This window comes from Podarcis bocagei, assembly GCF_964188305.1.
Source record: "Podarcis bocagei genome assembly, chromosome: 8".
NCBI lineage: Eukaryota > Metazoa > Chordata > Lepidosauria > Squamata > Lacertidae > Podarcis > Podarcis bocagei.
Window position 1 is genome coordinate 30,165,472 of NC_138133.1, and position 267,201 is coordinate 30,432,672.

Sequence of the window (267,201 nt, forward strand, 5' to 3'; positions counted from 1 at the left end):
CACCACAATTCAAGAAGGACACTGACAAACTGGAACGTGTCCAGAGGAGGGCAACCAAAATGGTCAAAGGCCTGGAAACGATGCCTTATGAGGAACGGCAAAGGGAGCTGGGCATGTTTAGCCTGGAGAAGAGGAGGTTAAGGGGTGATATGATAGCCATGTTCAAATATATAAAAGGATGTCACATAGAGGAGGGAGAAAGGTTGTTTTCTGCTGCTCCAGAGAAGCGGACACGGAGCAATGGATCCAAGCTACAAGAAAGAAGATTCCACCTAACCATTAGGAAGAACTTCCTGACAGTAAGAGCTGTTCGACAGTGGAATTTGCTGCCAAGGAGTGTGGTGGAGTCTCCTACTTTGGAGGTCTTTAAGCAGAGGCTTGACAACCATATGTCAGGAGTGCTCTGATGGTGTTTCCTGCTTGGCAGGGGGTTGGACTCGATGGCCCTTGTGGTCTCTTCCAACTCTATGATTCTATGATTCTATGATTCTATGAATCAACAAAAGAGAAAATATATGAACACTGGGTCAAACATATAATCACACTGAGAAGAAAACTTGTTGCATCTGGATTGGATTTTTTTTTAAGATGCTTTAAAGATGTTTTTACTGTTCTATCACTTGTCGTTTGCCTCCCTGATCTCCTTTGAGAGGAAGGGCAGGGTATAAACTAAGTATATATATTAAAAATCTAAGAAGGACACAGAAATCATATAACATTTTAGTTATCGTATAATGTTAAGCGATGGGTATTTTGTTGGGTGATAGGTTATATTTGTAAATTTGTAAAGTTATAATTAAATTAAGTGAGAGGGAGGTTGAAACAGAAAAGTAGTGATCAGGTGGCATCAGTTCACTCACCAGTGAAAACAGCCACAACGTGCCAGAATGAAAGAAGTACAAGGCCAACTATTGAGACAGAGGTGAAGTGCATAGTGTAGCTGTAAAAATGTGCGTTTGAAATCATCTGACTCAAAAGAACCATATGATGCCTGGGCATGGTTTTTCTTTTAATTACCTCATTCCATCCACAATAATTTTTGCTTTACTTGACAGCATTACATCATCTACTGTGGATGAAAATGGGCCATGCCCCCTTATCACCAAGAGACCATTACGCTGCTGAAACCCAAAAGGATTGGCTCGCCAGCCCATCGCAGCCTGGCTCCCAGTGATGACTTGCTGCTTCTTTAATATCCAATATTAAAAGCCCATCAGTTATCCTTGAACGCATATAGAAGCTGTTACTGTGCCAAGTTGTGGCCACTTACAGAACAGAGAAAACGAAAGGTCTCCAATGGAAATCTACCGCATTACTTATTTTGGTCTCTAGGTGGCAGCAAGCCAAGAGTGTTCTGAACATAGTTTTTAATACTCTGAACTTTCTGCTTCCACTACAAAATTACTTTACGTAGCATTGACTCAAAGCTTCATACCATCACTTGACTTTAAAATCTAAAACATACCATTACACGGACTGTCTGAAAACCGCTGGCTTTATTTACATTCTCTGCAAATCCTTTAGTGAGTTATGGAAGCTGCAGTTGGTTGGGAACCTTAGTACAGTGGTACCTCTAGATACAAACGGGATCCGTTCTGGAGCCCCATTCGCATCTAGAAGCAAACGTAACTAGCGACGGCACGCCTGCGCACCCGCGTGTCGCTTTTCGCTGCTTCTGCGCATGCGCGTGACGTCATTTTGAGCGTCTGCGCATACGCAAGCGGTGAAACCCGGAAGTAACACACTCTGTTACTTCCGGGTTGCCGCGGAGCGCAATTCGAACACGCTCAACCCAAAGCACATTAAACCCGAGGTATGACTGTATAGATTCCACACAGCCTTGTGGCACAAATGTACCCTTTAACATAATTGTGGCACATTTCTTTCTAGCGTTAGCGAGCCACTGCCTGAACAGTTGCAAAACTGGTGGCGAGTTTTTATCCCTGATTCTTTTTCAGTATTTTAGGAAGTAGAAATATATTCTAAACTTGGTTTCTGCATTTGGCCCCTGTTTCAAGCAATGTGGCATATCCTCTGCAACACAAATGGACCCTCCAGCCTTCTCTCTCTCTCTGGCCTTTGGTACCCAAGCCACGTCCCTCACTGGGATGGGGACCTTCAGGCCTGGAAGCCAAACGCAGCTCTCTAGGTCAGTCCTTCTGGCTCTATCTCCAAGCCATGACTTCGCCTGGTGTCTCACTCCACAATGGCCCTGCTGTTTTAGCCTGGCTGGAATGGGTCCTTCAAACCTTAATCCCTCTTGCTTGCCTGGATGGAGAGCCGAGTGGCAAGGTGCGTACAGAAACCTGATTTCCGCATGGGTGTAATGCAGCCATCTACACAATGGTAAATCATATGCATTGCCCTGTTCGATTTTTCCCTCTGATCCCACCCACCACTTCCATGCTGCTCTCCCCCAAGAGGGAATGTGGTTCTCAGGTGGGGAGGAAAAAAAAACCCTATCCCTGATATAAAAGGCAGAAAGAACCTCTAGGTAAGTCACTTCCTGGTTCACACAGAGAAGCTATTTTTTAATTGTGCCCTAGGATGGAACTGGGAGCTGGTCACAGAAATCGGTGGAACATTTTAAGGTGGCTGGGATTAAGCAGCAGTGTAGCCACCCCACGCACCCTGTTCCTAAAAAAATGAACCCCAACCTCAAAAGGTAGCAGCAAAAAAATGCCATTTAAAATACTACGTCATACAGACATTAGAAGGTGTACATGTTTAATACCAGTTGCTAGAAATCTCAAGGAGGGGGGAGGAAGAGTACTCTTGTGTTCAGGATGTGTTTGAAGTTTCCCCACAGGTGTCTGCTTGGCCACTAAGAGAACAGGATGCTGGACTCGATGGGTGATTGGCTTGATCCAGCTCAGCTCTTTTTGTGTTCTTCTGAATCCCTGCTCTCTTTAACTCCCTTCTTATTTATTTCACAAACAGGCTGCAACATTTTATTTTGGGACCCTGCTTGTACGAACAAAACGTCCTTTCATTATTTCACTCGAAGACTCTAGTTTTCTGAAACGAATCACAATCTTTGAGTTCTTCAAAGAATACAAGCTTTATATTTGCAGATGCATGTTAAATGTTCAAATATGAGCACGGGAGTAGGAGATTAGTTTTCACTAGCTATATCTGCTTAGTGTTTGGGATAGCCTTCAAATTCTTGGAATTTACCCTGCTATGTAGAAGAGGGCAGCAGGTTTTCAACCTATTTGTGCAGAAGTTTAGCTGCAGTGACATATACCTATAGCATAGTAACTCTGTCAGCCAATCAGATCATACCTCTAATCCGAGGCACTTTCATTTGGTCTAATAATAAATGCTGAAATCTGGAGTTAAGGCAGCGTACAAAGATACCATTTAATACACACAATTTGGATTATATTTGGAACTCTATACCCAGCCTACAATGGCTGCATTGTTTCCTTTTCTCCTGTTCCTCCTCCCGGTTATTTTTAATTCCACAAAAGTATAAAAGAGCATCATGCTGGAGGCAGCAGTTTGAAGTGGAACTGCAGAGGATTTCAATGGAAAGTTGATTTATTTCAAGGGATTATGAGAGCCCAGGGATAAAGCTGGCACCCTGCCATAGGGAGAGCCCTTGACCTAGAAGCAAGGAACAGTTACAAAGCTGTTCGTGTACATAACTGAACAGAACACTTTAATTTTGTGCAGAGCGTAACCTGAATTCTTTCTCCAAGGGAAGATGAAAGAAACAAGCCCCACTGCTTAGTAGGACACTGGTCGCTGCAGCGAAGGCTCTTGGCTTTCTTTACATCTTACTCAGCAGGGCTGCAAGAAGCAATTGTTTGTGACAAAGGGCATTTTGTTATTATTACTTTTTTTAAAAAATGGTGGAAAATTAATTAAGATGCCACTCATAAAACCAGATCTGGATTCAGAATTCATGCAGCGTTCCAATCGGCAGAAGAGAATTAACCAGCCATAAAGCCATCCCAGGTAGTTTTGTGTTAATGCATGAAACCTAATTTCTCTTTCTTTTTCTCTGGGCCTTGAGCTGTAATTATAAAGACTTCACATCTCCGTGGTGACATCAGATGGTTAACAAAATGTGAACCAGGGAAGGAAAGCAACCCGTAGCCTTACCATAGCATTGTTCGCATTCCATAAAAGACAATCTTCTTCATGAGAGATCACTCTGCCACTGAGGCTTATTAATTTGCGTGGCTAATGTTCAGAGAGCCTCTCATCAGGATTCAAATAATCAATCTTGCACTGCAGACAAGAGCGTGTAGCATAATAACACAGTGGCAGACTATATTCCTGCAGAATCATATTATGAAACATTTTCTAAGCCCTTGCACTAAATCAAACATACCCAGTATTGCATTTACTTTTGTAAAGTTTTTTCTCTCTCTTAACCAGCTGCTTCCAGATCAGTGGCTCCTAATACTACACAATCATTACTCTTCCACCATAAGCTACAAGCAAAATTGCAAGTGACATTCCACACTATATGGAGCCTTGCCCTTTTTTCAGATGGATATCTCACTATGTTCCATTCACTCTTCTGGGTGTGACATAACTGCTGTGGGGTTGGATCTCAATGTAGTTAGGAACTCACTAGGTGACCTTAGGCAAGCTTCTCTCCCTCTGTCTCCCTCTTCTGCTGTATCAGGATAATAATATTGGCCTACTTTATAGGGTTGTTGTGAGGTTTATATATATAAAAAAACTTTTATGAAAGTACCTTGTCAATGCTAGATATTATTATCATCACTATGAGAATTATTCTGCTGGGGCTTGCGCTTTAGTTGGTTCTTAAATTTTATGTACTGTATTTACTTGAGTCTAATGCGCACCTCAGTTTTCAGAAGCTTGAAACCAAAAAAAGTATTTGCTGGTGAATGTAAATGTGCCATCGAATCTAAATCCGATGCACATCTTAATTTGGCGAAAAAGGTGATCATTAGATTTGAGTAAATGCGGTTTTATAGATACAAATATGGAGTCTATTCCTTTCATACAAAGCTTAAATTCTTCCTAGTGTTCTGCTCTAAGCAAAGGGCTGGTTGTGATTAGAACAGTTACAAGTGACCTGGCTCCCTGCCAAGCCCATTTCACAGAGATGTTCACCTGTAAGTAAAGAAGTAAACTTTTATTATAGCAGTCTAATGATACAGACTCAGCTGCTAGGAAAGAGCACAATCTAGTCCAGGTGTTCTTACAAGGCAAAAGAGTAGCAACAATAAGTCCAGTCTGAGAACAAGGTTAGAAGTAAGGGTTCGAAGATTGCACAGAGCTGTGGTTGCACCAATAAGTTTCATAGTCTCCCCGCCAAGCTTTTGAGCAGAGACAGAGAATGCCCAGCTACACACAAGGAACCCTATCCCTGTGAGAATTCCTGGCCTGTGTCTTGAGGGATGTGTCCCCTCTTTTGTCTTTGGATGCCAGCTTTTCCTGATAAACAACACCAGACTGGCATCCACCTCTGAATTCTCCTGCCCTGTCCTGTCAGCTCTCTCCATCCCACTGCAGGGAAGTAACCTCCCCAGTCTCTGACAGGCTCCTCTCCTCCCCTGGGGAAGGAGAGGAAGCCTTTGGGACTCTGGCTTCAACAGCTGAGCCAGGCATGTCAGGAGGTGGAGGGAAGAGTTGTGTCATGTGGCTTCCACTCTGCCATCTCACCCCCCCTTCATCATTTTCTTTCTCAAGTGCCTGTCTGAATCAGAGTAGTCAGAGGGAATCAAGACAACTAGCACCCTATATATATAATAGAAAGGGGGAAATGCTTTAGTAGCCCATAGATATGAGCTCAGGGAAGGTCCATTGGGCTGTGTGTGAACATTTTCTACTGACTATGATAGCTTCTTTCCTTCCATTAATCTCTCCTTATGCACTTCCTGACTTACCTAACATTGTTTGGGCACCTCACATCACAAATACCAGAAGTCTCATTTATGAACCTTGGGATCCAGGGTATTTTAATAACCCAGAATTCATCCTCCTGTAAAGCCTCCAGTAAATTAGAAAGCAACTGAAGGAGTTCCTGAGGGAGAAGGAGAAGAAAAAGGGTCATTAAAAGATCAGAACAGGTTCATGCATTGAATGCCCTCTGTGGTTGGTAGATGCATAGTGCAAAAACGAGTGCCTTAAACTCAGCTTTAGCATGGAACCCCACATAGCCGCTCTATTCTGGTGCTTATTTCTTGCAGTTTATTCGTGGCTCTGCATTATTCAGTGCTAATGCAGGCTACTGAAAGAAAAATTAAAGAGAAGAAATCATTTCTTGAAAATTTATGTGTGCATGCATAAAGTGATTAATTAAGAAAAATTAAAAACAATTCTGAAGGGGAAAAAATTCTGCAGTTGTGGAGGAGTCCTCCACAACTCAGCCTCCCGCTCTGTTTCAGATGCCAGCGTTAGGCATCACAAATGTCAGACACTGTGATCTTTCTCTCCATTTTCTCCCACAATAAAGGGAGTGGTTTCTTCCACCTGTTAGCAATAACCTCTGCTCTGGACCCCCACCTTCCAAGCTCTTTGGTATTTCTTTAAGCCCATTCAGCAAGCCTTAAGAACCAATGTACAGGCCCATTGGCCATTGGTCCTGTGGATTTTTATTTATGTTACCTATTTTATAGACCACTTTTTAGCCTTTCCCGAGATCTCCAAGGTGGTTCACAATTAAAACAATACAAATCTCTAACACAAGAAAACTAAATGGGGAAAAATCAAGCTGGAGATCAGGAGGCAAATGTCCCTTCCAACTCTACAATTCTATGATCCTGTAAAAATCACAGAAGGGAGCGAGAGCTAGGTATCTAAACCAAAGGTATGTAACAAAAAGGGGTTTTGCAGCACATAAAAACACTGCTAAAGCCAATGCCAAAGGAGGGAGTTTCGGCTGAGTTTCCCCAAGTAGGGATGGTGAAGAAACTGAGTTAGCATTTAAAGGCAAACCTACCAAATCCACATTTTTCGAACCAATATGCAAACCAGCACACCTCCATCCTTGGAAATTCACATTTCTCTGCATCTTGCAATGCAGTTCTCCACAGCCACAGCCATCAGGACTTTCGAATAGTGCTTCTTAACAAAATGGTAACCAATGAAGACTGAACGATCTTGGAGTCATATGCTCTGGAAATACAGGCCATAGTCGTGCCACCCTGGCTACTGCATGTTGCGCTAGATGCCGTTTCCAGGCATTTTCCAAAAGCAGCTCTACGTAGTATACAGCGATGATATAATCTGGATGTGCCCTGTGGCCGAAGACCCTTCCTTTCCTGAGCCTTTTGCTCCAAACACAAATTATCTCTTTTTTTTCCTGAAGAAAAATATCCAAGTATACCCCTTGTTGCCTCCTCTTAGGTCCTAACATTACCTTAGCAATGTGATTAGCAGTCACATTGTGGTTTGTTTGCTTTTTAATTAAACCCCAGGCGTGAGGGGGCACACTGAGAGCCAGTGTGGTGTAGCGGTTAAGAGCAGTAGATTCGTAATCTGGGGAACCGGGTTTGCGTCTCCGCTCCTCCACATGCAGCTGCTGGGTGACCTTGGGCCAGTCACACTTCCCTGAAGTCTCTCAGCCCCACTCACCTCACAGAGTGTTTGTTGTGGGGGAGGAAGGGAAAGGAGAATGTTAGCCGCTTTGAAACTCCTTCGGGTAGTGATAAAGCGGGATATCAAATCCAAACTCTTCTTCTTCTTCTTCTACTTGTAATCAGCACAGGGATGGGAGGTTTAAGCCTTCGCTCACTGGCCATGCAGCACTTAGGGGAGGAAAAAATCCCATTGCTTCCTTATGTTTCCCTTGGCCTGGACCTGCACTGTTTCTAGTGCTTTGCCTCTCTGGCACTCTGTTCATTTACAGCTTGGTCTCTTGCCTTTGGACTCTCTGGCCCAACAGTTGCTCTCCACTTGGCTCAGGCCTAGGTCTGATGACTATGAACTGTGCCAGCTCTCTGCTTGCCAGCCTTCCCCACCAGCCCTGATTCTGCAACCACCACCTCTTCTTCTGCTTTCGGCAGTCATTTGTTTTCCTCCATTTGATTTACAAACACGCCTGGTTGATGAAGCTTCCCTGTTCTCTGCATTCATTTTCTACTTAGGGAAGGATTGTTTGTAATTTACAGTTTTAAGTTGGCATGCTATTATTTTATGCTGTCAAAAAGCATCTGTTGCAATCGCTGTCTCTTTGCATTTACAGACTTAAAATAAATCAAGCCAGCGACGTTAGCCAGCCAACGTTATCAGCAGCGTTAACAAAGGCTGCTCAAAAGTTTACTTAGTATCTGTGGGAGAGTGACCTTACGAAGCTGCACAACTTTCTAGGATGCTCTGTAGGAACCTGCCTGCTGCTCTGTAAGTGGTTTAACTCTTGCAGTTACATTCACGTGCCACTGCGTCTATCCTGATTATCTGGAGCTGAGCCCAAGCACACATAATTTTCAAAAGGCTCAAGATGGGCAGAAGTACAAAGTTCAGTGCTGCACATATGTTTCTCATATTTTTTAAAATTAAGATGCAGTTACGTTCAACCTTTTCAGGTTGAACCTATGAGTGAACGCAACAGTGGATGTTTCTCCATGTGGCATTGTTCCACCAACCTCAACCTGCCCACAGCCAGTCTCTACCTGGCTGCCATCTTACTTACACTAAGCCATGGAGTGGTTCTTGCCTGCCATAGGTTCTGGCTCCATATAGTGCTGGTCTCTCTGTTTTCCACCCCACCAGTGCCAGTGGCATCAGCCACCAATGGGCTGTGGACCCCAACCCCTGATTTAAATTAAAACATAATAGTGTTGTGGGCTTTTTGGGGGTGGGGCAGTAGGCTGTATGCCTGAGCTCCCTTCTAATTTCTGGATCCCTTAAGGATCCCCATTCCTGGAATAGCTGGGTAAGTTTCTTAGTCATGGCCCCTAAGTATGGGTTGTTAAGGTAACAGAGGAAGTGAAAAATGGATGCCCCTCATGCCTCAACTATCCGTTAGTTAGGACGAAACCCGAGTTGAGGTGTGTGAGCAAGAAGCCAGAAGCAGGCTGCAGGCTGAGAGATAGAACAGTGCCTGATTTCTGCTGGAATCCAAGGCTGTGGATATCCCAAGGACACCACAGTCTCCGCTGTCCATCATTCCAAGGAAACAACCTGGAACCCCTGGATTTTTGCACCACTTGGAGATTGGGGTGGCATGCAGCAATAGTAACAAGTTGTTTTGGTACATGTTCCCCACTAACTCCACTATAGGATAATTTGGGCACAACAACTTTCAAACATACGTACAGACAAAATAAACTAGTATTTTACTAGTTGGTATATTAAAACACCATTACCCATACTTTCACTTGCTAGTCTACATTTAAAACAAGCAGCAGCATGCAGATTCCTTCATTCTCTTGGTTCACATTCCTTAAAACATCCTTCCCCCTTTACTGGCTGTTTGCTGTTTCCAGTATTCCCCATAATGCACCCAAGTATTTCTGGTTATTCTGGAGTATTGCTGTACTCACTGGTGCCACTTACATCAGTGTTTGCTGGGCTTTTCTTTTTTTCAGTATTGCATCTGTTAATTGATTTTTAAAAGCTCCCTTTAAAAAAACATAGTTTTTTTAATGGGAATGTAGATTAAGTTTTTGAACGGCTCCCTTTTCTTCTGCCTCACATTAACATTCACATGTGACACATTCAAGAGAGACTAAAAAGGCCTTGGGGTCACTTGTGAGAATGCCCTAAAGACGTGTTGCTGTTCATAGAATCACAGAATTGTAGCGTTGGAAGGGACTCCCAAGGGTCATCTAGTCCAATGTTTGGCTTTTGCCATCCTCTTAGCTTATGCTGTGTTTTCTTCTTAAATCTCTTGTGAGAATTACGCACTGATGCATTTTTATCGTGCCTGCTTTTCATTAAGCCAGTTCCTGATATTGCACAGTTGTGAAATGTAGAAGCAGAAAAAGGGCCTAAAATCTACAAATCCTGGTCTTTTGAAACTGGGACAATAAAATGTAGATGGTGCGGTGTGGGGATTTATACCGTGACGTTTTTATTGTACAAAACGTTTGTCCCTTTCAAAACTGTACACTGCATCTCCATGGGGTGAGAGTGCAGTCCTATGCATGTCAACTCATTGAGTTAAGTGGGACTTACTCCCAGGTAAGTGCGTATAAGATTGTAGCCTGAGATATTTTCATTGCAGTTATACCATTGCAGGTGGAATCTAGTGAACTGTCAGAGAACAACAAACGTTCCAGCATTACTGAAGACCTGATCAGTAATGCTGACTTTGTATGCTGCTTTTACATGATGCTCCCAGATTACTGATCATCTGGGATTGTCCTCTCAGCAGCACAGTTCAAGCATGGCTGCAGCTTGTATTGATAAAACAAAACCTTTCATGATACTGTCTCTAGCACTGCAGGTGGAAGCTCAATCCACCATGTGCAGACCAGAAAGCATTTTTGTCGAGCAACCACCTTCATCTGATTTATCACAGCCAGACATTTGTACAGACTTGGAACTCTTGCAGAGCGACACACATGAGAGAGGCCAAAGTTATCTAGATCACTTTTCACAGTCTTTATTTGTGATCTGTACCTTCTGCCACTGTGCATAAGAGTTTTCACATGTAGTTTTGTTTGCATTTCAGTCAATCTTTGGTGGAGAATTATAATTTTCCTTTTATGGATACATTTTGATTTGTACAGCCTAAGGATGTAGGCACGTTCCTTGCAATTGTGAAAGTGGTCACTTGAATGCTTGAACCTTGGGCATCCTGGCTACTTAGGGTTGCCATAGGAGGCTTGTCCAAGGGAGTAATGTAAGTGGTTAGGAGCACCCTGGGGTGGTTATCATTCCATCCTGCCTTAAGATGGTTGTAGTCCCTATACAAATGAGTGTAGTGCAGTAGTGGCCATGTATTACTTATTTACTACCCTACCTTTCGCCCAGTGCAGTGCAGGACCCAGGTTGGTTCACAGCATACATTAGAACAGATTCAACTGTTCCCAAAACAAACTGTCAGCTAGTAGATCCATTGTGACAAGGAATTTCTGTTCTTTCTAGCTATAATTCCCATCATCCCTCACCATCAGCCATGCTGGCTAAGACAGACAGGAGTTGGCAGTCCAGCCAACATCACAGGTTAGCCCTTCTTGGTGCAGTGAGACCTTTACTGAATAATTTCTCTCTGCATTGCTGCTGTTGTTGATCCAGCTTCATTTACCAAGATTAAAATTGTACATATTCTTCATCCATTTATTATGGAGAGATGACCTGGCAAACAAACAAGCAAATTCAAAGGCATGCTTTTCTAGGCTTTCTGCACCCATGCTGAAATGTTTAACAGAAGCGCCTTAATTTGGAGTGTTGATCTTGGGCTGCCGTATTTCTGCTCTGCTTTCCATCTTGTGCATGCCCAGTTTTAGAAAGGACTGCCGTTTTGTTTTCCACGCACATTCTGGTGTGCTGCTGTTGTGTAACAACATATAGTATGTAGAAGAAAACACCCTTCTTATTATAGCACTGTTGAGAGGCCTTCCAGTATTTCCATTTGAAATTCCTATTTTCAGGGACTTGCTACTGAGCTGTAACAAATTGCAAGCAGGAAATCTGGCTCTCTGCAGCCTAGGAGCAAACTAACTCACTCACAATAGATAAAATTAATCCGTATTAATGGCATGTCCTTCCAGCAACCAAAGCAAAGGGGAGAGAGAGTGTGTGTGTGTGTGTCCGTCTATCTATCTCACGTACACATAACAAACAGCGAAAGAATAAGAAAAGCAAGTGCTTTATGTGGCTGTGCACAAATGTATGGAGGATGGGAAACAGGCCAAGCAGATTGCTTCTGAACGAAGGAGGTTATTATTTATCCTTTGGGTATGACTGAAACAGGGCAAAATGCTCCTTGTAGCAAAGATATTGGTATCTGTGAGCATTAATCAATAGAGAGGTGACACTAAAGAGAAGCAAGAAAAGTGTACAGTGGTACCTCGGCTTAAGTACTTAATTCGTTCTGGAGGTCTGTTCTTAACCGGAAACTGTTCTTAACCTGAAGCACCACTTTAGCTAATAGGGCCTCCCGCTGCTGCCGTGCCGCCAGAGTACGATTTCTGTTCTCATCCTGAAGCAAAGTTCTTAACCTCAGGTACTATTTCTGGGTTAGCGGAGTCTGTAACCTGAAGAGTATGTACGGTAACCTGAAGCATATGTAACCCGAGGTACCACTATATCTGTGTTTCAAATGTATTTCTGCTGCCTGCAAGCAGCATTCGACAATGGAAAACTAGTAAAGGTGCAATTATTTGAGAAAGGATAAGAGAACTGGAGAGCAAAGGAGAAACATCTGTTGGGGATCATTGTGGATGAGGAAGTTCTGGATCCCCATAATCCCAATCATGTTTGTGCAGGGCATTTTTTTTAAACCCCATCTGCACAGGAATACATAAGTGGGATCAAGATATCGAATTCTTAAAGAGTTCTTGGACCTTGCCGAAGAAAGACCAGCATACATGCGGTGGGAATGTTTCCTTTACTAAAACAGGAAGGTAGGGAGCTACAAAGCTAGGCCATTTGACCATGTAACTCAGTATTGGTCCACAGTGACTCTCCATATTTCAACCAGGGGACCTTCCTAACCCTACCTGAAGATGCTAAAGGACTGAGATGCTCTACCACTGAGCTATAAGGTGGTTGATGGATATGAGTTACTGCTACTCATGTTGTGGCACAGCTTGCCACTCCCATGTCTCTCAGTTTTTGGGCTCTGATATGAGGAGCAATAGTCCTCAACAAACATTTTAATTCTGCTATAGATAGAGAGGCAACCAGATAAGATGGCAACTCTGCAGTCAAAGCTTGCTTTGAGTGAATGGGAAGTTGATCCTGCTAACTGGAAAAAGATTTGAATCAGTCCCAGGCTGAGAGGGACAGAAAATAAGAGAAGTTGTCAGAGGGACTGTGAACTGTGAGCTTTGCAATGTGTCATGCGCTAACTGCAGCTTACTGGAAAGAAAATTAAGAGGAAGTATAATGTGCATGTAATGTGAAAGGTCATGGAGGAAAATGTGTTCCTTTTCCAGTCAGATAATAATGTGAAACCTAGAAAATATAAAAAAGAAGAGGAGTGAAATATGTTTGAATTAAAAATCATGCATTGAAAATTTTTTTAAAAAAATACTAGAAAATGTAAACTGGTGCAGCCAGAAGTTATTTAATGGTGATAGGAAACCTGTCTCAAGACACAGTGTTTTGAGAACGTAGTGTAAGGAAAAAAATGTAAAGGTAAACAGCAACATGACCTTGACAAGGGATATGCATTAAGATAATAAGAACAGTGAAGGCTTTGTTTTGCATTTTCATTATTGATCTGGGAAAGATCTTGATTGAAAAAAACAATGACATGTGGGGATTGTGCCAGATTGTGCAAGGATTTGAAAGGCCAGTGAAAATTTAACCAAAGGACCCACAAGTGAAGGCAAAGACAATGCAAAAAGACATGCTATACAATCATACAATCAGCCTTTGAAGAATAAACCCTCTGAACAGTTCAAGCAGTCAGTGCAATACATGATTCCGTGAAGTGAATCAATGCTGCAGAATTTATCACATAAGAACATGGATCCGAGTATGGTCATTACAGCAGCTACCCTCACGTTTTCCAAGTGAAGACTGACTGGGCCACATTAACTATTTTGGGCATGGTTCCCTCTATTCTTGCACCAGTCCACAACACATCCAGTGTTCCAGAGTGATGGGGACTATAGATGCATGACTCTATCCCAGTTCATCCCATCCCATTTAAGTCTGCAAGCACTTAGAAATATGTTGCACCCAGTGGCGGAGCTTCATACTCCGGCACCAGGGGGCGGAGAGCAGGCGGGGCTGGTGCGTGTCCTGGGGGCGGGGCATGCCGCCTGCAGGGGCGTGGCGCCCAGTGCAGGCAGGGGCGGCAGCCGTGATGGCAGGGGCGGCAGCCATGATGGCACCCTACTGGGATTGCACTGCCAGGGACGATGCGCTCCCCCGCACTCCTCTTCCTCCGCCAGTGGTTGCATCTTGTTCCTGTGCTGAATTTTTAGGATAATTCCAAGAGAAACAATATATTTGGAGATGCAAGCAGGATTTTTTTTTTTAAGTGGTTGCTGCATTCTGGTTGTATCACTACCCATGATACTTCAGGTAAGTCCTAAGACAAGAGTTTTATGAAATATTAGATTGAAAGTTAGTCTAAATTCTTCAGTAACATACCGTAACTAGTTTTTCCTTTGCGAGCATCTTCAATATTCTGTCAAAAATGACATTATAATGATGGAGGTAATTATACTTCATCTTCCTCACCATCTGGGTATCAAAACTTCCTAAATAAATGTATAAACCTGGATCTGTGGTGCCTGTTCTTATTGCATCATAAAGGCTGGAATGGTGAAGGAACGTAAAATATTGGAGACAGTATGGGGAAATTGTCTGTTGATGGCAGTTGGAGAAGAAACATACAATAAAGATGTAGAGGGGCCTGAGGCAGAAGAAATAAGAAAAGTCCTGGTGCATGACATCAGAAAATAGAGGAAGTGTGAACTAAACAACAGGAATGGCTAATGACAGGTCTATGTATAGAGATTCAAAAGCAGTTAATTGGCACCATGTATGTGGTTGCTTTAGGGATGAGAAATCTGTGTTTTGATTGTTGTCTGTTCACTCTCATTTATTGTTAATGGGTTTTGTTATTTGTTGTTTTATTTAAAACTTACAAGATAAATATCCCACATATTCACTGAACTCCAGTGTTGTTTTCACCTTGTCTCATCCTCATCCATAGTAACAAAACAACAACCACCCACCTGTGTGCACTACACATTAATCTAATTATTGATTTATGTGCATAAGGATGTCAGGGAAAGCCTTATGTGGTGCTCAGTGTGTAGTTCTGGTGGCAAAAATATATCCATAACACAAAATGAGTACAAAATTTAAAAGAATCCCTTTTTAAGGAAGGCTTCTACTTGGTAAGGAGGGAATGAATCTTGGGGGGGGGGTGTGTGCAATTGGGGCTACTTAAATGTAACATTGTTTATTTATGTGTGCAGGTGAAACAAACCATGAACCCTGGTTTAGCAATATGTCTGAATAGGATTCCATGGTTTGGAGTAACACAAACAAAGCAGGATCTGTATAGTCAAGGTTTGTTCTTGGTCTAAAGATTGTGAATGTTTTTTAAAGTGAAACAGCCATGATCCTTAGGTTAGCCTTAATGCTAAGACTGGTTTGTTTTTTCTCCCCACGTTAGTGGGGATGGTCAAAGGGGCCTCAGTCAGTGCATTCATTATAAACCAATAACTATGGTTTATAGTGTGGTGCAAACGAGACCACTAATAAAAACACACCTTTTTCATTGGTAAAGAAAATCCACTGCTGAAAAAAGAGAAACAAATAAAATGTGATCTTAAATGGAACAAGCCACCATTCATCACTCAAAGGCATTTGTTTTTCTTTTCAGATTTGTTAACTAGTTGTAAAAACTACAAAAGGGGAATTTATCCATATGCACCTTTCACGGTGATGGTGTTTGAGTCAGGCTGAATTAGACTGATGATGAAATTGTGTGCAGCAGGCATATTTACTTGGAAGTAAGCCTTACTATATACAATGGCCATTTGTTCCCTCAGTGCCACGTGTCAATGTATGAAAGAGTTTCCTGGAAACTCTGGATTCCACCACTCCCCATTCAAAATATTGAGGCGAAGGAACTCGTGGTGAATGAGATGCAGCACCAGAAAGGTGGAATGGTGAGAACAAGAACGTGCGCGGAAGGACCTGGCATTGGAATTTAAGGAACGTGTTGAAGTTGGGAGGTAAGTGAGAGAGTATTGCTTGGTCTCCCTCGGGAGATAGTAATAGAAAAAGCAGTGGCCACCGCAGTTTGGTGATGATGTTGAGCCTCTCTCCCAACACTGCTGCTGTTTACCAGGACAGTACGGGGGCAGGGCAAGGCAGAGTTGGGCAACCAGAGTGACAGGAGTGCCAGATTACCTCAAATGATGTGGCTGCATGGCCCAATTTCACCACCACTCTACACTGCCCTAGTAAGTGGCAGTCATGCTCGTGTCACACTGCTGCAAGGCATCAGCCACTCTTGAATGGAATTGTACAGCCCATGTGTGACCCACTATTCTCCCTGCTCTATCACCATCTACAACCTCTTGTGTGTCAGGGTGTAGGATGTCTATAGTAATGCAGGAGGGTGTATCAAATGGGGAAGGGCAAGAAAGCTTCCTTTTATAGTAAGGTTAATAGTCAAAAGCATGGAGAAAAGCAGGGACTTGATGGCAAGAGAAAGGGTGTACTATTATCCCTCAACACCATGGGTAGGCAAACTAAGGTCCGGGGGCCATATCTGGCCCAATCACCTTCTAAATCCGGCCCACAGATGGTCCAGGAACCAGTGTGTTTTTACATGAGTAGAATGTGTGCTTTTATTTACAATGCATCTCTGGGTTATTTGTGGGGCATAGGAATTCGTTCATTTCCCCCCCTTCAAAATATAGTCCGGCCCCCCCACAAGGTCAGAGGGACAGTGGACCGGCCCCCTGCTGAAAATGTTTGCTGACCCCTGCTCAACACTATCAACTCAGTGATGTTTGACCAATAAATAACTTTTGACTTACAAGGAACCCTTGACTTCGCTAGCAAACACCCCTGGATCTTCAGAGATATTTGTTTCACATCCCACAGCAGCCGGTGGGGTAGGGTGGTGGCACTTATAACTGTCCCCTCCAACCTTCCTGTAAATTGAAATTGTTTGTTAGAAGCTGCTTTGGATTCACTGTGGAAAGGTGGCATATAAATAAATGAAACCAATCTATCAGTCAAGTTGCCATTCGACCCTGAGGTAATTTCTCATACCCTGTGTTTGATGAGGTTATTAAGGATGTGGAAAATGGGGATGAAGAGAACCTTATAAATTCTGTGGCATCTTCTATGTCTGAGGTACCCAATTTCTTGCCTCAGTTATTTGCTAACACACATTCTCAGGCAGGAAGAGGCTTAATTGTTATAATATACAATTTCCATCCGATTGTTCTGAATCTACAGCGCCACTTCCAGCAGAAGGGACTCAGTTTGACAGGCTGAGCTACATCTAGCCTATTCATAGATCTGCTATGTGATGTGTGCGTGTGTGAAATCTAGCAACCACAGACTGACTCTCTGTTTCCTTTCAGATTGCATAACGCAGCATCAGAATCACTAGAACTTACGTTGTTGGGTTTTCCGAGAAAGGCCACAAACTCAGTGCCAAGCTGCTACATGCCAGCTTGGAGGTGACTTGTTCAAGGGAAAGGTATGGCAGATATACCACTACCATAATTCAACGCAAGGCACCACAACTTGACTTGAAAAGCCGGCTAGAAATTAGAAAGAAAGAAAGAAAATCTCCTCACATTAGGAAGCAAGCAGAAGCACTGGGCTATATTCAACTACCTCATTCTAGCAGAAGCCAGTGCAAGGTTTTCTGCTAGTGCAATGGGACTTCTTCCCTGTATGTACCTCATGACCTTCCCAAAACTGGTCTGGTGGATTGGGAGTATCCCAGAAGAGGAAAGGGGAGATTTGTTATTGTTCCATCAGGCAAACAGAAATGCTGTTTGGAATGACCTCACTGGTGCTACATTGAATGCAACCCACCATTACACCACTTTTCCCGCACTTCTTCAGTCATAACAGCATACAGCAACCTTTCGACAGAGACTAGGAGTTGGATTCCTCTTCATCAGGTGATTGAGGTGAGGACTCCAAACCTGAAGGGGGAAGGCATGCAGGTCCAGAAAAACCTGTGGGATCAGTGCCGCCCACCGTGGCACTGCCGTCCTCTGACTCCAATGACTCCACTGCAGAAGACCCAAGCCTCCTCTACTCCATCTCAGTAGTAGACCACTGGAGAAGAATGGAGCCCTTTCACTCAAGCAGCATCTTGCAGTACACTTAACAATCAGGCTGCACCTTCTGTGATTACAATATAAGGGCTCAGTTTCAGCTTGTTCCTTACTGGAGCAGCTCTTAGAGTCCAGCCTGAACCCCACATTGGCTTGGATCCAGTTTGAACCTCACCATGTCCTAGATCCCAGTTGAGTCTTCCTGCAGAGCAGGACACCCTTAATCCCCAAAATGGACTGAGGATGTTTGATAGGGTGGCATTGAAAATGATAGAATCCTTTTTTTAAAAAAAAGTTCTTTAAAAAAATCTATTCCATTAAATAGATACATCTGGGCTATGAATTAAGGATGTTTTACCATGAAAAACAGAATTTTGACTGTGACGGAATCACAACCCTTGTTATGATAATTACACAGGTCAAAGAACTTCACTTGATAAGTCTGGTTTAAAGTCCAGTAACTTGTAATTGCATACTATAGCTCTTTTTTGAAATGCTAGCCAGACATGATTTCAAGTGCTTGGAACTATGATTTGTAAAACTATTGCAGTAATTGAAAATGTGCAGTAAAATATTGTTGCACGGCACTCTATTCTCAGAGTGCTATGAGATTCTAGAAGGTTCGGTTTTCCTTGGAATGAGCAACAGCAGAGACTGCAGTGTCTTTATAATATATGATTTATTTACACATATATACAACCTCAGCCTATGATTGAGGGGCTCACAGTTTTAACACCCCAATAAGGTCTTGCTTCTCCCATAGCCACGGCCTTAGATTCCAGCAGAAATCAGGCACAGTTCTGTCTCTCAGCTGCCCAGCCTGCAGCCTGTGATATAGGGTAGGTTGAGAGGCAGTGACTTGCCTAAAGTCTGCTGAGTGGAGATTTGAACCCTGGTTTCCCATGTCTTAGTTCGGCACTCTAGAAACTATGCCTCCAATTCTTTATTTCTACATTAGAGTCATTTTAGCATTATCTTCTGCTGAATTAGGGCATGGGCGTAGCCAGGATTTTTGTTAGCGGGGGCAGTGGAAGTTATTGAGCAATCAAAGGAAACACTGGAAATTATAGCTCTCTGAAGGGAATAGGGGGCTCCCAACAACTCTCAGAACCCTTAACAAACTACACTTCCCATGAACCTTTGCAGGAAGTCATGACAATTTAAAGCAGTATGTTAATAGTGCTAATGTATAGTGCCTTAAATGCATCTAGGCCTGGTAACTGTAAGCCAAGCTATGGTTTACTGTGAACTGCTCCACATACCCTGGTGATCAGCAGTGGTGAAAAGAAGCTAGTTCTCCATTTATAAAGTGGAAAAACTCTCTACAGATAGTATAATGGCTGACAATGACAACATTCCTGATCAGAGGTCTACCTGTGATTGCTGAGACCCACGTATGCTGCTGGAGCCATGTGTGTAGCATACATTTTAAAGGTGCAGTTTGTATTTCACCTGGGGATATACAGTATGTGCAAATCTAGGTAGCTAGGGAGATGTCTTTTAGATTTGAATTGGGCGGGTCATTGCCACAACAAAGCTTTCTGCGATGGTGCATGTCTTTAGAAGCATGTAGTATGGTTTTTGCTTAGGAAAGAAACCTCCTTTTTAAAATTATGTCTTTTTTTTTTACAATAGATGTTATAATAAAAGGGGTGAACCAAGGTGACCTACTGGATCCCTTTCAAGCTCACAGTAAGTATATTCTTTTTGTGTGTGTCTTTCCAGTCAGAACTTTTCCTCGATCTGTTTATTCTGAATAAAATACATTTATAGGATAGTTCAGTAAAATAAAAAATATAAAGTCATTCAATAAATGTAAGGATCCAGAACAACCAAATTTCCTCTCCTCTAGAAGATGAAAGCTAAAAAAGAAAACCTGAATGAAACTGATTGTACTGGTGTTACCAGAATCTCCTGAGGGTAGCTATTGTATTAATAGCAGAAATATTACAATCTGAGGCCTGCTTTCGCTGAAGAAGGAAAGGGAAACACAGAATATGCTCCGATGCTGACAGCATAGACTTGGGACTAACCTGCCACAGCTGAACTCAAGGGTGGTGGCCTGAAATAAAAGTAATTGATGTGTGAATTGCCCCAAGTAGAACTATTGCAAAGGTAACTTGACTAGTCCAAAGGGATTGCTTTGGGCTTCCTGTAAAAAGGAGGCAGAGCTTTAGTGAAAGCGTTGAGAATGGATCGCATTTGTCCACTAGAGGCTGTAGTGAGACAAACAATGTAGAGACCTGAAATGTAGGCAATCATCAGCTACCTTAGAACATAATTTCTGTGGATAGTAATTGGCAAAAAATCATTTTTAAGGACCTGGTAAGGATACTTGAATGTAAAAGCTCTTTTATATCTCTCTTTGTGACAGTGGCAATATGCAATACATCAGGACATTTTGGGGCCATGTTGACTCATGGTCAAGCCTAGGTGGGGTGTCATATGCCAAAAGGAGTGTGGCTGAAGTATAAAAGTGAGTGTGGCCAGTTTAAACTAACTTAAAGGATGTTGGGTGCTGGAGCGAGTGGAGTGAGGGGCTCACAAAGCATTTCTCCATAATAGAATCATAGCAAGGACTTGTGTAAGCGATCAGTGAACATGGAAGGGAGTGGATGTGGCCAGCAGGCAGCAGGCTAGCCAACTTATTAAGTAAATAATGCACCACAATTCCCTGTGTCAAAGAGGACAACATGTGTGTAGTTAGAATGTCCATCTGGGTCATACTTTATGCCCATGAATTCATGCAGATAATTATAATACTATATCGCCTACAGCAAATAAACTCTCTGCATAGGATCATGATATAGCTTAGTCATTAGGTGGTACAGGACTTAGTTGTATCTGGGTGGAATCAGGAGTATCCTGTGCCCCTTATGTTATTGTTTAAGTGGGACCATCACGTTCTTGTCAACTGGTGTTTCTCCTAAGCCTTCTGTGACACGAACAAATTGAAATGGATGTTTAACCATTTGACTTCTGGCACCTAAATTTTGTACTTTTGTCCTCGTCATGCACAAGTAACTGCTGGAATAAAGGCTGTGGCGCCTGTGTTGAGCCTCAAACCCATAAGGTGCAGGTTTACCTTTGCCAGTACTCTCACCAAAACATTCTGCTACAGATCAAGTTTACACATCACACTTGAGTTTTGGGTGGTGTTGGAGTCATTCTGCTCCTGCCAAGTTTCAGGTTTTTTTATGTTTCCCCCCACTTGGTATCTATATACTCCAGGCATAACCATAAAGGAGTTTTAATGATCCATACAGGAGAATGGTAGCACAAATAGGACTGTCAACATGGGAATGTTGCATAGAAATAGCTGCAACTTTGCAACTCTTTGCTGGAAGATACTGCTTTCTGCATCTTCAGTTTAGCACTAAAGCACAGAAGCAGCTCCACAGAAAGCACCAAATTGCTCAAGGTGGCAATTTAAGAATTCTAAGGATGTGCATCTCTAGTTTGTAATAGCAATAAACATTACCCATATCATGACAAAATACCCAACATCACAAGTGATGGCATGCAGCATTTTTCCTGCTTGAATATTCCAGGTTAGCCTTCCCTAACTTTGAGTCCTCCAGAAGTTTTTGACAACCCTACTCTCATCAACCCTACAAAATCCATGGCCAGGATGGCCGGGGCTGTTAGGAGTTGTAGCCCAAAACATCTGGAAGGCACCAGCTTTATGTAGTAAAATATCTCAGCAGCTTTCAATAATTATTGAATTTCTTTCCTTTGAAATTTAGCCATTTTCTAACTATGAGCATGCCAAAATTTATTTGGTTAGCTTTTTGATGGCCAGCCATTAGTACGTTATTTGGAAAATTTTCATGGTAGACTGACCTTTATATTTCAGTTAATTTTCAGCCCATTTTTTAGTCCTGCTAGCATCCCCAAGGACAGGTACAACTTACCAGTTGTGATCTCTAAAGGCTACACACTCTTTATAATCGGCGGCACCACCACCACCACTAAGCAGCAAACAAGGGGACAGAATGGCTGTACACTTTCCAGTTACAATCATGAAGTCAAGTGAAGACTGAAGAAGGGAGGCCGCAATTTGCATTGTCAAGAAAGCCTGTAGCATAGCACTATGCAGAATTGCATTTGTGAGATTTAACAGTTTGCTTTGGCGGCTGTGAAAATTACTTTGTACTTTCTCAGCTGTTCTCTTGCTCTTCCCGGTTACTATTTATTAGTAGTGGCCAGAATATACAACACACATCTAAGGGACACAGTGGAATCTCTTTGTAGTTTTGAGTGTTTTAAAACTCTGTTTTTATTGCATATTTAAGTGAATGTCTGGTAATAAACACATTGCCCACTCTGAGCTCTTTAAATAGGGCAGTTAAATGATGAATGACTTCTGAAATATGCAAGAGAACTAAGAGAATTATTCTGGACCATAAAGAAAACATTTTGACTTGGACCCTAAGACTGCAATTGTATACATGTCTGCTTATAAAGGAAATCCTATTAACTTCAGTGGAACTTAAGGAAATTCATAGATAGAATATTATTCGTTTAGTCCCCCGTATGGGTTGTGCTCTCTTTCAGAGGAAGGTGAAAAGTTATACTTTAATTCCTTTCTCTTCCTCTCATCAGTCTTCTCTTACTTTCTTTGTGTGATTTTCTTTGTTGACTGGTATTTTGTCAGTGTCAGCAGTGCCCCTACAGTGCAGCGAGTGCTTCCACCCAGTTTCCTGCTGTTGATCAGGCAACAGTCTACTTGCAATCACCCTTGGAGAAACTGTAACAGGTTTCTGTGATGGAGTCCAGAGAAATCCATATCACTGGATCCATATCTGAGGGTCCTATCGATCAGTCCCTTCCCAAACAGGGGATCCCTCACCTCAGTGGGTGCAGCCTTTAATCTCTTAGCATAGTTGCTCCTCAGTGGTAAAGTACTGTATCGGTTTTGCATGCAGAAGGTTCCATGTTCAATTCCTAGCATCTCCGGGTAGGACCGGGGGAAACTTGCATCTGAAAACCTGGAGTGCTGCTGCTTGTCAGTGTTAAGCTAGATGAACCAGGAGTCTGACTTTGGATAAGGCAGCTTCCTGTTTTCCTCTGAAGGTCTTCCCCAGTTCCAGGTCTTCAGCCCTCTCTCTGGAATCAAGTTGGCAAGGTGCGGCCTTGTTACTGGTATTCTAGCCTCGCACTAGGCTACTAGGACAGATAATATTATACGCCGCATGATGAACTTTGGCCTTGTGGTTCATACTTCTCCAGAATCTCGGAGCAGGATGTGTTTTGGCTTAATCATCTGCTGCAGTAGCAGCAGTTCCTCTTGCCAGTGCCTAATAGCTTACCATGCTTGTGGTGGTGGTACTGCCGTCTCTACTGATTTTTTCACCTGCTCTGCAGTTCCTGCCTCACCGCAGTATTGACAGTCAGCATGATGTCTCTACTGCCTCCTGCTTTGTCCAGTTTGCTGCTACTGTCAACATGTTAGATGGGCCCCCTGACACTTGAGAGAGACTGGGTGTGTGTGTGTTTAGATGGCTGAAGGGGGACCAAAGGGCACAACTCCCCCACTCCAAACTCTTAATTTAGCATACAAGCCATTGGTGATGCAAGTTTGAATTGCTTTAAATGGTACCTCCTCCTTCATGTGGCAGAATAAATTTGTGGCATTATACAGAGGGCCAGCTCAAAAGCAGTGTAGTACAATACCCCCCTATTAAAAGTAAAAGTAAAAACAACAACATACTGATATATGTGCTGCAATCTGAATGTGCTTCTAGCATGCAGCAGTTGGTAGAACTACACCTACTTGCATCATTAGGTTTGTCAGGAAAAAAATGGGTAGATTGCGCTTAGGTAATGAGCAAACAGAAGTTGGGGTGTGGTGACAGTGAGCATACATGTGACAAAACCAGTCACACAAAAACATTGCTAGGTTTCTATACCAGTGGTGACGGTGGATGTGTGTATAATGGGTTATTTTTACTTCTTTCTTTGCGGTAGTGAGAAATCTGGATTAAGTAGGAGTTAAAAATACTTTGTGGCATTTTGATCCTGGCAGTATTGTGTAGATGCGATGAAAAACTTGCATGCATGAGTAACACCGATTCCAGGGCAAGCTCTGATATGGAAGCACCCTGTATGCAAGGTCTTGAGGTATCACAGAGACACTATGGGTTCAGCAGCACTGACAGAACCGAAGAGCTTAGAAGCTTACAGCCATTTAACTGGCTGCCTAGGGGAATGGGAAAAATGTCAAAAACAGGATTACGAGCAAATTTTGCTATGTTATACAACTTTGGTGGTCAGCACCATACATTTCCTCCCTGACAGTTATTGCATAAGGCTGTACATCAAGCTGCCCATCCTTTTGTAATGACTACAAGGCTCCGATATCTTTTTTAAAAAAGCATTTTGTCAGTGGGCTTGAATAGAGTGCCTCAGGTTTGTAACAGAAAAATGCTAATTGACAGTCATTCCCTTAGTTCACCACAGGGAGTTGGTTCTCATCTCTGGCTCTTGGTTAAGGCTTAATTTTAAATGATGGCAGTGCAATAGAATAAGTAACTTTAAAATAGCTTTGTAGCCCTAAAGTGTTGCTATCGTTAGTTGCTAAGGTGGTATCTCCCACCTCTTTTGGTAACAGAAAAAACTTGAGGGGCAACTGCCTCCCAATTACATTGTAATTTAGAAGGTGCAATAGGCTTCAACTTTCCCCCCCTTTTATCATTAGGGCCTTCTCCAATTTAATAATAATAATAATAATAATAATAATAATAATAATAATAATAATAATAATAATAATAATTTCACCTCTATACCTTTTTTTATTTGAAGGAAAAATCACCTTATGCATCAATAGATGTGCAGTTGTTTCTCATTTGTTGTCTTTCCTCAAGGAAGCTTTTTATTATGGGAACAAATACCACATTTCCCCATAGGTCAAACATAAACATTTTGCTGGGAAATTTTTATTCTTCCCCTACAAAGCATGTCAGTCACAGCAATGAATGTTGTTGTTTTCTTGTGTGTATGTGGTGTGGGCACCTATTGTGTGCCTCTGATATCACTAATGGCATGTGACTAAATCTCTCCCCTCATGCTTGTGCTGGTTTGCAAACACTTAAAATGTGTTCTGCTCTTCTTTTAAAAACTTGATTAGAGAGTGAGCTCTCCTTCAGACCTAGCTTGAGTATAGAGCGGGCTCCTGACAACTTAGTTAGAAGCAAGGCCTGTTGAACTCAATGAGATTTCTTAGTAAATATGCATAGGATCAGGCTGTAAGACTAATTTTTTAAAAAGTCCAGTTTCTTTTGAAATGTCTGGAAAGGACTTCAATCGTTCCCTCGCATCTGTTAGTGGAACCAAAGAGCTTTGAGATTCCAGAACTGAAAAAATGTAGAGTGGCACAAGATTTGTTTGTGCACATAATTTGGCATGCGTGTGGAGTGGTGTGGTGAAGAGAGGAGATAGCCTCCAAGGTACATTGTAGTGAAAACAAAAATCCAAATCCCTTCCTGGAAGCTGAGACGAAACCCTGGAAAGGGTTAAGGCTGGTTTGGCCGGGCTCTGTTGTGCGTATGCAATAATCTGTGTGGCTCTCTTGGCCGCCTGACAAAGTGTTGCCTCCTTCTCCTCCCTCCCCCCCCCCCGCTTCTCCTCCTCCTCCTCCTCCCCTTTGCATGAAGTAGGATCCTTGAGCTGATGCAGAGGCAGCCAACTGCTCCATATTTGGCTTCTATTACACATTTACATACTGGAGAAGAGAGGAGCGAGCTTCTATACCGCAGACATCATTTCTACTACAGTTGGTGAGGAGACATCTGTGTCACAGCGCGGGAGGAGAGAAATAGCACAGTGTTGTTGTTGTGTTTTTTCCTCCTTTTTCAATATTACAAAACCCCCAAGCCCTTGCGATCAGCTGGCAAGATATTGTGAGTCCTTTTTTTTTTTGGTCCGTCCCGTTCTCCAACCCCACTGACACTTTACAGTAAGTGGCTTTTGAAAGGAAAAAAGACCATCCTCTGCTTTCGCTTCTCTTTCTCCACTCCCCTGACCCCTCCTCGATTGCAAACCTCCAGAGATTTCCAGCTTGGGGGTGGGAGGGGGGGGGTGGCGGTGAGGAAAAACACGCCGACACAAGAGATACGCTGTTGGAAGAGGGGGACGGGAGGGACTGCGGTGCGCTGTCACCCTGAAAGTATCTCCCTTTGCTCGAGCCCGGTCCCCGCATCTCCCCCCCCCCCATCCCGTGCCGAGGAGGCTGGAGGTGTAGGAGGAAGGGGAAGCCAGGCCAGGAAGCGATCGGCGTGCTGTGTGTGCAAGCTAGAGGCGGGCCGGTGTGGGGAGGAGGAGGGTATGGTGCCGCTGGCTGGAGTCGGTGTATATGCGAGAAATGCCCCCCCCCCACCCCCGCTTATGCAAGCAAAGAAACCGAAAGAAGTGTTCTTCCCTTCCCTTCCCCCTCTCCTCGCCGGTATTCGGCTTGCTTTCCTCGCTCCCCTCGAGTGTATTTGCCTGCGGGTGCACTGGTGTCAGCTGTGCGCGCCTGCCTCTGCGTTTGCTGCGCCCTGAGAGGCGCTGGCGAGAGAGCCCGGCCGAAGGCGAGTGCGCCGAGTTCACACAGGGCCTGGGTTTTGTGTGTCCCGAAGCAACGCCCTCCTCCGCCGCCGCTGTCTGGCTGGAGCTGCGTCCCCTCTTGCTGCCGCCGCCGCTGCTCCTGAAGGCCGGCTCAGCTGCTGTGGGCGAGCGGAGCATTGCGCGCCCTCCCTCTCCTCTCCCCCCGCCACCGCCGCCTGGCTTCATAGTAGGGAGGGCCGGTCCTCGTTGCACTGTGTAGTACGGGGCTGGGTAGTTGCCGGAGGGGTGAATGAAGCGGGGAGGAGGCGGAGGAGGAGGAGGAGGCGGCGGTGGCGCTGGGACTGGGATGTGCCCGGCAGCGGCAGCAGCAAGCAGCAGCAGCAGCTCCTCTTCCACTATGCTCCTACATTCAGGGCCCAGGTCGGCTGCAGACTCCTCCGGGCACTTCAGGCAGGAGTCGCTGAGTGAGTGAAGGCCACTGCCGGGCACCCGGAGAGGAGGTAGGGGGTCCTTTGGACGGGGAGGCCTGCGCTCCCCCTTCTCTTCACCTTGACACCATCCTCCAAAAGGCAGCTCCTGCTGTTTTCCTCTCGCCTTCCTCCAGGCTTTCCCGGCAAAGAAAATACGCACAGTCCAGTTTCTCCAAAAGATTTCTCTCGAGATTCTTTCTGGTTTCCAGGAACGGATGGGTTCATCTCTGGACATGGCAAGATTCCCCTTTTTAAATTGGGGGAGGGAGGGGGGGAGATAGATTTCTGAAGCCTGACACTGTTTGCAATTTGTTACATGCCTCCAGTGCACTGCTGCCCTCTCCGTCTTGTTCAAAAATATGTATTTTTTAAAAAGTTAAGCTCGCTTTAATTTTTTCAAAGCATGAATAATCTGCCTGCATAATTGTATTTCTCTTAAGAAGCGGTTGAGTTTTTTTCTAGATACGTTGGCAGCTACTGGAATACGAGCAAGGAAAATAACACAACATTAAAAAGGCAGTATTGAATATGTTTGGGGTTGTGTTTTTTTTAAAAAAGCAGGTAAAATTATGAGAGAGCAATGATAGAAAAGAGCCAATTCAAAGCTTGTTATATAATGCCACACTATGTGGACAACAAGAACAAGCTATTTTTATTTTGTTTACCGTATGGTATGCAATAGGGACTCTTCCAAAATAATATTTCTCCCCTGTGATTCTGAATCCATGGTACAATTGGAGGGGAGCAGAAGACCACAACTTGACATGTTATGCAAAATACTGCTTTGCACAATTATCTGTTTATGCACTCGCTTACACATGCAATTGTGCAGATCCATCCCTTGAGTTTGTGCATCCTCTTATCTTTCAATATGGATAGAAAATATTTCACAATACAGGTAATTAAATATTAAGTGGTTCCTGTTATATATTTTATGCAGCTAAGAGTTAGTTACATATGTTTGAATATAGACAGTTACTTTGCTGACATTTTAGGCAGTCCTGTTTCAGTTTCTGATGAAACACTTAACAGCAAATTCAGATTTCCTCTGTGAATGTGGATTTGTTTGTCTGGCTGGTGAGGACAGCCTAGTTTTATTGCTCTCAGGAACAGGGGTTATGAATGAGGAAGAGATAATTGAGAGAGAGAGAGAGAGAGGCTGTATTGCTAGAGTTATTTTGAGCAACTAAGAAGCGTACATTTTCATACGAGGCTGTCATTTTTACCTTTCCTTAAAAAAAATTGCAGGTCAGTTTGGTGAAATGGCTTTACTCTCATCACTTGTGTAACGCAGGACAAAAAACTGATAGATTTTCTACAGCTTGCTCTGTGTGTGTGTGTGTGTGCGCGCGCTCGCGCGAGTGATCATGTAGAGACATGTCAATGGTGTAGGTTTTCAGTGCACTCACTCTAGCCCTGATCAGTCATGTAATTAGATCGGGCTGCCATGGTAACAGACAGTATTCATCGTCCATTCAGGTGCAATTTTTTTCTAGTGACTGGGATACCTCAAATGGTGCCTTTACTGCAGGGATGAGCAACTTGTTAAGCTGTGTGTTTTGTGTGCTGCAGCTTTTTTTTTTTGCATTTGATTTACATAATTTGCATGTGATTTGACATGGAAGGTGTCAGTTGCTGCTGCACGTAACAGCACTTCTGTCATATCAGTAGCAGTTTGTACTTTGAGTCAGAAGTTGCAGTTCTTAAGCTTTTCTGTAGATGGTTAGTAATTATTTGAGGTGTTTGCTAACACTTTTTAGTAGTGAACATAACATCAGAGAGAGAAATGGTCTTGTTGCTCCACCTCCTGCCCTGTAAAATTCTGGGTGGTGGGGGCCTTTTTCTCTATCAACTTTGGGAGGTGTATGGGGCAGCTAGTTCCCTTTGCAGCTGTAATAGGTTAGCTAAAGGGCCTGTTTATGATAGATAGCATGCCCTATTACCTTTTAAAAACGTGGAGAAGCTTCTTTATCTCTCCAACCACAGTTGCTGTCTGTGTGTGAAGTTTGGTATTTTCAAAGTAAGAAACCCTCTGTGACATCTTCTGTTTAGTGGGCCATCCAAGAGTTCTTGGAATGACAACTAAAAATGTGTGACAATTGTTTATTTGAAAACAGCAAGAACAGGATTTTCTTTAAAATGTGAGATTAAATTGCTAATAAATTGTGCCCATAAAACCCTCTTTACATATTTAGGATTTGAACTAGATCTTTTAGGGACTAAAGGAATCTGGCCCTCACGCTGAAATTGATTTCCTACATGCTTTTGAGACATATGTTGATCATATGTGTAACATATGTTGACCATATGTTTCTTGTATGAATGGTTGTACCTTGTGTGAATCTGTAAAAAGCTATGCACCTTTGCATCACAACTATGTCTAAACTGTTCAAAGCATCCAAATACTGCAGGAACGTAAGGAGTTCCAGTCCTAAAAAACAAAAAATGTGCAGAAGTATGAACTTGCTGTTTCCTGGAATGAGTTTTCTGGCCATGCTGTTATATGACTGACTTTTACATCCCAGTTTCTGAAATTTTCACCAAGTTTGACAATAATGCATAGTCTTTAAAGTAATTAATTGTCTTTGATAACATGCTTCTAGTCTGTGTTTTTAATCCCCGAAAACGTAAGGAAGTTAATCCTGAATCATGTCGGTTCATTTCCCCACAAATAGATTTTGGTTAGATAGACAATGAAATTTGCATAAAGATAACATGGGTGTGTGGTGTTAAGTGAGCCAGGAAATATCTGTGCTTCTTAAAGCTGCTTCAGAATTTATATTGAAACATTTCTGTTGCAGTCTGGTGCTTTTGGTTGAGTGTTGAACTATTTTAAAGGCAAGAGTTGCATGTAAAGCTTGGGAAGTATTTAGAAGCTGAAGAGACTGGGGTTTTTTTTAGTTTGCAAGTTTGCAACTCAGAATGACAGAACTTAATAAATTAAGGTTAGTGCTAAATGCACTGGCACGAATGGGACTTCATTTTGTTATGGGATATTTCCAGTATCCTCTTGAGAAAAAGTTTAGAGAAAATAAAACCAACTTGAACTCCAAATTATTTTATTGTTAGTGCTTAGGTAATTGGTCAGTAGTTTTTTGTTTAAAATTTAGTTTCACTGTTTTAATCATAACATTAAATGGAGGAAACAGCAAAGGCCTTTTACTGTCAATGCATTTAAAATGTAAAATAAAAATACTTCAATATTTAAAATGGTTTATATTTTCACATTACCATTTCCAGGATATATTTAACAGACAAATTTTACCACACTCAAAAGTTGAATTACTGTGTCATCAAACAAAAAGTTCAGAGATAAAATGGAAAGAAAATCAAAACAAAACATTCACGTAATTTAAACCATTAATAGTTCTGAGATTGGAAATATTTGTAATGTGGTACCTTCCCCCCCAGTATTTTAGATCATGTACTACAAATATGTTCATAGTCTCTGATGGAGTGCAGCTGAACTGGCAGGTTTCACTTTGTCTGCCAAGCCTCATCTGATTGGCTTTTGGGAGCAGTTTCTCACACTGAGAAGGCCCAAATCTTTCATGCAGCCAGCCAGCCTGCATGTAGGAAAGCTGCGTGTAGTTTCCAGTCTGCACCACCTTCTCTTCAATTTTTGTTTTGGGCCAGTGTGTCCGAGCCACTAGACCGAAAGCAGAAGGCGGACAAGAATGTAGTATGGAAAGTGAAACAGCCGTATAGAATTAATGGCACAGAATGTGAGTCTCTGTATTGCATAATGGGAGTATTGGTACATCTTGTTGTATGCTGATTTGTTTATAATGCGAGGCTTTATGTGCTTCCAGGAATGCTTTAGATGTGTGATTGAGATGTCTGGAAAGCCAATTGCATGTTTCCCCCCTGGAGCTCATTATGGAAACATTAACCAAAAGGGCTTTTATTTTAAAGGATATTATGTAAAACCGCTCCCCAACTTATTTTTTAAATCACATCAAATGTATTTTACAGTAGAACAAGCTATCTTGTGAAATGCGACACATGATCTAGTTCTTTGCTTGTTGACAGCCAGAGGCAATACTTACTTTGGTGTCGGTGGGAGCAAGAGCAGACCTCACTTTTCCTTTCCTTTGCTGCCATAATAGTGAATGTTGGCTGAAATATTTACTAGCTTCGAAGCATAATTCGGTAAGAGGCTCTGTCTGTGGGACATGTTGAGCATTTTCTTGAGTTCTTCACTGGCCTTATGAGCTGTTGAGTGATTAAGTGTTTAAATGCAATTTGTGCATTTAGTTCAAATAACAGGGAGACTACTATACTGTGCCCACTTACCTTGGAGCAATCATCAATGACTAGGGCCGTCTTCTAAGTAGATCAGTATAGGATTTTGCTGTAGGCTGGGCCTCTTATTGGGAACAAATGTGAATTGTATAGAAACTCCACCACCATACTGTGACAGAGATAAGCTGGGAATACTTTATTATCCCCAAAGGGAGATTTACTGTGATATTTAAATTGTAAACAACAACAACGCCAAACCCTTTCCAGTTACAGCTTTTGGCCTGCTTTTATCTATGTGTCAAAATACACAGTATCAACATTACGTTGATATGTCTGGAATATGACATGGAAAAATGCCATTCTAATTTCATATTTTGTTTTGTTTAAGATAATAAACTTTTACATGTGAAACCACAATGTTATTTCATTAAATAACAAAATGTGTATACTGTACTTTACTGATTGATTGTAATAAAACCTCTAAGCAGGTTGCAAGAAATATTAAAATTATAAAAAACGGTTTAAAAACAAGTGTTTAAAACATTTTTAATACATGTAGACTTTTTCATGGGAGTTTGTAAAACTCACAGATTTTTTACTCATTCTCCCCAAGTATCAATTTAGATACTATCTAATGTGAGTATCTTTTAAAATTGACATTGGTGGCATTAATTCCACTTTTTTTTTTTTTTACAAAGAAAACGGTCATAGTGATTTAATGATCCATTGGATCTTTTCCAATGTAATTCCACCAAGAAACAGCAATTATCAGCACATTTCTTTTGTCCAGAATTTATTTAAATGGGGCTTCCACAGGCAAACATTTTGTAGAAGGTTCCATATGAAATTCATCCAAATTAAGCAGAGAAATGAGGGGTGTAAGGCAGAGATGAGGAACCTGTGGCTTTCCAGAACTTACTGAACATAAATCCAGTCATTCCCGACTACTGGCCATGCTGGCTTCGGCTGATGGAAATCGAAAGGCCACAGTCATCCCATCTTGTGTGTAAGATATGGAGGTGTGTATGGGTTGATAGACCCACAATTTCAATAACAAAAAGTTTAGCTCTTCCTTTTGCTGTCCAGGGAAACATGAGTGGTGTGTGTCTAGCAAAATAGTGTGGTAGAAAAAAGAACATACCTGCTTCCTGTTCTGATAATGAATGCAATTTATTTCATATAATTTTCTGAAATATAATTTATTTCATGCAGTTTTCTGATAATTGCATGAAAGAGGACCTTGCCATACACTCTCCTGCCTGTGAGTTGAGATCCGCCATCACCAATAAAAATCCAGTTGTCCAGAACTTGGTGTAGGCCAGAGAATTCTTGGTGGTGGCATCCCAGCCATCTGATGGTTTTTTCTCCTTTGTCAGACCTCTGATGAACAGCAGTGGTCTATATTTTAGAATGTAGATGGACAAAACGACTTGTATACTTAATTCTAAATAAGGGGTTGTACAGTTGTGAAAATGTTGTTGGATTGTTTTGCATGATTTGATCCCTTGTAACCCTCCCTAAGGGGGTTTCAGCTGAAAGCTTGTGCATCCCAACAGAGAAGTAAACCTTTTAATGTATAATGACATTTTATAACTTAATAATTGCTCTCCTATTGGGTGTGTTAATTATATTTTGAGATAAGGTGGTGTATGGTTTATTTTAAAAATAATATTAATATGTATAGAGAACTTAAAAATATATATGGTATACACTACAAATAATCTGCCACTTGTTTGTGACTTGTTTTCTGACACTTTTTTTGTTTTAAGGGGGTGGCTCCTACATTCCTTGTTCTGTAAGATGAGACACTGCCCCATCCTAGTCCTTTAGCTGGTATTGTGCTGTAACTGCAGTAGCATCATGCAGCTGGTACAAGTCCTCTTGGGCTGCTTGTCATTTTTGATCCATGACTGGATGCTAACAGATACTAGGCAGGTAGAAATAGGTCAGTGCAGCTGACTCTGTGATGGCCAAAATGCCTTAAAGAGAATGTGTAGGTGAATTGTCCCTGCATTTGTATCTGCTGTGCCCTCTCTGCCTAATTCTGCACTCTCCACAGGTTTGCATGCCAATTTTGTGGCATCTGACAATATAGGCTGTTCCTATGCCATGCCAATACAATTCATCACCATGTGTTGACATATCTGAGCGTTTTGTATATCCAAAATGCTTAGTTTCTGGTAATAGTTCATTGGACAGGGGCTTTCACGTGCCATGGGTCAGCCTGCTCCAAAGTAGATAACCAGTGCTGCATTTGAAACATTGCGAAAACTTTGTGAATGCTCGTGTATAGCTTCTGTGGCACTTTACTGCATTCTTTTAGTAGACATGCAGCTGACTGTCGTCTGCTCTCCCACTGGGTTACATTCTGACTTGCAGGACATTCATTGTTTTGTACTGCACCATATCATCAAGGCTTTATAGCTAGAAAGAGAGAGCTGTGTTAAAATGTAATTAAAATCAGGCTAAATAAAATAAAATGTGCAAAAAAGAGAACTTGTAATGCTTCTAAAAACAGGAGTGATGTAAAAGTTAGGAAATGAAAAATGAATCTAGAGTTCTGCGTATGATTCATTTTTATTTTCATTTGGCTTTAGGAGTCTTAAATCGTAAGGTTTTGTGGAATCTGGCTTTCAAGCAAATTTCTGCAACTCTTTGTTAGAAAACTTAGGTATTTGCTCTCTAAGGTTGGTGTCTGAAAAGTTTTACTGAATCCAGTATCCTTTCCAAGAGACAGAAAGCTGTTTTCCAAAAATATGTTCGGATTCCTTTTTGAACAAACGTCTAGGTCCCATTTTTAAGCAACAAAAAACCCTGTCAGTTCAATTTCCAGAGGGCAAGTTGCAGTGTTAGCCTCTTGCAGCAAATATAGCAGAATCTTGTGGCACTTTAAGACTGTTATATTTACAGTGGCATACATTTTCTGCAGCACATTTCATCAGGTAAACGTTATTCTACACAGTCAAAAACAGGCTTCAGATTTTTGCTAGAAGTGTCCTTGTACTTTATTCACGAGTGGGTGAATTAACAGTTGTTTTTTCCCTCCCTTCTCTTCAGTTTTTGGATCAACAGCCACAACAACAATCTAAGCTCTGAGTTTCTTCAGCCTCCTTGATAACAGATCCAACACCACAGTATATATCTTCAACTTTGAAAGGTGCTATGTAAATAAGGTGAGAATTAAAAATCTTAAATATCTTATGTTAATATGCTACACATATCTTATAGATAACCTTATACTGAGGTGGACATATATAAAAAGTTAACTATCTCCTATTCATATGATATTTTTTACTACTCGGTCCTGGGAGTTGCACACAAACTGTAGCATCTGAAATCTTTAATATTTCCTCCCACTTTCTGATTCTTCCAAGCAAAATTCACCCTTTATGATTTTTTTGTTGCCGTTGATTTCTGTTATAAGTAGTAGTGTCATTTGTTCTGATGGGGGGGGGGGGAGGAAATTTCTTTTAAAATGTATAAACTTAACGGTTTAATTTCATGTTTTAACTTGCTTGTTAGTTCATCTCCTGGAGGTTGAGTTTACAATCACCCTCTGTACTAGTGGTGACCTTAAAATTAGACTAGAAACCTGATCAACCACAAATACTGAATATTAATGAAAAAATAGCAGCATTTTGACCTGTATCAGGTGAAGCATAAATAACAAAACTCTTGTTTGCATTTTACTGGCTTTTAAGTTGTATGAATACCACACCCTCAGAATGATTCCAGCTTCCTATTTTTGTCTTCTAATGACTTTGATTTAAGAATATAATTTTATGTTTTTGGTTTATAATATCACAATATCAGTTACTGTTGACTGAAGTACCTCTCTTCCACAGCCATTACTGTTTTAATATGGTTTAACTAACATAAGCAAAATTCAAAAATTAGAATGGTGCGAAGCAATTCAAAGTGGTGAAGTGCGAAGAACTTGTATAAACCCATGACTATAGTAGTCTTCTTGTGAAAATCTGATAAAGCTATCATTGGAAGAGCTTTTTAAAATATGCAGAATGTCTTACTGAATTACACAGTGCATAATTTGCATTTTATTGTGGCTGTGAGCTGGGGTGTTGCTCTTTAAAGGAGAGTCATTTCAACAACCAGCTGCATGTAAAGACATGCACTTTACGGTCCACGGTATGTAGCTGGAATGGAGGAGGTGTATTTAAATCATGCCACTTAGGAGCATTACTCTTTCTGAATGATTAATGCCAGACAAAACACTTTGATACTTTCACGTTAATACACTTGGTTGTTTTAGGAAGGAAAATTGCACAATGAATAACAGATCATCAGGTGGGGTAAGCTGTGCTGTAGTAGTGTTAATGTTTATTCGGAGCCAGCAGCAGTGTGTTTTTGACATAAACTGCGCTTGCCAGTTGCTATCACTGCTGTGCTCCTGGGGGTGGCTGGGATACCCCTGTATTGCACACTGCAGCTAGGGCAATGCTGCTCTTGTGTGGATACCTATAGCAGTGTGCACAGGAGGGCAGTCTTATTGGTTCAGGTTCCCATAGGCCTCCATAAAAACTCAGTGTGAATTTTCGCACATCCCCTCCCAACTCCCCAATCAGTTGACAGTGCCAGCTGGGATTTTACAGTTTGCACTACTACACTGCTTGCTGCAGCTTGGAGCACTACATATTTGTGTTCAATTGTTGTAGCAGTGTTTTCGTTTGTTATGATGTCTGGCGTAGAGAAGCCTCATATTTAATATAAATTCCCCCCCCTTCCTAATATTAATCAAGCTTAAGTGACTTGTGAAAGCCTGCAGTTCATTGTTTGAAATGTATTACAACATTAGCATTTCCATTTCCTGCATCTTAAACCAATATTGTAAACATTAAGAGAACATTTTGCAGGGATAGTTGAATATTGTGGGCAAACCCATCAGTGGTAATGGTGGCTTTTCTAAGGAGAAGGTGGGTGGACTTGGAATTGCTTATCTAGGCACATTCATGTTTGTTTGTTAATTCTTTTACATAAGCCTGACAAGAATATAGTATTGCCCTGTACCATTCTGGGTAGTCTATAATAATTCTTGCAAAGTTTGCAAAGCTCTGATCTAGTCAGATGAAAAGTGCACAGAGCATGATTAAATTTTTTTTTTTTAAATGGAATAATGAAGATTGTCCAATTTAGTTCTACTCCGAGTAGATCCATTGACATTAATAGGCATGTAAATTAATACAGTGGTACCTCAGGTTACATGCACTTCAGGTTACATACGCTTCAGGTTACAGACTCCGCTAACCCAGAAATATTACCTCGGGTTAAGAACTTTGCTTCAGGATGAGAACAGAAATCGTGCTACGGCGGCAGCGGGAGGCCCCATTAGCTAAAGTGGTGCTTCAGGTTAAGAACAGTTTCAGGTTAAGAACGGACCTCCAGAAAGAATTAAGTACTTAACCTGAGGTACCACTGTAATGTAGACCCAATGAAATAAATCATGTAAATATTAATTTCATTGGGTTTACTCTGCATAGAATGTACAGTGGTACTTAATTCCATTCTGGAGGTCCGTTCTTAAACTGAAACTGTTCTTAACCTGAAGCATTACTTTAGCTAATGGGGCCTCCTGCTGCTGCCGCGCCGCCGGAACCCGATTTCTGTTCTTATCCTGAAGCAAAGTCTTAAGACCTGAAGCACTATTTCTGGGTTAGCGGAGTGTGTAGCCTGAAGCGTATGTAACCTGAGGTACCACTGTAGTTGGAGAGTACCCTGAGAGGAAACTTTGCTGAAATGGGACTGTGTACGTTTATGCTGAACAGACAGTAGGCACTGACAGCTTCAGCGCTGAAGCTCACCTGTCTAAGGGCAATTGATCCAGAAACCTCTTCTTTCTCACCCTCACCCCTGCCTGCTCCCTTCATTAACTGAGTGGTGTGGTGAGTACTGAACATCTTGAATTCTTTTCATGCATGAAGGGCCTGAATGGCTATATTAAGTACTTTTTGGAGTTGATTTTCTTAAGCTCAAATTCTATAGTCATTATTTACTCCGTTGTGCGTTTATGAACTAACATCTGAGTTCACAAGATCCACTACAGGTGTACCTCACTCCCAGTTTGAGGGATTGATGTAGTCTCCACAACAACTTTTTCTGGTCCCTTCATGACCCCACTGATTTTAATTTGCTGGCAATTTAAAAAAAAATCTAGACAGTGCCAGGGAGGGCGGAGCCTAATGTTGTGATGGGGATGCTAAACACCCCCACCCTGGTCATGATCTGTCTGCTTGTGTGTGTGCAAGTTTGTGAGAGTGCAGGGTGTAGGGTGGCCACACCCAGTTTCGCCAAACTCAGCATTGGTATTTGACTCTCAGAGGGTTGGCCATGGGACAATGGGGTCATTTGGGACAAACAATTGTAGCCACCTCCTGCTCTACTGACTATTGTAGAACACTTGATCTGCAGTGAAGGAACTTGTGCTTTTATTTATTTTAAGTCAAGTAGATCAGTAACTGACTGCTCCCTGGGCTGCTGTATAAAGGTATAGGTATATGTTTTTCCCAATGTTGTGTAAGATTTGTGAAACCTGGACTGGAAAAATCACAGCCGATGTTATAGTTCCAAGAGTACACATGACTTCTCATTTAGAACCACTATAACGTAGTCATTAGGAGTGAGGAGACCTAGGTTCGCATCCCTACTTGACTGTGGGCTAGTCACTTGGGTGGCTGTGAGGATAAGCAGGAGAGGAAAGAATATTGGATGGTGCTTTGAGCTTGGAGGAAAGTTGATGTAGTTGATGATGATAATTTAGGCAAATGGCTTAGTGCTTTGCTTTACACATGTTGTTCAAAGAAGATTCTGTGTGAGATACTGGGCATTTTGGCAACGTGTAATGCCTAACAAATTATATTGTATAATTTAGTTGACTTGGTTTTGTAGCTGTTGCTTTCTTTTTGTAAATATTTACCAATGCAGCTTGTTTTCATGGAGTTGTTAAATGTGTCTATGGTGAGTTAGAGAATATATATTTAAAATAGTGATTTTTTATTTTTATTTTTGCAATTGTGGGGAAGATATCAGTGCCCCCTGCTGTCTGTTGGAGAGCAGCATTTGTTGTCCTTAGCAGCAATGTTTTGTTAATGTATTTTACTTTCAATGTACAATATAGGAACCTGAAGGGGGAAGGAGGAAAACAATTTTGATTTTTTTTTAAAAAAGACCTGAAAGTATCAGAAGAATCAAATTCAAATTTGACTTCTGTGTAAATAGATAGTAATTAGAGGTGTGTGTTTTTTAATGAGTTTCCTGCTGAATTATAAGAATAAATAAAGTACAGTGGTACCTCGGGTTAAGTACTTAATTCGTTCTGGAGGTCCGTTCTTAACCTGAAACTGTTCTTAACTTGAAGTACCACTTTAGCTAATGGGGCCTCCTGCTGCCGCTGTGCCACCGGAGCACGATTTCTGTTCTCATCCTTAAGCAAAGTTCTTAACCCGAGGTACTATTTCTAGGCTCAGTTATGGCATAGAGATAAACCCCCTAACCCTTGTTATTGTTGTTGTTGCAGTAATGAAATGTTATATTTAGTATTTCAGCAAATTAATATAACTGCCCAGCAAGAAATATTACCTAGACAGCTTACAGGCAAACAAAACAATGCTAAAAAAATTAAAATATATCACAATTAAAATCAGCAGAAAACAATGAAAGCAAAAAAGCTGGCATATTAGCTGAAGTTAATAAAAGGTGCTTTTGGCCACAGATCCTCCTTGAGTTTCTAATGACAGTGCTGGATCCAAAAGCCCTCCTCCCCTGCGAATCTGTGAACTGGAATATTTAGGAGAAGTGTAACTCCTTTCAGAACCGGTTGAATGCTGTTCTCTTAGAACCACCCATCAGCAGTACCACAGTCTTGTCTGGATTGATTCTCAGTTTGTTCATTTTTGTTTTTAAATAACTTTTTATTGGGTTTTATAGACAAGGATCCTAAGAATAATAAATGATACAAACATAGGCGCCACTCTGCAAAGAACAATGGGGAGGCCGGCAGCATGTGCCTTCAACCCCTGATGTGACTGAAAGCCACTGAGCGGTCCAAAAGAACCAACACATTCACACTTTGCCTGTCTCTCTCAAGGCAAAGATCATCCCACTGAGCAATCCAAGGCAGTTTCTATCCCAAGCCTGGGCCTGTGATTTGAAATTATTTCAGATAATATGCTTAATCCAGGAGTGACTGGAATTTACCAGCCACTCATAAAGTGGATAGGCCCTTGATAACTTCAGATTCTTCATAAGGTCCGTATGAATGATCCAGTGACCTGATTATGTGAATTATATTCTGCCGTGCCCATAAATGTCTGCTGTGGAGGTCATATTAATGCCCCCCTGGATTCAAATTCTGGGAATGTATCCATGATAGAAACAGAGCTAGAAATATCAAGAATTTAGATGTAGTGGTTTCTGTTGTGGGCAGAGTGGACCTAGGGGAAATTCTGCATGGTAACACACTGTGTTGGATTAGTTCATACAACTGAATCTAAAGCTTATTCTCAACATGCCTCTTGTAGTTAAAAATGGTGCACATCTAATCATAAACAGTATTTTATTTTCTGATTAGGAGGCTCTAGTTCTCACATGTGGCTAAGGAGAAGCCCCTCCTCTTAGAAGTGGAGTGTCCTCTGCTTCAGAGAAATAATTACTTCTCAATTCCCATTTGATAATTCCCTCTTTATTTTCTGATGAGTTACTTAATAGTGACGGGATTGTTGAGCAGACTGCCTTTAATCTGAGCTTCAGAAGCTTCTGAATGGATCTGGGGATATCATGCTATGTGTTTTTATGCTGTTTAGTCATGCCATGTGAATACTGAAACTGGTGGAAGGCAAGTAAACAGTTGATAACAGTGAATAATGCTATTAATGAGTGCCCCGTCTCTTAAATCAAAGCTGGCACTATGGATTTTGTTATCTGTTTTGCCTGTGTGTTAAGTAGGTGCCATGTAAAATTCAGTACGTAAGGATGTGAGGGCGATCTGGCTGTGACATCTGTCACCCCATTGATCTCCAGAGTTGATTCTGCTAAAAGCAGTCACAATGCTTGTACATTTTAGAAATAAAAATGGTGCAATAATTGTAGTGTTGCACCCATCTGTGTGCACATTCCCATCTCTCTTGTTTCTCTGCCCTTGAATAGTTGGAAAACTGGGATGTTTTGCAACATTTTGGTTGCTTTGTGTTAGATCATTATAAAATATTACTTACTTCAGCATTTTGTAGTTTTCAGCAGTGCTTTATCCTTTGGTCCTTACATTTCTCTCCTCATTCCTGACAGTTATGGCCAGTCAGATTCATTTCTGCTTGAGGAGTGAATCATGGTTTTCAGGGTCTCTTATTGCACACAAGCAGAGCAGAGAGCATGAGTTCAGCATTTTTATGACTATTTGCCAAGACAGTTAAAAAATAATAATCTGGTATGTTTTTGCAGTGCTTTCCTGTGAAAAAAAGTACAGATGTGGTGATTGGCTAAAAAAAGAAAGATGAGTTTTTACATTTTTCTTCATCAGAAATAGTTTGACTACTCAATACAGACAAGAAGCATATTCTGTGAGTTGGCTTATACCGCATTGCATCATTTGACAGATCAGAAGTGTACAGCACAGATGGAAACTGATATTTTTTCTGAATTCTTAAGACTAACCTAGTGATCTTGGTTGTTTTTAAGCAACCACCAACCTGGATGCATGAAACAACTTGGTGTAACCATGCTCACGGAAGCATTTATGGTGGGTAAGGGAGAAGTGCCATCAACACAAACATTATTTCTGGTGGGGGCTTTTTTATTGGCACAAGTGCTGAATGGGTAGCTTGTGGCTGTGCTGCTTAGTTGTGCATGCACTCCTGGCAGGAGTTAAAAAATGAAACACAGGCAGACAGCGATGGATATGAGGCCTTTGCGATTCAAGAGCTTGTGCAAAAATGTTAACCAGATGTAGTTTACAGAAACATAATGGCTGTGCACAATAAATTTTGTGCTTTTGATAACTAAAATATTCCCCAGTATCAAAGTAAGTAGCGAGCCTTTAGTCTTTCCGAACATACAGAGCTCTGGAGTTTCTAGAACAGGGCAAGCAACTTTCTTTTGTGTGTCTCCAACTCTCTTGTGGGGTAAGCTATACTGTGCATCTTTGGTGTGTTTCAGAAAAGTGCAGGATAAGTAAATTAAAATGATTGGCTTGTATTACGTTTCCCTCCAGATAGCACTCTGTATATTAAGTTGAAGTCACGAATATGTTTTTAATAACAGAAATAGACATAGAAAAAGCATTTTTCTTATATTAAACAGACCCAGACAATATACTCCCTTGTCAAAAATACAGCTTGTGTGGAATGTTATTTAGGAGAAAAGGAATGGGAGAGATGCAAACCAAGTGACACTTCACCAACATCTATAACAGCCAGGCATACTGGAAAGTGCTTAGAGCTTTTTAAAATAGCTTTTGCTTGCACGAGTATTCTAACAAGTAGTTTTGCATTGCATATGTTGTACCTACCAGAGCCTTATGCTCCTTATTTTTCTGAATGTGTTTTGTATATCTTTTTTTTTAAAAAAAAATACTCTCATAGGCAGAAGTTAAATGCAGAAGCTAGATGAATTACTGCAGGTTCACACTGGTGAGTTATAAGGAACCATGCTTGTAAAGTGAGGTGGGGTTGCTGGAATGGCAAACCTCCACTTAAGCCAAGATCTCTGCTGGGAGTCAGGGCTGTGCTGGTTTGTAGGCAAAACAAATTAACCTGAAGAAGTGTGCATGCACACGAAAGCTCATACCAAGAACTAACTTAGTTGGTCTTTAAGGTGCTACTGGAAGAAATTTTTTTATTTTGACTATGGCAGACCAACACGGCTACCTATCTACTAAATTAACCGCTGTTATGCTTGGTGACTTGAAAATAATTTATTCTCTGATAATGATGAGTATCTTTTCTTCTCTCTGGGCCACTAATATGGAGGATATTTCTGTTTAACTTGGCAAAACTATTCGAAGAAGGGATTGGGTGAAACATAAGGTCGTATCTTATTATCCTGTCCTCCCCTTTTCCACACTAGCTATCTAATTGCTAATAACTTACTTTCCCTTGCTGATACGGACACTGTATACAGACATATGATGAACAAAATCTGCTTTTTTCAGGGTCATTACTTTCGTAGTGTGGTGCAAGTGTGCGCACATATACATGGCCTCATCTGTGGCCCTGGGTTAACTGAAGGATTTGTAAAGTTGCCAGCATTTCTGCAGAACTGTAACTGCTTGCTTTCCTTAATAGCAATAAAGGAGTTCCAAGTCTGCATTTCATACGATTCGTCTTTCATTCCAGGAACCTTGCCACTCCCACTTTACTCATGGGAAAAGCTTTTTATATTTGCACGTACACATTCCTCTGAAACTTGCTGGGATTTTTAAAATGTTGCATATCCTTCCAGACTTTTTCTTTTCTTTCTGTTCCAGTTTTCTTTTTGTTCCACTTCTGTGGCTGCAAAGTACAGTGTGTCTTTTACAGTATGGGTGTTTTTTTAAACAACAGCAACAACAACATGCATTCTGTCTCAGTGCTACATCAGCGAGTCATGCGTTTAATCCAATAGCAATTTGGAAGTTCGAAACCTAATTGGTTAGAACTTAGCCGGTGGATGGGAAGCAACTCATGGTGGCCAAGTGTTCTGAGCAGTGGCTCTTATTCCAGAAGCAGCAACAATAGGCTCTCCTATGAAAAAACATGGACCATGAATAGTACATCTATAGTATGGATGTTGAAAGAGGCAGAGGCAGCAGTAGTTTGTGGTACTCCCTGTGTAACAGGGGTGGAGAACTGGATCCAGCCTATGGCCCAGGTCCTTATCTCCCCCACATACCCTCATGGCCAACTTTGTCAAGTGGACTTAGTATTATGATGCCAGGTGATGGAACATGAGATGATTCACACTTGTTATTCAAAGTGCAAAGTTATTCATGAGTGCTTAAAGCAGCCCCCTTTGAAGACCTGCTACCAGAGCCAATCATCTGATTGGTTCTAGGAATGCATCTTCAGAGAGGTTCCCTGGGACCACTGACCAGCTGATTGACAGCCCTTTTGAAGGGGGGAAATGTTCCTAAAACCAGAGCATTTTCTTCTCAGAGTAAGCAGGTTGCATTTAACGTACTCCATCCAGTTGAATACAAATTTCTTTCTCCAGCCCCCTTTGCTGCACTAGAGAACCTTGAAAACTCTCCAATGTTGCCATTCCCAGCTGATTGTTGGTATTTTGGCTGTTCTGGGCTCTCTTCACACCCTGACAACCAGCTGCTTGTGGGGAGAGGAGTGGAACCAGGCAGCAGAAAAATCTGGAAGCTGCAGGTATCCTAGTTGCTTCTCTCTGATGTTTTCCAGACTGAGGGTGTATAGGCATTAGAGCTATGTGACAGACAGAGGCGTAGGATTGGTTCTCCTGGATCATGTGACTGCCAAACTCAGAGGGGTTATTCTGGTAAGTGGTGCTTTCTCTGATGTGAAATCTCTTCTCTTGGTCCAGCTGCCACTTTTCCCTGCCCCACTTCTGACATCATTTATGGCATCAGGGGTAGGGCAGATGAGTCTGGCTTTGCCAAAACGGTCCGATAATTAGGCCCATGGACCAGAGGTTTTCTCCATCGCTGCTGACAGGGAGGGCATTGGACCTTAGTGTAGTCATTGCCAGGCCTTAGGGCAATCACTGGCTCTTAGCTTAACCTACCTCACTGGGTGGTTGTTAGGCTTAACATCAGAAGGGGGAGCCAAGCATGCACATCACCTTGAACTTCTTGGAGGAAATGTGGAATATTAATGCCAAAATCAAAAACAGAAAAATGGGTTGCTATTTTAACATGTGCAGTTGGGCTACAGTTAGCACCAAGGACATGAAGCATCTGAGCACTTGCTGAATTACATCCCAGTGGCTAAATAATAGGCTTCAGATAACTGAAGCAGAGAATGTATGCATGGGATGGGGGAGTCCATAACTCACATGTTGCACAGTGGAGGAACATGGCAGAATACAGTGAGGCTCGACAGTTCAGGGAATTCAACAGAAAGCAGAAAGACCTGGAAGCAGCAAGAACCAGCCTTGTGATTTCCAAACTCAGGCTTGTTGCTTTTTCTGGTTGGTGGCATTTTTGCCTGGTCTGAAATGCTCTATAGTGTCCTAATGGTTCATGGTATAGGACAATGCTGGATTGCATCTTCTTGCCTGTTTAGCCTTCACTTTTCCATTAAAACCAAAATGCACAAAAACAGAGGAGTTAACAAAAATGCTTTTTCAGGGAAATTATTAATTGATTTCAGTAAGACTTGTTTGCAAATTCTGCATTTAAAAGCCCAGGATAACGTGATGCAGAAGCTGGCATCTTTGTGCTAAAGCTGAGCAACTTCAGTTCAACCACTGGCAGCTTGCAGTAAGGTCACTCTTGTGTGGCCTTAGTTTCCCTTCAGTAAAATGGAAAATAGTTTTCTAGTTCTCAGGGTCATGGCGAGGGTAAGAAGGGAAGAAATGATGTAAAGAGTTTTGCACTTGTAAATTGCACCTGTCAAAATAGCAAGGATTTCTCATACATTTAAAAAGCCATTCTCAAAATTGGTTGCCGCAATTACTACAAGATAGAAATTACTGGAGGAAAAGATCATTTCCCAGTTTGTTTGCATTCTGCATTTGATAGTACTTTGTTTTGGTTTCACTTATTGCCTGTATTATACGTTTTCTCTGGGGAGGAAGAAATAAGACCTTGGCCCAGCCAATGGGTGTAATGCTGGAAAATACTTAAGGTTTTTAAAAAACATTATTAGTTACCATATCACTAGAGTCTCTCTTAAAGCCAGTGTCCTTTTAATCAGCAAACAGGCTTTATTGCGTCTTCAAAATAATGAAAAATTGAGCAAAGTTTTTGAAGATGGGCATCTGGCAAAAGCGTCTGTATTTCCATCTGCGAGTGGTTAGCAAAGTGTTTATGATATTTAAATAGCACAAGCCTTTTCTCACTTTTGTATTTTATTCTGGTGACCTGTTTCCTTGACAAATGGTCTTTTTCAGTAGTTTTGTCCCAGGTATTATGAAAATGTTTGGAAGATGTTTGTTACATAATTGAGAGCTGGAAGAGACATTAACTCCCTGACAGAAGCAAGAATACTCCCCAAAGCCTGTACCCTTGTCAAAAGACTATGGTTCATATCCTTATTGTTCCATCCATCCATCCATCCATCCATCCATCCATCTCTCTCTCTCCCTCCCTCCAATGGAGTGCACCTCTGGTGGTTAAGTCAAGCCTCTGTGTTGGCAGAATCAAAATGACCTTCATGAGTCGCAAGCCTGGGCAGGGTGCATGGAGGTCCTGGTCTGCCCAGACGACAAGACCCCCCCACCCTTCCCAGCTTCGGTGATGTCCAAAGGAAAGCATAGCCACGATTTGCAGCTGCACATGGCATTGGGGGACGAACAGCAGACTTTACCCTGCACACTCCGACTTACATGGGTGGAGCCTGGAAAGCAGATCTGAGTGAGGACTTCTGCTCAGGTCTGCTCCTAGGATTTATTAAGGGGCCCACACATGCTAACCCTCACCCACAGGACCAGGCAGGTCCAACCAACTGATGGATTGGCCATAGTCCATGACTTGCTTGTTTTTGCCTACCTCATAGCAAAATTGTAATGCTGCATTTATCCTATGTCACAGCTTTGTAAGGGCAGAAGGGGCACTGGACTAGATCAATAGAAGGGATGGAGCATCTCAAGGGGAGTTCTCTTTATGGGAACATGGAGGACGGTGCTCTCTGACCAGAAGGCCAGCTTGGGGGCTGATGGGCTATAGTGCCCCCTACCATGTTGTCTCTAAGGGTTCCCCTGAAAATAGTTCATGCCATAGTGGACCCTAAACATTAGACATTCCCCTTTTGGTATGACGGTGTATCAACCAGCGCTTGGGCTGCTTGATCATTGGATCCATGTCCTGTGGTTTTGCCAAACTTGTTTCTCTTTAATCAGTCAATCAAACTGCGGCCTTATTCCATCCCAGATATGTCTCACGTTTGTCTTGTTCTGCTTCCCACCCCTGCGTTCACTGTGTGTATGCCTGCAAGCGCACCCAAGATCTGTCTGCTGTCCTCTTACCATTTTTGTTGCCTTCCAGGACTGTCCTCTCTCCCCATCCCCCCAATTTTTTTTTATTTGCCTTGAAGTGTGGTGACCCAAGTTGGACACCATTCCCCATAGTAAATAAATGGGAAGGAATTCCTAAGTGGTAGCAGTCAGAAGACTAGCAAAGAACAGGTCTGTCAGAGTGCTTTTCTTTTCTTTCCAACCTAGAAAATGCAGTAGAAAGCAGTAGAAGGAGCCACAGGCAGGGGTGCTTTGCTACTTGTGGTCTATGTTGCATGCAGATGTGCTTCCTTACTGCAAAGCAGCATCAGGTCAGCCTAACCCCGTAGGGAAACAGTGGGGTGTACGGGATGTGCTTAAACATTTCCCTTTCAGCTGCCTCCTCAATTTTAGGTCTCCCAAACTGCTTTTTCCCATCTAGAGTGTCCCAGTTGCGTGTTTACTTTGCAAACACACATCTAGAAGAACATTATGAGGGGGGAAAGACCACCCTTTTTTCAATCTGTTACAAATTGCCTCTGACCATTGGGATTTGAATACACACAAATGCTTTTTCCTGTTTGACTCTCAGTAGCTTGGTTAGGGACAGCTGCAGTTATTTGCAATAGGCAAGCTGCTGACTTAAACCCATGCCTTCCTTTTCTCCAGGTGATTAGGGTGCTGGCATAGGTCTTGCTTGTATCCAAGGAGGCTGTCTGCTTTTGCAGCGGGGGGCAACCTGTTCTTCCCCCAGCAGCCCTCTGCAGGCCCTCATAGTCTGTTCCAGGACACTGGAGGATCATTTGGAGCAGATTTTGCAGGTACACTGGGTGAAGACAAGGCAGTGAAGTCCCGCCACATGAGCCAGGGCAGCCCATCAATAAGGCACAGTGAAACCATTTGCCACTGGTGGCAGATCTGACCGCTGCCATTGTGCTGCTGCCATTGTGCCCTCACTGCTGTTGCTGTGCTGTGTGCACAGCCACAGGCAGTGTTGCGGTGGTGGGGCTGATGGCAACATTGGGGCAGGTGGGGGCTCAGATCTGCCCGATGTGGGTGCGGGGGCAGCATCAGGGCAGTTTCCCAACAGCAGCCCTGACATGAGCAATGTTGCATTCCTTACATCAAATTTTAATTTTTATTTCTCTGCTCCGCCTCCCCCTCCCCAGTCTAAATACTATTTTAGGGCCACTTCTGTTCCTTTGGTTTGTTTGTTTCAGATATAAACTCCCTTCTGACTACTTGTCTATATAGGTTTTACAAGCATAAGGTTCTCTATGCAAAAGGAAATGTATGTCTACGAAACATGTAAGTGCACTGTATATGCATGTTAGCTTATTTGTTCAAGTATGTAGTCAGGTCATAGACAGAAGTGAAACAAAGGCCTGGGTTGTTATATATCACCACCTGACCAGCAGTATTGTTCGAGATAGTGCAGCATATTCTGGGATAGTACCTTTAAATATTATTTCACATTACATGCAAGTTCACTACCCGTGAAAAGAATACTGCTGAACTCATGAAGGCATTTTGTTACGCTTGTTTGTAGAGGAAGAGACATGATATGTGAGGAGTGGTCTTTTAAGATTTTGATCTGATATTTATGCAGGGATAGAAGAGATTAAACTTGACAAGACAGTTATTTCTGTGAAAGGAAATGTACTCTGCTACAATGTATTTCAGTTAATTGACTGTGATTTTATGTAAACTGTGCTATTTTTACTGTTGTTAGCTGCTCTGAGGCTGGCTTTGGCTGGGGAGGGCAGGACATAAATAAATTATTATTATTATTATTGTTATTACTACTTTGGTTATTATGTCTCATTGATTACATAAACGTATACTCTGCTTTTCCCCTCAAAAAGGAGTTGCTTGAATCAACAGAAATATACAGTGTCCAAACCAAGGGAAGTAATAATACTGCTATATTCTGCCTTGGTTAGACCACACCTGGAGTACTGTGTCCAGTTCTAGGCACCACAGTTTAAGAAAGAAATTGACAAGCTGAATTGTGTGCAGAGGAGGGCGACCAAGCCTTATCAGGAACTGTTGAGGGCGTTGGGTATGTTGAGCCTGAAGAAGAGGAGAGGAGATGCAATAGCCACCTTCAAATATCTAAAGGGCTGTCACATGGAAGACAGTGTGATCTTGTTTCTCCTGCTCCGGAGCGTAGGACCTGAAGCTATGGCTTCAAGTTTCAAGAATGGAGATTCCAACTAAACATCAGAAAGAACTTTCTGATTGTAAGAGCTGTTGGACAGTGGAACGGCCTCCCTTGGGAGGTGGTGGATTCTACTTCCTGGGAGGTTTTTAAGCAGAGGTTAGATGGCCAGCTGTCATGGATGCTTTAGTTGAGATTCCTGCATTTCAGGGGGTTGGACTAGATGACCCTCGGGGTCCCTTCCAACTGTTCAATTCTGTGATGCTAGGGTGCAAAATACAAAACAAACATAAAAATGTGGTCCATTGTCAAAACACATTTACCAGACTACAGCAGAATACAGAGAGCCGAAACTCCATTTGTGTATTTTTGATTCATCGCATACTATTTATGCTGCTGTATTGAAAGCTTACATAGATTTGTAGGAGAAAGCAAGCTCTCAGCTATACAATCACAGCACGTTACTATTAAGACACCCACATGTAATAAAAATAACAGCTCTAACTAAGCATGAGAACTTAATTTAAAAGGACTACATAGATAACCATATCTGTTGTGTACCATCTTAGTAAAATGTTAAAACTGAGTATGGTTTTTTTTTGGGGGGGAAATAATAATAATGAAGAAATTGCAACAAATAACTGCTTTTCCATAAAACATACAGGGATCTGGTGGTTAAAATGGCTATCAAATGTAGTGTGAATATGAAACAAATATATCACCTTAAGCACTCTAAATGCAACTGATATCCCAGTATGAATAGCACTCTATGAAAAGAATAAATATGTCTTGAAGCTGGGAACTAGAATAAACTGTTTCAAGGTGAAAGAGGAGCAGTATTATAAGGGTACACACAAAATAAATTTTATACAGATGTTTTAAGAGCTGCTTTTTTCCAGTCAGAGTTGTTGAAATTGCAAGTCAGGAGCAATATTACTGCTTCACTGAAAATTGTTCCAAATACTTTAGATAGCACAGGAAATGTGTTCTCACATACTTGACATTTAAATATTAATACTAATACCAAAACCTTTTGACCACAAAGAAATGCTGGAGCAAGATTTGGAAAGGAGACCTTTTTGATTAGGTGAAATAGTATCATTTTATGACAGAGTTGTCTGTATTTTTGATCATTTTTTCACTTGAAGAAACTACAAAATATATAGTGAAACCATGAATTTGTTTTTGCCTCCTGCACCCTCAACTGGGTATGCTTCTTTTGAAAAACGATAAATAAGCAGTAATTACCCCAACCAGTATTTTTCATTTGCTGTTATATTTAGCTTGCCACAAAGAGGTTTGTAGACTTTTCAAATACAGTGGTGCCCCGCAAGATGAATGCCTCGCAAGATGAAAAACTCGCTAGACGAAAGGGTTTTTCGGTTTTGCGTTGCTTCGCTAGACAAATTTCCCTATGGGCTTGCTTCGCAAGACGAAAACGTCTTGCGCTTTTTTCTTAAAGCCGCTTGAAGAGGCGCAGTTGCGACAGACCGTGCTTCACAAGACGAAAAACATCGCAAGACGAAAAGACTCGCGGAACAAATTATTTTCGTCTTGCGAGGCACCACTGTACCATTTTTGAGATGGGTGTGGTTAAAAGATGCCTTCCCCGAAGATGCTTCTCTGGTTGCATTTCTCTAATGTTTTTCTTTGGGCAATGATAATTGAAGAAGGGAAGGAGTGACAAGTACTTTCTTCCCTTCTATAATTTATTATTTCCTTTGCAGAATTACATGCTACACTAAAAACAAAAATCAGAAACATTGTACAATACAATTTCCTCAGTGTAGTTTTTAAAAAGACGGGGAGGTTTTTTGCTGCTTGGCAGCCAGCTGAAAGCTTGCTTTGGGGTGGTTTTCCTGAAATCTGGGTGCCTGTAGCCTCCAGTCATAATAATGGCATGACTATTGCCACAGCCAATCAGGAAAGGGGAGGGGAAACATGATGAGATGGCTGGAAACATTGTGTGGCATTTAACTATGTTTTACTGAGTAACTCCGTTGAAACAAATGGAACTAACTTGGTCATTTTCATTACTCTTAATGGATCTACTCTGGTTAAAACTTGGTTGAATATCTCTAGCTATTTTGTTAGCTTTAAGCATTTGCGTGGACAGGCGGAGTCCCCAGATCCTGAGCGGCCCCCCCCGTCATGTGGAATAACGACTCAAGACAACGTGCTATGGGATTGAATTGGCCACAACTTTATTAAATTTCAAATGTGGGTAGACCTTGGCTCAGGTATTGGGCGTTCTCCCTCCCCAGTCCCCAGCCGGGGACCTAGGGAGCATCAGGGTTATCCAGTGGGGGGGGGGATGGGCCGGCTCTGGAGAACATATGTTCAAGCAGAGATAGCCGCCCCCGTTACGTCGCCACCGCAGGGGAGAGCAATGACGACCTTTCGGCGTACGGTCAAATCCTCCCTTCAGAAACCCCTTTAACAGGGAACCTTGGTATCCTTGGCAACCCTTCCCCCAGGTGGGATTGGACAACTGACTGGGGTAGGCGGAGACCTCCAGGTATCCCACCTGAGGGAAGGCAAAGCCAAGCCTATGCTGATGGAGCCGCTCCAGATCCAGGGGCTGCGCGCATCCACGCAAAGGGCGCCCCCCTGTTTTATGCGGGGAGCGGTCATTGCCACATGACACACACCTGGAAAACTGTCTGTGGACAAACGTCGGCCTGGAGCGAGATGAGCTCCGCACCCCATAGTCGCCTTTGACTGGACTTAACCATCCAGGGTTCCTTTACCTTTTATCTTTAGTTTCTCTCATCATAACACTCAGCCAGATGATGAGTTGCTATAATTCTAATAGCAAAATTTGCTATTTCCTTTGCAAAATTTGCAATGTACTTCCCAACCAGAATAACTTCACAAATGGTTGCGTTTCCTGGCCTATTAAAATATTTTAGGAAATTTTAATTCTTGAGGCTATTACGTCCCAGTCATTGAGAGGCATGCTGACAGAATTTCTACTGGACAAAGCTTTCATTATTGTCTTAAAAGTAGAAGATATGAATTGCTACTATAGATGTGAGTCAGAGGTAAGAGTCTAATTAGATAGCATTTACTAATAGTAGCTATGCCTCTGTGGACTTCAGTGCACTAACAAGGCCATAGTCAAAAAGTAGCAACTGCTAGCTTGGATTAGATAATTCATAGACACAGATTAAAAAACCATAAGGAGACCATTATGATGTCTGAGCCTGGCATTGTAACAGCATAATGCAGGATATAGAACTTGGTAGTTACTCCTATATTGTCCTTGTAATTTCCAGTTGAGGTAAAATATATGTTCCAGTACTTGATTTGGAGATCCTGAGTTACTGATAATCCCTTGCCACTGTAGTCTAGGCAGATTGTTCTCCTGGCTAATTATTTTTTAGCATGAGTAACGAGCTCATGGTCTCACAGAAAAATCCCATCATACTAAAAAAACCAACACCTTAGAAGCTGGCATATTTAATAGACTTTGTCTCTATCATTATAGAATGTTACAGCCTTTGCTGGCTGAATGAAATTCATTCTCAAACTTATGCAGCATTGTGTGAACTCAGTGGGAGCAGGCACAGGGTTCCGTATTCATGGAACAGAAAATCAGTCTTATGCAAAAGTGATCAAATTAAGAAAGAAAGCAAACAGGGCTTGTGACGGCTGGTAGCTGTAATGAATTAAAAATGGCTCTAGGTGTTTAATTTGGAGCTCACTGACACAGGTTGTCAGGATGGTTCCAAAATGTGGCACAGCCAAAATGCTGTAAATTTTAGAGTGCTACTTCAAAAGTTTTAAGTTCTGCTATTTTCTGTGTTTGTTAATGAATGTGTTGCAGGTCCTTCCCATGTATATATCTCTGTGTGTGTTATTCTTTGTTTGCAAATCTATGGTATTTTCCTAGCATTTGCTTCCCCCATCTGTGTCTATTTTTAAAATTTACAATTCAATCTTGTAGTATAGAAGACTTTCATATTCCCAATCTGTTTCTTCCCCACCCCAAAGGCTGCTTCTGTGAAAGCATTTTTTCCTGAATGCCCACATCTGATGGCTTACACAATGGAATTAAGTAAAGAATTGGGGCCTAATAGATTTTGCTTTTGTGGGGAGTGGGAGTTTACTGCTCCAGGCAGCAGATTTTCACCGTTCGCAATACAGCTTTGTCCTGTCTGCTCAGAACTTTAAAGAACATGAAGTAAGAGCTTTTTCAGTGGTTACATCTATTCTGATACACGGAACAAGGTTTTTCCACATCATGATGAGAATTCGCTGTAAAAAATGTGTAATCCTAGCTAAGTAACTTATGGATGGTTATATTGTCTTCTATATCCCAAGGTAAACAACACGATCAGTAACTTTCTAGCTAGTTATAGGGACGGTTTATAAATGCAGCGTGCTCTATGCCTTGTGCATTGCAAAGTAGTATCATTTTTCTTAACAGTATGTATTGAGGTCAAATTGGTGAAAAACAGGAGTGGTTAAATGTTAGCTGAGCTGTGTGAATGTTAACGGAACTAAAGTAATACTGAAACTATTGTGGGAGTAAAATGGTGGTGGCTTGGCAGATAACAAGAGAGCAGAAAACATTTTATTGGGCTATAAATGTATTTTAAAAAAGTGTTTGCAACATTGAATGAAAAGTAATCGTAGCATAATGTTGCTCAAGCTGAATTTTCAGTTTGCCCCAATCCTGCTTGCATTTGTAACTTCAGTAAAATGATAGTTCTTTATCTCTGAATGTTATCTCTGAATGTGATTAAAAGTATCTTCATACTCTTATGACATTTTGTATAGTTTTGAAAGCATTTTGCATATATGTAGTAACTGAATTTTGTATTTATTATGCAGTCATGTATCACATCTCTTAAAGTCACTGAAGTATTGTGCTAGCATTATTTACAGGATTTTTTTAAAGCACTTGTTTTTCTGGATATTTGCTTTTATGTAAAAGTTTATGTTAAAATTTGCAATGGCTTCCTGGCTCTTAGAACACCGCTATTTTTTTCCTCTAGTTAGATAAAATTGTTCAACTTTCATAAACAAACAGCTCCTTCTACTTCAGAGATGAACCCAAAATGCTATCGAACCATTTTTGAGGAAGTTTATATCAGAATTTGCATTTTTACATAATTCATAGGAAGTAGCCAAGTATATTAAATTGAAACTATTTACTGTTGATTTTGTGTGAATGTTCCAACATACAGTGGTACCTTGGGTTACAGACGTTTCAGGTTACAGACACTTCAGGTTACAGACTCCGCTAACCCAGAAATAGTACCTCGGGTTAAGAACTTTGCTTCAGGATGAGAACAGAAATTGTGCGGCGGTGGCGCAGCAGCAGCGGGAGGCCCCATTAGCTAAAGTGGTGCTTCAGGTTAAGAACAGTTTCAGGTTAAGAACGGACCTCCGGAACGAATTGAGTTCTTAACCCGAGGTACCACTGTATAGCCAGATCATAATCTGCCATATTGTGACGTTAGTGACTGAGAGAATGAATACACCTTAGGCCGCAATAAATCAAACAGTGCATTGTTGCTAGATCTCATGGGCTGAAACTGAGTGTCATACATCACAAAAATCAGCAAGGATGTTAGGGATTCCTAGGGCTTGTATTATATAAAATCGATGATTATAAGGTGTCAGAACAGATGCATCAGTAAACAAATGACATCCAGCTCACTCTTTTTTACATATGATCCAGGTTCTGCAGACTCGGTGCTTACTCCCTTTCTGGTCATGGTGAGGGGTTTAATGTAGGTGACTCACTTTCATATACTGCTTAAGTGATGAGTTGGAACAATGGCTTGCAGAGAAGTCTGGCCTGCTGAGAGGTCATCAGAGATTTTTCTGTAGCTCTGGAACTCCTCTTCCACTTAAGGCTTAAAGGTAAAGGGACCCCTGACCATTAGGTCCAGTCGTGGCCGACTCTGGGGTTGCGGCGCTCATCTCACTTTATTGGCCGAGGGAGCTGGCATACAGCTTCCAGGTCATGTGGCGAGTATGACTAAGCCGCTTCTGGCGAACCAGAGCAGCACACAGAAATGCCGTTTACCTTCCTGCCAGAGCGGTACCTATTTATCTACTTGCACTTTGAGGTGCTTTTGAACTGCTAGGTTGGCAGGAGCAGGGACCGAGCAACGGGAGCTCACCCCGTTGCAGGGATTCGAACCGCTGACCTTCTGATCGGCAAGTCCTAGGCTCTGTGATTTAACCCACAGCGCCACCCACGTCCCTCCACATAAGGCTTGCCACAGACCAAGTCTGAGGGTCTTCTGGAAATGCTGCAAGACCTTCTGTTCTTTAGCAAAGATGTTGATGGCTGGGAATAAGTGAACGATTTCAACGGTGGGTGGGATCCAACTCATGAGTCCCTCCAGTGGAAGCGCACACAAGGACTTATGCTGGTGCAACAGGGCTTTCCTCTATCTTCCGCCCCACACGCAGGAAATGGGTTTTTGGGAGGTTGGGAGAACTCCAGGGTCAGCATGTGGGGGAAGGAGAGAGAAAGAGCATTGAATTCCTCCCAGTATATTTAAAATATGCTTACCAGCTTAGGCTGGTGAGCTAGCCACCACCCTATATAGAAGCAGTTGGCCTTGCCTCTGCTATTCATGCCCTGGCTACACCCAGACAAGATTAGTGTAACACACTTTTTGTGGGGACTGCCCCTAAAGATGTTCAAAAGCATCAGTTGGTACAAGATAAGGCAGCCAAGATGCTTATGGTGGTCAAGTATTGGAAATGCATTACATTGATTTTACATTGCTGCATTGGTTATCTATTTGCTTCTGGCCTCAATTTAAAACCATTCAGAAGCAGGTTACTTCAAGAGCCACCTATACCTGTAAGGACCTGCCCAGGCCTTAAAATCATCCACAGAGGCCCTTCTTGCAGTCCTCACAATTAAGATTGGTCTTGGTTGAAACAAAAGAAATTGGCTTTTCAGTGCTGATCCTATATCTATATCCTATATCTATGGAACTCCCTCTTAAGAGAGGTGCATGTGACTCCTTCTCTGTTTGCTTTTGCTTTTCATTTTAGTCTGGTATGAAATAGGAATGATTTTATGCTGCTGTTTTTGATTTAAATACAGTGGTACCCCGCAAGACGAATGCCTCGCAAGACGGAAAACCCGCAAGACGAAAGGGTTTTCTGTTTTGGAGGCGCTTCGCAAGATGAATTTCCCTATGGGCTTGCATCGCAAGACGAAAGCCCATAGGGAAATGCTGGCGGTCGGGAGCAAAGACTTTCGCCCACAGCCGGCCTTCAGAAGAGGACCTCTTCTGAAGGCCGGCGGAGGGCAAAAGTCTTTGCTCCCCCCCCCCTGCCTGCCTTCCCCCCGCCTGCCCCGGGCGATCTTAAAATGCTGGCGGGCGGGAGCGAAGCGTTCGCTGCCGACCCCCAGCATTTTAAAATCTCCAAGGGACAGCAGAGAAGTCTCTGTCCCGGGGAGATTTTAAAATGCTGGGGGTCGGGAGCTGCCGACCCCCAGCATTTTAAAATCTCCCCCTGTCCCGGGGAGATTTTAAAATGCTGGGGGTCGGGAGCGAAGCGCTGCCTACCCCCAGCATTTTAAAATCTCCCCGACACCCGCCCCCGCCGCCCCACTTCGGAAAGCTGTTCCGAAGTGGGGCGGGGGGGCGGGGACACCCGCCCCAGCCGCCCCACTTCGGAAAGCTGTTCCGAAGTGGGGCGGGGGGGCGGGGACACCCGCCCCAGCCGCCCCACTTCGGAAAGCTGTTCCGAAGTGGGGAGGGGGGGCGGGAACACCCGCCCCCGCCGCCCCACTTCGGAAAGCTGTTCCGAAGTGGGGAGGGGGGGCGGGGACACCCGCCCCCGCCGCCCCACTTCGGAAAGCTGTTCCGAAGTGGGGAGGGGGGGCGGGGACACCCGCCCCAGCCGCCCCACTTCGGAAAGCTGTTCCGAAGTGGGGAGGGGGGGCGGGGACACCTGCCCCAGCCGCCCCACTTCGGAAAGCTGTTCCGAAGTGGGGCGGGGGGCGGGAACACCTTCTGAAGGCGGGCAGGGGGCGAAGTCTTTGTCCCCCCTGCCTGCCTTCCCAGGGGCTTTTAAATCGCCCCGGACAGCGGAGAAGTCCTCCGCTGTCCGGGGCGATTTTAAAATGCCGCCCGCCAGCATTTTAAGATCGCCCCGGACAGCGGAGAAGTCCTCCGCTGTCCCAGGGTTTTTTAAAATGCTGGGGGTGGGAAGAAAAGCCCTTGTTCCCCCCCCCAGCCTTCAGAAGAGGTCCGGGGGCAGACTGTCCCCGGACCTGGTCCGAAGGCGGTTTCCCTAGGAACGCATTAATTGATTTTCAATGCATTCCTATGGGAAACCGTGCATCGCAAGACGAAAAAACCGCAAGACGAAGAGACTTGCGGAACGAATTAATTTCGTCTTGCGAGGCACCACTGTAATTGTTAAATGCAGGTGTTAAAATGTTTTTATGACACTGCTTGTATGCTGCCATGGGGTAACTTTTGTTTTGAAAGTTAGCATATAAATCCTTAAAATATATACTATATAGATCAAGACAGCCCATTTTTAAGTATGTTTACTGTTTCTTGGTGTCTGTTTTTATGATTCCATATGTGATTGGTTGCATATAAATAATGCATATGAATAAATGAAATATGTATCATTGTAGCTAAATATGCTAAAATGAGTTCTGAATGCATGTGACACAGCTTTATGCAGGCAAAATGAGTGAAATAGCTGGGTGATTTCCTTCCTCCCGCCTCTGTGGAACAAAAAAAATTTCAACATTTTTGTAGAGATGCAAATTGAAACACATGACAGTACCTATACAGTATATAAACATAGTGCTTGAAAAGAGCTACAAAGCTGTTCTTTCGTAATAGAATCCAACGTGTTTACTAGTTTTTGAAAATGTGTGCACATCAAATAAATCTCCAGTATTTGGGCCAGAGTGTACCAGCATTATGCAAAGCGAAGATTAACAGCACTCAGTATAAAGCTATGATCCACTTTCCTCTTGATTCCCAGACACTATCAACCAAATCAACAAAGAACTAAACTAGTGAAGAGGTCATGTTCTTTGCTTCATTTGCATCATTATAAGGGGAAAGTCTGTCATAATAGAAAATCTCACTGAATCTAGTGAATTACCTCTCAGTCATGATAGCTCATGTAGGAAGATTATAATGGGAATAAAAACAGCCAGGATAGCAAGTGTGCCTCAATACAATGAAAGACAACACCAGACATTCTGCAGCTAGTAGTTCTATTCTAGGTCTTCTTCTGGTCATTTCAGTCTGTGCGCTCAAGTCTCTGATAACCCTTTGCTCTAAAGGGCCCAGTTACCCTTAAGGACAGTCCTGTGTGCATGGCCTCAAATGATGTTAATTGGGACATCGTCACTTTTTCTCCTGTATCCAAGGAGAGAGGTTATTGGTATTTGTCATTCTGTACATCCTCCCATTGGATGGGAATAGGATCAGTTGCCCCCAGTACTTAATATGAATTCCTGGGTTCAAGAAAGAAATTCAGCACAACAGTTGCCTCTCTCTATCTTCTGGCATGAAGGCCGGAAGGCAAGGAGGGAAGTGTGGCAGGAGAGGCAACAGCAAGGAGTGTCAGGGGCGGGGCATGTCTCAGGTGTGGGAGACTTGAACACAAGCAGAGACTGCCTTGTGTTTTGTATTGTTTATTTTTAAGTGTTTCTGGTTCTACATTGTCTTTATGGTGGTGTATTTTATTTTGTCGAGTTGCTTTGAAACATTTTATTTATTATAAAGAGACAGTTAAATGTAATAAATTATAAACATTATTTTTTTATTATTAATAGAGTAAGTGAACAGGTGGGAGCCTCAAAAGAAAAAGGATTAGGAGCTTAAAAAAGGAGCCTAAAATTATTGTGCAAATAATTTATGTAATAATATAATGTGCTCAATTTATTTTGGTATATTGCTGCCTTCATCACTGAGAGTGAACAAGAACTATATTAGGAGTGCTCAATAGTAAAATAATACCATTACATAAAACTAAACACACTACATCAAATAGCTAAGCAAACTATGTACATCCCCTAATCTTAAACCAATGAAAAGACTTGAAAACAAGAATTCTTATTAGAATTGGTGAGAGACCACTCCCTGATTTGATTTTAATGGGTTTTGTGTGTGCATCTGTTTGCCTGTCTACAATTTTGCATCTTCTCTATTTCATAAAGATATCGCTTTATTTCTCAGCAGAAAATCATTGCACCCTGGTTGGATGTTTCAAGACTCAGTGGATTTTTACATCAAAGAAAAGTAGAAGATCTGTGCATTTATTAAGTAAGACTTTTTATGTTTAACTTTTTCTGCTTGTAGTTCATGACATGGAAATAAAAAAGAGCAACATGCTTGCATCTGATGTGTGCATTATAGCTTTGAGGCCCAAAAACAAGTACACATGAAATGCTTTATTCTGTGACCATGTTTGCATGTCGCCATAAACTGTAAACCATGGTTTTTCATGCAGGGACAATTTGCATCCACTGTGCTCCTCCCTGCAACAGCTGGGAGGAAACAAACCATGTTCCTTGGTTTAGCGTTATGTCTGAATTTACGACTGTGGTTTGTTTCACTTTAGGTAAACCATTGTGATAAAACAAGATTTCATAGGTGCCATGATAACTATGCAGGGGCAGGGCAGGCGCGCGTCCTGGGAGCGGGGTGCGCCGCCTGCGGGGACAGGGTGGGGCGCCCAGCGCGGGGGGGGGGGGGCAGCCGCGATGGCACCCTGCCGGGATCGCTCTGCTGAGAACAGTATGCTCCCTCCACACTCCTCTTCCTCCGTCAGTGTAACCATGGCGTCATTTTAAGAAGTAGTTGGCCAAATACCTCCATAGAATTACTTAATCAGGTGGGGTTGATGTTTATCTGGATGTGGGGAATTTCTGTTTCACTTTTTTATTGTGATCAGATCATTTTCTGGTGATATTTAGGCTTGCTGCAAAGGTGAGATACCAGTTGGAATGGTCTGCCCTTGGAGGCAGATAGATCTGGATGAATTTCTGAGAGTCCTTCAAGGAGTTTCCACATGGCATGGTTGGTGTCCCTATTAATGCCTTGGTCACTTTGTGGACCGTGGAGGTGGCTTTTCCTAAAATGTGAAGGCTCCCTCCCTTGAAGCCTTTTTCCCCTGAAAAATTGCAAAAACTGGGGAAATGTTGGACTACGATGTGTGAAAGGATACAGAAGCTTGTTTCAATCCACCCAAACCTTCAGCTTTTAGAAGTCCATGACAGATAAGATGGCAAATATGAAGAAGCAGAAAGATAGCAATAGCCCAGAAAATGAGACTGATAAAATTTTATGTAGCATTCATTGAGACCCCCTTTTTCTCAGTTCTTTTTTATGTCTGCTTGACGGTGTGGAGGACTGAAGGAGACATAGGATTATATTAAGCGATAATCCTACTCAGAGTAAGACCCATTGAAGTGAATAGACATAAGGAACTCACGGTTACTAATTTCAGTGGGTCTAGTTTGAGTAGGACTTAGTTGATTACAGCCCACCATAATTTTCTGCTCCTTATAAAATAGCAAAATGAAAGAGATGCTAGGTTTCTTGCAGTCTAGCAGCTTGTAGTTTCATTTGTAAATATTGTAAATATTGACTGAAGAGATTGTATAAACATGATAATTTAATGGCAAACCAATTTATATATAATACATTTTATGTTCCTAAAGTAACGAAGTGACTTTTGCTCTGTAAAAGAGGCTAACAAGCAAGTAAGCATTGCTTCTGTGTCTGTATTTTTTAAAAAACAAAATAAAACGAAAAACAATATTTTCCTGTCTGTGTCTTCAAAATTTCCAGAAATTTCATCTCTAAGCTTAGAAGATTGACATGATCACTTGCAACTGCCTGTTTCCTTAAATAGAGCTTATTCAGCTCCTTTTGTTCATGAGAGAACTAGGGGTAAGAATCTGAAGGATAACGGGTGGAATGCAAGTGTAAAACTGGTTCATCAAATGCTGAATTTTGAGTGCCTATGCCAAAATCTCAGCAACGTACAATAACATAATTAAAAACATGAAATACAAAGAAATGCAGCATATAAAATAAGTACAACGTAACAAACCAACAAAGTAATGAGAGAATCCTCTCCTCAAGCACAATTCCCATTGGATTGAGCAAATCCCATAGTAGCTAATCAAAGACATTAAAGGGGGGGTGTCTTTGCCTAGCATTGAAAGTATTGTCAAATGAGTACCATAGAGCACTCTTTGCAGAAAGCATCCTTTTCTTGCTAACCAGAGCAACTTGTTAAACTAATTTCAAAAATGGCCTGCTGCAAAAAGTGACTGCTGCTACAGCAGGCATAGACAAACTCGGCCCTCCAGATGTTTTGGGACTACAACTCCCATCATCCCTAGCTAACAGGACCAGTGGTCAGGGATGATGGGAGTTGTAGTCCCAAAACATCTGGAGGGCTGAGTTTGCCTATGCCTGTGCTACAGGAACGGCAAATTGGAGGGCAATTTTTTAGGGGTAGGATTTGCAAATGTTTTAGAGGGGAGACTTACTTTGGCAGCACACTGCTTTTTAGGCATTTTTGTCCTCTCAGACTTCATATATTTTCCCTCCACAATGACCATTGGAATAATGCTGCACTGCGATATAATATTATTCTGATGGGGATTCTGGGGAGGTGGGAAGGATGACAGCCAACAATTTTCTCCCAGAATCCCTCATTAAAACTATTTGACATGACACAGGAACTTTCCAAGGGTTTTCAAAATGGGGAGCAACGGCAGCAACTGAGAAGCAGCTTCTGATAATATCCTTTGCAGCAGCAGCAAAATGAAATTTCAGAGGATGTTAATGATTAAAATAAACCAAGTGTTGATGTGTTCAAAACAAGTTCTCCCTTAAAATTATTGCAAGTTTTTACCCTTCTTTCCTCCCGCCATTCAGATTTTGTGTAGAACATGAATTAAGCCAAATAATCTGTTTAGCCTTACTTTATATATGACCCAGACTGGATTAGTGCGAAGTGTTTCACATTGGGTACCTTCATAGGCGCCGACTCCATGGGGCTTGAGGGGGCCCGAGCCCCCTCAAAAATTCGTTTGGGGGGGCTCCGCCCCCCCAATAATCTCCGGCGCCCCTCCAGCAGAGCGCCATTGCCACCCCTCCCCCAGCCCAAAATGCACAGGGTCGGGCTGCATGCCTCCTGCCCTCCCTCCCGAGCAAAAGCTCCACCCAATTTCCTTCGGAGCTGATTAATAGGCCAGCACGCTCTCCCCTATTCGCTCACGAGGAGGCGGCGCCACTTTATTTGCATATTCATGAGCTTATTTATTATTCATGAGCTTTCCCGGGCCCCCCCAATATTTTTTATAAGTCCGCGTCCCTGGGTACCTTGGAAGGCAGCTTAGTAACTTCTGTTGTGCAAAATGAAGCCCTTTTATCTAAAGGGCTGTCTGCACCCATATATCAGACCCTTCTCACAATCGCCCACTAGTGAAATTGGCTGTATTGATCAGCAATGAGATAGGGCCTTTTGTCGTGGTGAACTCTGCAGTTGGGCAACTCTTCCTGTTAATGTTTACCTGGATCCTTCAGTTCTGGAATGAGAAAAAACCTAGACGATCTGATTCCATTTTTTTCATGCAACTATTTGTCTGTTTTCGTTTTTATTTCTCTGTGTTGCTTTGTGAGGGCTTGGCCCTGAAAAGCAGCTGATAAGAGGAATAAAATAATACAGTGGTACATTGGGTTACAGACGCTTCAGGCTACAGACTCTGCTAACCCAGAAATAGTACCTCGGGTTAAGAACTTTACCTCAGGATGAGAACAGAAATTATGCTCTGGTGGCGCGGCGGCAGCAGGAAGCCCCATTAGCTAAAGTGGTGCTTCAGGTTAAGAACAGTTTCAGGTTTAGAACGGATCTCCGGAACGAATTAAGTTCTTAACCCGAGGTACCACTGTAAACTGATAAATAATCCCTGAGTGCCAAGAGGAGCTATCATTTTTAAAAAATCTTGTCTTTGGAGCATTGCTAGAGAAAAGTCACAATGTAGTTGCCTTTTTGTGCCAAAAACGTTTCTGCAAACTTGCCCCAAGTTCAAATATGAGGACTGTTTGGATTGCTTTATGTACTTCATGTTGTTGCTTTGTTGCGATAAAAGAGAACTGTTTATTCAGAGATGAACCCTAATGTTTCACTGTTCTGAAATATGAAGGGATGCAGTTGTCAGATTGTCAAGGGCTGGCTAGGATACTTGCTCTCTGGACCAAAAAAATATGACTGCTTGTGAGATATAAAGGCAAAATGAAACCTTAGGGAGGGAGGAGCAGGGAGGAGCCAAGATGGCAGCTTACTGTTTGAATTGTTTATTTATTTTTGCAAGCTGTTGACCCACTGACTTCCAGGCGGAGCCGAACCTAAACCCAATCTGGCTGCAGCTTTTATAGGGTCTCCAGAAATAAGTGTCATTGTGTATACCATTTCTAATGAGGCCTGTCCATACGTGATATGTTGCTGCTCAGGAGATAAAACTCCATACAGGAAAGGCTATGTATACTGTCACGTAGAGAATACTATGTAGTCTGAGTTTTGCTGCAGGTAAATAGACTGAGAACTTGGAAACTGAAACTTTTATGTTTGTGAGATTAGTTGTGGAGAACAAATTCTTCCGTTGCTTCAAATGTAGTTAGCTCGTGCTCTTTTGTGGTTAATTATGAACCTATGCTTGCTGTGTATATGAAGCAGATGCAGCAGATTGCTGATATTGTACAGTGGTGCCCCGCAAGACGAATGCCTCGCAAGACGAAAAACTCGCTAGACGAAAGGGTTTTTCGGTTTTGCATTGCTTCGCTAGACGAATTTCCCTATGGGCTTGCTTCGCAAGACGAAAACGTCTTGCACTTTTTTTTTAAGCCGCTTGAAGAGGCGCAGTTGTGATGGACCGTGCTTCGCAAGACAAAAAACATCGCAAGATGAAAAGACTCGCAGAACGAATTATTTTCGTCTTGCGAGGCACCACTGTACTAGATATATTCATTTTCAACATAAAATGAATTATTTATATTACTTAGCCAATGGTATTGGTGACATAGTTGCTGTTTTCTGAGCTTATGGAGAGTTTGAATTTCTTCTTCAAAACTCACTAAATTATTTTATTAGTCCCTATTTTAATTCAATTTTAATGTACCAATCAATAGTAGCTTCACATTTATTGACAGGAATTTCTTGCCTATTGTTTATCATGGATAAAGAATATGAGATTTTATTGATCCAGTAAAAATTAGGACATAAATCACTATCTCTTTACTTTTCTGCTATATGCAGATGCACTACCCCTGTGGGGTTTTTCCATTATGGAAACACTGATGAGGCAAAATGTATAGCAGAAATGTGCTCAATCCTGTGGAGGCCTGGTACAGCAATGCTCAATATTTTTGAGAACATGCAAACTGAAGGTGGGTTTTGGAGGGTTGGATTTTTTTGCACTTGTTATGCAGATTGAGAAGTGGGTTTTGGACCAACATTAATAGGGAAGCCTGCTATTATTTCTTTATTCCTGGGTCTTCCTGCCACTTTTGCCTCTGCCTCCTTACTATATTGAACATTTAGATGTTAGCAATTGTGAATGTGTTACACAGGGCTAGCCCATCCATGAGGCAAGGTTGGCTGCCTCAGGCGGCAGAATCCACAGGGGCGGCATATCCATCCTCCCAGTGAATGCAGCACCTGCTGATTTGGTGGCAGCAACAGCTGTAGCGTGTTTCTTGGAGACCAGATCTGCTCCCCCGCAATGTACAGCAGCCTCTTGGCCAATAGGAGGCGCTGCTGACCTCCTTCCTGGTGTTATATGGTTGAGGAAGAGAGCAATGGTGGCAACATTTTTCTTTTATTTCTCTGTAGTGGTGCAGCATAAAAACGCTAGTGCATTTGCAAAGCTAAGCAGGATCTGGTATGGTTTAAAATTGGATGTGGGACCCTGTGTTGAGATTTCTGCATTGCAGGGGGTTGGACTAGGTGGCCCTTGGGGTCCCTTCCATCCCTGCAATTCTATGACTCTATGATGTGAGGGGTTAATGGCTTCTTAGATAATCTAAACTGTGATGTACCTAAAAGTGAAGAGTGATTTGTGTCAATGGCAAACAACGTAAGCCAACACAAAACGAACTTTCCAGGGTTTGAAATTATATCCTACTTCTGTATTTCTCACATTTTTTCAGCATAAGCCACTTTGCAAAACTCATTCTACCTGTTGCCTAACACGTTCCCCTCCAATCTGGCAACAGTCGTTTCTTTTGTAGGTGAGTTTGCTGAAATGCTCACATGCAGAGTGACAAGACAAGGGACTCTGACCCTTCCTAAAACTACACACAGGTAAACATAGGAACAAAGCATAAGTTCTTCACAATTTCTCTTCTTACCAAATCTGTTTGAGAGTATGGCTAAATGGAAATTATGTCCTCCTCATAAATCACTGTACATCAATAAAGGTTTCCTAATGTTCAACCTACCCAGTTCTCAAAAAGGAGGCTCCACAATTCCCTTCTTGCCTAGAACTTCATCCCATGGCTCCCCTGCAGTTTTAGAATCACAGACATATGGGTTCATTTCTTTGTAGTCAATGAGCATCTCTGTTGCCATTTGAGGCTGTCTGGCCAGAATAGTGCTTGCTGGCAGTTTTGAGTCATTGTCATGTGCTAGTTTCAGAAGTAAATGGCAGGTCAAAATGAAAGTACCGAAAGGCAATATTTTAAAATCTACATTTGTCTGTTGACTGGAAAAATATCTAACCAAGTGCACAAACCAGAGAGTAATATGAGAAGGGGAAGACAACAGAGAAAAAAGTGGGAAGAAGCAAGTGTTCTGATTCTGTAATATCTGTACTAGTAGTTTGTGGTACTTTAGTTAGGCTGCTTCTGTTTTGCACTTTGAGAATGTAAGACATTACACAGAGCAACACAGCCACTCAAACAGAGCAAATCCTGTGGTGAAAGGCTGAGCAGCTGATTTTTCCAGAGGCGAGTTAAAACATCCCCACCGTGTAGACAAAAAGCCTGTGTACCTAGCCTTCTTTTCCCACAACTCACTCTCTCCTCATGCAAACTCTGTCTACAACAATGTGTGGCTCTTCCTTCCATCTAGCTTCAACTTGCTCATCTGAAAAACAACAACACAGTGGTGGTCTCCTGGATTTATTCTAGAAAAGTTCAGAGAGGTGAACTTTCAGCTTGTTCACAGACTCTGTTTGGGCTAAGATACTTTAAGACCACCTGCTGCTGATTCCTCTATGATGCCTCTGATGGCAGAAAATTGGCACACAGATCACTTGTAACTGGGCAGCAAGAAGGAACCAATACTGTTAGGCTGGAGGATTGTGTTCCTCTGTATTATGGGTAGAATCCAAATGGTGCTCCTTGCTTTGGTTGCTCTGCTAGTGGAAGAGAAGGAAAAGCAATTTATCTGATTCCCTCCCCCTCCTCTATCCCCCAGCATCCCCAGAAGAGTCTAGTCTAGCTCCATTTCTGCTAAATTGTACCTGAAGTTGCTTAAGAAACCTATACCATATCCAAAATAGCAGTGGACTCCACAGTATAACAATAAATGTTATACTCTGACATCCAGAGTAGCTGTACAGTGTGTCAGTAGCAACATAAATAGCTGACATGCACAAAATATATTCTTCCCTTTGTTCGGCCTGCACTTTTTTTTTGTTTTTTTTCTGATATATATCAAATCTTACTGGAATGCTTCAGATGACTATTGCTATAAATAGATTTTTCAAAATAAATTGATCATATGTGTTTGAAATTATGTACTAATTGATTTCCAGAGAAGCCGAGGCAATTTAAATTAATTGGTTTTACAGAATACTATACTATCTGTATGCTTCTCATGCATTTCAGTTTTTTAATAAACAAACTCTTGAGAATTTGTGAAATATTGATTTTGTTTCTGCCCGACTTCTGTTGGGCAATCACTTATATTAAATAGCCAGTTGTTAGTCTGCTGTGTGGCTGCCTGATATTTAATGATTTTATCTTAGATGGCTAGCGCTCCGTGATCCTTGAACTTCTTTGTAGGTCCCCTCCTTAGGATTTTTATCTAATTTCTTTTCCTAATATAAATCTCAGGGTTACCTCAGGTTGTCTAACACCTTCCTATTGCATGTGCGTATTGCTTGCTTTAGCCTCATTTGTGCACACAAATATTAGAATCTTAAATACGAGAGAATCATAATCAAAGTATACTTAAAAGAGCAGCAGAGATGACAATAGAATAAGATCACTTGGGTAAACCATGACCACTGTTAAAAGCTCAGGCAAATAGGATAGACTTTGTGTGCCATCTTAGAAGGTGTGCATATGCTAGATTCAATATTCTGGGAACAGAGTTCTGCAGGTTATGTCACCACTGAAAAGGCCTCTTCCTGACTGTCCACCTAATTTCTCAAGGTAGGAGACCATTAGAAGGGTCTTTGCAGAATATCTGAATTAGGCAGGTTCATATGGGAGAAAAAAGTCCTTTCAGATTCATGAACCCAAATCGTTGAAGGCTTTATGGATTGAAAGCTAGTACAGTGGTACCCCACAAGACGAATGCCTCGCAAGATGGAAAACCCGCAAGACGAAAGGGTTTTCTGTTTTGGAGGCGCTTCGGAAGACGAATTTCCCTATGGGCTTGCATCGCAAGACGAAAGCCCATAGGGAAATGCTGGCGGTCGGGAGCAAAGACTTTCGCCCACAGCCGGCCTTCAGAAGAGGACCTCTTCTGAAGGACGGCGGGGGGCAAAAGTCTTTGCTCCCCCCCCCGCCTGCCTCCCCCCCGCCTGCCCCGGGTGATCTTAAAATGCTGGCGGGCGGGAGCGAAGCGTTCGCTGCCGACCCCCAGCATTTTAAAATCTCCAAGGGACAGCAGAGAAGTCTCTCTCCCGGGGAGATTTTAAAATGCTGGGGGTCTGGAGCGTTCGCTGCCGACCCCCAGCATTTTAAAACGCTGTTCCGAAGCGGGGGGCGGGAACAGCTGCCCCAGCCGCCCCACTTCGGAACGATGTTCCGAAGTGGGGAGGTGGGGCGGGAACAGCTGCCCCATCCGCCCCACTTCGGAACGATGTTCCGAAGGGGGGAGGTGGGGCGGGAACAGCTGCCCCATCCGCCCCACTTCGGAACGATGTTCCGAAGGGGGGAGGGGGGGCGGGAACAGCTGCCCCAGCCGCCCCACTTCGGAACGATGTTCCGAAGGGGGGAGGGGGGCGGGAACAGCTGCCCCAGCCGCCCCACTTCGGAACGATGTTCCGAAGGGGGGAGGGGGGGCGGGAACAGCTGCCCCAGCCGCCCCACTTCGGAACGATGTTCCGAAGGGGGGAGGGGGGGCGGGAACAGCTGCCCCAGCCGCCCCACTTCGGAACGATGTTCCGAAGGGGGGAGGTGGGGCGGGAACAGCTGCCCCAGCCGCCCCACTTCGGAACGATGTTCCGAAGGGGGGAGGTGGGGCGGGAACAGCTGCCCCAGCCGCCCCACTTCGGAACGATGTTCCGAAGGGGGGAGGGGGGGCGGGAACAGCTGCCCCAGCCGCCCCACTTCGGAACGATGTTCCGAAGGGGGGAGGGGGGGCGGGAACAGCTGCCCCAGCCGCCCCACTTCGGAACGATGTTCCGAAGGGGGGAGGGGGGGCGGGAACAGCTGCCCCAGCCGCCCCACTTCGGAACGATGTTCCGAAGGGGGGAGGGGGGGCGGGAACAGCTGCCCCAGCCGCCCCACTTCGGAACGATGTTCCGAAGGGGGGAGGTGGGGCGGGAACAGCTGCCCCATCCGCCCCACTTCGGAACGATGTTCCGAAGGGGGGAGGTGGGGCGGGAACAGCTGCCCCATCCGCCCCACTTCGGAACGATGTTCCGAAGGGGGGAGGTGGGGCGGGAACAGCTGCCCCATCCGCCCCACTTCGGAACGATGTTCCGAAGGGGGGAGGTGGGGCGGGAACAGCTGCCCCAGCCGCCCCACTTCGGAACGATGTTCCGAAGGGGGGAGGGGGGGCGGGAACAGCTGCCCCAGCCGCCCCACTTCGGAACGATGTTCCGAAGGGGGGAGGGGGGCGGGAACAGCTGCCCCAGCCGCCCCACTTCGGAACGATGTTCCGAAGTGGGGAGGTGGGGCGGGAACAGCTGCCGCCGCCGCCCCACTTCGGAAAGCTGTTCCGAAGTGGGGCGGGGGGGCGGGGACACCTGCCGCCACCGCCCCACTTTGGAACAGCTTTCCGAAGTGGGGCGGGGGGGCGGGGACACCTGCCGTCGCCGCCCCACTTTGGAACAGCTTTCCGAAGTGGGGCGGGGACACCTGTCCCATCCGCCCCACTTCGGAAAGCTGTTCCGAAGTGGGGCGGGGGGGCGGGGACACCTGCCGCCGCCGCCCCACTTCGGAACAGCTTTCTGAAGTGGGGCGGGGGGGCGGGGACACCTGCCGCCGCCGCCCCACTTCGGAACAGCTTTCCGAAGTGGGGCGGGGGGGCGGGGACACCTGCCGCCGCCGCCCCACTTCGGAAAGCTGTTCCGAAGTGGGGCGGGGGGGGCGGGGACACCTGCCGCCGCCGCCCCACTTCGGAAAGCTGTTCCGAAGTGGGGCGGGGGGCGGGAACACCTTCTGAAGGCGGGCAGGGGGCGAAAGTCTTTGTCCCCCCTGCCTGCCTTCCCAGGGGCTTTTAAATCGCCCCGGACAGCGGAGAAGTCCTCCGCTGTCCGGGGCGATTTTAAAATGCCGCCCGCCAGCATTTTAAGATAGCCCCGCACAGCGGAGAAGTCCTCCGCTGTCCCAGGGTTTTTTAAAATGCTGGGGGTGGGAAGAAAAGCCCTTGTCCCCCCCCCCAAGGCCTTCAGAAGAGGCCCGGGGACAGACTGTCCCCGGACCTGGCCTGAAGGTGGTTTCCCTAGGAACGCATTAATTGATTTTCAATGCATTCCTATGGGAAACCGTGCATCGCAAGACGAAAAACCCGCAAGACGAAGAGAATTGCGGAACGAATTAATTTCGTCTTGCGAGGCACCACTGTACTCTGAATTGTGCTGAGAAACAAACTGGAAGCCACCGAAGTTCTTTAAAATTCAGGAAATGTGGCAGTTTTTGCTGACTACCTGACTATGGTATTTTGGTTCATTTGAAGTTTCCAGACACTTCTTAGATTAACATATTAGAGAAATCACATTTTCCAAAGCATGGATAGCTGTGGCGAGATCATCTAATACAGATTTTACTTAGTGATGTCAGTAGAATAGTTCTGTTTGCCTTTTAGAAATACATAGAGTTTTGTCTACAGGCAGAATGGTTTGTTGTTGTGAAACTTTTCTCTCTTCATAAACCTACCTGCAGAGAATCTTCCCTGAGCTAGTAAAATATATTCCGGTTTATCTTTTTCAGAAAAGGGACACTTTACACATTGCAGAAAAAGACGGGTTACTGCTAGGAGACCACATATTTTTCTGTTAAGGCTTGAAAGTCATTCATGTGTGCTTCAAACACACACTCTTCAAAGTGTGAAAAGAAGCTAGCCAGAGCTGAGATGCAGTAATCTTTAAGCAAGAATATCAACTTCATCATCACTCTCTCAGATTGCGAATTTAATGCTCCCTTCCCTGCTCACAGAAATGGAAGGAGATATATAGATATACTCAAGGAAACCTTGAGAGATACAGACATTCAGAGCATCTAAAAGCTATCCAGGAGTAACCCAATGAGGACAACATACTTAGAAGCTTCCAGAAGTCGCAGAACAGGAACAGGAAACGGATATGGACTGTGGAAAAAGAATGAATTGGTCTGACTGACTCCTTTTAAAGTTTTATCATATTCTGGAGGAGTGTATGTATGTCTGTGCTCAGTGGCGTGGTGAGAGTTGCCAGTGCCCAGGGCCATGTGGGGTGTGTGTGTGTAGGCATGCATATTCAACTGCCCGACAGCATCCGCGTCACTCGGGAGATTGCAGCCGCAGAGATAAGGAGCTATTTCATTGTGTGGAGATGTCATTTCCTGGTTTGCATGGGGAAACTGTTTTCAACAGAGCGCAGCAACAGAAGTGCACAGCTGTATTGAGACAGCACTGGGTGTTGAAATTTTGTGCCCCTAACCATGTTGTGCCTGGGGCAACTGCCCCGTGCCCCCTAGGCTACGCCACTTGTCCGGCTGGCTAGACCGTAAACAGGAGCACCAATAAAGGGATGAGGATACAATGCTATTTGTTGTCGCACACACCCCTTGTTGCTATTCACTTTGCAGCAGTGAACTAGATATTGGAAACAAGTTCTGTGGATCACTTGCAGTTGGAACATGGGAACAGCTCAGATCATTGGCCTATCTAGCTCAGTATTGTTTACACTGACAGCTCTCCAGGGTTCCAGCAGGACTCTTTCTCAGCCAGGGACTGAACCCCAGAGCTTCTGCGTGCAAGGCAGATTCTCTACCACTGACCCACAACACTTCTCCAGTTCTTGGTTTAAGTTAATTCTTGAGCTCTGGTATTTATCTCTTTCAAGAAATATAAAATTAATATTATGACATAGGCATACTTCTTGATTTCATGCCGTATTTCCCATCCATTGTTGAGGAGCCGGAGAAAACAAAGCAAAAATATTAAGCACTTTTGTACTACTAGTCTTCACATGCTTATGATGAGAGCATGTATTAAGAAATCCCATGTTCCCCCTTCCACCCAGAGGGGTGGCCTGATGTAATGCGTATGGCCAACAAGTTACAAGGTTTGCATAGTAATTTGTTGGTGCTGTTGATTCTGTTAAAAGTCATTTCCCCCCTGTAGGGCAGGGCGAGGTGCAGCAGTAGTTTTAGCCCATTAAATTTGCTAAAGAAGCCACACTGTGAATTGGTGAAGTAGAAGTTTCCCCAGAACCAAGACATAAAAAGGAAGTTACCAGCCAGCAGTCAAGATTCAAAAAGATAGGCAGTGACAAATATTATGTTTGTTTTCATAAAAATTAGCACCTTCCTGTCCTAATGTGTGCAACGTCCTTAGAAATGCACACTCCCTTTCTAGAGACTTGATTTGGGGCATTTGTTGTGTTCAGTATAAGCTCTGAGGCCTATCCCCACTGTTCTAGTGGATTTGGCTGTGATGCTTCATTTTGCTTTGTGCACTCCCTTGTTGTCACTATTTCCATAAAACTGCATTTTGACAAACAAGAACCATATGTAAGGAAGCGAAAGTACAACTTTTCTCAGCCTTTCAGTTTGTTAATCTGTTAGAACAAATCTGTTGCTTTTTCACAGCGTGTTAAGCCCTGCAGCTCCTTTTCCTGAGCACACCTGCCAACATTTTAATCTATAAATAAGGAGGCTTGTGGAAGAAAAATAAGACACGCCTTCTAACTCCATTGAAATCTTTTTGGAAGAGAGAGCTTATTTTGGCAAAGATGACGAAGAATTATTATTATTAAAGCGCAAAGCAGCTGAAGTCTAGAGGTTGCCCCTCCTAAACAGGAAAGGTTGACATGAGCACAGGCCAAAAACTGTTTCACTTTCTCTAGCAAACTGATGTTGCTGCACCTGTTTGAAAAGCTAACCTGGAGGAAAATTGTGCAAATCAACATTATTCCCCCCAAATTAACTTTTTGCTGCTCCCCTTCTTGAGATCTTGAACTGCAGTAGATCCAGCAGCCTCACAGTATTAATGTACCTGCGTGTTTTAAAAATTATTTCATCTCCAGTTGGTCTTCAGGCCTAGTTAATGGCATAATACTTCCAATCTTTCAACCATGGCTTTGAGATAGGGAGTGGAATGTGGGCTTATGGGCTCCCTTACCCTTCTTTCCTCTTCTTCCCATGTGAATTTCCTCCTTTCATTGTCAGCATTAACCAGGTTGTAACTTTATGGGGCGAAGTCAGAGTGAAGAGAAGATGCTTATCTTCCCATGCTTAGTACACAGAGGCTTATTAGAGGACACCGGTGGCGCTGTTGTCTAAACCACTGAGCCTCTTAGGCTTGCTGATCAGAAGGTTGGCGGTTCGAATCCCCGCAACGGGGTGAGCTCCCGTTGCTCTGTCCCAGCTCCTGCCAACCTAGCAGTTCGAAAGCATGCCAGTGCAAGTAGATAAATAGGTACCGCTGCGGTGGGAAGGTAAACGGCGTTTCCGTGTGCTCTGGCACTTGTCACTGTCCTCCTTGCACCAGTAGTGGTTTAGTCATGCTGGCCACATGACCCGGAAAGCGAGATGAGTGCCGCAACCCCATAGTTGCCTTTGACTGGACTTAACCGCTCAGGGGTCCTTTACCTTTACTTTTACCTTTATCAGAGGTTGGTAAACAGGCTGCTATATAGGGCTCCTGCCCTAGCTGAACAATAAAAAACTATTCTACTTTTAGAAGACATCTGAAAGCAGCCCTGTATGGGAAAGTTTTTAATGTTTGATGTATTATTGTGTTTGTTGGAAGCTGTCCAGAGTGGCTGGAGTTACCCCATCAGATGGGTGGCATATAAATAACAACAACAACAAACAGAAAGAACAACAGGTTCAAATTGTATGCTCTTTTTGCAAACAATATTGATGGTTAAGGTGTTTCTGTTCCAGCAGCAAAAGTTGGAGTAAAGTAGGCAGGGGAGGGGCAAGGCATGATTTGAAGAGTAATAAAACATCTAGATGTTTGTGATAAATGCAGATTTTTATTATAAGAACTGTTAGTTTTGAGTCTCATAGAGCCAGATAATCAGCACAATATCCTTGTAGATTAGAACAGAACTCGTTTCTCTGAATTTTCCTGGTACTGTGGACTATTCATGAAAAACGCTAGCTCTTATCTATCAGCCTTTATTGAATATAGTTTCTCTAAACAGAGGAAATAGGAGCTGCCTTTTGTCATGAACGTCATTCTGGCTGTTAGTTGAGGACGGTTAATGTATTTTAAGTATTTTTCTGCAAGAGGATTTATCCACTCCCACTGGTGAATTTGTTTTTTTGGAGTTATTTTTCTCCAGACTGTACTAGGAAGTACAGTCTTAGACTTATCAGTTCAGTATAAAGACGGGAAAGTAAATTGAGAAGACTTCTGCTGACAATGTAACTTATTCTCAATAAAGTTCTCTTATTCTCAACAAAAATGGAAGCAAGTGTTCCAGAAATTGAGGTTCTGAGAAACTACACATCTCATTTTATGTTGAATTGTGAAGAGGTGTTCACAGACAATGATTTGTTTTAAAAAAATATGGCCACAATGACGACAGTGTTTGTGTGTTGTTCCAACAATATAAGCAACACATTCTCAGCAGGGCTTCCTTGCTTACCAGCTTCTCAAGACTTAAGGATATGCTGTTGTCCATATCTTCCACTCCTCTCCCCCTGCCCCAGTCCCACCTGCTTCAGATTTTAATAATATCAATACATCAATACATCAAGGAACTAGCCATTTGAGTAAATTTAGTCTTTGTCATTGGAACTAACGTGCATTAGGGTTACTATATTTTGATGTTCTGATTAGGGAAACAAGGGCAGAATGTGGTTATTTCCTGTGTAAATGGAAAAGAGACGAGCTAAACTAGCCCTTAACTTGTCTTAGGGACTTTGGCTTTCTGGAGTTGGTCAGAGGCCTTAGTAAGGTCAGATGCAGGAGTCCAAGGTATCCGTTTCTAGTATGTAGTGTGTGACCTTCATGCCTATTTCCTTTATCCAGAATCAGGACAATCATCAGTACATTTTGCTGCTCCCATCATCTCTTGCTTGTGGTGTGGAAATCCAGCGACAATTCATTTGTTGTCTGTGGGAAGTATTTTCGTTAAAATTATATTTAATTGTGCTGCTTTATCAAAGAAGTCTTGAAGAGGTTCTATACTAGTACACCACGATGCATTCCTCTGAGTAGATAATTTCACTTTTGTCTTTTGATGCCTGTAAATAAGATGGATGGATTGGACAGAGTAGCTAACGCAGTCAGCGCTTAAGGTTCTTGCCAGACATTTTTCACAAAGCAGTGCCGTTTCCTTTACTAAATGTCATGTGTCTTATGTAAGCATTCTTCAGGAAGCAACATTAGCACAGGGGGTAAAACTAAAAAATGTTCAGGGCTGTAAAAGTGGTTGGTTGTTGTTTTTTTTAAATTGTTTTGTCACACAGTGAAAATGTTTGAGCCCAAGCTGTGGTAGATGAGAAGAGTATTCATCCAGCTTTCCTTTCCTTAGATCTTCTGCCACCTTCTAAGGTAATGATTTTCATTCAGAGCCAACTGTTCTGTTGACATCCAAACCCGGGGAAGTGGGGCATAGGTTGTCTATGTTAAAGGCATTGCCAGTGGGTTTGGAAGGAGAGGCCGCCATGTAAAGAGAACATGTCCAAGAATGTTGTTCTAATGTGATTAATGGAAGAGGACAGCAGTGAACAGTGATTGTTTTTCATATGATGAAAGTCCAGATGAATTCAACTTAAAAATAAATCACCACCCCTCCATCCTTCTTTATGCAAGCCTAAAAAAAGCTGTAGCTTGATCTCTTGTAGGAAAACATATGTTTCCAAGCCTCTTTTATGCTTCTTAGGTTTGTCCCTGGGAGTTAACGGTGATACCACCCATAGAATAAGACCTGAATGAAACCCTAATCATCACCATCTATTTTGCAATGGTAGCACTGTTCCTAAACATCAACGTTTCTTCTTTTTTTACCCAAAAGTCCCCTTGCTACAATGCTACATGATAATTCAGCATCAAGGTAAGGGGGCTTTGGGGTAAGAGAAATGGCTGCCACAGTAGCCACCTGCCCATTTTATGAGGGAAGAGATACTAGCTCCTAACATGGGGAGATTGTTGTGACTAAATGTTATGAAATGCATGTTTCACCATATACCATAAGCCATTACCCATACTTCAACTAACCAGAAATCAAGAGATGGTGGGATGGATTTTTCCCCCCATTTCTGACAGATCAACATGTCAACTGCCACTAATAGCTTTGTGTTAATTTTTATACTAGGTGAATTGACTTTTTTTGGTACCAGGAGTAAGACGGGGTATATCCCCAGAAGTGGTTTAGCAGATAATATCGCAGCAACTCATCTATGTGAGTTGGTTGACATTATAAATGACATTTACTGCAACATTGGTTTCTCTGGATCAGGAACTGCTGTTTTTAGAGAAGCCATCAAGAAAAATGTACAATTCAGGCCATTATATTTTATAAACATAAATTGTCTATCTAAGACAAAAATGCAAGGTGTGTAACTATTTGAAAATGAAAACCAGGTTCTCCTGTGACAGGTCAGCTTTTTCTCCACTATTCTTGAGAAGTTTAAATCTGCCTCAATCATATTCTATTTCCTACAATTGTCCTTGACCAATGCAAGTTTTGTTTTACTGTATTGATACAAAAAGCGTCAATAATGCTGCTTATACAGTATCATGGCTTGCTGTTGTTTTCAGAATTAGATTGGTTCATTCCTGAATTGTTTGTCAAGTAGTGAGAACAATTGAAGCACACTAGATAAATTCTCCTTCTCCTCCCTTTCCTCTAGAGACCAACTTGTAGTGTTTCAGCTATGTGGCATTAAAACGCTGTAATTAACTCTTGGAACGGCAACCCAGACATTTTTTTAAAAAACCCATAAATGTATGAACAAGCCCGAACCTTTGGTAGGTAGCACAGAGGACCTTGCCACCATAGTCTGTAATATGTAAATACTCTAATGAAGCTAATACATTGATCTGTTCATGTGTATGTGCACACATGACTTTAACATTCTGCAGATAGATCTGTCCTGTGCAAAAGCAGATCTATGCTAGACATTTGTAGAGAAGTAGTGAGATGTTGGAGATTTGCATAGATCGGCTGAAAAGGGTTATACTGGATGTATACACACATACATACATACATACTGTATTTACTCAAATCTAATGCGCACCTTTTTTCGGCCAAATTACATTGCAAAAATTAAGATGCTCATTAGATTCAATGGCACATTTACATTCGCCAGCAAATACTTCTTTGGTTTCAAGGTTCTGAAAATTGAGGTGCGCATTAGATTTGATGGTGCATTAGACTCGAGTAAATATGGTATGTACGTGTATATGTATTGAGTTGTCCTTGTTTTTATTTTGATTATATATTTTGTGTTTTTATATTGCGATTTTATTCTGCAGGCATAGGGCAGTACACAAATTTAATAAATAACACTTCAAAAAGCTGTTCTTATATTTGATTGTCCTGTTTCTGGCAACTAGAAATAACTTTCTTCCTCTTAATACCCATCCAGAGCTTCTAGGCTACTCTTGAGTTTCCTTCAGAATATTGTGTGTGCTTGTGTATGTATACTACTTTCTTGCAGCTCTTTTATACCACCAGTGTCTGTTTTCTTCTTCTTCTGTGTACTTTACTCTTGGGAATAAGTCCAGTATCTGACTTTATTGTTGCTAGTAAGTTTCCCTAGCAGCAGCCCTGTGAAGTATGTACCTCTCTTCAGTTAAAGAGCTGTCTTCATTGCTAGTGAAACAGACTCTTATACATTTTCTCTCTGTTGTGGTTTGACAACTAAAAGCATTGCTGTAGAACCTGGTTTGCATACTTACTCATCTTCTCTTAGTCCTTTGAAATTGGTATGCTTGATGCTCACAGCTTTGCCCAAGACGGTGTTATGTGTTTTGTTTTAACTAGTTATAATTTACCTTCTGATTTTTCAGTATCCAAGGTGATTATGTGCTCTCTCTCTCTCTCTGACACACACACTCACTTTATTTGCTTTGTAGATCTTTATTTTGCTACAGTTCATGGCTTCCATGCATTGTGTAAAAGTTCCTAAGTTAGCTAGCTTTTTAAAATCTTAAAACATTTTTCTTAATAGTTGAAGCATTAATTACTAAACTGTGAGTAGTATGCTGCACATGAGGCATCCTGATGTCAGAGAAATGAAAGGATTCATCTCGTTAAATTGTAAAGCTTGATTGGAGAAATGGGGCAAAAAGCAATGATGCCCCCCACCCTTAGCTAGCCATATTCTCTATTACAGACAGGGTGCCAGTCAGTTGTGTGTGTATGCACAGTTCCAAACGCCCTAGCAGTAATGTGGGGAGGACAGGTTGTGTTACATCTCTCACAGGAAACTCAATGCATCACTTTACTGGTTTCTTTTAGCTGTTAAGTGCCATGTTTGTAACCCGTATTTTGAACCTGCTGGTAGGTTGCCCAATGTAGATTCAGGCTGATGATCAGCTGTTAAATCCCTGATCATGTGGCCATTTTGGGAGTTCTTGCCCCAGCATTCCTGCCCATGCTCTGTATCCCCCATGATAGATATCTGAAACAATTCTTTCTCTTCTTGTCTTCTGTAATGGAGCAGCTGGCTCCTAACTTGGTTCGGTGCTGTAGAGTAGGAGTAGCCAACATGGTGCTTTCCACATGTTGTTGGACTACAACTCCCATCAGCCCCAGCAAGCAGAGTCAGTAGTCAGGGGTGATGGTGCTTGTAGTACAGTAATGCTGGGCTTCAGTTGTGTGGACTGGTCCTTGAATTTCGTTTCAGTTTTCAAGTAAGGAAACCTGTTCCTGTTCCTTTTATGTAATGACTGTGTCCTTACATAGATACATATACTTGGAATTAAGTTCCTCTAGGATAGCGGACCTTATTCCCTAGTATGCTTTGTGTGAATTCAACATGAATATATGTTTAATATATGTATATTGGCACTTGGTTTATAGGAACTACTTTCTAGTAGTCTTCAAAGCCTTGTTGGGCAAAGTGCTTACTCCACACAAGTTACACAAGTCAGAAACTTTGAGAAACTGAGACTGTATACCCTGTGTGCATCTTGATTTGCATCATCTTCTGAAACTTCACGTAGAGTACATCTTTGTCTTGCTTATAAAGTGAACTCATTCATCAGAAAAAGTGTATGAGCTGTTCTAATAAGCAATAATATTAAGTGTTTGGTTTTTCTTTCTTGGAACTTGTGTGTGTGTGTTGATTTGATTTATGTGTATAAATGCTATTTACTCGAGTATTGTACCTTTCTGTTGTGTGGCTATTAGTTTATCACAAATTATATGTTACAGTGGTACCTCGGGTTAAGTACTTAATTCGTTCTGGAGGTCCGCTCTTAACCTGAAACTGTTCTTAACCTGAAGCACCACTTTAGCTAATGGGGCCTCCTGCTGCCGCTGCACCGCCGGAGCACGATTTCTGTTCCCATCCTGAAGCAAAGTTCTTAATCCGAGGTAATATTTCTGGGTTAGCGGAGTCTGTAACCTGAAGCGAATGTAACCTGAAGCGTATGTAATCCGAGGTACCACTGTAGTCATAAAAGTAAGTATTGCATATGCATTCCAAGTGCTTCCTCAGAAGTAAATCCTATTGAGTAGTTCCTAGAATGTGTGCTAAGACTTGCAGTTGTAGTTTTTTATTATTGATTTTTGGTCCGTGGGGTTATCTTGTTATCTTGCAGACTTCTGTCATCCTTGATTAAGTGTCTCCGGGTCTTTTATATTTAGCATAGCAGTTGGGTTCCACCAAGTGTTGCATAGTTTTCTATCAGGTGCTGATTGTATAATTTTTTAAAACAGCAACACATGCAGTATCACACATTGGGTATGGAAATGCATGATTTGTGTTTTTGAAGTGGCAGTTCTCTCTTAGGTTATTATTAACATACTTTAAGCATGGGTATAGCAGAAACCGTACTTTAATTATATGCAATAATTCAGCAATGAACTTTACTGTTCATTACTGTCTCTCTGTAGTGTATTCCACTTCATAATAAGTCTGAAATTTCAACCAGGGTGTTTGGTATCATCACAGACTGAAGATGGAATTACAACTTTAATTTAGGTAATTTAATTCAAGTGCCTTCTTGCTGCTCGAAATCCTGGAAGTGATGATGACAATTGTGGGTATGTTGCAATGCTTTTATTTTGGAACCCTTCATCTTCCCATTCTTTGAAGCTGAGCTGTTCAATTAAATATCTAGGTAAAAATGCCTTTTGTTGCGGCCTTGTATACATCTCTTTCACATGATCAAATTTTGGTTTATTAAGCCAGGATATGCAAGGGTTTTATGTACCCACAAACAGCCACCTCTTTCTTGTGTGAGTGGGCTAACAGACTGGGAAGCCACAGTTAACCATAGTCTCATGTTACAAACTGGGAATTATGGTTCACAGCTTCCAAACAAAGCAGGAGTCATAAGCCAACTTTAAACCATGGCTTCATGCCCTGGCTTGTTTGGAAGCCATTGCCCATAGTTTTCTGGTTACATCCAATGAGAAGTAATGGTGACTCTAGGACTTGGTTCATCACTTGCATGAAGAGGAGGCTGATTGTGTTTCCAGCAGTTAATGCACCATAAATAATAATTTTGTATTGGTATATCTGTCACTGCTATTCTAAAAGACGTTAGTGTTTTTGGTTGCTATTATTGTTTCAGAAACCTTGTCTATATGTAGTCACATACCCTGAGAAGATTGTGGGATTTCCCCCACCTCCCTGAGTTTCTGATAGTCATCTAGCCTTGTGCTCATTTGATGAAGAGAACCTTGGCCACATGAACTCTGGCATCTCTGGAGGTGGGGGAAAACCCTGTATTCCAATTTCAGTGTTGGTGGTCACGCAAAAGGTGCTGGTTGCTATAGTTTGAAAAACAGTCCTGAAGTAGCTTGGAGCATTCTGCTAACTTTAGAGTAAATACACCATTGCAGAAGCTGTTGTCACAATACCTATCTTAAAATTGGGATTTGAGTAATGTAAATAAGATTTTTGCTGCTTTTCTTCTGGTGGACAAATTGAAGACTTAAGTGTGTCTAATATTTTTGCTACTTTTTTAAAAAAAGAAAATGAATGGTGGTGTCATATTAACAAGAAGAGATTGGGAACACCTTTAGAAAATTATTTTACAGGTTGTAGCATTGCAACATGAAAATCTGTAAACTTTGCAGAAGGGGGAGTAGCTTCAGGAATGGTTCACCTTTATATATTTGATTGTGCTAACCTGGTATTGCTAACAGATTTCCAAAGGATTTTACGGAAAAAAACACCTAAATAGAAATATACAGGGGTCCACTCATTGTGTCGCCAAAGTTCAAGAAGAATTGCAGAGGTAAACTTCCACCCTACTTCCCCAATTCCAAAATAAAGGTGGCAGAGTTTAATGCTGTAAGCACTAAACTATGGCAAGGTTTGCAATTCATCTTGTCTTATTACTTTCCAGACCTCTACATAATTCAGTAGAAGTTTAGCGATTAAACAGCTTCATAAACCACCTTTCGGGGCCATGCCCTCACAAAGCAGCGTACACTGATATGGAGATGATTTATACCATCTGATGATTATACCACTTTATCATGAAACAGCATCTAGACTTTGTAGGCCTGATAAAGCCTTATAATTTCCAAATTAAGGAGCAGCTCAGAATTTCGTAGCTGAAAACATATTAAGGAAAGGCAGCCTGGAAGAGAGGTGGTTTTAAGGGCCACTTGAAAGCCTGCACTGAAGTGGCCAAGTGTAATTCATTCAGGAGGGAGTTCTGTAAGTGTGAAGGCCCCATTGCTTGTGCTCAGCAATCTTGATGGTGAGCACATGAGCTGGACCTCTGCAGCTGTTCTGATGAGTGGGCAGGGTCATGTGAATGAATCTGATCCTGCCCATCTCGGGATCTTGGAGAATGATATGAGGAATCTCTCTTACTACTGCTGAGGTTTAACATCACACGGCTTTCCAAGCTTCTCTGAGCCTTGTAGGAGGTCTAGGAGATCCTGAGAGATCTTGCAGTTGTGAACTCCTGAAATTGTTTGTATGCAAAATATGGATAATGCACATTGGTATATAAATAAAACTCTATTTTAGTCTTCCTCTTCATTGAAAGTGATCATATCTCTTGTATGTCAGCTGTGGATGTCAGACTGATGGATTCCCTTTCCCTCTAACACAAAGGGTGTGGTGTGCCACACTGGTGTGGCAGGAGAGGGCAATCCTAGTTATGATACAGAATCGCCATTCAAACTGTGTGCTGGAGAAGACTCCTTTATAATAAAGATTTTTTAAAATGGTGTGGCACGAGCAAAAAGTTTGAGAACCACTGCCCTAACCCAACCTGGAAGATATTCTCCTTAATATCAGTTCCATGAAGACTGGCTGAGATTACTTAGTGGTTCAAGGTACTCTACCTATTGTTATAAAATCACTTTCATCCCATGCAAACCATTCCTTATGTTAATAAAGTACATTTCATTCCTTTTTAAAGACAGGCCACTTACAATTTAAGATATTCCAGGGGAAGGTAGAATCGGAGGTGCATACCACGTGGTTAGTGTCTCTCAATACCAATTTTCATAAGCATGTTCCTTCTACTCTGCACAGCTTAAAGGGTAGAGGAGCAGATTGGGTTCCCAAAATTCTCCTTCAGTCCCAAAGCCATTACTAGGCAGCTAAGTTCAAGGCTGTGGTTAGAGGTTGAAGAGGGAGTGAAAAATGTGTTTTGCTTTCCTTTACCTTTCTATGTCATGAGTTTACATAATGCCTCACACTGACCTTTGGGGCATCTGGCTCAAATTAAACCCATAATATTATCAATGTGGTCTAAAGCTTCTGCCTAATATGACTAACATATGAAAATCTGCCCAATATTTTAAAAGTTTTGATGTACTTGTTTTGACTTTTAGCAACTGGAACGCATATCTTCCTTTTTTTAAAAAAAACAAACGTACAAATTCAATATATCCTGTGACACAACTCAACTTTGAGGGCCTTCTCGGTAGTGGCGCCCTCCCTGTGGAATGCCCTCCCACCAGATGTCAAAGAGAACAACAACTACCAGACTTTTAGAAGACATCTGAAGGCAGCCCTGTTTAGGGAAGCTTTTAATGTTTGATGTACCATAGTATTTTAATATTCTTTTGGAAGCCGCCCAGAGTGGCTGGGGAAACCCAGCCAGATGGGCGGGGTATAAATAATAAATTATTATTATTATTATTATTATTATAACTTTGGAAGTCATGTTCTTCCCCTCTCACAAGGAAGTCTCAACATCTGTCTGTGGCCACATACATAATAATGTATGTTTCTCAGTAATAAAACTATGGTGTTCTGCCTATGTTTAAAGGCATCCTTTCCCTTAAATTGCTTATGAGATCTGGTTTGGGGAATGGGACCAGTGTTAAAAACCATGAACTAAAAGTCAACAGCTGCCGCTGAAGAAAAGGAGCAGTTGGTGCGTAAGAAATCCACTGATCTCCTTTTCTTTCTTTTTAAATAATTACTTATGGATAATCCCCTTCCTGCTACTTGGCTGTGTTTGCCGCAGGTATATTCTGTGAACATTTGAAGTTATGTAATTGCAGTTTACCGTCACATTAAAAAATGACTAATGACATAATTTGTGTTTTCAAAATACATAAACAGCTCGGCATGAGAGGGTGATATTTTCAGGAGACAAGGGTGAAGTGCTAGGGTAGAAGGTGGAGATGGCTGATATTTCTCTTTAATGAGCTGTGGCTTACATATCCCTTTGAATAATGTATATTGTTTGCTTATGTTCTTCCATATACATGAGCTGTTTCACACCTAGATCTAGCCATAATTGGGAGCTACGGTAGTCTTGTATAACAAGATGTTTCATGTATTTTAAATAGCTGTCGTCGTTGAAAGAAATGACTGTTGGACCTTAAGCTAGCCTTGGGGATATATAGCCAATTCTGTCAGAACAGCTTCCTCTTCAGGACAGCTGTCAAACTTACTACTGTCTTCCCAGGGCAGTAACCCAGGAAGCAGTTCTGGAACTTTCCTCTCCTCTCGTACCCCTCTCCAAATCCATAGTGGGTGGGGAAATCTGAGGCACGAACAAAAACCATTCTGTTAACAGAACTACCACGTTGGATACTGCCCATGGGAACTAGATATCCATGTTGATTTCAAGTCTGCTATACTTCCCAGGTGTGTTTCAGTGGGTTAACTGAGTTCACTTTGTCATTTCTTCTTCCTTAAAGATGGAATTCTTCCTCCCATGAATTTATGTTTCCAGTTATTCGATGGAGAGCATTCCTGTATCATAGGAGGGCAGTACTCCTGGCCATACAAACTGGTGTTTGTCAATTGTACTGGAAAAGGAAGAGATGAACCTCCCCTCCCCGTAGACTGCTTTACTAAAGAGGGTTCCTCAGGGAAAAACGGATGGATAGCAGCATGCTCTGTATCTAGTGAATGTGTAGTTTGACCCCTTTTGGACATTGAATCCCAGTCCTGATGGTGGTTTTCTTGTGTGCTTTTGTATGTTTTTCTTTAAATTGTGAACTGTGCCCAACTTTGCCTCCTTGATACATCATGTAGTATTACTTAGTATGTGAAAACAACAACAACAAAGTCTTGTAGCACCCCTTTAAGGTGCCACCCTTTGTTTGCTGCAACAGATTAACCCAGCTACCCATTTCCAGCTTGGCATGGTGGCAGGGGAGCAGCCAACATCTCAGACTCCAGCGTGGCTGGGAAACACTTTGCACAGGAAGACACAAACAGGGCAAGACTTCAGAGAGCCAATCAGCATCATTCTAGTCTCCCTGGGGGTGGGGGCGGCCTGGAAGTGGACCAGTCTGTGCTGTCTCTGGTCTGCTCCAGGGACATAAAAGTTTGCCCTTGCCTGCTTGCTCCACTTCTGCTTCAATTGACTTTTCAAACTACCTACCCTTTGTTGTTTACTTTACCTCTTGCCTCCATCAGGGGAGGGTTTGTGATCTAATGGCATTGCTATGAATAACTGTTGGTCCCTGTTTTTAGGGTTGGGGAGGAATTTTGCCCACAGGCAGATTAACTTTGGTCCTGTGCATTCTTGCATACCTCATGGTAATTGTCATAACTTATGATGGTAGGAGAGGTATTGAGCCAGATCCTTAGGAGAAAGGGACAAGGAAGGGGCACCCTGCCCCATCTCATAGGGGGATCCCCTTCAGAGATTCTGGAGGGCAGCACTTTCCATCCAGAAGCCCAGCTCAGGAGTTGACAGGCCATGGTGCCCCTACCAGTGGCTGAACATGGTTCACCAGAAACAGTTCTAGACTGTCAGTATTATCTTTTGGGTTTTGTATATTGTAGGTTGTACATTGTAGATAGTAAGGTGCTTAACTTGAATTGTGTCTTGTTGTTGTATTAATACACTGAGGGGGGAAATAAATTGTGGAAGGGGAGTAAGCATTATTTCTGGGGTTAGTGGAGAAGTGAAAAGTCAGAGATACAATTTCAAAGAGAACTTTTAAATAGAATTTCCCTTGTTACTGATACACTGCAATTTCCCCCCATTATTTGTATACTGCAACTGTTTTAAAGATGGTGCATGGCCTAGGGAACCCTCTGGTGACTTTCTCTGCCACGTGACACACTTTTGTTCCATCAGTTGAGTCACTGGATTGCAGGGCTCATGAATATTGTGGTACTAAATTAAACAATGGTGTAGAAGTGGGAATGCAAATTAAAAGAGGAAAATGCTATAATATACACAATGTCAGTAGTGCACACTGTGAAGCACAGTCATTTAGGAACTCCTTACCTCAGGTTTCAGCTCCTACTCTATCCTCGATATCTGGATTTGCCTCTGCAGGAAGTTTGGTTTTTTTTAAAGTGGGGGAGCATTCATCAATGCAATCCCCACCCCAGTTTTCTTACATCATATTCCCTTTTTGTAGAATGAGACACATTGGAAGTTACAGAAGAAGTTGCTAATTGTCTGTTACAAGTAATTTATTGACTGTGGTATATTTATCATTTATATCATTTGACAAGTATGTATAAATCAACATGACCTTTAACTGCATCAGTTGTTTTAGAATTGGTGTAAAGAAATTCAGGGAACTTGGATGATTTGGTGAGTGAGTCTGCTGACCCAATGCTGAGTTGCAGGGAGAGGAAATATTGACCAATCCAAATTAGGTAACCGAAAATTATGCTTCCTGCTGATAAGCTACTTTTCATAGTATGCAAACATAGCACTCGAGGTAGTAAAACTGTGAGGCAGCTATAGTATATCTTATTTAGGAGCTGTAAAATGATCCCATGACAGTAGTAATTCATTCAGTTTCCCACAGAACAGTTTTGTTATGAGGGTTTTGGAAAGCATGTAGAGAAAATGCAGGCATGACCCAGCAAATGTTTTTAACAGTTTTATTAAGCATTAGACTGAAGCTTTTCCTTTGAGTGGGTGAATATGTGGATTAATATAATTCAGCTGTAAGAAAGCTATGAGAGCTGCCAATATTTAGTAGGGTAATGAACAGCAGCTAGCATTTTGATGTGTGTTTATCCATATAGGCATAAGATGGTATCCAGTTAAGTCATGGATTTTGACAGGTCCAAGTGGAGTATGATTTAGTTGGACACACCCATGTGGTTTCAGAATAAGGTGAAAAGAAGCAAGAATTCAGTCGAAGATGCAGTCAACCTCTCTTTGAGGATTGATCTATCAATTGAAGGCAGCTGAAACTGAATGCTCTTTCATTGTGAAATGTAAGACACTGTACCCTAGAAAGATTTCAAGCCAGAAGACAAAGGAGTGTACAATAAAGCAAAGCTAATGAGTCCAATAAACAGCCCCAAGGTTATAAGTGATCTGTCTAGGGGGATACATCTAGCAGAAGATCTAGAACAACTGCAAATGTTTTCATGTTGGACAGGCACTGAAAAGAACCAGTTGCCCCAATAACCTAAAAATCTTCAAGCATTACAATGCAAAGATGTTTTGATTTACTCTCTCATAATTTGTACAGTGACACCCCAAAGTGGACCTTATGATAAGGGTTTGTACAGACAATCAATGAAAAGGGGTGAAAGGGCTTGCAGGAAAGTTGAAGAAGTTCTTTGCATCTGTTTTCACTGTGAAAGACAGGCAGATTGTTGTGCTTGAACTAACTTTCTGAGGAGCTGAAGCAAATAGTGATGACAAGAGATTATGTTCTAGGCTGTACTGACAAATTGGAAACCAAATAAAACAGTTGTGTGCTGACAGGACCCAGGTGGAAGATGGTGTGTATAATAAGAGGGGGCCTGGAATTGCAGGTAGATAAAAAGGAATAATTGTGGTGGGTGGGGGGACAGAGCAAAAGGCAGAGATGAAGAATAACGGAGAGGGAAGGGTAGAAGGAAGAGAGATGTAAATATTCAACATTTATTACTGAAGTTAATCCTCGTGCTTTGGGGGGGATCTCTCATATAATATAGCAGTGAACTGATGCTTACTTATGGCTTTATTCATTTTAAATAGGCTACTTCCTAATTACAAAAAACTTAACTTGAATGCTACATTGTGCTTTTGTAGGAGCCAAAATATTGCCAGTTACTGGCCAGAACTGGTTAGTTTCAGCAAGGTGGTGGCCTCATTTGCCTTCCAAGGTTGCAGTGCTATATGACATCAGTTTTGGTGATGTGATGACTGCAGCCAAGGGCAAAGCTTCCTGCATTGCATTGCCCTTAGTCTGAATAGATGAACATTTCCACACACTCTTTAGATATTATCCCCAAAAGCTTCCAAAAGGGGGAAAATGATTTTACTGTGATCAAAGAGTGCCCCCAACTTTTGTCTCATCCCTTTTGTATCCCAGATGCCATCAAATAGGGACCTGTGATACACATATCACAACACTTCGTGCTTTATTTGATAAGGCAATGAGTGTTTACTTGGTTTGGGGTGGGGAGATAATATTTTCCAAGCAACAATCTGCTGTGTTTTGAGCTCTGGGGAAATGACATTTCCTTACAGCGGTTGTGCTCCCTTGATGGAAACTTTCTGGAACTCCTACAACAGCTAAGAAGTGTGTGCAGAACACAAAAAGTTTTCTAGGTAAGCCCCAGTGCAACTGCAAAAAGAGTACAGTGTGTGAGTTCACCCTCCGCTGAAGGGATAGAAGAAAGATTAAAATACTTTTAAGAACACTGTGATAGGTGACAGTATAGTGTTAAATGATCAACACAGGAAGAAGAGCCCCCTTTCTCACTGCTTGGATTGCAGAAAACTGATCATGTAAAGAAGAGTAGACTCTAGGTTGATGCTTGCTAAGCTGATCTTTGATGTGGTCATGAAGGAGGTGTTGAATGCAGCAGAGGCGTGAGGCGGGTGAAGGTAACCTTTAGATTGGGGAACGAAGATTGTGTAGTTCATTTGATTTACCTTCTTACTGCACCATCCATGTCGCTTATCAGAGTGATTATTTTTCCAGATTTCTCTGTGGTTACTCCTGTTTTCTATGTGTTCATAGTCTGTTTAATCAGCAGTTGATCATCAAAGAATGTGAACAACCATGCTAACAGGCAGTGTTTGAAAAAATCCATTTAGGCTGCAAAGATAACAAAAACAATCCACAAAAACGACCACTTCTTCTCCCCACTTCTGGTTCCAAAACTAGCTTTCTTAAAGTTATCAGAAACACATTGCGGATAGTGCAGGGATTTCCCTGCCAACCACTTGAAGTGACATTTCTTCTCTGAGCATTTCTTGTTTTGTTTTTAATTCTAGCATCCTTGAGCACAATGAACAAGTTTTAATGCACAGACTTCAGGGGAAAGTGCTGCAGCACCTGGCCAAAGGAGGTTGCACCTAGGAACACTCCTGCTGTTTGAAGTAAGTAATGGGAGTAGTTTGGTTACAAGGAAAATTGTAATTGCTTTATATATTAATTTGTCTTTTTGTGTCTCAGAGGCTATGCTGATGTTCTGTAATGTATGGAGGAGAAGGATCAATTAGAGGGTTAGATTTGATTGTGGCAAGTCTTTGTGTGTTGAACTTTGGCCTTTCCCAATCATGTAGGATGAGGATGTGAGGAAGAAGGACAGATTTTAACAGCAAAAGAAGTGCATGGGCAGGTGGTCTTCACCACACTTCCATGACCACAGCTTATGTTCCTATGGCCTGTCCCTTCAAGTGCCTTTTCTCCCTTTCTCTTGACCAAGTTCCTGATACAGCAAATGAGCTTGGGGAGAGGGGGCTGCAAGGAGGAAAGTGACAGCAGCTCCCTGCTTGCATGTTCCTCTTTTGCTATGAAAATCAGACTGCACTGAACTGTTGCCTTCGTGTCTTGTTTGAGTCTGTCTCTCAAATAGCAGCTTGGGCTAGGAAAGAAGTGCAGTGCTTGTGCACAGATTCACAAGAGTTTTATTTAGGTCATGTCCACTTGGAGTTTTTTTCAGGGCTGGGATATGTCCATCTCTGCAAGCCAGAACGTATCAGTGATAATTCATACAGCAGGGCGGAGGTAGGATGTATAGCTTGCATGGCAGGGATATGCAAATTCAGAACCAGTTCCAGGCTTGAAGGAGCTTCAGGCAAGAGTTATACCAATTGGCTCAAGGCCCAAAGCCCTGCATTTTCCCATGAAAAAATGGGAGTATGTAGAGATTTTTTTTTTTTTTTGAGAAGCACTGTATTTCACTTTGCATCAGATTTACTCAATGGAAATCAAGCAAGGGAGTTTGACATTGCAACTTGACTTAATCAGCTTCTGGCACCATCCCTGCTTCTTCCTTGCTTCCTAACCGCACCGAGAATAGTGGAATAAGTGAATTATGGATCAAGAGAATAGGTTTGTGTAAAACCCAACATGGCACTTGCTTCCCACACTTCTAGTTTAGCAAACTGAGCAATTGCCTTGTAGCTCTTCCCTAAAAATACATTTTGTTCCTTGGTTGCTTTGCAAAGAGCCAGCTGTTATATTGAACATGCTTTTCTGCAATGAAGCCTATAGCCAAGCCTCAACACATGAAACTCAAAACAATTGCACTTTCTTCCCCTGTCTACCCTTGTCTCCATTTTTTGTCCCTTCCTTTGTTTCCCTATGTCATAGTTGTAAGGGATCTGCCCTCATGTGCACTGCAAAGAGCAATGCTGTGCTATACATTTAATTATTTAATTTACTACTATTACCTATCAGTACATAAGATACAAGTCTCAAATATAGAACATAAAACTAAATTATTTTAAAAGATATAGGCACCTTAAAATAACCCTCATTAAAAATCACAGTAGGTATATACTTATATCAGAACCAACAGCAATGTCACAAAATGAGGGGGCAAGCTTTCTGAGTGCTTCAGAATCCTTATGGCTGGATGTTCAACAAGCCTTGGGATAGTTGAAGCCAGCTGTTTCAGGAAATAGGTATTTGGGGCCTTTGCAACCAGAAGTCTTGTATTCTATGCAGAAGTAACATATAAGAATTGTTGTGCTTGAGTTGATTCTTGGTTTAGGGCTGCTTCTAGATTTGGAGGGAGGTTTGGCAAAGTGCTGGCTGGTGGCCCACACGGGGCTTAACTGTTGGTGGCAGGCAATAGCCGTGCTCCTAACAGTGCTGGGCAGCTAGGTGAAACTACCATGTAAATTTCCCATAATGCTTCTAATCAGTGTTATGTTAACAGCATTGTGGAAGTTTTTTTTTTTTTTTTTTTTTTTTAAGGAGGCTAGACCCAGCTTACTTTCTGCTGCTCAGAGTTCCAGACTGTGGACAGAAAGGGTGGCCCCTATCTAGGTGGTGGGACCATGGTAGCTCCCCAAAGACAGCAGCTACTGACCCTGGCCCTACTATTGGTGGTAGTTGACTACACAATCTCTAATGGTTTGGAGAACGACACCAGGGGGGCACTTTGCTTAGCGATGCATCTGTAGAGTACTAGGATTTCAAGAAAAGTTGGTGGCTTATAACGGCATATTCTTCTGCAATTGTGTGGCTATTAGAATTGTTTTATCAAAATATCAACATCCTTGCAGAATTTTGAGTTGTCTTTGTCAGCTCTGTATTCATATTTTGACTGTGCTCTTACTATTCTCCTCATGACAAAAGGTTTTAAATGACATGGTTAGAACAAAATAAAGTCCTCTTTCTGCACCATGGCTGTGAATGACACTGGAATGTTTGAAATAGTAGCATAATTAGCAGCTACGTGACTCAGACTACATTGTGCTATTTTTGGTTTCGTAATTAAAAAACAGAAAAAGACAACTCAATATGAATTGTAGTGAAATGCTTCACCTCTTTCACCCTTTCCATCCTCTGTCCTTTTATTTTTATTGCATTAGAAAACTGGGGACCTTCATCTTTCTTTGTTACATGGCCTGGGAGGAAACAATTGTTGAAAGATAATGAAGAGAGAAACAAAAACCTTGCAGGCTTTCCCCTTGTTAGAAACACAGTGCCTTGTTATTTTCACACGTGGCAAAATAGTAGAAATCACTGCAAGCTATTTTGTTCTGATCACTGCATTTGCTGCTTTTGCTTTAATTTGGCAGAGTGCAGTAGCCATAGAATGCAAACAGGCGTTTGGTTTCAGCACAGCATAGAACTGTTTCTGGGGAATTCCAGCACCAACTTCACTGTTTTGGGGGCATTCCGATGAAGCATCTGCCTTGCGAAAATTATTTGCCTTGAAAGAGGTGTGGAGTGGCTCAGTAGTCCTAAATATCAATAGTCTTGGAGAGAAAATTGGGGGGCGGAGGGCGGAAACCAGAGCCATTTTTCGTTGTCAGCATTCATTTTCGTGGAGAGTCTCCACTGTTGTAATCTCTGATTCCCTAGCTCCTGTGTTAGATGCAAATATATGTTTTTTAAAAGCTACATTTCAGAGCCGTGTGGTCTGTGACTACCCATAGCTCACCTTTTAACACCTGTACCTAAATGCCATGCTTCAAGAGAGAGGCTGAAATACCGCATGAGACCTGTTTCTACCATGCCTTCATAGTCCTGTGCTAACATTTTTAACTAGGAAAAGTTTTGCTGTGTTTATTCCAAAGAGTCAATGAAATACATTTTGTTGGACTGATGTATTGCTAGTTGGTTTTTCAGTTGTACAGAATGATTCTTAATGGCTCATTGAGAGAGTTTGTGTAGCTCAGAATTGTTTGGCATATCAGTTGACCACCAATAATTCTTTAGTATATGTCCATAGTCATATATTCCATGAAGTCAAGGTGGCAACACACCTTTTAAATGTGCCGCGATGTCATCTGATATTAAAGGCAAAGTGAGGGGATCCCAAGCCTTGCTCCTCAGGTCTGCAGAAATCTAGATGTATTTGTGTTAAATTGAAAATGGTGTGTTAATGGTTGGATTATTATCTCTTTTATGTTTGCTTTTATATTTGTATGATCCGTTGAGCAATCCTTTGTGGGGGGGGCAATGTTAAAATTATGATAATAAACATATTTGCACCCTTCATTTAGGATCAGACACACCACCTACGTTTACAAAATTACCGTACTTTTGTGTTTTATAGTTGCTATGTTTGATTTTTTTTTAAATTTCATTTTAAAATAGTATAACTCTTTGGGCTATCACTGGGGTCCCAAATAAAAACCAAAATGAGCAATTCAGTGTCTTGAATTATTGTGACATATATTTATATTTGCATAATGCTGGTAGCTACCATTGTTTCATAACAGTAAACTGGCTTGATCCAGTGCATAGGTGCATCCCCTATTCTACCACCACACATGAGATTCTCCCTGCCCTATTGATCTACTACTGGTATATGTGCAGGCGTGGGGGCTATATGTATGTATTGCCATACTCTGGCACTGATTGGATCATGCACCCGAGACTTGTAATTAGCACAACCTGTCAAAGTCCTGACTGTATTAATATCATAAATATTTCATCACAATTTTAACATTAAAAAAACCAACAACAGATTTGTTAAAGAGCATATATTAACTGATCTTTAGCTGGAATGTTGTTTGGACAGTATACTAACAACCAAACTTAGCCGGTACTTTGGAACAAACTGTATCACAAAGGAACTTGCCTGGCTAGTTCAACAATGGAATCCTCCATTGGATTTTAACCCAGACTAACCCCACCACCCCAAACTCACAACAGTATTTTTGTTTGTCGTTTTATCTGATATAAAGCATTTTTTCCTTATTTTTGTTAATGCATGCAAAGTCACCTCTAATGTATGCATTTTTGCACATGTCTTTTGGTTGGAGACATCCAACATAAAATTTGGTGTGAATTAAAATGAAAACCAAATTGAATACCTCCCTTGTCCCTAGTTAAGAGTGTCTCCAGTGTAAGTAGTATGTGTTCTAGGTGGCAGGGAAATGTGCTTTCAGATGTATGCAACATTCTCAGTGGTGCATGATACGCCTTGGTGAAGCAATTTGTCTTTGCTTATTATCTTATGCACTACCATAAGAATTTCCATCATCCACCAGTGTGTCTTCTTACATTTGACAGGTGCAGAAAGATTCAACCAGATGTTCTCTCACATCACCATTAATATGTAATATGAGTTACACGAATTACACAGGTGGGGTGACATTGTCACGTAATGGTGGCGTGTGTCTCCTGCAGCTGCAGATTCTCTTCCTAGCCTCTGAAGGTGATAGATAATTGCTCTTGAAGTGTTTACATAATCAGCAAGAAATAATTAAAAAGCTAGCACAGATGCTCTTATTTTACCACATTTGATTCTGAGGTTCTACTAAGGCAACCAGAGTTGTGTTTATTGTGTGCGCATGCATGTATGTTTCTCGGAATCAGCTGTAACTCTTGAATTTTTTCTTAGTATTCAGCCTACATGTAAGTGTAGATAACTTAGAAGTTGAAGTAATGTTTGTCTACTGTGCCTACAACTGCAGAAGGTGAAGTGTTTTGACATACGTTCTCCCAAAAACTCTGGAGGGTTTCCAAACATTTCTTTCATCTGTATGTGTCTTTTTAGCAAAGAAACACGAGCAAAGACAATTCAGATTTCTTCTTCCCTCGTTGTTAAGGCTGTTAATTGCCAGGAAACTTTGGCAAAACATTTGCAGTAGAATGGATCTAGTGTTTTGGAGCTGGTTCATCTTGTCACCAACCAAATGTAAGCTTTGTGCTCTGTATAATTATTGACTTATCTGGACTGTGGAAATGTATGCCCATCATCCATGTTGTACACTGATTTCACATCTCTCCACCCAAAGACAGTGGTGTGTTTTTCCAGTCCACACATAAATATGTGCACACATAACATTAAACCATATTTTGGTGCTATGTGAATGAGTCTTCAAGGACACACACTCTGCTCACGTTCCCAAGAGTTTTCCTGGCTATGCTATATAGGTCCAGAGGGCTCAGGTTTCAAGCCCTCTACTTGAGTGACATTGCTGAATGTTCTACATGACACTTTCATAGTCTCTTGACTTTAAAGAGTTAAAGAAGAGTATGCATTTTGAAAGGGCAATCACCTGGGGAGAGGAAGGGAAGTAGGGAAAGTTTGCCACTTGACTATTCATCCTAGGAGCAATTGCTACCCAACAGGTAAGATGCCAATTGCATACCTGGTTTGATTATATACTACACAAGCCTATTTGGGTTTTATTGTTGTTGTTTATTGCATAGTTTTACAATTCTAGCAAAGTTGTGCAATGTAAAGCTTGCAATGGTGCATTTCTTGAGAATAAAAATAATTTTGAAAAGGGTGGTGTTTTAGTTTGGCTGATGAAGAAATCCTTCTCAGTGACATAGATGGGAAGGGGACAGCTAAAACCAGAAAAAAAATATTGAATTGGCTCCAGCTTGCTACTGTATAAACACAGGCTTTGCTCATAGTTTGACTGCAATTAGTTCTAGCCCAAAGAACTAACCAAGAGCAAGCTTGTAGTACAATATGCAGTCATTGTAATGTTATGTAGACATGGCTAATGTAATGTGAACCCCTTAAACTTACATAGGAATTATTAGTAGCAATAATTTTTAATTTGACTTAAAGCATTACATTGCTTGACAATGCTTTAAAAAAATGAACACAGTCCTCTTTGATTTTAATGTTGGCTCAAGATCTTAAGTCGCTGACGGTATACATCTGCAAGAATTAGTGAGCCCTGCAGACAAATATGTTTGGAAGCAAAATATTGTTAAATCATTTCCTCAGCTGGCTATCTGCCAAGGTGTTCTGTATCCTTTTCTTGCATTGATAAACATCATAAATACCTAAATGGCTACAAAAGGCTGTTGAGAGCCATTTACTATTTTGGGTGTGTATCATGATAAGCAGTCACAGCAGAAAAACAAAACCATGAACTTGAGACTTTGGAAGGGAAAGCAAAAAGAGAGAGAAGTATTTGCACATAAGAGAAAATGAATTAAGAAATAAATAATTATAAAGTTTATATGTGCAAGGCCTTTTGGTTTTGGTTTTAACCCCCTCCCCCTTTTTTTTACCGTGATAACTATATTGCATTGTTGGACAATGAATTAGAGCACTCTTAACTCCTAACCCAAAAGTGTGATCTCTCTTCAGGCATTATGTCTTAATAGAGAATGAAAACATGAATGGTGGTTACACATATTGCTCTTTCTGCCAGTGTCCTCTCATGCACTGGTCTCAATGCACTCTGCCCCTGACTTAACTGCATCTCAAGCAGCATTTTACGTATGTACAAGTGAATACCAGGCTTCCACTCCACAGTTTACATTTGGCTAGGAGTCACATTTTGACAATTCCTTTGATGGGAGACAGTTTTTTGAGGCAACATTTACTGATCGGCTGTAGGCAGAATAATAGAATCATGGCATTGTAAAGTTGGAAAGGATCCTGATGATCATCTAGTCCATGGGTCGGCAAACTAAAGCCCGTGGGCCAGATCAGGCCCAATTGCCTTCTGGACCCGGCCCATGGACGGTCCGGGAATCGCCGTGTGTATCACAAGCACGCATGTTCTTTCCCTCTCCCTTCCTCTCCCTCACACCTCGGCGGCTGCGGTGCCGCCTCCTCCTCCCTCCCTCCCTCCTGGCTTCTGCCTGCCCTGCCTAGAGGAGGAAGGGGGCTGGGCTTTGTTGATGCCAGCAGCAGCAGCGCTTGAGCGGCTGCCATTTTAATCAGCCCCTCTCTGGAGCCCTTTCGCGGGCCACTCATCGTCCTGCCACCGCCGCCAGCTCCTGCCGCTCGCAAGACATGGGCAAGCAGCCACCGGGGCTCGTGGTGCTCTTGCATCATCCCCCCCACCAAAAAAAATAGACCAGACCCCCACAAGGTCTGAGGGACAGTGGACCGGCCCCCTGCTGAAAAAGCTTGCTGACCCCTGATCTAGTCCAATCCCCTGCAATGCAGCTGTCCCATTCGGGGATTGAACCTGCAGCCTTGGTATTATAAGCACCCCGCTCTAACCAAAAGAAGTAGCTGCACAGGAGCTCTTCTGCTGCTATTTGTTCTGTTGCCATATGTCCTGGCTCTGATCCTACAAGGAAGGATAGATGATGATTGTGAGGTCGGCAGTATAAATGAGTGAAGTTGATCAGCAGTGTTCTAGATTATATTCTATGGTGCATGGTGCTAGGTCACTTGAGTTTGTGCTCTGTGGCCCCTTATCCCTTTTCTGCTTTGTGGAAGACACAGCTGCAGCCTTTTTGAGTACAATGGGTTTGTCAAGCCTGTAAGCAGTTTACCCATATTGCAGGAATTGGGGTGGAAGTGACTGTGTGTTTGGATGTTCTGCATATCTTAGGGTGTGAATTAATGTGATTGAGTCCTCCCTTGACACATAATCTTCCTCTACCTGGTGAGTCTTCATCTTTGCTTACTTGTGGTGGTGGTGGTGGTGGTGAGGTCCTTTGTCCTTGTGATCTTGGTTGTGGAGCAGAAAGGAATTGAGGCTTATTGTGGATATTTGTATCTGGCACAATGAAGTCAGAATGGACCAGTAATGTAAAACCATAGTTTGGTGCTACAGTAATAAACAGCAGTGAGTTGTGAGCATGCAGAACCACCTCATCCTCTGATGTGGCCACAAAGAGTTTGATAATTTTTGTTTCTGTTTTAGATTAACAAACACTTGCTCTGTCATCCAAACCTGGAAAAACTGTGTTTAGTCTTCACAATGCTTAATTGAAACAACCGAACTTTAAACTATAGTTTATGAAGCTGATTCCCACCCCCCCACCAGTGCCAGATTTAGGTATAAGCTAAACAAGCTATAGCTTAGGGCCCCACTCTCTTGGGGCCTCCCAAAAAATGTAAAGGAAAAAACTGGATGTACATTTCCAAAATATAAGAGAAAAAAATAAATTACCATATAGCATATATTCAACACAAAAAACGACAATTTGTTGTTGACAAAGGACAGTTGGACATTTAAAGGACCCCGTTACCTTCAGTAGTTTAGGGCCTCATCAAACCTAAATCTGGCCCTGCCCCCAACTAACGCTAATTAAGGCTTTGGACAACACATTGAAAGGTGGGTATTAGAAGCAGAAGTGTCCAATAACCTCCTCATGGCCACACCATAGTTTAGCATTAAATCTGGCACATCTTAATGCATTCTATCTGTAGGGATGATTTGCAACCTCACCTCAAATAACAGCTTCAGATTCTGCTTTAGAGGCAAGGTTTGGTTAATGCAAACCATAGTTTGCCTGACTTGGTCAGAGTGATTGCAAACTGTGGAAGGGGAAAATGGTGTGGAGATCAAATTTCATGATGATTTGGTTGAGGCAATAATTAAAGAGTGGTGGAAAGGTAGGCTTCTGAATTATGAGCAAAGTGAGAATTTTCATCCGCATTAAACTTTGTAGTTTCAGAACCTGTGTGCTGATTTATTATAATTGGTATTCTGGGGCTAGAAAGTATGATTAGGAATTCCTTGGTTTGACTCTTCACTCTGTGATGAGCTCACTAGGAGGCCGTAGGCATACCACTTTCTCTCAGTTCCTCAATGTGCAATGTACTGACTTACAGAGTCATTGTAAGGATTTCCACTAGATAACTCATGTAAAGTGCTTTATGCACGTGAAAGTACTACGGAAAAGCTCAGTATCATTAGGAATTATTTCTAATGTAGCTTACAGAATCATTGTGACATCTGTAATAATGCTAATGGCTTACTTTTGAATTAAAAAACAAGATCCAGATTTAAGGCAAAAATAAAAAAAAAAAATGGACAGGCTTATAATAAAATGGATACCTTGCTGTAAATCCCACTTTGTGGCAACAAATCACCTGAGCTTTGCTTCCTTGGGTGGTGATGTCACCAAAAGTTCTCCAGAGTTTTCATTAACTTAACTTTTCCCTGAGGTTTTCTTGGGATATGTTGCTCTTAAATGTCCTAGAATCTCTTGGGACGAGACACGTTCCTTGTTTTGCTGTACTGCTTTCTCAAGTGGCTGCTCTGTGCCTTCTTGCTTCTTTTGATTTGGTCCGCCTTTTTGTCCTGGCAGGCAATCAAACCAGTGTAATTTACTACAGTTCTGCTCCACCAAATTTTGGAAGACAAGAGGGCTGAAAATGTAGTCTGACTTGCCAGAATACAAGGTATATTCCCCTGGTGTTTGTGCCTTTTATAGCTTAGTGCTATCACCCAGTGTACCTTTCGTGGGTTTCTTCAGCTGAGTGAGCAGGCTAGACTGCCTGGGATTCAGATAGCAATGGGTAGATCAAATATTACAGGCTGATCATTTGTAGATAGAGACTGCAAGAATAACCTTGCCTATAAAATACTCGGCTTTTCTTTGTGCATTTGGAAAGTGTTTGTAAGGGAGATGCTAGCAAAAGACAAAACTGAATGTCTTTGGACTAAAGAGGAGATACTCAGAATAATCCTGTGAACTGTCATTTCTTTTTTTTTATTATGAAAACAAAGACCACCACAGCCAACCACAAATGAACAGCCACACCCTAGGCCAACCCCAACCTCTCTCACCACCAAAGGAACACAAGTGATCAGCAGAGAACCTGCACAAGCAACGCTGACACAAAACTGTCAGTTCTAAATGTTTTTCCATCTCTGCCAAAGTCCAGTAATTTGGGGCATATTGGATGTGAATGATGTGTAAACCAAAAAGTTCCCAGGAATACATGTCCTGTATTCCAATCTATTACAAAGATAGAATTATAGAAATATTTTACCTCTTTTTGTGTGTGTAGGGAAAAGGCTGAGCCGCCCTGAGCCCGGCCTTGGCTAGGGAGGGTGGGGTATAAATAAAAATTATTATTATTATTATTATTGTTATTATTATTATTATTATTATTATTATTATTGTTATTGTTATTGTTATTGTTATTGTTATTGTTATTGTTAATTGTACCCTGAATGCCCCAGAGATGGCCAGCACTGTCACTGATAATCAGACAGTAGTCATTGGAAATACCTCCTGATGTATTTTATCACAGAAAAGATTAAATGAATCAAGTTTTGTAAAATAGAAGAGTAAACTAGCTCCTATGTGAGCTATGAGGGAAATAAGGTAAATATGTAGACTTTATGAGCAGATGGTATGTAATACACAATAGCAGGCGGTTTGGGGAGCCAGTGTGGCACAGTTAACAGAGTGTTGGCTTTGGACTGGAAAGACTGATTTCAAGAATTCATATGATGGTGTGTGGGACTGGACCTGCCATGGTATGGGCCTCTGGATCCCCTCCTACATAGATGTCTACAGACATAACTTTCACTCACTCTTACTCCCTTTCTCTCTCTCTCTCTCTCTGTGTGTGCGTGTGTGTGTGCGCGCACACACACACACACACACACACACACACACAAACGTCAGCTGGACAGCAGGGAAAGGGCCTGTGAGCTATAAGGAAGTTACCCTCTGGCTACATGCAGGTCTCAGGTGGTTGATATGCACTGTATGTGAACTTGGATAAGTCACTATCTCTCAACTGAACCTAACTTTCAGGGGTGTTATGAGGAGACATGCCACTGACCTCCTTGGAAGAAGGACAAGTTGCACATCTGATAAACAAATGTACATATAGAGAAAGGGAGAACTATTTTCTGGTTAAAGTAGGTATGACTTGGAGCATGTTACATTATCGGTGCACATGGCTTAAATTATTTTAATATTTTCAGTCTGTTACAGGTTGTTTTCATGGGTTGCTTGTGCCAGAGTAAGGAAATCAGCACAATCTCGGTAACATATTATTGATTTAAATTGCATTTTACTGTACTGAGGTTTGATATTTATGTTTTAATGTGATACTTCACATAACAGAAATATAATAAAAGTATACTTCTGTATAAATAATAATCCTATACAGATACTCATATTTTATGCAAAGCATGTAAATTTGTTATGTAAAGGCATTGCATAATTCGTACTCCAGTATGACTTTTGTGCACCCTTTTCTTCCTTACCTCATTTGTGAAAGTGGCAGATGAACTGGGCTGTACCGTGTTGAACTGAATGCAGTATCTCCTGACCAGTGCATTATAGCCCTCTTTCAGAGATACTGCTTTCAAATGCAGATCCCCCCATTCCAGTTCATTCAGCTTTGTAGGATGGATGAGAGGAATGCAAGAGCCCAAGTAACCTGTGTCATACCCATTTGGTTAATACCCACAGCTCATTTTTCATTATTAAATATGATAGCGTTGCAATTCAAAGTTATCCTATCTATGGTTTGTACCCACATTTAATGGCCCATCTAGACACAATTATCTTTCTCTGTTGAATATCTTATTGGAGTTTTTAATTCCAACTCAAGTATATTACTCAGTGAGTGGAATTGGCTCTTGCAATAACTAGTAGCCTGAATTGGCAGCAAATTACATTTATACCAAAATGATGGTTTTACATGGGATTCTTACTACGCATCTGAATTATGCTGCTTAGAGTTATAATTGAGACTGTCATGCTATGGCATAATTGCATAGCAGTAGCATTGAACAATGTTTTAAGAGTACGTGGACAGAATGTGTTGTGATTTCAGAATAAGGGCATTCAATTCTTTGACAGACTAATTTGATTTTTTCATAGTATCTAGTGGCTTTAAATTTTCAGAGTAAATATTATACTGCCTTTGCTTGGAGTTAACAGTGTGATAGGAGTTGTGTCTTACACAAATATTTATCTATGATATATCAGAACCTGCATTATCAGAGGCTGATTATATAGATTCATGTCACAAAGGGGTCTATAATATGAAATTATGTAAGGGCCTGGTTATTCCAGTGTTCAGTCCTCATGGTCATTCGACTGAATGAAATCGCTAAAGTATAGCCATTCGAGCCACAGTTGTGTGCTTCTTGGACCCACTGGTTTCAGTGGAAAACGCCCATTAACACCAGTGGAACTTTGGCTGAATTGTGTCTTCATTCATATGTCATAACTCAGTTCTCCTAACACGGGCTTAGGGAATCATTTATGCCCTTCCTGGGAGATTTTTTAGCAGGTAGGCAAAGATCTAGCTACATATTACCTACATTTCATGATTTCCATTTGCATTGCTCACCAAGTTCTGCCTTGCATTGTATTCATGAGTTCCTGTATCAAAAGGGACATTTATTTTGTCTGTGTCTTCAGCCTTTTCCTACACAATGCATGGGTGTGGTTTGCTTGCCAGGCTTTGGATGGCTTTAAAAGGATTTTTGTGCATGCCTATGTGCTACTGAAGGGACACGGGTGGTGCTGTGGGTTAAACCACAGAGCCTAGGACTTGCCGATCAGAAGGTCGGCGGTTCGAATCCCCGCGACGGGGTGAGCTCCCGTTGCTTGGTCCCTGCTCCTGCCAACCTAGCAGTTCGAAAGCACGTCAAAGTGCAAGTAGATAAATAGGTACCGCACCGGCGGGAAGGTTAACGGTGTTTCCGTGCGCTGCTCTGATTCGCCAGAAGCGGCTTAGTCATACTGGCCACATGACCTGGAAGCTGTATGCCGGCTCCCTTGGCCAATAAAGCGAGATGAGCACCGTAACCCCAGAGTCGGCCACAACTGGACCTAATGTTCAGGGGTCCCTTTACCTTTACGTGCTACTGTAATTGTTTGAAGGACCATTGAACAAACAACAGGCAGAGGGAAAAGTCATGAACAAGCTAGGAAATACGCCTGCCATGCCACCTAGCATTTGTTTGGTCACCTGTGGCAAGGAACAGCCAGCTCTAGGTTGCCAGACACCTCCCCACTGATGCAGGGGTGGCGCCTCATGCAGGGCTGCCATAGAACAACACTGTGTTTACACAGGAGTGACTTGGGATGACTGCATTTCAGAATTGTCATGGCACAATCCTCTGCATGTTTGCTTGGAGGTGTGTCCTGCTGTGGTCATTGGGCTTATTCCAGAAATGTGTACAGGATTACAGTCTCATTCTTTTGCCTAGCCTTAGAGCTACTTCCTCTTAAGAACAAGCTGTGTGTGCCCTGCCTTATAGCTGGCTCACTCCCCTTCCTAGTTCAAGGAACACCCTTCCACAGCTTATTGCCCTTCAGCTATGCTGATGTAGTCCAGAACATCTGGAGGGGGGTACTAAGTTGAACAAGGCTGTTGTAGCGATTGTCTTAAGTGGGCTCTACTCTTGTTGTTGGTCCTGGTCAGGCTCACAGAATGTCGCTGCAGCAGGAATTTCCTATTGGTGGAAAGGGTATGTGTGTGGTCATGTACATCTAATACAGGTGACTTGCATGGATACAGTGGCATAGTGTGGGGGGTGCCAGGGGTGCCGGCCGCACCGGGCGCAACATTTGGGGGGGCGCGTTTGGCCGGCCCTCCTCGAGGAAGCAGGAACCCCACTGTCCTCGGACCTCCTCCGAAGGCTGGCGGTGGGGAGGAGAGACCTTCTCCCCGCGCCAGCCTTCGGATGGCTGTCCTGAAGACTTGTGGTGGGAGCAGTGGCGTAGCGTGGGGGGTGCAGGGGGGCCTGCTGCACCTGGCGCAACATCTGGGGGGGGCGCGGAAGAGACTCGAGTGCTAAAATCCATGGGTTAGGGGGCACAAATTACTTGCCTTGCCCCGGGTGCTGAGAACCCACGCTACGCCACTGCATGGATACACAGGAAGGCAGTAGATTTAGTGTGCGAATTTTATACTAAGTGGATACTGGACAAAATTGTCAGATTTCCATTAAGGTTAGTAATATCCACAAAGTGTGGTGGAGGGTTTGTGTGTTTTAAACCAACATATCTTTTATTAATGCCTACTGAATTATGGAGTAACATTCCTGAACCATTCAGGAAAATAAATACCGTATTTTTTGCTCTATTGGACGCACCGGACCACAGGACGCACCTAGTTTTTAGAGGGGGAAATCAAGGAAAAAAATATTATTCCCCCCCCAGCCCCAAAGAGCAATGGACAGGCTGTGCGCTTCCTCTTTAGCCTTGAGCAGCATCTTTAGCCTTGCACAATGGGATGGATCGTGCCCGCTGTCCACCGGGGCTGGACTAGATTACTCCTGGGGTTCCCTTCCAACCCTGCAATTCTGTGACCTCGGAAGTTGTTGGGGGGCTCCACCACTGGAGGCTTTTAAGCAGCAGTTGGGGGACCATCTGCCTGGCGTTCTTTAGCTGTGATTCCTACATTGTGAGGGGGCTGGGCTAGATGACCCTCGGGTGGCCCTCCCAACTCTATACAGTCCTACACTTCTGCGGCAGGAGATCCACAGCCACTTCACACAATGCCCACTCCCAATTTTCATTGGAGAGACATGTGGCTTCAGTTTCTAGGTAGGTACCCCCCTACCTGCCACTCTTCCCTCACCCCACTTAAGCCGAGGGAATTCCTGCCCAGAGAAGCTCCCAGGTAAGGCAAGGGTTAAGATCTACCTCTGGTAAATGGCTTTGTATCCCCCTCTTTCCCTTTTCTCTTCTTCTTCTATGCTATTTCCTTCTTTTGTGTTTTGTTTAATCTGTTTTTATTGTATACTAAAATAAAAGCTGCAAAGTTTCTTTTTTTATAATACCCCCCCCCAAACTAAAACGTTAATCTAGATAAAAACACTGATCCAGAGGAAAATAATGGGGTGGAGAAAGGACGAAAAAAGAAAAAGAGGTAGAGAGAGAGAGATTTTTAAAAAGTTGGCTTCTTTAGCCTTGTGCAGCCTCCCGCGGCTGGAGAGGCGTGCTAGGCTAAAGAGGAAGCCCAGGCAGCGAGCGGGATGGATCGCACTCGCTGCCCGGGCTTCCTCTTTAGCCTTGGTAGCCTCCCACGACTGGAGAGATTGCGCAAGGCTTTTCTAGAGGAGGGAGAAGGGACTGACTGGCCGCATCAGTCCCTTCTCCCTCCTGGGAAAAGCCCGCAAGAGCCGCGCGAAGCTTGTGTGTGGCTCATGGGAGCTTTTCCTGCTTGCCTCCCCCCCTGCATTCGCTCCATAGGACGCACAGACTTTTCCCTTTAGTTTTTAAGACGGAAAAACTGCGTCCTATGGTGCGAAAAATACGGTAGTTCAATTCACGAAATAATAGGAATGGAAAAATGCAAATAGACAAGAATACAATTGACCACAAGCACTAATTACAACTGCAGTAGTTGTCAGAAGTATGCTTTCAGAAGCTCATTGTTTTTTAGCCATTGTATTCCCTTCGCTCCACTCCCCTTTTCTGTATTTTTAGACATTATCCATTAATACCTTTAGTCATATTCTCTCCTATTCTTTTTACTACACAGGGAATATATATTTAACATTTTTAAAATGCATATTCCATACCAGCAGTAGAATGAGCCATTACTGCCATGCCGTTCTAGGCCTGAATTTTTCTCCCTCTGTTTTTGAGCAATAGCTGAAGAATTGACAATGCTTCACACTACAATAAGCACCAATTGCTTTGTGTGGTACCATTGCTTTAGTTAGACTCAGTTGGAATAAGCACTCAGTGCAGCAAGCCTGCAACTGTGAAGGCAATAGGTTGATGACTGAACATGATTTATACAGTCCTCTGGGTTATGTTATCTTCTAAGTGCATGTGACATTATGCCGTTCCTAATGGTATCTAATGACCTTGCGCTCTGTACACTCTCTGCCTTGTAATCTGAATTTATTTGTCATTTTGTAGGCTTCTGAATTTATAGGAATGTCATTCACAACAAAAATAACACAAATATTGTGGATGCCTGGGAAGTTTCTGCTTTATATTTAAACCAACCCCCCCTACATTTTTTAAAGAAGAGGAGGATTTGATTTAATATTGACAAAGAGTAGTGGAGCTTGTAATCTTAAAGGTATGTGTCTGGGTGTAGAGAAAGCAAAATTCTCAAAGCAACCAGATGATTTTAAGGGGTGGTTTTTGTCCAAGTCTTAACACCTCTTCTGCCAACAAACACAATACAGTACCTGGGAGAGAAACTGCCATGGGGGTGGAGAGTGTGAACTGCCAACGTCAATGCAGTGCAGTGAACTTCTAGATTACACTGGTGTTGCTGAAACGTTCCACCTGTGTTGCAGACAGGTATGTGGGAGCAAATATTTAAGACTGGAGTGCTAGTTCTGAAACCTCGTTACTATGAGCCCAGGCATGACAAAGCCACAGGTGACAGATTGCTGGGTACTTAGGTACCAGTCGTATATACCCAGTGGAACTCCTTGGGACTTACTTCTGAGTAGATGCATACAGGGTTATACTGTTGATGTGCCTACTGCTAGCTGAGCAGTTTGCAGGCTGCAGTTCAGCTGCTTATTAAGAATGTCCTTATTTCTGAATCTTGAATGACCTACTTTCCAATATAACTTAAGCTGATTTTACAACCTGCTCCTAGATGGCGTTGGCTTATACCCAAATTCTTCTGTGTAGAGCTAAGAATGTCTGTATGGTATTCTGGTTGGCCACTAGGATAGCTGCCAGTGTAATCTAGAAGTAAACATTGTAAAGGGGGAGCGGGAGGGAGAGCAGGAAATTGCCACCCCTTCTCTTTTTCTCTTCATCTAGTCATTGCCACCACAGCTGTACATACCAAGTCCCAGCACCACTGCCCTTCATGGAAAAGGCCTGAATGCCAACAAAAGCAGACTCTGAAGTTGCAATTATGAACTGGCCAGGGTTAAGGGTGACTGGGAGTCCTTTGAAGGGTCAGGTCTATAGGCTTCTTTGGGCTGGATGTGACCCAGAGGCCATTAGCTGCTGACCTCTTAACTGTAACATCAGCAGATAAAAGGCTTTATCTTGCATCTTATGAACTAAAGAAGAGCAGAACTGTACATCATGCTAGGGTACTTCATTATTTCTATGGCCATTCCTTGTACTAATATTTGCATTTGCATTTCTGCTATTTATAAACAGATTCCTCGTATTTATATGCCAGAAATAGCTACAATTTGGCTGAGCTCCAGTGTCCCTAGAGCTAGAGAAGCAGCATGGGTTTTTTTTCCATATTGAATGATAGACTACTCCCAGGGGACAGGAACCCCCAAAACTTCTACATCCATATTCCTGGCTTGTGCTGCTTATCTTACAGCTTCTGGCTATAAGGCTTCTCCGTGTTCTTGCAGGTGAGGGTTAGAATGGAGTTAATCATATGAATGCCTCTCATGGGATGACTACATACCGTCTGAAAGCTGTGCGGTTGTAGCTTCCAGCCTAATAGTCTTTAGTTTGCTTATTCCCCTGCTCCCTTTGTAACACAGCCTAGAACCAATATGCCCTCTTGGATGCAATAAAGTACCCATTGAATATGCCTTAAATAATGCTAATTGTTTCCCCTGTTCTCCTCCCTTTTAATGAACTCTGTGCACAGTATCTGCAGGCCAAATGTACCCTTTGAACTTGAAAGAGAGGTAGTATAAAAAAGGAAACCACCTCCCTTCCGATATCTTGACTGAGCAGTTTCTAAATAATTACAGTCCTTGTGATGTCTAGAACAAGTTTAACAATGAAGCACATGGGTGACTTTGCTTATATTTCCTGATACCTTTTGGGACGTTTGTAGTTTACAAAGTTACACTCCACTTAATTCTTTTCTTTCCATTTGCCTGGCATAATTCTTTTAGCGAGTTAGAGTTCTAAAGGAATTTTTCCTGCTGTCGGAGGTGTTCATAACCTCTAATTTGCTTGCCACGCCTTTTGCAAAGAACAGCAAGAGCTCAAGCGGATGGCAAGGAGCCACAGAACTGTCAAGCACTTTGTTGCAGAGGAATGTGGAGCGTTGCCTCCTGTGTCTCACTGCATTTGATGGATATAAGACAAGAGTAAGCTGTTTTGCGAACAAGCCAAACACTCCATAGCCATCCGCTCAAGCAGCACTCTGAAAAGCTGGACTGCCAACAAGGCATAAAGACTTACCAAAATGGGAAAGGTAGTCTTTGTATGGGCAAATGAAAGGCAAGGAGATATTCTCTCACTCATTTGCAGGCGGTCTGGTAGATAAGGAAACATTTAAGACCCAAACAGCAAGTTGCTGCTCTTCAGCTTGTTAATTACAACATTCAGTTCACTTTCCGTTTGTCTTGCAGTAGGGAATGACACCTTTAGATTTATTATTGCGTGGGCCCTGTGTTACTATTAAATAGCTTCCCTTTTTCAAAAATAATGAGTGCATGAAGCATGTGAATACCTTTCCCCCAAAACTTCAGAGAGGTGCATCACGTGTTCCTGACCTTATTTCTCAAAGGAATTTTAAACAGGGGAAAATGGGAGTACTAATTAGTGCCTCATTAAATACTTTTAGTCAAGTATGGTAATTTTCTTGAAAAGATAATGTAGTCGGTGAATAAAAGTATACTCCATTAAATAGTGAATGCATACTCTCTTTTTTAGCCATCAAGGTTTATCTTACATTTGTGTGTGTGTGAGAGAGTTAATGTTATTATAGAATAGCATACTTAATCTAAAGCAGTGCTCTGAAGCTGTTTCTGTTTTAGCTGATTTGACAGAAGGCAAACACATTCACTGTTTCTATTGCTGGTTTATAATGCTGGCCCTATGTTAGTTTTTCTGTAGTTCCTGTTCTCAGTACATGGTACACTTGGTATAACATCTCTTATGTATGTAGAAGTGCTTAGCTGCAACCAGCCCTATGATACTAATATATTAAGTAGAATTCTTGAAGACTATACGGTGCAATTAAAAAATAACAATAGTGGACCACATATGCACTCCACTGTTTTCTGTTTCCAGATACTGGCAGAATCACAACTATAAATGTTTTGGGCAGTTTGGGACACTGCCAGTTACTTAATTTTTATATTTGTATAATTAATAATAATAATAATAATAATAATAATAATAATAATAATAATAATAATAATAATATATGTATCCCACTCTTTCTCCAAATAGTTCATTGTTATCATGTATTTTTCTGTCCACTTTCCTCAAAGGAGCTGAAGGTGGCGTACAGGGTTCTTACCCTCCCCAGTTTATCCTCACAAGAATGCTGTGAGGTAGGTTAGCCTGAGAGGTGGTGAATGGCCCAAGGTCACCCAGTGAGCTTCATGGCTGAGTAGGGATTTGAACCCTGATCTTTGAGATGCTAGTCCAGCACTCTAACCATTACATCACACTGGCTCTAACACAGTTCAAAACTGCATATATTGGGTAATCATATTCCACAACAAACATGTGATACAGGTCTGGTTGGGAGAGTCTAAAGACTACCAAATTAACTTGCTGATCGTAATATTTTCAAACTTATTATTCAGCCCAGTATCTCTTATGCTGGCTCTGATGCATGAAACCCACAAACCACAATGAAACGGCGGCAATTTCTGTCCTGTGATCCCTAATAGTCTAAGCAGCAGGTAGGATAGCAACACAAGTGACACGGTCGAAGTTTGGGATATTTGCTCCCAATTTTTCACAACTTGGTACTATGGGGTATGCTGTTGCTATTCTGTGCTTTTCCAACTTCTTTGCTGAATCATAAAACAAGCAAACCCACACCACATTTGCTGCTTCACTGAAGCAAGAGAGAAGCATTATTTTTGAAGAAGACATACTGATTGTAAATTTGTACAGGCTGGGAGGGCAATTGGAAAGGTGTGGCAGTAGCAATAACTGATGAGAACTCAAACTGGCAATTTTTCCTCAATAAAAAATCTTTTGTTGCAAAGAGCACTGCTTAAACTGTTGAACAGTTGTGGTAACTGGAAAGGGCTGTGCTGTATAATAGAAACCATTTAGTATTCTGATAAAGTCAGTTTGGGTCCAGCTCTTTGTTTTGTGAGGCCTTTTTAATTTCCTGCACTAAAATGCTCTCATGGTAACAGTGGACAGACCAGGTTCAGCCTTAAGTTCTGCAGAGTGCCCAGCAAAATGTCCCTTATTCTTCTCTTCATTGATAAAGCTTCACAAAGAGGAATCTAGAACGAAGCAAACATGGGAGACTGTGCAAACTGCAGTCTTGTGGCTCAATGAGAAACGAATTCCCTATGAATTATATTGCATCTGTTGAGACAACAACTGGATTAAGCTTAAGGAAATTTCATGATTATTTGGTGAATGTATAAATAGTTGTGTGAAAAAAAACATGACTTGAAATGAGATGGTTTGTGATCAGTGTGGTGAGGCATAATATCTAAAGTAGCAAATCATAGTTATGGCCATTGCTCTAGCCTCAGAGGCTGCTGCATAATGGAGATGGAAGTCAGTTTATGAAGTGGAATGCATAGAGGACAAAAAACTAAAACAGGCAAGCTCTAAAACATGGTTTGGGTTATAAATTGTGTTCTGGAATGATATCTGAATTAAGCTGCTGTCTTGAATGTCATTTTTTCATAGGCATTTAGCAGGGGCCCTTTCATTGTCAGTGTAGCAAATATTTTGTCCATTGTTGGTTTCCTGAATGTTCTCTGGAAAAGGATGTTGAAGAATCTATCTCTCTCTCCCCCCCCCCCCTTCCTATGGATGTGTGCCATTTGACTTCAGGAATTTCAGATGATGGCAGAAACTGGAAGGATGCAAACAAAAGTGTTTACTCTAAACAGTGGTGAAGAATCTGTGGCCCTCATGCATTTTGTTACTTGGGCGCACTTAACACAAATGGTATGCTGCATAGGCAGGTAATGCACACTTATTCTTAGATGTTGGAAATGGGATTGGTAAAGGACAATATTAAATGGGTGAATATTCTAGTTGGTCCTAATGGAAATGGTTGCTAAATATTTCTGCAGCTTACATTTCCCTTCTCACAAATGCTGTGCCCTGTAACTAATCTTAAGCCACACTTTCCCCCTCTGTTTCATTTAGACTTTTTCTCTTGCTGTTGGTGAGTGATAAGAGGGTAGGTAGGGAACCTAGCATGAGCTAAGCATGGGAGCTGCCTCCATAGTTGGAGGAGAACAAAACATCTATCAGAAAAGTCTCCTTAGGACTGAGGTAGGGAACTTTTTTCAGCTTTTGAGTTGCATTCCTTTATGAGCCAGGACTGGGACAAGCTGAGCAGGGGCCCCGAGGAACTTCCAGGGTGAATCTCTCTTCTCCCCACATGTCCTTCCTCTTAAAGGGGGGTGCGTCCCATTTATGCGATTTCACTTACACGCGCAGGGACCTGGAACATAACCTCTGCATATGGAGTAAGCAATTTTGGGAAAGCAGTTCAGGAGCAAAAGGCAGACAGACCTGAAGATGGCTAGTACATTAGTTCAGATTATTTTGGTTTGTTCTTTGGTGTTTTTTAGAAAATACACATACATTTCGTATTGCATTGTCAACTGTTCATCTCTCAGTGATTTTAAATGGTGCCTTCGTGTGATCCCAAGAAAAGGAAAGGAAATAATAGGAAATGGAGCATGGGTATCCGAAAATATTTCTGTCGTAGGGGGGAAATAGTGCTCTGTTTCTTACAAGAAAATAATATGAATGTGGAACCTTAATTAGGTTCGCTATAGGAATGACTTGTGAAGTGTGTACCAGCTGTTATCAGGGCATGGCCCAGGAAAAAGAGCCAACTTGTGTACATACTTCTTCAGCGGTCAGTAAATTTGTAATCAGTTCTGCATCTGATTTATGATGCTATTCCTCCATATAACCAACTAGTGAGAAGATAGAATGTGCATTTCGGTGCTGATTTGTATTCTTATGATGTTAACAGGTCCAGAAGCAGTGTTTCCACCTTTTGTCACTTCCAGGTTCCTTGGCATTTTGGAGAAAATGCATCCCGACCCACATGTCTGGCCCATTTCTTCTTAAACTTTATCCCTTTTAGATTCTACTGGTAATAACGAAATGCTATCGAGTCTCTGTTGGTTCAGTAATGCTTTCCAAGGTGTATGTTTGCTTGTAACTTTTCATCAGAGGCTTGTAAATAGCAATGTTCTGGTTGCCTGTGGTAAATAATTGTCTAAAAGTTGACTAGGCAAGTAAGCTTTTTAAAAAAATTATTGGAGAGGCAGGCACAAATGTGGAAACGTGTAATCCTGCAGACTAGTGCAATTTTTTGTGGGATAGTAATGATAGTTGCCATATTTGTAAGTATATCTTATGTTCTTGTGTAGTTCTAGATAATGCCTGAACTAAAAGCACTGATAGAGGCTGGCTAAATTCATTTACATATCTCTTCATAATATGTTTGCCTTGTCAGCCATGTAGTTCTTAACAGAAGAATAATACTTTAAAAGACATATTCATCCTGGTGAATTTTGAGATTATTAACTGTAATAGGGTTTTTTTTTTAGTCTATTTGTTGCTGTTTTCTCCAATGTTTGAACTCAGATGCACTCCATATCTTCTCATTGCTCACTTAGTACTCTGATAGAGCTAATTCCAGGATAACAATACCTTTTACAGACTTAAACTGTAGCTATTTTAATTCTAAAGTGCCACAAAGCCCTTTACTAGCTTTGGCTATGAGCCTGCTGGGAGTGATGTGAGATTCATTGGCATTTCAACTGAAGAAGGATTAAAGTGTTTCCTGCAGGATCTGGACCTTAACTGATTTAAAACTGGCAATGCAGTATGGTAGGCAAAGCTCTCTGTTTTGTGTGTATGTGTACCCTTGGAATATGAAACATGCAGAATATTGATGTAGAGTTGATTGAAAGGAAAAAATTGTGAGAACTACAAAGAACAGCTGGTAGGAATGAAAAGTTGGTAAATATGTTGTTCCATTTGGCAGGCAAGGTATCATTCCCTAAAGTTAAAAGAATCCATGGCTCAATCCAAAAAGCACATTTAGTTGTGCAGATGTGCACCAGGATTTGCTCCTCTAGTAGCTCCTTGCTGTGACACAAAAGCCACAGCTAAGGCTTCCTTGAGCCTAGAGGCAGTTGTTGGGTAGTTGCTTCACCCAACTCTGCTGATTGATTTATTTTTTATAAAAACATTTCTATACTGCCATATTATCAAGGCAGTGAACACTATAAACCATAATTTGAAACAACAACAGATAATAATTAAGGTGACTGGGTCATCAAACGTTAGCTGCAAAGGCTTTACAGCAGAGCTTTCCAAACTGTGTGTCACGACACTCTGGTGTGTCGGCTGCAGTGTGTAGCTGTATTGCACAAACACTCCCTGTGCTCCTCCTGGGGTTGAAAAGGGGTTAGTTAACCTCTGGTTTGCTAGTAAAACTGAATTACTGTGTCACAAATGATGTATGTCTAAAAAGTGTGTCACCAACATGAAAAGTTTGGAAAGCTCTGCCTTACAGTTTGACTTTCTAGGCTGGAGCACATATGTATTGAGTATATGTGGATGTGTAAAGTATGTGCATTGACCTTCCAATCCTTGCTCTTCTTGTGAAAAGTTGCTAGAATATGTTAATGTGATGTTAGCTATTTCACATGAACAGTCAACAGTGGCTTGGTCCAATAGTTTCTCATGTTATAATGTTTGTGCATACTATTGTATTCCATTATTGCCACATCTAAAATGTTGGTGAGAGTGTTTCAGATCCTTGTCAATTTTGTGATTTGGTTAACATCTGGCCTTAAATAAACAAGGCTAGTCTTTCATGAATTGCTTTATGGTATGAGGATCTGCCTGATAAGTTGTCTTGTGGTTGTTTCTGACTCATCTCTTTTGTCTGGGAAATGAAGTTTGGGAGTTGGCTGTTTCATCACTTTCAGATCAAGTATGAAAGAGTTATTCTCACCACCCCTTGTTGGTGTAGAGCCATATGCATCCTATAGAGGTGGCAGCTAGCCTGGGGAAAAGAAGAATTCTTACCAGACAAGCTGAGTTGTTTTGTTTCCAGGGAGTGAATAGGTGAATTCTAACTTTCCAGCATTGCTTTTAATTGTCTCGCCATAAAACACTCTGGATACCGTGCTCAAAATGGACATATTTTCCTTCCAGCTTTCCTTGACTTGGGCACCAGAGTAGTGTAATGGTTAGAGAGTTGGACTAGTAGGACCTTAAAAACTAGGGTACAAATCACCACTGAGTTCTGAAGCCCACTAGGTGACTTTGGATCATCGTCTCTCAGCCTAATCGGCTTCACAGGGTTGTTGTACAGGGTGTCACATAATTGCCGTCCTGAGCTTCTTAAAGAAAAGGTGAGGTACAAATGTTTTCATTAATGAATAGCTATCCATATAACAAGAGTCTGTAGCATCATAGGGTTTTTTTAAAAAAAATTAGTGATTGATTATTTTAAATGAATGAAAAATATATCATGAGCAAAAATATAGCATGTCTAAACTATATATTTTCTTAACTGAATGTCAGGCACAAAATTGCAGCTAAAGGCAAGTTGCATGTATGCAGCACACCATTTTTATTCAGAAATTCTTTATCTGGCATGGCAAAATTGTGATATGTGAAAGTTTTGGTAGTGATTTTAGAAACTTGTATGAGTTGAAATGCAGAATGATGTGGAACTTGTTTCTACTCTTTAATTCATTTATCACCACATTTTAAAACCTTCATTATTTTGACAGTGAACCTAGAGAACTTTTTAAGATCAATGGGGTCAGCAAGGTTTTACCTGCCTGGGCCAGTCAAGTCTCGCGGAGATGTCTTCGTGGGCCAGATCAGGGGTGGCTTGGGCCGCAGGTTGCTGACCCCTGGGATAGCTGGAAATGAAATACCTTGGGGGCCTAGTGCTGTGGGTTGTATCCAGCCCAGCACATGGAGAAATCTACAGGACTTCCCCTTCCTCTACTCTCCCCGTGCAACCTCAGTCTGCTCTCAAGGGTGCACAGGGGGTAGGGGGCTGCATCAAAGAGAGAAGAAAAGTTCCTCTGTGTGTGTGTGTGTGTAACTCTAATGGAAAATTGTGCTAACATTTTCCATTTCCAGTGAATCTCTTGCTGTGATCCTTATCTCAACGTGTCTCTGCATAGTGAAATACTGAACTGAATATTTCTCCGCTCGATGGTAGAAACAGTTATTTATTCCTCTTTGGTGCCAGTTGCTCAATTTGCAACTGGGTGGCGGACCAAAATAACTGCATAAGGGATTCTTTTGTGGTTAGCTCTGAAATTAAGTGGTCTTGACTAATTGTGAAAAATCTGAAATTCCTGAATATGAAACGATTGTAATTGGAGTTAGAGACACGCCTGCTTTTGCTTATAGCTTACAGTTGTAACTTAGAATATTACAGGACGACTATCACTAGATTACAGATGGGGCTTATTGTCTGTTAACACTTTATTTTGTTGCTTCTGAAATTATTGCAGGGTTCTGTTGTGGATTCTTATTCCAGTCTCATTGCAGTGTTGGAATTTATCATTATGAAATGTTTTGATGGGCCTTTTGAAATGTTCATTTTATGTTTGTTTATATTTTACTGATTATGTTTTGAATGGAATCATTTATGAATTGGGTAGTACATAGGCACTAGGCAGGCAGGCTAGAAATCACTAAATATATAAACGTTGTACTGGAATGTTATATGTATGCCTTGTATGTATTGTTGTGGTTCTCCACAGGTAGCCAACACAGTGCCCCCCCCCCGATGTTTTAAGATTACAACTCCCCATCAGCCCCAGCCAGCACAGCCACTGGTAAGAGATTATGGGAGTTGTAGACCAAAAGCTATTTTTCCCTCTTGTGCACTGTTCTAAGGCACCATTTAACATGAAATGGAGAGTATAAGTAAACTGATGATGTTAAAATTGGCAGCTAAGGCTGCAGTCCCACCTATATTTACTAGATAGCGATCAATCAGTACTGTGGGACTTAAGTCCAAGTAAACATGCACCGGCTTGCACTAAAAGTCTGGAGTACTGAATGCCTAAAGCTATCCAGTAAATTCATGACTGTTGACATATAACCCAGGGCATGTAGCTTGTTCCTCATGCCATTATGAACTACTACATCTGTGATGGGGAATATATGGCTCTCCAGAGCTACCAGGACTCCAACTCACATCAGCTTCAGCCAGCATGGGCAGTGATCAGGGATGATGGCAGTTGTAGTCCAATAGCATCTGGAGGGCCACAGATCTCCAGCCCCTGTGCTACACTAAATCAGAACTGTCAGAGTGATGGATACCTCCTTTTCATTATTATTTTTTTAAAAGGTTGTAGCTCAATGATTGAGATAATTAAGATAAATTATGAATTGGGCTCCAGGACTCAGGAATGAAAAAGAAAATTTAAAGAAACTTGTTCATACTGGGATAGTAATCTTTAATTGCCCATGTGTCATAATTGTGAAAGTATGGGATTTGTGCCACTTCCTTTCTCTCATAATACCATTCTGGAAGATTTGGATTGTGTGTGAAAGAACTTGCTGTATTGTGTATGCACTGCAGACTAGTAAAGTGCTATACAAGGCTTGCATCCTTTGCTTATATACAGGACTGATTAGTTGTTGTTTTTTAAGTACATACATTTTATGAGTGTACATTTTTTAGCAGTGGACGTTTCACTTGTCATATGGTAATTGCAAACAACAACCTCTAAGAAAGCAGATCTCAAAGGGTGTGGCGTCCCATACTGCTGTGGCAGGAGAGGATGACAAGAGCAACGGGAAGATTCAAGGGCAATCAGTATTATATTTTTGTAATGATTTATGCCCCTATGTAGCTGCGTTGTTGTATACATTCCAGATGTCCCTTGTTCATATTATAAAGTAGTTGTGTTCTATGTTATAAATCAAGCACTTCTAGGAGTTGTTTCTTTTTGTTTTCCAATGTATTTCTTATTGGTAGAAAATTTGATGCGGTGCAAGCCCAGAGAACTTTTTTTGAGAACCACTACTCGAAGATATCAATTATAATGTTCATTTAATATATATTTGCTTGCTTAGTGCATAAATTAGTGATAATCTTTCAGCTGTTGATGTAAATTTGCAGGTGTCATTGATTTGGACTAAATTCCTACCCCTGCTTTTTTTCTTTCCCATGGATCACTTGTTGTTTCTAGGTATCTTATTTTTGTGTGCTGTTCCCATTAAAGGGGGGGGGACATTTTACTTGAGGGGGGGGAAATAAGTCTACTTTTTATTTCAAATAAGCAGCACTTCCATATGTACACTTGTGTTTAAAATTACAGTGAAACTAGAAGCAGAAAACATAATATTTCCCACATTGGGCTTTATAGATCCATTATCAGCACATTCAAACTTGTAGCCTGATCTCCCATTTGTCCTCTTCGAAAAGAGGTTTTCTGAGGAATAAGACCAGCAGCTATTGCCCAGGTGGAAGGAAGATAAATGAGTTGGGATTAGGGAGCTGCTGCCAGTGGTAGACTTCTGCCAAGTCATTAATTTCTCAGAGCTGCTCTATGCCTGCTTCAGTAAGGTGAGCACAGTTTTACTCAGAATAGGGAAAAATCAAAGGAAAATCCAAATTGAGTCATTATTATGGGCACAGGGCATGGTGCAATTATGTAAAATGCACTATTATGACTAGTACAATTTTCATTCTCTCTCCCCCTTGTTGTTAGTTACATCTTTAATTAGCTTCTTAGAGGGAAAATGTGTCTATTTCTCCTCTCTTAGAGTGAATTGCTGGCCGTACTAATTCTAGTACTCTGATTCCAGCTCCTGCTGTTTCCTGCTCTCGTTCTCACCGAAGTTCCGTAACAACTGGGGAGTATATCATTTTTGCCCATTTGGAATCATATCTCTTCCTATAGTAAGCTGTGGGAGTTGGGCTGTTTGATAGACCACATACTTTAGTGCTACATCATTTTCAATTTGAGTGAAATGGTTACACCCAAGTCTAAATCTGAGAAGTCCACATTGGGAGAAACATCAGTTTGTGCAAGCTTATTCTGTATTTGTTTAATTTGTGTTGTTATCCTAGTAGCATTCCAAATAAGAAGCCCTGTAGGTGGGGAGGGTTTTTCGAGGTGTACTTCTTACAACCAGGCATAGGTTGTCTGAACAGTCAATGGCAGTTCTTGCATATGCAGAAACCACAAACAGCTGTACTTTCCACCTTAGAAAATGACTTCCTGAGCTTGAAGGAAGTGCCTGATGCAAATGAGTGAAGCGAAAGAATCGGAGAAGAGTCCCACTGTAGTATGCAAAGTGCTGCTGTCCTTGTGAGGATAGATTTGGCAGACTTAGTAAACCTAATGAAGTCCTAATGAAATTGTATTTTATCGCTGTAGCGGAGAAGAGGCAACGGGGGCATATGCACTTTTATTCCAGATATTCCAAGAGCTCTGCACACTGCTGTATTACTGTCCTCCCCCCAAAAAAAAGTATTAAGCAAGTAGCATATACAGTACATCACACTGGATAGGACAAATTATACTAGTGTTTTTTTTGGGGGGAGTGGGGTTCAGGAAGAGATGAAAGTGAAACTCCCTGATAGCCTGTTTCTGTCTACCTTGCCATCAGTGTTCAAAATTCACCAGGTGCATTTTGCTACTGGCGCAAGTCCAGTTGCAACTCCAATTGTCAAGATTTCTGGATGCCATGTTGGTGACCACAGTTTAAAAAATCCCTGCCTTAGTCCATAGTCAATACCATTTCTACTGTGTGTGTTTCTCCTTCTTGCATACTGAGACAAGTGAATTGTTGTAAGAGCAAGCTACAATCAAACAATGTAGTTGAGATCATAGAATCATAGAATTGTGTTGTTGGAAGCATGGCTATTTTTCTAGAAAAAGAGGTGCTGGAACTCACCTTAAGTCCCTCCCTCATTCTCTTAGTGGCGCCGGAACTGATTCCTGTGTGTTACCCCTGGAAAAAACCCTGGTTGGAAGGGTTAAGGACCTGAGTGGCATCTATTCCAACCCCCTGGCGAATAGGCAACTTCAACTCAGTTTTAAGATAAGATATATAAGCTATATAAGCTTATATAGCTTATATATCTTGCCATTGCATGTGGGCAGGCAGACAGAATAAAATATTTTGGGTTATAGCAGGCTTCCTCAACCTCGGCCCTCCAGATGTTTTTGGCCTACAACTCCCATGATCCCTAGCTAGCAGGACCAGTGGTCAGGGATGACGGGAATTGTGGTCTCAAAACTTCTGGAGGGCCAAGGTTGAGGAAGCCTGGGTTATAGTAACTTTGGCTAACTTACAATACAAAGTTACTAGCCTGTAGCATTTTATTTTGTGTGCCCTCCCTCATATGGGAAGGTAGGGGGACGTGGAGCCATATTTCATAGACATTCTTTACCTAATCACTGGGAAGAAATTCATACTTGCAACAAGAGACTCGGAGAATGCCTATTTACAAGTCTTATCTGATGGTCTTAACATTTTTTACTTTTGTTTTTAGTAATCTTTCTTTATATCTTGTACAAAATTTAGAAAGAGAATAGATTCAAGTGTCCCAAATTTCTCTAATATAAATAATGCAGCAACCATGTAAAACTAAGTTAATGGAATATGAGTGTGTGTGTGTCAGTAGGCATTTTGCATGCATATTAATTGAGGAAATTTCAAATTTACAGCAGATCTTCACCAAGTAGTAAGAGTGACTCAGTTGCTTTTTACTGCAGTTTACCATCATTACTAACCCAGTAGGCTCAGTCAACAATCTTTCAAATGAAGACCAGAAAAATCAGTGGGAAAAATTAAAAAGGCTAAAGGCTATTAATGCCAGATGGCCCATGTTTTCTTTCCAGTGGGAAAGCCCTTGATATTTTCCAGGGTTTTTTTCTTAAAATTCATTGGTGTTTGGGTCATTCTGTATGTAAGGCTTTGAGTCCAAGGGCTCACACATAGAATGATTTCATTGGGTGCACATTGTGAAACCAAAATGGGTAATTCATCAAGGCTGCTAGAAAACAATCCTCTAAACTGGATCTGCTTAGGAATCTATGCTCTGTTTACAAGATCAACAAGGCCTGCCTTTCCCTAGTCTGGAATGAACATCACAGTGCTAAAATTTTGAAGTGGGTGAAGTTTAAGAGAGCATAGTTTTCCCGTCTTCATCTGGGAAGCACAATATGACAGACAGAGATTCTCTACTTTAAAGCATCCAAGTCTAAACAATGTTTGGTGGGATACAGTACTAGTTACTACTTCTTTGGAAGTGTGCATGTAAAAAGGTGTGGCCTGAATGCTTTTAAGTCAAGGTCAACATCTGGAGTCGGTTATGGTATTTACTAGGTAATAATAAACTCAAGCTGGCTGTTCCTGTAAATGTTCTTCTAGTACAAAAGTTGGTGATTTTGCAATGTAGTAAAGCTACCTTGTTGTTAGCTTGTACTGTTTTAAAGTGTGTGTGTGTGTGTGTGTGTGTGTGTGTGTGTGTGTGTTAATTTAAAGGTATACTCAGAATCAGATATTTCTATCTGAGGATGTTTATATTTCACTCTTCATCCATTCAGGGAAGTATACATGTGTTTTCCCTATTTTATCTTTTATCCTCACAGGAAAGCTGTGAGGTAAATTGGGCTGGAAGAGAGAAAGAGAGAGAGACACACACACACACACACACAGAGAGACATAAAGACCAGTGGCATAATGTGGGTGGGGCCATGGGTCGGTTGCCCTGGGTGCAAAATTCTTAGGGGCACAAAATTACAAAAGAAAAAAAGGAAGTAGTAATAATAAATAATAAATAGTGCACCCTGCCCGTCACACAGAAAATCTCCCAGTGTTTGTGTGGGCAGACTGAGGAGCGGATTTGGGCAATAGCTGGTTGCCAGGGTTTTAGAAAGATACTCACTCCTACCAGTCCCCTGTCCCACTCTCCGCCGTGCTCAATGCTCACAGGGCACCACAACTGCCACTCAGATAGGTTGTCAAGCTATTGCCCATTTGTTCCAGCCTATCAGCCCCAGGTGCTGGCAAACCACACTACGCCAGTGATAGAGGCTGACCTAAGATCACCCAGTGAGCTTCGTGGCTGAGCAGGGATTTGCAACTGGGACTCCACAATCCAGCTCTAGCACTCCATCTACACTGACTTGGAATCTCTGCTTGAAATTCTTTTTTGGACACGTGACTAAGCTCTTCCTTGCTCCTGTATTTCATGGCACCCAACATACGAGTGCAAGAGTCTGCTAGTACCTCCTTTGTCATATTAACAAATAGTGTGCAGTCCAGTCTTAGTCTCTTCCACACAGCATGGTTCTGTTCCCTCTGATGAAACTTTTTAGGGTGTCCTCTTGGTACTTTTAGCTACTGCCTCCATTGCATTTGGACCAGCAACGTATAAATCACTATGCATTTATTTTGCTCTTTTCTTGAAAATAGCCAGCTCGTGCTGAGAGGCACTCGTGCCTGGAAGGGGGCAGGGGACTATCACAATAGGATTGTGTCCGTAAGTATAAACAATACTAGAAAGGTAGAACCATCTTATTGCTAATCCACAATGCCATATATGAATGAGGATTTGTGCATTTCCTAATTTAGTGTCTGCAGCAGTGGGTAAAACAGCATCAATTTTTAGCGACACTGCGGAACATTTTATTTTGCCAAAATACCCTAGTGTAGACAAGGCTACGCATATTTGCAACATGTACTGTTCACAGAAGACAGATTGATGTTAATTAGAAGTGGGTGGCATGTGAGTATAAAAATAAAATTCCTTTCTACAGTGTTTTACTCTTAAAAATAGAGTGCATGATGTGGTGATTAGTATATGTGTGTGTGTGTGGAGAAGCGTGTGTGCCTTTTAAATTTTGTGATGGCATCAGGAATTTGCATTTACTTGTTTAATAATATAAAGTAGCACAAAAACTAATTGGAACATATTTCAGGTTTCTGCTTCTTTGGACCATATTAGCTCTCAGATTGCTTCTGGCCCCAATTTATAGTTCTGGCATTAGGTATAAGTTAACCTAAAAACTCTGAAGAGCTTGGGATCAGGTTTCCTGAAATATCATCTCCATGCCTGCTTGAACCTTCAGATCCTCTTTTAAGGCCCTGCTCCATGTGCCTTCACCCAGTGGTGAGGAGAGAGACTACCACTGAGAGGGCCTTTCTGGTGGTGGCACTCTGGCTGTGGAATAACGTCCCCCGACAGGCTCACTTAACACTTTTCTTGGCCTTTTCAGCAGTATAGAATCATAGAATTGGACAAGACCCCAAGGATCATCTATTTCAACCCCCTGCAATTCAGGAATCTCAACAAAAGCATCCATGACAGATGAGCATCCAACCTCTGCTTAAAGTGGAGACCTTTTTTAATTCACCCAGTTCCCAGTTTTTAAAACTGTGTTCAAATTTATCTTAGACTGTTGTGACCTAGTGTAGATTCATTCAGGCTGTATACTGTATATGTTGTCTTTGTTGCAAGAAAATGGATTTTTTCCCCTGTCTATTATTTGTTGATGATTATATCAGAAATGGGGAATCTGTGGCCCTACAGAACTTTCTGGACTACAACTTCCATCATCCCTGACAGACACGTTTTGATTGGGATTGATGGAAGCTGTTATCCAACAGTATCTGGAGGCCACAGAGTCCCCATGTCAATTATAATGATTATAGATTGTATTTAAAATATTGTCTTATTAGCTGCCGAGGGAACTTTTTGTTGTTGTTGGGCAGCTATATACATTTACATAGATAGATATATAAATAATAAAGTATGGGCCAAATTCAACTAACCTAGTGCACTATCCAAAGCCATCACAAGGACTCACACTAGCTGAATGGTTATCACAAGGATTCCCTCCCTCTCCATTACTTGCGCCTCCCCCAGATCTGCTCTGCAAGGTCAGGAGAACCCCTAGAATAATGTGTGGGTGGAGGAGGAAGGAGATGGTTTCCTCTGGCAAGCAGAAATGCTTGCGCTGACAGAACAATCGTAATAGTGCAATATTGAATTCCACCCTTAGTATACTTTGGCTAAGAGAGAGAATTCATGAGATTCCAATAGGTATCAAGAAAGCTGTTCTGGCTGCAACCTGCATACCTAACTTGGAGTAGGTCCAATTCAGTAGTGGGACTTACTTTTGAGTAGACATAAATAGGATTGCCCTGTCAGAGTCTTTGCTTTTAAAAGTTATTGTAGGTCTACTATTATAATAAATGAGAGTTTTGCAAATTCTAGCTAACAGGTAAAATTAGCTAATGAGAAAGATTAACTATAGCTGAATTTCATTTTTACTGTTCCTGGAAAATAAGATGCAGTTTAAATCTGTGATCCTTAATCTACTGAGTTAAGGCCAAAAATGAACAAGCTGGTGCTTTCACAGTTGCTATTCCTTATGAGAAAGATCTTCATGTCCAGTATTCCTTCTGCTATTCTTTGAGAGTTATGGTGGAAACAGCTGTAATTGATCCTTAGTAGCTGGTGCAGTATGGCACAATGGATTGGCTCTGCTGGTGTGTCCATTTTGCTATGACTTTGCCATCACCCTGCCCCAACCCAGATAAGCTTTAGTGACTGCAGAGCAGTTCCACCCCACCACACAAGCTGCTACTGTAATTGATATTTTGGCAAATTAATGCAACTGCTTTATCAACATACAGTAATTAATGTTTTTAATGGCTAATGTTCAAAATCAGACCTGATTAATGTATCTGTTAGTAACTGGTGCATATTATTTAAAATGTAATTTTAAAATTATTTTTATATATAAAGTCTTTATTTAGAAAATTTCTGGACGGCTTAACATAAAAAAAAAATTAAGCTGAGGACAACATACCAAAAAACAACAACAAACATGGTACAAAATTGTAACACATCATAAAAACATAACTAATAAAAAACAGTGACTGAAGTGCAAAGATATGGAGCTAAAAAAATCAAACTTTAGGTATTGGGAAAGGCTTAGGCCAAAAAATTAATACATTTTCAGGAGGCATAACTGATGGCAACTCGCTAATTGAGTGGAAGAGGGATCCCGACAACAAGGACAATCATAGAAAATGCTTGCTTGCCTTACAACAATCTGTAGGGTACAGCACCACCAGGAGTGTTTCTTGTATGACCCAAGTAGTTGAGCAGCCTTCCAAGTAAGGTAGTGCCAAGATTATATATGTCACTGACAAAACTTTGAACATGGTAGCTGAACAGCAGCCAGTGCAGTTCCTCAGCACAGACATAATACTGCATGTGCTCATCCAGGTGTTACACTCAATGAATTGGCTTCAATGTTCTGTACCTGGCTGCAGCTTTTGAATATTCAGAGTGCTTTGCAGACATTATCTTGTTGCAATTCTACAACTGACATAAACAATTATTGTCCCAAGGGGCTGAGGTTTAGAGAGAGAGTAGCTGCCATTCACGCATATTGCTAAGCCATAAACCATGGTTTACTGTGCACATGCTAATCATACCCCTTTACTATTTTCTGCTAGTTTAGAGGAGAAACCAACCATGATCCCAGACATAGCATTTTGTTCATTTCATCCAGAACAGGAATCATAGTTTGTTTCAGACCAAATCCTTTAAAAATACTAATATACTTCACTGTATTATCTGCAGATGCAATCCACCAGCAACAACTGGTGTGTGTGTGTGATGATCTCTCCTAGAGTAATCCAGACATAATATAAACTATATTTTTATTTTAGAATTATGGGAGATGACTTGGGCCGGCAACAAGGTACGTCTAGAATTTTTGAAGTGGCTTGTTCGTAGTGTTTACAGTAATTTAATCAAAAGTCTCTTCATTGAAGATGCAGTTGAACTTTCCTTTGTTTTTATTTGGAGCTAACAATTGCAAAGGAAAACCTTTCCAGTTGTGCTGTGTTGGAAAAACTATGCCCTTGAATTATTTACTTGTTTACAATAAGCAAAGCCTGTTGAAGAAGAGCTAGTAAAGTTTCAATATGAAACTGGTTAAAAAAGTGCAATTATACAGACTACTGCATAGAGGCGATATCTGCATTCAGACATAATGCTAAGTTTTAACCACAGTGTGTTTCAACAAGGCAGGAACAAGTTCACAGAGGCCATAGCAAACTGGAGGTCATTTTGCCTGATGTTAGTGTGTCATCTCCCTACCACATCTGTAAACGCCTAGTGAAAACTTCCTAACTCCTCCCTGTGGCCACACTAAGGGGATGTGTGTTGGGCTCACACAGGCTCATTCTTGTAACTAAACCAGGGTTTGTGTCTGAATGATGTTAGTGGCCAGAAAAGCGAAAAATATGGTTGGAGGCTGCTATTTCCTAGGAGGCAGCATGGAGCAATATAGTTCTGTCTTGCTTTCCAGTTAAGCTTTCCAGTCATAGGTTTTTACTGCTACTTGTACCATTGCAACTAAAACAGATCCATAGGTTCAAGGTGTAAATAGCTAAACCATGCTATTTGGGCTGGGTGTTCATCAGTATGCGGATGATACCCAGCTCTACCTCTCTTTTAAATCAGAACCAGTGAAGGCGGTGAAGGTCCTTTGTGAGTGTCTGGAGGCGGTTGGAGGATGGATGGCGGCTAACAGATTGAGGTTGAATCCTGACAAGACAGAAGTACTGTTTTTGGGGGACAGGAGGCGGGCAGGTGTGGAGGATTCCCTTGTCCTGAATGGGGTAACTGTGCCCCTGAAGGACCAGGTGCGCAGCCTGGGAGTCATTTTGGACTCACAGCTGTCCATGGAGGCACAGGTCAAATCTGTGTCCAGGGCAGCTGTTTACCAGCTCCATCTGGTACGTAGGCTGAGACCCTATCTGCCTGCGGACTGTCTCGCCAGAGTGGTGCATGCTCTAGTTATCTCCCGCTTGGACTACTGCAATGCGCTCTACGTGGGGCTACCTTTGAAGGTGACTCGGAAACTACAACTAATCCAGAATGCGGCAGCTAGACTGGTGACTGGGAGCGGCCGCCGAGACCATATAACACCGGTCTTGAAAGACCTGCATTGGCTCCCAGTACGTTTCCGAGCACAATTCAAAGTGTTGGTGCTGACCTTTAAAGCCCTAAACGGCCTCGGTCCAGTATACCTGAAGGAGCGTCTCCACCCCCATCATTCTGCCCGGACGCTGAGGTCCAGCGCCGAGGGCCTTCTGGCGGTTCCCTCATTGCGAGAAGCAAAGCTACAGGGAACCAGGCAGAGGGCCTTCTCGGTAGTGGCGCCCGCCCTGCGGAACGCCCTTCCAGCAGATGTCAAAGCGATAAACAACTACCTGACATTCAGGAGACATCTTAAGGCAGCCCTGTTCAGGGAAGTTTTTAACGTGTGATATTTTATTGTATTTTTGGTTTTTATGGAAGCCGCCCAGAGTGGCTGGGGAGGCCCAGCCAGATGGGCGGGGTATAAATAATAAATTATTATTATTATTATTATTATTAAAATGCTGATTTGCTGTGGGGGTGGGGGCAGGACACAAGTAACAGGGTGTGTGTCTTTCTAAATCATAGAATTGTAGAACTGTAGAGTTGGAAGCAACCCCCCTGAGGCTCATCTAGTCAAACTCCATGCATTGCAGGAATCTCAACATGTGAAGTCCCATCCAATTTGAAACCATACCGGACTGTGCTTAGCTTTGCAAAGGTGCTAGCTATTTTAAATGTGATTTTCATTTTTATATTGGTCGTTGTACCACTTACCTTGCAAAATGCAAACAGACAGGTGAGTCGAGCAACAGTGGAGACACATTTGCAAGGCTAATTTATAAGCTGTCAGAGTATAGGAAACACATTGTTAAAGCACGCATTTTGCTTGGCCTGTAAATCATCCTGTTTCATCTCATTTGTCCTGTTTTATCTATAGTGTACTTAAAAAGACTCTCTAGTGTATACCTTTCCATTCTTTCTCATGACAGTATTTCCTTACCCAGAATTGTCAACGTACTGTAGTCAATTTATTGACACTTGCGTTTTGTGACCAATGTTCTTAATGAAAATGCTAACATTCTTGTGAAGCTGTTCTAGTTTTCTTCAGTACAGCTTGTTGCCTTCCCTAAGCGCTTAGGAGCATCTGTCATGGTCCGTCCTTATTCACGACATCTGATTCCTTCTCATAATGAAGCCGAGTTCTGCTTAGGAGTTGGCACCAATAGCTTAGTTTCAGGCTTGTATTGAGGGTACAGGATTTAGTTAAGTTATCCAGGCTTAATTACTTTGAATCAAGATTTGAACACACCGGCCCTGGCTTTAAATTAAAACCGCAATTTTCAGCTGCTGTCCCAAACACTTAATTCATTTTATTTTTAATCTGGTGAAATTTTACATCTGATACTTCTCGTCAGTTTGTCAACATTTGGTAACTATGCATCTATAACTATTTCATTTGCAACAAAGAGGCTTTTGGTGCCTTAAAGACCAACACATTTCTGATGACATGTGCTACAGCCTCTTCTTCATCGTATGAATGAAGCATCATCTTGAGTTGCAGGCGTATATACATGGTTGGGTGGGAGGATTGTAAAAAGTGAAGTCAGAGGAAAATGCAAATGAATTTGGAGGGGGAAATGAAATGCATAAAAGTACAGGCAGTGATGAGTTACATTCTTAACAGTGGTAATTCATGAAATAGTTTTTGATATGCGCCTAAGCAGAGCCCTTCTGGATCAAACCGAAGTCTCATCTAGCCCAACATCCGGTTCCCACAGTGGCCACTAGTGTGAAGCTTAGTATAGCATGTAGTCATCCTTGCTAGAAGCCATTGATAACTTTATCCTCCACGAAATACAAATATCCATGTTGATACTGACATCTCGCATCCTTGCCTAGTGTAGCCCCAAAGTCCATTCCCCTCAGGCATTCCTTTTTCCTCACAGAGCACCCAAATGAGCCCATATCTTGGGTCTCATCAGCTTACCCTTGCCCTGTATTCCTCACCTTCAGTATCCTTGCAGACTTTTGCCAGGCTTCCACTAATGAGTTTCTCCACTTCAGAATCCTAGCAGCCCAAAACAAGCGTTTTTTCCTCTCTCTGTCATAAAGTGAGCTGCACTAGCTTAACGTATTAAAATCTGGCACCAAATTTACCAGTCCAAATAAAATTGGTCCTAATAGTTTGAATATGATGTTTCTTGCATATCTATGGTCAGTACACGTGCTTTTAACTCTGATGGAAATAGCCAGAAGCTAAGGTTTTCAAGGCCAAATTTATGCAGTCTGCTCCATTGATGTACATGCAGGAGATCAAATATGCACATAGATCAAATTGGTCTATAACACGGCTGTTAAAAATCTGACTACATAGCAGGCCCTCCAACTATGGGGCATACACTAAGGAAACCTTATTTGACTTCAACCCACTTTTCCTTATTACTTGGCATGCTTAGTGTCTGAAAGTGGATCTGATGCTCAGCTATAATAAATTTGGCCTGATATTATACGATGAGACATAGTTCCAAGTAATCTCCTTTATCTTTACAGGCGGGGAATTCTCAAGAATTGTTGCTGATATAGGGGTGGTTTAGGTGATATAATGAAGCCATAGTTATTTGAGTGCTTTGGATACATGGCCCAATTTTTAAATACTAAACACATTGAAGCAAGGACCAATTCAAACTGACTAGTGACAGAATGGACAAGCAGTGATGCTGCTGTCCTGTACGTTCATACTTTATTAATACCACCGTGTAAAGCTATGATCCCAAGCCCTCACTGACATAAGAGACACCTAAACCTGTTCAGGAAGGGCTTATAACATAATTGATGCTAACAGATAAAACAGTCTGTTCTGACTTTGGTATGCATTTTATTCACTTTTTTCCAATCATGAATAACCCATTAAATACCCTGAACAGGTATTGGTTATATGAAAAGTATGATTCTATGAAATCTATTTATATATTCATTTTTAAAGCCATTTTTTTTCCTTTGCAGCACTAGCTCTGCTCCCTCGCAGATACTTAATTTATCTCACTTGTCTCAGAAATACTTGGCACCCTCAAAAATGTAAAAGCTAATTCTTGGCCTGAATACTTCATTAGCAACATGAAAATCACCTTTTTTGTTCAAAGCCTAAGATAAAGTGGTTTCTGAATGAATCCTGCTTCTCATTAATTTGAGCCTTAGGAAGTAGAATAAAGACGTGCAAATAAGAGCTCTTTCAAATAACTCATAATTACATGTGCACAAAAACGCATTGACTAACTTTGAACATGCTTTATAGCTCACATGGGGTGCTCCTTATTCAAGAATGGAACTGGAGATAAGTTCACCTTTAGTGACAGTTGAAATATTCTGGGACTGGTTCTTCTTAAATACTTGCAAATCAGCAACACTGTAAGGATTTTGAAAGAAGAGAGAAATATATGGACAGAAATATATAGAAAGCTCATAGAGAGTTCAGTGTGGTTGATGGTTAGCATTCAATCCTGCAAGGGTCACCTTACAAGCATATCATAGGATAGAGTTAAAGCTGACTTTCATATTCCAGTTGCACATAAGTGATGCAGTTTGTACATATATCATTTTTATGAACATCGTGGATGCTGAATGATAGTTTGTGGGCTGCATCAACTTTGTTCTGAAATGGATGCTTCAGTAAGCTCTTACCTCTTTGATAAGAGTAAATCTGTAAATCTGGGGATTCTAACAAGACCTCGGGTACTACAAAGAATTGTCTGGAGGATCACCTGTACACATGTAAGGAGGAGGAAGGTCGACGCTTGATAATTAGGTAAATATGTGACAGCAAAGGGAAATAAGACCTTACTAGCATTCAACAGTACCATGGTTTGATTGATTGATTTTATTATTTCAATTGGAGTGTTGCTTTTTCATGTAAATGTGGCTAAAGTGTCTCACAGCAAAAATACAAATCAAGTACATCATCACAATAACTGTCTCAATGCTAATGCATTGCAAAACATAATATGGCCATCTAAATAAATAAATTCATTCTGTTAATATGGATATTGCAACATATTAAATTGATTATAAAATAAACTTTCAATCATCAAAATGTTAGTTACAATAAAATAAACCATAATCAGATGTGATAAACATTTCCAGTGCATTTGCATAGTAAGAGTGATATAACCAGCAAGTACATGGTGGTGTTAACAAATAAAGTGTATAGCACTTCTTTCACAGAGGTTAAATATTAAAGTGCACTCAGTTCCTAGCAGCTCAATCATATACCATAGCAGAGGTAGGCAACCTAAGGCCCGTGGGTCAGATGTGGCCCAATCGCCTTCTCTGGACCACGGACGGTCCAGGAATCAGTGTGTTTTTGCATGAGTAGAATGTCTCCTTTTATTTAAAATGCATATTTGGGTTATTTGTGGGGCATAGGAATGCGTTCACCCCCCCCCCCAAATATAATCCGGCTCACCACATGGTCTGAGGGACGGTGGACCGGCCCACGGCTGAAAAAGGTTGCTGACCCCTGTACTATAGTTACAAAAGCATCTCCCTGCAAGGGCAGGGAGCTACTCCTTTTGTCAACAATAAATAGATGGTTTGAATCACCACCTTCAATCTGGCCTCTCCAGACTCCCATTAACACCATTGAATAACCATAGAAACTCAGTGTATATATGAAGCTAACCCACCTCACACAGAGAAGTCCCACCCAACAGCTTTCCCTTTTCTGGATCTTACCAAAGTTGTTTGTATTCTCTGATTTTACCTAGCACCACATAGGTACAGAATATGGTTATTGGATTCAGAATTTTGATTATAAGTTTTCTGGAGTCAGGGTTTGAGAAATTGATTTCACTAGCAGCTGACCCTCCACTATTTGCTCTGAAATGCATTGGGAATAGGTCTAGATGCTGCATCATCTTTGTTGCATTGCTTTGAAGTGGAGCCATGTGTACTGAATAAACCATCATCGTACTCAAATATATGAGGGGCCTGGAATTTTTAAAAAGTGTTCTGTACAACCATGTAATTCTCTGAAAGACTTCTTTTTTTAAAAAAAGTGAGAAGTGATGAGCTATAGGAGAGAGGCAGACAGCTAAAGGTCTCTTTAAGGATGTAGAGGACAGAAATAACTAGCAGACTCTGCGATGAGCCTACTTGCTATGAGATAACCCAAATATTTAACTTCACTCGTTTTGGGCTTCAAGTTTTTGTTCTTCTGACCTTATCCTTAACGTTTTAATAGTTCATCTCTCATTTAGATGCAGTTTTTTATTTGATACCAATCCCTCCAGTTGTATTCCTTTCTATGTCAGGGATGGAGGAAAACATAGTTAGACCTTGCAAGTCTAGGCTTGGCTTCTAGAGGAAGATAGCAGTTTGCTTTTCAGGAGCAGGCACAATAAATTTGTTTGCACCAGGATTGAAATGTGCTACACTGACATGTTTCCTCCTCCACAGACTACTGCTGGGTTCTGAGACAGTGATAAAGAGTTAGTAGTCATGAAATGGAGGTAGCACTTAACGTATTTAGCTGCTTTTATGAAGTATACAACATGTTGCACAGACAGGTTATTTGTGGCAATTGCCTTATAATGTCCTATAATTATGAGGAACTTGCTTTTCACTTTGATATGTTTTTTTTAAAGAAGCAGCAGCAGCGGCAGCAGCATTGTGGGCAAAAAGAAAGTTCTGAAGGATACATCTCACATTAATTTCCCCAGAGCTGAAGTTAGCTCCATTTCTATAGTCCTGAATACATTTGCTCTAATCTCAGAAGGACTTGTCTAGAGGAAATGGTTTCCATCTTTTTTTGCTAGATCTTGGCGAACATGCGCTTGAAGCTTTGGAAGTTTGCCTTTCATAAGTTGGGTCAAAGAACCCCCTAGCTTATATTAAATTTCTAGCAGTGTAAAAAGTAGTCTGAGCATTTGGTTTGAAATACTTGCAAAGGGGGCTTGTTGCCAATGCATTTGTGTTATTTCCTCACTCACTCCCAACTTTATTTTATTGTGCAAAGCTAAAATATGACTTGAGGGTTAGATCTGCAATTGGTGGGTTCTTAGACCAGGTATGAGAGACCTGAACTCCCATCAGACCCAGCGGGCATGGCCAGTGGACAGGATTGGTGGAAGTTTTGGTTCAGCAAAATCTGGAGAACCAAAGGTTCTGCCTGCCTGGCTTTGATAAACCTGAAGGTGTGAGCAAGTAAGTAGATTGTCAGAAAGTATAATAGCCATCTCTAGACATTGTTGAGGACAGATCTTATAGGCAAGTAGAACATGTGATACAGACCTTCGAGGAATTTACCACTTTAGATTGCAGATAGGGCAATCATATATCTGAATGTTCTTTGTAAAAGGTTTTCCTCCTATGAAAAGCTACAATGTCAAGTCAAACCATTTCAACTTTACCTTCTTCCTGTCTTGTTAGCCTTTCATGTGCAGGCAGGTATATTACCAAAGGGAAATGGTGAAAGAAGAAATTCTCCGCTTGCAGATGTGCAGCAACCGGGAGAGACTGCAGTGTGTGTGCCATTTCTGCACCTTTATAATGGGCCTGAGTGACTGAAGGGAGAAAAGTAAGATACACCGCTAAGGTGTGATGAACAGGTTATTGTGGAGGTGGGTTGAAGACAGCTGTGGTTGGGGTCAAGAAGCTGCAAGCTTCATTGTGGAGTGGGAGGAGCATCTGACATCATAGGAGAATGTTTAAAGAATCTAAAGCTTGACCTTTTAGACTCCGTCATCTGTGAGAATGTTGGCTGGGTAATGCTAAACTGGTTTCAAACATTTTGTCAAAGGCGAACTTGATTCCTAAGGCCACAGCCCTCAAGAATCTTACTTTAAATTATCTGGTAAATGGTTTGAAGAAAACTACCTAAGAGACTGAGTAAGCATGGGATTACTCACAGAAGCACACTGATAAATCCTACTAATCACTGGCCGTTCATTACAGTCATGGCAGGTTTGTTTGCATACCAGCCCAGCAGGTAGACCCAGCAGTGTTATGTTATATTGCAGTATAAATGTTAATACAGTAAGGCAGGGGAACAATTTTCATGTGGATGGAATTAGATACATGTTCCACAATTCTTTAAAAAAGTTATAATAGGAACTGCAGATGGAATGCTGCAGAATTCTCGCACCCATCTAAATAAATCTGGTGTAAGGTTGAGTCCTGTTAATATTCTTAAATAACTCTCATTATCCCTGGGATCATTAAGCAAGCCCATAGGCAATTCATTCTGAGCGAACTGCATTCTGTTTTATATTTACACCTATTTATTCACAAATGGCAAAATAATTTTTACCTTGTTGTAATATACCTCCTTTTGAAAAAGAAATGGATTATTTGTGAGCCACATATGTTGCTTTTTGTAAATGCAGTACTTACGTTTTTAATGCACTCTTATAATATGAATATGTGAATAGTAAGCACAGACCACTATTATTGATCAGTGATGTAATTGCCCTACAGATGGATAGAGGGGAATGATGTAATCTTTATCAAGTTACTGAAGACATTGACCTTGAGAGAGATCAGATGACTGAACATCATGGCCAATCGCTAGGAACAAAACAAGCATCTTAAAAGCTAAAATGCCCTTATACTGATAACAGTTAATGAAGTTCAGGCAATTCAATCAGCATTCAAAATATACGTTTCATACTGAGTAAGATAGCATAATTTTTAAATGTTCTACATCACATTCACAAAATCCCATAACTTCAGAACTCATTACCCTTTCTAGTTTTCATATTTAATCACGGATTGGAGTATCTGTATCACCATGGGCAGTGGTGATCTGCCCCTAGATCTACCCTTCAAGGCAACAATTCTAAATTGCTGTGACTTCCTGTTGCTATAGGGTAAAGTTACTAGACTTGCAACATGTGTACATACACTAAACTGATTTTGAACTTTGAGATGCTGGAAAACTACCTTGTGCACACACAACAAAAGAATTTGGTCCTTTTATGCGCCCTACAGCTGTGGGGGAGGCGGCAGCGGCCCTCCATGCAGCATGCCCTGCCCCAGCTTACCCCACCCCCAGGTGCCCAAGCAGCTAGCTACACCGCTGACCAGTAATGCTCTGAAGCATTAAATATGGAAAATAGGAACCCAGTTCCTGGACCTCTCAGATGGGCACCATTGCTATTGTAAGAGAACGAGGAAGGGGCTTATGGTGAGTTCCGGTACCTCTTTATCTAGAAAAATAGCCCTCGGTTTGGTGTGTAACTGGTGCTGTAGCCTCACTTCTTAAGTATCATAGAATTCTCCTACATGTACAATTACAGCTAACCACTGTAGTTATTGGCGATGTATGTGGTACTGCAGGTATTAGCAATACTAATGGAAAACCAGCAGTGTTTCTTTCAAATAAAAAGCATCCAATAAAACACATCCCTGCAGTTACTTTTCTTTTTGGTCGTTTGTCATTAGTGTAACTGTTCCAGAGATCAGTAAACAAAAAACAAACACAAAAAAACAGGGATGGAGCTTAATGATATAACTTTCGCGATATATACTTCTTCCTGTGCTTTTAATGATGAATCAGATAGCAAGATGGTTTTGTTTTTTAACTTGGATTTTATTTGGCATTTTGTTTGCTATTTCATCTAGTGGTGTACTGTTGACTTTTTGAAATGTAGTTATAACTCTGTATTAAATTGTGAACCACTTGAAAATTCATACACGCTTTAAAGCAGGATATACATTACCCAAATAAATATTTTTTAAAAAATATATACATTTGTACCTTGGTTCTTGAATGCCTTGGTACTCGGACGTTTTGGCTCCTGAACGCTGAAAACCCAGAAGTAAGTGTTCCAGTTTTCAAACATTTTTCAGAAGCCAAACGTCCAATGCAGTTTCCGATTGAGTTCAGGAAGCTCCTGCAGCCAATTGGAAGTCGCGCCTTGGTTTTCAAACGGTTTCGGGAGTTGAACAGACTCCCAGAACAGATTAAGTTTAAGAACCAAGGTTCCACTGTAAAGCCATAGGGGTTCCATAACTAAATACATTCCAAGGTGGAATTTTGTTTTTTAATGGAAAACCTTAAAAAAGAATCCTGGAGAATATTCACTATCCTCCTCCTCCAGGTCAAAAGATCAGATGTTATACAGATATATTTGAAAATAAAGTAGAGCATTCAAAAGAAGATTATTCAAGCAGACATGGTGAGTAAATAGGTGCATGGAATGTCTCTAGGCCTCTCAAGAGAGGTTACAAATCATCCAGCTTTGATGAACAAAGGTCAGAAGGTCTAGGACAACTTTTAAAGGGTTTTAACCTAGCAAAATAGGCAATATATGAACAGATTTCCCTTCTAGATGAGTCCTGCACGCAAAATGTGGTAGATACGGGTTGTGTGTGAAGTCTCTGTGTGTGTTTGTGTCTATGAGTACATACTGTCAACATTGATGGTGCTAATAATGTGTTTGATAAGAAGTGTGTTAAGAGTGTGGGATTGCAAGTGCATCCTTCCCTCGGTCATTAGGAACAGACCAATTCTGTTCAGCACTGACCATCTGCTTGGTAGGAAAGAAGAGTCTTGCACCCTGCAGCTTGAACTATGTGAAGCTCTCTGGCTCAAGACCCATTGGTAACTAAAGAGATATTGTGAGTTCTTGAATCTCTAATATGAATTGGCTCCCGGCCTAGCCAATCTTATGCTTGCCTCCTGGGCTTCTGTTTGTACAGTGTAGCTTCCATTCAGTCTTGTCACCTCATAAATATGTCTAAATGTCTCTAAAAAGAAAATTGGAAGCTCTGATCATTTGAACAGGAATTTGAAAATTTTGTCTTCTATTTTGAATGAAAATGCATTTTATACATAAATATAAAGGGAGTAGGCAGAATAATATCATTTCAAAGGTTTTTATCCCATCAGAATGGTTTTGGAATGGCTTCTGAGAAACTGAAGTGATTAATGGGGTTTGCATTAATATTTTCACAAAAAGATTCCTTCATTGAGTTTGGAATAAGTTCAACTTCTGCTAGGAGGAAAATGTAGCACGTATATATTTGTAGGCAACATAGATATATTTTTTGTTAAAGTTCTTTCTATCTCTGCTATTTCTAAAGGAAAAAAAGTCATTTTAACAACATTCCTCCATGTCATGTTCTGAACAGGTTGACGTGCAGATTTGAAAAAAGTGTCACAACCTATCAGTTCATTTCTTTGAGATCCATTAGCAGTCATGTTCTTTTATGTGAAGATGGGTAGTGCCATTGAGTTGAAACAAACATTAAAAAAATACCATAGTTACGGTATTTTAGAAAAGGCTGCCATGCTGGAATGAATCGCAACATCTACCATGTTTCTGCCATGCCGCTTTGCATGGATTTTTTTGCCACAGATTGATGTCCATGGGATTCTGCTTGGGGACATGTGCCCCTGTGGTTGTGTGAAATTGCCAGGTGAACCAACAATGCATGTTTGCGTTGCAGTGATTCCTATGACTGCTTCAATAGTTTTGGTGGCCATGGAACTCACTGTAAAGTACTTCATGAAATACTTCTGGTTCGTATGTGATCATGCACCCTAAGAGTGGGAAAATGTTGTGTCTATATGAGTCAGTTTTAGAACCAGAAGGAGTTGGACACTAATGGTTTATCTAGAGCAGGGTTTCCCAAACTTAAGTATCCAGCTGTTTTGGACTACAACTCTCGCTAACAGGACCAGTGGTCAGGGATGATGGGAATTGTAGTTCAAAAACAGTGGTGCGGAGTGCCTTCTTTCAGCTTCAAGCAGGTACCCTAGCTGCAATTCTTCCTGGAAAGGGATAGTGTTGATTCAGAGGCCTATGGTCTGGTAATTTCCCAATTAAATTATTGTAATATGTTGCATGCTGGCACTGACCTTGAAGACAACTTGGAAGCTTCAATTAGTGCAAAGTGCAGCTGCTAGAATGTTAATTGATTCAACTGGGTGGAATTGTATTACATCAATTCTGAAAGTGTTCCATTGGCTGCCTGTTCACTTCTGAGCCCTATTCAAAGTGCTGTTGCTCACCTTTAAAGCCCTAAATAGTTTGGGGCCCTAATACCTGATGGAATGCCTCTACCTATATTAGTTTGCTCATGCCTTAAAGTCTTTGAAGGGGGTTCTTCTCTGTGTCTCATCATTAGAGATGTGCAGCAGAGGGCCTTTCCTGTGATGACACACACCTCACCTGAAGGGTGTCCTCTCCTTAGCTTTTTTGACCCACATTGCTGCTGCTGTTTCTTTCTCTTTTTTTGCTGTGTGTCTTTCTTCTGATATATATAAGTTTAACCCATTCATGGCTGATTGCCAAAAATGCATTAACTCAGGAGTTCAATCACCAGACTTTTCCCCCTCTCAATATTATATTTTTCTCAGGGGCATGAACTGCTCTGATAGGAGCAATGCTAAAACCTCATAAATACAGTTTCCGTTGTCTACATCAATTCATAGTTCTCAGTATAGGACCTCTTGCAATAAACTATTGGTGATAGAACATCTGATTTGTATGCAGAGAGTCTCAGCTTCATCTCCATGTACAGTGGTGCCTCGGGTTAAGTACTTAATTCATTCCAGAGATCTGTTCTTAACCTGAAACTGTTCATAGAATCATAGAATAGAATCATAGAGTTGGAAGAGACCACAAGGGCCATTGAGTCCAACCCCCTGCCAAGCAGGAAACACCATCAGAGCACTCCTGACATATGGTTGTCAAGCCTCTGCTTAAAGACCTCCAAAGAAGGAGACTCCACCACACTCCTTGGCAGCAAATTCCACTGTCGAACAGCTGTTACTGTCAGGAAGTTCTTCCTAATGTTTAGGTGGAATATTCTTTCTTGTAGTTTGGATCCATTGCTCCGTGTCCGCTTCTCTTCTGTTCTTAACCTGAAGCACCACTTTAGCTAATGGGGCCTCCTGCTGCCACCGCGCCGCCAGAGCACAATTTCTGTTCTCATCCTGAAGCAAAGTTCTTAACCTGAAGCACTATTTCTGGGTTAGTGGAGTCTGTAACCTGACACGTATGTAACCCGAGGTACCACTGTATAGCTGGGAACTTTTCCTCTTTGTAACCCAGGAGAGCCACTGCCAGTCAACATGGATAATACAGAGCTAGGCAGACCAATGGTCTCACTTGGGGAAGGCTGCTTCCTACATCTCTACTAATCCTAAGAGCATGTATAAAGATAATAACCTTGCTTGCTACAACTACTTTTTGTGAACTTGTTGAAGGGTGGGACAGAAATATATTGCATATAATAAACACGTCAGGCTGGCATCGTGCAACATTTTGCCTGGCTACCAGCAGGTGCTGCTGCAAGCTACACCCTTACAATAGACTAGGCTCTCAGCAGCATTAGAAGGTGAGAGGGGGGAACTGAAGGCAGAGGTGAGCAGGTGGGTGGCCTAGGCAAGTTGCAGAGGTTTGGTGAGGTCTAATGGGAAAGGAAAGTAAGTGGTGTTGTGGTAGGTGGGGTAGACAAGCAAAGTAATCCATAATAAATACTTAGCATTGTGTAATATTGTTGTTGTTGTTATTGTTAAGTCGTTTAGTCGTGTCCGACTCTTCGTGACCCCATCGACCAGAGCATGCCAGGCACTCCTGTCTTCCACTGCCTCCCACAGTTTGGTCAAACTCATGCTGGTAGCTTCGAGAACACTCTCCAACCATCTCGTCCTCTGTTGTCCCCTTCTCCTTGTACCCTCCATCTTTCCCAACATCAGGGTCTTTTCCAGGGAGTCTTCTCTTCTCATGAGGTGACCAAAGTATTGGAGCCTCAGCTTCAGGATCTGTCCTTCCAGTGAACACTCAGGGCTGATTTCCTTAAGAATGGATAAGTTTGATCTTCTTGCAGTCCATGGGACTCTCAAGAGTCTCCTCCAACACCATAATTCAAAAGCATCAATTCTTCGGCGATCAGCCTTCTTTATGGTCCAGCTCTCACTTCCATACATCACTGCTGGGAAAACCATAGCCTTAACTATACAGACCTTTGTTGGCAAGGTGATGACTCTGCTTTTTAAGATGCTGTCTAGGTTTGTTATTGCTTTTCTCCCAAGAAGCAAGCGTCTTTTAATTTCGTGAGTGCTGTCATCATCTGCAGTGATCATGAAGCCCAAGAAAGTAAAATCTCTCACTGCCTCCATTTCTTCCCCTTCTATTTGCCAGGAGGTGATGGGCCCAGTGGCCATGATCTTGGTTTTTTTGATGTTGAGCTTCAGACAATATTTTGCGCTCTCCTCTTTCACCCTCATTAAAAGGTTCTTTAATTCCTCCTCACTTTCTGCCATCAAGGTTGTGTCATCTGCATATCTGAGGTTGTTGATATTTCTTCCGGCAATCTTAATTCCGGCTAGGGATTCATCCAGCCCAGCCTTTCGCATGATAAATTCTGCATATAAGTTAAATAAGCAGGGAGACAGTATACAGCCTTGTCGTACTCCTTTTGTGTAATATTAGCACTTTACTAAACTGCATTGGTCAAATAAATCTGGCCTTGCTTCTAGGCTCATGACAACAGGCCAGCCATCTGATCTTAATATGGCATTTGTATGCAGAAAACAATCAACACTTTCTCATAATATTCTTAAGCAGGGCATGACTGGTTCTTTTAAGCATACCCTCTCTATTTTCTGAATAATCTGTATAAACAATTCCTGTTTGTTCTGCATTAAAAGTTCTGTCAGTGTAGTATTAATTGGTATAATTTATGCTGTCTTTTATGTTCTTGTCAAAATAACTTCAAGCAGTGTTGAAGTTTGTGCAAATTGTCTTCCACTATTATTTATTAACCTTTATTGCTGCTTAACTTTGAAGTTATGAACATAAGAACATTAGTCTGAAGAGCAGCTCTTAAAGTTCATCTGGTCCAGAGTTCTAGCAGCAGCCAACCAGGAGTCTATGGAAGCTGACAAGCAGGGCATGAATCCAGAAGCTGCTTTCTCCAGTTTGTCCCCAACATGGTATTTGGAGGTATGCTGCCTCTGGGAAAAGAGGTTCTATTTTGTTGTAGTGGCTAATAGCTGTTGATGGACCTATCCTCAGTTTTTGTAACACAGGAGTGGATAATTTATGCCCTTCCCCAAGATGTTGCTGGGTTGCAGCTCTCATTATCCCTGACCATTGGCCATGGTCAGTGTTTGAAACTCCCATTGTTCTAGGTGCATTTTGTGACAGGGAATTTCATTAGCGTGAACAGTTTCTGAGCTCTGGGTGCAGTACTACGCCTAAGATTTCACATTAAAACTGCAGCTACTCTCTGAAGACTGGAGAAGAGGCCCTCTTGAAAATATTGGGGGGGGGTAGGGGAAGGACTAGACCATGTGAAAAACGAACATAATATTTTAGCTGCAGTTCATTTATTTTCAGCTTTGTATTATTGTTATTTTAAAAAGGGCGCCTAGACATTCTGTTGTTGCGCCCATAAGGTGCCATTTAGCTCCTAGCTTTCATATCTCAGTTTCTAACTGGGCCAATGGGTGTTAGGAGTACATCTACATCTGGAGGGCCACAGGTTCCCCACTCCTGTTCTAATTCTTAAAATCATCTTCCCTAGTGGCCATCACCACATCTTGGGACCATGATTTCCATAAGTAAATAGTGAGAAGATGTGCTTCACTTAGATTATCTTGCACCTCCTGCCAATCCATTTAATTGCACATAACACCAATCTTGGCCCAACTGCACTGGCTATCAGTTGGTTTCTGAGTTTAATTCAAAATACAGGTTTTGACCTGTTGAAGCCGTATGCATCTCAGGACCCCAATATTTCAAGGACCGCCTCTCCCCATATGAACTGACCCGGATTCAATGATTGTCATCTGAGGTCCTTCTCCATGTGAGATGCAGGCCATGGTAACAAGCGAATGGGCCTTTCAATGGGCGACTCCTTGTTTATGGAATACTCTCCCCATGGCGGCTCACCTGGCATCCAGGTTTCATTTTAGGTGTTAGGCAAAAACCTCTCTTTTTACCCAAGCTTTTTGGCACTTAACTTGAAGGGTTTTAAAATATTTGTGGCCTCTCTTGGTGTGTCAGAATCTGCTACCATGGGTAGGCAAACTAAGGCCTGGGGGCCGGATCTGGCCCAATCACCTTCTAAATCCGGTCCATGAACGGTCCAGGAATCAGCATGTTTTTACATTAGTAGAATGTGTCCTTTTATTTAAAATTCATCTCTGGGTTATTTGTGGGGCCTGCCTGGTGTTTTTACATGAGTAGAATGTGTGCTTTTATTTAAAATGCACCTCTGGCACATAGGAATTTGTTCATCCCCCCCCCCAAAATATATAGTCCGGCCCCCCACAAGGTTTGAGGAATAGTGGACCGGCCCCTTGCTGAAAACGTTTGCTGACCCCTGTGGTAGACCATTAATATAGATGGGTTTGGTTTTAGTTTTTGTTGCTTGGATTTATTGTAACTGCTTTTAGTATCTTTATTGTTTTTGTAGGTTGCTTTGTTATTTCCTTGATTAAAGCAGCTAATAAATAATATCAGCAACAACATTCTGTATTACGTGAGGCAGGGAGAAAGCATGTCGGCTCCTGGCCTTTTCCTTTTGTGAAAATTGCTGCTATAAGTGAGCTACTTATGTAGTACTGTAAAGTTAAGAGTGCTTATGAATTGCTCGACATGATTCTAAATGTATTATTTGGAAATATAAAGGCTGGTGATGGACACCTGCCTTGAAGAAGAGGCAAGAAATGTAAGCCCCAGAATTATTTTCAGTCTTTGCTTTTACACTGGAATGGTTAACACTGGAATTTCCAGGTTACTGCACCCATTTAGACCTAAGCGCTCAGCTACTCAGCCTGGAGAGATCCCACCAGCATCCAGTGGGACCACAAAAAGCATGGAAGCCTGACAGCCTCTGATACCTACACATATGAAAACCTCTTGTGGGGGGAGAAAGCCCACTTCCTACAGTGGGCCCCTGGAGCAACAGCATCTACTGCAGAGGGTGGACTTTCTCTACAACCTGAGATTTTTATGGAGTTAGTTTCTCCCATATTCCACATAATGGAGTAATGGAGTTTTGATCATTGGCTTGAGTAGGGATAGATTTAAGGAGGCTGCAGTGGCAAAAATCACAGGTGGGGAGAGAGTCACATTCTCAAGAACTTGCCCAAAGTCCTCTGTGAGAACACCTCTTCCCATCACCTGTGTGGGTGCATCCTCTTTACCTCAAATGTTTTGCTAGAAGAGATGTCTCTGGACCATATAAAGCTGTCACTTGATGGCAAAGGTTCTTTAAGGCTTTCAAGTGATCCCTAACTCAAAACTGAGGAGTCAGATCTAATTTAGAGTTGCTCAGTTTATTTCTGAGTCAGTCCACTGCCAACCACTGGTGGCCCATCCATATTTTCCATTGAAACAAAACAGTGGTATTAGGGCTTTAACAGCAGATGAGAATCTGTTACCTAGATTCAGTAACATCAAATTTCCACGAGGGTGGCTTACCATGGCATAGTATTGTCTATACAAAGAGTCTTATGTCATGCCAATTGTAGATCTTTTATTTTAAAAATTAAATAATAATATTCTTTTGTATGAAGGAACATTCAATTGTGAGTCTCATTATATATCACATAGAAGTGGGGGGAGGCATTAGAATCACAAGCATTTAAGAACAATCTCTTCTGTATAAGTAATGTGCTTAATTTTAGGGTGTCAGTGTCTTCCTGGGAATGCTCTTGCCTTCTGAACTTGAAGCAGTCTTTCTGTTTTTTGTGGTTCCAGCATAGCTGGAACCTGTAGTTATAGTGTGTGTTGACTGCACAGTTGTTCCTGCTTAGGCAAGTTAAATGATGTCGGGGAGATAGTTGCTTCTTGTTTCTCAGCCATTTCTGTCTTCTCCTTGGTTTGTCCTTTGAGAATACGCACACACACACACACACACAGTGGTACCTCAGGATAAGAACTTAGTTCATTCTGGAGGTCCGTTCTTAACCTGAAACTGTTCTTAACCTGAGACACCACGTTAGCTAATGGGGCCTCCTGCTGCTGCTGCGCAATTTCTGTTCTCATCCTGAAGCAAAGTTCTTAACCTGAGGTACTATTTCTGGGTTAGCAGAGTCTGTAACCTGAAGCGTCTGTAACCCAAGGTACCATTGTACCGTGTTTAAGATGGGAACAATAACTACAAGCTTCATCCTGGAACCCTTTGTTCACCAACATGAGCTGATCAGTTCTGGACTTTTTGTTTTGTGAATTGTTGCTCCATTTACAAAAGGATTGCTTGATAGTTGGAAAGAAAAATTTATCAAGCACTTTGTGCTTCATGGGTAAATAAAAACAGAGTGAGTTTAGTTTTCTGCTCAGCTTTGCTACTACAAATGAGAGAGGTTGGAAGAATGATGTTACTTACCATGATACCCACTGGGTGTGTTTATGTTTGTCCGGCTTTGTCTCCTAGGCACATTATTGGGGACCTAAAGGTGGGTTGAAGCATTTGCCTTAAAACAAATATTTAAAAGGGGGAACGGGGGCAAGGGGGCTGGAGAATAAATGGGTGAGGCAACAGGGGTGCTGGGGGCAGAGATTGTACATGTGCTTTTAAGCACCACGTTTTCAGGCAAACACAGCTAAGATGTTTGGGGATATGTTACTATAGTCTAGGAATAATGGTTTTCTCTGTGACACATCTTACCGTATACAGAACTTGGGTTAAAATTTCATGCCAAAATGGGCTAGTGTCATACAGCATTTTGGTTCCTGCTAACGTAAAAATAATAGCTGCATTTGCCTGGCAATTGACATGAAGCTTTTGTAATTTTAATGTTGAGATTGATAACATTTCCATCATTGCCATCGCTGGTAGATCTCAGGCAGCCTAAAATCTTAAGTGAAAAATTCTCTCTTCAGAAAATGCTGAATTCAAAATGTGGCTTTCTCCCGTAACGGAAGGTTAGGTTCAAAGATTCTCTATTGATAAGAATAGCCTTTTGAAGTATTTCGCATGAGAACTAAAGCAGGAAGAGATTTCAGTGCAGGGCAGCCAAATAATCTTGGGCATCTTTTGATCAAATTATCTTAATATTAAACAATAATTCAGCCTCAGGTTTTGTTTGGCAGTAAGTTTAGCTGCTCAGTAAAGATAAACTTGCCACCAGATATACATGCCTTTATTCTCACACTCGCAAGTATAATTCTTGCTAACATTTTATTGGACATATTTTAAAGTAGTGGTCCAAATTTTGAAATGCCCAGGATTGCCTTTAGGCTGCTAACATCCTTCAGTATGGGCCTGTTTCCCCCCTCTCTGACTTTCACTGCCCTTTTTGTATGTGTTTGTATGACTAGTTATACTGGTCATCTGCCTTCACTTCCTAAGCCTGTTCCTAAGGCTTTTCATGGTGGAAAAAGAACCGGGTTGGGGGGGGGGGGGATCAGGTCAAGTCTGGAAACAATTTCTGGTATTATCCTGGAAAGCTGATCAGGTTAGGGATGCCTTGTGTACCCAGTTACAAAAAAAGTTGTTTCACAACCTCACTCTGAATCTGAAAGAGCTTTTTCACAAAGGTCTGGCATTCAGGCTTAAATGTCATTACACTGCAAGTAGATGGCAACTTTCTTGGGACAGACTGAGTCATGCCATTTAAGTGTGGTGCTGCAGGGTGCAAGCCCACCTATTAGGGCATCTGTGCCTATTCATTATATTTTTGGCAAGGTCTGAAAAGAGGGTTGGCCCTCTCAGGAAATGCAAAAACGATACTTCGGATTAATTAAGGTTAGATACTGTTAGAAACTCTTTACTAACAAAGGGAAGTTAAAACTGATTATTATTAAAATAAAAAAAATTCTTCCAGTAGCACCTTAAAGACCAACTAAGTTAGTTCTTGGTATGAGCTTTCGTGTGTATGCACACTTCTTCAGATACCTTCAGATACCTTTATTTTGACTATGGCAGACCAACACGGCTACCTATCTGTAACTGATTATTATTATTAGTGTTGTTTATTTTAGATATGGATTAAATTCCAATTAATTGGGCTAAGGTGCACCTTCCTGCTTGTGTCTGGCATGTGCTGACTAGTGTAGGGTGATAACACAAGGGCTTTCCTTGATCACTACATTGATGCTGTCATTGCTCAGAGCAAAGCCAAATAATACAGTCTTGAGGCACATGCAGGGTTCCAGCTGAACTGAGTCTGGGCGATAAAGCCAAAATTTCCATTGCTGAAGATGTATGTCGGTGCAGATACTTGGAGACAAAATAGTCCTTGTTGCATTTGATATAATGGTGTGGACCACTGCCAGATCTCTGCTGTTCTGCATTATTTATTGTACCAAGAATGGCATATTAGAGAAATATGTGAGCTTGGTATTTAGCTTAATTACCAAGATAGAATTGCATTTACAAGTGCTGAAAGGATTCTAGAACTTTTAGTGTAGATCAATGACCTGACCTGGAAAGCCATTGATGATTAAGCTTACTTGCTTCATCTGACTCTGTGATAGTAGGATTAGAAGCAGTGTTCTTCAAAACAGCAAGCAGTTATTGGAGACTAGAATTGGAGATTCCTTACCAGTTACTCATGTGGATAATTATAATAGAACAATTTAATTGTATTTGTGTAATAAAAGTTGTACAGGGTCTACGGGTAATGAAGATGCTAGACATCTCTGCATACTGAATGAATGTCTGTAGTGAAGAGGTATTAGCACGCAGATTAGTGTACATGAAGACTTTCCTGGAATCTGCAACCCAGTATGCATGGACACCAAAGGAGGAATGCATAGCCTCAGGGGTGGGGCTACCCCGTGTGTCCTCAACCTTCAAATTGCCATTTGGAAACTCCTCATAATCATGCTTTCAAACTGTGGTTTTGGACACCAATTGTAAGCATAGTTTCACTAACTGGAAAGCATAGCAATCCTACCTAGGAAGTTCAAGGTGGAGTATATCAACCTATAGGGGGCACTACTGATTGCTAAACTGTGCCTTGTCATTGCATCTGAATTAAACCAGTATGTTTAGCATCTTCTAGCTGTATGTGAGAGTAGCTCTTTTTTGTATTAACTGAATGAGTTGCCTTCGTTCAGTGGAAGCCTGTATTTATGATACTGGACAATTCTCCCAATTCCCCTGTCACCATGCAACTAGTTAGAAGGTGGACATGTAGTACAAATCCTTCTGATAATTCATTTTCAGGAATATGGCTTAAATATTTCAGATAATGTTGTTGCTGAATCAGGCACAGGCAACCTCTACATCATGAGAGGTGAGGCTGTTGATGCATATGTGTTAAGCATTTGTGATAGGGTTGCCATATTTTGAAGAGCAAAAAAGAGGACGCTATGATGACACTCATTTTAAATACCCTTACTATATGTACGCTATAGAAGCTGTGCTATACTGTTGAGGGGGGCAGGAAAAGAGAAGAGGAAAGCAAGTCTTCAACCACCAGTTATGTCTATGTCTTATCCAGAAAGTATTGCCAGAAACAGAAATTTTATCCCTGAAAAAGAGGACGTGTCCTGGAAAAAAAGGACACATGACAACCAATGATGATGATGATGATGATGATGATGATGTGTGTGTGTGTGTGTGTGTGTGTGTGTATTGCCAGTTGATCAAATCAGAGGCACAGTCTTCCTTTTCTCCTTTTCCTTTCTAATCAACATATATTCCTCATATATACTGATTTCTTACAACTTCTATTTCTGTCTGCGTAATTATCCTCGTGATTTCAGTATTCTGCCTTAGTGCTGTTTTTCCTTTTTCGTGTATCACAGCATTCTTATCTGGTGAATTAAGATGTGTGGAGGAAGTTGTTTCTGTAAGGGTATCCAAGCCCAAAGTGTTGTGCTTTCATTTGCCTAAAGGATCTTTCAAGGGATGGTCTTTTAATACTAGTTCTATGCTACAGCGAGTATTTTAGTAGTGTTAAAACTCCTCACTTCAGTTGTGTCATAAAAGTCCAGGTGTTATTTTGAAACATACCAGGACAAGACCAGCCTAAGACATTTTGTTGCCTATGGCAAGAAATCCAAATAGCAAGTGTGTGTCCCAACATGCTACCATGGCAAAATACAACAGTTTAATTGTGCAGTGCTGTGCGCATTAACTCGAAAGTAAGCCCCAGTTTATTTTGTAGGGCTTGTTACCCATACAGTGTGCAAAGATAAAAGTAAAAGTATAGTATGCACAAAACTACAGCCTGTAGCTGTCAGTTGAATACAGCAAGAGCAGAAAGGAACAGGAAACAGTTCTCACAGTGGAGATAGGAAAACAGTCAGCTTCTTCAAGGAACTGTATTGGAACAAGTGTTCTTCTTTATCAGTTATTTGTAGTTAGGGCTGAGCTGTAAAATAGCCAGATTTGCGGAGGACCTCCAAATATTCAGGATAGCAAAATCCAGAGTAGACTGAAGAACTGCCAAAGGACCTCTTCAGACCTGACTGAACAGGCAAGTGATGTTTGTTGAGGCAAAAAAAAGTCATAACTGAACTGGCAACAACTAACCAATAAAGACATCTTGAGGTCACAGTTAATACCTCAATTAAATATTCAACCCCCATGTTGCAGTGAGATATTTTTTTTAAAAGCAAATTCAATTAAAGGGGCTATTACAAGAGGAAATGGGTGGTGGTGGGAACTACCTGTATTATTAATTAATGAATTATATGATTAAAAATAACAAGGTGCCTTTATGAAACTTCATGTTGCAATCACACATAAAATATTGTATACCAGAGGTGGGAAATGTGTTTTGGGCAGCAAATTTGATCTAATTGTGGCCAACCCTCTGTGAGCCACATTTGACAGGTGGTTGGGACTTCCTTCCTGTCAGTCTGACCCAACTTTAGCAGCACCAAATCTCAGCATTTTTTTTAATTTAGTATCTCCCCCCCCCCCAGGAATACTCTAGGGAGGAGTGCCACTCCTTGCTGTGACTGGAAGCTGAAAAGAGCAGTGTACAGTAATAGCTCTGTGTGTATGTGCAACTTTTCAGGCAACTAGAACAATAGACCTACTACAAGCAGTCTCTCTGCTAAGTGAGTCAGTACCAAAACACAGCAAGGGTTTACCAAGTGCGTCTGTGACTCATTTTGCTCATCTACCAAATTGACTAACAGGACATAACTTCTGTTTCTGAAGAATCTTTCTAGCATTTGACTTTGCTGAATGTGCAGTTAGCATTGGCACATCTGAGATCAGGTTTTTTTCCTCCCACCCAAAGCAAAAGTACAAACGTTATGAAAAGAATTTCATGAACAAGTAAAATCTGTTTTTTTAAAAAGTAGCTTGCTTTATCCACAAATCATCGGTTTATTGCAGTAAGGAGGGAAATAAACTGCTCAGTGCAGTCTTTTGTTTTGATACTCAGCCAACTGACTTTGCATAAAACAAGTTACAGTAAGGATTTCTTCCATGTTATCTCTCTGATTCTTGTTAATAGTAAAGTTTTGTGTTGGAAGCAGTGCCATTCCTGAGGACCAGACAGAAAACCACACTTCTCCCCCCTCTGATGGCAGGGATTGGCAGGAGTTAGGAATTCTTGGTTTATGGTGGGAAATCTTCTGCCTTCTCTCTGCTCCTCTCATCCTGCCCATTGCCAAGTTGAATGATGTGTGATTGCCAACGCATGGGTCCTTTTGGACCCAGAAGAAGGCAGAATGCCCGGCGGGGGGAACAGGAGCAAGGCTTGCTTGCGCATCCTCTGCCAATGCACGCGGGGACTAGGAACAGAACCCCTGCGCAAAATGGTCACCACCTGTAATGTATCTATGATAAAATAAAGTAAAGTTGAAGAGCTTTCTCTCACACTTCCCTTTACCCTTTCTCCATGAGATAAGAAGAAAACTCAATATGATTGCCCCACACTCGAGTTAGCTATGGAGTGTGAAATCAAGTCTATTTCTTAAGTACTTTTCATAGCTAACAAGAACGCTGGTGAATCACAGCAAAGAAAGGAAATATTGCCACAATATCTGAAAATTATAGTAACATTTACAGGAAAGGTCATTGCACCATCCATCCTTGTCTGAAAACAATGTAAGGGAGCTTTGGATGGTGAGACCACGCTATTACTAGCCTTTGATTTGTTTTAATACCAGCTGTTGTTTTCTTTTAAAGAAGAAGAGATAAAAGCCTCTCATTTTCAGTTTATGACACAGAAAAATGCATTTTCTCATAAATGGCTAGTTATAAAGTAATTTGAACTAAATTTCTGCACAAATCATTTCCAACAGATTGGCTGTCAAGTATAATAAAAGAAAGAGACAAGCACATCTGTAGAAACCGATAAGACTTTGTAAAGTAGCATTTCTCCCGCCACCCACCCACCCCCAACCTTGAACTTGAAATGTGGTTGGAGATGTCAGTTTTTAAACAGTTCTTTGAGAAGCAGTTAACTTTTAAAGTGCACCAATTCACAGTGCGCGCACACACAGTGATTTTGAAGAGTAAAGTATTGAGAAGAACATCGACAGATTTCCATAGTTAAGAGAGGCAGGCAAACACCGCAACTCTTGAGATCCAAACTACATTTTACATTAGCTTTATGTGCTGGGTTTTTCTCTCCATAAATTGCCGGCACAAGGGTTCCAAACAGGATTGGAACTATGCTGGGGTAGGCTTTAAATCTTCCCATCCTCACCCACATTCCACCACTGTGGTCCTGATCTGGCACATTTGGGGGGGGAGGAACCAAAACACTGCTCTTAAAGGTACAGCTATGTAGTGAAGGCAGCCTGTAGTTCGGCTGCGACACTTTCTTAACAGGTTTTATATAGCTGGTATAAGAGTAACAGAAAAGAATACTTTTGAATGGATTTACTTGGCAACTTAACATTGAGGGAAAACATTGCTGGAAACGCAAAAAGAGAGAAAAGTCTGACTCTATCAGGGTAATTCTTCCACAAAGATCTGCAGGAGTCTTTAAAACGACAAGAAATATAAGCTTATTGTTTACAAAGAATGCTGTGTTTTGTAAGAGAAAAATGTCTTAGTTTTTCCCCCACAAGGCCAGTTTTGTTAGGAAACCACTCCCTTCTGCTTGTGCTGTTCAGACTGGCTGCTAATTGCCTCCTGGTTGATGACATTTTCCATACATTGCCACATTGTGCCAGGATTGTTACATTTTAATGCTGTTAATTGTTTGCAGAACCTTGGCTTGCAATTCATGCCAAGGATGGCAAAGTGATAAGTGAAGAGCCCTCTGTATCGAGAAAGCCCGTATTGTTTTCCAATTAAAAAGACCCGAAATCTGAGTTACAGTTCTTCCTTCTACGGAATGTTATCAACCCTATTTCCCCCTGTTTTGAAATGATTTTAGCCCCTCTTGTTACAAAAAGGTAGCCATTAATATTGCAATTTTAAAATACTGATTTTTTTTTGGGGGGGGGGTTAGCACTTCATCCCTGGTCAGTTATTAAACCATTATTTTCATTCATTCAGACTCTGTGTTACTGGGAATACTTCTTGCTTTGAAAAGGCAGGCTCTGTCCTCTAGCAGGCCACACTTCACCATCTGCCTGATTTGATTATCTGGGTTAGACTACCAGTAGATTACCATATTTGATTATCAAGGTAACTACCAATAGATTGATTGGCAATTTCCAATGTTATCCAAACCATTTAGTGCAGAACATAGCTGCTGGATTATTGGGATTAATTGATGAGAACAGCTTCACTGGGTGCAAGTCCATTTTGGGGCCCAATTAAAAGTGCTGGTATCTGAAGAGCTGCTGGGTGGTTGAAGAATTATCTTTTCATACATCAACCAGTAATATGTCAAGAACATAATCATAGATCCTTCACTGGACACCCTTGTTTTTGGATGTTAGGCTCGTGGCTACTACAGGGAGAGCCTTTTCAATCATATTGGCTCTCCTTTTGGAATGTGACCAAGCCCCCTACTGCCAACTCATATGTTTTTGGCATTGAGCTGAAACCTTTTTATTTCCCAAGGCCTTTTCATTTTATCTGTTGCTCTGATTTTTGTGTTTTACAGATGTGTGCTGTTTCTGTTGTTTGGGTTTTGTTTTAATATTTGTAGTGCTGTGAGTTTGGGGTTGACAGACTCCCCTAAATTCCCAGAACCAGTAAGTGTTATAATTTAATCAAAACTTGAAGTGTTAAACTGGGTGCCAGACCTTTTTAACCCCAGGATGCAGAAAGTGTTAAAATATAAGCCAGGCTAGCTTCTTCATGAGGTATCAAATGGGGTGATGAGCCATTAAAGAAACAAAAGGAAAGGTGATGGGTCGTTAGGAAAGCAAGGAGAGGGGGCTCTGTAAAGGTAAAGGGACCCCTGACCATTAGGTCCATTCATGACCGACTCTAGGATTGCGGTGCTCATCTCGCTCTATAGGCCGAGGGAGCCGGCATACAGCTTCTGAGTCACGTGGCCAGCATGACTAAGCCGCTTCTGGCGAACCAGAGCAGCGCACAGAAACGCCGTTTACCTTCCCGCCGGAGCGGTACCTATTTATCTACTTGCACTTTGACGTGCTTTTGAACTGCTAGGTTGGCAGGAGATGGGACTGAGCAACGGGAGCTCACCCCATCGCGGGGATTCGAACCGCCATCAAATGGGTGGGGTCCCTCTTAGATAGTTAGAAAGACAAATGCCAGAGTTTACAGCAGAGTTGGTTATGATGTGACCTAGAAGGGGAAAATAAGTTGCAGACTGAAAAAGGCAGAGAGAGAGCCATGGCTGATTTCTGCTTATATCCAAGGCTGCAGCTGTTGTAGAAATAAGACCCTTTTGGGTTGTTAATGTTGTGAACCCTCCACCATAGGCTCAGGTATATGTAAATAACCCATATATCATAAAGACACAAAGTGTCTTTGCTGTGCCTCATTTTGAATAGGAACTATGCACCTGGAACCCCTGGAATCTTGCATCGCTCAGAGATTGGGGTGGCATGAACAATACTTTAATTTTTTTTGCATACCGCTTTGAGAATTTATCAAAAAGCAAATTACAATTGATTTGAAGAATATCTCTAAACCTCTCTTGTGGCATCAGGCTCCCTTGTGAATGCCTGTAATATGCTACGTAATGCGCTTGGTAGAGACTAATTTTAAATTTGAAGGACTGGCTGGGAGTGAATGTATATTTGCATATATTTCCAGATTTGCATATAGTATCTAATATGCCTTTTGATCACTTGTAAATGGATGTAGTTTTGAGCAGGTGCATTAGCATGTCTATAGAAAAGGAAGCTCTCTCTCTCTCTCTCTCTCTCTCTCTTTCTGGGAACGATGGTCCTTTCCAATATAAAATATGCTGGTGGCAGGAGATTAAAAGCAGGAAAACGCTGCTTTGTAGTGGTTCACAATGCAGGTGTACACATTGTCCTCACAGAGCTGTATGAAATTTAAACAGTAATGTCACTATATCTGTAAAAACATTTCATTTTATTAAAATCGCCTCCAGCAGTCTCCTTGACATGCCACCTTGTATATGCAGAGAGTTTATTAGGGGAGCATTTCAGCATTTGATGACCTGTGTGAAGTGGTACAACCCATCAACAGACATATGTGTGAGTCTGCCAATTGTATCTTCCAGCCCTTAGCCTAGATATTTGTTTATGTACCATTCTACATTAATGAACTAGTTTAGTAACTTGTTAGTTATACTTCTTCTTTTTTTTTTGCAATATGTGGAAGGACGTAAGAAATACAAAACAGTGTCGTATGCTTACCAAAAATATGAGAATTTGCCAGTTTTATGTACTCCCAGTTACCAGTAGTTGCTCAGAGCAATAGGCAACAACTAGTTGTTTGGGTAAACTAGAATCCTGGTGCTTCTTTTCTTTCACCAGATTCTTTGTGGAAATTTTCCTTGTTCATTATCGTATGCAGTAAAACAAAATGTTGGTGGCTTGGATCGTAAGACATTAAGGAAGTATATGGAAGGAAGACTTCTTGTACTCTCCTCCTCCCTATGCACCCCACCCCCCAAATAAAACCATATCCGGGATGGGGGAGGTGTCAAGGGGATCCTCCATAAAAATGTGGAGTGAGTTGTCCTGGGGCTGCTTTGAGAAGGCAGGGAAGGACACCTGTATTCCACAAACTTCCTCAAGTTGTCTTAGGAGCCAACCCAATGCCAGATTCCACATTATGCAGTAAAGCATGCATCTCTTTCGGGTGTGTGCACACACAGAAGCACGTGCGCACATGCACATACATATGTTTGTTGGAACACTACTTTTCTATTAGGAGAGTGAAGCAGAGATGGTTTAAAATATAACCACTATATATAGTTTCCTTAAAAATGTTTAGCTAGCTACTAAAATACATAGTAGCTTAGCTGGGAAAGAAAGCAGCAACTTGTGTGGGAATCACATTATGCACAGTTGACATAGCTGAAGCTGATAATTGTGTATCCAATCACGGCACACTGACTTCTTCCAGGAAGTAATTTAAGTCAGGATAAAAATTCAAAAGAAGAAGATGCCAAGTCAGCAGGCTAGTAGATAGAGTTGAAGTTTTGGGGTGTTACGATGCCTCAAAAAGATAGTACGTGTGGCTTGCCAATTTATATAATTTGGCAAAAAGTGAGGATTTCCCTCTTGTGAGGAGGCAATTCTAACCTCCTTGGTAACCAAAACTAGATTTTATTTCCATTCTGCGTACGTGTGTGTCCTCCTGCCTCTTAGGACATGCTGTATGTATCCTTTATTCCTTTCACTACTTGACTGGCATAACAAAGAAAAGGTTATTCTAACAGCAGCTGTAGAGAATCATGGAAGTATAAAAACTATTACCACAGTTACCAGAGATCTGCTCTCACATCACCACATATATTTAGATCCATTATGACAACCATGGTGAGGGAACAGAATGTGTGTTCTGTACACTATTGACATATTCTCCCCCTCCCCAGGAGTGGGGTACCCCTTACCCAGGTGGGGTAAAGCAAGAAAGGGCAGTATTGCCTACACAGCTTTCCAGTAGGGAAGTTGCAGTCAGTGAGGGGGGGTGGAGGGGGGTGAGGAGTCCAGCATGGTGCAAGTACAGCAACAAAGCTAATTTGGCATTCCTTTCGCTGTGTCCGCACTGCACTGACCTCCCTATTGCCTTGCCCTTACCGGCAGTGACCACTGCATGGGGAAGTCAAATAAGCACCACCACCCTGCCAGCTGCCATTCCCCACCCTCCACATTAAAAACCTAAGCCATAAGACTCTGGAAAATAAAAGAATTCAAGTAGGACCTGCCACAAAAATTTCTAGCATGAGCTGCTCCTGTTCACAGTGCGACACATCTATATCTTCTGTCAAGATACTCCACCTGAGTTTTCCATCTCCACTTCCCTAGAGATTCTGACATTCTGTGGCGGTTGAGCATGCTCAGAGTTTTGTTTTCTTAGCCCTTGCCCAATATATATATATATATATATGTATTTACTATCTATAGGTTACTTTCCACAAAGCTTGACATTTCCCAAGCATGCTGATGCCTCACTCTTGTTTCTGTCAGTAGATGTGTTTTGGCTACATACCTGCCATAACTCTTGAGTTCACTGTTAATGTGTGTGTGTGTGTGTGTGTGTGCGCGCGCGCGCCATGATGTTCATTAGCACCATTTCATGGGGGGGGGGGGGAGAGAACATATTTCCTGTTCCATTCCCCAGGTCTTAGAGATCTTTCTCTAAGTCATCCCTATGTAACACCATACTGCCCCCACCCCACTGCCCCTGGTTCTGAGGCAGGCAGCTTTGCTCACTGAAGATTTGCTGCTATTTCTGCCTTTTCTTCTTTTTTAAAGGATCACAGCCGAACAGAAGCTGTCACTAGGGGAGAGGTTCAGAATGGCATTGCAAACAGAAGCTGGTCCCCAGGAATTCATTCTCTCTCTCTCTCTCTCTCTCTCTCTCTCTCTCTCTCTCTCTCTCTCTTTCTCTCTCTCTCATTCCAACCCTATAATAAAGTTCAAACGCTTTCCAAATAAATAGACATAGCAGATTTTTAGTGAACTTTTAAAATTAGTATTTTAAAATGAATTATAATTATATGTCACAGCAGACTCCAGAGTGCTAGATTTTCTTTCTTTCTTTCTTTCTTTCTTTCTTTCTTTCTTTCTTTCTTTCTTTCTTTCTTTCTTTCTTTTTCTGGACATAGGAAAAAGAGGACTGTAAAAGCATTTCAATGCTTAAGATAGAAAAGCAAGGACAATGGATGTATCATATTCTTTCACTGAATAACTACCACCACCCGTCCCTTTTCAGATAAGAAGTAAGAGCTTTGCTTGGTGTTTGGGCTCTGTTTTGATTTTAGTAGGACTCTACCAGTGCTAGAAATGGCCTCATTGGTATAATAAATCCATTCAGTGCATTTGCCTGTCTAACTGCAAATTATTCGAGGAATGAAACTTCTGTTATGAAGATGACATCATATGGTTCTAATTACACATTAGATGAAGTTCTGTTTTCCCTCTCCCCCACTTCATCTGGTGTCTCCCCCAGCCCTCAGTAAAATCAGCCTGAGTCAAATTAGATTGGAAGGAATGGGCCAGCGACAGGCTGCTTGCACCTTTCCCTTATTCAACTCAAAACTGCTATCTCACCTATTGATTGGGGGAAAGGTTCGAAGAGGTTCATTTGAACCTAAATGTGGGTGAATCACTGAATTCCTATGGCAGTCGCTCTCAGAGGTAACCATCGCAAATCTTTACATGCATTTGCAATCCTTTAAAAGCAACAACACTAGTATCCTCTGTACTATTATTGCTATCATCATCATTGATTCATCATCTTCTAAACAACCAATTCAAGGTGATGTACCCTAAAGATATTACTGAGACTACACTTCCCTTTACCATAAATTCCAGCGGTTTCAAACAATGAGCGCTAAGAATCAGGAGCAGCACTTGGCAGTAAATCCGAAGATTACCTGCTGAAGCGCTAGAGGGGAACACCTTTTGATGTGGGTTAGTTAGTTTATAAAGTAGAAATGCCAGCTGTGCGTTTTATTGCATCTTTTCCTCTCTCTCTGTTAATCTTGTGTTTAAATATGAGACATTGACTGTTGGGTGGAGTATTTAGCAGGAAATACTCTACACAGAGTAATCATTGTTCTGCTCATGTCGCTGCATGTAGTAAATTAGCAACAGGGTCTGTTAACTGTTGTTGCTTATACTTTGCTTTGACATTGAGCTAAAACACTTGTTGCATCACTTTATATATCAAAGGTTTCACAAACTGGATTTCCAACCTTTTCTGTTAACTACTTTTTCAAAAAGTAGCCATATTATATTTCCTATAATACCTATCAAGTCCCAAGTATGGTTGCCTGTGCACATTTATTTGAACCTATTATTAGTTAATACTATTTAAATTGAGGTTGATCATTCTTGTTTCTAATTCTAACGAATTCAGTGGAATTTGCATCAAAACAATTTTGCTTGAGATTGGGGGACAATTTTTTCCCCATATTTTCTACATTTAGAATCTCTTGATTACAGCAATATTCTTAATTGTATAAAGGTAAAGGTACCCTTTGACCGTTAGGTCCAGTCGCTGACAACTCTGGGGTTGCGTGCTTATTTCGCTCCATCGGCCGATAGAGCCAGCATTTGTCCTCAGACAGCTTCCAGGTCATGTGGCCAACATGACTAAGCCACTTCTGGTGAAGCAGAACAGCACACAAAAACGCCGTTTACCTTCCCGCCGGAGCAGTACCTATTTATCTACTTGCACTTGACGTGCTTTTTAGAAGAAGTAATAAGCTACTTTAAGCAATTTTTATTGCAGTCTAACAATAATTAGAAATAAATGAGAAACATCTTTTAAAGAGATGTTTGTTCTTCTGTTTCAACTATCAGCATCTGTCACATAACCTTTTGTTCAAGAATTGGAAGTGGAAAATAATACTTAGTTTGGAGGTGTAGAAGGTTGGAAGTTAAGACGGGGGACTCAAGAGTGGGACATGGACAGTCTCTTGCATATGAGAGGCATATACTCCCTGCCCCCCTATACATTGGAGAATTACTGAAGGAAGTATTAGTTTGCACTCAGTGTCTTATCCAGTTCACAGAATGTGAAAGAGTGGCAACTTTGCACCCTTCCATTATTTTGTAACGAGAGAGGCTCTCTGGCTCTCAGACTCTTAAGCAAATTAAAACTCTTTTAATACCAGGAACCTAAGCAGGGGTGGGTGGTTGTTGTTGGTTTTTTAAAAAATGTACCAGGATTTTTTAAGAGAAGGCTGAAAGCAGCAGGAGAGACCCAGTTCTCTCCTTGTCTCTCATATTTTGAGGGAACCAACTTCAGATATCTTGCCCAAGGGGACTCAGAAACATAGGTGCAGAAGTCCTCCTGTCATCAACTCCAAACCTTGAGGGGCATGTGCTCACTTGTGAATTATATTCCTGGCATGGTGAATGAAGGAAGAGGAGGGTATTACTCAAGCGTACAAATGAGACACCAGGTCAGAGCAAAGAGGAATGTTCCCTCCACATGGGATACTCAGTGCCACTGGAAAGACTTGTGACCCCCCTATCTCTGTGTCAATAAGAGAGAGCTTAAAACATCCCCCCCAAAAGCACATGTTGTAAATTACTATGATAAATCTATCATAGTTATTTACAACATGTGCTTTGGGGGGTGTTTTAATGCTGGTCCTCCATTTTTAATAAGAGGTTGTAACTTTGATTTTGTATATTACTATATTTTTCTGAATTTTGTACATTGCTTGGGGGGGGGCGTTGTTTGGGCCCTGAACTTCAGCTTATAAATAATGATGCAAGGCTTGGGGAATATGACAAGATGAGGAAAGGGTGAAAGATGAAGCTCTCAGCAAAGCTGGGTTTGGCTTGCTTATCCTTCCTTGCTTCTGTGAGCCTGATGGCTTCTCTGTGCAAGGAGCACTCACTGCACCTATAGTCAGAGTAGCCAGATGACATAAAGTCACATGCTATCGGCTGGTCAGCAGTTTAGCATCCTTGCCTAATGCAAATCAATCTGATCATGCTGCTAACTTCAGAGTGGAAAGTCTTGGTTTTTTTTAATTTTTGAGGGGAATGGATTAGAATTGGCCATTAATAGTACTTTAAAAAAATACTAAGCACAATAAGAGATCTCTTTTTAAAAATAAAATAAAATGCTAAAACAATGAAATACTCCTGGGAATAAGCACGTTGTGAAATTGAATTGACAGCTCCTATTATCTAGCCCAGAAGAACGTCTGCGTGTATAAAAAGTGCTAAGTACTGTGAGTAGGTGGATGCAAAAATGGTCTTTTTTTAATTCAGGTTTTTGAATTCTTCCTGTATTGGACTTCTGATATTTTAATAATAGCTGGTTATGTCAACAAAACAGCTGACCCCCGCAATAAAAAGGTACAAGTTATTGTAAGCTGCAATCTTGCTGAGGCTTCTTAGAGTCCATTGACTTTAACGGGATTTAATAGCTTATTTGTGAACAGAATTGCAGCCTTAGGGTACAATCAACTGCCAGTTTTTCCACCTTCCCTTTTGCCTCTCACTCAGGTTCCTCTGTACACATAAGTTTTCTTCTTCTGACCACCTCTTCATGTCAGAAATTGCGGGAAAGTTGTTTTTGTCTAATAGGCTCCACCTAGATGTGTCTTAGGGACGCGGGTGGTGCTGTGGGTTAAACCACAGAGCCTAGGACTTGCCAATCAGAAGGTCGGTGGTTCGAATCCCCGCGACGGGGTGAGCTCCCATTGCTCGGTCCCTGCTCCTGCCAACCTAGCAGTTCGAAAGCACGTAAAAGTGCAAGTAGATAAATAGGTACCACTCAGGCGGGAAGGTAAACAGTGTTTCTTTGTGCTGCTCTGGTTTGCCAGAAGTGGCTTAGTCATGCTGGCCACATGACCCGGAAGCTGTACGCCGGCTCCCTTGGCCAATAAAGCGAGATGAGCGCCGCAACCCCAGAGTCAGTCACGACTGGACCTAATGGTCAGGGGTCCCTTTACCTTTACCTTAGATGTGTCTTATGCTCCTCATATCTCAGTTAATATGAGATGCTGAGGGGCCTCAGTTTAGAATGGGTAGCTTTCCTGAGACACAATGCACTTAGCTTGATAGCAGCCCACTGAGCAGAGGAGCAGCCTGGTTTGGAAGCAGCTAGCATGACCAGTAGTCAAGGTTAATGGCAATTGTATTCCAACAACAACTTGAGGGCTGTGGGTTTTCTACCTTGGGCTGCACTGTGCAATATCGCAGCCTTTACATCCTAGGCAGATGGGAGTATCCATATCTCTTCTGGGAATTCTGTTTAGTTATAAGTCACTTTCGGTTGCCCTGGACAATATAAAGCAACTAACAAATTTAATAAATAGACACTGCTTAATCATAGACACCGGTAATCATTGTACTAGCAGTGTTTAGAGCAGGTAATAAGATGCCTGACCACAGTGCAACGCAAAGTTGAACCCAATGAATGAGCTTCAGTTAACTCTTTGTTGAATTGTGGCCCCTGTGGAGTTGGCCCATTGGAATTAATGACAATGACACTAAGTTACTACATGCAGGTTCCACTGTCTAAACACAGTGCATTCCCAGGAAATCATTCATTTGGTGACCGTTCACATAACAAGCTGATGATTTCCATTATTTTCTATGGGAAAATTTCTAATCTGTGATTTGTCCGATCTCTCTCCTTCCTTGGTTTCTGCCCCAAACTGCTGCAGTCAACCAGCAAAAACAGAGGAAAAACTACTTCCTGTCTGATCTCTCACGCTGCCTGATTTGTCTGATATCTCTGCCGCCATGATTTTTGCCCAGTATGCCTGTCTCGCAACCAGCAAAACACAAATAAGTAAGGTAGTGGGGAAACTCAGGTAGTGTGGGTATCTGAATCAGCTGTTCGTGTAGCAAGGTTTAGATATAATTCTTTGGGTTTGGATAACTGAAATTTCAGATAATGAGTGTTCCAATAGCAGGACCTGTATGTAATGTCCATTAATTTCAGTGGGTCTTACTCTGTTAAATACCAATTGTGGTGGTGGTGGTGGATTACTGCTAAAGGAAAGGATAACAAATTCACTACTTTGAACCCTAGAAACGTGTTTAAATGATGCATACTATGCACATTAAATAATGTGAATGGCATGCACTTGAAAAAAGCCTTGTTTCATCTCTCCCTGGTGTCACTGGAACATGAGTCAACCTGTTTAAGGCTTATTCCATGCAAAAGAGAAGAGGAAGTGAACTAGTGTATACAAGCGAATGAAGGATTAGTGATGAGATAATATGAAAAATTAAATGGGAACATGGTTGCTGGCATTTGTAACTGCATTTTTATTAGTGCTACCTGAACTGTGAATTAGAACAACCAAATTACAGAGCACCTCACAGGACTGGAAGAGGGAGGTATTGTGCAAATACCAAGAGAGTAGAGCATTGTTAGGCACAGCTGTCTGGCGTTCAGATCAAGCTTAGGCGCTCCCTTCTCCTCATAGCAAAATACTTTTGCTTGCAAAGGAAAATGCTATAGTGCTGCTGGTACATCATTTCCAACTGTTAATACATTGGTCTCTCATATTATAATTTGAAGCATGGTATGTTCCATCAAATTTTATTACTGTTGAAAAACTTGTTTACGCTAAATTAAAGAAATGAAAGATACAGACCCACCATAACTGGTTCAATTTTGTAGTTGTACTAGTTAGCTTTCTTGCAGTAGAGGAAATACATAAGGCCCAGTCCTGTTCATCAATTAGTTTACCAATTGGGCCAATATGAGAAGTGGCCTGCCGGCAAGTTCTGTTGCCACACATACCACTTCCTTTGCAAACATTTTGCTTTCAGATGTCATTGAAGGATGATGGGTGAGCCATTTCAGTCAATAATTGTGTGTGTGTGTGTGTGTGTGTGTGTGTGTGTTTAAAGGTTTGTATTAGGTATGCTTTTATAATTGTAAGTTGCTTTGATACCTTTTGTCCTGGGGCATCCTTCTGTGCAGTAGTAGCACAGTTGGATTCTGTGCCTGAGGAATATTCTGTAGTGCACTGCAGTGGAACCAATGATCTGAGAGTATAACATGACTTCAAAGGTTCTTACATTCTGACATAAAATTAGGTGAATTTTAACTGCAGATTTTGCTGTTTCCTTAGCCATAAACTCACATCACCTGTTCCAAAATATTAGTGAACAAACTGTTTGGTATTTATACTTTTCACCACACTTCAGTCATGTACCTGCACATAATGTACACGCTGGGGGGGGGGGGAGGTAATTTGGCACAATGACCAGAGGGTGAAATTCTACTTTGGTACTTAGAAGTTGCATGTTTGTCATGTTCCTTACATCCACTAGCAGAAATTCCCGAACCACAGAATATGTGTCTCTTATATCTGGGAGGTAGTATAACAAATACGGAAAAACAAACTAGGGTCACGGTTCAGGCAAAATATAACAATCCTCCTTATTCGGGATTGAAGCTGGGAATCTGTGAACATACTGAATGCTCTTTAACTGCTGTTGCACTTTATACTGTAAGTGTTTTTCTTAGTGGGTGGGTCTGGATGATAGCCAAGTGGAAATTTTCACAGCACTGCAGAATTGTACAGTGCACTTATTGCTTCAGATTGTACAGTACCATGCAGACTTATGATGTATTCCAAATAACAGCTCTGACCATGCACACGCTTATGTGTGGGTGGCCCCTTCACCCCTGCGTACTAAATGAAGCACAGATATAATGCCGATATCGTGACAATATAAAGCCCCACCTTTGCGGATTACTTTCCTGTAGTGGAGCCATATGTGTTTTATGTGTTTACCAAGCAAGTCCCATCTCAGCTGTGGTGGCATGGAAATTGAAACTGCAAGCACAGCCAGTCATTAAACTTGGGAGCCAGGAGTGAGATTCCCAGTCTTAATTACATTTGTTCCTTTAAGCTTATAGAAACTTATTGACAATTTGCATACAGATTTTCTTACTCAAAAAATGTTCTATTTTATTTGAAAGAGAGCACCACTGAGGGCCTGTGAACAATCCAGCAATGCCTGCAAATTCTTCAAGGTGAAGGATAATCTGGGACTCCCAACTGACGACAGTGAATGTTGTGAGTAAGCTATACAATAATCATTACTGAATACTTCCTCTGTAAATATTTTTGACATTGAATAATTACAATAAAAAGAGGATAGCTTTCCTGACACCCAAGACTTATTTGGTGGTGCCTTTCAGTTATTTTGAGAGCGCCATTCACTTCATTACTACTTGAAACCATAATTATTGAATTATTTAATGTAATGATGTAATAGTGTGTGGTGTTCCCTATTTTTCATATAGGACATGTTTTCCTTTCAATCCTCCACTCACATTGTAACACTTTTCCTTGGAGGGCATTTCTCTCACACGCGAATAACCAGCTCAATCTCTTAGATATGAACTGTACGAAGATTCACAAAACAAATAGCTAGAAGTGTTCTATGTCTTGGTACACCTGCCAATTTATGATTCCTTAAAGAACTGAAATTTTATTCAGATGTAATACGTAATATTGAATAATACAGCAGATGTATTTCAGCAGTAAAAATGTGATGCCAGAAAGTGACATATATATGAACAAGGTTTTGTTTGTCTTAGCTGTTAAAATATACACAATTATTTTACAAGTGGCAACCATTACAGGCACATCCAAATGACACGTGTTCGCCAATGCATGGGTACTTTTGGACCCAGAAGAGGTCAGAACAGAGGCGGGGCATAGGAGGGCGGGGCACACTTATATGAGCTCCGCCAATGTGGGGCAGGAGACGGGAACAGAACCCCCATACAAAATGGTCACCGCCTGTATATGAATTTCATCTCTGACTCTCAAGAAGGCAGCAGTACTTGGCATCTAGCTCTACTTCCAGAGACTAATAATGCTAACTTCACACATATGTATTTGGGGGCATGTCTCCCTGACTTCTGCCTGCAAGGAATTGAGTTTACTAGTTAAGTATGGTGCAGTCCTAAATAATACTGGGAATAAGACCTATTCAACTCGGTGGAATTTCCTTCTGAAAAAAGCAAACATAGGATCAGGGTGTAAGGCTGCAGTCCTGTGCACACTTATGTCATTGAAGGCAGCAAAATGTAACTTCTAAGTAAACATGCATGATATCAGGATACATGTGTCTCACCTAATGTGGTGGTTGTGGTCTTTTTTCTTTAGATAATGTCTATGAGGCAGAGCAATGCTAGACTTCTTTTTCTTACAATGATAGTATTTTTCAGCATCATGGTTATCAAGCTGTAAATTTTACCATTGCTATATAAACCCTTATCTGTTAAAATTTTACAGCTTAGTGATTTAAAACAGCAACAACTATGGGCAAAAGTTCATACAGCATCTGAGTTCTTAACTTAGAAATATGTGTTCATATTATGCTTGTTAAGTGGTTAATCCTGCTGACAAATCTGGAATTCATGACAATGAAATGGGGGTTGCTAATTTTTCTAAAGGGTGTTCCATAGCTAAGGGTTGGACTGATGTTTTCATTTCTGGGGTGAATGCAATCAATTTCAGTTTCAGCTAAAGCATTTCTGCCTCTTACCTATAATTACATCATTTCACCACCAGACACAATGCAGAGCCAAATCTCATTTTAAAATACTGCTTGGAGCCAAATCCATCTAGAAATTATTTGTTTACAAAGCAGCATCTTTTTTCTCTAACTTACACCCTCCATCCTCCTTTGGATGGTAGCAAATATATTTGGCTACAAATTTAGCATTGTGAGATCCCAACCATCTGCTAAGGAAGAACACAATTTTATTTAGAAAAATAATGCACATGGTGTTATGCTTCCTTTTATACATGCAAGATAGGTCTAGGTATTAGCTCAGATGGTTGGTGTCCACTGCACCTGGCAGGGCTGCTAGGGAGTCATGAGGACATGGCCAATGAGGCCGTGGCTCATGACCAGTTGTTCTGGTTTTCTTCCCATTTGTCTCCTTTGCAAAGATACTCTGGACACTTAAGCATTGATGCTATACGAATCCTTAGCACCTAACAAATTTGGAAAGTGCCCTACTTCGGTTTGGGTCCCTGCTGTCAGTGTTCTTTCTCTGTTGGGAGAAAGGTTGTGGGGGGGCACCTTTTCTGATTCCTTGTCATCCTCCTTTGCAATGAAACAAGTGGACACTTAAACACTTACAATTTCATTTTAAAAAATGAACTAGTTCTGGTTCAAGATAATCCTTTTCAAAAAGGAATTAGTTGCCGTTCCTGCTCATCCTTTAACAAAACAAACTAGTTCAGATCAGGTTCAGCCATAATATGTTTGTGGTTCATAAAAAGTAAAGTTCACTGTTTGCAAAATATTTTCAGTATTCAAAATGTTATAAGCTGCTATACTGAAGTACATGGTCCAAAAGTTAAATCAGGGGCTATGGGTAACTAATAAGATGTATTACAGATGTATGTCAGCCTTTGAAGCTTTCCCCATAATTGTATTTTCATGCTAGAAAATGCTTACGCTGTTCAGTTTGTGCCAACCACACAGCTGTTAAAGGCACAAGGTATTGTCTGCTTTGTTCCTGGTCCCTGCAAGCTGCTCCTGTTGGAAGAGACTGCATCTCTTCAGCAGGGCAGATAAGGAAATGCCTCACATACCTTTCTTTGGATTGCTTAGCAACAGTAACTGAGCGTCCTTGGTAGCAACAGACCTCACCTGCCAAATAAGCTTTAGAATATTGCCTCTAGTTTTGCTTTCTAACTTTCTTTTTCCTTCTTTTCTGATTGACTTTGTTTATATTATGAAAGCTAAGAGTCCAGGCCGCTTGCTGGGGGGGGGATTGGGAGAGAATGAATGTGAGGCTGAATTAGAAAACATTCAGAGTTCTACCCAAAATTCATCTTTAGTTCACCTGGCAATTATGGCAGCTACTTCAGAGATTTCTGAACTAGTTCAGTGAACTTCACTAAACTGATTTAGTTCATCCCAAACACTGGTTCTTCAACTTTATACAGTGGACTTAGACTGTTTTGTTATCCCGTTTCCCCAGGGAATTATTTCTCTGTGAATTATAGTTTTAGATCTAGAAGTTCCAGACTTATTTGGGGGAACTGGCATAACACTGATACATGCTTTAATGTAGATAAGGTAAAGGTAAAGGGAGCCCTGACCATTAGGTCCAGTCGTGGCTGACTCTGGGGTTGCGGCGCTCATCTCGCTTTATTGGCCGAGGGAGCCGGCGTACAGCTTCCGGGTCATGTGGCCAGCATGACTAAGCCGCTTCTGGCGAACCAGAGCAGCGCACGGAAATGCCGTTTACCTTCCTGCCGGAGCGATACCTATTTATCTACTTGCACTTTGACGTGCTTTCGAACTGCTAGGTTGGCAGAAGCTGGGACAGAGCAACAGGAGCTCACCCTGTCGTGGGGATTCGAACCACCGATCTTCTGATCGGCAAGTCCTAGGCTCTGTGGTTTAACCCACAGCGCCACCCGCGTCCCTGATAATTGTCAGGCCCGGTCACTGAACAAGTCCATGTGCTGTGTAGACGGTGTCACGTTTGATTCCTGTACTAAATGGCAGAGAGCCATGCACACATTTTTTCTATACACACCATTTCACTTGTACAGCATTGGCAGCCATAGAGTCCCAATAGAGTATGGCAAAAATCTTTATGCAGTGACATAAAAAAGAAAGTGTTAATTCACATTTTGCAAGGCGTTTTGAATGCAGGAAGTACTCCTGCCATGGACCTTGAGAATGGCATGTTGTGGGTCTCTTGGGAGAACTGTCAGCTTTTTACCATGGCAGAATGAATGGAAAGTTTTGACACAGTTTGAAATTTTGAATTAGTCTGCTTCTAAACTTGTTTGCATCTGTTTACAGGCTCACTTCGTGCCTTTTTTTTTTTTAACAGAAACTGCAGACTGCCGAGAGAGGCAGGGCATCCATATGTCTCTGTTCTTGTAAGCAACTCTCTTCTGTGAACCACCTCGTATTTTTAGGGATGGGGCAGAAAGAGCAGGAATTGCAGTTATTTGAAAAACGCAGTCTCTGAAAAGGCAGTGATTTATTCTCAGGCATTATTCTTGATTAAGAGCCACAGACAGCTGCTGCTTGCCTTTAAATAGGCATAGCTCTGTAGGCATGCTGTACATCAGGGTTCAAGGGACTAATAGATCTCTGCCAAAATCATAAGTATTTAACACCAAGTGAATAATAACTCAGAATGCCTTGTTTGCTGGTTTCTGGTTTGTGTCCTGTGCTTCCAGTACGGAGCAGAAGTTCTCATTTGTTTTGAGCTTTACCAGTCATATGGCCTAAGACCCAACAAATTTGAGTTGTATTTTGCATATCTTTGTTTTCCTCCCAGGTAGAAATGAAGGAAAGCAAAACAGTAGAAAAAGGAAAGATATCACACTGCTTATATGGCTGTTTTACCCCAATCAGTAAGCTGTTAATGAAGTAGATGGCTAACCAGGAAAAGAAACCAGTTTCACATTCACTCCAGAAAGCAATAAAAGAAACACTACTCTTAAGTAGGCTTCACCTGACAGCAAGTCCCATGGACATCAGGGAATATGTTTTCAAGCAGCTAACGATCAGGCTCCAAGTCTTAGTTTGGGCTGAATATTAATGAATATTAATGATTCAGTAGTTGCTTAAAACAAGCAACATAAACCCTTCCAAAGATTCAGTGGAATATTTTGTTCTAAAAAAAAGTGGATGTTTATTTGATTACATTACACAGATCTACCTTTAGAAACCATACCTTATGGTGCATAAAAATGTAATGTTGGGAAAGCAATAAACATTCCTGCTTTGGAGAAAAAACCTATTGCAAAGCTAATCTTACAATGGCTTTGTATTATCTTATAATTCTCAATGGACCATTTGAACCTGGTAAATTCCTTCACCATTCCTGTGATTCTTTTCTTGTGAAATTCTGAAAATCTTCTAGAAGGCAGGCTGTTCTTAGTATTGATCTGTGAAGTCTTTCCATGAAAATCAAGAGGAAGAATTGGGATTAATACTGTTGCACTCCACCCCTATTTCTGAACAGTGTTGGATCCCAAGGGTTCCAGTTGCTTTCCCAGGGTTCGTGTTTCCTTTTGGAATGAGGGACAGTGGAGACTGTGGTGTCTTGATGATACATGGTTTATTTACACATACCTACAGCCTGAGCCTATGATGGAGGGGTTCGCAGCATTAACAAACACCCCAATAGGGTCTTGCTTCCCCCATTGCTGCAGCCTTGGATTGAAACAGACGTCAAACATTGCTCTGTAACTCTGTCTTATCTCAGCTTGCTGCTTTGCCTCTTTAGCTCTCATCACTCTGACTCTGCCCTCAACTCTGGCTTTGCCTGTTGAGAGAGGGGCTAGTTTGGCTATTCCCATGAGTAGAAAGCTTGCTGGATTCAGGGATTAGAGGGTCTGGCATACAGCTCGACACCATACCAAAGCTCACAACAGTACCATAAATATGACTGCATAACCAGCTGTTTAATTGTTAGAAGCACTTGTTGATTTTACCCGTGGTATAGCTATTGGGAAAGCACCCTTAAAGTTCAGGGATCTAATGGTCAGGGGTCCCTTTACCTTTCAGTCCCATTTACGCAGAAGTGATCCCAAGAAGGTAATGCATAGGATTGCAGCCTTTGAAAATGCTTTGCCTCACAATAGCTCAAATGTACTCTGATCTGCTTCTGATTGTAAACATTGTGTTCATCGGGGGGGGGGGGGAGTGCCAATCAGTTTGACATTCTAGTGTAACTTATTGTCATCCCTATAGTAGTGTTTACTCCAGGGAGTTTAAAACGGCTACGGCAATAAAATCTTTAGGCAGGTAGCCTGCTATCCCAACTAAATGCTCTGTTTGCTGTTAGGAGTCCCTATCCAAACAAGTTCAATGGCATTGATGTGTAAGTCCATGAAGACCTAGTAGGAGAAATACTATTCAGTTGAGAATAACGTGCTTGCTCACATCCATTTGAGGTCTGTTTACAGCCTTTATAATATCTGACTGCAAACTCTTGGGTGCATTGGGTAGGGATGTTAGATGATCTCATGCACACTTGATGGTGTTGGTACTATCTGTATTTCTTCAGAATGAGTCTTATGTTTCTGGTTGTGTCAGGTATGATGCTTAGAGTTACAGGTGCTGATAATGTTTCAGAGGGATCTGATGGCACAGAGGTCAGGAGGGAGGCAGAGAGAAAGGAAAGCAGCTACCTTGATTGCTCTTGGCTCTTTTGGCTGTTCAGCATGTAGAAATGAAGAGGCAGGCTAGGTAATTTAAGGAGATGCCCTTATTTCACACTTCTCCCAGAATGATGTTTTCCAGCCACCTTTCAAATAATAGAACAACCTCCCCCTCCGTTATCTTTAAGGTTTACTGTATATCCATCTTTACTAAGTTCTAGGGGCAAGACAATGTTTTGTAAATACTTGCAATTTTACTTTTTAGAAAATGAATTTATTTATCTAGTAGAGTAGATGCTATTCCTAGCTATTTATTGTAAGCTTACTGTTTCACAGGCATAGGTAAATCTCATTTTGAACTACTAGGAATCTAAAATTGCTTTCTATCGGTATTACGTTTGTTGTTGTACTGCTGTTTTGACATCCCAAAACACAAATCAAAGCTCTCAAGTCATCTTGTTGACTACTGCAGCTTTCTCTCCTAAATCCTCCTACTCTTGGGCAGCTCTCAGTCAAGTCAAAACAAAACTATTTTCTTTCTTGCTAACTTCATATCATCTCCTTTCCCCCAATTTGCCATTATGCATTATCTGAAGGGTGATGTGATAAGAAACCTCCCACCACTCCAGGTGTAGGAACTGCATGGCATTCAGATTTTCTGTAACTTATCAATGTTCCCAGATATGCAGAGCATCAAGAACTCTCAGGGATGTTTAGATGATTTGGTCACATGGAGTTGATAATTCTGTTAGCTTTCTTCAAAGTGGAAGCCTCTTTGCACCCATAACAAAACCCAGGCACTCTTGAAGGAAACTGATTTTCTAGACCCATTTGAATCAGGGTTTAGGCCCAGTTTTGGCACAGAAATAGCTTTGGTCGCCCTGTATGATGACCTCTGTCGGAAGAGAGATAGGGGAAATGTATCCTTGCTAATTCTCCTCAACATCTCAGCAGCTTTCAATATCATTGACCATGGTATCCTTCTGGATTGGCTGTCCAAGTTAGGGGTGGCACCACTATGTGGTGGGTCTGGTCCTACTTGGATGGTCATTTCCAGAGGGTGATGCTTGGGGACTGCTCTTCAGCCCCATGGAGCCTTCCATGCGGGTTTCCTCTGGGTTCAATTTTTATGCCCCATGCTGTGTAATATCTGCAAGAAACCACTGAGTGGGGTCATCCCGATTTTTGGAGTACGCCATAAGCAATATGCTGATGACACATTCCTTTACTTCTGAAGGTGTGGCAATGGATGTTCTGGACTGTGGTCTTTCCTTGATAATTGCACTGGATGACAGCCAATAAATTGAAGCTCAGTCCAGATAAGACAGAGGCACTGTTAGTGGTTCACTAGAGCGGATGGATGGGAGGTTACCTGCTCTTGATGGGGTTAACATTCCTTCTGAAGGAGCAGGTGTGCAGCTTTCTATTTCTATACATGTCCCTATCTTCATCCTAAGTCTTGCTTTATGCATTGCTGTAGAACAGGGTTTCCCCAACTTGGGTCCCCAGCTGTTTTTGGACTACAGCTCCCATCATCCCAAGCTAGCAGGACCAGTAGTCAGGGATGATGGGAATTGTAGTTCAAAAACAGCTGGAGACCCAAGTTGGGGAAACCCTACTGTAGAAACAGATGTTCCTTGTTTAGTCATTTCTGACTTTAAGCTACCTTCCTATACATCCAGCACACAGGAATTAGCTTTTCAGTGGCCATACCTCAAAGCTCATTGAGTCTTTTTGTTATATCCACTTATTGTGCAGCATTCCAGTTATAACCACTGCCTACAACACTATTTCTGTAAGTATTGTTCTGAGCGGTGTGAATTTGTTTCATCAAAACTTTAGCCTTTTGGTTCAGCGTTAACTGGTTTAGCACAATTTTCCTTCTGTTTACGGCTGCAACAATTGACAACAGAACAGTAACAATGCTCTTTGTGACAATAGTGTTATTGAGGGATTTGTACTATATTTTAGGGACGCTGTTGCTCTTGAAAGCTGTGACTTCGTCTGCTTTCAGTACTCGTACAATATGATGGACAAAGAGAGCAGTGTGTTGAGGACTTGGAGAAACTTGGGCTGTATGCACTCCATATATTTAAAGCACAACCCCTCCTGGGAACTGTAGTTTGTTAAGAGTCCTGGGAACTGTAGCACTGTTAAGAGTAAATTGCAGTTCCTAGGGGGCATGCTTTAAATTTATTGTGCTTGTACAGCCCTGCACACATTGTGATAGCTCCCCTTGGGGGAGGAAAATGGGTATTAAAAACAGATTTTAAATAATAGCAATAATCATATTGAAACCTACTTAGTTTTAATCTGGGTGTGCTTTTCTTAATCAGTTTATACAATGCCAACCTACAGGTGAGCTTGTGCTTCTTCTTGCTTCCTCTGGTGTGAAGTCATCCATACCATCCATTTCCTGCAGAGTCCCTCAGTTCTGTCTCACATAGTTCTGCCTTCTCTTTCTTATTTATTTCATTTATGCAAAAATATTTATTACCTGTTCTTCATCAACACAGATACCAGGGCAGTATTCAGAAGGGAGGCTAAAATGCTCCCTGATGTCTCCCGAGCTCTCTTGCAATAACCCCGCCAGTGACTGAAATGGTGTTTGGAATCTCTTGAAAAGCTGTTTTCCTGGGATGTGGGAACATGACGGTTTGATCAAACAGGGAGGAGATGAAAGATGTCAGGAAAGCATCCAGAATTGTAGGCTGACATCTGATGCCTATCTTCCTTGTATTTCCCTCACTGTAGATTGAAATACTGCTGTATTTTTAAGTCTATGAATACTGGAAATCCTTGCATTGTGTTTGATTTTTTGTTCCCATGTTCTTCTAGATCTCCTCCATCTCATTTTCTTGGCTTTTTTTTCAGTTACCATGTTCCATAATGCCCCACCCTCTTGAACAACTGTCTTGAGTTATATTCCTTTTTGTGAATAATCTCTAATCTCTGGCCTAGACATGTTAATCTTTCTGCTAATAAAATAATCAGCCATATTGTCCCTGGAAGATTTCCAGTTTCTCAGAGCTCAGTCATTCTTACTAGAACATAGCCTTCAGCCTGCACCCCAGCCTTAGGCATACAGGATGTTTTGAAAATTATGATGCCTCTTAACCATTTGAATGTTTAGCCCTTGGTTCTGAATAGTGCTTATACAAATATGCAAGTGATGCCTTGAACCCAAGATACTTTCCTCTTTTAGAATGTGCATTGCTGCAATGGTAATGATTTTCCAGCTTAAGAACTCTGCTTTGGATCTTTCAATAACATTTTGCAAGGCCCTTTCACCTTCCTGATCCATTTACATCTGTCCATCTTGGCCAATTTTATTTTGTTGATTCTATTTAGTGGCCTAGTTTACTTGTTGCAAGCCATAGTTAAGCTAAACTATGGTTTAAATGTGAACATGCAGCATGCTGTTGCACACAGCTGAAATTGCAGGCACTTTGTTCCTGCCCCACTCCAAGGTTTATTTGGGGAAAGCAAACCAAAAGACAAAACCCAAGTCCAGATCATAGCATAGTTCCCAACATGAATGGGAGAGGAATGAAGCTGCACAATTTCAGCCTGCACCCCAGAAGGTTGTGCATTCACATTTAAACCATAGTTTAGCTTAACTATGGTTTAAAATGGTAAGTGAATGAGGCCAGTGCGTATTTTCATAATATCACCAGCAAAAGTATAATTGGCTTGGTCTGTGTCTCTCCACAGCATCAATGTATCTTCTGCATTCAACAGAAGAGGGGGGAAAGTATAGGTTTTTTAAAAATCTGCTTAATAGACACTATTCTTTCTCGCATGTCTTACCCAATTCCGTGCAACAAAGATAAGCTCAGAGATCTATTTCTGCATCTTCCCCTTCATTCTGTAAGGAAAGCTGCCCCAAGAAAGCATATATAAATGCTTTGATATTTACAATCACCTACCTGGCATTCTGTTTGACAAACTAGCATGAGTTCAGTCTCTCTGCTTGGCCCAGACGAAATGAGAAGGATCAAAGTCTAGAAAAATTGGCAGAGGAAGGACGTTTTGGCAGCGATCAACCCAGCAGTTGTCTGGGCCAAAGCAGTTAAAGCTGCCGCAAAGCTATGGAAAATCGCTAGATTTTTGGATGACAGGATGAGTAGATAGGGTGGGGGCAGGTGCGAGAAAATAGTGAAGGTACAGCAAACAAGCCAGGTTTAATGACTGTACTGAAATATGCTGAGGGAAGTTGAAGAATGGTATAATGGACCTCTGTGTAGTTGCAAGCAGGCCTGAGAGGAGAGAAGAAAAGATTGAATTATTTGTACAATGGTCTCATAGCATTTAGCAGAAATGCCTATTTCTTGAGAACTTATTGTGACATGTTACAATATACAAACCCTCCAAGTGTCCCTATTTTCCAGGGACAGTCCCGGATTTACAGAAGCCGTCCTGGTTTCTGATTTGATCCTTGAATGTCCCACTCTTCCTTAGGATGTCCCTATTTCATCAGAGAAATGTTGGAGCGTATGCAACCTCTGAGCCAAGGGGATAAGTATACAACCTTTAGAAGGCATCTGAAGGCAGCACTGTATATAGGGAAGTTTTTTCAAGTTTAATGTTTTATTATGTTTTTATATATGTTGGAAGAGTGGCTGGGGCAACCTAGTCTGATGGGTGAGGCATTAAAAAATAAAATTATTATTATTATGGAGGAACAGGACATCCCTATTTTCCTTGGAGAAATGTTGGAGGGTATGCAATAAAATGATCCTAGATTGGCAGCACAGTGGCTTTCGGCATTATGTCCAATATATGTGAGGGAGTTATTTCAAAATTTCTATATTATCCAAAGGCAAACATATGTAGGAACGATCCACAAGCTTCACCTGTGTGTCCAGCTTGCAAGTTTTTCTTAGGCAGATTGTCTTTGGGCATGGTAGCAGAGGTGCGACAGCCTGCAGCGTGAGGCAGTTGTGCATCAGGGGGTCTGGAGCTGCGACAGTGAAGTTGCTCACTAGGTGTGGTGTCTTCACAGAGCTTTGTGATCTGCACTGGAGAATTAAATGTTCATGTTAAAGAAACTCAATGGACCATGGTTTTACGGCAATGTTCAGGATTTGTCTCTGTCAATTCAAGTTTAGGCCATATGGCAATAAAAGTCTGTAGGCTGAAGTCTGCTACAAATTTTTTGGTCTAAAGATAATCTGATCACTCTAGTTGTTCCCATGGGAAGAATATTCCCTCTAGCACCTTTCTCTCACAAAATCTGGCTTGCAGATTCTTATTAATTAATGCCCATAGTGTTTTTGTAACACATTTTTTGGGGGAAGAGCAGCAATGAAACACCAGGAGATAACTTCCTTGTTCATTTGTTGTTTAAATTTAGGGATGGTTTTTTTTCTGGTGTTCTAACTACAGTGCAGAGACATCTAGTGACCAATCTGCATGATTGCAAGTGAATAATTCAAGCTGTATATTTATAGGCCTGAGATTGCAATAAAACAAATTGTTTGGTGCACATCTTGTTTACTGGGATCAGAATGGCACTAGTGAGGCTTCGCTTCTGCCCGCTAGTTTTGATATTCCTCTAAACTGATGAAATCACTGTTATTCTACAGGAACGTTTTTACTGCTTCTGACCAGTGGTCCATCTAGGTCAGGTGTGAAGAACCATTGACTCTCCAAACGATGCTGAACTACAACTCCCATCACCCCCAGCAAACATAGTCAATGGCCAAGAATGAGGAGAGTTGTCCTTCAGCAACCTCTGGAGGGCTAAATGTCCCCCACATCTGATTGAGGGTAACCTAAGAATTACTGGTTCTGATGCTGTCAGGGAACTGACATCGGTTCAGGGGAGAAAGAGGAAAAGCTGGATGGATTACAGAGAGCCTCCAAAGATTGTGGGAAGCAGCTCCTCCTCAGCAGAGGAGAGTAACCACGCCTCCAGTGGAGAGGAGCTGCAGGGCTCGGAGGAGGCGAGGCGGTGCCAGGACACCTTACCTGGGCAAAGCAGGGAGGAGAGAGGTCCTCCTTTACCCATGCCCTCCTTGCACAGTAAGCTTTCGCACCGAGAGGGGAGGCGCAGACTGGGCGTCAAGAAATTCCTTTGCTGGGGAAGGTTTAAGGACCGCCCACTCACGGATTCTGCCAGTGAATGAGCCAGCCACGGGAGAGTGGCACTCTGGACAGATAAAGTTTATTTTGGCATCAGAAGCAAGGCTTCACAGCCGAGCAGGGAGGTATTTGCCTGCTTGCTCTCGAGCAACCCCTTGGAACCATAATAGATGCCATCTAACCCATTATCCTGCTTTCCCACTGACATGCCTCTGAGAAGCCCACAAACAACACATGAAGGCAATAGCTCTCTCCCTCTGTTGCCATATTGAGTGCTATGCTGCCTTTGGAACTATGGAAATTGCATAAAGCCATCACTTTCTCTAGTCCCTATTTCAGAGGTAGTGCCATCACTTATGTAGCAAAAAGGACACCATGTGTGCTGGGTGTACACAATATGGTGGCATGACCAATGGTCAGGAATGATGGAAGCTGGAATCCAACAACATCTTGAGAGCACCAAATTGGTTGCCCCTTATAAGTAGACTTTTTTGTAGTTTTGCAACTATGCTTTTTTTTTTTTTAAAAAAATGGATATATATGGCATCTGTGCCCAGTACACAAGTCCTTTTAATTGCTTATAACAATCGCATCACAATGTTAGACTCTGTGAGTTCACCAGAAGTATACAGTAGATGCCTTCTTTCTCTTCCCTAAATGGCTCCTATGAATTTCTTCCTGTTAGCTCTAGGGGCACTGAATCTTGCTCATGACTGAGTAGCTAATAGCCAGTGATTGGGTTAGATTTAACATTATATCCTGGTTTTCTGCTAAAATAATCTTCGAAGCAGTTTACAAAACAGAAGAAAAATACCATGCACAACAACCTAAATATAATACAAAATGCTAAAATTACGTATTCAATAGAAATAATACCAATAACAATAGTGAATAGCAGAGCTTCTAGGACTCCCAAGTCTGCTGTCCCCAAATGCTGGCATCCACCCAAAGGAAGCCATCCATAGACACCAGCCCTTCACATCTGTGGTCTGCTTTGGGTCACTCCAGACACTACTGCTTGGTAGTCAATCCATGTCCCAACCATCATCTCACACGACCAGCATCTCATGCTGCTCACCATTGATGGGGAGCCTCAGAATAGAAGCTGTTTCACTCTCTCCCTTTGGTTTGTGTCAAAGGTTCTTATCCTTGCCAGGCACAAGCCTTAATTTATACCTGGGGAGGTCTAGTTATGTTCCTTAAGCATTACAAGATGTTTTGAAACATAGGAGTGGCTTGTGAAAAATTTCCTGTATTTTAAAATCAGGATGTGGAAAGCAGTTCTTAAAGAACATTTGAACAGTAGGTTTGCTGCAAGGCTTTTTAAATACGGATGCCTTTTCATATACAAAAGGGAGCCCAGCCCACTCATTTATTCTTTTATATGCTTTTATTCCTCTTGTTTGTTTCAAACTCCTTGACAGAGGAGCAATGGGAATTGTGTTCTCTAGGGCTTCTCAAACTGACTTGCAGACGGATTGCAGTATATAATATGAAGTCAGATTCTCAGACTCTTATACCTACAAGTCAGGAGTATCCTGTTGAAACAAGTATTAAGTTTGAGCTGCTTCCTGGAGAGGGCAACGCACCATGCTAAACTATTCTTCTTAGCCTAGCAAAGGAACAACAAGGAAAGCTGTGCTGAGCGTTAACCCCTTGCACCACTGCATTTTGTATTGGATGCCACCCTGGATTTGACTGTTGATCTGATTACAAATCTCTTTGACAGATACTTTTAGTCAGTCTAGAACATTCCTTAGGAGACATTTTTCTGACCGAAATTAGTTTGTTCCATTTTACAGAATTGCTGTGTTGCTAAATTGTGTTTTAGATTAAAGAACTGCTGCACAACTTCACTTCAGCAAATGTACGCCAGCTTGCAGACACGACACACTTCTCACTGAAGTCATCACAATGTAAGCTACAAAATGATAGACTGAATAGTTGTGGTTAATGCATGCTATAGCATTGAAGGCATGGGGAAAATGTCCTTCTCCAGACAGTTGTCTGAGGTTACCTCTTGACCATGTTTTCACTCAAGTGCCAACGAACCCTGTGAAAGCATAATTTAGAAATAACTGGGTTTTTTGTTTTGTTTTCAAAGCTTGATTAACCTGCTATTGTCAATATAAGGGTTTAAAATAAACACAAAGAAAACATTTTAAATATGAAAAGCCTCATGCGAGCTGCCTAATCCTACACAACACCTCTATTAATCATCGTTGTTGTTGCTGCTATTCCAACTTTGCTGCTGAGCTTTTTAAACAAAATGCTGTCAGAATTTACTTGAAGCAGTATGCTGGAGCCTTCCCTACCAAAGAAATCTCTGCTCAGTAGTAGGCATCCTAGCTCACACTTCAGGGGCAGTCTGGGGGAGCTAACTTAGTGCCACCCCTGCGGATAACAAGAGAGCACTTCAAGAAGAGGAGGGGCAGCATTCACCTTCTCCCAGAAAAAAAACCTGCCTAGTGCCAACCCACCTTAAGGCCACAGGTATATAAGGTTTGAGAGAGAGCACCTTTATTAAGCAGAAATTGAAAGATAGGGCAATAATTAGATAGGTCATCTTCCTTGTTAGCCCCCCACCCCCGAACTCACCTGCCTGGGGGTTATAAAACTTAGGTGGAGGGTGCCAGGGGTGATGGGTTGCCGTGGAAATAAACTTATCTAGTACTGACTGGACTGTATCATCCCCAGTGAGAGACTAATCATCAGTGAGGCAGAAGCTGCTGAGTGTAATGGTAACACAGAAATTTTAAGTAAAATCACTTCTATATTTGCAAAAAGTTAAATGTGTTGAAGCTGCTTTAGAATTCCTTTTACGGTTTCCCAGGATGAGTACAGTAAATCCAGTCTTTTATTAATTAACTGAAGCAATTAGTAACTCACTTTAAGAGAAGCTGTAGGTTTATCTGTTGTGGTTAAATATTACATAGACCTCTCCCTAAGGGATATAATTTCAGCTAGGAGCCAAGTCTTCATTTGTACCATCTTTGTGCAGAGGTTAGTTATCCAGGGAATTATTTTAAGTAGTCAAATATGCCTCTAATATATATGTAGTATGAATACATATTCAAATTTTGTGAAAGATTTGTACGTTGTGCTATGAAATAGTTCCAATAGAACATGAATGAATTTTCCAGGCAGTTTGATCTGCTGCATCTGGTTTTTTTCCACTGACAGCAAATGTGCAAATTATGCAAACAGTGGCAAGCCTTTTTTAATTACATTGTCAGTGGTGAGAAATTTGGGGATAGTGGGACTTTAAAGAGCATTTCACTTGGGTTTGACTTGACAACTTTTAGTGGCCCGAGACTGAAAGCTTTTAGGTACAGCAGTTGTGCTCAATCCTGAACAACTGAGGAATTAAATTATGTGCTATGAATTTTATAAGTAACATGTAAAAATGTAAATGTAAATCTCCACCTTTCTATGTGATTTGAGCAAATTCTGGCTGTAAGTATGCATGGAAACCTTGCTTGGCTGGATAAAATGTTATACTCTGTATTGTAAATGCATATAAAGCCAAAGCACAATTTTAAAACATACCTTTTTTAAAAAAATAGTTGAATACCATTTGCATCCTTTCATTCCTTGAGTCTGAGCTTAAAGGCCTCTATCAGAAGTGATTTTGAGAGGGATGTTGTGCTGTTTTTTATAGTGAACTCAGAAGCTAAAGAGCCCAGCAATCAGCATGTTTGAATGCCAGCCAAGACACTAAACTGGCAGCCTTCCACTCTGCTATTGATGCAAGTAAAATGTGTACTCAACTGACTTGAGTCAGGGCATACAACTTTTACAATCAAATGCTTCTGCTTTTCCAATTATATGGAAACTGGGGAAAGTGTGTGGGTGTACGCTACTCAGAAGGGAAACAGAAGCAATGCTTTACGTTCAGTTCACTTCTACAGACCAGTTGAGGCCGCGCTTAGAATATTGTTGAGAAACTGTTCCATTTTCCAGAGAGTATTTAATTATGTCTTCTAACATTTTAACTACTGAATCCACCTTGTTTTAAAAGGTCGTAAACATCTCATTTTGGCAATAAGCTGCAGCAGGAAAGTAAAACTAATTGATGTTTTGTATACAGAACTACATACAATCAATTGAAAACTCTGCAGGGTGCATACGGTGCAACCAACTTTGCTTTTTCTTCTGATTTAGCAGCGTTACGCAGAGCATGAATTTAGGAGAATTGCCTCTTGGGGTGATTCATATACCGGTGTCCTAACTTCATCAGGTCAATTTAACAAGTGCAACATTGTGATTTTTCATGCGGCTTCTGAGAATTACTGAACAGCATGCGGCAATAAATAGTGACAGAGCAAATCGATTTCCAAAGTAAATAAATTCAGTACCAGAAAGAAGTGTTATAGAAATTTTCTGGGCAGTCAGATTTAAGCTGAGTAATTTTGTCGGAGGTGCTGCATGTCCCATAGCAAAGCAAACCTCCATTACTATATTGTCTTTCGATTGGACTGTGTTAGAGTAAATAACAGAAAATGGGATAGCACCTATTTAGGGTTTCTGTAGATTAGTGGTGCTAACATTTAGTTAGCAACATGCTTGTTTTGTCTAACACAGCTCACAAAAGTAATTATTATTACTCTCATGATGCCATTTGTGTAATGCATACGTTACCTTTATTTTCTCATTATCCCTATGGCAGGCAAAGGCAAGTCACTGCTATTTCCATTTTTACAGAGAAGGAACCAAAACGTCCTCAATTTGTGACTAAGCAGGAAGTTGGACCTATGTAAAAGTCCCAGAGTACTTTCACTGGACCGCATTTCCTGACATTAACAGGGGAAAGTGTTAAGAGCTTTTTCACCCAAATTTAAAACGCTACATGCGTTGGGCGAGAAGCTCAATATCCACACAACAGGTGTAAAGCCTGCTTCTAGAGGATTGCTGGTTTTCTCCAGTATGCCCTCTTTTAATGTAGCAAGTGGCAAACATACCCTATAAAATGAAGTCCATCAACCTCACCAAGAAACTTGCACAGGTACAGACTGACATCATCTTTCTGACTAAATGCAAGAACCTGGATGTTATGTTTAGTGGGAGATAAATCCCAGCATGGAATGAGAAGTTAAAGAAAGTTAGCTTCCATGGAAGAGGGACTAGATCTGCTACTATAAATAAGTGATTTTTTTAAAAAAGTAGAATATTATTTTTATAATCTCATGGATTCTGTTACCCAAGTTCCTCTCCTGTTGCATGAAAAACACTAGCAACATACTCCATGAAGAACTGCTTTGTTTTCTAAATCGGGAAAGCTAGGTGAGGTATCGAAAAGGTATCTTTACTTTCTTCTTCTCCCCCACCCTTGCAATAACTCATTATAGATTATTGGAACAAGAACAGATTAGGAAACAGTAGCACAATGTCTTTAGATGCTATATGCAATTGAAACATTACTGCCTACACTGTCGCGCTATCACCTCTCATACAAACTGGAGTATTTTCAGAGGCTTTCAGACTATTTTTACTCATCCCTCTTGGTTTCCATCACAATATCTGGAGTTTCTGGAGCAAGTTTTGTAAATGTTTTGCATCAGGGTTTTTTTTTTTATGATCCTCTGATAAGCCCTATCCAATCCTAAATAAAAATGTTCGAGTCAAATTTAATTAACATTTGTAAGTGTGGGTGGAATACATTTGCTTTGGATAGATTATGGGTTTGGGAAGACATAGATGTAATTGCCACAGACTTAAGCGAAAATCCTCTGCGTTCTTCTTGAGGGCAGAACTATGCTCTTAATTTAACTGGATCGCTGGGTGAGATATTAGACGTGTTTCCCTATTACAATTACCCACATAGTAAATCACAGCATTCTTGAAATGAATACTCCTATTGCCTAGTCATTTGTCAGGCAAACCTCTTAGTAACAACTTATAATTAGACAAACTAATCCATTGGCATGAGGCAACACCCTTGTTTCAGAGGTCTGCCCAGAAAAGACATGTTTTATGTTTTAGAATCTTACTTGGTTTGAATTGCATCTAATGGCTGTGAACTTTATGCCCAACAAGGTCAGTAAAATAATACGTTCGCCACCATCTAACAGTCTTCACAATTATGTGAACCTTCAAGTTATGTAGAACTCTTTCTCAGGCTACGTGTTTAAAAAAATAAATAAATCAGGTTGGAGGGAACATCTAGATTTGGTTTATTTTTTTAAGTGAGGGAATGTTGTTAAGCCCTGGAATGCAAATTGTTTCAACTTCAAGTTGAATAGCAATCCTGGTAGGTCCATCTTTTCTTTTTAAAATGTATTTTAGGAAGCGATGCTACTTTAAATAAGTTATTAGAACCGTGTAGGGGTTCATGAGTCATTTACTAGAAATAACGTAGTTGACAGAGTAGTATCTCGGCAGTAGCTAAATACGGAGGATTTGTTATCCCTTTTAAGGTGACATTTGCTGGCTTCTCATGACAGAACAACAGAAAATCCAGATCCCACCCCAAAATTCTGCATTTCCCGCCCTATTACATTTTACATTTGTTCAGGCTACCGATGGATGAATACTTCATTCTGACTTTCAATGGACAGCTACTTTAAAAAACACCCCTCCCCATATTAGTTTGACAAAGTAAACAATAGTATCTTTTTAAAAAGTTATTCCCAGCCCAAAAGGACCCTGTTGCATTCCTAATGATTCAACCAGAAGCACAATGGAAGCCTAGAGACCTTTCCTTCTATCTCCTCTCTCCTTTTTCCAAATGTATCTGAATGAAACTTAAATTTATAAATTTTCATTATGATCCATACATGCCCTAGACAATTGCTTTTCTGTAATTGGCAAGCACTGGCTCTTACGATTTTTACTGTACAGTCTGCCCATATATGTTTTAGTTTGATGGTGGTTTTGTGGGGACCCTGTACAACCATGTAAATTCTATATTATTTTAATTCTACGGGATCTGATTTTAACCAGACCCCACAGTAAAGCAAAGCATAGATATGTCCGGTGTGGGTGTTTTCTCCTTCTGTCTGCTTGATGTGGAGTTGTGTGACCTGGCAAAGTGGAAGAGAAGTAACTAGGGGCAGTAGTGCCCACAGCACTTGTGCCCGTCAACCCAAAGTTTTCTATTGAACGTGCATGAGTTATATGTTATGGCTGTAGAAGTAGCTTACCTGTGAGTAAGGGAACTACACTTCCCTTTAAGTATTCTTAACAGCAATTCCGGTTTCTGAAAAATTCCTGCCAGTTTTGAAATGGAAGGACAAATGGCCTCTTCAGGATTAGGAAGTGGCGTGCTCTTGAGAATATTTCCAAAGAAAGTTCTGCCTGTACATATAGTTCCCTGACACATGGGTAAATTGCTTATTTTGAATCATGGCCATGGATTCCCTGTATTGAGTCTGCTCTTCTTCACATTTTGTAAGCGCAAAGAGCAGACACTTTCCTCCCACTCTAACAATGTGATTCTTGGTTAGGGGGCTGGGGAGTCTAGAAATCCTGAATCTTTCCTCCCACTTTCTTTCTGGATATCCCCCCCCCCAAAAAAAAATAATAATACTAAAATAAATTTCAAGACACTGTTCTTCCATATAAAGCTATGTGTCTGTGGGACATTTTGCCCAGAGTTGTTTGAAGCCCACCTGTCGCATTGTAGCTCAAACATTTGTGTGCTTTTAATCTGAAACTTGCATTTAAGACATCCATGGGTTGGATAGGAACTGGCCTTTTATTTTCATAATATGGTGCTGAGAAAGTATGCAAACATTCCTTCTTGCACATTCAATCTCTGTATTTAACTGTCCGTGATCTGTAACTGGCAACCAAGTTGTTTTGGGTAGACATTTTCCTGTCTGATCTTTTAACCTAGTGCTGCATGTTGTCTGTATAAAAGAAAATATTTTTCATAACCCAATTATATATTGAGAGCCAGGGCACTTCAGTCGGGGAAGCGTTGGGGCTGGGTGTTGAAAACCCAAAGTCAAAATTGTGGTCGGCAGCGTCGTTTCTTGGGAGGCTTTGGGCAAATCACTAGATTGGGAAAGACATAATAACTTAGTTCTTTCATAATGCCAGACCACTCTTCCCTAGCTTGGTGCCCACCAAATGTTTTGGACTACAACTCCTATCATGCCTACCCAGCATCTGTGTGGGGGTTAGTTCAAAACATCTGGAGGGCACTAGATTGAAGAAGGCTGTCCTAAACTATAGTTGCAAAGAGAGAGAGAGAAAATCCGCTTTGGTTTTCAGTTCATTTGAAGGCAGATGATTGCTTGCATACTGTTTGCCCAGTTCAGATGCAAAAACCAACTAGTTTCATAGAATACTAGAGTTGGAAGGGACCCTGAGGATCATTGAGCCCAACCATCTGCAGTGCAGAAATATGCAGCTGTCCCTTATTGGGGATCAAACCTGCAACCTTGGCGTTATCAGTACCACACTCTGACCAGCTGAGCTATCCAAGCTGATTTGTACCAAATAGGAAGGATTTTGAGTTTGCAAGGGGAGGAATATGCAAGCCTGCAGCACATCTCAGTTCCCCAAACTGTGGCATCATTTAGGTGCCGTAATCGGGGCGCTTGCCTTGGGAACCACCTGGAAAATGCTATAATACTGGTATCAGAGGTCTCATTGCATTTCAAGGAAGTTTCAGGGGAAAGCCCAGACATCAGCTTGCTCAGAGCTGTAAAGAGAGCAAGCAGGCTAGGCAGATACTGCTGTAACTTCTTGTTGTCTTTGTGCCTGCATGTCCTACACCGTAAAATACATCCAGCCACTGAATACTGCTGGTAGGAATGGAGAAAATTAGAAATGTATGAATCTGGCCAGCAGCTGCCCCTGAAACCAGCCAGCACATTTTTGTTTTTTTTTTTAAAGTTTTTTTATTGCGTTTCTTTTCATAGGTTCACAGATTTGTTTACATAACAACATGCAAGAAACATTTTTTTATATATATATATAAAGAAAAATAGAAGAAGAAGAAAGAGTTGAATATGTTTCACATCATCTTTCAGCAACTTGCTTTCTTTCGGACCTCCTCACGTCCTCCCAACATTGCGTACATTATTTTAGCCAAATCAGCAATTTATTACCTTGTTTCAACCCTTATTGTACCTTTAAATCTATTATGTTACCAATTTCAAAAGTTTGTAATTTAATTTTAACGCTTTTATAATAAACATAATATACTTGTTTCCCATTTATCTCGGTTTTTTTTTATCATAACTTACTTTGTCATTTACTTAATCAAATTGCAGAAACGTAGCATTTCCTAATCTTGCGCAATCTTAACATTCAAACAGCTTATAATATTTTTGCAAGTAGTCCTTGAATTTTTTCCAGTCCTCCTCCATTGTTTCTTCGCTCAGATCTCGGATTCTGCCAGTCATTTCTGCCAACTCCATATAGTCCAACAACTGCGTCTGCCAGTCCTCCAGTGTGCAGCCAGCACATTTTTGGACCACAGCTTTCGATCTGAGAAACGAAAGCCTGTGGTTACAACCTTCCTTAACTTGTTCTGGGCTCCAGCTATTTCATACCTTATCCAAACCATATAATTAGGGCCAATGAGTACATAGCAACAGTATAAATACATAGTAGAAACCCCCTTGAAGCTCTGGTGCCAGTTGCTCATTCCATGATTTCATGTGAGCAGGCTCTTTCGGTTCTTCCTGCAATTGTGTTTGCTTTTTAGGAATGTCAAAGGAAAATAAACAGGTATCGGCTGGTCAGATTATCCCCCAAAATCATAAGCCTGAAAAGCTTGAGAGGAGTGTTAAAATAACATCATGCTGAAGATATGGCTGCTGCTCCCTGTTCCTTTTGCAGCAGCATTTTAAAAGAAATGATTAGCAGCGTCTTGTGGATTGCATCAGAAAAGTTGTTTATCTACAATGAGAACAAAACTAAATCCCAAAGTCTCTCAATTTCACCGTGTTGAAAGGTATAATGCTAGACTAATGAGTGATTAATGAGTTGCATACATCTAATAAGAGTATCAAGAGGGAAGTCTTATGGAGAAAGTTTTTCTTGCTTCAGACTGCAATCCTGTAGACACTTACCTACACAGTGGGACTTTTTGTCTGAACAAAAATGAGTAAGGTTGCACTGTAAATGTACATAGTCTCTCACACAGCCACATTAGGTGAGTAATTTGATTTAACTTGATATAAGAACCATAAAGGTCTCCCATAAGTAGGGACTGAATAAACATTTGTTAGGTACATTACACTGAAGTACCTCACTTTCTGATCTGTGAGATTTCCCCTTCCGCTGTCTGGGAGTCTTGTGAAATCTGCTTTAGTCGTGCCTTGCAAAAATAGCTGACAAGGAAGCACAAGCATTTCTTTATTTGCTTGAAATGAGACATGTTGTTGTCAACTTTATGAAAGCATATTGTGGGGGTTTGAGAAGAAAACAACTTTTCTTTTGAACACTTGCCTGCTTTTCCTGCTGTCATAATAAGCTGATAAAATTAGTTTGGTTGGATGACATTTTTCTTAATTTTGAACTTTAGTGTACGTTCAGTACAATTCTTAGAATGGACTTTCCTCTGGCAGTACGTTCTCAGATAAGAGATTCAGAGCCATAGTTTTGTTCTCCTCTTGAATGTAGGTCATATCTTGCCCTGACCTTTCCCACATAAGTGCTCCACAAAACTCTGCCTGCTTGCCGTAAAGAAGTATACCTCCTCTAATGCTGTGCCTTTTGAAATGTTAATATGACATTTCAGGGCTTCAGAGTTTTGAGCAGTTTAAAGCAGCAAAGGTATTTCAAATGGCCAAATTAAATTGCTGAACATTATGGAAAACGAAAAGTTTTGCTTTTTAAAACTAAATAACCCTGCTAGGAAAAAGTAAAGGAAACAGAAATTTCATCCCATCCCAGGACCATTTGAAAGATGGCTTTGGCATACAGTATTATTGGGGTTTATAACTGCATTTAAAAGAATTGGAGGGGATATTAATAATATCCATAGTTGATTGAATCTGTTGCTGTTTTTTGTGATAAGCAATAAAAGTGGTTATAATGATGATGTTGAACATAGTTTTTTAAAGCTATGTTTCTAATTTAACGCACTTTGTCCCAAATTATGCAGCTTGCTACTTAGTTTTTGTGTAAGCATCAAATAGGCCAGACTAATCTTTAATAAAGCACCTGCGTTTTCACTACAGCCAAGCCTGTTTTGAAAATCCATATGCAAATCAGGGTTCAATGTTTGATGTGTGGCTGTGAAACTAAATGAAAATTGGTTGGTTGATTGATTGGTTGGTTGGTGGGTTTTTAGTAAGAAAAGAGGAAAGGAGACATATGCTTTCAGAATTTTGTCATTTTAGTGATGCTAAATTCTTACATACAAAAGGGAGAGAGACATAATCTGCAGCTTCCATTTTATTCATATGGACTCTAAAGTACTTGCCCTGCCACGCCACATTTTCTTTTATGGATTGCTTTTTAGTCTGTTGATGTTACAACAAGGAAGATAAAGCCATCTTGCAGCTTGTGACACCTGCTTTCATACATCCTAATAATTACTTCAGTTCAAGTCTGACAGCCAGAGCTTGCCAGAGTGCATACAAATCTTGACTTGCTTCAGGGTAATAAATTATGTCATAATAGCTTTGCCGGAAAGTTCAGATGTGTGTGGTATGGTAAAAGATTAATATTTCAAGGGAAAACGGCTTGGAGTTGTGCTGCATTGAAATTAAATATGCTGCACAGAGATTAATGTGGCAATTTATTTTTAGCTCTGCATTTCCAGAGTAAGATGCAGGGAACATCAAACCAAGGTTTGCAGCCAGAAATTCTGAGGAGGGTTTTTGCGGGGAGGGGAGATGATGCCATAAAAACAATTGGCGGAGGCTGTGGTTGCAAAGCGAGAGGCAGGCATCTAAAACAGGTTCTCCCTGGCATTTTCAGCTGAGTTCTTGTGCATGTCTTTAGAATAGACTAGTGGCAGAATAGTGGCATGCCCCAGAGGGCATTGCAGGCTAGATATGTGAAAAAAAATCTCATACACATGCACAAAAATGTCTCATCCGAGTCATACTTTAGGTTCTTAGGGATGTGCTGCCTAAACTACTGTTGGTGTTGTGCAAAATCGGAAGTGCTCTTTTATAGAAGAAAGGCAAGGACACAGCTTGTGCCCTGTTCATGCTTTGTCCCCTTGTAGAGGCACTATTACATCTTCCAGTGATCCAGGGCATTGGTGCTCAAAGTATATGAAATGAATTTGAAACCTACATTGGCAGAAGAAAGACTCAGGCTGGATTTCTACAGTACTTCCATGAGCTGGAATGAGCCCAAGTGAGATTCATGCCTGGTCCTGAAAATAAATCATATGTCAAAGACCAGGGTAAAGAAGTGCATCTTCAGCATATGATGGAATATATGTGACAGAAATGGTGTGATCCATCATCTTTCTAGTCATAGGGTATTATGGACCCTGGATGAGCAAGTGGACAGTGTTTGTTCTTTAGAGCCAGCATGGTTTAGTGATTAGAGTGACAGACTTTGGAGACCTGGTTTTAGCTCCCCATTCAGCCATGACACATCCTGTACAACCTTAGGCCACTGACCCATCTCTCAGCCCTAACCCATTTCACTTGATTCTTATGAGGATAAAATGGGAAACACTTGGGAGGGAAGGGCAGGATAAACATAAATTCCCACTCTTCCACCCCAGGGCAGACCAGTATGGCGACATTTGAATTGGGAGAAATTTTACTTGTAAACAGTTGCAATATGCGTTAGCTAAGCAGAGAAAGTTTCCCAAGTGATAATTAAAGCTCTTTAATAATGTGATTTCGTTTTTTTAATGGAATCCATGGTTGAAAACAAAAGCGGAGGTGGAGTCAACTTTATCCATCAAAAGCTGTAATATCAACATTCTCATGGGAACCCAAAAATTAAGAGAGATAAGTCTCCAGGGAATAAGCAAACGCACATGGAATGAGCAAGAAATCTGCCAAAACAATTACACTTGTGTTGAAAAGCAATTATCTTGCCCAGCAAATGCATGAGAAACTATTAATGTTAGTGGCTAAACATGTTCGCATAACACACAGCTCTGGTCTACTTCAGATTATAAATGTACATGTAATGACTCTTCACAGCAGCACGATTATTTCATAAATGCCTCAGCTAGGATTAAAGCAAACAATGATGGGGTGTTTAAAACCAGTTTTAGACTAACCTGTACTATTAAGATTGTAATCTTAATTGGCAGGTTCTACTAAAATCAATGGGCTGTGCTTTCAAGTAAAACACAATTGAAGACCAGTGCTCCACTGCTATTTATGAACTTGAAAGCAAAGTGCTATAGGCGTCAGATGAGGCAAAGCCAAGTGCTGTCTCTTAACCTACGCTGCAGACAAAAATAGTGGGTATTTCATAAAACCATCTCTGTTGATAGCTTCTCTCAAATAGAAATAACGAAGCACTCTCCTTACCTACCCTACCTCAGCAAAAAAAAGTGCCTTAAAGCAGAACCCTTTAAAAGAACTTAGATAGCTGCCAAGTACTGTATCTAAAATCAGTTAGGAAACTGTTCCTGTAAATATTCCTTAACCCTGCATAGCTGATCTATAAAGAGAAGTGGTGCTGGTTACTCCTGCAGTTAAGGAAGCTAATGTGGAAGTTGCAAGTTCCCAGAATAGCATTCTATTATCAGGGAAAAAATGTCAAGACAGCTTTAGAACTGACTCAGTGAGCCCCTGTACAGGCTTTCCCCCTCTTCTCTGCACAGAATTGGCCTGCCACTTATCTTTCTATGCAAACCATGCAAGTGGCTTGTGAGCAGGAAAGGGACATTAAAAATAATAATAATCAGAACCAGTTGAATCTCAGAACATTTTCTCACATGGAGCTAAAGGTACCTTGGAGTTTTGCACACACCGCTTGGGCCAAGTGGAAATACAGTGAATGTGGGACAGAAGGAAAACAGTGAGACCCAGTTTGTGTGTACCACTAAACTAGGTTTTAGCACTGTGTACATGAGTTGGAAGGGAAGCGGGTGGCGCTGTGGGTTAAACCACAGAGCCTAGGACTTGCCGATCAGAAGGTCGGCGGTTCGAATCCCCGCAACGGGGTGAGCTCCCGTTGCTCGGTCCCTGCTCCTGCCAACCTAGCAGTTTGAAAGCATGCAGTGCAAGTAGATAAATAGGTACTACTCCAGCGGGAAGGTAAACGGTGTTTCTGTGTGCTGCTCTGGTTCGCCAGAAGTGGCTTAGTCATGCTGGCCACATGACCCGGAAGCTGTCTGTGGACAAATGCCGGCTCCATCGGCCTATAGAGCGAGATGAGCGCCACAACCCCAGAGTCATCTGCGACTGGACCTAATGGTCAGGTGTCCCTTTACCTTTACCTTTATATGAGTTGGAACAAGCACAATACTCTTGACTCATTGATCCCCTTCCCCTCTCCTCCTCCTACGTGGCTGGGATGACTCTGGAAGCATTTAGTATTGTTTTCCACTAATCTCGGCTTGTCCACTTGCTTACCCAAATACTGACCCATAAGACGACTAGTCACAGCGTATCATTTCTGTCATAGGCTGAAGATGCACCTCTTTACCCCGTCCCTTGACAATCTGAGATTTTCAGGTCCCACCCTATTCCTGTTAAACTGCTTTTTAACATTGAGTTTAAATTACTGTAACCCACCCTGAGACCTTATGGTGAAGGGAAGGGAAGAAACTGAATAAATAGTAATAACAGTAACAGCCTGGTGCATGCAGCATTAAACTATAGCTTAAAACAAACTATGGTTTAAAGCAACTCGTATCTGATTCAGTCCTCCCACACTCTTGCCTTTGCTGCACTGAGTAGAAACAAACAAGAGCATTCTGTGCATGAATTTGAAATATAGCCAGATGGTCTCTTGACACCAATTAAATTGAATAAGATACGTCTAAGATTCAATTATCACTTTTGCGGGCATGGGGTATCTAAAGCAAATATAATTTTCGGCACATGGGACTGCCCAGTATTTAAAACCTTTTAGGACCCCATGTTGACAAAGGTAGGGAATGTTATTGGTCGAAACCTTCCCAGGATGCCGGTCATAACATGTTTTGTTGCAGCTGTGGGACAGATGAAGGTATGTGGTTGCGCACTGTGGCATTTCTTCTCTCTGCTCTCCTCTCAATGCCATTATACAAATCTTTTGGAATACTGCGTACAGTTCTGGTCACCTTGTCTGAAAAAGGATATTAATAAGAGTTTGAAAGGGTTCAGAAAAGGGCATCCAAAATGATTAAGCAGATGGAGTGACTCCTCTATGAAGAAATGTTGCAGTGTTTGGGCCTTTTAGTTTGGATCAGTGTTTCCCAAACTTGGGTCTCCATCCGTTTTTGGACTACAGTTCCCATCATCCCTGGTCCTGCTAGCTCGGGATGATGGGAGTTGTAGTCCAGCAATAGCTGGAGACCAAAGTTTGGGAAACCCTGGTTTAGATAAAAGGCAAGCGAGATGTGATATGGTAGAAGTTCGCAAAATAATGCATGGCAGGAAAAAAGTGGATAGAGAAAAGTTTTGTCCCTTTCTCATAACACTAGAATTCGTGGGCATCTGATGAAACTGGATGTTGGAAGGTTCAAGACAGATAAAAATCTTCACTCAGCGTATAATTAAACGATGGAGCTTGCTCCCACAGTTAGCGGGTATGGCCACCACCCTGGACAATTAGAGAATTCATGGAGGTGAGGGCTATCAGGGACAGCCCCATGGAGGCCATGCTTTTCATGAAGTCCTGAGCGACCCCTTGCAAGTTTGTGTTGGCATGGATGTTAAAATTCCCTAGGACAGCCATACTAGGTGTCTCCAGGAGAACATCCGCCATGACCTAAAGCAGCTCAGGCAGGGAATCCTTGGTGCAGCAGGGATGTCTGTACTCCAAAAGGAATCCCATACTTCCCCTGTTGCCCAACTTCCAGGACATGCACTCAGAAAACTGGGTCTTCCCAATAGGATGCCTGGTGCAAGCTAATGACTTCCTAAAAATCAATGCAACGCTCCCATCCTGCCCATATGACCTGGGTTGCTGTGCATAAGAGAAAGGAGCATCTCCACCCCCATCGTTCAGCCCAGACACTGAGATCCAGCGCCGAGGGCCTTCTGGCAGTTCCCTCATTGCGAGAAGTGAGGCTACAGGGAACCAGACAGAGGGCCTTCTCAGTAGTGGCGCCCGCCCTGTGGAACGCCCTCCCATCAAATGTCAAAGAGATAAATAATTACCTGACATTCAGAAGACATCTTAAGGCAGCCCTGTTCAGGGAAGTTTTTAATATGTAACGCTGTACTGTTTTTAACACTGATTGGGAGCCGCCCAGAGTGGCTGGGGAAACTCAGCCGGATGGGCGGGGTAAAAATAATAAATTATTATTATTATATTATTATAAACCTGGTGGACAAGCAGCGGCAAGAACAGGCCCATCTGCCTCATCCAACCGAGTCTCTGTTACACATGCCAGATCAATTCCTCCATCCAGCCGCTCTTCTTATGTTCTTAAGAGTTCCTCTAGTTTGCAAATGTGCTCATGGACCCCAAACGGTTGTTGGTCTCTGATATGCAAACATGGGTGAGGGCAGGTGGAGAGGGATATCATCAAGAGCAAAACGAAATCCGTAAAGAACAGACAGCATTCATCATTATCTAAAAGGAAACAGAAGCAGCTTGCCCTATAGGGTGGAGCCACTCCAATAGCCTTTCTGGGGGAGTGGGGCTAGGTGGTGATGAGGTTGGAGCTGTGTGGGTGCACCAGATTGCTGGTGTGCTTGTGCAGTTCCTCCCTTGCTGCTTCTGCAGTGACTCTGCCCCTCGGAAGCTACTGCTGCAGCTCTCCTCTGCTGCTTGAGCCTCTCCTGAAAGCAAAACAGTTACACTGACAACTGCAGAGACAGTATTGGGGATAAAGCCACTTCCGGACCTGGCCAGGAGGTGGGGTTGCGGGCTTCACGCCCACTCCACATGAGTGGGGGCTGGTTTCAGCCCCCGCGAGAGCAGGGGAATCCCGGCCGCGTTGTCCGCCCAGCCAGCCAACCGGGTGGCTGGGGGTGTGTGGCCTGCCCTATTTAGGGCCAGCGCGGCCGGGGCTCGCCCTCTTTTGCCGGCTAGCCCCACGTTTTCCCACCCTCCCTCCCTTTAGGTAGGCTTCTGACTTTGCTATGGACTTCGGTCTGTCGCCACAAGGGGCATGGTAGGAATTTTTCCCAATTGGCGATTTGCGGCCATTTGGTTTTTCACCTACCTTGTAGCAACTCGTCACAACTCCTCGGCATTGGCGGTTAGGCATTGGTAAGAAGGGGTCAAGAGGATGTGGGGGGGGGAGGAACGCCATCACCTTCCCCCAGAGAATGAAGGGTGGTCCGATAAAGGACTCCGGGGGCGTGGCCCTGTCCGAAGCCTATGGAGGTGTGGGCCTAAGGCACGCCCCCCGAGTGGTGACCCGGGCGAGCTCCTAGTTGACGTGCCTCAGCCCGAGACTCCCCCACTATGGTGTTAACCCTTCCCGGTCTTCAGCAAGTGGGCTGGAGCCGGATAGTCGATAGGACCAATGCCTAAAGCCAATGCCTCTCATTCCTGAATTCAATAAAGTTGTGGCCTAATTCGGCCATTTAACCTTAATTCTGGTGTCCGGTGTCTTTATTTATCCTTGTGGGGGGCAGGAACTCGCCACGCAACACAAACATCCTGGCATGGCTCAGCTAATTAACACAGTCCCTCTGAAGGAACTGTGGTTTCTGTTTTATATAATTTGGTGCTTTGTGCACATTGCGAATACTATTGATCACTGTCGCAGTTCTCAGTAATAGTCTTTGGACTGGCGTAGTTTTCTTTAGACAAAGTAAGATTATTATGAAAAGGAAACTATCAATGCAGTGGAAGAGTAGCTCATTGAAAATGAGGCTTGCTTCTAGGCCTGGAAAGATGATGGGAAATGTGTGCGAAGGAATAGCAGCTGCTGCCAAATACTCCTGGCCACATTATAAAGGCTTTTATTTTCAAGGCTGTCATTCAGCTGTTTGTCTCCGAGTGCTGAAATGACAATATCCCAGAGTGAAAAAGAAAGTCATGGCTGTGTAGAGAAGATGTTCATAATGCTTCATTACAAAGCATGTTGTGAAAATTGCTGTTTGGCAGATTTACTTGGCCCTGAGAGAAACGAAATTAATGCTAGGAGTTGCTCCAGCTCACCCAAGAATCTACTTGAAAACTTAACAGTGCAAAGCGAACGAGCTGTGGATGTTTGCGATGTTTGGATGGCAGGGCAGTGAGCAGTTGTTCGGACTGTAAATGCCATACTGCTAAAATGTGAAAGAGCAAGCACTGAAAGTGTGAAAAAATATTTTCCTGCTCAGTCTTAAGTGGCACTTTTCAAGGATGGACAGCTGAAGATGAATGTAGGAGAAGTTATTTTGACAGTCGCTTCATTTCCGTCCCCAAGACCAGGAACATGTTTGCTCCATGATTATATAGGGGAGGTACTCTCTGAATTTCCCTGTTCCCAAAGCTGCATTCCATTTCAAAAAATGATTGGGCCTTTGCTACATTCATTTGAGTGTAGCATGTAATATGCTGAAATTGGGCTATGATACCTTTGCCTGCCATTGGGGCATACATTGTACTTCTTGCAAGAAATTCAGGAGGTAAAGGTTGCCTTTTCATGGAGGTGGGGGCCACTGTTCATTAAGGTTGTTCATCTGGTGCAGTGTTTCCCAAACTTTGGTCTCCAGCTGTTTTTTGGACTACAACTCCCATCATCCCTAGCTAGCAAGACCAGTGGTCAGGGATGACGGGAATTGTAGTCCAAAAACAGCTGGAGACCCAAGTTTGGGAAACACTGCTACAGTGCAGTGTAGTTAAGATAAGAAAGCTCATCTGTTCACTGTACTGCAGCCCCCCTACCTTGTGTCCTGCTGGCTATTCTTCTTTTCCATCCCCTTTCTTGACGTAAAAGACATGATGTTTTCAAATTAAAACAGGGAGCAGAAGGCTGCGGAGAGGGGAGATGCCTTTCCTGTCCACCACCCTTTCAAATACGGGCTCATATGGGAGTCCCCTTGTGCTCCTTGTTACTGTATATGTGATAAAACTGTTTGTATAGATTGGCCAACTGCAGACACAAGACACGGCAGCAAGTTCTGCATCGTAATTTCCATACTGACATCAGTCTTCACAAGAAGTTATGTATACTCAGGTTGGGCATTCTCGCTTTCGTCTTTGCAGTTAATTTGGAAAAGCGTTTTGTGTATAGCTGGTGGCATTTTACATAATCGTGCTTTCTCTTGTTCCCTGACGAAAGGAATGAGGTTACAAGAGACTCTGCTTATATCTGTACAATGCTCCACAGCGTTCAAGACAGAACGCAGGTGCAGCAACTCTCCTGCATCAAATCTTTGGACCACTCTCTTCTCCCACCCACATTCTGTGGGACGTGGATGTTGCAGGAAAAAGAAGGGGTTTGCAAAAGGACTGGGGTGGAGTAGAGGTGCATCAGAAATATGCAAAGGTAAGACCAAGTTACCAGTTCCCACAAATTGACATATGTACTAACAAACGACAATTTGGACACTTATTGTTATACTGGTAAAGCAACTAGTATAAGCAGAGGCCTTTAAATTGAGTAACTGATTCGTTTTAGTGAGTGCACACATCACACTGACTGAAAGCAGTAAATATCTTTTGAGCTGATTAAGGGAGGGAAGTTTTACCAGTTTAATTCAGGGCTTAAGGTTGCTGTCATACTTGGCATAAATGTGAACTGAATAATCGTGGCAGGTTGGCTGTTTGTGTTAAAGAGCAAAATGTGCTTTCTTTTTGTCAAGTTTTAAAACTGATAGCTCTGAGACATCTGTCATATGCTAACCATCAAGGAAACTCAATAATTGCTCCTAGTTCTGGCCACACAACTTGTAAGTGATGACGTTGAACTCACACTCTTGCAGTATATTGACCATGTTTACACCCATGAATAGAGAAGCCAAGCAGATTGGTACAAGCTCAAAACAGTTTCAGAGGTAGAATAGGCTGTGCTTTCCAGTGAAGCTATGATAAAGGGGATTTTTTGGAGTGGCAAAACAACATTGTCAGTGACAAACACCTCTCAGAATATTTGTATGAGGCTTGGTTGTAATTATAGCCCACTTACACTGCACCTGAAATTACCTCATTTTCAGCCCATAACATGAGGCACAAAATCGGTTTTGTGGATTTTTAGTCCAAAGGTAGTCAGATACTTCTTAACTTCCTTAATGCAGTGCTAAAGCCTGAAATGAGTGGTGTTTAGTACAGTAGGTTATTTCAGAAATGCTGACTTTCCAGTTTCAAATGCAGATGCTTTGAATAACATTGTGAGCCATTAAAAAAAAAATCTTATTTTAAGTTTGCTTTTCCAAAACATAATGTATGTTATTTACTCAAAATTCAGCAAGGGGGCTTTTTTTTCCCCCTAGGGGGAAAAATGTGTAGGCTTGGAAATCTGACATCATGTAAAATTGCATCACCATACACCCACGCAGATACCAAGATAGAGTGGAAATCACATGATGTATCCTTGCAGCAATGTTAATAGTACTCATCGCTCTCATGGTTGTGCATTGTCCCCACCTTGCCACCAGCACAGTTTACTTGTGGTGTAAGAATCTTGGTCACCATGAAAGTCCTAACGTGGAAGCTTGTGGGACTTTGTGGTCCATTTACTTGTTTAATACATCCCAGAAAAAAAATCAGAAAGTCTTAACAAGAGTTTCAAACCAAACATTGAAGAGCTGTGTTTTATATAATATTACCTAAATACTTGAGAGTTTGAACCTTCCTGCCACACAGTCTAGTAAACTGGAGGTCTGGCTAAAGGAAACTTGTACCAAAACACTTGTTTTCTGTCTTTTGCTTAAATAAATGCATCTGCACTGAACAATCTCCTTTGAGTCCTGCAGCTAACAAGCCAAGTTTTGTGTTCATTGGGAAAGCACGTTTCTAGCCAAACATTCTTCACATTTTCCCCAGGATTTAGCCATTAAAAAAATCATGCTGGACGCTTTGCTAGTGTGTGCTTATCTGATAAAAGGCAGCGATTCTGTTTTGCTGCAAAACTCTCTATGGAAACATTTCTCTGCCACACATATAGTATCTCAGGAACTCAGTCTCTTTGTCTGCTGTTTCAGCTTCAGCGGGTAAAAAGAGTAAGCTTAACTGTATGGATCTTCAAATTGGCTTCACTGGAACAATTTGGCTTTACGGCAAGTAACTGTGTGTTCTTGAGTGAGGTCAAGGCATAGTGCGCTTTTTTATTCCTGTACACTGGCAAGCCTGTACACAAGTTCATTCTCAAATGAGCTGAACAGTATTGCTTTGCTCTAGAAGTTTAGGGTGTTTCTTAATAAAGAATTCTAAGATAGGGGAGAGTCCAGGGAGAAAACAGCAATGGGTCTGAAAGGTATTGATCAGTATACTTTGTTATTTATTATGTGGTACTGTGTCCATTTTCAAATGTGCCTTTGTGAAATCAAAGGTGTTCTTTAGCTTAAGGAAAAAGGAAATGAACCAAAATAAATGAGTGGCAGAGATATGGATAAGAAACCTCTCTTAAATCCACACAAAAATACAATTGAAAATGTATTTTTCTTTGTTTAGAACTATCCATATGAAGATATAGTTGTGGGCTCAGACAAACCTCTTCCTACATTATATGGCAGCAAGCCACAGCTTCTCACGTTCTGAATCATATACAAAGTTTGTTTATATAATTGGTGACAACGGATATTGTTGATTCAGGGTTGTTATCCTGAATCAACCGTCTACATTTATACAGTCTAGTAGACCTGAACTCTGTTATCCACTTTCTATACTAATATGGAGGCCTAACCCGCTGTTGGTTTGTGTACATAATTTATATCTCAAGCCTTCAACATAGATTTATGTTCCCAGGGCAGCTAACGAGTGGTAAGGAACAAAACTACCATTTAAAAATAATAACAACATTATTATTATTACGCACTAATACAGCAAATTGAAACAAAACTAGAACTGCAGTGACCAATTTAATAGACAGTAAAATCAAACTGTTCAAGTTAAAGAATGCTTCCATTAGCAGTTCTTAAAAGCCTGGGGAAATGGAAATGTTATAGCAGTGATGTTTTTAGGCTGGCCTGCTCACGAGGTCATTTGAAAGGTGAGCAACCACCACAGAAAAGGGTCACTTTAGATGCTGAGGACATCTGGAGAAAGGTCTCAGATAATGATCTCAGTGGTGGATGGATATGAGAAATTGATCCATCAAATATCTAGGTCTTAAGTCATGTAGGGCTTGAAAAGTTAAGACCAGCACTTCAAATTGGCCTGTCATGCTCACTGGGAAGAATTGTAGTTGTTTCAGTGCAGGCAAGGTAAGAACTTTTCACCCAGTCTAGCTGCAGTTCTTGTCTAGCTGCAGTTTCCAAACTGTCCTCAGCATAAAGTTTAGTATATTCTCAAGTACCTGCTTGAAACCAAATCATATGTAAATTATGCATGCCTATAGTGACAATGTCACAAATTTATATCTCCTTATTTTACTGTGGGAACATATTGCCAACTACAGCTTCTTTTTCTGTATGCACATGGGACAATAGATGTGTGCATTCTTCATGTGGCAGTGCATGCAAGTTAATGCATGTTCCCACGTGGAAATTATATACACGTAAGAAAGTTAGTTGTGTGTGGAGCAGCCCTGAGCAGTGACAGAAGAGACTGTTTTTTGTGAGTGGGTAGGGCACAAGAAATTACAATTGAATCCAGTCTAATGCAGTATTATTAAGTGCCATTGAAGAGTTGTGGTAATAATGAAACCAGTCAGATGCATCTTTGTGGGAACTTGCAGGGAAGATTAATTGGGTGTGCAAGATACTCATCTGTGTTTACATTGGGTATCAGATTTCATTCAGGGTGGAATGAACTGGCATTTGTTACAAAACAGATCTATGAATCTTTCAAGTTTAGCATCTTGAAATATTTAACCACTTCTTCTTTTTCTTTTTTTGCAAAGTGACCCTTGTTCTTACTTGTCTACACGTTATCAACTGATAACTTTTCTCAGCATTTACCTTTACCTTTCTAACAACTTTTTTTCCATTTTGTATTGAATCAATCACAAAATAATGCATACGAGCATTAAGAATCCTGCCGGTTCCAGCCAAAAGCCTATCTAGTCCATCAACCTGTTTGTCACAATGATAAACCAAGTGTCTATGGGAGGCCCACAAGCAGGACGCGAGGACAATAGCCTTCTCCTGCTGTTGGGACTCAACAATTGCTGCCTCAACTGTGGTCATTCAACATAGTGGCATGCGCACAAATATGCAGAGACGTCCTGCATATATCAGAAAGTGGAGAGTGATAATTGAGTGCAAATGAGATGGTAAATACCGTAGGAGCAAGGAACTACATTCTATTGGAATGGCAGGGCAAGGCAGGGATGATTCCTCATGGAGGCCTTATCCCTAGGAAGTTCAATCACATACCTCAATTCGCCTTTCCTTCTGTGTCAATCTACTGTAAGCTTCCACCTAGATGCACGTCGATTTGCACCAGATAATCAGATCAGAGGTTACTTTACATGTTACATTTAATGTGCACACTCTCAAAATGTAATGTAAGGGGAAGACAGGCATACCATATTTTTTGCTCTATAAGACTCACTTTTTCAGTCCTAAAAAGTAAGGGGAATTGTGTGTGCGTCTTATGGAGCGAATGCAGGCTGTACAGCTATCCCAGAAGCCAGAACAGCAAGCGGGATTGCTGCTTTCACTGCGCAGCGATCCCTCTTGCTGTTCTGGCTTCTGAGATTCAAAATCCCCCCCCCCTTGTTTTCCTCCTCCAAAAACTAGGTGCGTCTTGTGGTCTGGTGCGTCTTATAGAGCAAAAAATATGGTACTTTGTGAGCTCTGTAAACTGACGTTGAAGACATACATATCTGTCAGGGACCAGTCATTGGCCAAGGTGACATGCCATCACAAACATATTTTTGTCTCCTATAGAGGATACCCTGTGCACTCTGTGGTTGAAGCAAAGGCACTTTTCATGCCATGGTACTATGGTAAATCTGCATGTATTTAAATTAACACATACTACTGCACAGCAGCCAGTATTAACAGCTGCCACCTCCCCAGCAGAGGTGGCAGATAAAATGTAATTCCAAGGGTGACATTTTAGTCTAGACAAAATTAACTTGATATTAATGCTTGTTTTCAAAAGTAAATAAATTGACACTACCATTTTACAAGTAAAGGGGTCTCAGGGTCCCTTCCAACTCTACAATTCTATAATTCTGTGGGGCTTATCAATGTTTCAGGATTATGAGTATTCTTTGCTGCACTTTTTAGAAGATAACTCTTGTCTAAAGAATATTAACTAGACTTTCGTAGCAGTTTGTAGGAAAGAATCACAATGATTAGAATTTGCAATGCAGCAAGGAATTAGCTTTTTCTGATCATCAGAATCTCTGCATAATCCTCCTTTCTTTTGCCCTTACTTGGCCCATATATATATTATGTGTGTACACACACACACAAAACTTGCTATCCTATAGGGCAAAGTAGACCTATTGGGAAGACAAAGAATTATGCATACAGTTTTTCAGGATAAGCATGAAAGATCTAATGGCAGAAATTAGCACAAAACCCTTATTTTAAAAAATGTGTTTGCTTCATTTGCCTATCAGCATTTTCTTTTTAAAATACTCAAAAGAACAGTTTTAATGAAGCATTAAAATTGATAGTTTCTTGCCAGCAGGGATCTTTCTCAGGCCTCAGATTATTAAAGACTTCATGAAAACTGCAACACTATCTTCTTGAATCATTTACATTTTTTTCTTCTTTTTATGGGCTTATGTAACCATGCAGAAAATCTAATAATAAGGGTGCTATTAGTATACACTGTGGTGCTTTTGCGCAAGCTGAGGTGTCATGTTATTACAAATTACAGAGCAGAAATGCTACTCATAGTTTCAGTACATTGCTTATTTGAGTAACCTTTGTCTAAAGTTCTGAAGCCTAATTGAACCATCTTTCTCCCTTGTTCCTACCTTCTGCTTCATAGCCACTAAAGGGAACATTACAGACTGCCTTTGTTCAGTGAGCTAGAAGTGGCTTTGATATGCAGAAATCTAGATTTGCTGGTTGGAGCCAGAACTGTGAAGCCCTCACTTTCTTGCACTTTGGTGTTTTATTCCAAAGCAAGGAGGAAGCAATAAGAATCCTTATGTTTTAGGTGACAGTTTAAAATTGCCATATCTGAGATCCAACAATCTGGGCAAGATAAACTTTATACTATGCATACTGTATACAGTTCACCATTTTTCTTCTCCTTCCCTGCTCGCCCAAATAGGGTAATTTATTTCAGGTGCTTCATCTCTACTGTTGCCATAAATTTGTGTGTGCAAATTGGCAACTTGAAGAGATGGCAGTGCCAGCTACTACCTAAGGTCGTGTGGACCTGAAGACCTTGTGTGGTGTCAGAGAAAACATCCCTTTCCCCATCCCTCATTTCCCCTCCAAAGAAAGAAATAATCTGTTTATATTTGGGATTGATGAAGAGAATGATGCCCAGGTAAGCTGGTGCTGTCCTCTCTTATCCATTTACTGCCTTCATCAGGAAAAGAAAGTTTGTTCTCCTTTTGTCATTGACTGAAAGTGAGGAGCTTTGGCCACCCAGTATCATAAGTGCCAAGAACCTGGGTATCATCTCTCTCAGCTTTCTAAATTCCAATCTAATGCATAGCCCTAATAGCAGGCGGACCGCCTAAAGCAGGATCAGCCACCCTTAACAATAGGAGAGGAGTTGAGCCTGTGGAATGATTTATTGAACTGAGCCAATGCGAACATTGAAGAGGTTGTAAAGACCAATACAGTGTGATGTTCTTGGTTGGTTATATACTCCTGTTGACCTAAAAATGAATAAAAATACTCATTAGAAAATAAACAGTAGGAGAGGGGCTACACCACATCATCCATTATATACTGATTTGCCTAAAGGTATTGGAATCTATTGTCTATTCATACCAAATTATCTATTCATACCAAATTGTCATTACTAGAAACTTCCCTTATTTTTTAAAATTAAAAAATGTAGTTTTCAGCATTCTGTTGGTATAGTAGAAATTGCACAATGTCTACCGTTAGTGTCATTCTTTAAACTAGAAGGGCCCTTTTTATTCTAGATAATGCGGAAACGTTTATATAATTTAGTAGAGTTTAAACGATCCCCTGTTTTAGTTAACGCAACGACAAACGGGTTGCTAGCTCGTTTGAGTCCTATCAATAATTATAGGTAAAGGTAAAGGTACCCCTGCCCGTACAGGCCAGTCTTGACAGACTCTAGGGTTGTGCGCTCATCTCACTCTAGAGGCCGGGAGCCAGCGCTGGTTGATACCTGGTTGATAATCCCTTTCTGTCCCTCTTAAAGACAACACACATGAATCTGAATCATATTAACATAAACTACTTTACTATCAGATTCATTCAGGTTTACAGAGTTGTTCCTGAAGGCAGGCTTAGGTTACATAACAGATAAACTATAAACTAGATAGTAGTGAGTCATGAGAAGACTGCATCCGAGCAGTTACCAGTTAACACTCCTTGCAGTAACCAACTAACCAACCGACAAAACTGCCTGCCACATAGAGGCAGTTAGTCCTCTCTTGGGATGTTGGACTTGACTGACAGCTTTATACAGATAGCCTACTTTTCCGAAAACTTATAATAGTATATAAATAAAAGCACAAAGCATCACGAGATCACATTTATAAAATAAAACACAGGTAAATCTAGTATCATAAGAACCAGGGCCGTCTTACCCATAGGTGCTAGGGGTGCGGGGCACCCGGGTGCTGGGCTCTCAGGGGTGCCAGGCCGAGAGTCCGAGGCCCGAGAGTTGAGTCCAGGGAAGAGCCCATCTGTCGGTCAGAGCACCGCGGCGGGCTCTTCTGCTGTGGGCAGCTCTGCACCGCAAGTTCGGGGGCAGCCGAGCCAGCGAGACACTGAGACGGCTGGCTGGCTCTGCCCTCCTGCACGCCTGGGACTGGGCAACCAGGGGGGCGAGTGCCAGGCGGAACTTCGCACCCTGGCGCCGCATATGCTTAAGACAGCCCTGATAAGAACTCCAGCCCACCAACAGCTGCCCCAGCCCAAATCCTCACCCTAAACATTATATTTTCTCCCACTTCGAAAGGGACATGAAGGATGGGCTGCTTCTCCAAGTTTTGGATCCTGTGTCCAGGGCAAATGCTTCAAAAACTTCATTTGCCTCTTAAAACCATGGTTTAACTAATCCTCCTAGGAAAAAAATATCCTAGAAATTATGGATTCTGTGTAGCTCGCCAGCCCAGTGGGTTTGAAGGGAAATGTTTCACAGCAAACAAACTCAAAAATAATCTGTCTTGGTTATTAAGAGCAAGATTTTCTTTTGACTGCTTGTTTTGGGTAGGGGGAGGAATATATTATTCAAAGACAGGTTTTATAATACAGCAAGAAAACATTCTGAGGCCTAGTGTCTGGTGGCTGTGTTCAGTCAGTTCTCCGCAGCTTTTAAAACTGCTACGGATGAGTAGCATAGCCATGTGCTCCTCCCCTCACATTCTGCACATACATGGAGATCTTGGCTCACATTAAGTCGAGAGTTTCCTGTTACATCTGACCCAGGGAAGTCTGGCTTAATGTTAGTGAACAAACCCAAAAAACTATCCTGACTCATTTTCCAGGTTTGTTAACCAACACTAAGCTAGAGAAACCCTATTTTGACATAATTGGGAACTCTGGTTAAATGTGAGCCAGGATCTGTGCGATGGGGAGGGGAGAGTGGTGAGGGAGGAGTATTTGTCCATGGTTGATGAAGCCTTGGGTGGTCATCCAGATATGGCCACCGTGTTTCTGCCTGTGATTTGCACCAGGAAGATGTTTTCCTTGAGTTTTGATTCATTTATTTTGTATTTATTTATTAGACTTATATACCACCCTTCATCATAAGATTTCACAAATCTTTCTCTCTGATTCCTGGCCTGTTAGCTGTGATATGATATGATATGATATGATATGATATGATATGATATGATGATTATGTGCTACAGGTGCACTTAACATCTTCAACAGCATCAAAGTTCTTACATAACTGATCATTTAAAAGCTGTGAATGAGAATGTGAAATGTGTTATCAAGGGATTTGCAGAGAATTATAAATTGTTTGCTATAGGTTGACTTTGTTAATAAAGTACATTGGGAAACGAAGGGTGCTATTTCTGAACCTGAGAGGAGCTGTGGTGCTAAGAAGCTGATAGCTACTAATTGATAGCTTGGGGGAGCTTGAAGTTTGATAACAACCAACATTGTGTTAGTACTGCCCTAGGACCCGCGTACCTACGGGACCGCCTCTCCCGGTATTCCCCACGGAGAGCCTCAAGGTCCATAAATAGCAACACCCTAGTGGTCCCAGGCCCTAAGGAAGTTAGATTGGCTTCAACCAGAGCCAGGGCCTTTTCAACTCTGGCTCTGGCCTGGTGGAACACTCTGCCTCATGAGACCAGGGCCTTGCAGGATCTGATTTCTTTCCGCAGGGCCTGTAAGACAGAGTTGTTCTGCCTGGCCTTTGGCTTGGAGTCAATTTGATTCCCTCCCTCTCTTTCTTTTTCCTTTTTTCCTTTCTCCTCCTGTGATGAGGCTGCATTTTAATGTTGTAATGTTTCAATGTTGTATTTTAATCTTGTTTTTAAGTTGTATACATTCAACTTGTTTTTATGATTGCTTGTTAGCCGCCCTGAGCCCGGCCTTGGCTGGGGAGGGCGGGGTATAAATAAAAATTATTATTATTATTATTATTATTATTATTATTATTATTATTATTATTATTTGTTATCTGTATTTTGTTTTCGTCATGTGATATAACAGAGGTCTTTAAAAGATGATGTTGCACAGAAAGACAAGAAGTTGGCTACCACTTTCCCCTTCTCTACATGCCTTAGTTCTCCTTAGTATCGGCTGTGCGTTTGTTGTGTTTGCCACCTCTTGTAAATAAAAGTAGTAAATAAAAGCAGAAGTAAATAAACAATTAAGAGAGCACAGTGAAATCAGGGCCTCAGGGGCCCTTCTCATATCATTTTTGTTTGCAGCTTAGCTTGGTTCTTTCCTGCACCCCAAAGGTTATATCAGAAGCCCCAGGCCATAATGGAGGAGTCTGTTCTGGAGGTCTTTCCCACCACTAGCAACTTTCCTCCTAGAAAGTGGAGTAAAACTGGCACCGAGTGGACCTACAGCATCACTCCAGTTTCTGACATGAGGCCTTATGTGACAGATTTGGGGCATGCAAAAGCCTATTACCGCCTTTTTAAACTAGGCTTTGTTACACAGCTTTATACCTGTACCCACTATGAAAGTTGTTCTCATCAGTTTCCCCAATTCATCTCATTGGCACAGGACTTGGCATGTCGTCCTTTAATGCCAATTTAAGACCTTGGAAGCAGAAGGATTTGCAGGCCACAGACTCTATAGACCCCCCCCCCCATTCCATGCTTGACTCTTTCAGAAGCCTGGAGGAGGGAGAAGATGATGACTTGCCATGTGAATGATGACTATTAGGTAGTGGGTGGACATAGCCAGACGACACAGAGATTTCTCCAAGTAGTTCTTAATAAGTAAGCTGGAACTGAACTGAACCGCAAACAGCTCAGCCGGCATGCTTCTATAGGCAGCCGGCTGTCACCATTGTAACAACAACAGCCCAGGGTTTCCCGCCTAAATTAACTGACGTGGACCTGAGTGAAAACTATATACACAATACCCCCTGGTGGCGAGGGTGAGAACTTCAATACATAACAATGATAATGAAGAGGGGAGCGAATAAGCACCCACTTAGGTTGTTAATGTGCACGGACATTGGGGTCAAAGTTTGTATCAGCCCCAGGACTAAATTGGCTTGTTCCAAGTTAAACCTCAGACAACACTTACAGATTAGTCCAAAGTGTGACCTACCATGTTGGATGGCGTTGGGAGGGGGGAATTCCTGTGTCCATGCCTGCCAACTCCCAATACCAAGAAGCTTCCCAACGTGCAGGAAGGTAGACGCTACTGTCCAAGGTATCCCCACTCATGTTGGCTAGCAGAAGCCTCTGAAATGGGGCATTTGGGGGAAGGGGTGGACTAGGACAGGGTCCTCAGCCTCTTTAGCCAGCCCCACTGCTGTTGCATGATGGCAGTGGACCCAATCTGGGCCTCTTGACTGCACTGACCTGGGAGCTGATGCAATGAAGGAACATATTTTTCATACCTCTCCCACACTTCACAACCTGGCTAGCAGGGGCAGGTCTGTAGATACAGCGACGGCAGAACTTGTCCATCAGACACTGTCACTTGCAGCCAGGGGCTTGGTCTGCAGCCTTTGTTTTGTATTCTGGAATCTTTGCATCTTCATAATCTCCTATTTCTCCCCCTTATTCCAAAAGCTCTTTCAAAATGCTCATAAAGTGATTAATTTAAGTGATGGCAAGGCGTATCCTTTAGAACCTAATAATAATAATGCAAAATCTTACTGTAGTATGTGGATCATAAATGACAGAGACAGTACAGTACAGCATGCCTACCAGTTCTTAAGAAACACTTTGACTTCCCCGCTACCGCTGCTTTTCACTTTATAGTTAATTCCTGCTCTTCACAGTTTCTTGGGGTGAGATCAAGTTGGAGATTGGTCTACAGTTAACTGGTCTAACTTGTATCCCTTCTCTTCTCTTTTCTGCCCCGCAAATACCTGTACAGTGGTACTTTGGGTTAAGAACTTAATTCATTCTGGAGATCCATTCTTAACCTGAAGCACCACTTTAGGTAATGGGGCCTCCCACTGCTGCCGCCGCATGATTTCTCTTCTCATCCTGAAGCAAAATTCTTAACCCAAGGTACTATTTCTGGGTTAGCGGAGTCTGTAGCCTGAAGCGTCTGTAACCCGAGGTACCACTGTACAGCTTAGTTTTTGCTGAACACATGGTGCTGGCCCACTCCCAAGACCACCATCCACATACTTGCAAAAGAGAGGTGATCTTTTTAAATTACCTTGTGGTGGAAAGTAAGTCCCGATGGAAACATTTTAGATTAATGATTAAAATATAGCAGCTTGTATAGAAGCCAGCACTGAATGTTAAATGAGAGCTTTAAAAAGTTGTGATCCATGTAAAACTTTATTAGATATATTCAGTGCTATTCTTCTAGAAAAAGAGATTCTGGAACCCATCGTGAACTCACCCTTGTTCTTTGATAATGGCAATGGTGCCCATCTAAGAGGTGCAAGAACTCCCCTCCGGTTGGGGGGGAAAGGGTCCTGGATATATTAACCACCCACAAAGTTAGATGAATCAGTTTTTCTCTGAATGGATTGTGGCTATGCAAAAGAAGGGTGCATCGTCTCCCCGAGGTCTTCTTTGTTTAGCTGCACATATCGCAGTATAGAAATTTCAGATTGAAAACAATACTTTTATAGCATTCTCAAGAACAATAAGGGGGGGGGATTGCTAGCAGATTACCTTCCCCTCTCACAATTTGGTCTGAACAACAAACAGCTTCTGATGTTTAATTTCCACAGAGAAATGTGAAGGCGCACAGTAATGCAACCAATAAACCACATTAGTGATGGCAGATATTTCTTAAGTTTATATCCCACCCTTCTTTATAGGTGCGGAAACATCACAGACTCAGTCTGCTCCATCCAGTTGCTGAATTTCATTCATCCCACCTGAGAAGAACTTTGAAGGCGCAGATTGAGCCACCTGGCAGCTGCCTGGTCTGCAGGGTCCCACCTCCTACAAGAGGCTGCCCAGCATGGACAGCTGATAGCTAGCTCAATTTACATCTTCCAAGTGCTCTCTTTGGAGATGCCTGATACATATCCCCTCATGCGCAAGGCCAGTCAGCGCCAGAAGACCCCTTCCCTCAAGGAGGGGTGCCTGATAGCTAACTTTATCCAAGAATTCAAAGCCTTACTTAGATGGGAGAGATCTGAGGAACCTGCTTGATTTTTCTGTAGTTCAACAACCCATGGTAGAAGAAAGATTCTCCATCCTCCTTCTACTTCAGGCATAGCCAAACTCAGCCCTCCAGATGTTTTTGGGACTACAACTCCCATCATCCCTAGCTAACAGGACCAGTGAGAATATCTGCATTCTCGGGCCTTTTTTGTACATTGTTCATATCTCATTAAGGGCCATTGCTATCCTGTGCCAGGGTTTTTAACACCCTTTGTATATAACATTTTTATTCTTTGACAAAGTTCCTTGTTTTTCCTGTATTTTATCACAGCTGCAAGGGGTGATTGCTAAAAATCTAGTAACTCTATAATTTATGCTCCTTGCAAGTGAACGCTCTCACACACATAATACACACATGCTGTTCACACTTACGCTTTATTAATAGAGAAAGAGAAGTGTGTGTTCCCCACAAGAGTAACCCACTTGCCAAGGTCATATAAGGATAGCAAAACTGCTGGTAATTGTTTGTAATGCCTTTGTGTGTGTTGGTGTTATACAGTGTGTGTCCCAGATGAAACAACACACTTTTTTACGTTTGGTTTAGGTAGTACAAATCAGGAGTGAGAGTGTGTGTAGATAGCTTGTGCTTCAAAACAGCAGCCTCCATGTATTTTTATTTATTTGTGTCCCCCCTTTTTGTGGCGTTTTAAGTGATTACAGTGCACTCCTGTGCATTTTTATGCTGAAATAAGTCCCTAGTTTTGAAAAAAGTTTTTCTTTCTCTTTTATTTTCTAGATTGTAATTTGGAATAATTTACAATGGGTAAGGAGATGCTTAGTGGACTCATCTTCACAAGCATCAGTAAGCAGTGGAAAGGGAGAAGTCTTCCCTTTGAATTAAGTTGAAATATTATTTCAGCTTGGTCTAGAAAATGTGAAAGCTTTTATACTGAGTGGTCATGAGGAGACATCACTGAGATTATGATAAACTATACACTAGCAATGGCACATTAACATATACTTTCCTTTCCTCGAGTTACTTGTTAGAGTCAATTGAACTCTGACTCTGAATTATGTGCGATCATCATGTGCCGTGTTAACTGAACTGGGTAAGATTTGGCTCTTTGCAGCTGATGAATTTAGTTCTCTAGACTTTGCAAAGAGCTCTGTCTGTGTCTCTTAGGCTTTTAGTGCAGCACGTTGGTCATATCTGAGCAGATACAAGCCTGGAAAGTTTCCATACAAAACATCCTTTTCTTTGCAGCCAAGCCGGAGGGGAACAGCAACAGTTATCAGAGCAAGGGTTACCTTTGCCCATCCCCCAAACCTTGTTTTTAGCCATCAGGTTGGTGTGGAGCCATAGGCCTCTTTTGCCCTGGAGCACAGAGCATGGCAAGTTGGTAAGCAAAACCGTTTCCGGCTGCAACCACATGTGAGAAGGAACTAACTCCTTTCTTCTAGAGATCCAGTAGACTAAGGGCAGCTTCAATGTGCAAAGATACTGAAGGGTTGCTTAGATCTATGGGAAGAGATGAGCTTTGGGGCATAGCACGTGTATGAGAGATGTTCAGAAAGTAGGAAAAAGTACAGTGCTACCTTGGTTTATGAACTTAATCCGTTCCGGAAATCCATTCTTAAACCAAAGCATTCTTAAACCAAGGCACACTTTCCTATAGAAATTAATTCAAAATGGATTAATCCGTTCCAGACTTTTAAAAACAACCCCTAAATCAGCAATTTAACATGAATTTTAATATCTAACAAGACCATTGATTCATAAAATGAAAGCAATAATCAATGTACTGTACTATAAAATAGATAAAACAGTATTGTAGATGATCAAAATAGAAATTTAAAAAATTGCTTACCTGCACTGATGATTGTCATTGTTTGGATGTGGGGGGCTTTTATCCTTCTCCGCAGTCACACAATCAATCAATCAATCAATCAATCAATCAATCAATCAGTAGCTGAACTGGGATCCACACAGATCCCTCCCCATGCTGCTGCGGGAAATGCTCCCTAGAGCGCTCGTGCCTCCTGCAGTGGCATGGGGGGGGGGAGTTGCGCGCCTGCCAACCAGATGGCAGGCAGGCACGCAGCTTCGCTCCCTCGCGGCTCCGGGAAACGCTGTGACAACCCCCTTCTCCGCTGCTGGACAACGGAAGTGTGGTACTCAAAACGGAAGTGCACCCCTGAATGGAGTAGGTTCGTAAACCCAAAAAAATATGCAACCCAGAACACTAATTTCTGGCTTTGAAGTGTTCGTAATCCAAAAAGTTTGTTAGCTGTTTGTAACCCGAGCTACCACTGTAGGATTCTCTTGGGTATGCTTTGAATATCCACCTGTGTGTTAACTGTAACCATTGCACATCCTGCTTTGGGTGCTTGTGTCCCGCAGCTATCAGGACTCATCCCAAGTTTACATTTTTCTTTCAAATTTTAAAGCATGAGGAAAGCTAATAAATCAGATAGTTTTCAAAGTCTGTTCCTGTCCATCGATTCCTTGGGTACTACCCCCCACCCTGCCGTCAAAGCGTTTTGGTTTGGATTTTTATAGATTTGGCAAGACTGTGCAGCCAGAAAGATAAATGCAATTAGTATGTGTGCTTTTCTTTTTTTCCTTTTTTCTTTTTTGACAAGCGGCAAGAAGTCATGAGCACACTCGGTGATTTTTCCCTCCTTTTATTACCTATACAATTGCAACTGGAATAATGGTATTGCATGAAGTGGTGCTGAATAAGTAATGTTGGAAGCTTTTGCTAGAAGAAAACCTGCAGTTCTATTCCCAGAAGGTTTACCACTATATATCAAGAAGGCCTGTTTCCCAGGAAACAGTTAGATCATCTTGCTTTTATACTAATGTAAAGCGCTCATTATAGCTTGGGACCAGCTCTTTGCTAATACATCAGTCTTCCATCTTCCATGGCATGTTGAAAGAGCTCAGTATTTTATCAAATTAACTCTGGCAGGAGATGATGTGATCTCCTAAAAATATGCATAGTCCCTCTTGAAAGCCATCAATGTGTTCATGCAGTGCGGTTGCCAGCCTTTCAGTAGAGAGATATCGCACCCTCATTTTTTGAAATACCTATCTAGTACAAATTTCAAAGTTGTACCCTTTGGGAGTCATTTAGATATTTAAAATCTACTGAGGTGACCATGCTTTCGGTTAGAGAATTTAGTCAGTTGACACCCATAATGCATGTGTGTAAACTGCATGCAACACACACACACACACACACACACACACACACAGGCTTTATAAGATACAACAGGGGATTTTAATTGTGTACGATTTTACTACAGTGACTTCAAATGTTTATTAACCTCATTTTTCTAAACTGAACTTCTGAGAGGAGAAGAACAGGGGTGGGGAGAGACATTCTGTTGCATTGATCCAGGCAAAGGATTATCCCCGTTGTAAAGTGAGATGTTTAATGGTACATTTTTAGTAAGGCAATTAATAGCTTTAAGCTTTAATGGGTGTATGAAGACAACTCAAGAATATATGAGCACTTACTGAGATTGGGCTTTCTCCAGCCTTTTACCACTGTGAAGCAGTAATGTCTCTTGACTGACAAATGCCTCGGTGACATGGAGTGTGAGGAAACCTAGCAACACTTACTTGCTGCTTAATAATGCTTCCCTGTCCCTTTCCCCCTGCATATTGAGTATCGCTGCATTGGCATGCAGAAGCACCTGAGCTTTAATTCAGCATGCTTCTCTGTTTGCTCTAGAAGTGACCTTCAACATTAGTCTCTGTTTTTAATTGTGGTCTCACAGCTCACCACCAATCCATGAACCACATGCTTCATATGTGTACTTGGACTGTGTGTTTTTGTGTGCGTGCACATGCTTGGTTGCCTCTTTAAATCACTGAAGCCAATGGAAACCCTCCACCTTGGGAGATCAGAGCTGACTGTTTTAAATTGCTCAAGGTTTAAGCCTTGATTTTGTATGTCTCAATGAAACATGGGTCTTCAGCTGGTGAGCTCAGACGCACTACCGTGCCAGTGATCTAAGGTGGGTTCCAACAGCAGCACTGTCACTATCCCATATATGGTTTAAAAAATGAAGAAATCGGGCCCCAAGTACATGTTTGGTGGGTCCCCTGTCTGAAAAGGTTGAAGGTTACTGCAATAAATAATGTGTTAAAAAATAAAAAGACACACTTCGTTTTGTTTTTTGATTTTCTACCACTAATAGTAATGTTTTGAGTTTGGGGGAGGTTGGGGAACTGGCCAGGCAAGATTCTTCGAAGATGATGACCAGCTGGCCACTTTAGTGCTCATCTGAGAACTTGAAATGAATGAGCTGAGTTGCAGTACAGTATAATAATAATAATAATAATAATAATAATAATAATAATAATAATAATAATAATAATAATAATAATAATTTATTTATACCCTGCCCATCTGGCTGGGCTTCCCCAGCCACTCTGGGCGGCTTCCAAAAGAATATTAAAATACTATAATACATCAAACATTAAAAGCTTCCCGAAACAGGGCTGCCTTCAGATGTCTTCTGAAAGCCTGGTAGTTGTTGTTCTCTTTGACATCTGGTGGGAGGGTGTTCCACAGGGAAGGCGCCACTACCGAGAAGGCCCTCTGCCTGGTTCCCTGTAGCCTCACTTCTCGCAATGAGGGAACCGCCAGAAGGCCCTCGGCGCTGGATCTCAGTGTCCAGGCTGAACAATGGGGGTGGAGACGCTCCTTCAGGTATACAGGACCGAGGCCATTTACCGAGGCGGTACCTCTGGTTACGTACTTCATTCGTTCCGGAGGTCTGTTCTTAACCTGAAACTGTTCTTGACCTGAAGCACCACTTTAGCTAATGGGGCCTCCCGCTGCTGCCACGTTGCCGCCGCGCGGTTTCTGTTCTCATCCTGAAGCAAAGTTCTTAACCCCAGGTACTATTTCTGGGTTAGCGGAGTCTTTAACCTGAAGCGTATGTAACCTGAGGTACCACTGTAGTTACATCTAAGTGAGAAACAACCATAAGGGCAAGGCGGGGGGGGGTGTTGGGGGGAGAGTTGCTGTCTGAGAGAGAGCTGGAAGCCAGGGAGATGACTCAGTGAGAGGTGGGTTCAGAGACATGTCTAGCTCTGTGCTGGATCCAAAGCTGTGACTAGTGGATAATTAAATTCTTTTGGTGTGTTAACACCTCCCTCCTGCCTTCAGATTGTATGCAGGTGTTAATAAAACCATATAGCTTAAAGGCACCACAGTCACCATTGGCCTTCCAAGGAAACTGACCCCTGGGTGAGCATTGGAACCCCTGGAGCTTCTCAGCACTGAAGAGATTGGGGTGTGTGTGCAACAACAGGATGGACAATGGCAGTGTGTTTTAACTTGCTCATGACATTCAGAACGTTCATTTCCCACCCACCAGCACCCCAATTTTCCTGTTGTATTGTTACCTTTTGGCAGGCTATACGTAGCAAGAAGTATGTGTGCAGAATAAAAACCCTGGGGGAAAATATGAAATGAATTCCTATTTGGCAGCCTCAAAGGCCTCTGCAAATTAATCTCTCAGCGTCGACTTGGTGTGGCACACTCCTTGCTGGTGCATTTTAGTGGCTGCTAGCTGGTACAAGTATTTTTAAAAATACATCTTTTCTTCTCCAATGAATGACTGAATGAATGAACACCTGATTAACTTAATGAAGCTTGGCCAGTAGTGGGAGGAATTACTTGGCTGCTGAGAGCTCCAGGAGGTCTGGCAAATGATGAGACTTGCCTTACGCTTTTTCAAACCCAGACTCTGCTGCTTTGAGCCATAAGTGAAGGCTGCAGGAATTATTTGATTATTCAGTTGAAAATTGCTGCAAGTAGAAAGTTACTTGTCTTTCCCTTCAGCTTGTAACCTTTGTAACTTTTGTATTCCATTTTGTAACTTTGCTAGATTTCCAAAGCAGTTTTTACAAGATGGATATGGTATCAAGGAAGAAAAAGGCACAACTTACTGTCTTAAAAATAAAATAAAATCAGTGGTTGTTTTGTTGTTTCCCCCCGTAGAACAAATTTAACTGCCTGGTGGTGGAATAATTTAATTTAATTTTGTTTTAGGTAAATATTGTACTTAAAACAAAACAAAAAAGTTGTTTCTGCATTTAAAAGGACAAATCTTAATAAAACATTTTTAAAAAAATGAATTTCCCAAATTTACTTAGGTAGTTTTGCCTGTTTCCCATATGTCTTGTTGCAAGAGCTAAGGGCAGGTGATGTATTCTTGTCACACTTCAGCTCATATTTAAAAATAAATAAAATCTTAATATTCCATACTTCAGAATCATGTTGAAAATAAATTGGTCTTTCCTTATATTCTGACTTCTGTTTGGGACCACTGCAGGCTCAAATGATGACAGCTCCCATTTTAACTCTCTTCCCCCTGTTCTTCTTTTTGCTTTCCAGAAGTATATGGAAAATGTAGGGATTTGTTGGCCCACAATACCACTTTCTCTGTTTTCTAAAAGTTTGGTCTCATTGACAAACATGGGTGCATGTTGGGCAGTTTTTGTTGAGATCATTACAAGTTCAGGACTAGAGCACATTTTTACACTACTGAAGTCCAATGTTGGGTTTTTGACGTCTGTAGTCTGAGGATGCCAGATGGCTAGGCTGGGCTTACTTCAGAGACCGGAGAGAGACAATCACAGTCAGTAATAGGCTAGATGAATCAATTACTGAGCCAGTGCAAGATACTTGAATTGCACGGCTGTAACATGGCACAAACTGCATTACATTGACACAAGGGCATTTAATGTGCCATTGTGTCTTCACACAGGTTTTCAAGAAGATAGGATCAGATTGTAAGAAGGTCTGTAGGTGCAGCTTTACTAAAATCTCATAACTCATATTCTGAGACACTGCGTGACTATTACATCATAAATCATGCCTTTGAATCACCAATGCTTCTTAATTCCCCCCCTTACTTGAATGCTGTATTTCATTTCTCTAAAATATCAGGCTCTAGATTATTTATGTCAATGTGCCACCCAGGATATTCAAGCAAACGTACTTGTAAAACTATTCCATCCTGTTGCCTTCATTTGGCACATTACACAAGATGCCTCTCTCTGAGCCTGAGAGGTATCTTGTGTTATGTGCCAAAATATGGTGCCAAGAATAGAAAGCCTGTGATGGTCTAAAGTTTACTACCAGTGATTGTACAAATGTAGCTTAGCAATTTTTATTTTTAGCACAACATAAAAATAAAAACCCAGACATCAAATATAAGAGTGAATGGACTGGTCTTGTAAACCCTGTGTTGATAGAAAACTTGACTATATCTATCTGATTTTAGAATCATATTTACTATATTTGAACCAATAAAAATGAAACATCTAGAGGAATATATTAAAAGTGTGGTAGAATTTGCAGGTAAAAAACAAGCCATACCTTCATTGAAAACTTTTCCAGTATGCAATAAAGTTGTACACAACTAATTGGAATCTACTATGTAAAGTATGGAAGTAAAAGCTGTACCATAAAGAAGGCTGATCGCCGAAGAATTGATGCTTTTGAATTATGGTGCTGGAGGAGACTCTTGAGAGTCCCGTGGACTGCAAGAAGATCAAACCTATCCATTCTTAAGGAAATCAGCCCTGAGTGCTCACTGGAAGGACAGATCCTGAAGCTGAGGCTCCAGTACTTTGGCCACCTCATGAGAAGAGAAGACTCCCTGGAAAAGATCCTGATGTTGGGAAAGATGGAGGGCACAAGGAGAAGGGGACGACAGAGGACGAGATGGTTGGACAGTGTTCTCGAAGCTACCAGCATGAGTTTGACCAAACTGTGGGAGGCAGTGGAAGACAGGAGTGCCTGGCGTGCTCTGGTTCATGGGGTCACGAAGAGTCGGACATGACTAAACGACTAAACAACAACAATGTAAAGTACATAAACCTCCAAGAACAGGGTGTAGGATGACCACACAGTTCTTTAAACATAAGATAAAATGTTGTACCTCTGACATGCATACATTTAACATTTTTAAAACACTTAAATAAGTAACAGCAACAAAAATCTCACATGACTTTACACACATAGCACTTGCTATTTAGGCAGCCCATGCAAAATCGCCGCACTTCACAACTCTTGCATAGGTCAAACAAACTATTACATAGAGCACAATGTTGCTGAAATTTTCTGCAAGATACTTTCTTCTTTTCCTGGTGTGGCATGCCCTATCAGTTCAGAGACTAACCCTATTCACACCCAAGGCAAGGTAGCTATGTTTCTAGATTCAACCCAGAGTTTGATCAACTCCAGATCCAGGTCTATTTGGGATGCTCTATCTGTTGTGGGTTGTTCTGGTTGCAAAAACTTAGGCTTTTAAATGGGCATTGCCCACTATCCTTTGGGGGGGGGGGATGCCATTGACCATGCATTTGGAAGACCATCAGATCACAGATGCCTATGCCATTTTTAGTTTTATTATATAAAGAGTGCTTTGAGACTTCAAATTCTAGACTGAGATTGCTGTGCACTGAACAAAGAAGAGGTATTGTCAATCCTACTTTTCGCACATATTATACAAGTATTAAATCTTCCTGCTTACATTTCTGGATTTGTGGGAAAGGAACGCATTGAGGAATTTCTAGTTTACTTTTTGCAATGTGCAACGGCAGTCAGGATTTTTTTCCATTAGCTAATCCTGTAACTAGTTGTTAGGTTCTGTCTGGAACCATGCAAATATGTTGTTAGCTTCTCAACCGCTGTTGGGCCTAGATTTTGAGTTGCTGGAACTGTCTGGTTGCAATTATAGCTAAGGGTGGGAAACACTCAACAATGCATTTTGTAAATACCTTTCTGTGAACAGAGCAATGCAGTTATCTAAAAGTCCTTGATTAAAGATAGCCACTGACCTTGGTCACCTCCTGAGATGAGGGCGCAGATTGCTTGCAAACATTTGCAAATGCAGTTTTGGGGCACAGTGAATCCAAAAGTCAAACTAGTAAGCATGGCACAAAATGATGGAATAACAGGTTTGGGGTATACATCTTTACACAAGGAAAAACTAAAAAAAATAAACAGCACTTTGCAAGGTCTCTTTGACCCAGCACCTTTATTCTTATGCTTTTTCAGTTTTCTCTATAACTTCAATAGGAGTAGAACTGAACCCAAATTTTGCAAAAATAATATCAAATTTTCAGTAAATTTAGGAGGCCCTTTCCTCTTAAAAAAACAACAACACAACAGGTTAGTTTGGTCCCTGTCATGATTGAGGAATATCTGGAACATAGAGTTGTAAGAGACTGATAACAAAAGTTTTATTCATTTTATTTTCAGTACTCTTGGGGGCCGTTTAACCATACATGTCAACAGAGGGTTAACAAAATAATGTGAAAATACTCTTTACTACCTTGGCTGGTTTCTTTTCTTTTTTAATGCAGGAAGCAGTAGTAATAGATTTCCCATGCTTACTAAAACAAGCTTTTCTAGAGCAGTAATTTGCTGAAGCAAGCAAGAAATGGTCTGAAATACTTGATCCCAAGGTTTATTTTTAGCATGTTTCTTTAACTATTCAGCCTCATTGTGTTACCCTACTCCATTCTTATAACCTTTATCTACCCTTAACTGTCTTTTTTTCTTCCCGGTAGATTATCATAATCTACTGCAAAAGGCTTATTGCAGACTGATTGTAAGACTTGTGGCAACAGCAGATGTGGTTAGGTTGGGCTGAGCAATGCCTCGTACTGCTGTATTCCAAGAGTGACAGTTCAGTAAACCTTTGATGATTGAGGAGCCCTGACTTGCCTACAAGGTCACTTAGAAATAGGGAACATTACGCCTCTCTCAGAAATCACGAGAGGAATTCAGCATTGCACCCTTCCAATGGTTCCATCTGTGCAAGCATTGCAACCTTTGCTAGATGGACCAGTTCTCCTCTCCTCTCCTCTCCTCCCCCCCCCCCTGTTCTGAGAGTTCTCCCAGCCTCCCCAGAATGAATTTGGAGGGGGGGGGGCATGGGGAAGGGGGCCAAGCCCTGTTGTGCAAGCAGAAATCTTTGTGCGGGACTTCCACTGATTAGGTGAATCCCACCCCGTGAACATAAAGCATAGAGTTGTTGAGTCATGCAAAAACCCATAATGAGCAAGTTGAGGTTAGTCTAACATCCAGTAATCTGGAATGCTTTAACTATCAGCTGTATATTTTTTTCTGGGGACTTGAGACTGGAATGGATGGCTTCGTATGATGCTAGGTTACTTAGGACAGTAACATGGAATATCCTTCCTGAAACACTTTTTCTAGTTTAATGCTAAGCTGAAACGATAAATCATACCCAAGCTTGAGTGCTGTGTCTATGTGTATGTACAGGGAGCGATTATGCTTTAGTTCTGTACTAGTGTACTAGTTCTGTACTAGTGTACTATCTGTACTAGTGTCAACTATGATTACCTGGTTTAATATCTTGGTCCTCAATTTTAAGTAAGCAGGGATCACCACAAGGATAAACTTCCAGGTACAGACATTGCACATACACACTGCCACCCAAAGAAAAATCATATGAATTTATGTTATTGGACCAGAATGTATTTTGTTCGGAAATTAAAGAATGAATGAAGCTTATGTTATCTAAAGGGCACACAGGGGAAGTAATCTTCTGAGTTGAAAAAGTGATTAAAATGCTTATTCAAAAGAAGCAGCAGCAAAATAATGCATTTGCACTTTGGAACATTACCCCAGGTAGATATCCCCCCCCCCCGCCCCAGTTTTGCCACTTATCACTATTGGGGTGTTTCCCTCTGTCCTTTTGGGCAGTGTTCAAATTATGAGGGGGGAAGTAAGGGTTGTCCTCTCCTCAATTTTATCCAGATTGTGCTCTCCTTGTGTTCTTCTAAAATGCTTAACTTAAGAGAGTAAGACCCCTCTGTCCTCCTGTAATTCAAGCACTGCTTCTTGAGTCTAAGCCAGGTCTCAATATACAAGCAACCCTGAGAAGGAGATCTTGAGAGAAAGGGGCCTCCTTTCTGATGACATACTCGTCTGACCCATGTACTACAGCTTGCCTGTAGTACACAGGAACAGAAAGATACTCATACCAACACACACACACAGAGGCAGGCAGTCTTTCTCTGCCATCCCACACTTCAAATCTGTCACAGTATGGAAAACAGAATCATCCTGTAAGGGAGGATGCCAGCGTAACTGCGAACATTCAGATCTGAATTTTACAGCTGCTGTTTTAGTCCTAATGCATCACGTGGTTTTACCCCTTGAAATTTGTTGGATCTTCTTCCTTGGGCAGAGCAGTTCCCGGTCCCTTGTAAGTGCCCTGCTCCTATGCAGAGCACAATCCACACAGCATCTGTAGCGCACAGTTCATTTGTTACTAAGATATAAGGGAACAGAACGTGGGAGTTTGTCATATTATGTAATTTTAACCATGCAGGTGGAGTTTGATGCAGATTGTAGGGATCCAAAAGTAAGCTCCTGTAAGGGCCCTTCTCCTGTGAATATGCCAAAGAGGTGGGGAAAGAGGAGGAGACATTTCAGCACCTGTAGCAGCCAGTATTTGAAATACTGAGAAATAAAGACCTACCCTTGACTTTATGCTATATAATAATATTTGCTATCTGCTCATAAGAGTAATTCTCTCACTTTGTTGCTACATGGGTTGGTTCTGCCTGTCTTCCAGTTTAAAGTTGTGAATTTAAAAAAATATGTACTCTTGGGGAGGGAGCAGGAAATAAGTCTACTAAATGAAAAATTAATATTTTTTGAATCAGTTTCATGTGCATCATACACTGCATAAAAAGGAATCTTCGTGCTATTGTATGATCACATCAGGATTCATTTTCTGCAGTTCTTAAATCAGTGTCCCTGTGTTCCTCTGCACATTGGTAAAACTGTGGAATGGGGGGACAGGGCGAGACGTTTCTTGAAAACAACGGCTAACTGTGCATGTACAGTAGTCAAAACCTACTAATGAAAACAGAAGGAATGGTAGAATACTGACTGTTCAGTGCCACTTCAGAAGCACACTGTGTTATTCAACACTCCCCGCCCAAAAGAATCCTGGAATCAATTTGAATGGGGAGGTTTGTAGGGAAAGAGAAATGGCAAACTTGCAATTCTAACTCAAGCACAATGCTGTGATCTTTCAGGTGTTTGCATCATCTTTCTCTGCTTTCTGTGGTAATTTCACAAAGATGAACCTGTCTTATTGTTTGAGGAGAGGTACTTTTTTTTTCTTTTTACAGAGTACATCCTTACTCCTTTCACTACCTTCATCATCTCTGTGCCTCAATATGAAATTATGCCAATTACCCTAAATCTGTTTGTATATATCGTACACTAAAAGCCATAGTTGTTCGTGTACTGTGCATGTTTTATCCGTTAATGCACTTCATGTAGTATGTGAATAATGCTGCAATCCAGAGATTTAGGCTACATGCTTTGTTGAGTATATAATGATTTCCTGAGAGTGAAAACGGAAAAGGACTTCTGGATCTGACCAAAGGCCCATCTAGTTCAGCATCCTGTGTTCACAGTGGCCTGCCAGGTGTCTGTGGGAAGCCCGCAAGCAGGATACAGGTGCAGCAGCACTCTCTCCCCACATGATCCCCAGCAGCTAGTCTTCAGAGGCAAACTGCCTATGACTGTGCAGGTCAGTGCTTTCCAAACTTGGGTCTCCAGTTGTTTTTGGACTACAACTCCCATAATCCCTGGCTAGCAGGACCAGTGGTCAAGGATGATGGAAGTTGTTGTCCAAAAACAGCTGGAGACCCAAGTTTGGGAAACACTGGTGTAGTTAATACATCAACACCAATATTAGTAGCCATTGATAGCCTTATGCTCTTATGAGGAAGAGGACAATAACCTGATAGTATATTATGTTTACTGTAAACGTGCCTGGGATAGCATCCTAAGGGATTCACCCTTGAAAATTCTGCCTCCAGGTATGTGTTGAGGGGGAAAATAAATTTTGATTAACCTAGTGTCTTAATTGCAGCATATAGCATCCTCTTGTTTTTTTTTGTTTTGTTTTTTACGGCATGGCTGTAGACCTACTAGTTGAAATTCTGAACAAATGCACTGCTCCTGATTTTAATATTCATTTTCTTTTATTTTTCCCTTACTGCTAATGTTTTGATTTACCCTTCTCCCTTTCTTTTTCTCTCTTCCTCTCCCTCTCCCTCCAGAGCAGCTTGTTGGCGGAGTGTGCTCACAGGGAGATGATTCCTCATGAAGTCTCTGGATCCCCTTCAGAAATCAAATGTGACTTTCCACTTAGCAGACTGAAATCGGAGCCAGCCAGGCAGTGAAGCCACAGAAGCGGAGGGCAGGGGCCGGTGAAAAATGAAATCCAACCAGGAGAGGAGCAATGAAAGCCTGCCGCCCAAGAAGCGAGAGATCCCTGCCACCAGCCTGCCTTCCGAGGTGAAGCCGTTAGTTCTGGCCAGTGAAAACCACCGAGCGGACAACTTAACATGGCTCTCCAGCACAGTCAGCAGCCAGAGCAGCCTGGGTGGGAGAGGCAGGCCTGGAGGGACCTCGGCAGAAGCAGGTTCACAACATGGAATAGGTTTACACAAATCGCTGTCTGCAGGAGTAGATTATTCCCCACCTAGCGCTCCTAGGTCTGTTCCAGCCACCACCACCACAGTTTACCCGCCTGCACTTTCTCAGGCAGGGACACCTGTCTCCCCAGTGCAGTACGCACACCTGCAGCACACTTTCCAGTTTGTAGGGCCCCCGTATAGCGGACCATACGCCGGATTCATCCCCTCCCCACTGATTTCCCCGACAGCCAATTCTGCAACCAGCACGGCGGCCTCTGCCACTGCTGTTGCCACCACTCCATCCCAGCGTTCTCAGCTGGAGGCTTATTCCACTTTGCTGGCCAGCATGAGCAACCTAAACCAGCAAGGGCACAAAGTTGAGCCGCATCTCGTTCGGGCGCCCGGGTTGATCACAGCAGGGTCCCCTCCACCGACCCAGCAAAACCAGTACGTCCACATTTCCAGCTCTCCACAAGGCTCAATTAGGAACGTCTCTCCTCCAGCCATCCCAGTCCATTTGCATCCACACCAGGCAGTGATTCCTCATGCCTTTGCCCTTGGCCCCTCCTCCCAGGTGGTGGTGCAATATGCAGATTCTGGCAGCCATTTTGTCACTCGGGAGTCCTCCAAGAAGTCCGAGAGCGGCAGGCTGCAGGCTATGCAAGCAAAAGAAATACTGAACGGGGAAATAGAGAAGAGCAGGCGTTACGGCATCTCGCCATCCTCAGAAGTGAGTCTCGTCAAATCAGGCAATAAACCATCTCCTCATCATTATGAGGCCAGGCACGTGGTGGTCCATTCGGGTCCTGCTGATTATATTGCACGCGATTCCACCGGTGTCCGGTCCTCTGTTATGGTTGTTCCCAATAGCAGCACACCTACTGCAGACATGGAGGTCCAACAAGCCACCAATAGAGAAACACCTCCCTTGGCCCTCAACGAAAAGGGAAGCTTGCACTTAGGAAAAACAGCCCACCGATCCTATGCTTTATCTCCGCAACAGACTATGGGCCACGAAGGGGTGAAAGCAGTTGCCACTTTGTCCCCTCACACAGTCATTCAGACCACCCACAGCGCCTCAGAGCACCTCCCCGTTGGGTTGCCTGCTGCGGCCTTCTACACTGGGACTCAGCCACCGGTAATTGGCTACCTAAGCAGTCAACAGCAAGCCTTTGGCTATCCTGGAAATCTGCCACAGCACCTGGTGATCCCAGGCACTCAGCCCCTCCTAATACCGGTAGGCAATGCAGATCTCGACTCAACAGGGGTTCCTCCTGCTATCGCCACTTCATCTCCCCAGTTGGCAGCAGTGCCTCACACGTTTGTCACAACCGCCATTCCAAAAAGCGAGAATTTCAACGCCGAGTCGCTAGCAAGTCAAACAGCTTACCAGGCAGCCGTCGTGCAGGCCCAGATCCACCTCCCCCTGATCCAGCCTGTACCTTCTTCAGCAGCTGCTCCTTCTACACTGCCTCCTTACTTCATGAAAGGGTCTATCATTCAGTTGGCCAACGGAGAGCTGAAGAAGGTAGAAGATTTGAAAACAGAAGACTTTATACAGAGTGCAGAAATTAGCAGTGACCTGAAAATAGACTCCAGCACCGTGGAAAGGGTTGATGACAGCCATACTCCAGGCATTGCCATGATACAGTTTGCAGTTGGAGAGCACCGAGCACAGGTAATAAATGGGCTGGGGAAAGGAGGGGGTATTCAGTTGACTGGATATCCTTTCTCACAATGTCTAAGTCTCTTAGGAGCACAGAAGGGCTAGCACATGGTGGTGTGGAAGAGATTTTCAAAATGGCATTCCAGTGGCTTAATAACTGAGGAAGAGCAATGGCATATGTTGCAAAGTAGAAGTGGTTGCCGAGTGACTAAAAGTTTCAAGGTTCCTTAATGTGTGTGGATGTAACAATGGACCTCTAAATTAGGATTGTCAACATTTTCCCAAGAGATAAGTTCTTCTCCCTTTAGCAACTGCAGAACTTGCCCTGTTCACTCATGAGGATGCCGCCGTATGAAATTCTTCTCCTGGACCTATAATAAGCTGTACAATGGAAAGTTGTGTTTTCACTTACAGAGAAATGTACAACCAAAAATTCAGCCGTATCTGTGAAAACCATACGATAAGTTTCAGCCTAGCCCATCCCCTCCATGTCTTTTAATGTTGCTGTACCAGCATCCTGATGCTGTCACCTCTGCAGCAGCAGCAGAGGTGGGGAGGCAGATTCTGGTGTATTCTCTTCATGCTCACAAATACCATCAGTAAAAGTGGCACATCAGGAAAGCTTTCCTTTCAGGAGTGGAGAGTGCCATCGTCTGGTAGAAAGGATGATGACCTCCATTTAAGTGTCACCTTATGCAGGAGCCTATCAAAATCTAGCTGACATCATCTTACTTAAAATACTCCACCAGCTGTGTTTCTCACAAGGGACGCTTCCAGAATTTAGAGCAAGTCGTGTAGAGAGATACGATTAAAATGTGGGTTTAATTTACGTTTCCTGTAGATTCTAGGGCTTTGGGTCCCTTCTGTATCAGTCATGTTTTCTGTAGAAGCAGCTAGTCTCCTGGTGGATGTGGTTTGTTTTGTTTTTGTTTGACTGTTTGATTAACTAGTTGAAATCTCGACTTTGTAGATCACTATTTTGTCTTGTGTTTGAATTTGAAATGTCTGCTGAGTGCATAGTCTGGCACAACCTTTTCAGTTTAAGAGAGACAGCATTTTTGTTGCATAATGGTTAGGATGTGAGCCGGGAAGCCCATTTCAAATGCTGCTGCAGCCCGGGAGCTCCTTAAGGTGGCCTTCTAGGTGTGTCTTGCCTTAGCCTTCCCCCTGCCACCTGCAATTTAGAGAAAAGGTGTTCCCTCCTCACACTCTCAGTTTAGAAGCCAGGATTTGGAGGGGAAAGTGCCGGTACTGCATACCAGTGAGTACCACCAGGAACTATGGCTGCTGCCTTATAGATGTTAAGCAAGTCTCATATGCCTACAGGGCAATAGCACTCAGATGCTGTGCCTGTGTTACGCCCCCATTTCTCCCTGGGAGTCTTTATCATGGCCCATTAATGTCTTTCCCCTCCTCACTGGCCAGTTTTATGCCAGGCTCCTTACATCCTGGAAGTTTGATGTCAAACAGCCCGTTACAGGAAGCAAAATACGACTTCGGTACAGTGGTACCTCGGGTTAAGAACTTAATTCGTTCTGGAGGTCTGTTCTTAACCTGAAACTGTTCTTAACCTGAGGTACCACTTTAGCTAATGGGGCCTCCCACTGCCCCTGCCGCGCGATTTCTGTTCTCATCCTGAAGTAAAGTTCTTAACCCAAGGTACTATTTCTGGGTTAGCGGAGTCTGTAACCTGAAGCGTCTGTAACCCGAGGTAGCACTGTAAACCATGAATTTCTCTTCCTTCCTCCTTCTCCGCCCCCTTGTGAGCTTCTGGTTCTAAAGGTTTTTAAAGCATACATATGTTCCACATTATTGATATGTTGTATAGGAGGGAAAGCAGCGTTGTTGATCATATCTACAACAGAATATCTCCTTTCACATTCATTGATGATTAAACTTTCCCCAGGAGCCATTTATTTGATAGCCTCCTTTTAAAAGTATGCTGCGTTTCATATATTACATGTCTGGGGTTTTTAATATATATTCAGTTTTTGAAAGGGGGCATATTTTGACTGCAGTGAGTCTTCTAGTCAGCATGTACCAGGACTGACCAACGTGGTACCTTTCAGATGTTGCTGCATCTCAAGTCCCACAATTCCTGAGTCTTGGCCATTCTGGCAAGGACCAATGGGAGTTGGAGCCTAACAGAATCCAGAGCAAAAACCACCTTAGCTATCCCTGGCATAGACAAATGGTATCCTGACCTACTTTGGGTGAACGCTGTTATGAATATGAACATTAGGAAGAACTTCCTGACAGTAAGAGCTGTTCGACAGTGGAATTTGCTGCCAAGGAGTGTGGTGGAGTCTCCTTCTTTGGAGGTCTTTAAGCAGAGGCTTGACAACCATATGTCAGGAGTGCTCTGATGGTGTTTCCTGCTTGGCAGGGGGTTGGACTCGATGGCCCTTGTGGTCTCTTCCAACTCTATGATTCTATGAATAAGAAGTTAGGGCCTAGGCAGGCTAAAAGGTGGGATGAAAAATGAAGAGGGATAGGAAAAGCAACTGAATTTCTAGAGCAAGGGGACGTTGCCCAATGCCCCATCCTCGCCCCCTGTTCTCCAGTTCTGTAATAGCAGATTCACTTTCTTATGGGCATTTTTTAAAGTAAAATTAAAAACCTGTGTGTTTTAATAGAGCGAGCAGTGCAGTTATTTGAATGTCGACTCATTAATAAAAAATAAAGAATTTAAATGAATGTCAACTCATTAGTGAGTTCAAAGCGGTTTACTCCCAAGTCCCAGGTAAGTGGGTATAGGATTGCCACCTAAATGTATACCAGGATTGCATTAGCTTACTGGTTGCTGAAATAAATAGAACCCCAAAATCACATTTGAGTTTACAGAATTGACTGAGGTTTTATTCAGGTTCCAAGACTATCTATATTGTGTGCATTGCCACACAATCACTTTTAGATGAGAGGAACTGCTTGTGTTTCCCAGGAGAGGACGAAGAATTAGGCTTCTTTCTGAACTATCCCCTAGCCGCAGCTTGTATTAATTAACCTACAGAGAATCTCTCTTGGGATTAATCCCTGTGGAACAGAAGCGGCTTATGAAATTGCTTTTAATGAATGCAGTTGGTTAGCATGGGAAGCAGCCGCAGGTCTGTAGCTTCTGCAGCTGTGTGCTGCGCAACTGGGGGGGCCTGTTTTCACCCCAGAGGAGTGAGGTGTGCTGGAGTACCTTGGGCTGGATACTGCTCTGCTGAAGAAAATGCAAGGGAGGTAGATGAAGTGTTTTAAAAACTCCCCAAGAGGAGTAGCAAAAGTTGGCAGTTTGGTCCCTAGCTTCTTCACTGTCCCCTTCCTCATACCAAAAGGCATAGAGCCCATATTTTATGCCAGCTGGGAGAAAAATGCCCAACTACCTTCTAGACTGATGTAAAGGTGACTTCAGCCATTCTCCCCGCCACCCGGCCTCAAGCTTATTTTAATTTATTTTTTTCTCAAAACAAAAACATGTAATTTGCATTACATATTTTCCATAATTAAGAGTTCCCTTATTTCAGTTTTAGAAAATCATTTAGATAACCTCTACAAAGATCTTTTTGAGTAGTGGGTAATGGGAAATCTCTTCCATGGGAAATAAATGGATGCTACGCCATGTTGGACTTGTCTCTTTTGGAAGTATCTTGTGGGGCAGGCAAGTCTTTCTGAGAAGGCCACATCCCACCCACCACTAAAATGGTAGATTCCTGGGTAGTTCTGATTTACTTTTCCACTGCTGGGCCGCAGTCAGAAGAAAACATATTAATTCTTTAGGACCTTTAACACAACTTGAGCTACAGTCTAGTATGAGGAGTGCCAAGGCTGGGTTAGGCTGCAAAGCTTGTTTTGCAGTAATAGAAATAACCCCCAACTCTCTCTGAACCCTGCCCACCCCTCTTCTCTTTAAAAGAGGCTTCTGCTTTGGTCAAACTCAGCTGTGGTATTCAGATGAACATTTTCAGATTAATGTGTTTTCTCTCCCTTTCTTTTTCTTTCCTCCTTCCCCCTCCCACCCTCATTTCCTTCATCCCTGCAGGTCAGTGTTGAAGTCTTGGTAGAATATCCTTTTTTTGTATTTGGACAAGGTTGGTCATCCTGCTGCCCTGAGAGAACAAGCCAGCTCTTTGATTTGCCATGTTCCAAACTCTCTGTTGGGGACGTCTGCATATCACTTACACTCAAGAATCTGAAGAACGGCTCTGTCAAAAAGGGCCAGTCCATGGACTCAACAAGCATCTTGCTGAAGCACTCTAAGAATGACAGTCTAACTGGTAGCAGACATAGGTATGCAGAGCAGGAAAACGGGATTGATCAGGGAAGTGCAAAGATGTCATCTGAGAATGGTGAACTGAAGTTTCCAGACAAAATAGGATTGCCTGCAGCATCTTTGCTCACCAAATCAGAACCCAGCAAGCCCACGGCAACGAGGAAGAGGAGGTGGTCTGCCCCCGAAACACGGAAGTTAGAGAAGTCAGAAGAGGAGCCACCGTTGACTCTCCCCAAACCTTCTTTTATTCCTCAGGAGGTTAAGATTTGCATTGAAGGGCGATCCAATGTAGGCAAGTGAAGTCTGTTTAGGGAAAAGGAAATTAGGCTACCCCTTGTCATTTTTATCCAGATTACTGTACTGTAGGCCAAAATAACCCAGTATTTACATGTTATCATCTTATTTTAGGTTTATGTTATAACCTTGTTGTTATAGTTGCAGCTGGTATTATGCAGGAGACTGGTGCATACTCCCCTCACCCCTCAAGTGTTCATTGGTGATTATTTTTATCGGGAGCTACAGAAAGGGGCAGTATCTGCTTCATCCCCACCCTTTGTGGAAGCAAATGTTGTTGCCATGACTCCTGTTTTTCCAACACTTCAAGCAGAATAAGCCTTGGCTGTCTTTGGCGAGGGGATGGGAAGGGAGCATAGGCGCCGACTCCATGGGGCTTCAGGGGGCTCGAGCCCCCTCAAAAAAATTTTTGGGGGGGCTCAGCCCCCCCAATAATCTCGGGCGGGCGCCCTTCCACCAGAGCGCCGCCGCCGTCCCCCGCCTCCTCCCCACCTGCTCGTTCGCCAGCCAGCCAGCCGCGCGCCCTAATCGCCAAGGCACTGCCGGAAATCCCGCGAGAACAGGGGAATCCCGACTGGCCACACCTCCCAGCCAGCCAATCGGCTGGCTGGGGGGGCGTGGCTTGCCCGATTTAGGGCCGGAGCCACTTTATTTGCATATTCATGAGCTTATTTATTATTCATGAGCTTTCCCGGGCCCCCCCAATATTTTTTCTAAGTCCGCGTCCCTGGAAGGGAGGGAAGTGCACCAGAGACAAACACTAATGTCTGATTCATGGGGAGGGCGGAAGTCCCATGGCAGCGTGGCTTGGTCATTCTCTCAGCTAGCAGCTGTTGGGAGGCCAATCCAGAGGCAGTATCAGAGAAACATCAGAGAAACTCTGAGGCTTGTACCGTAAAACCACTTTTAAAATTCCTCCCTGCCCCTCTGAAGTTTGCCACGTATTTCCCATCTCCCCACCCCCCAACTACATCCTCTGCCCCACAATAGGAGCCTGACTGCACTATTTTTTATTATCATTCTCAGAGGCTGCCATACAGACATTTCATCTCCACTTGCTAGTACAGCTGCATTGCAAGGGCGCAGTGAACGCTCCTTGCTTTGCTAACACTGGGAATTTCTTCAAAGTAGGACATTGTTGCCATAGGCCTAGCAATCTCTGGGGGACCCCTGCATGGGCTCATCATCATTGCTTCTGTACAGGGCCAGAGAGAGAGTTTTGCCACTGACATTTGCTTCCACAAGGTAAATATGCACTGCCCCTTTGGGAGAGTGGACATAACAGTTGTTTGCATTTTAGGTTGCAAATACTTGTCTTTTAACTTTAGTACTGTTTTTAGTTCCTGACTATGGACAACTAGTGCCACTTTTTTTTTTCAAATTTCAGTGTGACACAAGGAAGTGGATGTCGAAGATGAACATAGAATGTCTTTAAGCACTTAAAATGCTGTTTCACACTTTCGTTGCCGAACATCTTGGCTTAACACTCAGCAAGTACTGTATCTCATTTTAATCTCTTCAATGAGAGAGAGAGAGGAAAAGAAAAGAAAACCGATCTCTTCAACACTGTTAAACTACATGCAAACTATGTAGAGGGTTGTTTTTTTCACAAGCGAGATGTTGAAAGTTTTTCATGTGGTTTCAAAGGGATGAATGTGAATTATGAACTGGTATGTGACAGTCATTGTCCACGAGGACTACTTAATAGGAGGCACTTTTAAAACTTTAATGCTTGTGAAAGAGTTAAAGGCATATGCGAGCTGACAGATAATAAAAGAATAAGAGAGTATAAAAGAAAGAGAAGAAAAAAATCATTATTGTCCAGTGTTTTTGAAAAAGATGGACTTTAAAGAATCTTGCAATTTGCACATCTTGAGTTTATCATTTGTGTGGTATTCCTGCAGTTTTTACCTAATAATTTTTTGGGAAAGGGAGAGGGACTGAAGAAGCTTAAACAAATGTAGCAATTACTTACTAACCTGCCTAAACTCTAGGCCATTTTTATAGGGTTAGGTTTCCTTTCAACCTTTTTATTTTCTTACCATATCTGTCACCCTGAACCAGGACAAAGTCTGAGAATTTCTCTTCAGATTTGCTCAGTTTCCATAAGAGAGATTTTGACACAGAAGCAAGTTTTGGTTTTTCATTTTACTTCTAATCCTTCGTTATTTTATTATTGTGAATACTACTCTTTGTTACTTTGAAGAACTTCTTTTCCATTAGTAGTACAATGTAGATGTCAAACGTTTGGTACAAAACAGGACAATGGGTAGAAAGTTTACCCAGTTAAGCTCTTTTATTCTTGGCAGTGTTACTGTTCCCACAAATCTGAAACAAATTTAAGAGTGGATCTAGAGGTCCTAACTCCTGCTGATTTCTGTGGCTTCCATCTTGAAACCAGTTCCTGACAGAGCCACATTAATGCCCTAGTGACTACTCACAGACAAGTGATCTGATGACACCCGCCTATGAATAATTCACATTAATAAAGTCCAGTTAATTAAAATACTGCATTAATTTTTGAAGCTTTAAGATTAGGACCTCCTGATGAGATATTATGGGCATTTTCACACACAAGGCTTAATTTGGGCTCTCCTTGAGTTGGTCTACAATGTGAATCTAAAATTGATGTTGGCACGTTCTATCCATGTTAACATTGTTCTCATGTGGTACAGATATTATATGAGAGCTCAAATACGGGCTTAGCATTGTGTATGAAAATGGCATAAGAAGTTATTAACATCAGTTGCTTTCTCCTTTTCAGGGGTGGGTATGAATCCTCTTCTTCCGCCACTTGCACTTCAGAATGCAATCCTTCTTATCAGGGGCGGGCGGGTGGACATGAGTTTTCTTCTTTCCCCACTTGCAATTATTCTTGGATGCAATCCAAAGCCAGGGCATGTTGCCTGGGTAAACAGAGGCTGCTTACCCCTGATTTGTTTTCCATTATCATTCCGCATGCCTTAGGGTAGCCACTATCCTCAAAGCGGCCTTGTCCGGGGAATGAATGAAGCAGAAAAGGCCAATTCGAACACCCCTGGCACTCAGGTGAAAGGTAAGCTGTGACCTCAGTCTCAGCTCAACCAATATTTAGTTGAGATACTTGCCCAACGGGAGTTCATCTCCCTTGATCGATACTTGGACTGTGAATGTGGCTTTGTTGGTTGCGTTCGGCCTCTGCAAATCTGAGGCCCTTTCAGATCAAGAATCGAAATTACAGATATCAGAACAGAACCCAGAATGAACAGATTCCTCCAATGTTCATTCCTCATCTTTTGCTTAAATATAATATGTTTTAAGGAGAAAAAATAACAACCATTCTACCCTTCCCTTCAATTCTTATGTCTCTTTGTTTGTTACTTGAACCTTAGCTCACACCAGAACTAATCATTTTTGTACCATTTTCTGGGGTGCACCAAAAATGTGTTTAAGTTTTAAAATAGCTTGAAATCTGTCTTGAATTGAATTGAATTGAATTGTAACCTCTCAGTAATTTACCAAATAGCTGGGCAGGTTCCTCCTCACAATCACACTGCTTATTTAGTGCTGTAATTATTTTTTTTCAACATTTCTGCTCAGAGAACTTGCTTAATCTTCCATAAACTCTGCTCAGGGCACTTTCAATTTATTGTTTATTGGAGTTTTATTTTGGCTTCTTTTTTTTGTTTGTTTGTTGTTTTGTTTTTCGTTTCAACCTCTGACGGCAAGAGGACTAGAGAGACAGGGGGCAAAAAAAATCCCTATTTCGTTCCCTTCCGTACCACTATTTTCACATGTACTCTGAGAGCATCAAACATAAAAGGAAGCAGGGATCATGAAACTGACCGTATCTATAAAACTAACACTAACAAGTAAAAAAAAAAATCAACAACAACAGTAATAATAATAATTAAAGGTTGGAGCAATAGGAATGTATTTTGTTCACTGCTTGCATTGCAGACTTAGAATCCTGCAGTTGTTGCTTCCTTCCAAACATTGTTCCCCTTCGTTGTTTGCTTCTTCTTTTTTTAGCATGTGCAATATTTTATGTGCCAATTTAAGATTCACCCACATGGTGATGGCTTGACCTTCCCACCCCCCTTTTGTGTGTGTTTAAATCTAGGGCCCTACACTTCCCTCCATGTTAGGCACAGAGCCTTTCTGGGTGCAAATATGTTTGGCACACATGGAGCAAGGGCTCTGTACAGCTCTTGATTCTACTCTACCTGGCCTCCACATTCAAAGCAGGGTGGGAAATCTAGATAGAGGGGGTGGGAAATAGATAATATTCCTCCCTGGAAGGACTTTAAAGGTGGAGAGGATGGCCCTGGGGTGGGAGAGATTCTGTGAATACAAGCAATTATAAACTGCTTAGATGAGAGCCAGCAGTCTTCTGCAGCCTCACCACGTCGTATTTTTATGCCCGTAACTATTACTAAACCATCTTCTTTATTGTTGATAAAATTTAGCCCTGTGCAGAGGAGGAAGAACACATGCACACTGTGCTTCTTAACTCTCCGTGACCAAGGAAAAAGCTCATTTGGCGGCTGGAACACCCCAAGTTGCATTTCTTGGTTGTGGTAAGGAACTGATAATTTATGGGCCAGTTCTGTGACGTTTTTATGTGCCGCATTTTTGAAAATGACTCGAGGTGAGTTCTGGTCCTGCTGATGTCTGCAGTGAGGGCTCTGTTGAGTCCTCTGTCCTCCTCACCAATTGGAATAGGATTTGAGTCATGGGCTTCTAAAGTGCCTTAGTTTGTTTTGGAAAAGGCACCTAATTTCAAGTGAAAAATTCTTTTAACCCCATTGGGCTGCTTCTATAAACTCTCATTCACAAAATCGCTCCCTTCCCACTTCCTTCTCACGGATTAAATAGCAATTGGCAGGCACGGAGAACATGTTAAGGTTGATTTCGTTGTAAGAGGCCTCTCTGTACAGTGTCTACATGGCAATATTAACTGACACCAGTCTTTCCTCTTTGTTTTTGTACCAGACCTGTTTTAGTTTACAGCAAAACTCATACAATCACCAATAAAATTAGTCAGGGCAAAGAAAAAGAAAAAACCAGAACCTCTTTATAGGAATTTCTAAATAAATATATCTATATCTATATATCTATATCTATGTATAAAATGACTGTTCCTTGTAGTGTTTAACTTAGATGTCATTTCAGTTTGTTTGGGCTACATCATGAGGGTTTCAGAGTGCGATGTCACTTACCTCGTATCCTGTAAGTTATACCTGGACTATTCTGTGTTGTGTTTTTTATTCCCTCCCATGCATCTTCCTTCCCCACCCCCGTTGCCCTTTCCTGGAAGAAAAAAAAATGCATGTCTTATCCCTCTATTTTAATCCTGGTGTCACTTTTGAATTGGTGGGAGGAGGGCAGTTTTGAGCCAGGAAGTGACATCACTACTCGTTTCCCTAAATCAAGGAACATTTTGAAACCTTTCACACCTCTTACTCAGGGATGGGGCTGACGTGTGGTACACTGAGGTGACCAGAAGGAGCACTTTTTCTGCTCTGGAGTAGGGATGTTCAATTCCAAGGAGACGTTTGGATTTCCTGCATGGTCGTGGATTAACTTCCCAGGTTTATCATGTAGATTGCAACATAAAGCAGCAGGTCTAGTGTGAACTGTAGCTTTCAGTTGTGGGGGGAAAATTGCTCTATGTACAGTGGCTTGTTTTGCTTTGATATGTTGCCAAGCAATTGGGGGGTGGGGCGGGATCACAACAATGATATTGTTTGAGTAGGAAATGAGAGTGCTATTTTGAAGTCAATCGCATAATGTTTATTCTTGTTTCCAGACATTGGTTTCTAAACATTTTTTAAAAAATAAAAACGATGCCATATACATCCAGGCCACAGTGTTGCAAATCTTTACACCGTTAGACTCAATCCTACAAGGGAGTAGTTGTGGTTCTCCAAATTCTTTGAATATGTAGGGTTATCTTTTTTGAGATCCTGAATCTATCTGCGCTGAACAATATATTCTTAGACCAGTCCATTCAAAAATGATGCTTTTAAATTCATGGCTAGGCCCTCTCTCCCTCTCACTTTGCAGCATTGGAGCTATCGTAACTTGGGGTGCATTATTTCAGATGTTGCCACCCACCGAACTTTGGTGTGTTTGGGTGCCTGTGACTTTTAACCTTCTCATAAGCACGTCATTTCACCTTTAATGGCAACAGGGTGGTTATCATTTATTTTTTTCAGAACACCTCAGAGAAATTATTACTCACGATCCGCGTAGGCTTACCCACAAGCAGTTCGGAAATAATGAAATGGGCAACCAAAGCAGCCGTTATGTGACCCAAACTGCAAAGGTAACAGAACACACTAGTAATTGCCTGCCTGGATTGACACTGTTGGCTTTGTGGCATCCGTCCATGGGTTGAAATCCAAAAGTACCCTTCTGCGTGTGGAAGATGTTTTTTTTTGTGTGCATGAAAGGGCTGTTTTACAGCTCTCATGCAAGTAGAAGAATGCAAATGACCATAGAACCTACCTTATTATCATCCCATATGAACAATTCTGCTATTGCTTGCACAAGTGAACTAGTGGCTCTCTTCCTTTTTTTGCTCACAGTGCATTGGATCCCGCCCCTGATTTTTATCTGCTTTAAGAAAACTGAGTCCTCTTGTGTCACATCCACTATGAACTGAACTCTGTTAACAGCAATATGTGACCTGCACTTTCTTTTTCTGCCCCCATCGCCACAGGTAGCAGTGCTGTCCAACTTAGGGACAGGCACTGTGATAGCGTGAAGATAAGGGAAATTGTTCTATATGTTTTTAAGCAGAATGTGGTTAGTGCTTTTGCTTTTTTATGTTTAACCCTGGCAATTCCTGAAAAATAAGATAAATGAATAGTGTCCCAAATTGTGACTGTTGTTTTTTGTTTTTTTTTTTTTTGAGAGCACAGGACTATTCTGTTGATTTCTTTCGTAGTTTCCAAGAGCAGTATTCTGTTTTTCTGTTGATAGGGAAATTCCAAACAAGTTGCACACTTCTACTCCAGAGTTCAATTTCTTTTACATAGACGACCTCGCTTCAGACGTGTTACCTTACTGATAGGATCTTTACTTGTAGCACTATTAACTTGTGGGAATATTTTTTTACGTGAACCTAATTTGATGAGAAGCTTAAACAAACTTTTTTGAAGCACTCACATTGAGAGGAGTACAGGTAATGTTTTTTAAAAAAAATTGCACAAAAGAAACATGAATGTTGGAATGATTCATTCAGTGTTTGAAAAGCGATGGATATGTTGAAATAGTGTGTTGTTTGTAAAAATGAAATAAAAGTACAAAAGCCGAGAAAGGGTGAAAGTTACATGTTATTTGTATATAGAAAACTCTCACGTCTAGGTGATCCGATTGTATTGGTTCTAGCTGAAAAGAAATGCTAATTAACAGGTTTTTCAAAGACAACTATGCTTACTTTTGTATTTGTATTACATGAATCCCGTTGTTGGGGAAGGGGAGAATGATTCACCATCATGCTACAATTTGTCCCTTTTCAATTTTGATTTTGAACTTGATTAGGAAGTCTTAACTCCTTCTAGGGATGGTGATCTATATGTCTTCTGCACTTCCTGTTCTTTATTTTTTTATTTTTAAGAAAAAGAACCCAAAGAATTTAATACTGAACAAGAAGTGCTTGTCACCAGGGGTTCTTGCAACCACAAAAAGGCAAGAAGGAATGAGCAGTTTGTGTCCCATAATTCCACATAACCTCTCACAGAGCACACACACAAACCTCAGTGGCGCCTGGAGGTATTGAAGACATGATTTAAGCTACTCTAGCAGTTTTGCAGAAAGTTTTGAATTTTTTCATTTGGTTTGGTATATAATATATATATATATTACTAGCACACACACAAAAACCCGAAGGGAATTTAGGAATATAAATATTTCTGGGGTAAAGGTGTAAAATTAATTTATAATAGGGAGTCCTTAAAAGGGGCTGGGGGCTGATTGATAGTTGTCTGAATCCTTCTCCCCTTCCCCCCTTCCAGTCTGTAGTAATAATCCAAGTTTCTGTTCTGGCATTAAATATGGAGGGGGGATATAATTATATATTCAAATGGCCCCTTCAGGTGCAGAAAGATGGCCTCTCACACAATAAAATGAAGTGCATTTGGTCAAGGGGTGCTTCTACAATGGGGATTGCAAAATCTGTGGTTTTTCTCATTGTGCTCGGAAAGGACTTGAGTCTTCCACTGAGAATGAATCAGAGGCTTCACCCAAGGTTGCTTTTGTTTGTTCATTTTCCTTTTGCTTGATTGAAGCTCTTGTTCACTTTTTCCTCAGCCATACAATAGGCAGCCATTGGAGGTGTCGTCTGCAATAGGACTTAACTCACTGGTGCTGGAACTGCTGTATAATACTGCAAGTCACCTTCACTGAGGTCTGTGACAAGTGACGCTATAGAGGTCCAGATCATAGGCACTTGCCACTTTCAAGGGGGTGGCGGGGTGGCGGCTAGTGAACTGTTGTACAGCCCCTGAATGCTTAGCATAAGAAATTTTGGGGCTGCAATCATCCTTCAAATGTGTTGATTTTATTGAGTTATAAAACTAGTAGAGGGAGACCAACTTATACCAGCAGAAGAGCTGGCCACCAAGAGAGTGCTCTGAAAATTAGAAGCCTTTCAGTGTATATATGTGCAATTCCTCTTGAGATTGCTATCTCCATAGAGAGGGCAATTGCATTTCAAAATGGCTGCCAATAAAGCTCCACCAACCTGAAGCCAAAGGAGGAACAAAATCGGTACAGATATTCATTGCCCAGAGAAGTGATAACAGTTCTGATACATGTTGAACATTTTAAGGCTGTGTAGCTGGCAGAAGATAAAACCTTCTGATTGATTGATCTGGATGTAAATTTGGCTTACATACTTGAGAAGTAGATTGATAGTTTAGATTTACTTGCAAACTCTTCTGTGTCTATTTAAGTTTAACCCCAGAAGGCAGTCCTTAAGTACTTGAAAGGCCTCAAAATGTTGTTTCTGGGCAATAAATATCTGCACTTACTTAGCTGGTTGGAGTTCTCATGTTTTCTATTGTATTCCAGAACTGTTGCCTCTCAAATTATTCTATTAGGATACGAAGCTTATCTTTGGTTACTCCCAACAGCTAATACTAAAAATACCTTTAAAAAAATATATGTAACATCACTAAATACTTGTCTTTCTGATGCATCTAAATAGGGAACTTTGAGGCCCTTACTTTCAATTTGGTAGCAGTCTTGTCAACATTATAAGCATCCAGCAAGTTATTGAGGAAAGCAGCATCGCAAAGTCAGTAGGTGGTTCATACTGGCTTCTTTCCCTTATTCAAATGACTGAAAAATACACTTTCAATGTCCTGCCTAGTGTTGGCATAGGAAAAGGGGTATCATAGCTTTATGCTGAGGTCATATTGGGCTGCAATGGCCAGTACAAAGGAGAAATGGGGAGGGAATAATGTTTTGCACCTTATAGAAAAGAGGAGAAAAAATTTAAGTGCATACAGACATAGGTAAGAGCTTTTATTGTGACAAGAGAACCTTTTTCCATATGCGTGCATACTCTCTGTAATTCCAGTGTAAAATATTGTACTTGCACTAGCTTTTTTAAAACAAATATAAAAAATGGAAGAATTCATATTCTATTTTCTAATCGTGGTGTGTCTATTTGTAGGATACACTCGCGTCTGTTTATTGAATTTTATGGTCCCTTTCTTTGATGGTGCTTGCAGGTTTTCTAGGTAGAAATTATTTCATTATTATAATAAAACAATGTTTGATTCAAAATTTGAACAAAATTGTTTTAAAGAAATTGTCTGTATACCAGTACAAGTTTATTGTTTCAGTATACTCGTACTAATAAAAATAACAGTGCCAATTGCAAATAAGTGTTCTTTGTTGTGTATGAATTAAGAGGTGGGAGTCAGTTTGTTTCATTTTTTAAATAGCAGTTTGTCCATATGAAAGTTTACTCTGAGGTTCATCTTTGTGACGAGGGTTTTTTAAAAAAATAGAATAATAAAACATATTTATTTTTTCCCATAATAAAATATACACAGAAGTGATGCATATTGCATATTATTGCCATTCTGTTTTATATAAATCACAGTTCAATTCTATTGTCCAGTCCCCTGCCACACACCCAAATTCAAAAACTGGAACTTTAGTCATATAATGCATGCATAGTATGATTGCGCATTCTGAATTCATTTAGAGCTCATTCTGTTCCATTAATTATCTTTGTATTCATGCATCCTTAAGAATATGATACTTTGACATTTTATCCAGTTGTGTGTGATTTCAGTGGCTGCATCCAAATTGCATGTACCTTGAGGACTTGCTTTCCTAAAATCAAGGAAGAATGGAGGTAAGGGGAGGGGAGTGCAGATATTGTTGGGCTGTATGGTTCAATTTCCTTTAGGATGTTTATAGCAGTAGGGTCACTGGCAGAGCACAGAGCTTCAAGTATGACTTCCGGCAAGACCCTTCTGTGCAGTTTGGATCTGCAGCTGCCATGCCAAGAAGGAAGGCAAGACACAGTTAACTTCCCTAGGGGTCTGCTCACAAGGTAAGGGGACCCTTCCACATAATACTGCAATAATATATCCTCAGGTGGGGTCTAGGCTGCTGCTTGCTAAACAGGGATTAAAAACCTTCTCCAGATATTGGGCCTCAACCCTAGTTAACAATGGCGGTGGCCAGGGATGATGGGAGGTAGAGTCTTCAACATTTGGGAAGGCCAAAGATTACTACTAGCAGAAACTTCTCCCTTTCTTAGGTTATGATGAGTGATAGGGCAGAGTGTCTTAAGGCAATTGCTTCCCACACCACTGTAATAATGTAAGAACTGGCCTCCCTGGTGTGGCTTTTCCTGTCTGTGCAATATTCTACATTGATTTTAAAAGTATCTGCACATTTCTAACAGATATGTATGCATTATTTGTAAGGCATCCATTCTCTGCTTGCTCAGGCATCTAGTACAATCTCACCACATGCTATTCAATTAGGTTTAAATAATTTTTTTAAGCGGGTCATTTCAGCTGCTCTTGTTGCTTCTCTTTCATGTGAAACCAGAAGTGTCTTAAGCAGGTACGTTGGTTTTAAAATACCATTGCATTGCAAGGTCATGAGAGATGTCCAGCCAATTTGAGGGTGGGAGCAGGCGTACCTAAATTTCCATTCTGCAGACTTTTAACACTTTTAGAATGATGGTGGGGACATAACCAAATCCAAACATATCAAGTGTTGCAAAGCTTTGCCATGCAATGGGAAAGGTGATTCTGTTCTAGGGGGGATGTTAGGAATAGTTTGTTTCAAATAGAGAATGTATGTTTTTAAGAATCATATTCCTGTTTTATATTTAAATCAACCCAAAGGAGAAAATTTATTCTTCAAAACACAATCAGTGAATGACTACTCACAGGCAAGCCCCACTGTACTCAGTGGAACTTACTTTTCAGTAAGTGTGGGTTCAAGATTTCAGTTTTGATGTTTAAAAACCATTCCTTTAAAAAATAACTTCCACTGTGCTTTCAGATCACTTGCATGTGTTCAGCTTTGGAAATGTTGTAGTTGTGAATGCCCAGCAACTATGCATATCCACTGTCAAGTTCCGTGCAGCACACATGTACAAGCTGTCAATTTCGTTACTCCAGTTATTATATCAAAGACTTGACAGCAGCCAAGTTCATAGGGCTGACAGGGAAGGACCTGTTGTAATATGAAATTTTCTGTCTCAACTGCTAAAGGATCATTTATCTGCACCTTAAAGTCTCAAGATTAGAAGATAAAGAAATACTGGAGAGAATGAAGAGACATTTTTTAAAAATCCAGTGCAAGTTCCTAAAATGTAATATATAATTAGACCACACACCTTCAATATAGTTGGTTGCAGTGTCTTCCAGGATGGGAATGAGTACTTTAAAAGTACAACAGAGATGTGATGCTGTAGCTCTCAATATCCTAGAAAATTCAAACCTGCTAGCGAATTAGGCTGCTATCTTTTTCTGCTGTGGTTTTAAGACGCTGTTCCAGTTCAAAAATTAGTGTGTACATTTGTATGCTCGCTTGTCTCTTTACTTATTAGATCATCTATGCAAGTAAAATAATCAGCAAATGATGAGTAGATTACATTTCTTCATTGGCATACTCCTACATTTCTACCCACCCCAGCTTAAACTGGCTTTTCAAAGGAAGGCTGCTAATGACTCCAAGGGAGGAAGTGGATTACAAAAACTCTGAGACAGAAGCAGTTAAGCGCCTCTGAGCTCCCCGTCAAATGCAGGAGGGAAGGCAGGTTTTGCCCTCAGCCTAACACTAGTGTCATAACAGGTAATCCTTTTGTCTATGAATGCAATCGTTCACATTCATGTAAGAAAGAGAAGCAGATGCACCCTGGGACTTGGTAATTTCACTGCCCAGCACTTTAATGTTAGAGGCAGGCAGCCATCACTTATACTGGAGGAAAAGGAAGTCACAGCAGCAGAAGGCCTGCATGACAAAAAACAAACAAACCTTAGCCAGTGAACCTGCAGTCACTTGACTAGGTTTATTCGGATTCATAGCATTTCTGATAATGAAACCCCTATTGCATTTAGATAAGTTTCCACATTTCTGGCCCTGCCGACCCAAACAACCAGTGATGATAGACATTTTGACAAATGAAGTTCCAGACTGAAGGTCATAACCACACTGCCCCTTATCTGAAAGGCCTTGGTTATGAGGAGCTGTGGAGCTGAAGATCTATGGTCCTGACTGGTGCCTAAAACTACAGAACTCCACTTACAACTTCCCGCAAGTATTCTGTAGTGTCTGGAAACACTTGATCTTTGATAAATGGAATGAGGTGGCTTAATCAGGCCCTGAACAGTAGGAACCAAATATATATATATGAAGCCGATGTTTGTCCTCTGTCCTTAACCAAAGGAATCTTGAGAAATATAGCAACCACCATTATCTTGGAAATATCCTACATGAATATAAAAGACATGTCCATTTCCTTTGTTTGAATGTCTCTGCCAGCAAAGCATTGCAATAAAATTAATATAACTATTTAATCAACAATTTTAAGAACATGAATTTATCAGCGCGCATTAAAAATCAAGTACTTAATGTCACAGAGAAAATAAAGCAGCATTTTATTTTATTTATTTTTAGTTCTAGAGGTGTTGGCCGAAGGTTGGCATGCTGGGGCCACACTCTGGCAATGAGCACCTTCTAGTTTTCACAGTTACTCTCCTGGCTTTTCTGACTTCTGCACCATGTTAAAGGAGCAGAAGAAACTGGTCAGTTGACTGTATAAAGCTTGGGTGGGTTTGCTCATATTGGTAACAACTGTTCCAACAGAATGAAGATCTGACTAGATCAAACTATAGATTTCTCATTTAAATAGACAAGGCTATAAAATAGAGTGCTACTGTATTTTGAACAAAGAATAAATCATCATGGACATAGCTGAAGTGTATGGCTTGACCTCCTTAGGCTTAACCCCACCACTACAACAAACTTTTTTGGGGGGCGGGGGGCAATCAACCTTCTTCCTCTTCTAGCTTGAAGTATGCCAGCAAGAAACCATCTTGCCCCCCAAAAAATGGAAGAGGGGGAGAACAGACAGCACGTTTTACAGCCCCACAGCTTTTTCCTCTTTGGCTAATAAGCTGTGCTGTGCTGCTGAGTTACCCGAATGAAAGTTGTCCTTCGACTAAGCTCTTTGAGTTTGGCAGCTCCCACGTAGGTGCAGGTAGAGCGTAGGCCGCCCAGGATGTCACGAATGGTATCCTCCACGTCCCCTCTGTAAGGCACCTCCACCGTTTTGCCCTCGGACGCTCTGAAGGTAAAAGCAGATTGATTTGCACTAGTAGGAGGCATTCTTTTCAATGAACAAAAATCAAATTTCTCTAGCAATTTTTTTAAAAGTGCTGTCCTTGACATGCACTGGATGTGGGCCTTTCAACAGCACAAGCTGCCTCCAAACACATAACAGTTATTTTTGCTTGTACAAGACCCACCGCCCAAATAAGATTAGATTGGTAAGGCAACCCTAGCAATGTGTTGTGCTGGTGGTTGTTGTGTAACGGGGTGGGGAGAGGAGACAAAATTAAAACTGATAATGCAATTTTCTAAAAATGCTGTCAAAAAGTAATTTTAAGTCTGTACAGAGTTTTTTATGCTTATGAAAACCTTCATAACATGCTTATTAGCTGATCCAATCTCATTGACAGCTCCAGGATGAGAAAATCACATTTACTGGAGCATATCATGGCCTCTCTTGAGGTACTTTCTTCCAGTCAGGTGGGGGAAAAGATTATGCATCTTCAGTATAGTTAATATGAAACACTAATCTGAAACGGAGGCAAAATTATATATGACTAGCTGACAAGGGCTCTTTCACTTGTTTGAAAGACAAGCTTTGAAAGGAAATACACAGCTTACTGATGGCCCAAACATGTTATTGCACCCTGAGATCCCTATTACATCCAAAAGAAACCAGGGGATGCTATCTCCTGAATACTGATTTAAATTATTGCCATTTAGTAAACAGAACTGGGTGTATAGTTCTTGTCCGACAGTTGTGCTTTGCACAGGGTGTGGTGTGTGTTGCTAGAGAAAAAAATAAATCCATTCTGTAATAAACTAGAAGCCAGATGCCACAATACCACACAAAGGCACAACTAAACCCATTAGGCTTAAGCATTCATTTCTCTTGCATTGGATTGGCCATTCCATATAATCAGGCTGCCTCAATTTACAAGACACTGGTCTGAATTCCAGACTGATTGCTCAGCGAGGATTCATTGCCCTTGTACTAGAGAGTTAGGGATACAGCCATGGCGCCTGCTGGTAATAACAGGTTGCACTTAGATCCCCGCTATTTGCTGCCAGGGACAACATCCAAAAATGAGGGAGCTGGAAGAGTGGAACTTAATTCTGTGCCAAAATTCTGAGTGCAGCTGGTACCTGTATTCTGCAACACCTCCCACATGCTTCTTCATGGCTGTGTCAGAGCTCATTCCATAGAAGAGCTTCACCTTCTTGCCATTTTTTTCAATAATCTCTCCAGCACATTGGTCATGTCCTGCAAACATGCCCCCGAGCATCACAAAATCAGCACCAGCTCCTGTGATAGAAAGAAGGAGGGTATTAAGAGTTGAGTGTGCAGCAAAGAAAGCTAAAATGTGATTCCTATCTGGCCAGGATGTATCAATAGCTGAAATGTGATTCCTATCTGGCCAGGATGTATCAATAAGAGAAACCTAGTCATCCATGGGAATTTTATCTTTTAAAAAAAGTAGGACTTGGATTACACGTTGGAGGGCATATGGAAATTGGTTCAGAAATGCTCATATATGTTTTCTACCCAACTGCTTCCTAAGGAAGGCCTTCTTCACACTTTGAGAACCAGGAGCAGAGAATCACAGAATTGGAGAGTTGGAAGGGACCCTGAGGATCATCTAGTCCAACCCCCCTGCAATGCAAGAATATGCAGCTGTCCCATATGGGGATTGAACCTGCAGCCTTGGCATTATCAGCAGCATTCTACCAACTGAGCTATCCAGACTAATGAAATGTTGCTGGCATGTATCTGCATGTACATAAGAACGTGATCAGAAGAAACGAGAATCCTGTGTTCCTTGGCCCAAATAAGGGTCTAGTAAAACTTCCCACCTCAGCAGCTAAATGTGGTTGCCTCACCATTTGGAAATAACTTCCATGCCACCATCATAAAGGCATAAAGGTTCATGTTCAACTAGAATCCTTCTGCCAATGAAAGACAGCTATCATCCCAACCTCTAGCATTTCTCCCCATTTTCTGCAGTTAGACCTCTTCAAGGGCAAACTCTGTTATTGGAGGATGATGATGATGATGATGATGATTACTGTAGCCAGTAATTATGTTTTGGGAAAACAAAGCTTAAGAAAGTAAAACAGTGGAACCGCTTGAAGTAGTTTCTTGCTTGCCCAATTCCAGGAAAGGTTCCTACTGAAATAAAGCCATTTTTTCTAGTGGCAAGGTGTTGCCCCTGCCTCCTTAAAATGTAGTGAGAAGTTGGAATAGCCTTAGCTATAGCTTTAAGGAAATGGGTGGTGTCAACATGGGGGAAGCACCAAATTGAATTATTCTGGTATGGGTGGATTTTAACCAAACTGCGGGCTCATCCTCATTTCCTCTTGTCCCATGCCTAGAAAGCATGGGTCTGGGTGGTTTCCCCCTTGTCATACACCTTTCCCAGGGAAAAGCTCTTTAGCTCTAAATCGGAGGAAACGTTAATCCAGGGAAAACCCAAATTGCCATTTGCTCCAATTGAGCACTAAAAAGCAGTTTTCCCCAGGGAAAAGCAGTGGGACAAGAGCTGTCGATAAACCCTAACAGTGCAATACCGAACAATGTGTATTCAGAAGTCCTATTGAATTTCACTAAGGCTTACTCCCAAATAAGGCGGGTTAGGACTGCAGCCAGAAAGCAGGGTGCAGAATCAGCACTTTGGTGGCACACATTCAACAGATTCAGAAGTGAGCATCATTATCCCACCTCCACAAAGATCATGTAACTGCATGTAGCTTGTATCCTGTGTCAACCAACAGCAGGTGGCTTGGTGGAGCAGCGGCGCTTGCCTGACCTGACAGCTGAGTCACTGCTGCTTACATGGAGGGGCAAGGTGGTGGGGAAAGCAGGATGGTGGAAACGCACCAGCAAAGCTAATCTGCCACCTTCCCCATTTTTGGCCAGGAAAGCAATATTCCTTTTTTGCAGCTGTGGCTTGTGGCTGCAAAGGAAGAACTCGCAGTCCCAGCTTTAATTAGAATAGAAGAGCACACTCATGACTGCACACTTCTGAATGCACTCCTGATTTTTCCTTTGACGTGTGATCACCTGGTGTCACATGAAGCCAGATGATTGACAGGTGGGCAGCTCTAGCCTACAAGGGTGGGGGCAGTTCTAGACCCAGCTCACTAGCCAGATGCAGTTTCCCACTTCTGAGCTAAGCCATGGTTTAGATTAGTACGTGTGAACTAGGCCAGTTTCCGTCTGTGAAGTAGTTTGCAATCTGCTTCCTCCGATTTATGTGGAAGATAAATGGGAGGTGAGATATTTAATCAGAAAGACAGTAGGTCCTAATGCTCTTCACATTTCTCAAGCAGCAAACAATACTCACCAAAAGCTTTGGCAACATCTCCTGGACAGCTGCATCCTCCATCCTACATAAAAGAGAGAGAGAAGTCAGTGTCGAAGTTTGCATTTGTTGTAGCCCAATAGTTGTATCCAACGATACCCCAAACGGTTCAATATCAATAGATAACTGTTTGGAATGAAATGACCCCGCACCTGTCTAAGCTGGCCCATGGGAACAGGGAGATAAAGATTTGGCCCAGCCAGGCCAAAAAGGTCTCCCACTCCTGTTGTGGCTCACCATGAATGAGCAGGGTTTTGTGGCAGGCACCTCACTTTTCCTCTGGCACAAGTGGGAGTAACAAGCCATATTAGAAGGACGATGGTTTGTTTCTCCTGAATTAAGTATGATCAGAAAGCAAAGAACAGATTTTGACTTTAGGATCAATGTTTCTTTGGGGACGGATACCACAATTCCAGATTCAGACATGGCATCCAAGGCTTTGCTGCTTCCACTCACCCCAGAGAAGTGAATTGGGAGTGATTGGGCAGTTGTGGCCTTAGCAAACTGCCCATTCACACTAAGCCATAAACCATGATTTACCAGAAGATGTGGCTTAGGCCACTATGTTCAGACATAAATGGTTTTGGGTTTTTTTTTCATCAGAGAGGGCTATTGGAGGAGGGGACCAAGAAAACGTCCCATATTGAGCACAGATCTCCTTGGGCAAATTGCTCGGCTAATCCATCCATCCATAGGCTGCTACATGCATAATATGTGATACTTAACCCTCAAATAGGGAGGGATGGAATACTTTGCTTTTCAGACATGGGTTAATTTGCCTCCTCATAGGTAGTTGCATATTTGTTAAAGAAACTACATGGGAGGGAGGAGGCACAATTTTACTGTCCCATTGCAGGTTGATTTTATTCAGTTTATTCAACATTCATAGAACTAAAGCCTTCATGAAATTCTCATTTCTTCAACTGTAGGGAGGAAAAATGCAGGAATATATACTCAGTCCGGAGATGTGATGGCAGGGGACACTGCTCTTAACGTAGTCTATCATCTAACCAATATCTGACAGTGATCTGAATACTAATGCAGACACATACAAGAAGCAGATAAGCATTCTACCAAATCCTCTAAATACTCATTTTCCCTATCCTTTAAAATGTGGTGACCAAACTAGACCACTAAATGTGACCCATCAACAGAATGCAGAGTCAATTCCAACTTCTGAGCCAGAAGTTAAACTCTTTGGATCTCTTGGTTCTATAATATTCCCCAGCCCTGAAGCCGGCTTTGCTACTTTTGGATACTGTGGAACCTCCACAAAATGGTTATCAAATTGATTTCAGCTGGAAGGGCAGGTTGTTTGAATGTACCCTATTCCAAAGCAATGCTGGCTGGGACTCCTGTCTGGCATGATAAATACTGGCTCTTGCCACAAGAGGGCACTTCAAAATATATTCAGTCTCCCAAACTGACACAGTTGCCTCATGTTGATTTTAGTAGGCCTCAAAGACATGTAGGAATAGGCTCTCACATTTTCTAAACTAAAGCCAGCCTAGCCATTACTCCAACATCCTTGCAGCAGTTCCTCACTCCCTAATAATATATAGTAAAGCAAAACGTGTAATACGACACCATTACACCTCAGGTTTCCTTTTTCTTGTAAAGTGGACAGTGTCAGAAACAGATATGAAAGCTAGGAGCTAAGTGGCACTTTAAACTTAGATTATGGGTGCAACAATGGAATGTCTAGGCGCGATTTTTTATAACAAGAATACAAAGATGAAAATGAATGAACTTGCAGCAAAATACTATGTTCATTTTTCACATGGTCTAGTCCTTCCCCTGCCCACCCCGCTAATATTCTTAAGAGGGTCTCTTCTCCAGTCTTCAGAGAGTAGCTGGGAGTGGGGAGGCAGAAAAAGGTCCTCCTTTCCTTCCACTCTGCAGTTTTAATCTGAAATCTTAGGCTCAGTACTGTGCCCAGAGCTCAGAAAATGCTCGCCCTCATGAAATTCCCTGTTACAAAATGCGCCTAGAACAATGGGAGTTTCGAACACTGAAAGTGGAGCAGAGATGGTGAATACTAGAGTACAATGACATGAACATATTTTGCTCTAAGACATGTTACTAGAAGATACAGGGACCCTGAGGTTGCCTCTTTTCCACAGCAGGTCACGCGTCTCCAGCAATTTGTCCTTTCAGCCTAAGTAGCTGGGGCTCACTACAAAGTATGATGGCTGACTGCTTGGTTCTTTGCTAAGCTGCCATAGGAGGAAACCAAGTAAGAACTAAGCGGGTAGCTTTTCCATCATCACTCTGGCTTTTTGCTACAGGTTTCGACCAAATAACAGATCATCACAGAAGAACATTTTCAGAGGGTAACTGGCTTAGTCTGCTGCGGCACAAAGAGCCCTATGGCATGTGAAATATTTCAAGAACTAAAGCCTACTTCATTCAGAAATATATACTGTTATAGATTTAGGGGATCCTCCTAAATGCTAGAAATTAATAAATGGTAGAATTTTGATTATCTGTATTGAGGGGAAGATTGGAGGCCAGTGGAAAAGTACAGGCTAAGATTCCTTCCCAAGCCAGGGCCTCACCTGAGATAGAGGCATTAACATGACGAAATGAGTTGATAGCCCATCAGAGAGCCTGGGCCTGGGAAGAGAGGTGGCCAACTTGCCACAGTGGTGGGGTGCGGGTTCGAAGCGACAGGAGAGTTTTGAGCATGGTGTGCTGGGAAGAAGAGAGGGAAAAGAAAGACTGGGATCTATCTTGCGAAGGCTGGCTGGGAGAGATGCCTTGGACTCCAGGGCTGCACCACTGAGGGGACAAGACCCTCTTGAAATGACCATGCTGTAAGAACTGGACTCCCTCCACGCACGCCAAAGGTGTAACTAAGTGAATAAATCATATTTCTTAAAGCTATAACAGTCTCCGCCATGTCTCTATTCTCCAAAACAACACAGACCCTGGGTGAATGCCTGGAACCCTCGGGAATCTTGCAGAGAGTGGGGGTGGAACATGATTTTTGTAACAATGCATACAGACACACATGCACACACAGAAAATATGAAGTGGGAGTTGAATAGCAACGAGATGCAAAAATTACAGTCAGTAACAGAAGAAAATATCTCTCATACGTCAAGAAGCTGCCTTATACTAGGCCAGATTATCTGCCTGACTAGCTTAGTATTCTCAACTGTTGACTAGCCAAAGCTGACTGGTCTCTTAGTTTCCCATGATCTCCAACCGGATTCTTTTAACTAGAAATGCCAGGGATTGATCATGCATTCTACCAGTGGGCTGTTAGGGGATCTGAATGCCCCAAGCAGTCATCAGAGTCCAACCACTTACAACAAAAGCAACTATAGAGTTAACAATTCTTCTTTTGAGACAATCATTACAGTTCTGAGAGATACATAAAAGATTTGGCTCCTTATCTGGCATTTTAAAAGGGTATGAAGTCCCTTATATTATTTATCTGCAAAGATATGAACTGACATGGAAAACTAGCTCAGGTGAGGAAAGAGGAACTTGTTAAAAATAATATTTTTTGTTGTCAAGCAAATAGTGTCCTGAAAACCAGCAGGGTTTATGAAATAGGAGATTCAGTTGTGTCTGCTTCAAAGGGGCAGAAAATTAAGAGGAGACAGTTGTTGTTTAGTCTTATTTCAATCACACACACATTAACAGGCACAAATAACTTCAGGAAGAAACCAAACACCACCAGAGCTTCATCTTGTGCAAACACCAGATAACCGAGGGGAAAAGGCCTTTGGGAGACCTAGGTATAAATTGGTGTTCTTCCTAAAGACATCTCACAGAAGGCTGAAAAACTTATTTAAAATGTGTAATGTGCTGTGTTTGTTAAACAGCATTCTTTCCATATGAAATTCAAATTGTGGCCAGGGCCAGCCATGACGCGGAATGAAGCAGCCACCTCAGGTGACAGAAGGCAGAGCTTCTGCAGGTGCCTCAACTGCTCTGCTGGAGAAGCAGCGCCAGCATTGGTGCCATTTCCGGTGAGATCTCGCCCAAATCTCATGAGATCTCAGAGGGAATCAGAGCCAATACAACTTCACCGGCTGGGTGGCACAGCAGCAGAGCGGGTGGTGCAGCAGTGGTGCTGGCAGAGGCAGGTGATACAGAGGCAGAGGCAGGGTGGAGTGGGAGGGCACATCCCATTTCACCTCCAGTGGCAAAACTGGATGCGCTGCCTCCGTGGGTGGCTGGCCAACTTAGAACATGGGTGCTCCTTAGAAAATAGAGATGTTTCACTTCCTTGTGAAACTGGAACTCATCAAAACCTTGAACGTCAACTTCATGCACCTCAACCTCATATCACTATTTTTGACTAAGGCTCTTTTTCCTTACCAAGCTGCTACACATCCCTCTTGGGAAGTATAAATTAGATATGCACTTTCACAGAGTATTTTGCTACCTAAGGAGTCAGTTCACAAAACGGGGGTGAACTACTGGACACAAAGCCATGACTCAAAGGTCTACTTCTGAGCAGTTGGAAGTTAGGAGCCAGAGTTTCTAACTCATGCCTTTGAAACCCCTGAGCTCAAGAGGTCAGAGATGACTGCGGAAAGGGTTTCCTTAACATCTTGTTGGGATTTCATTCTATAACCCTGCCTTATTTATGGCATTTCCTGCAGATCATACTTACGGATATTATATGCCCCTTCAGTCCATGAGCAGAATCTGCACATTCAATCACTGCGCTCAGCTGTGGATAACCCACGCCAGTTTTTATCCGAGTGGTGCACACAGATCCTAGACATTGAAAACAAACAGATGGAAAGATGAAACCAAAGCTATGGTATCTTGTAGATTAGGGCAGGTGAAAACACCTGTTTGGGAGCACCCTGTGGGAGCAGCTCTGCCATAATGACAGCCCACCCAGCTGCAAGGTTCTTTCCTTTTCAACTGGCACACGAAATTTTTACTTGCAGGAGAAGCACCTGACTCCACAGAAGGTGCCCAATAGAATTCAAAAGGCCCTTGAAACCTTCCTCCGGTTTTATGAGGAACCACTGATTACCACTCTTTATGTACAGTTTGCCAACCAGCTGCTAATCCGCCTGACCGTGGCATCATCTAGCCTACATTTTAACAGGTTACTAACCCAAATATAACGGGGAACCCTGCCAAATGCTTTGCATTCCCTCCCCCCCCCCCCAACGTCTCAGCCATGTTTAAGAAATGAACAGGAGGTCACAATGTTGCACATCCCCTTCCCTCTTCTGTACAAAATCCCTCTGCCCTTCCTCTGCAAGCTTTTACTACAGTTAAGCATTGCATCAGCAATACCGGTGGTTAACGCTAACCAGAGTTCCCTCTTAATCAGCATCTGAAACCAGTGATAGCTAATCCTGGAAGTGCCATTAGAACGCATGATTTTTGTAAAAGCTGGCAATGGAAGGGTAGGGAAATTGATATGCGGGGGGGGGGGGGCAGGCCAAGATGCAGCCTCCTCCTGATGTATGGTTAATAAATTGGAAGCGTTAAGCCTACATCAGCTCAAACTATGCTTGGCTTACATTGATGTCAGGAAGTAAGGTTTCTAAAGACTTTTTCAGGCAGGAAAACGGGCACTGGGGTCACTCTAGCTCACCACAGGCTTTCAACCTAAAGTGAAACAGTAAGATGAGCCTACTGATTTCTGCCTAAAAATGACAGGACAGCAGGAAAGAGGCTTCCCCTCCAAGTTACGTGGATGAAGAGGTCTGGGTAGATGAGCTACCATTTCCATAAAATGGCTCACTTGTACAGCTTAAGCCAGTGGTTTTCAACCAGTGTGCCATGGCACCCTGGTGTGCCTTGAAGGATGGTCAGGAGTGCCACAGGCAACACTGGCCTGTGTTCCTCTTTCCTTTCCTCCCTCCTCTGATGCCCTCTCATGTCTCTGCCTCCCAAAGGCTTGCAGGGCTCTTTGTTGCAGCAGCTGAATGGTGCCTCTGGGGCTGGCCAGGAGTTGTGGTTACCAGGAGCTGGAGCAACCCTCAGAGCTTGCAAGCAAGCATGCGAGGGAGCCAAGCCAGCCAGTCCACCCGACCTTGCTGTTGGGAATGGTCAGACAAGTCCTAGGCCCCTGTGAGGCAGTGTGAGGAGGCACCTCTCTTTGGGGCGGGGGCAGCTCAAAGACCAGGGGCAGCAGCAGCAACTGCCCAGAGGACTCCCAAGGAAAAAGAAGAGGAGGCTGAGAGAACACTCCACAAAGGAGATTGTTTGAAAAAGGGTGAGAGGCTGCCCGCTCTTTATGCAAGGGGTGACATAACTGGGCTCCTGAGCCCAGAATGTAGTTGGCCAAGGGAGGCGTGGAATCAAAAAGGTTGAAAACCTCTGGTTGAAGGTGTTTTTAATTTTGAAAGATGGGCAATTTATTTCATGGCATTGAAACACTATAGCAAAGCTTGATCACTGGGCACATGAGAATAAATAAATCACTGGTGGTGATTTATTTATTCTCATTCACTCATTCCTATAGCAGTTTTAGTGTTTAAAGTACATGGCAATCCTTGTTTTATTCATCCTATAGTGACCCAGCAAAACAGGATACTACTGGTCCCATTTCACATATGGAGATCTAAGGCTCAGAAGATGCAATCTGCCAAGCGCTATTCGGCAAATCACTGACTTCTGGCAGGAGACAATCAAGGCAACTTAGCAGGGGGAACACAATCTCCTCAACCCAAACTCTCTGTAGCATCATCATTTTTGCTCTGAACCCCATATCCGAATGGAAAAAGGAGCACTCGGTTATGGAATGTAAGATTAGACTATACCAGCATCATGGTGAGTCATGGTTACCCAGGTCCACAGGATTATTATAGGAAATAAATAAATCCTCAGAGAATAAATATACCCAACATGAATGCAGAAACAAGTGTCCCAAGCACATAAATATAAAACTGCTCTCTCACTGTGCACTGCCAATCAGCTTACCTGGTCCAATTCCAACTTTGATAATGTCTGCTCCGGATAGAATAAGTTCTTCCACCATCTCTCCAGTCACCACATTACCTGCCTGAAACACAGGCAAGAACATCAATCCAAAGCTGAAAGAAACACTGAATAAATGCTTGAGTTAACGGGATTATTGTTATTAGTGTTGTTATTCAATAATTCCATATACAGTTTTGTTTATATGAAGAAATTGAGTTTATTTCTCAAACAACTATACTAATTTAAAGTGTGTGGGGGTGTGATTACTGTAATAGGATATTTGTGCCAACTTATGCCCTGGATCAACCAAAGACATTTTGCTCCTTGAGGACAATGGGGGAGGGGGACACCTATAACAGTTTTAGGAGGCACATGGGGAGAAGGGAAAGGGAGAATGTTCCATTTCACAAGCAGAAATACCTTAGCACTATGCTGCAATTCCACTCTAGGCAACCTTCAACACATCATCCATAACTATGCATAAACTTTGTAGTTTGACGTAGCATTCCCCCATCGCCAAATCCTCTTGCCAAGAAGCAGCTTTCAAAAATCCCTTGAGTTTAACAATGCTCTGCAGTTGAACAGGGGGCGTGAGCTGAAAAGGAACACGGCTGAACAGCCTAGGAAGCCAGATCCTTGGTCCATCAAGCCTAGTACTGTCTGTACTGGATATTGAACCTGGGAGCTTCCTCATGCAGATCATCTGCTCTAACACTCCAGCTACAGCCCCTTTTCTCCAAGTCACATTGCTGGATCATAGCTACTGCACTCTAATCTTGGGAACCCATTTGGGAATGGGAATGACAGCAATAGTGATATTTAATAGAAGGATGCATAAAGAATTCAATTCTGTGGAAATAGTGGGACTGCAGTAGTTGCATAGCCTGAAACTGGAGTGGCCAGGTGACAAGCTACACCTGCTGAAATTCCTTCTTCTATGCAACTATTAGAGATGCAGGTACCCTGTCCTCTTCTTCACCAGGCCATCCTCCATGAAACACGCTTATTTGAATCAACAAAACATCTCACCGAATTAAACCCATCCATCTCTCCACTTTCCTCATCATACCTACCATGATTGTGTGCTTGGGGAATCTGATGCGGACGGCTTTCACGAACTCCACAAAGTATTCTGAATAACCATTGGCCACATCCAGGCAAATGTACTTGATAAGGGGAATGGCCTCTATGATTCTGGTCATCTTCTCAAAGTCGGACATGCCACTGCCTGAGCTCACAGCTACATGCTGGAAAGAGAGGGAGGGAGGGATCATCAGCCGCTTTTATTGAAACGAGGTCAAGAGCATTTTCTGTGCATCTATTTGAGAGAGGAAGCCAACAGGGACCATAAAATATTAGCGTATACCTCCAGGCTGGGGGAAGAGATTTGGCCAAATCTGAAGACCGAGTGCAGTGAAAGAGAAGTTGGAATTTGTGTCTGGGGCTTGGAACTGTGGTCTGAGAATTAATCAAAATCTTCCATTCCTAGTTATGCAGTCTGCTAGCCTATGCATGATATTAATTCCTCTGGAGCTTCTGTCCCATATCCAAACTCTTTCTTAGTTCATCTCCCACTCCCCTGGTCCTTTACAACATTGTCTTGAATACTGTACACTGTTTTGTTTTAGTTTTCTTTTCAAGCTGTTTTTAATATTCCCTCTGCAGCAAACAAGCATATTTTCTAGCCACTTCTGTCATTCCAAAACAAGCCAGGATTTGGCTCATAAGTTAGCCATAGCTTCACATTATGTGCGAACTACAGTTAACGGCATACCAAGAAGCCAGGATATTAAGCCACAGTTTAAAGATGGGTATCATAGGAACCCAAACGGCAGCCAAAGGCTAGCTATGGAGCCACTGGTAGCAGGTGCTCTGCCACGACAGAGGGAGGCCACCAGTAGGATGGCATTCATACCACTGGAGCAGAAGACTTCAGAAGGAGTCCTGCCACAAATATTCATTTGTCAGCACTGGGGGAAACTGGGCATTTCAAGGGTGTGTTGGGATATGATGGTGAAGCTATGGATCAACAGGATCTAAGCCCTCTTATTTCCTCAACACACCATCACACAAAACTGAACTTGGAATTGAATTTCCTACTCACTGGAAAAAACAACTTGAAGTAAAACAAGAGTGGAACCATTCACGGTAGACAATACTGAGCTAGATAGAACAACAGCCTGTCTCAGTATAAGGCAGCTTCACTAGGCTAGTGCCATCAAATAAAATGAAATACATATCTTGTATTTCTGCTTGGATTATTTTCCTCACTCTCTAACTTACTCTATGCTAATCTGACACAAACTTGAAAACTTCATTATCACCTCATTCACTTCAGTGATGCTGGTGCCCTGGCAAATGGTATCTTCACTCCTGCTTTGAAAAAAATGTCCCAGAACATCCCATTCTCCCCACCCCCCACCCCAGTATTTTATCACAAGTATTACCAAAGTTTTCAGGTGATCTTTCTTTCTCACTGTTATCTGTTTTCTATCTTATTGCCTGGGCCCTAATTCTCAAAGTGCATGCTGTTTCAGAAAGAATTTCATAATCTATCATAATGACATTTGGGCTGATTAAAATTGCTGCATCGAATATATGTTTGCCAGTCTTGGTTTGAATTTACAGAATTATGTTCCTTGGCTCCAGTCTAATTTTGTTGAAATGCAACCATACCTATTTCATCCATTTCAATTTCACTGCCAACATTCTATTAAAAATCTCATAACTGTTCCCCCTTGCTGTAATGTTATTCAAAGAAAGATGCTCATTCATGGGCGTAGGCAAGGGGGGCATGGGGGCAGTTGTCCCCCCATCAAGTAAAACAATATAAATACTTAACTAACTGACCAAGCATGTTGGTCCTGCCCCCCTAACAAAAGTCCTGCCCCCTCCTCAACACAAATCCTGGCTACGCCCATGCATACATTCTTAGTTTACTGGAGAAAGTTTTGTTAACACACTTTCCCCCTAACTTCTATGAACATTTGCTACAGCTAAGCTTTCTTTCGAATGGTTCTATTATATATATTATATTCCCCATAGGAATGCTGAATAAACCACTTAGCACAATTATTTAAAGAACGACGTTGCTCCCCTTACAAAACCATTTCTTGCAACCAATACATGTTGTTTTCTTCTTTTTCCATTTTGTATGTGTGCAGTTTTTCCCCAAACTCCCAAGTTTAGAAAGCAGTAAATGCACTTAATAATTAATAGTATGAAAATATACCTCTAGGCATTCTGGATGATTGCTTGCAAACAGCTCCCACTGTTCCAGAGAGTAATGCTTGTGAATTGCAGTGAACATTGCATACTAGAAAAAAAGAAACCAGGTATTACCCTACAATCTCAGGCAGCAACGCACACAAAAAGACTACATGGCTACAAAGCAAGAATATGTTATGGGATCTTATTTTTTTTAATTTAAATTAGTTTTTACTAAAGATTTTCTTGTGTAACAAAACAAGCAAATAAAGAAAAGTACATATAGTGTCTCCACTTTCAATTTGTAGTCTTTTTCACAATTTGTTTACATTCAGTATGAGACACTGTTGTCATATCCATGATTTAACAGGTATTTAGAAGTACTTGACTTTGCTCCTACTTTCCCTGTTTGCAACACAGGCAAGTCAAAAGAAAACTGGAATCTAAAATTATTTTGCTTCAAATGTGTTTTTTGTATGTTTTGGAAACAATGGACCAGCTCAGGTAACACACTTCAGGGTTTTATTTTTCTTTCCGTTTTAAAAAGGAGAATTAAAAAGCACTTACTTTAGTCATAACCTGTGCCATTTCAAAAGTGCCTACGGTGTCCATATTTGCTACTATAATGGGGATCCCAGTATAGGTTTGCTTAGAATTACGGAATGTGAAAGTACGCATAAGATCCACCTGTAAAAAAATAAATGCATATTTTAATCAGTCTTTTGTACCAGCAAAGAAATACAGCTTTTATATGCTATTCAGTGGGGGGGGGGGGATTCACTAAATGTAGAATTGAGGCCTAAGATTGTAAACATAAAAGGAAGGAAATGCAAAATTGTATTTCTAAGTAAGCCAATCCCAGATTTAATGCTAATCCAATAAGGAACATGTCCTCAAGATGTTCAAATAATTTTCCTTTTTTCTAGTTTTCTACTACATCTCATTTAAGCTGTTGGCTGGTCTAAAGTAAGTTAAGGAGCTGAAATTCTAAGTCACTTAGAGCTGAGTTGGAAATGCCCACTTTGAAGAGTTTTCACCAAATATTCTTCACCATTTTTTAAAAAAATGAGACTTGGCACTCCAACACAAAATGTGCTGGAATCACCAGCCCAATGTCATTACGGAGCACGAAAAGTAGCAACAACAACAAAACTTTAGGAAAAAAGGAAAAAAGCTGTGCTACTACCACCACTAATGGTAAGCTCCATCCCCAATAATTGTTGCAATATTTCTTTTCACTCTATAGAAATTTGGTGAAACGGCCCCCCAATTTCCCTGCCCACAAATGGGCTGAACGAAGGCCTTTAATGCATAGCTCTACCATCAACACACAGACACCAACGGGTCTTAGCAAATGCTACCAAAGGGTTCGCATTCCCCAGTTAGGACTGTTTGCTGTATGGGAGTGCTTTGGAATCAAGGTCTCCTTCTGGATGCTTAAACTGGCCAGGAATGCATTTTATCTGCCTTGGCCTTTTCAATAGCTTACCCTTATTCATGAAAGAGAATGGTTTGACCCTCATACTGCATGTCCTAATAACCTTCCATCCAAACTGCAATACAGAGAGCCGCACTTCAAGCCTGTTCACAAGTTGTGGTAAAGGTAAAGGGACCCCTGACCGTTAGGACCAGTCGTGACCGACTCTGGGGTTGCGGCGCTCATCTCGCTTTACTGGCCAAGGGAGCCGGCGTACAGCTTCCGGGTCATGTGGCCAGCATGACTAAGCCGCTTCTGGCGAACCATAACAGCGCACGGAAACGCTGTTTACCTTCCCACCAGAGTGGTACCTATTTATTTACTTGCACTTTGACGTGCTTTCAAACTCACAATACAACAGCCACGTTCGATTACAGGGGTTAGATGCAGGAAGCAATACTAATTTTATGTGAGCTACACTGGTTGCCAGTTTACTATCAGGATAAATTCAATTTTTACTTTTATCCCACTTTATATTCCACCCACCAGGTAACTTGAGAGAGCATCTTTTCCATATGTACTTAGTAAAATCCAGCTCAGTTTAATCATCAGTTAGCCTGGTGGTCCACAGATTATAGAATCAGCTGCCTCTTCCATACAAGACATTGCCTCTTTTAAACAACCTTTATAGGTTTGTCTTTTTAAATGGGCTTTTGCTGTTTAATATGCCTAATGGTTTTGTTTCTCTGCCTCAGTTCTGGGGTGGTTTTATTGTTATCGCTTCTCGGCCTATTAGCCAAGATGATGTGAAAACACTATTATATTTTCTGTTAACTGCTGTTCTCTACCTTGAAAAGCAGTGTATTGATAAGCAGACTACGCATCTCCCAAATAAATAATTAATAGGTAATTGTATAATGCTGGACCTCATTCATTACAAGCAGGACCTGTATCCAATGTCTCCCCAACCTCCCTGATTTTTTGTTGGCAGCAACCTAGGCTCATCTTTTCAAGTCAGGAATTAAAAGAAAACAGAAGTCACAGAGGGGGACATAATGTCTGCCTCCCTCTTAACTCATGAGTAAAGCGATACCTAGAATTAATCCAATAGCCAACCAAATATAAATGGAAGAGTTGAAAAGGTTTAAAATATTTGTTACGCACATATATATACAAGTTCTTTGGTCACTGCTTTGTAGCATTCTCCCCTTTTAATATCCTCAACTCAACAACTAAGACTACAACTCCCATCATTGCTAGCTAACAGGACCATCGTCAGGGATGATGGGAATTGTAGTCCCAAAACATCTGGAGGGCCGAGTTTGGGGATGCCTGATCTAAGAGCAGGATCACACCTGCCTTCCCCACTCTTATCCCATACATCTGAGAGCTAGCTTGTGGACCATGAAGAATCTCCTATGAATTGTACAAATAGCTAGTGTTCATTTTCCTGAGAGAGAAGCAGCATATTCAGAGTTACTCTAATTACCCATAACTTCTGTGGCTAAATTCCCACATTTTCTCTACCTTCTACCATTGTGAAATTGTTTAAGAAAGCAACTTGCATGTTACCATAAGCAGTAGGGTCAAACTAGGCAGCCAAATATCCCTTAATTTAGAATATTCTCCTTTGTTTCAGAACGGAATGTGGCAAGCAAAACAGAAGTCAATCCTAAACAAACATGCTACCCAATTCTATACACAATTACAACCCATAGATTGGTAGCCAACTAAGTCATACTGAGTAGACCCATTAAAATCAATGGACTTGTAAGTCATGACTAACCTACACCAATTATTTCAGAGAATCTGCTCTAAGTAAGTCAGCACAATCCTAACCATGTTTACTCTGAAGAAAATCCTAAATGAAATAGGGCCTAAATAGGGGTTGGATTGAAGCCTTATTCTAAAGTAAATACGTACAGACTGAATTCTTACTTGGATGCAATAACCGCTCTACCCATTACACCAAAATAAACAAGCATGTGGCCTTATTTTGCAGGAAAATGCTGTTGGCTCGTTTACTTGTATGATATACGCAGCTGGAAACATTACATATAACACTTTGGGTGTAGATGCAAAACACCTGATGGCATGTATATCTTAAAGCAGCCTAAACTTTCTTCCATTGAAATCTATGTTAATGATAGCTACAAAAAGTTGGTTTTAAATTAAAGCTATTTTTCTCATTTAAAAAACAACTGGGTACTTTTATTTAGTCCTTACAGTACCCCATAGAATAGGCAACACAAAAGTGCCACTTATCTTTGGAATGTTGTTCCAAGTAAATAGGTAGATCAAACCATGTAGGTCATGGTAAGCCTATTGGGTCAACAGATATGCAACTCCACATTCCAGAGGGATTTCCTACAACACTATTCTGGTTACAGAGATATAATGCCTGCAGTATTTTTTTGAAAATGCCTTTACCAGTAGCAATGGTTGCTGGTCAGAGAACAGATGTCTCTACACAGCCTGCAGTCACAAAGCATTCGTTCCAATATGATGGTGTGAATTATCCAACCACAAACTAGATTTCAGGGATTTTAATAACACAAGGAAGAAGAAGATTGCTGCTTTTATTGACAGCTGACCAAGCTATTCCCACCCACCCACCCCCAGAAGAAAACCTGAGTACAGTGGTACCTCGGGTTAAGTACTTAATTCGTTCCGGAGGTCTGTTCTTAACCTGAAGAACCACTTTAGGTAATGGGGCCTCCTGCTGCCTCCACGCCGCCGGAGCACAATTTCTGTTCTCGTCCTGAAGCAAAGTTCTTAACCCGAGGTACTATTTCTGGGTTAGCGGAGTCTGTAACCTGAAGTGTATGTAACCTGAAGCGTATGTAACCCAAGGTACCACTGTATGCATGTGCATTAAGAAACCTGTTGGATCAGACCAAATGCACATCATCAAGCCTAGCATCCTGCTACCCAAACTGGGCAACTAAACAAGGCAGGCGCACAACAGCCTTCTCTAGCTGTTGCCCCCCAGGAACTGGCATTCAGTGGCACACTCCTTCTGTGAGCATGGAAGTTCCATTTAGCCACCATGGCAAGATCTATGTTGCAGACCTATTCTTCATGGATGTAGCTATTCTTCCCCTCCCTCCACCCACCCACACCCTTTTCAAAGTCTTATTTAATATGGGATCTTAAATGTCAATTTATATTTAAAAGTTAATTAAATCTGCTTTAGATGTTGAACATCCCATAAACTGATGCTTTGCAACCACATACACACACAGCTACAGCTAAAAGTTCAAGCTAGTTTCAAAAAATAAAAATGGAAGCTTTTTTAATTTGGCTGTCAATTTACAAAAACACAAAAGTATTTGCCTTCCCCTCCGTTGTGTATGTGTGTCCTGACCTGCCTTGTCCTCACAACACAGCTTCTCCCTGATATTACTTTCCCTGGAAACTGGAGGCTTGCGATGCATGGCTTGTAATTTGAGTCACCGGGGGCCCCCCTCCCGCTCACCCATTAGCCAGCAAATGATGTGTCACGCCGGCAGTTTCTCCGCGCCTCTCTGCAAAACAATTCCGAGCACAGTTCTACCCAACTCTAGGTCACCTTCTTCCATCCACTGTATTTTCTTGCAAAGTAACAGCAGCAGCAGGAACAACAACAACAATAATTAAAACCGTTTTAGGCAGATCAGGACAGCACAAGCAGTTCTTAGGGGGAAGCGAGGAGCTCACGTTTCACGTTTGCAAGGGCTCTTTCCTTGCAAGGAGGCAAAAGCTCCTGCAAAAGAGAAGGGGGGGGGTGCTGCCTGCCGTGTGATTTTATCTTAGTACGCGAGAGTCCACCTAACCTCACCCGTGAGGTAACAAATGGGGGGGGGGTCTGGATTGCTTTATTCGGGGCCGCAGCGGGAAAGACAAGAGGCGGGAGAGAAGCAGACAGATAGAGCTCATTAACCCGTTAACTTGGGAAATGCAAAAACCAAGAGAAAAAGAGGTTATCTACCGGAGTTAGATGCGAAGTATTAAGGGAAAAAAGCATGCTCGTTTGGAAAGGCCCCCACCTCTGCTCTGCTTTTGAGGCTGCTTCGCTTAGGTCTAACCAAGACATCTTTAAAGTCCAGTTTGAGATCGGCATCTACTCGGGGCATCTCGCCGGTTCAGCTCGGGTGCAGGAGGGGCGCTCCTCGCCTCAGGCTCTCGGGCTGCAGTTGCTTCGGCTTCTCTTTCCTCCCGCGGCGGCGGCGGCGGCGGCGACGGCTCTCTCTCTCTCTCTTTCTGTTTGTTTTGTTTTGTTTTGGTTAGGTTTGCTTTGGGTTTTTTGCCGGTCAGCCCGAGTCTGGGGCGGGCAGGACAGAAGCAACCGAAGCTTGTTTTCTTTGCAGGGCGAGTATTTATAGGGAGAGCCGAAGGCGCGCGAGACGGTGCCGGATCCCCATCGCTTCTTTATTAGGAACGGGCTGCTTTTGGAATGTGCACAGGCGGCGCGGGGCAGGTCAGGTGGCCTCGCCGCCCGGCTCCTTTCCCCCCTCGGCTCGCCGGCTGCTCCGTGACTCTGTGGGTGCCTGCGCGCTGCTACAGCAATGCAGCTCCAGGGGAGGCGAGCCGGAGACGCTGCAGCACTTCCAGGCGCCGGCAGCTGCAGCTTGCAGCAGCAGCACCATTAACGTGATCGATAAGGCCGGGGCCGGGGGAGAAGGGACCTTTTAGGCGAGGGAATCAGGCACCGGGGCAGAAGCGAAGTGGGCGAACGCAGCTCCAAATTGGAGGAGGAGGAGAATTAAGGGCAACCCAAGGGCAGAGGAAACAGCGCGCGGCCATGTGACCCTCCCCAAATCTTCTGCGTTTACGCACTTGTGCTTCGTCCTCCCTTTCTCTTTTCCCCACCCTCAGCCTGCTCCAGTTTCTTGTGTGTTAGCTCCTTGGGGGGATCCCTCACCCTAATTCCAGCTTTCTTCATTTGCTGCTCTGCCAGTCAGTTATGAAACAGCGTCCCTCTCTCTCTCTCTCTCATTCATTAAATAGACCACAGTTGCAGGCAAAACCACAGGCACACTAGTTTTCCCCACCCCAGTATTATCAATTGTGCACGTGAGGAACGTTACACTGACTTAAGACACTGACTCTGTCACCATTCACCAAGCTTCGTGGGCTGTGAGGGTTATTGAGGCCACATTCACTTAGAAACACTATGATAGCACTTTTAGCACTCATGGCTTCCCCCAAGGAATTCTGGGAGCTGTAGTTCATTATAGATGCTGAGCGTTGTCAGGAGGCCCCTGTTGCACTTAACAGAGCTGCAACTCTTGAGTTGCTGTAAAGAGGGATTGATTGTTAAACCCATTTTTCTAAAAAAAACAAATGTTTAGGGGTACTCTCATTTTCCTGCTCATATTTAAATGCTGCCCCTCAATGAGGCCAAACTTAGATTCACAAAATGTTTAGGGGTATGCGGATACCCCCCAGAAAAACCACTCAGAATTGACATTCCAACTCCCAGCACCCTTAACAAACAGCTCTTATGACTGATCAAAATGATATCATAGTGCTTTAACTGTATGGTGTGAATGGGAACCTGAGTTCTAGCCACTACCATCGCCCTGACAAGAATGCAGAAACACAGATTATTTTCCCTGGTTATTTTGCACATTTGGGAGCTCACACCTACTTCTGTAGTATGTGGAATATGATTAATAACATTTTGCCATATTAATTACATACCAAGGTTTATGTCACTGAAAAGCCTGGCTTACCTAAAGCTAAGAGTTCCAGCAACTTGGGCCCCAAGAAATTATCTGGCCATAGCTGTCAAAGTGTCCCTTTTTTGAAGGGACAGTCCCTTATTCTAGCACCATGTCCCGCTGCTGTCCCTTATTGATAGATGTCCCTTAAATGATGTCCCTAAAATTTCAAAGGAAGCTGCTCCTCTCCCTCCCTCCTTGCTGGCCAGGGAGGAGGGAAGCTCCAACTGTGTTGCTTGGCTGTGTTGCTCACCCAATAAGAAGTCTAAGAACGACTGGGGGGTGGAGCTTGCATGCCTTGTGCTGATCAAATCGGCTGCGTTCCCTGGGGACTCGCCTTTGCTCAGCGCTTCCCAGTGGAGAGGTGACGGTGGTTTTCCTTGAGGCTTTGTTTGGCTGCTGCCTGGGCTTTCTGCCTTTGGCTCAGAGGGGCTCAGAAGTTGAACATACCTGTGCTGAGTGCTCGGATCGGAATCGGATGGATACGTCATCAACGGCCCACTCACCCTTGCCGGCGAAAAGGTCTGTCTGGAGTGGGGGCACATGGTGGGGGAAAAGGAAAGGAGATCTCGTGGGAGGGGGGCTTTTGAATTTGTTTTGGAGGCTCCTTCGATTGACTTATTGGGGGGAAAGAAAGGAGCTGGTTGACTAAAATGGTGGGTGACTGGCAATCTTGTGGCGAGGGGGGGAGGCTGTGTGTGTGTGGCTAGTTAATGCAAGCTGAGGAGGTTTTTGAATGCTGGACGCCATTTTGTTGCACGTGCTGCTGCAAACTGCAGTGCAAAGCCAGGCCGGGGAGCCATCTTAAGTTGAGGCTGCATAGGCCTTGTGGTGCATGTGATTCAGATTCTATTCAGTTGAACCTCTGGTTACAAAGCTGGTTGGACAGTGTTCTCGAAGCTACCAGCATGAGTTTGACCAGACTGCAGGAGGACAGGAAGACTGGAGTGCCTGGAACAAGTGAGGCTGCAGGTCCCTTATTTTCAAATCTGTAAGTTGACAGCTATGTATCTGGCAAAAGTGAATATCGGAAGGAAAACAGTAGGCTGTGTTTCAGGAAGGATCTTTTTGAGTTAATGCTGTGTCTCAACCTGTAAAAGCTTTAGTCAGACATGATTTGACTACAACACAGGCAGGCTGGTGTGGCAATTCCATACAACCAGGGCTATTTTCCCAGGGGAAACTTACAGGAACTCTGTTCCGGCACTTCTCAGGTGAGCACCATTGCCATTCTAAGAGAACAAGGAAGGTGTTCATAGTGAATTCTGGCACCTCTTTTTCCAGAAAAATAGCACTGCATACAATACATGCTCTGCTCCTAGGAAAAGATGCAGTTATCTGATTAAGCAGAAATAGAAGCTGCCTTCTTGGACCCCTATTGGTCTCATCTGCTCAATCTACCCAAGCATGTCTTCTCCTGCAGGGGAAGTCCCTAACTCACCAAGGGTTTGAAACCCATTGGCTAGAAAGTGTGAGACATCCAACCTTTGGATGGACCAACTTTCAGCCATGCACTTTTGCTGACTTACACTGAGACATAAAAAAGTTTCACTGGGTTTTTCTATGAAGTTATCTCAAAAACAACAGTATTTTTTCTAATGTCATTGTCTCTTTTAACCCCAGCATGCCTCTGTGTAACCTAATACTTTACAGCAGTGCAAAATTCTAACTTAATAAAGTCTACAAGAATTTCCTCCATTACCATCTGAATAAGTAATTTTTTTGCAAAGAAAGGTATAATGTCCTGCCATCAATTCAGGAACAATATTTTGTCCTTCACACATTTCATAATATCCAATAGTTTTATTGTTTTTATGGCTATGGGGAGCCTGTCTAGCCCTGTTACCGATGGCTGCGGATAGACAAACACTTTTTCAGTAAATGGGCCATTAGTCTATGAGTTCTCCAGTTTTCTTCTGTTGTAGTACATTTAAATGGCCTTAACTAGCTCTTGGTTTTTTTATTGGTTTTTTTCATTACTTATTTTTTATTTGTATGTTTATAAATTGTATATCTTGATTGTATATTAGTTGTATATTTTTATTTGTACTGCTGCAAGCCACCTTGGCTGCTACCACAAAAAGGGGGTATAAGTTTAAGAAATAAAAATAAATGAATATATGAATTTTCTGGAACAAAAAAAGCAATGAGGTAACTTAAAACTTTATACTGTATTCCCATCTCCAACTTCAAAGTTATAGGGGGTGTTGCTAAACTTTCTTCCCAACCTACAATATGATTTGCATAAATGGCAAATCATTTACATAATATGCCAAATAGGTCACTTGGATATTGGGAACTGCAGTATGGCAACCCTAACAACAAGTACATTGTGCACTAAGAACTAAATTCCAGAAGGATAATCTTCCAGAAATGTAAAGCTCAGGAGCTGAAGCCTAGGGGAAATTTTGTAGAAAGTTGGGGTTTTCCTTCCCACTTCCACTATAGCAATAAAACCTTTGTTGGTTGTAGTAGTTCTCAACCAGAAATCTAGAATAAAGACAGTTTTTGAAAGGGGGTAAAAGCTAGTACAAATAGTTCTACATCTAAAAGGTCCACTGTCCAGACCTACATAAAGGAAAAGTCACTTGTGAGAGCTGAGAACAGGGCAAGGAAGCCAAAAAAGTCCTGCCCCACCACCACCACTTTGATCTTACATAACTCAATTTTCTTAGTAAACAAATCCAATAAATTGATGCAGTGCAAAACAAAGGTCAGGTAAGAAGCAGGGGGATAGTCTACTCACATGCCTCTCATTGCTACTTTTCCATTTTCTGCTAACTTGCATTATGCATTTTTTTAAAAAAAAGGATAAAAGAGGCCAGAATGTGATGCCTTTTGGTTCCTTCAAAGACAATGTAAAGATGCCATTTACTTTCCATCATGGAAAATGGCAAGGCTCCTAGCCGGGAAGCAGAGCAAGACTCCCCTTTGCAGACATAGAGAGCTGAAGATAAATGATAAGCCGTTGATTTTCTGTAGTCATGCCCTGTACTGGCATTATCTGTCCCTTCCTTGCAGTATTGTAGGCACAACCCTATTTTGTCAGCAACTTGTGGCATTGTCCTGATAATTTGAGCACCTTATTTTTAGTTCAACTTCTTGAACTATCCATTATGCTTTAATTATGAGTTTTACAGAGTTGAAGATGAAGAATCCTGATGCAATCTAATGTCTAGCTGCCTTTATTTTTTATTCAATCTTACGGCACTGTTCTTATGAACAACAATTTTGCTGTATCTTCCACAAGTTGTTTATGTGCTGTGGATTATATCCAACTATGTTCAGAGCAAACTCATTGAAATTAATTGGCATGTTTAACCATGACCATTAACTTTTACATATCTACTTTCAGTAGAACTTTGTTGGATAATGCTATATTTTTAACCATTTTATATGATTTCAGCTTTTCGGTTTTGTAGGAAAATGACCCCTTTCCCTAATCAAAAGTGATTTAACACAGAAGAATGAACAACAACAACATCGAGATAGAAGCTTAAAAGTACCCAATTCACAATAGCATCCCTTAGGAATGATGGTGTAAATATTTTGGGTACCCTAAGTGGATATAGGGTAGAATTTGTCAGCATCATAGAGAACCAAGTAACAGCTGTCTGATGAGACAAACAGTTTTCTTTTTTTGGGAGGGGGAGAAATAACATCAAAATGACATTTGGAAAGGGACACAATGTACATTATATTTATATACTAATGCCAGTCGCCCCAAGGCCAAGATGACAGAACTAGAATGTGGAGCACTGAAACAGAGCACAGATTAAGAGAACAGTCCTATGCACAAGAAACCGGCATAAAGCAAGCTGGTGTAAAATTACACCAGATCCAAACTCCAGAACATGTCATCTTTGCAACTCCTTGACATGGAAACCACCTACCAAGAGTACCTCCACCTTGTTGGGATTTGCCGTAGTTTCAGTTTACTGGCCCTCATTTAGTCTGTTACTGCCTCCAAGAACCAGTTCAGCATTCGCACAGCACACATGGAATGGAAAGATAGAGCTGGGTCATGGGTGTCATCCACATACTGATGAAACTGTGCTCCAAAACCTCTGATGACATCTCAGCAGTTTCATATAGTACATATATTATTTTCTAGAGTGCTGTTGTGGCACAACCTCATGGCCTTCACAATGGAATTCCAGGTGAATTTGTGCCCACCCAGGGATGGTTGTGGGCAGCATTCCTGCATTGCAGGGGGTTGGACTAAATGACCCTTGGGATCCCTTCCAACTCTTCAATTCTATGATTCTGTGATTCGCTACAGCTCTGTACTTGGTTTTACAGGCTACCGTTTGAGTGATCAACAAAATATTCCTCTACATGCCCAATAGCACCATCTGCTGGTATGAAGCATGACAAATGAAATTACCATTAATTAAGACGTAATTATGTGTGAGCAAATTGATTCCATGCCATAAATTTGTTTCTATCTGCTGATATGCCATAGATACATTTATCTATTTCCATATCTAAATCTAAGAGGGCCGTTCAGCAGGCAGTAGTAGAGCAACACTGATTGTGCCCATTATTGGAGAAATCCAGGGACTGATTATTTCGATTACATAGGTAGTACTGTTGAATGGATGAGTAGGATACAAATTCTAGTTTTTGAGCTCCTTCTTGTATCATTCTTCCTGGTGTTCAAGTTGTTACAGAAGGTGCTTAAGGCTGTGATCCTAAGCCCACTTACCTAGGAGTAAGTCCCATTGACTTTAACAGGATTTCTGAGTGATTGTAGCAAGGATTGTGTTGTTAGTGGGATTGGGGGTATGTTTAAAATTTCAGTTTTACCATCATATTTTTGTGACTGGTAAGAATTTTTGTTATGCTGCAGCAGAGGCATGCTAAAACTTAAGTAGAAATAATGATCCACAGTAACAGAGAGCTCTGTTGGAATTATCTGCACTAAAATGTCAATACAATGCTCCCTATACATTGTTAGTGATTTTATTTGACTGAATCAGCTAAGAGTGGGATTTAAACTCTTAAATGGGCTCTGGGTACCAGGAAGGTGCTCTGTTTCCTGGGTTTTCAGTAGGATGCAATGTTAGTTATACCACCACTGTTTCTGCAACTCAATAGTTTCAGCCTCTTAGACGATTAATGGGTTCAATAAACAAACTTATGTGCCTGCCTGTTATTGATTTTGTGGTAGCAACATGGTTACAAGCACTGCCATCAGTTTTAAAAGCACAATTAATGGACTTTAAAAGGTGTGCTTGTACTTCTTAAGATTTTATCGCATATACTGTAGGTCCCTGTGCTTTGCATTATTGTAACAATGCGCTATACCTTATCTCCGGGCTAACCAGTGTGGTGCCCTCCAGATGTTACCCTACAACTCCCATCACTCCTAACCATTGGCCATGTTGACTAGGGCAGGTGGGAATTGTGGTGCAACATCTGGAGAGCACAAAATTGGCTACCCACTTTATTTTATCAAAGAACAAAGGTAGTCAACATGGTGCACTCTTGACATTATGGACTATGATCAATGGTGGCGGTGATGGAAATTGTAATGCATAACATCTGGAGGAGACCACACTGGCTATGCCTAAGAGAGACAGAAAATATAGCTTGTGGTTCTTTTTTCTAGGTAAAGTGATTATTTTAATAATAGATTACTCCCCTGCTCTTTCTATTTCTGGATCCAAGCTTTATCTGTTCTAAAGCAATGCTATTCTAATGTTAAGCCATCTTCGTATCTCACTCCACAGGTGGCTACATTTAAGGGAAATCCGATGTAACGTTTGAAAACCACACACAGGCTTTGGGACAGTGAGGGATGAGAAGGGTGATTCATGTGCCTTTCTCGGGACACACAGTAATAATAAGACCTGCTTTAATCTTGGGCACCACAGATTAATTTGTCAAAAATCTCCATAATAAAACAAGCCTTTGCTCCAGGCAGAGTTATTATCACTGCTACATTAGTTCGACTTTATAATGAAAACCGCTGCGCTCAGTGCAACTGACTCTTGTACCTTCTGCTCATAATTCTCAGCTGCCTCTGCTAATATTTTATTCCCATTATCTGAATAAAGTCTTGCACACAATGTTAGAGAGCTGTACTAAGAAATTAGGTGTGTTGTTGATGGCAATTACATATTTTTTTTGTTATGGTGTGATGAGCAGGTAGACATGATTTAGGGAGAAAACAGCATTGCAGGCCACATTGGCTCACCTGTTGGATTAGTTAAGATTGGCTTGTGGGCTGGAGGTTCCCCACCCTTGCTCTGGATAAACCATGAGCTGTAACCAGAGTTTGTTCTTTGTTTACTTCCTGTGCTTGTTTGGGGGAGACAAACCATGAACCTGGATTGAGATGACTTGCTAAGCAAAATCATGGTTTAGCCCTGAATAGCTGCTTTGGAGGTTGGATGCTGTTATAAATGATAGAGTAGAGTAATTCCTATCAAATATTCATTAGCTGTACAATTTATTTGGATTCATGAATAAACCACTCCTGTAATGTTTCAGTTTTAGTTACTTGTTTTTGCATTGGCATTAAATGAAATGTTTTATTACTTGTGCTAAAGTCTGTAATAAAACGTCAGTAATATTTATTTAAAATAGTAGAGACATCACCTTGCCAACAAAGGTCCGTATAGTAAAAGCTATGATTTTCCCAGTAGTGATGTATGGAAGTGAGAGCTGGACCATAAAGAAGGCTGATCGCAGAAGAATTGATGCTTTTGAATTATGGTGCTGGAGGAGACTCTTGAGAGTCCCATGGACTGCAAGAAGATCAAACCTCTCCATTCTTAAGGAAATCGGCCCTGAGTGCTCACTGGAAGGACAGATCCTGAAGCTGAGGCTCCAATACTTTGGCCACCTCATGAGAAGAAAAGAGTCCCTGGAAAAGACTCTGATGTTGGGAAAGATGGAGGGCACAAGAAGAAGGGGACGACAGAGGACGAGATGGTTGGACAGTGTTTGCGAAGATACCAGCATGAGTTTGACCAAACCGCGGGAGGCAGTGGAAGACAGAAGTGCCTGGCGTGCTCTGGTCTATGGGGTCACGAAGAGTCGGACACGACTAAACAACAACAAAAAACAATATTTATTTTGAAAGCTCTTTTGAATGTAAATAATGTAGGTATCTTGCACCAAGTCAAGAAATACATGCATAGCAACATAGAAGGGCAGCTGTATTGACTATTTTAGAGCAAGGCAGCTTACACCGAAAATGTTGAATTAGATAAATAATGTAATAAAAACAGCATTGGATAAAATTATGTACAGCAATACCATAAGTCCTTGAAAGACATTATACTACTTTTTCATTTGGGCAGGTATTCATGGACTGGGATTAGACTGACCCAAGAGGTTTTTCTATATTATTTGCATTTTCCCTATAGAATGTATTTTACCTGCTTAAGTGCTTAGGAAATTGTGGGATATAAATGCTGGTACATGTCACAGCTGTTTTACCGCTCTGTTACCCTTTTACAGGAATTACAGAGAATTTGGGTACTTCAATAAATGAGCCAGCAGAGGGCAGATTTACATCTACTATTGAATTGAGCATGCACTGAGCATTCTGGCTTTTAAGAAAGTAGAATTATTACTGCTCAACATTAAACAATGCCCATTTGAAGGTTGCATATATTATTGTGTGTTTCTCAACTGAAATATTTGCTTTTAATTGCCAAATAAGTATAGTGCAGCTGCTTGTTTCTTTGTTTAAATGATAATTTCCCATCTTTTTAACACATAGGAACATATTTCCACAAAATATGCCCCTACATTATTTGGAGTTAATTTGCCTAATCCTGCCCTCTCCATCTTATTATTCAGTTTTGTAGTATCCAATGAATTGCCCTGTGGTATAGATTAATGAAATTGCCCTAATATTTTTAATAGTTCTTCAAATGCGGTAGTACATTTTAACTTACCTGATTAAAATTTGCCTTTAAAGGAACTTAATTTTGTATTGTTTGAAACAAAAGAGTCTTGCGAGCAAATTGATGATAGCGTTCAATTTTTTCAGCAATTGCCTTTGAACTTTGCAATCTTCTTCCAGTTCTGTCACGTCTGTTATTTTCACTGTGGACCCCTCAGATTACCCAGAACAACCCTTTGAAAATTGTTGGAGTGTGGGAAAATTCTACAGTTGTAACACTCAAGATACAAATCAACCCAACTTAAGAAAATTAAAGTGGGGGAAGGGAAACAATTAAGCTGTACAATTAGATTCTGGATGTCCATTGTGATAACCTGAAAACTTAAACAAAACCACATTCTACCTTGGATCAAAAAGCTGTCTTAGTGTGTGAAATATTTTAGAAGGGGCTTGGAGAACTGGAAACAGATATTGCACTAAGAAAGGTACAAGGCTAAGAAAGCCTTGTATATTTTCTGTCAAGCACACACAGTTCATTCAGAAAGGCTATCTGCATACGATGGTTCCCAATAAATGTACAAGCTGGCAAGGATACCGCATGACATTTGAGAAGTGTAAAGCACAAAAGAACAACAAACAACAGAAGCTTGAAACTGATCTAGAGAAAAATATTCAAAACCTGTCTGACTGCAGCAGGCTACTCTTAAGCACCAGCCTTGATACCAGATGCTAGAAAGGTAAAGGGCCATTCATAACATGCCAGAGCTGCTAAATAAACCCTTAGTAATGAGGCTTGTGGAGAGGGTCCAATACACAACACAATACTCTGAAGTGCTCCAGTGAGAAAAAGGCTTGAAATAAGGCTGAATGATCTTGAGAACAAGAGCGACAGAATGTCTCCAATGAGCCAAAAAAGTACAGTTTCCCTTTCAGGCGTAGTGCAATAGAGCAGCTCCAAGAATGGAAAACAAAATGGACAGTGGGGGAGGAGGGGAAGAGGAAAAAATTCTCTGTTGTTATCTTCAAAATGAAACCAGTGATTTTGTAAGTTTTGTGTCTACCCATCCTGCAAGCAGCTCAAAAGCCTTGAATCAAATAGCTGTGGCACACTATTGTTTTAAATCCGGTGGGGGGGGGGCATGCAATCCTCAGTACATTGCT

The 267,201-nt window shown here is 41.8% G+C and overlaps 2 protein-coding genes and 1 long non-coding RNA gene across 33 annotated transcripts; 1 reads left to right on the forward strand and 2 right to left on the reverse strand.

Moving 5' to 3' along the window:
• Positions 1–15,623: 15,623 nt before the first annotated feature.
• On the forward strand, positions 15,624–224,118 carry ATXN1 (ataxin 1). 24 transcript variants are annotated; one of them, XM_081206296.1, is made up of 9 exons: positions 15,624–15,809; positions 17,178–17,738; positions 19,524–19,580; positions 34,208–34,323; positions 58,616–58,702; positions 87,828–87,932; positions 159,830–159,926; positions 217,196–219,233; positions 223,246–224,118. In XM_081206296.1, exons 8-9 carry the CDS (start codon positions 217,353–217,355, stop codon positions 223,774–223,776), a joined length of 2,412 nt encoding a protein of 803 aa, XP_081062422.1. In that variant the 5' UTR covers positions 15,624–15,809; positions 17,178–17,738; positions 19,524–19,580; positions 34,208–34,323; positions 58,616–58,702; positions 87,828–87,932; positions 159,830–159,926; positions 217,196–217,352; the 3' UTR covers positions 223,777–224,118. The 24 variants fall into 24 exon arrangements, with proteins under 24 accessions (XP_081062422.1, XP_081062424.1, XP_081062421.1 ...); XM_081206298.1 differs by having other exon boundaries at positions 17,178–17,296; XM_081206295.1 differs by lacking the exons at positions 15,624–15,809; positions 17,178–17,738; positions 19,524–19,580 and adding exons at positions 25,547–25,666; positions 27,040–27,141.
• LOC308593976 lies at positions 197,886–199,236 on the reverse strand. Of its 2 annotated transcripts, none has more exons than XR_014011175.1 (2): positions 198,901–199,236; positions 197,886–197,991 (listed from the first exon to the last, which is right to left on the reverse strand). It is a non-coding gene; the product is annotated as an uncharacterized lncRNA (long non-coding RNA). The 2 variants fall into 2 exon arrangements; XR_014011176.1 differs by lacking the exon at positions 198,901–199,236 and adding an exon at positions 198,477–198,587.
• An 8,108-nt stretch (positions 224,119–232,226) lies between the features above and the next one.
• GMPR (guanosine monophosphate reductase) lies at positions 232,227–258,209 on the reverse strand. Of its 7 annotated transcripts, XR_014010600.1 has the most exons (10): positions 256,442–257,495; positions 251,622–251,741; positions 251,080–251,163; positions 248,921–249,094; positions 247,848–247,929; positions 245,569–245,675; positions 240,918–240,960; positions 238,720–238,879; positions 236,438–237,589; positions 233,775–236,305 (listed from the first exon to the last, which is right to left on the reverse strand). XR_014010600.1 is itself a non-coding variant. In XM_081204209.1 (9 exons), exons 2-9 carry the CDS (start codon positions 251,730–251,732, stop codon positions 237,412–237,414), a joined length of 939 nt encoding a protein of 312 aa, XP_081060335.1. In that variant the 5' UTR covers positions 251,733–251,741; positions 258,189–258,209; the 3' UTR covers positions 232,227–237,411. The 7 variants fall into 7 exon arrangements, 6 of the variants coding, with proteins under 6 accessions (XP_081060335.1, XP_081060332.1, XP_081060331.1 ...); XM_081204209.1 differs by lacking the exon at positions 256,442–257,495 and adding an exon at positions 258,189–258,209 and having other exon boundaries at positions 232,227–237,589; XM_081204206.1 differs by lacking the exon at positions 256,442–257,495 and adding an exon at positions 257,575–257,700 and having other exon boundaries at positions 232,227–237,589.
• Between the last annotated feature and the right edge of the window lie 8,992 nt (positions 258,210–267,201).

Excerpts from the sequence above, each read along its gene's own strand:
- ATXN1 (XM_081206296.1), top strand. The coding sequence starts at position 217,353 with ATGAAATCCAACCAGGAGAGGAGCAATGAAAGCCTGCCGCCCAAGAAG. Across the intron at positions 219,234-223,245 it reads TTGGAGAGCACCGAGCACAG|GTCAGTGTTGAAGTCTTGGT; the intron begins GTAATAAATGGG and ends TCATCCCTGCAG.
- GMPR (XM_081204205.1), bottom strand. The coding sequence starts at position 256,573 with ATGCCGATCTCAAACTGGACTTTAAAGATGTCTTGGTTAGACCTAAGC. Across the intron at positions 249,095-251,079 it reads ATCATCCAGAATGCCTAGAG|CATGTAGCTGTGAGCTCAGG; the intron begins GTATATTTTCAT and ends CTCTCTTTCCAG. Across the intron at positions 240,961-245,568 it reads TGAAGGGGCATATAATATCC|GATGGAGGATGCAGCTGTCC; the intron begins GTAAGTATGATC and ends TCTTTTATGTAG.